At 27.0% G+C, this 244,259-nt stretch overlaps 22 protein-coding genes and 1 long non-coding RNA gene across 65 annotated transcripts in view; 9 read left to right on the top strand and 14 right to left on the bottom strand.

Moving 5' to 3' along the window:
* Positions 1 to 1,634: 1,634 nt before the first annotated feature.
* On the bottom strand, positions 1,635 to 4,509 carry LOC107998195 (dynein axonemal assembly factor 6). Of its 2 annotated transcripts, XM_017057335.3 has the most exons (5): positions 4,368 to 4,509; positions 3,947 to 4,044; positions 3,103 to 3,305; positions 1,995 to 2,122; positions 1,635 to 1,854 (listed from the first exon to the last, which is right to left on the bottom strand). In XM_017057335.3, exons 1-5 carry the CDS (start codon positions 4,385 to 4,387, stop codon positions 1,725 to 1,727), a joined length of 579 nt encoding a protein of 192 aa, XP_016912824.1. In that variant the 5' UTR covers positions 4,388 to 4,509; the 3' UTR covers positions 1,635 to 1,724. The 2 variants fall into 2 exon arrangements, with proteins under 2 accessions (XP_016912824.1, XP_028522744.1); XM_028666943.2 differs by lacking the exon at positions 4,368 to 4,509 and having other exon boundaries at positions 3,947 to 4,328.
* On the top strand, positions 4,360 to 7,285 carry LOC107998192 (lysine--tRNA ligase). Of its 3 annotated transcripts, XM_017057332.2 has the most exons (9): positions 4,405 to 4,452; positions 4,848 to 4,866; positions 4,945 to 5,089; positions 5,235 to 5,684; positions 5,757 to 6,002; positions 6,082 to 6,504; positions 6,580 to 6,773; positions 6,881 to 7,043; positions 7,105 to 7,285. In XM_017057332.2, the coding sequence occupies exons 1-9, from the start codon at positions 4,434 to 4,436 to the stop codon at positions 7,210 to 7,212; spliced, it is 1,767 nt and encodes a 588-aa protein (XP_016912821.1). In that variant the 5' UTR covers positions 4,405 to 4,433; the 3' UTR covers positions 7,213 to 7,285. The 3 variants fall into 3 exon arrangements, with proteins under 3 accessions (XP_016912822.1, XP_016912821.1, XP_016912820.1); XM_017057333.2 differs by lacking the exon at positions 4,848 to 4,866 and having other exon boundaries at positions 4,360 to 4,452; XM_017057331.2 differs by lacking the exon at positions 4,405 to 4,452 and having other exon boundaries at positions 4,616 to 4,866.
* On the bottom strand, positions 7,283 to 9,391 carry LOC107998194 (deubiquitinase OTUD6B). The gene is made up of 4 exons (XM_017057334.3): positions 9,066 to 9,391; positions 8,461 to 8,878; positions 8,169 to 8,388; positions 7,283 to 8,081 (listed from the first exon to the last, which is right to left on the bottom strand). The coding sequence occupies exons 1-4, from the start codon at positions 9,133 to 9,135 to the stop codon at positions 7,896 to 7,898; spliced, it is 894 nt and encodes a 297-aa protein (XP_016912823.1). The 5' UTR covers positions 9,136 to 9,391; the 3' UTR covers positions 7,283 to 7,895.
* Positions 9,392 to 9,592: 201 nt separating this feature from the next.
* Positions 9,593 to 14,653, top strand: LOC107998191 (mediator of RNA polymerase II transcription subunit 15). Of its 2 annotated transcripts, XM_017057330.3 has the most exons (12): positions 9,593 to 9,734; positions 9,928 to 10,015; positions 10,161 to 10,212; positions 10,301 to 10,495; positions 12,523 to 12,782; positions 12,860 to 13,018; positions 13,087 to 13,205; positions 13,278 to 13,360; positions 13,441 to 13,602; positions 13,699 to 13,984; positions 14,087 to 14,189; positions 14,255 to 14,653. In XM_017057330.3, the coding sequence occupies exons 1-12, from the start codon at positions 9,673 to 9,675 to the stop codon at positions 14,582 to 14,584; spliced, it is 1,899 nt and encodes a 632-aa protein (XP_016912819.1). In that variant the 5' UTR covers positions 9,593 to 9,672; the 3' UTR covers positions 14,585 to 14,653. The 2 variants fall into 2 exon arrangements, with proteins under 2 accessions (XP_016912819.1, XP_016912818.1); XM_017057329.3 differs by lacking the exons at positions 9,593 to 9,734; positions 9,928 to 10,015; positions 10,161 to 10,212; positions 10,301 to 10,495 and adding an exon at positions 10,968 to 11,674.
* LOC107998078 (GDP-fucose protein O-fucosyltransferase 1) lies at positions 14,650 to 17,523 on the top strand. The gene is made up of 6 exons (XM_017057100.3): positions 14,650 to 15,956; positions 16,051 to 16,166; positions 16,233 to 16,356; positions 16,413 to 16,777; positions 16,865 to 17,101; positions 17,230 to 17,523. Exons 1-6 carry the CDS (start codon positions 15,851 to 15,853, stop codon positions 17,431 to 17,433), a joined length of 1,152 nt encoding a protein of 383 aa, XP_016912589.1. The 5' UTR covers positions 14,650 to 15,850; the 3' UTR covers positions 17,434 to 17,523.
* A 1,097-nt stretch (positions 17,524 to 18,620) lies between these two features.
* On the top strand, positions 18,621 to 20,983 carry LOC107998251 (dynactin subunit 2). Of its 2 annotated transcripts, XM_017057442.3 has the most exons (9): positions 18,621 to 18,860; positions 19,110 to 19,181; positions 19,278 to 19,411; positions 19,475 to 19,586; positions 19,686 to 19,837; positions 19,915 to 20,167; positions 20,243 to 20,419; positions 20,515 to 20,617; positions 20,703 to 20,983. In XM_017057442.3, exons 1-9 carry the CDS (start codon positions 18,825 to 18,827, stop codon positions 20,879 to 20,881), a joined length of 1,218 nt encoding a protein of 405 aa, XP_016912931.1. In that variant the 5' UTR covers positions 18,621 to 18,824; the 3' UTR covers positions 20,882 to 20,983. The 2 variants fall into 2 exon arrangements, with proteins under 2 accessions (XP_016912931.1, XP_061928807.1); XM_062072823.1 differs by lacking the exon at positions 18,621 to 18,860 and having other exon boundaries at positions 19,462 to 19,586.
* Positions 20,984 to 21,255: 272 nt separating this feature from the next.
* LOC107998252 (large ribosomal subunit protein eL27) lies at positions 21,256 to 22,572 on the bottom strand. 2 transcript variants are annotated; one of them, XM_017057443.3, is made up of 4 exons: positions 22,433 to 22,572; positions 21,733 to 21,964; positions 21,414 to 21,550; positions 21,256 to 21,336 (listed from the first exon to the last, which is right to left on the bottom strand). In XM_017057443.3, the coding sequence occupies exons 2-4, from the start codon at positions 21,949 to 21,951 to the stop codon at positions 21,288 to 21,290; spliced, it is 405 nt and encodes a 134-aa protein (XP_016912932.1). In that variant the 5' UTR covers positions 21,952 to 21,964; positions 22,433 to 22,572; the 3' UTR covers positions 21,256 to 21,287. The 2 variants fall into 2 exon arrangements, with proteins under 2 accessions (XP_016912932.1, XP_016912933.1); XM_017057444.2 differs by having other exon boundaries at positions 22,275 to 22,488.
* Positions 22,573 to 22,796: 224 nt separating this feature from the next.
* Positions 22,797 to 25,731, top strand: LOC107998247 (probable nuclear transport factor 2). Of its 2 annotated transcripts, none has more exons than XM_062072829.1 (4): positions 22,797 to 23,133; positions 23,207 to 23,278; positions 23,526 to 23,624; positions 24,085 to 25,731. In XM_062072829.1, exons 1-4 carry the CDS (start codon positions 23,026 to 23,028, stop codon positions 24,196 to 24,198), a joined length of 393 nt encoding a protein of 130 aa, XP_061928813.1. In that variant the 5' UTR covers positions 22,797 to 23,025; the 3' UTR covers positions 24,199 to 25,731. The 2 variants fall into 2 exon arrangements, with proteins under 2 accessions (XP_061928813.1, XP_016912924.1); XM_017057435.3 differs by having other exon boundaries at positions 22,920 to 23,133; positions 25,396 to 25,731.
* Positions 25,732 to 25,949: 218 nt separating this feature from the next.
* On the bottom strand, positions 25,950 to 28,965 carry LOC107998246 (4-hydroxyphenylpyruvate dioxygenase). 4 transcript variants are annotated; one of them, XM_062072826.1, is made up of 12 exons: positions 28,670 to 28,955; positions 28,500 to 28,526; positions 28,372 to 28,434; positions 27,838 to 27,942; positions 27,440 to 27,565; positions 27,293 to 27,382; positions 27,125 to 27,225; positions 26,929 to 27,006; positions 26,603 to 26,837; positions 26,408 to 26,551; positions 26,208 to 26,324; positions 25,950 to 26,143 (listed from the first exon to the last, which is right to left on the bottom strand). In XM_062072826.1, the coding sequence occupies exons 1-12, from the start codon at positions 28,670 to 28,672 to the stop codon at positions 26,069 to 26,071; spliced, it is 1,164 nt and encodes a 387-aa protein (XP_061928810.1). In that variant the 5' UTR covers positions 28,673 to 28,955; the 3' UTR covers positions 25,950 to 26,068. The 4 variants fall into 4 exon arrangements, with proteins under 4 accessions (XP_061928810.1, XP_061928811.1, XP_061928808.1 ...); XM_062072827.1 differs by having other exon boundaries at positions 26,408 to 26,530; positions 28,670 to 28,943; XM_062072824.1 differs by having other exon boundaries at positions 25,950 to 26,324; positions 28,670 to 28,965.
* A 2,984-nt stretch (positions 28,966 to 31,949) lies between these two features.
* Positions 31,950 to 37,287, bottom strand: LOC107998067 (uncharacterized). Of its 3 annotated transcripts, none has more exons than XM_062072818.1 (9): positions 36,734 to 37,287; positions 35,498 to 35,732; positions 34,961 to 35,191; positions 34,724 to 34,818; positions 34,540 to 34,609; positions 34,280 to 34,447; positions 32,874 to 34,208; positions 32,561 to 32,787; positions 31,950 to 32,276 (listed from the first exon to the last, which is right to left on the bottom strand). In XM_062072818.1, exons 1-9 carry the CDS (start codon positions 36,787 to 36,789, stop codon positions 32,102 to 32,104), a joined length of 2,592 nt encoding a protein of 863 aa, XP_061928802.1. In that variant the 5' UTR covers positions 36,790 to 37,287; the 3' UTR covers positions 31,950 to 32,101. The 3 variants fall into 3 exon arrangements, with proteins under 3 accessions (XP_061928802.1, XP_061928803.1, XP_061928801.1); XM_062072819.1 differs by having other exon boundaries at positions 36,938 to 37,287; XM_062072817.1 differs by lacking the exon at positions 36,734 to 37,287 and adding an exon at positions 35,885 to 36,041.
* Positions 37,288 to 37,427: 140 nt separating this feature from the next.
* Positions 37,428 to 39,829, bottom strand: LOC107998134 (4-aminobutyrate aminotransferase, mitochondrial-like). Of its 2 annotated transcripts, none has more exons than XM_062072820.1 (9): positions 39,689 to 39,829; positions 39,483 to 39,598; positions 39,236 to 39,403; positions 39,069 to 39,155; positions 38,754 to 38,949; positions 38,520 to 38,692; positions 38,063 to 38,220; positions 37,714 to 37,982; positions 37,428 to 37,626 (listed from the first exon to the last, which is right to left on the bottom strand). In XM_062072820.1, exons 1-9 carry the CDS (start codon positions 39,738 to 39,740, stop codon positions 37,499 to 37,501), a joined length of 1,347 nt encoding a protein of 448 aa, XP_061928804.1. In that variant the 5' UTR covers positions 39,741 to 39,829; the 3' UTR covers positions 37,428 to 37,498. The 2 variants fall into 2 exon arrangements, with proteins under 2 accessions (XP_061928804.1, XP_061928806.1); XM_062072822.1 differs by having other exon boundaries at positions 39,678 to 39,816.
* A 429-nt stretch (positions 39,830 to 40,258) lies between these two features.
* On the bottom strand, positions 40,259 to 56,275 carry LOC107998132 (nucleosome-remodeling factor subunit NURF301). Of its 6 annotated transcripts, none has more exons than XR_009829193.1 (28): positions 53,092 to 54,838; positions 52,428 to 52,710; positions 52,123 to 52,331; positions 51,654 to 52,019; positions 50,400 to 51,593; positions 50,144 to 50,334; positions 49,432 to 50,049; positions 49,118 to 49,299; positions 48,718 to 49,036; positions 48,330 to 48,639; positions 48,127 to 48,262; positions 47,545 to 47,822; positions 47,276 to 47,416; positions 47,083 to 47,190; positions 46,838 to 47,013; positions 46,497 to 46,754; positions 46,209 to 46,425; positions 45,777 to 46,115; positions 45,504 to 45,692; positions 45,202 to 45,432; positions 44,781 to 45,090; positions 44,491 to 44,692; positions 44,136 to 44,398; positions 43,893 to 44,060; positions 43,606 to 43,801; positions 43,441 to 43,525; positions 42,965 to 43,300; positions 40,259 to 41,720 (listed from the first exon to the last, which is right to left on the bottom strand). XR_009829193.1 is itself a non-coding variant. In XM_017057194.3 (28 exons), the coding sequence occupies exons 2-28, from the start codon at positions 54,140 to 54,142 to the stop codon at positions 43,098 to 43,100; spliced, it is 8,223 nt and encodes a 2,740-aa protein (XP_016912683.1). In that variant the 5' UTR covers positions 54,143 to 54,155; positions 56,134 to 56,275; the 3' UTR covers positions 40,259 to 43,097. The 6 variants fall into 6 exon arrangements, 5 of the variants coding, with proteins under 5 accessions (XP_016912683.1, XP_016912684.1, XP_016912686.1 ...); XM_017057194.3 differs by adding an exon at positions 56,134 to 56,275 and having other exon boundaries at positions 40,259 to 43,300; positions 53,092 to 54,155; XM_017057195.3 differs by adding an exon at positions 56,134 to 56,275 and having other exon boundaries at positions 40,259 to 43,300; positions 53,104 to 54,155.
* LOC107998135 (aminoacyl tRNA synthase complex-interacting multifunctional protein 2) lies at positions 55,713 to 57,893 on the top strand. Of its 3 annotated transcripts, none has more exons than XM_017057202.3 (4): positions 55,713 to 56,040; positions 56,982 to 57,131; positions 57,224 to 57,434; positions 57,505 to 57,893. In XM_017057202.3, exons 1-4 carry the CDS (start codon positions 55,879 to 55,881, stop codon positions 57,867 to 57,869), a joined length of 888 nt encoding a protein of 295 aa, XP_016912691.2. In that variant the 5' UTR covers positions 55,713 to 55,878; the 3' UTR covers positions 57,870 to 57,893. The 3 variants fall into 3 exon arrangements, with proteins under 3 accessions (XP_016912691.2, XP_016912690.2, XP_016912692.2); XM_017057201.3 differs by having other exon boundaries at positions 55,879 to 56,058; XM_017057203.3 differs by lacking the exon at positions 55,713 to 56,040 and adding an exon at positions 56,166 to 56,307.
* A 1,237-nt stretch (positions 57,894 to 59,130) lies between these two features.
* LOC107998201 (protein sidekick) lies at positions 59,131 to 101,185 on the bottom strand. 5 transcript variants are annotated; one of them, XM_017057347.3, is made up of 23 exons: positions 100,088 to 101,185; positions 71,913 to 72,008; positions 70,963 to 71,142; positions 70,510 to 70,723; positions 70,002 to 70,175; positions 69,173 to 69,381; positions 68,954 to 69,104; positions 68,608 to 68,735; positions 68,370 to 68,480; positions 67,373 to 67,492; positions 67,128 to 67,283; positions 66,845 to 66,971; positions 63,647 to 66,555; positions 63,369 to 63,565; positions 63,061 to 63,300; positions 62,737 to 62,934; positions 62,461 to 62,602; positions 62,093 to 62,371; positions 61,774 to 61,794; positions 61,064 to 61,221; positions 60,823 to 60,985; positions 60,427 to 60,755; positions 59,131 to 60,356 (listed from the first exon to the last, which is right to left on the bottom strand). In XM_017057347.3, the coding sequence occupies exons 1-23, from the start codon at positions 100,203 to 100,205 to the stop codon at positions 60,114 to 60,116; spliced, it is 6,663 nt and encodes a 2,220-aa protein (XP_016912836.1). In that variant the 5' UTR covers positions 100,206 to 101,185; the 3' UTR covers positions 59,131 to 60,113. The 5 variants fall into 5 exon arrangements, with proteins under 5 accessions (XP_016912836.1, XP_016912837.1, XP_016912838.1 ...); XM_017057348.3 differs by having other exon boundaries at positions 60,427 to 60,752; XM_017057349.3 differs by lacking the exon at positions 61,774 to 61,794.
* Positions 101,186 to 101,686: 501 nt separating this feature from the next.
* On the bottom strand, positions 101,687 to 102,860 carry LOC107998081 (small ribosomal subunit protein uS8A). Its single transcript, XM_017057104.3, has 4 exons — positions 102,714 to 102,860; positions 102,208 to 102,342; positions 101,911 to 102,076; positions 101,687 to 101,817 (listed from the first exon to the last, which is right to left on the bottom strand). Exons 2-4 carry the CDS (start codon positions 102,338 to 102,340, stop codon positions 101,724 to 101,726), a joined length of 393 nt encoding a protein of 130 aa, XP_016912593.1. The 5' UTR covers positions 102,341 to 102,342; positions 102,714 to 102,860; the 3' UTR covers positions 101,687 to 101,723.
* A 233-nt stretch (positions 102,861 to 103,093) lies between these two features.
* Positions 103,094 to 123,835, top strand: LOC107998156 (E3 ubiquitin-protein ligase Ubr3). Of its 6 annotated transcripts, none has more exons than XM_028666894.2 (30): positions 103,094 to 103,484; positions 103,828 to 104,182; positions 104,740 to 104,953; positions 105,050 to 105,178; positions 105,297 to 105,562; positions 105,640 to 105,884; positions 105,957 to 106,074; positions 106,230 to 106,409; positions 106,498 to 106,724; positions 106,843 to 106,998; positions 115,010 to 115,191; positions 115,285 to 115,424; positions 115,513 to 115,655; positions 115,741 to 115,910; positions 116,005 to 116,248; positions 116,311 to 116,470; positions 116,549 to 116,731; positions 117,037 to 117,189; positions 117,424 to 117,602; positions 117,811 to 118,234; positions 118,345 to 118,490; positions 118,578 to 118,724; positions 118,793 to 119,107; positions 119,188 to 119,407; positions 119,486 to 119,695; positions 119,769 to 120,043; positions 120,128 to 120,475; positions 120,618 to 120,746; positions 120,835 to 120,974; positions 121,108 to 123,835. In XM_028666894.2, exons 2-30 carry the CDS (start codon positions 103,960 to 103,962, stop codon positions 121,223 to 121,225), a joined length of 5,784 nt encoding a protein of 1,927 aa, XP_028522695.2. In that variant the 5' UTR covers positions 103,094 to 103,484; positions 103,828 to 103,959; the 3' UTR covers positions 121,226 to 123,835. The 6 variants fall into 6 exon arrangements, with proteins under 6 accessions (XP_028522695.2, XP_061928794.1, XP_028522696.2 ...); XM_062072810.1 differs by having other exon boundaries at positions 103,094 to 103,648; XM_062072811.1 differs by lacking the exon at positions 103,094 to 103,484 and adding an exon at positions 103,540 to 103,704.
* On the bottom strand, positions 107,533 to 114,487 carry LOC107998157 (uncharacterized). Of its 4 annotated transcripts, none has more exons than XM_017057254.3 (9): positions 112,135 to 112,722; positions 109,802 to 110,340; positions 109,503 to 109,644; positions 109,172 to 109,312; positions 108,877 to 109,094; positions 108,588 to 108,808; positions 108,267 to 108,505; positions 108,078 to 108,207; positions 107,533 to 108,001 (listed from the first exon to the last, which is right to left on the bottom strand). In XM_017057254.3, exons 2-9 carry the CDS (start codon positions 110,315 to 110,317, stop codon positions 107,665 to 107,667), a joined length of 1,944 nt encoding a protein of 647 aa, XP_016912743.1. In that variant the 5' UTR covers positions 110,318 to 110,340; positions 112,135 to 112,722; the 3' UTR covers positions 107,533 to 107,664. The 4 variants fall into 4 exon arrangements, with proteins under 4 accessions (XP_016912743.1, XP_016912745.1, XP_016912746.1 ...); XM_017057256.3 differs by having other exon boundaries at positions 112,371 to 112,722; XM_017057257.3 differs by lacking the exon at positions 112,135 to 112,722 and adding an exon at positions 111,240 to 111,916.
* Positions 123,836 to 124,298: 463 nt separating the features above from the next.
* On the bottom strand, positions 124,299 to 126,544 carry LOC107998254 (small ubiquitin-related modifier). Its single transcript, XM_017057449.3, has 5 exons — positions 126,306 to 126,544; positions 126,119 to 126,187; positions 125,953 to 126,030; positions 125,478 to 125,549; positions 124,299 to 125,289 (listed from the first exon to the last, which is right to left on the bottom strand). Exons 1-5 carry the CDS (start codon positions 126,318 to 126,320, stop codon positions 125,227 to 125,229), a joined length of 297 nt encoding a protein of 98 aa, XP_016912938.1. The 5' UTR covers positions 126,321 to 126,544; the 3' UTR covers positions 124,299 to 125,226.
* Positions 126,545 to 127,164: 620 nt separating this feature from the next.
* On the top strand, positions 127,165 to 137,568 carry LOC107998174 (protein RER1). Of its 8 annotated transcripts, none has more exons than XM_017057282.3 (7): positions 127,165 to 127,475; positions 128,350 to 128,433; positions 128,598 to 128,702; positions 128,778 to 128,874; positions 129,092 to 129,309; positions 129,494 to 129,567; positions 132,289 to 132,592. In XM_017057282.3, exons 2-7 carry the CDS (start codon positions 128,359 to 128,361, stop codon positions 132,311 to 132,313), a joined length of 594 nt encoding a protein of 197 aa, XP_016912771.1. In that variant the 5' UTR covers positions 127,165 to 127,475; positions 128,350 to 128,358; the 3' UTR covers positions 132,314 to 132,592. The 8 variants fall into 8 exon arrangements, with proteins under 8 accessions (XP_016912771.1, XP_061928790.1, XP_016912777.1 ...); XM_062072806.1 differs by lacking the exon at positions 132,289 to 132,592 and adding an exon at positions 135,996 to 137,568 and having other exon boundaries at positions 127,212 to 127,475; XM_017057288.3 differs by lacking the exon at positions 132,289 to 132,592 and adding an exon at positions 135,996 to 137,568 and having other exon boundaries at positions 127,213 to 127,475; positions 129,494 to 129,590.
* LOC107998066 (diuretic hormone receptor) lies at positions 133,061 to 197,582 on the bottom strand. 3 transcript variants are annotated; one of them, XM_062072802.1, is made up of 12 exons: positions 197,453 to 197,582; positions 196,962 to 197,203; positions 192,067 to 196,142; positions 152,555 to 152,744; positions 145,549 to 145,642; positions 143,130 to 143,223; positions 142,888 to 142,968; positions 141,897 to 141,964; positions 140,141 to 140,260; positions 136,816 to 137,001; positions 134,911 to 135,065; positions 133,061 to 134,363 (listed from the first exon to the last, which is right to left on the bottom strand). In XM_062072802.1, the coding sequence occupies exons 3-12, from the start codon at positions 192,356 to 192,358 to the stop codon at positions 134,219 to 134,221; spliced, it is 1,425 nt and encodes a 474-aa protein (XP_061928786.1). In that variant the 5' UTR covers positions 192,359 to 196,142; positions 196,962 to 197,203; positions 197,453 to 197,582; the 3' UTR covers positions 133,061 to 134,218. The 3 variants fall into 3 exon arrangements, with proteins under 3 accessions (XP_061928786.1, XP_061928788.1, XP_061928787.1); XM_062072804.1 differs by having other exon boundaries at positions 134,956 to 135,065; XM_062072803.1 differs by having other exon boundaries at positions 192,067 to 196,138.
* On the top strand, positions 172,633 to 175,886 carry LOC107998175 (uncharacterized). The gene is made up of 4 exons (XR_001766144.3): positions 172,633 to 172,891; positions 173,406 to 173,826; positions 173,948 to 174,049; positions 175,544 to 175,886. It is a non-coding gene; the product is annotated as an uncharacterized LOC107998175 (long non-coding RNA).
* Positions 197,583 to 212,068: 14,486 nt separating the features above from the next.
* On the bottom strand, positions 212,069 to 218,360 carry LOC107998189 (protein spinster). 2 transcript variants are annotated; one of them, XM_017057324.3, is made up of 10 exons: positions 217,853 to 218,360; positions 217,561 to 217,757; positions 217,331 to 217,482; positions 216,997 to 217,200; positions 216,794 to 216,928; positions 216,432 to 216,693; positions 216,253 to 216,351; positions 215,860 to 216,082; positions 214,407 to 214,501; positions 212,903 to 213,083 (listed from the first exon to the last, which is right to left on the bottom strand). In XM_017057324.3, the coding sequence occupies exons 1-9, from the start codon at positions 218,058 to 218,060 to the stop codon at positions 214,449 to 214,451; spliced, it is 1,533 nt and encodes a 510-aa protein (XP_016912813.1). In that variant the 5' UTR covers positions 218,061 to 218,360; the 3' UTR covers positions 212,903 to 213,083; positions 214,407 to 214,448. The 2 variants fall into 2 exon arrangements, with proteins under 2 accessions (XP_016912811.1, XP_016912813.1); XM_017057322.2 differs by lacking the exon at positions 214,407 to 214,501 and having other exon boundaries at positions 212,069 to 213,083.
* An 11,901-nt stretch (positions 218,361 to 230,261) lies between these two features.
* The window catches only part of LOC107998121 (zinc finger protein 395), an 88,331-nt gene continuing 74,333 nt past the window's right edge, over positions 230,262 to 244,259 (bottom strand). Inside the window, exons 6-8 of the mRNA XM_017057176.3 lie at positions 233,134 to 233,234; positions 232,346 to 232,601; positions 230,262 to 232,171 (exon numbers count right to left, since the gene is read on the bottom strand). Coding sequence (XP_016912665.1) covers positions 231,953 to 232,171; positions 232,346 to 232,601; positions 233,134 to 233,234 — 576 coding nt within the window. The 3' untranslated portion in view covers positions 230,262 to 231,952. The remainder of the gene's footprint in view (positions 232,172 to 232,345; positions 232,602 to 233,133; positions 233,235 to 244,259) is intronic.

The raw sequence follows: 244,259 nt of genomic DNA, 5'->3' as shown, positions 1-244,259 counted from the left end.
TCGGGGATAGATATTTCTATCCTTAGAGTTTTTTAAACTTATTTTTCGATCAAGTTCTATTTTATTATCGAATTTTTGGATTATATTAATTAGCACACGAAGACGTATAATAAATAAAATTGTATACTCGAAAATTCGTTATAACAGTTTGTTGCAATAAATATTAAGTATAATTAATAAGAAAGAAAATTTAAGTTTTACTCAAAGTTTTCGCAAAAGATTTTGTTACTCTTCCCTCGAATTTTTCAATTATAAAATCACGGAATAAAATTTGTACGATAAGATCGAAATCCTTTAATTGTCTGCTTTAATTAATAACGAAAAAAGAGAAGAAAGAAAGAAAGTCTTGATTGTGGAAAGGAATTCTTTCGAAAGTTCAGAGATAGATCTACAATCACAATTAACAGCAGTAAAACTTTTATATTCATCGAAAGTTGGAAATAAATCCACGGATAAATGAACGATGGAAAAATTAACTTCCTTGAAAAAGTTAAAAGCACTTGCATCGTCGAATTTACGGGTAGATTCGTGATTCTTTCAAGATTATCAAGTAACAGGATATATATAAAAACGAGATCAATGTTATGTAAACTAAGAATTTTTTAAAAAATTAATGAAAATAAATTAAAAAGAAGGCAATTTGAAGAATAGATTTCGAAGCAGATGGTCTCTTAATTTTCATAATTTTGTTTCAAATAATTTTAGAAAAACCATTCTGCGTTTGTATACTAATTTCTCGAGGAGCATTCTAAATCTAGAATTTTGGATAAATGTTATATTTTAAAATATCAATACAAATTTTAATAAATATAAATTTAAAAAATTTAATTATTTATTTCAAATTTCAATATTTTCTTTTATTTTTTAATTATAAAATTTAAATAAATTCCTTTTTCTTGCTATAAAAACTCTCTTAAATTTCATGGATAAAATCTGCCCGAACATTCCTTAAAAACCAATCCTGATACATCTTGAGATAAAAACACTATACAGTAAATAATCTCGAAATGTTTGCACATTTATCTTTTTTGCTGATAACATCAAATTACGAACTATAATTTTCTCTCATGCAATCCTTAAACAAATTACTGTAGTTTTTTTTCTTTAACATTGATTTTATCTAAACAATTCTGATCCTTTTGACTAAAAATATTATATAATATATTGTATATAAAAATATATTTTTTAACCGATATAACGATTATCTTCATCAATCAAGACTGAATTTCTTTTTGAATTTTTTAGAAATACGACCAGTTTGTGAGATTGTGGAAATGATCGTTTAAGAATCATCCGAGACGTATGACAAGATAGAAATAGAATTTCGTGAATAAAATAAGCTAAATATTTCTCATCATAGAAATAGAAATGAACGAATAGGGATAATGAACAATGGAATAATCTTTGTTCTACTTATAAGAATTCTCATTATCTCAATAGTATTATTTTACTTTGTCTGAACATTTTAATAATAAAAAATATAATAAAATATTATTTATTTTTGAAAAAAGAATTAATAAAAATAAATAGAAAAATTGAAGAATGAAGAATTTTCAAAAAATCAAATAATTTTTTTTTTATAATTATAGTTTGTTTAAATATATCAAAATATTTTAATAAAATATGAGTATATATTTTATATTTTCATATCTCTTTTATATTATTCTTTATTTATATTATATTGTTTTAAACGTACAATCGTACAAAGCCTACCTAATCGTTGATTAAAAATTCACTTCATCCAGTTCGCGTGAAAGCCTTAGGGTAATCTCCAAAGTAGACGTATCATTGTGCCACTTGGCCGACGAGGCGTTAGGATCAACCGGATGTGGCGTCTCAAGGTGGAGCCGATAACTAGAAAATCGTGACTGACTTTAAGCTCTGACAGATTTACGGAATCGTAAAATTGTCAAAGAAATTCCAGTTTGACTGGAAGTCAGGGCAACGAAAGTTCGTAGAGAATTGCCTGATAAATTGTTGGGATCGTCTCTTACTTTAGGCTACGAACGTCGATCGCCTCGGTTTCCACAGACAGCTCAATTTTCTCGCGCTTTTCATTCGGCATTTTCACAAACACAGACAACCACTCACATGATGCAGTTCCTGGTGTCTTAAAGCCCATCTAATTTAACAAGAAAATATAAATTACTATATAGCTACTGTTTATTTTATTAAAAATTAATTTTGATTTAATTTTGATTATTTTAACTATTCTTAAAATATATATTTTCAATTTTACTTTAAGGATTATTTTTTAATATAATTGAGAAATATGAAAATATATATATCACAAAAATATATTTATATGTTAATTATATTATATGTATTATATATTATATATTAATTATACTCTTAATTATATATTATATTATTACATTATATATTATTATATATATATTATTATATATTATTATATTATATTATTATATTATTACATTAATTTTACCGAAATTACTTTTTAATATTATTTTTAGTAATTTTTTCTATATTACTTACTCTATATACAAATTTTATAAAAATTACTTAATTATAAATAATATAGAATAATGATTGATTCTAGGAAAATCATTGAAAGCAAAATTATATTAGAAATTATTTATGTAATTCGATAAATAAGCAATCATCTTAATGTTGTCGTAAATTACGGATAATATAAAAAATTAAAAAAAAATTATAAATATCTTAATCTAAATAATCTAAATATTTAAAAAAATATATAATAAAAATAAATTATAAAAAAATATATAAAATATGAATTTTATTTTAGATTATAATAAACATAATAAAATAATAAAATAAATAAAAGCTTTCTTATAAAAAAACAACATAAAGCACAAATTAATAAAAATTTCATTATCAAAATTAAGAAAAAATTAACAATTTTAAAATTAATAATTAACAAAAAAGAATTAATTTTAATTAAACTAACTTTAGTTTTTTGCAAATGTAAATATAAGATTTTTGATAGAAATTATTTTTTATAATAAATATATCATAGTAAAAATTAAAATAAGTTACATTTTCCGATTAAAAAATTTATACGATGAACATGAATAAAATTCAAAAATTATTCAATGTCATAAATATCAATGCAATACTAACTCCTAAAAAGACGTCTTCCGCTGTCACTGCTTGTTTAAATTTCATTTCGTATTCCGGTACTTTTCTTGGATCATAAGTCTCAAAATTTTGAGAAGCGATTGCTTCTGATGAATGCCAAATACTATCAGAATCCATTTCCAACGGTGCATGTGGGCCCGAATGATCTTGAGACATTCCATTCTGCACTTTGATGTCGCCAGGCCCTTAAAAACATTCATATACATTATATTATAAAACATACAAGAAAATATATTTTTTCTTCCATTTTTTTTTTTTTTTTAGTAATATACAATATAATATTTTATCAAATCTTTATATATTGAATTTAATATAATAATTTTCTCTAAAAGAATAGAAGAATAGAATAGAAAAATAAAATAGAAAAATATAATAATATGGAAGAATATAATTTTCTCTTATAAATGAATGCAATGAATATCGATTATGTATAATAATATCGATTAGCTTTTTATAAATTTTTTATTTATATCAAATAATTTTATATATTTCACTTTACGAATTTATACGCCATTTTGAATAAATAAAATTAAATTTTCAAAGAAAAAAACATAAATTATTATTTTATTAATGTTATTAACTTTAAATATTTTCGATCTTTGTAACACGATTTTTCTACAATGAAATATAATTATTATATTAATTATTATGAAACTTTTTATCTATATTCAAATCGCATATTATTATCCAATATTATTATTATAAAAATAAAAGCATTATGTCTTTTACAAAATATATATATATATATATATATATATATATATATATATATATATATATATCAAATAAGTAAGAAAAAAACTATCTAATGCTAATTTTAACTTACCAAGTTTTCGAGCACCAGCCTGTGGTAAATCATCTTCAGAATCTGAACTATCTTTTGTAGGATTAATTAATTCTTGCAATGCTTTTAATTCTTGATAACTGAAACAACCATCCATTTTTTAACTTTTATATTGTAAATTATTCTTCACATTAACATTAAACACAAGCAACTGAACATACTAAATGCATGAATCAACAGAAGTGGTTGTCAAAGTAACACATTTCAAATATTGTATCTATAAAAACGATAATATAATAATAATAATACAAAAAATAATTGAATATTTATATATAATAGAATATATATAAGTTCAAATAATAGAATTAAATCTTTAACATGAATAATAAATAAAAAAATGACTTAAAATTAAAATAACGCGCGAAAAAACGAAGAATAAAGCATTCAATTTGCAGATAGATACCTTGCAGGTTTACCAACCATAAGATAAAAATCTTTTCTACGTTTATCAACATGGCTGACACTACGGATGAAAAATTATCAAAAAAGTGAGTAAAATAATAATACAAAAAATTAATAACAGAAAATTAATTTTCCAAAGCTTACATTTATAAGCTTTCTATTTATAAAAAATTTATCTATATTTTATCTATAATTCTAATATAATCAATATAAAACAACAATCAATGCCATATTTTAGCTAACCACGTTGTTATATGAATAATTATATATTGATCCTTTTTTAAGCGTTAACTATTTATAACTATTAATATTTTATATATTTACAAATAAATAGCTTTATTATATATAATATAATATTAAATATTAAAATAGCAACTATAATTTCTTTTAATTATGCTATATAACATAACCAAAACTTTTGTTGACGTGGTATTACCGGTATTTTATAAAACAAAACCAATAAAATTACGTCAAATATCAGTATATCATTTTCACACAAAGTGCGTATATTTTTAAATTTATAATTCCATATATAAAAAATAAAATTTATATTTCAAATGTTTTAAATATGGTTACAGTGAATTAAAAAGACGTTTAAAAGCAGAACAAAAATTGAAGGAAAAAGCAGAAAAAGAAGCAAAAGCATTTGCTGAAAAACCAATAAAAGATAAAACTAAAACTCAAGACAAAAAGGAAATTAAGGAAGAGGAAATTAGTCCAAATGTAAATATATTATAATATATGTATATATTGTACTACATGTAATATATATAATATATATGTTTTTAAAATGTTTTTTGGTTGATTAAATATTTTAATGTATATTTATTATTTATATTTACATTAAATATTATATAACATTTTTTAGGAATATATTAAACTTAGAACACAAGCAATCAATCATCTTAAAAATACAAATGATATTCCATACCCACATAAATTTCATGTATCAATTTCATTGGAAAATTTTATTGAAAAATTTAGTAATAATTTGAAACCTGGAGAAATATTAAACAATGAAGTACATAGTATAGCTGGGCGTGTACATGCAATAAGAGAATCAGGTGCTAAACTTATTTTTTTTGACCTTAGAGGAGAAGGTGTTAAAATTCAAGTAATGGCAAATGCAAGGCACTATAAAAATGAAGAAAAATTTACTCCTGATATTTCTAAAATAAGAAGAGGTGATATTATTGGTGTAGTTGGAAATCCTGGAAAAACTAAGAAGGGTGAATTTTCTATTATGCCACATAGTATTATTCTCTTAAGTCCTTGTTTACATATGTTGCCAAATCTTTATTTTGGATTAAAAGATAAGGTATAAAAAAAATTAAAAAATATTCTGAAATATATATCACTTTAAATTAGATAATAATAATTTATCATTTAGGAAACAAGATTTCGTCAACGTTATTTAGATCTTATATTAAATGATAAAGTAAGAAAAACTTTCCATATACGTGCAAAAATAATCGCATATGTTCGCAAATTTCTTGACGAACTTGGATTTTTAGAAGTTGAAACACCAATGATGAATATAATTCCGGGTGGTGCGACAGCTAAGCCTTTTATTACACATCATAATGAATTAAATATGGACTTATATATGCGCATTGCTCCAGAATTATATCTTAAAGTAAAAAATATTTTTTATATAATCATATTATAATTATATTTATATGCTATTAAATTACTATTTAATTATATGGTTGTAGATGTTGGTAATAGGAGGATTAGATAGAGTATATGAAATTGGCAGACAATTTAGAAATGAAGGTATAGATCTAACACATAATCCAGAATTCACAACTTGTGAATTTTATATGGCTTATGCAGATTATAATGACTTAATGTCTATTACGGAAGATATGGTATCAGGAATGATAAAATCTATTCATGGTAGTTATAAAATAACATATCATCCAGATGGACCGGAAAATGAAGCAGTAGAAATTGATTTTACTCCACCATTTAAACGACTTTCAATGATAAAAACATTAGAAGACGTTTTAAAAATTAAATTACCTTCAGCAGACAAATTAAGTAATCCTGAAACAAATCAAATACTTAGTGATCTTTGTACTAAGTATGAGATTGAATGTCCTCCACCAAGAACAACAGCTAGATTGTTAGATAAAGTAATATTTTAAGTTAGATATTAAAATATTATTAATATAGTTATACATATATATTGTTCAACAAATTGTTAACAGCTTGTTGGAGAATTTATAGAAGAAACTTGTATCAATCCTACATTTATATTGGATCATCCTCAAATTATGTCTCCATTGGCAAAATGGCATCGTTCTGAACAGGGCTTAACGGAACGATTTGAATTATTTATTATGAAGAAAGAAGTTTGTAATGCATATACAGAACTGAATGATCCAATAGTACAAAGAGAAAGGTAATATCATTTGAATAAAAATCTCTTATAAATTATATAATAAATTACATAATTTTTTAAATTTATCTAATAATATTAGTATATATTTATCTGATCAAAATATATAGATTCGAGGATCAAGCAAAAGATAAAGCAGCTGGAGATGAGGAAGCACAAATCGTTGATGAAACTTTCTGTACAGCATTAGAATATGGTTTACCACCAACTGCTGGTTGGGGGATGGGAATTGATCGTATTACTATGTTTCTCACAGATTCAAATAATATTAAGGTAAATTTTCAAATGAATATAAAAAGAATATAAATAGAATATAATAATAATATTCTTTTAGGAAGTATTATTATTCCCACAAATGAAACCAGATGACCCCAATAAAAATCAAGGAATATCTGAAGATGATAAAACATTAAATGATAAAGTAAATCATGTGGAAAAGTGAAGATTTAATACTATGACCTTATATTCTTTTGCAGTGTGCAAAGTAAAAAATAAACAAAGCTTCCAAAAAATAATGATAATATTATTTTTATTCCATATTTTGTATGTATTACTTACTACCAAAATAGTACAAAACTATGAGAACACATTATGAGAAAAGTATTAACATATATTCATATACATACACACAACCTTAATATTTCTATTATAATAATATCGCTTTAATATTTAATTTTAATTATAAATTAAATTTGTAAAAAACATAAATCATATTTATTTAAATATATATTTACATTAAAACTTTGGAGCAAGCAAGCACTGAACAGTAATATGTACTTGCAATTTGCTGGCAGCTTCATTATATTGTCAAATATTTAAGTAATAAATAAATACAATTTTCATAATAGCGCAATAATCATTTACAAAAAAACCAAAAAGGAAGACTTATTAATTCTTATTATCTTAAATCTAACTTACTATTAACAAAAATTATAGATTTTTAAGTGTATATTAGTTAAAGTTGCCAGAGAAACGTTGAATTATTAATTTAAAATTGATATGTTTCCTGGACATTTAAATTGTGGCAGCTTTGAATGGTTCATATTTTATCATAGTAAAAAGTGTTACAAAACATGTTTAACTTCTCTTCTTGTTAACATTAGAGAAATATAAAGTCCATTTTTATCAGCTTTCTTCTTCTTTAACATATTTTGTAACAGAATTATAATGAGCACCTAATTCATACATATGCCGATGATAAGTCAATATCATTTTCTTTTCATTATTATAATTATCACCAATAACATATGGTACACCTGATGCCTGAATAACTTCTATTGGACATTTTAATACATGTGAAAGGACTTGTAACTATTTAAAAAAAAAATAACTTAATATATATTATATATATAATTTATCAAAAAATTATAAATATTTTTTTATTTTATTTTAACTTACTTCAATAGCTCCACCCCATGCACTTGTATCTGCCACATCATCACAATATTTTTCATACTGTTCTGGTGAGAGAAAATCATCAGAATCTGGATTAGAAATAAATGGTAAAAATTCATTCATATTTTCTCTTAAATATATAGCAGTTTTCGATCTGAGTTCATGAAAATTTAATGGTGTCTCTCCTATAATTTTTAATTGATGCGCAACAGCATTATATAAACTGAAAAAATTAATATATTATAGTAATTAAAAATACAATTAACATTGTGTAATTATAAGTTAATAAACTTACCAATGGCCATCACTTGGAATCTCATAAATCATTAGACCACGTTCACAAAGAATTTTTTTAATAGTTTGCAATTCTACATTTCTTTTTCCAAAAACATTTAATGCTTCTTGTTCTATGATTCTCTGATTACGTTCTCTTTCAGCATTTGCTTTCTTATCTCTCCTTTTCTGAGCTTTAGAAACTCTCTGTGTTGGTTGTTCATATTGTTTATTATCTTTTGTGCTTTCATTACTATTACTATTTTCTATATTTTCATTTTCTACATTATTGATATTAAGATGTGTGACTTTCCATATAGTTAATTCTTCTTCTTGTTTTTTATCTAAAGCTTCTTCTAAGCGATTGATTTCCTCAGTTACCTCTTTTTTCTTTTTCTTATCACCCTTACAAATTGACTTTTTTAGTATTTGTATTTGTGCTAAAATTTAAAATATAAAATACAAAAATTATAATTAAAATTGTTATATAGTTAATATGATAAAATACTTTTTACAAAAAAATTTATACACGCAATATTAAAATTGTAACTAATTTTACATTGAAGAACATATCATTAATAATTAATTAAAAATATTTTATAATTCAAAATTATTTAATTTTATTACCTTGTAATTCTTTCCGTTCTTTTTTATGTCTTTGTGTTAATTCTTTTTCCGTTAATTCTAATTCTGCCATTCTTAATTTAGAGGTTATTTAAAAATTATATATTTATTTTAAGGTTAGGATATAAAGTACTGACATGATAAACTGATACCCATACATCATAGCATTTTCATGAATCAATTTCTACTTTTAATATGAAATTAGGTAAGTCTTAAATATCTTATTTTTGTTTTAATTAAATATTTAAAAATTATTGTATGTTGAGTCCATTTATTTTTGAGAAAAAATTCAAAATTTGTTATTAAATAAAAAATTAATTAGCTTAATTTATTTAATATATCTAATTTTTCATTCGTAATTTTGTAATTATTTTAAATATTAATTTAAATATATCGAATAGATCTTAATCTCTCATATAATATCATAAAGTAATCATCGTTTTCATAGAAACATGATTAAGGAAGCTATTTATCTTTATATACTAATACCTTTATGTTTCAAACTATAAAAACAGGCTTTCAGTTAGTGATATGTTAGTCGTACTGTTACCGTGATAAAAGAAGGTTGTGTAATTGCTTCGATTGTTGATTTAATTATTGAACATTAAAAATGGCAACAGATGAAAATTCTTGGAGAACACAAAGTTTTCGACAAAGTGTAATTGCAAAAATGTAAGTTAATTTATGTCAAAAAATTATAAATGGTAAAATATTTCTTTATTTTAACATAATTAAAATAATTTACATTATAAAAAAATTAAAAACTTTATAATATTTTATGTTTTTATAAAAATAGAAGAATAAATTTATATATATAAATAGATAAAAAATAAGTATTTTTATATTTATTAAAAATATTTTATAGAGATGAAGCTGTACAAATGTCTGGGATGCCTACTGCAAAAAATAGTATTGAAATGGAAAATCATGTTTTCCAAAAAGCAAAAACTAAGGTTTGTTTTTTAAAATTATTAATTATAAATTATTATTAAAACTAATAAATAGTATGTATAAGAATTTTGAAGAATAAATATTATTTATTTTTCATATTAAAAATAAAATTATTATTTTTACTAATAAGAATTCATTTATTTGCAGGAAGAATATCTAGGTTTTGTGGCTAGATTAATTCTACATGTCAGAGAATTAAGTAATATAAATATTTTAATTTATATAAAATAGTTTTACCATAAATTTAAATGACTGACTATTTATAATGTAATATATTTTTATGATAGATACTAAAAAAGGTACAGGAGGTACTGCATCAGGTACAGCTTGTTCTGGAAATCAGGGAATGCCTGATCCAATTGGAGCATTACAAACATTAGCACGTCAAGGAACTGGAAATAATCAAATGATGAATATGAGTGGACCAGGATCCAATCCTCAAGGAATAATTCCACAACCACCTACAAATACTGCTACTAATTGTAAGTATATATATTTTTTGTGATGTTATGATAAAACAAAATGTTAAATAATAGCATCTATTATTGAAAAAAAAATTTTTTTTCACCAATAATTAAGAATATATAGTTAATAAAATGCATTTATATCTAAACGATCTTTCAATTATACTACAAGCTAGCTATAATTATTTATTTTCATTGCAATTCTATGCAAGTAATATAACTATGTAATAAAATGTAGATAATAATAAATGTCTAAATTTTTCTGATTGCAAATTGTAATAATTTATTAAATACAATAATCATTTTTTAAAAAAAGAAAAAAATCAAAATATATTATATTGTATTATATAAAATATATTTTATTTTATATTTTCAATTTATTTTTTTATATAAAATAATTTTCATTCTAATTTAACTAAATTATTGAAACACCTTATATATTTCTCAATATATATATATGTGTGTGTGTATAGTATAAAACATATAAGTATGAAATCTTTTAAAAGTGATAAAAACTGTATAAGATATGTATGTCTTTAGAAAGCTTTACTATAGTCAAGAGAATAGTAACTAAAACTTTTACTTCTAACAAAAATTATTCTGATGATTATATAAATATATTAAATAAATATATTATATAAATATTAATTAAAACGAAAAAGAAAAAAAAAGAAAACTTAGATAATATTTTTTTTATTAATAGAAAAAAGTAACTTAACCTAATTATTATTATAAAAATTTGTTAAATTAACTCTTTAAATTATAAAAAAAAAAAAATGTCTAAATTAACTAATATGTATTACTCACAATATGAAAGTTCTATAGAAAGTGAAGCTGCTTATGATTCTGATAATTCAGATACACATGAAATTTTAACAAAGTCACCATCTCATGCTCAATTTTATAAATACATTGAACGTAGAAATGATGAAGAATTATTACATGAATCTTGGAAATTTACAATACGTGAACAAATAAATCTTGCAACAGAAATTAAAGAACAATGTGGTATGGAAGTTAATCTAACAGATAATCAAGTATGTTATATTTATAAACCTGGTATAGATGAAACTCATATACCAGGCATCAAATTTAAAATAACATTTGTTTATATTAAACTATTGCGTAAATGGTACATTAGTTTAGGACATAGTCGCCTCCCAGATGTAATAACACTTGAGAATAAAATAAAAAGAGGTACTTATAATCCTACTACGCCAAATATTCTTAAAATGATACGTAAAATAAAAAATTCATTGGAAATTTTTGTACAAAGATTAGAATATATATGTAAAATGATTGAAAATGTAAAAGAAATTCATAAAGATACAGAATTTGAAGTAAATAAATCTTTGACCAATATCAAAATAATATTAAAAGAAAATGCTTGGCCAAAATTTATAGAAAAAACAAGCCTACAAGATATTATTATTCTAGAAATAGTATTAGATATTGATTTTAAAACTGATAATCTTTCATATGAATATATACATAAAAATAATGTATTAGCACAACAAAAAGAAATATATATAACTAAATTAGAAAAAAAGCTAAAAATATTTTTTGATTTCCCTTTAGTGGAAGCATTTAAATTGTTTATGGATGAAAATTTTTCTCCTGATGAAAAATCATTATCTTAATTATATATTACATTTCATTTGAAATATATCATATTCATATAAATATATTATATTTTTTTATTAAATTTATATTTAAGTTTGCAATTGTTTTATATTTTAATTTAATAAGATTGTTAAATATTTTACTGAATTGTAATCTTTTTATTTTCCTATGTTAAATATATAAACTGTTATAAATGAAAACATTATATATTAAAATAAATATATATATTGAAAAATATATTAAAAAAATTAAGAAGTAATAATTCATTTTATTCATGTAATTATTTTATTATGTCATTATATTTTTATTCAAATGATCTTTTTCATTTATCTCTATTGTAAATCTTATTAAAATATAAAAATATAATAATATAATGAAATAATTATATAAATATGTTTTTTTTTTATTATCAATTGTTTTAGTATTACAAAGTTTAAATCAACGTCCTGGACAACCTATAACCATGCAGAGTATGCAAAATAAAATACCAGGTATGGGTATGATGCCTGCTCAAACTAGTGGTCCAATGAATCACATGGGTCCAATTCAAACTATGCAAACTAATTCAATGTTAACACAATTGAATCCAATGGGTCAAGGAAATATGTCTCAGCAAATAAATCAAATGGTCCCCAATCAAATGACTCAAATCAATTCAGGACAAATGCAGCAAAATATGCAAGTATGTATTTATTAAGAAAAATATAGGTCCTTTTTTTATATGTATATAATAAATATAAATGAAATTATATATTTTAGACTCAAATGCAAAGTCAATTATCTAATCAAATAAATAATCAAATTACTGGATCTATAAGTGGAATCCAAACAAATTTGCCACAACAAATGAATCAGATTGCTCCAGGACAATTAGGTCCTGGTCAAATGCAACAACAATTAAGTCATATGCAAAGAAAGGTATATAAATAATAAGATAATATATAAACTTCATTATAAATATTTTTTATATATTTTTTTATTTTTAGCAAGGTGAAATGATAAATGCTGGTTTTCCTGGGCCTCGAAATGTTACACCAACTCAATTTTTAGGTCAAAGTCCATCACCATCTGCTCCAAGTCCTGCTGGTTTAGGTGCACCATCAAGGTATATTTTTTTAAATGTTTAAATATATTAAATAAACATTCAAATTTGAAAATTATACAATAAATTTTATAGTAATCAAATGGTAGCATCACCAGCATTAGTTCCTTCACCTAGTCCACAACATGCTATGATGGCAGGACCACAACGATCTGTAGGTATGTACATGTTAAATTAATTTTTATAGAAATTATTTATTTTTATCTAAAATAAAAATATAAAATTTATATTAAATTAGGCATGGCACCATCTCCTAGCAGTTCCTTGAATACTCCTGGAGGTGTGGGAGCTACCCCAAGCCCACAACAAGAAGACCAAGCTTATAGAGACAAAGTTAAACAATTAAGTAAATATGTAGAACCTCTACGAAGAATGATTGCTAAAATGGGAAATGAAGGAAGTAAATAATTTTACTAATATTATTAATATTAACTATTAATATTAATCTCAATCATTTCTATATAGATAATCATTATTTGATTTCTTTATTTAACAGATGTTGATAAATTAAGCAAGATGAAGAAACTTTTAGAAATTCTATCGAATCCTAGTAAACGAATGCCTTTAGACACATTATTAAAATGTGAAGTAGTTCTCGAAAAAGTAGATTTTAAAAGAAGTGATGCTAGTGTTGGACCTCCAGTTACAACATTAAAAGAACATCATTTCTTCAGTCCACTTTTAGAAGCAGTAAGCACACATCTTCAGAGTCCAGTGGTAAATCATACATTACAACGTACTTTTGGTCCCTGTTTAGAAGCTTTATTTGGTCCAGAAATAAAGTAAGTAATATTAACATATAGTGATATTAACGAATTTAACATATAATTTATGATTGATTGTATTGTAAGCATAATTTCATAAAACTTTATTTTTATAACTAGAAATTTACCACAACCACTAAAAAAACAAAAAATAGAAGAATCTCCTAGTGAAATACCAGATGTATTACAAGGAGAGATAGCTCGATTAGATCAACGATTTAAGGTACATATAATCAATTTTTCTTTACAATTTAAAATTTTGTAATATATATTTAAACATACATATAGGTCAGTTTAGATCCAGCACAACAAACTGGATCAAAATGTATTCAATTGATATGTTGGTTGGATGATCGTCATCTTCCATGTGTTCCACCTGTCTCAGTGACAGTTCCTGCTGATTATCCATTGACGCCTCCCCGTTGTGTAATGGCACCTCATGAATATGCTACAACATTTCTTTGTGCAGTTCAGAAAGCTTTAAATGCACGTATAACAAAACTTCCTCGACGTTTTTCTGTATCTCAATTATTAGATACTTGGGAAATGAGTGTGAGACAAGCTAGTGCACCTTCACAAATTCCTGTTACTGCTAGTACTGTATTAATGGGTTTATAATATAATTTTGCATATATTAAAGCATTTGAAAAATATTTTATAAATAATTATAAACTAAATAATTATAAACTATGTTTTTATTTAATTTTATCCTACTTATTATTTTTTGAAACTTTGGTTTGAATTAATTTTAATATTATGATTAATTAAATATAATTTTAAATCAATATATAATTTAAATTAATATTAATATATATTTTTTATTAATATATTACATGCATATTTTTAATTTTAATATTATATCCTTTAATCATTATATCCTTAAATTTAATCTTAAAGTATTTAAATAATTAGATTTTATATACAGAGTATTTGAAAAATATTGGAATATTCATAAACTACAGAGATAATTTCAAGCAATATTTTTTTTTTCTTATATGGTTTTGTTAATTATTACAAAAAATTGATCAATCATAGAACACATAGTTTAATTAAGTTGTAATAATAACGCTAACTACATGCTGTTAATATAACAAATATTCTTTTATAAAAAATTATATTGAATTATATCATAAACAATGAATAAATAAATAAATATAATATTTAATATACTTTCAAAATATGTTAGACTCATTCCTATTTATCGATGACACATAACTAATACTACTGTCATTTAAAGAGGCTACATGCTTCGTGATTGGCCAATATTTTTTTGTTAATAATTCATTAATAAAGTCGTAAGAAAAGTTTTTGCAAAGGAAAATGTTGCTTAAAATTACTTCAAGAATCTCCAGTTTATAGATGTTCCAACATTTCTGATGTGTATATAAATTTCTGTATAATTTCTACACATTAAAAATTAAGATATATATAATTTAAAAAAAAATGCTAAAAATGTGTTTGACATTTTATGATTGCGCGCCAAAAGCAAAACAGACAAAAAAAAAACAAATGGTGGAAGAAAAATAGAAATCATTTTATTTAATTCCAATTATAAAAATCTAATAACACAAAAAAGCATATATATGTATATATGCTATATATATATATATATATATATAAAATATCTTATCCATGATTCTATTAAATATTAGGTTTTATGATAAAATTAATATTAAGACACATGTAATGTTTCTATTTTATTATTGTTTCATACATGATTTTGTAAACTCTTCTATGTTTGCAGTAATCAATGCACGTATCCATAGTAATAGTGGATATGTATAAGAACTAAAGTAATTAATTGAATTGTACTTTTAATTTATAACATTTTAATTAACAAATTATTTATAATTAAATAGAATAAATAAAAAAAATTCTATTGAAATGTTCAGTATTATTTTCATTTTACTATTAACCAAATTTTATAGCACATATTGTGAAGATTTTGATATTGATACAAATGGATATATTGTTTATTGTCCTTGTATGGGTAAGATATAGATTTTTTTTAGATTTTAAATAATTACATAAAATGATTAAAAACAAAAATAATTCGTTAAAATAGATTTAATTATAATTTGTAGGACGATTTGGAAATCAAGCAGATCATTTTTTAGGCGCTTTAGGATTTGCAAAAGCGCTAAATCGTACTTTAGTTTTACCACCATGGGTTGAATACAGAACTGGAGAAACTAGATCTGTCTGTAAAAAATAATATTTAATATTTCAAAATATGAATAATTTTATCCATATTTATAATTTACAGATACAAGTCCCATTTGACACATATTTTAATGTTTCACAAGTTCAATACTATCATAAAGCATTATTAATGGAAGATTTTATACAAGATATTGCACCAAGAATATGGCAGCCTAAGGAAAGAGTATGTAAGTTCTAAATGTTAAGTTTAAAAATAAAATAAATTTATCATTGTTTTCCTTAGCTTTCTGTTATTCTGCACGTGGAAAAGGAGATTCATGTAATGCTAAAGATGGAAATCCATTTGGTCCATTTTGGGATACATATAATATAGATTTTGTTAAGTCAGAATTTTATGGTCCTCTTCATTATGATGTTTATCATACAGATATGGCAATACAATGGAAAAAACAATATCCTGCTTTACATTGGCCAGTATTAGCATTTACAGGTGCACCTGCAAGTTTTCCTGTTCAATTAGAAAATAAGAGATTACATAAATATGTGGAATGGAATATAGATATGTTGAATAAAGCAAAAACATTTATAAAACAAAAATTACCAAAAGGAGCATTCATAGGAATTCATTTACGTAATGGAATTGATTGGGTATTTATTTATATTTATTTTATAAATATTCAAAATATATTTTCAATATATTATAAATTTTAAAAAGTAATAATTTATATTCTATAGGTTCGTGCTTGTGAATTTATATCCAGCACACCAAATCTTTTTGCTGCTCCACAATGTCTTGGATATCGAAATGAACGTGGTAAAGCAACTTCTGCTATGTGTTTACCATCATTTGATTTAATAGTGCGTCATCTAAAACGAGTTATTCGGAATGGTAGTAATGTCAAATCAGTATTTGTAGCTTCTGATAATAATTATATGATTGAAGAACTTACTAAAGCCTTAGCACGAATGGAAGTAAGATATTAGTTAATAAAATTAATTAATTTAATAATTAAATTAATTAATAATAATTAAATATAAAAATATTTAAAAGCAGTTGATAAATTTTTATTTTGGATATAAACATTCAACATTTATTATAGGTTCCAGTTTTTAAACAAGATCCACCAGCATCACCTCACTTAGATTTAACTATTCTTGGAAGAGCAAATTATTTTATAGGAAATTGTATATCTTCCTTCTCAGCTTTTGTTGCAAGAGAAAGAGAAATTAAAGGATATCCTACATTTTTTTGGGGTTTCCCCTCAGAAAAATCTTCATCTTATGTTATACATGAAGAATTGTAAAGTAATTTTTAATTACTTTCATTAATTCCTATACACTCCATTTTTATTTATTTATTCAACAATAATAAAATTTTAAATGATTTATTTAAATTATTTGCCATTTTTACATGAATCATTTTTCATATATTATATATAGCAAAAAACTTACTATATAAATTATTTTATATTATATTTTACATTATATATATATATTATATAATATTATATTTTATTAAAGAAATTATATAAAATTACATTTTTTCTAAAATATTTTTATAATAATGAAACAGTAAATAAAAATATACGTATATAAATATTAACAATATCAACATAATGTTAATTAAGTTAAATTAATATTTCTTAGCTTTCTTATGTTAACATGCAACATTTTCAAAAAATTTATAAATTCTTTAAAATTAATGTTTTAAAAATAATGATTTGAAAAACACTAGTAATAAGATATTAATATAAAAATATAAAGTAAATATGAAAGAATTTAAAATTAGTCATAGAAATTAATGTAACATCTATAATTTTTAGAAACAATTAGATGATAACATATAAAAAATGCAATTTCACAAAATAGAATATTCTAAAATATTTAAATTATTACATTTTTAAATGACAATAAATATATATTATTTAGTGAATAAGTTTTAATTGTTTTATTGTAAATTATAAAATAACGATTTGTACTTTTTATATTACAAAATTTGTACTTTTTATATATTTTTGAACATTGAACAAAATTATCATCATATAAGATAGAGAAATTTTAATTAAATCAATTATAAAATATGATCAATTATTTACATTTTTATAATAAATAACTTTAAATACTATTTAAAATTAAACAAAATAAAATATTGTAATCAAATATATAAAATATAATAAATTTATATATGAAATTATATTATTTTAATAACCTTATAAATTTAATTAATATACAATATTAAAAGCAATATATATTATTAAAATAAAATTACAATATACTATATATTTTTATTTTCTTACGATATTTTTATAGTTTAATTTTTAAAATATCATATTATAAATATAATATTATAATAATAGCGATTAAATTTATTAAAAATTTAATATTTATTTTAATTTTATTATTATTATGATATTTATTTATTTTTAGGATAAAAGAAATAGAAAAAATATATATTTCATTATTTAAAATTACCACTTTTTCGTATAGTGCTGATACATGCTAGAAGATATCGTGCAAGTCGTATGAACGTAAAATATATGTAAAGTGTTCAGTGACAATTTACGATATATTCGAACGAAATCTTGGTACTTTATATTAATATTATTTTATTTTAAATTATTATTAAAAGATTAAATTTTTTGGATAAATAAAATAATTTAAACGTTAGTAACTTTTTTTAATTTAATCGCGAAAAATGGCTGATCCTAAATATGCTGATTTACCTGGGATTGTAAGTATTTCATATAATGTCAAAATTATATTGATGTAACTTTATTATATATATTATTATCATTATATTATACATATATATATATAATTTAATACAATAATACAAATATATATAATTTAATACAAAATTTTTTATATCAAATATAAAATTTCAATAAAAACGAAATAAAGACTTGGTATAATTTTATTCAATATTCTAGAATTTGTGTTGAATGTACATAATATTTTGATATTTTTATTGTATGTATAGGCATATGATCAAGTTGATGTTTATGAAACTACTGATTTACCAGAATCAGAACAATTTCAACTTTATCCTGAGGTATAACATTATATGTATTGTGTGTATATGAAAATTATTTATAATATATTTATTATATGTTACATTATTTAATTGTATGAATATTTATATTTTTAGGATGAAACAGATTCTATAGAAAAGTTACATATTAGTGCCACAGAAGCATTTAATAAATTTAAAAATAAACATGTTATTAGCAAAGGAGTTGATTTTTCAGATCGAGTATCACTCAAACCAAGAACTGGCTATAAGTAAATTTTTTTTGATAAATAAATATAAAAAAAATTATATATATTGAAAGATATAAATTTTAGATTTGGAGATTGGGAATTACCTGGAGAAGGAGAAAAAGAAACCCTTATTCAAAAATATCAACGTTTACAATGTGAAATTAAAGAATTATATGAAGAAGTGAATGATTTAAAAGTATTTAATTTATTTGTTTTTATTCATTTATAATTTATTTATTTAATTTATTATTTTATTTAATAAAAAATATGTATATATTTCACTTTTATGAAATAGGAAAAAATGGGAGAAGATGAAGTAAAATCTGTTGCTGGTGTGATTTCTCAAGTACAACTTCTAGAAAAACAATTAGATTCCTTAAAATTAGAAGAATGCCTTGGAGCTGATCTTGTTGCTACTCTGTCTGATCCACAAGGCACAAGAATGAAGTAAGTTTATGTTATAATATAATGGAATATAATGGAATATAGAATGAAAATTTTTTTTTCATTAATGAATGTTTTAGACAATTGATATCACAAATAGAAGCATTCAAGCAAACTAGTATTCTTACTTCTGATACTGATTCAAAAGTGCAAAATATAAAAGATGATAAAACTAATAAAACAGAACCTGGTGTACTCAAATATCAGATGATGTATCTTCCAGAAAAAGCAAGAATGCAAGAAGCAGCAAGAATTGCATTACTTGAACAAAGGCTTTGCAATTTAGAAAGTATCATTGGAACAACTAGTGATAAACTTTCCAAATTTTCACAGGTATATAATGTGATTATTTTTTATATAATTATAATAATTAATTTAATGTTATATAAACAATAAATTTTTTTATAGAATCTCAAAAGTCAAGGAGTAATGGAAGCTCTTCAAGAATTAGGAGCAAAAGCTGCATTACTAGATACTTATCAATTAGATATAATTGAAAGTCGATTAGCTACACTAATTCATAGGATGGATAATATTGCACAGAAAAAAACTGCATTAACATTAGATTCAGAACAAGAACAAAAAGTAAGTTATTTTTTCTTTGAATAATTAAATAATTTATGTAAAATTTTGAAATTAGAAATTTAATAAAATTTATTAAAATCAAATTTTATTTCTAGATTTCAGAAATGTATGATATCATGAAACAGACAGAAACTATGTCACAAATTTTACCACAAACTGTAAATCGAATGTTGGCTTTAAATACCATTCACCAACAAGGTATGTATCTAAATATGAGAAAAACTTTATATTTTTTATTTTAAAATATATATTATTTTTTCATATTGTTTATATTTTTTTTTAGCTGCTACATTCAACAAATCTTTAACACGTTTAGAAGAATTACAATCACAAATAACATCTGATTTGGAGAGTAATAAATCTCTTTTAAAAGGAGTTCAAGAAAGCTTTGCATCAAATTTAGAAATTATAAAAAATAACATAGAATCATTAGATGAACGTATTAAAAAACTTAATAAGTGATAATTTATAAAAATATGAATGAATTTTCGTTATAATGTTTCAATTTTTTTATCATATATTTATTAAATTATGTTATTTACTAATATATATTTTTTAAATGTATTTTTAAATTATTCATTTAATATACACCATCATATGTTATATTCTTAAAATATTTTTATCAGAATTTTTTAAATTATTTTTTAAAAATATTTTAAATAATATAAATTAAGTATCTTTGTATTCTCGTAGTAAGATAGCTAATTCATTAATGTATACATTATAAATTAAAAATAAATTAGAATCATGCTTTTTTCAAGTATATATATAAAAACATAAAAATTTGTTTTTTCATTCTGGAGTAGGAGAATAAATGAGAATTATTACATTTAAAATATTTGTAAATTTTATATTTATTTAAATTTAATTAAAACCGTAATTTTTGGAAGAACCATTTGTTTTTACCAGATTTGTACCTAAAAATAAATAATTATATATATATTGTTTATTTATAAAATATAATATGATAAAAAATTATTATAAATATATATACTTTTCTTCAAATTTAACACGAGTTTGGAATCGTATCTTCTTGCGTTTCATTGGATCTTTAAGATCTTTAGGTGTTACTTTATCCCAATGTAAATCTACAGTATATCTTGTTGGCATCAAATGATTATAATTTAATACCTATAATTGTATATATTTAAATTATATTTACAATAAATATATTAATATATCAAAATATAACTTAACAAAAAACATTTAATATAATCAAAAAAAAAATTACATTAACAATTAATAAGAAAAGTTTAAAGATATTAAATAATTATTAATTTTTTTAATTTTCAATAATAATTTATAAAACTTACTTTCACAAATGGTTTGATTTTAGAACGTTTGTGAATCTTTGCTTTACCCATTCTTTTGTGTACTTTACGTGGATATCGGTCAATACCAGCTACCATTGCATGTCCATATTGTTTTTCTGTAGTTCCATCATCATAGTTACGCATAATGATAGCTTTTCTTCCAGCATATCGGCCACTAAGGACCAATACTACTTTTCCTGTTTTCATAATCTTCACCATCTTGAAAATATGTCTAGATATGACAAGAAAATAAAAAATTAATTTAAAAATTATAATATAAATGTTTTATTATGAAACTTATATATAATAATTTATATTATATTATTAATTTTTTTTTGTTTAACATAGATTAAATCATAATTGTAAACACATCACATAACTTCTTCTTTATCACAAATACTAAAAAATAAAAAAACAAATTTACACAAAATTAATATTCTTAAAATTTTTATTTTTTAATATTCTTAAAATTTAAATAATTATTTTATTTTTAATTTAATATAAACAAAATTTTAAAAGTATATATCAATATATTCTCTTACACGAACTTATTATTAAAATTGTAAAATTGGGAAAATCATTGCTATTCCAAAAATATCGGAATAAACAATATTAAGATCAACATTATATATACAAATAAATTATTTTTCTATTTCCCGATGTTTTTGGATTAGTTTCTGCAATGTCAAACACTACACACCTCACGATTTTTCACACCGAAAAAAAGGAAGTTAACCTAACTTTCAATTGCTTATCCGTTCAATATTCAAAATTCAACCTACAGATGTCGTATTATTACATCCGGTAATATTTAATGATAACCAATCCTAAGTTGCGATTTAAATGACATTCAATAAAATTATTTTTTAATAAAAAATTTTTGTTTAAATCAATTTTGTCTAAAATAATACAAATATCTTTATTTATTTTTTATATGAATTAATTAATTTTTAAAAATCAACGAAGTAGATTTGCATATTTCCAAATCAAAAGCAATCACGAATCAGAAACGGTATTGTTTGTGCGAAAACGAGTATATACAATCGTTGCCAAATATCTAAACTTTTCGAGAGTTCGAGAATAATTCCGATGATTTTCTCGATACATCGAAATGATTGGTGGACATAAGTAGCTTCCTGCTCGCTTGTATCTTGCACGAGGGATGTTAATAGGCATTATTTTACTCTTATCGTAGAACTTTTTTTAAATACAATTTGTCAACGGATTGAATCACTTGGAAAGACTGATATTGTTAGTATCGTGTAGTAATTGTGAACACAATAAGTTAGCGTAATGGCATTAAACCCCCAATATGAAGTTATCGGAAAGGGTTTCGTACAACAGTATTATGCGATGTTTGACGATCCTGCTCAAAGACCAAATTTAATAAATATGTATAATGTAAGTTTTTATTAACGTAAATATTTATAATTATATTTTTTATATTATATTTATTTGATTGTTATATTCATAGACCGAGTCATCTTTCATGACATTTGAGGGTTTGCAAATACAAGGTGCTATTAAAATCATGGAAAAACTAACTGTAAGTATTTTATGGAAGAAATATATATACATATAATTTTATTATATTAATATATTATAAATATTATTTTTTCTAATATATTTTATATAAATAATTGTACTATTAAATATTAAATAAATATAAATGTATTATATTAAATAATTATGTTGTTTATAAAAAGATTATATAAAATACAAGAAAAATAAATATAGTATTTTTAATATTTTTTATTATATTGATTATTTTATTATTAATTTTTAATTTTCAGAGTTTAACATTTCAAAAAATAAATCGGATAATAACTGCTATTGATTCACAACCAATGTTTGATGGTGGCGTACTCATTAATGTTTTAGGAAGGTTGCAGGTAAAGAAAATAACTTTTTTTATAATATAATTATAATATAAATATAAAAATTTTAATATGAGTAGTATAATATTTATATATGTGAATAGTAAATATTATACATAAAAGAATTTTATAATTCAATATGTGCAGATTTTATTCCAATTAGTTCAGTAATTTAATTTTTTTTACTATTCTTATTTAATATATAATATAATACGCTTTCAAAAATAAAAATACATTTGGCCTGATATTTTCTTTTTAAATTCTTTGATTGCATTTGTTTTTATTCGTCCACATATTGTATTTTATTGGCTGGACATGTTACACAAATGTGTACTGTACTGCCTTACATTTTTTGTGCTGCCATATGAAGATAGAGATTGAGCTATGACTAATGTCCAGCAACAATCTCTCTATATACCTCCGCAAAGAAGATGAAATAAGAAAATTCAGTCAGTGATTGTTGATGATTGGGCAGACTGATGAGGATCAGCCCCATGCATACATCCAGACATTTGTCCTGAAGCCAATTGGTACCAGCTTTTACGTGCAGCATGACATCTTCAGACTTGCTCTGCATAACACGGTTTAGGCGTCAGGTATTACTATTCCATTGATCTTCGTATCATGGTACAGGCAAGCTTGATACTAATTCTTAGTGTCTAAAGCTGCTTAATGTTTGTCAATATGCTTTTTTATTATTAATTCTAATTTTATTATATATTATTTGCAATATTGCTTTTATGTTTGCTGTAATTTAAGATTTAAAAAAAATAATTTTTGCACTTACTAATATTATTATATAATAATTTGACAAACATGGAAACTTAAAGTAATTTTGTAATATAATGGAAATATTTACTGCATTTTAAAGTTTATTATTATATTATATTTAAATTTAATAAAATTTCTTAATTTTATTAATTCAATATTTGCATGTACTATTTAATTAATTATATTTTGATAAATTATCTAGTAAAAATGATAATAAAGAGAAAACTTTAAATTGCTGAACTGATAGGAATAAAATTTATTTTTTCTATATTTAAAAAATAAATTATTATTTAAGTAAATTATTATTATTAATATTTAAATAAAAATTTAATGACTTATTATTTAATAATAATTCATATTAAGATTAATCATTATGATTAATTTATTTTATCTATAAAAATAATTTTAAAATTATATAATATTATATAATAGTAAATAATATATGAATATAAAAAAATAAAAATAAATTTAAGTTTATATTTTTATATAATATAATTATTATATATACTTTTTAATGTAATTAGAAATTTTATAATAATTAATAAATTTTATAATAATTAACTAGAAATTTTATAATAATTAATATTTAAAATTATTTATGAAAATATAATAGAATATTTATATTACTGTAAGGAAAAATATAAAATAATTTTTTTATATAAAATTTTATTGTATGGTAAGTTTATCTTTATATTATATATCTTTTTTATTTTTATTATTCTTGAAATATTATGTATTTTTTGCATGATTAATAGTAAAATTATTAATTATTTTAATAATTATGTAATCTAATTAATTATTTTAATAATTATAATATTAATAATACCAATATAATAAGTTTAAATACATAATAAATTTTTATATACAATAAATTTGATTTTATATTAATATTTTATATTAATATTTACTAAAATTTATGCAAAATATATAAATAACAAAAAAAGTATATAATTTTTAAACATATTTATATTATTATAACATATGTTATAAGTAATATATCTCTAATTTATTGTAGGCAGATGAAGATCCACCACATGCCTTCTCACAGATCTTTGTGTTGAAGCCACTGGGGAATTCGTTTTTCTGTCAACATGACATCTTTCGTCTTGGCATTCATGATAGTGTATGAAGAGAAATGTCTGCAAGTTTATCACAGTTAATATAGCAGACAGGTATCTGAGCTATGGACTCCACAGATTAAAATAAGTGAGCTACTTTTTCCTTAATATCCTTTGTCATCACATATTATTCCATTCTTTCTAGATATTGCAATTTTTATATGAAAAACATTTGCTTATATCTTGGCCATGAAACAAAAAGAGAGCATTAAAAATAAATACAGTTTAATAATTTTCTTGCTTTTCTCTTTTTTTAAGACACCTGTTGTTAATTATATGTTTATAATATAATATTACAATTTAATACAGCACGATATAATGTTTGATTTTAATGGTTAATTATTAAGCTTCAAATTGTATTGTTACATATTTTATCTCCTCATACTGTGTGTATTTTTGTAAAACAAATATTGGCCATTAAATACAACACATAAAATTAATACAATGGTAGTTTCTATTTTAAAAACATTTTAATTTAATAAAAATTTAAAATATATTTAAAATTTAAAATTTCTAGAAAGAAATTTATATACATAATTATATTTTATTTCAATTATATAAATTATATTTTTATAAATTGCCACGTTTAGCTTGTTCCATTTCAATAGCTTCAAAGAGTGCTTGGAAATTTCCAGCTCCAAATCCCTGGAACAAAAATAATTATAATTTTTATTGTTATCTGAATTTTAATAATTATATTAATACCTACATTATGATTATGTCTTTGAATAATTTCTATGAAAAGAGTTGGTCGATCTTGCATATTTTTGGTAAATATTTGTAAAAGATAGCCATTTTCATCATAATCAATTAAAATTTTTAATTTCTGAAAATATAATTAAAAATAAATATTAACAAATCTTTACTAAATTTATTTTATGATTTTGTATTTAACATTTAATATTATACCTGAAGTATATTAAGATCTTCTAAAATTTTTATACCATTAGTTTTCAAACGATTTCTTAACATATCATAATAAGTATCTGGAACATCCAAGAATTCCATTCCTCGAGCTCGCAAGTTTTCTATCTGTAGAATAACAAAAGTTTTCTATTTTAAAATAAAATTTTATGCAAATTTATTATTAAGAATATAATTTACAGCTGTAATTATATCGTTTGTATTAAGAGCAATATGTTGCACTCCTGCTCCTCCATAATATTCAACGTATTCTTGAATTTGCGAACGTTTTTTGCCAGGAGCAGGTTCGTTTATAGGCATTTTCACAGTTTCCTCCCAATTCGTCATTACGATAGAACGCAGAGCTGAATATTCTGTATGCAATTGAGTATCATCTACTGACCAAAATCGATGAAATTGCAAACATCGTTCATACCTATAATGGTATAATAAAAATTTTATGTAGTAAATACAATATGTATAGATTATATCGTTTTCTTAAATTTTTAATTTGTTGTTGTTTATACCATTTTGCTACTAGTTCCATTTGTTTATCAGGTTGATTACCAACAACGTGATCCACAAAATTTAATCCTACTTTTGGTCTAAATAATAGAAGAATAGTTATTAAATATTTCATGTTATTAATATATTTTATAATTATTAAATATTATAAAATATTATCAAAGAATAATGTGATTGGATTTAAATTAAATTACATACAAATTTTTTGAAAATATATCTTCTGATAATTTTTGAAATCCTGGCAAAAAAAATCCTTTATATTTCGATCGATCTATTAGTGTATGATATGTGTTTCCGTACTAATAAAAAAATAAATAATTTTATTGAAATATTATTTTTATTTCATGATATTATGTATTTACTTACAGTTTTTATAGTAGCAAATTTTACAGTACCATATTTATCGTTTTCTTCCCATATGTCTTTTACTATTACGGCTCCTCTTTCTTTTGCGATCTAAAAAAAATTGATTTTTCATTTCGTATTCAAAAAAATTTATGATTTTTAACTTACTTTTACAATGATATCTATATTCTCAACATTGAAAGCAATATCACGAACACCATCTCCATGTCGAGAAAGATAACTTCCCATTTCTTCATTATCAGGTTCATAGGCTGATTCAAAAATAAAAATAATCTATAAATGAAAAATATTTATTTTTTTAATAATATAAAATAATTATAAACATTATTTATAATTATATACATTATCTAAAAAATTCATTTTTATTTCAATAAAATAGAAAATTTATATAATTAATATTTCTAAAGACAATAATTCATATCTCATAATAATTTTTTAAATCAAATGAATTTTTCAGAATAAAAAATTATATTATATAATTATTTATATTAATTTATAAAATATTATTTTATGAAAGTTAATAAACATTTGTTTAGCAAGTTTACCTGATTTTGTTTAATGACATGTGATGCCACGCGCCTAGAACCAGTTTCTAAACCACGGTAACCTAACGGTTCAAAACCCAATCTATTGCAATAATAACTAGCTGCCTAAATAACAAATGAATTTAAAAATAAATTTATAATACCATTTTAAATATCATAATTATATTCAATCATTTAATTAAAATAATAAATAAAGTTATTCATAATAAATATGTTCGAAATATATAATATAATTTATCTATGATTTTAGATTAATATCTATATTTTAACAATTAATTGAATAAAGCATTAATTATCTTAACAAATTTTAATTAATGATTTATATTTAAATGTTAATAATTTATTTTTTTTTGTGTAAAAATATATAACAAAATTGAAAATATCTTAATATGAAAGTATTTTATAATATATATATTATAATAAAAAATATTAATCCTGAACAATTATTTATTTTATAAATTCCATGATTTTATTAATTCAATGAATTATTCAATGAAAATATTTTGTTTAATAATATATGGTATTTGCAATTACCTGTTTTGCATTTCCAACCCAAAATTTAAGATGATCGAAAGATATAAATTTCCCACCTAAAGGCTGAAAATGAATTATACATTAATAATACATTATTTTTTCATTTAAAATATTCCTGTTATAATTACCTTCGGTCCTTTATCTGTATATGTAGTCTAAAAAAAAATAATAAAAATTTACATTATCAATTTATTATTATAATACTATTAATAATAATATTGATTAAATGTAATATAACGATTCATTATTTTTATAAAATTTTATTCTTTTATTACAAATTAATAAATAACATTCATACCATTTTTAATACTTCGAAAGAGTTAGAGCGAGGTAGTTACTGATTTTTTTTAATAGTTCTTAATCACAAGTGCGTCTTGCTTAAATATAAGCGCGTCAAAGTCAGCGATCGATATTCTAATCGTTGATTGGTTGATCTCGGAGGCTTATTTGTTTCGCATTCTTTTAGAAATTGTGAAATATAAATCAATCGTATAATATCATCGTTAATGAACAGGTTTTTCAAGATTATTATGATCATTCGATATTTCCATGATGGGCTAGTCCGGAATTTTTAAAATCATTTCTTTCAATAACATTTTTTTAAAAATAAATATATATAATTTATTTTTTAAAAAAATTTTTGTTTGTTTTTAATTTTCATTTACATTATTTAATTTATTATAAAGATAATAAGAAATAAACTAAAGAAATAAATAAATATTATTTAATATTTTATAAAAATTTTTTAAAAAATATAATTCTTAAATTTTTGAAAAAGTATAATTACGAAATATTATATTTCAATATTTTTTATATATTTCACAATTAATAAATTAAATATATTATAATAATCACTATTGTAAATAAATATTATTTTCTTTTTATTGTTTTATATTTCACATATTAAGATTTTATATTTATATAAAATATAAATCATTGTATTTAATAAAAAAATAATATAAATTATTAGTATATTAATTTTTTTGTTTAAAAAATTAAATTCAATTTTTTCTTTTACATATTAAGTATATTAACATATATATTTAATACAGTAAAACCACAATAAAATATTTATTAATAACATTGTAATATTAAATATTCAAGAAATAGTTTTTCAGAAAAAAATTTTTCAATAATAAAGATTTAAAATGTCTCGATCTTTTTTATAAAAATTTTCCACGGAGGCTCGCCATTTTATATGATAATAAAACTTGACTAGTTGTGCGTCAACAATGTAAATTTTAATTTAAAAATTCTGTTTAATATAAATGAGCAGATAGAACGTGTTAAATGCATGATACAGACAAGTTAATAAACCGGCAGAACTAGGAGGCTCGCCTCGATTCATTTTTATTTATTGCCTAGAAAAAAATTAATAGAAAAAAATGATAGAATAATTTCAGGATACATAATCAATATCTATAACAAACTTATATAACTTTAAATTTACTTTCATTTAAAATAATATCATAATTAATAATATTTAATATTTTAATATTTTTTATTATATCTTTCGAAATTGTAAATAAATTTTGTTTTAAAATATTAAAAAATTAAAATATACACATATAATCTAAAAGTACTTAAATATTCCAATTATTTTATTGTATATTATTAATAAAAATTTAAAAATCAATGAAATTCAAATATTACTTATTATAATCATAACTTTTATTTGATTAAGATATATTCTGATGACATTACAATATTTTGTTATTCATGTTTTACTGTATAAATATTTTATGTTATTTGTAAACATTATATATAACTATAATTATGTAGTTAATTATAATTGGATATAATTAGTTTGAATTAGATTTAAATTAAAGAATTTTATATATTAAAATCGTAATAAATTGTATTTAAACTAATATGTATATTATTAAAAATAATTTAAAATATTAATAGCTTTCAAATATATAATAATGACTAGATAAAATTATTGTAATTACATTTAAGAGATATGTATTAAAATTTATGTAATGTATATTATTATAAATAATAATATTATTATAAATAATAAAATATTATAATAAATAATATATAAATAATAAATATGAACTAATAATAATATGTAAATATGTGATTAAAAATTTTATATATACACAAAATTTTCATTCAAAATCATAATTTTTTTAATATAAATTTCTAATTTAATTTATAAATTACAATTATAATTAAAAAATAAATTACATAAATTTATAAATATATTTATAAAGATGTTATTATAATAAAAAGAATTTAATTTTTACATATTTAATAAATATTATTAGATATTGATAAAAAATAATTAGATATTAATAATTAATCATTATTAAGTTTTTATAACTTCTTTTATGATTAAAGAATTACATTCATTATTTATAATATTTTTGTTAACATATTAGTATATTATACATTTTTTAATAATGTTGTTAGTTTAATTTATTTATACTAAATTTAAAAATTATATTATTTATAAATTGTATAAATAAACAAACGCTTTTTATATTTATATACAAAGAACTAATTATATGTTTATAATACATACAATATAAGTTTATACAACACTGAAGCGTTAAAAAGTTAAGAAAAGAACAATTAATTACTTATTCTTAATTGTAATAAAAATCTTTATCTATAATAACATCATTTTAAATAGATGAATAAATTATATTTAATATTAAATATCACTTAATTTGGATATAGTACAATACAATATCAGAATTTTTTATATTCTATCTAAGACATTAAAAGCTTAGACTTGGAAAAGCTATCTAAACATGCTTTTAAAATTGTATTGTATTTCTAAAAAATTTTTATCTAGTTTTGAAACCATACATGATAAAAATTTTTATTTTTTAAAGTATATATTCTAAGTATATATAAGTATATAAAGTGTATATTTCTACTACATTTATATTTATGATATAAAACTTTATATAATTTATATATAATTTTATTGCGTGAATTTACTTACTAATTTAATAATTTTATTTAATAAAATAAAAAAAATTTATTTTTATGATAAAATTAATGATAAATTTATTGAATATGTGAATGAGTGAATTGGACAAATGCTTTTAATGAAATATTTGATATTTCATATTAAAATATATTATTTATAATCATAAAAATAGCAATGTTTTATTATGTATGGTCAGTATATATATATGAATGATATAAAAATCCTTTGATTACAGCCAATTCTTAAATTATTATTAATCAATGTAATATTTATTAGAAAAATATGTGTAGAAAATTTGGTAATATTTTTTTCTATCAATATGTAATACTCTATTTATCATAAAAGTATTTTTCGATTAAATTAATGAAATGTTTAATCATTCTTAATCATCTTGAAAAGAGATATGAAAATTTGAATTAATTAATAAGATTGTGGACGTATTAAATAAATATAATACTAAATATATATACATTAAAATGTATATATAATATTTATATATGATTATTAAAAAATTGTTATAATTAATAAGAATTTAATTATTATTATGTTACTTAAATAAAATATTTCATTCTCATTTGTCTTTGCATTACATGTAACAAGATAAAGAGAATAATATTAATTATCAAAAATATCAGAAAAATGTATCTATTATTATATGCAAATAAAATATGTATGCTATTTTGTACATCATCATTAATTTGGCATGCCATATAATAAAATATTAAATAAAATAATTCAATCTTGAATGAGATTATGATCAAAGTATCTATATGTAATTATGATTTATAGTAATACAATTCCGTGGTCTCTTTCTAGTCTACGTTTTGCTTTAAGAGACACAATACCCATTAAATCTGCAGGAGTTGGAAGTCCACCAGAAGTATTAGGAGCCATTGCTTGTTGATAAAATACTTCTACATTTCCACATTGATTACCATACACAACAGTATCTTCCGTTCTAATTAATTAATAAAATATTTCAAAATATTAATATTTCATAAAAAAATTGTTTAATATATAAATGAAGACTTAAATAAAGTATTATGTAATAATAAAATATTATGATATTTAATATAATATATAAAAATAAAGCATATTTTAAAATTATATTATCATTGTTTTTTAATTTTTGTTAATAATAATATCTTTGAATAAACAAGAAAATAATCTAAAAGCAAACTGACATGTGCAAAATTATATTAAAATGAATGAATTAAATAAACTAAAGTATTTAATAATTACCTGACAGTGATATCTGTAAGATTACTGGCATGTGTAAATCTATCATGAAGACAAGAAACAATGTCTAATTCAGTAACACCCCAAAGTCCAGAACGGTTTACTGTATCCCAATGAGGATCAATACTTAAAATACTATATAATTCCTTATTTTCAGTTGATGGCAAAGGCTCTAAACATTGTTGCAATCTTATTTCAAGTTTCCCTAAAGTATTCACGCAAGTTTGCCACTGTAATATATATTATCAATATGTATTAAAATTAATATATTTAAAAATTAATATATTAAATGTTAAAGAAAATAAAATATATTTACAAGAGAATGTATAAGATCAGGATTATTAGCAGTTCCATTTTCCATTAACAATACCAATACCATATTATGATGTCCACAGAGAAATAATTCTGTTTTTTCAAGACAAACATCATTCTTGGAAGTAGTTATCCAATCTTCTTCCAATTCATCTTCATCATCACTACCAGTTTCTTTATTAACTGCTTCCAATTTTTGTTTGATCATTTGATTTGTTGCTGTTGAAAAGCCAGATAAATCGCGAAATTCGCTAGGAGTTGTTTCTCTACTACAAAAACCACTAGTTCTTTCATCAGCAAGTAAACTAAGTTTAGACATAAGAGGAGTTAATTGTAGACCATCCAATTTTTTTTTTTGAAGAAAATCATATACATTACCACATTCTGATGCTGATTTTCGTCTATCATCATTATCAGTAATATTAAGTGGTTTTAAAGGAAGACTCATCGATCTACGATAAGTTTCTTGTTTTATTTTATTATCTAATTTTATATCGTGGGAATTATTTGATTTTTCTAAATTATCATTGATTATAGTATCACAGTTATTCATTATATTTTTTGCGTTACAATTATTAGTCAAATTTGTTAAAAAATCGTTACGACTAATTGTATTATTTCGATCATCCTTCAGTTCTTCGTAATGCGAAGATATGTATTGTTCGTATAAAGATTGAGATGCTGGTAATCCATCATATCGAAATACAGGATAACAAGGATCAGTAATTGTATGAAATTGTTTTTTATATAACGGTTTTTTTTGAGGAGAAGTTTCAGGAGATATACTTTGTTTTAACTGTGGCAATCCTAATCCATATGTTCTTACTGATATTCGAGTAGAGCACAAATTAGACGATTCTAAATCATGCATACTTAAACTTTTCTTATTAAATTCTCTCCGTTTAAAAATTTTTTCTTTTGGAGTAACGGTTTTTAGTTTATTTAAACGTTTACATCTAAGTGCTTCTTTAACGACATCTGGAATATCATCTACATTTATCTCTATTTCTTTTTTTTCTTCCTCTATTTCATTATTTATATCTTCATTTGTGTTACATATTAATACAGCATTACCATGTAATACTCTATTAATATCTCTTAAGGGCGTAGAGCATACGCTAGGAGTTAAAGGATTTATACACTTAGGACGGTCTGTTTTACTTTCCTGTTTACGTTTCACTGGAGAACTGTAAGCTGTTAATGGAACAGAGGATACATAATGACTATTATCATTGTATTGTGATGAATCTAATTCTCCTTCTTCAGGTACAGTAAAAATACGAGAAGTATCTCGTTTCATTCCAGACAAAGGAAGTTCTTTACTGTTCTTAGACATGTTCTAAAAATATAATCATTATTATTCATTATTAGATAATTAATAAATACTTTATGTTTTTAAATATTACTTACCTTTCTTTGTAATATTTTTTTAGTGACAGAATCTAAATAAGAACTGTAATATCGTTCATTATTTGCTTCTTGTGTAAGTTTTATAAATTGTTTTTGTTCTATATATACTTGCAGTAACTGTACTCCAACAGGTAGATGAAATTCTGTTGATATTCTTTCTGCGGGAGCCTAAAAAAATTTTAAAATAAAAAATAAACAATTGATTTCAAAAATTTTTTTATATATTATATAAAAATTAAATAATATAAGGTCTAATGTACCTTTATTCTATATGGATCAGTTATAACAATTTGTTTGGTCAATTCAGCACTCAATTGAGTCGCAACTACTCTAAAATATTTATATTTTATGTATACAATTATATATAAATTATTAAAGAAATATTTATTCATATATAATTATATTTATTTATTTATATAATTTATTCATTAGTATTCAACTTACTTGTTATTATAAAAGAGTGCACCACCTATAATACCATTAATTTCTTGAAAATATTGTAAAACTTGAATTGCTTCTAAAAATATGTTACTAGCACTCTAAAAAAATATAATACTAATTTATTTATTATATTTATATCAACAATAAATATTTAATATAATAATATTAATATATTAATATAATTTAATATAATAATATAAAATTTTAAAATTAATATTATATATTTTTTATATTAATTACCTTAGGAAGTTTAATAATAGGAATATTGGAAAAAAGATTGGCACTATATTGAAGTATTGGCAAATATGTTTCAAACATTTGATAAAGTTTTTCTGTAAATTTATTCCTATCATTATTAAACGATTCCAATATTTTATTTAAATCATAATGAAAGAATTTTAATAATGATTCTAATGTGTTCGCGCGTCTTTCTAGAATCCAATCATGAATATTTCTATCAGTTCCAACTGCCTGTAAATAATAAATATAAATAATACTAAAGCATAAATAAAATTATATTTCATTCATTAAAAATATATTATAATTATTATAATTATAAGAATTTAGAAATAAAAATAATTATTGTTAAATTATATATATTATATAATAATTTTCACATTATAATAATTATATATTGTAATTAAAATCATGTAATTAAATTCTTCTAAATTTATTTTAAATCATTTTTTATTTTGTAAATTATTTTTATAAATAAGTTTAATTTATTTAGTTTAATTATAATTATTTCAAGAAAAAATGTAATAATAATATACTTACAAGTATATATTGACCAAACTTCTTTAATACAAACTTTCCTCCTTGTAATGTAATTGATTTTGGACTGGAAAACGAAGTTGAAAGAAATTGATTAATAGCCATTAATTGACCTGCTAAAGCTAACCTTTGGGTAAGAGATACCCATGCAGGATGAAAATACATAACTGCTTCTGCAGGATCATCATCTTCTTTACAACATCGTATAGTGTCATAAACAAATACTATCATCATCTCTCTAAAAAAAAAAAAAAGAAATCAAAATCAATTTATTATTATTTATATTATATTAATTTATATAAGTAATAGTATAATTATGTAATATAAGTTGTAAATATAAAATGTTAAGTATAAATAAAATGGTTTTGTTTTATAAATGAAATATCTTACCCTTCTGAAATAATTGATAAAACTGTTCTATATAATTGTTTATCAATTCTATCAATTTTCATTTTTATAAAATCATAGATATAATATTAATGTCTAACTTGTTTTAATTCTATATATGAATAGGTCTATGAAGTAAACAATTATGAACAGAAAATTACTGATTAGCTGCACCAATAACCGATAACAAAATAAAAGAGATAAGATTACAGGTTTAGAATATATCTTTTAAAAGTATTATGTACTACATATAATAAAAGAATATTAATATTTGAAGAAGCAATAAGTTTAATAAAAATTAAATAAAAATTGCTGAGATAATGATTTATTCATATTTATGAGAGTTATATACATTATTTTATTTATTTATAATATACATTGTTAGTATGCAAAATTTTTAAATTTAATCTTCATTAAATAAAAAAATATAATTATAATTTATTAATAATGAAATAATATAAAGAATGTAAATGTAACATGTTTTTTAAAATTAAAAAAACAATATATATTTATATATACATATCTTTTTATATATTATGTGCATTACATTCAACAAGTATAAAAGAAATATTTATATGTTTTATTTACACTATTTTTATACTATAATATGCTAAAAGTAAAACAATAAAATTATAAATAGATAACAATTATTTACAATACACACACACATATATATATATAGTAATAATTTTTCAAAAACTACAAAGTAATCTAAAATAAAAAAAATATTATTTTAAACAAATAATGAAAAATAATAATTATAAATTCATTAATTAAGAAAATAAAACTATTATAAGTGTTATAAAAAAATATAAGTATACAAATTTTTTAATTAATAATTTATAAACTCACACCAACTTAAAATCAGCATTCTCTTTAACAAAAATTAAAGATTTAAAAAGGGACATGCCGCCGAAAGATTAACCAATGAATCAGGTGTAATAGCAGTATAGTTTGCAGCGTGAAATAGTAAACAAAGCATTATCATTGAATTAAAGATGCACTTTCTACGCTGCTATAATTAGATAAGGCTAGTGTTATGCAATATCTTCGTACTTTGCCATGGTGATTGTTTACGCTTCAATGTACCGGGGTTGAGAACTTCAGTTTCAATTGTCAGTTGTAATTTCAACCTTTTTTTTCTAAGTTTTCTTTTCTCACTTGTAAAAACAAACTTAACGTCGTGTTTTTTATTTTATTCTTATACTCGTTCAAGATGCTATTAAGCGACACGAAAAATGCACTTCAATAGAAATGCACTTTCCTGTTATGTAATATAAAATCTGAGCCATAATAATCTTCATTTCCAATCACGCTGAATGGAGCCGCTCCTTTACCGCCATGCTGATATCGATCTTCTTTATACTTATATAGATGATATTCTTAGTCCTTGATCGAACTTAATATAATTGCAACCGCGATATTTGAATTTGAACTTAATGAATTAAAATTTTATTATTATTATTATTATTATTATTATTATTATTATTGTTACTGTGTTATTTATTTAATAGTTAATTGGCATATGTAATAAAATTATGAAATGTATTTTTATATTGAAGTATATATTTAACAAATATATCATACATAGTAAGTAAAATATAAATTACAAATATATCAGCTATCTGTAAGTTCTTGCAAACAATTGCGAAGAATTTCTAAAAAAATATCAGCATGATATTCTCCAAATATTAGGCATGGTCTTAACCGAATTGATTTTATTCCACATTCACCCACTTGAATACCTAATGTGCAAATTTATTTTTGAAGATAGAAAATATAAATTTTGAAATATATATATATATATATATATATTAAAAGTTTCATATTACCTTTACTACGTATCAGATGCAAAAATTTATTTTTCGTATCATTGCATGGCATATCAAATGCAATAATAAAACCTCTACCTCTTACAGAATTCATAAGATGCGGAAATTCGTGTTGTAACGTGTTTAATTCACAAAGCAAATAATTACCGACATGACAAACATGACTTAATAAATCGTCTGTTTCAATAGATTGTAATACTGCCTCTAATATTAGAATTTTACTTGGATCACCCATCCATGAATTAAAAATTCTATATGGAAGTCTAGGCCTAAATAAATAATAAATATATAATAAATTTAATAAGATTTTAATCTATTTAAATGCTATCATTTTTAATAAATATATTACATATATTCATAAGAATGATAAAATCCACTAGCTTGCATTTTGTTACTAAAGGTAACCATATCAGGAGGAATATTTAATTCAAAATATTCATGTGCCCATATTCTTCCTGTTGCACCACCTCCTGTTTGTATTTCATCCAATATTAAAGGAATAGATTTCTGTAAAGTTTATATTTATATTATAATTCTCAATATATTCACAATAATCTTATTTTATAAAAACATAAATAATATATTAAATGTTTTTACTTTTTTACTAATATCTTGTAAACACTGAAAAAAATCTGGAGAAGCATGTCTATCTCCTCCTTCACATTGTATTGCTTCAACTATGATACCAGCAACTGGCATTTTCTTTTCAAATTGTTCTATTAAATTTTCTACCTTTTATATTTTGATGTAAATTTTATCAATTTTTGATAATAAATTAATTTGAACTTTATAACTATTAAATTTACTTGTTCTATGCATCTTGCATCCTCTTCTTTATTTTCTTTTTCATACTGATCCAATGGATACAAATATTGTGGAAAAGGTGCAATTGGCCATGGAAGAGAAGGTATATCAACTTTCATTATGTATTTAAAATGTGTTAATGCCAGTGCACCAAATGTTCTACCATGATATCCTCCTAATTTTATAAATTTCATCAATTTATAGTGTTGATGTATTACAACACTACATTAAGGTACCTTCAAAGGAAAGAATTGACAACTCAGGACAACCAGGTGGTTTATTAAAAGGTGCATTTTCTTTTTCTTTCTTTGTAAACTTATTGCCTTGACGACGCCTTTCTGCATATTTTATAAATGCCATTTGCATAGCATATTCAGTTGAACAATCACCACAATTAGTTGTAAAAACACATTGTAATCCTTTTGGAGCTACCTAATAAATAGTATTATATTTAACAAATTCCTTTTTATTTATTATTTTTAATTATTTTTAATTTTAATTTTATTGACAAAATAAATATTTTTTAAATTTTATAAATAAAAATATCTTACACATGGTTGAAGCAACGTATCTTGTAATTTACATGGCCATTCTAAACCAGGAAATAAACCTAATGCAGGTCTGTTTGCCATTATTCGCTACAAATTTATTATATTGATATTTTTTTAATTAATTTTATGAATATAATAATTCCAATATAATTTGGAATTATATTTACTTGATTTCCTGCACAAGATAATGCACCAAGGATTGATCTATGATTATATCCAAGAGGAAGAGTAGAAAGTTGCATAAACATATCTAAAAAAACATTTCCATCTATATCTGCTAAATAATTTCCAACAGATCTTTGATAATCTGCAAAATATTGAATGGAGCCTATTTGCTGCAATATGTTATAATTATATTATATTAATGTGTGCTATTTTCCAACAAAATTTATATCTTGTCACAATAATATAAACCTGAATTTTAGAAAATTCATTGAGAAGAGCATCTGACCTTGGTCCAGGAATTTCAGTAAGTGTATATGGTTTCATTGGTTCTCCAGGTAATGGTGCTTTTGGCACATGATGACATTCTATGTATATTATTTATTAAATATAATATATTAAAATGATATGATTTTTTTCTGTAATATCAATTTTCAACATAGTTACTTTGTACTTACGACGAGGTTTTGGACTCTTTCGAATAGAATATACAATACTTTTGCACAACATATTATAAGAAATTTTTATGTTTATTAAATATTGTTACTAATTATAGAGAATTTATGAAATTCTACTATACGTATATACATGTATTCTTAACTCATATTAAATAAAAATTTTAGAGAAAGTTTAAAAATAGTAAAAAGTTTGCAATGCATTCATATAAATGACATATTTTTACTTTTGTTTCAAATTATGACAGAAGAATGTAAATAGCTATTAATATAGGTTCTATATAGTATTACTTAAACTTCAAGTACTACTTAAGCTTATATTATACTTTAAATGGTAATAAAATATTAATACTAAAAAAATTCAAAGTTATATTACTCTATATAAAAACCTATTTTTTTAAATAAAATTAAAAATGAATTACTAAACGGTATTAATATACTTTTTTAAAGTTTCATGAAGCCACTGTCATACAGCAGTTTATTATTTTTTAAGCAATTACAAATTAAAAAAGGTAAATTAACATACTATGCTTTCATCTAACTTATATTTATAGTGCAATAAAAACAACAAAGTTTATGATTAAAATTAGTACAAATATATTTATTATAAACTAGTAATATTAGATTTATAGATGAATATAGTTATGTAATCACACTTTGTTGCTTTTTTTAATAGAAATAAACACCTTGTTACATGATTAATAAGCGGGCAAAGTGAAATAGAGCAGCGCAAAATGTACATGGCTGCAATTCTTCACCCAGTTTTTACACTTCAGTAGCATGCCAAAACTTACACGACTAATATCTAATATATACCTTAAAGTATTTCTACACTTTTTTACAGAAAAATTTTTATTTCAGTACATCTTCAAATGTCGCTTCTATGTAAGAAAAGAATACTCGACAGAACGAGTTTAGCTAAATTTGTTTTCTTAACGCATCAAAAATTTTAAGAGTATCAACGACTTTGTAAGTTCACATGCATCTCGTAAAAAATATAAGGATTAACTCTTTGAGAAACAATTTAATTCTCCTATTTGCCTCAAAAAATAAAGCTAATACGTTATTATTTCCAATTAGCGCTCGTATTTATTACTGTAAATACTTATATATTAATACTTGTTATTAATCTTTATTCATAAATTCTTACGAGCCAAATAATGTCCAAAGGCAAAATAGAAGAATTTCAAAAATGTACTAAATCTCAAAGAGTAAATCTATCGAGGCATAATTTTCAAAATAAAATTCTCTTTAAAATGTTCGCTTAACTCTTTGCGATATATAGATCAAACAAACTTAGAGACACACAACTTCGAGGAACGCTATCAGTTTAAACACAGAATACAGCAAAGAATTAAGCGTAAAAAAATAAAAATTTAACATTTTAATAATTATAGATATTATATCGATATATATTGAAGACATTTGTAAAATACATTACAATAGAGATAAAATAAAGCTTCGATAAACGAGACGCATATGACATGACCACTTGAGCTTATGATAAAGCTAATGCGGTGTATAAATCTGGGCAAAGTAATTATATGTATTCTGTAACTATAATCGAAAGTCGAAGGTAAAAAACAGATCAGTGCCAGGTTTTGTGAACTTTGAATTAAAAATACTGTACAAGCATCATCCTGGCAAAAATGTACAACCTGCTTTTTTCACTTAAATAAATGATTGACCATCGTTAAGACGCATCTTGAGTTCGTGAAACACACATGTTAATGTACATACACGAAACAGTTCTTAATATCAGAGAACAGATTTCCTTAAAGAAATATTTCTTAGACCTTTACAGAATAAATCTGTGTGTAGTTTAGATTCCTAGAAATTCTCAGATTCTTCTTTATGAATTAAATATTTACTATGTACTTTCACTCTTGTAATTTATTAGTGAAAATTAGAAGCTAGGCTTTTCTTTGCTTCCTTTCATATGAGTATGTATGTATGTATATACGTATATATATATATGTATATATATTATTTTTGTTCCTTAGATGTCCATGAAATAATATTGCCTTTTCATATCCTGTAAGAATACAGAAACTGAATATACTTGTACATATACAATGTAGTACAGTTTAGTACTTTTCACAAATAGTTGTTTAATAGCTAAAATATAAACAATATTTTCATCAAATTCAGTTTTTGCGTTTAAATGATTTTTTTTATATCTTCGATATATAAGAATCAAGATTCTATATATCTATTTTTATAGATACTTTTACTTGGATATATACAAAGCAGACATATCCGCTTATTTCTTATCATCTAACATTGTATATATTATTTGTAAACAATTTTATAGAAAATTTTGTGATAAAATAATATAATAATTACTTGTGAGTACAATAAACAAATTTGTACAATTTATTATGCATTTACTAAATAAATCTTACGTCTATTGAGAAAAAATTGATTTTTGTTAGATAAAATATAATGACAGTGATTGGACCATTTTTTTTTCTTTATTAAATAATAATGAACTTTTAAATGATTTCCAACTTTTTCTTTATGATTTATGATTTCGCAAAATACATTGCATTAGGTTACTAAAAACTCATCATTCTAAACGCTCAGTGGCACTGATTTGATATATTTATAATTATTCTCATAACATGCATAATTACACATATTTAATAGATGTACATAAATAATAATATTTGTGTAGAACATATGAATTCTGAACCATAACTTATGATTATTCTCTATAAAAATTTTTATTATTTTTTCATATATAAAATATAATAAATAAATTTATTGCACATTATATATGTATGTATATATATATATATATACATATATATATATGTATATATGTATGTATGTATGTATATTATTTTATTACATTTATTAAATTTTATGGTTTCATGCATTTGAATTCATATCATTTTAACATTTTCATATTAAATATTTCCTGTTTATTTTGTTAACAAAAATTTATATAAGCAATATACGTTTAAAAAATTAATATTTTATTATCATATATAAATAGACAATGAAAGTAATTATTATAAATAATATATATAATATTATTTTAAATTTGAACATAATTTATAATCTTATAATAAACTTTTTTGAAAATATAAAATTTCATAATATTTTTTTAATATTTATTAGACTCTGTATGTATTCTAAAGCTAAATTATTATAAGTTTTGGTTCAAAATTCTGTACGCCATTATTCAAATAATATTCGCTTTTACGAAGGCAAATCAATTGTTCACACAATTCTAATAAATAGTGAACTTATATATGTCCTACTCTTACATACTTATGGCTAATTTGAATGTCTCTTTTCTACTGGCACAGATCATTTCTGTTGTTGCACAAATTAACCATTGATGCTTAGCACTTCCACTCGTTTATAGTTACAGTTTTCTTTTTTTTTTTCTTTTTTTGATTGCTTACTTTCCTTCAGAAAACTTTTCTCTTAAACTTTTAATCTTGTGAACAAAATAAGTTTCTAAGGATTCTGCACACTTAAAGAAAGGTGATTCTTTCGGATTATAATAACGACAATTATCAAATATTTTTGTCATGTCGCCAATAAATTCACTTAATTTCTTGTAAGATCTATCATTTATCCTCAATTCTATTGTTTGTAAATCTGTAAACATAATTAGTAAAAATAATATAGAGATATAATATATATCTTTTTTAATATTAAATTTTAAATTCAACAAAAATTAATATTAATTGTTAATTAACTATATAATTAATTATATAATATATATAGTGTTAATTTACCCATCGGTTCCTTTATAACTTTATAGTAGTCTGGTGCTTCATTTGGATCTACTGGTTCCATAAATGGCCAAGCACTTTTGTGCGCCTATTTAAATTTTTAATATTGATAATTTAAAATTGATAATTTAAAAATATCATAATTTTTATTATTTGTAATTTTCTTACCTGTATTTGTTTAATTAATTTCTTAAGAAGATCAAGATCTTTTGCGTTAAGATTTTTCATATTAGCAAAATTAACAGAAGAATTTCGTTGACAATTCGGACAAACATATTCATCAATATTGTCTGCTTCCGACTGTAAAATACCCACGCATCGACCATGGAACCAATCTTGACATTTATCGCAGCAAATATAAAATCTACACAAATAAAAATGTTAATTTTGTTAAAAAAATGTTGTCAAAAAAATAATCAATATAACAATATAAATTAATAATTTTCATTACATACTGAGATTCATCATAAGGCTGTTTACATAGACAATATAGCTCTTGTGTATCTCTTGCATGTCTACATTCTGTACAAACAAACTCTGAAAGAGTTTTACACATTTCTTCTGTGATTCCAACGCAATCTCCATGAAACCAATTGTTACAGAGATCACATCCCACATAAAATCTAATTTGACAAAATATTTGACAATCATTAAATATATAAAATTATTTAAAAAAAGAAATTTTTTTTAATGCTTACTTTGTTTCATCATATGGTGTTCTACATAAACAATATAATTTTTCTTTTTTGATTCTGTTCGTAGTAGGTGCTGTTGAAGCTCCTGGTGGTGTAGTGTTACTTCCTTGAGCCTTGTATTTCTTTGGCCTTCCACCTCTATTAGGTGGACTAACTTGTTGAGCCATTTGAGCATTCGCTTTACGTTTTGCACTTCCTACTTTTACTTCATCCTGTTTGTGTCTTTCTGCTTTTGTTCTTGAAGCTAATTCCGCTGATAAATCTTTCTATAATTTCAATAAAAAAATAATAAAAGTAAATTTAGATGAATATATATTATTATATTGACTTGTTAAAAAACATATTTAATATAGTATACCTGAATATCTATTTGTAATTCTTTTTCAAGTAATGCTCTTTTTTTTAAAATATCTTTTTTAAGTAGTTCTTTATGTCTAAATAATAAGACTTGCATTCGAGAATGAACTTGTTGTTTCCTCCGTTGCTCTTGAGTGTCTTTTGGCTTTGCTGCTCGTTTTTGTGGAGTTGATTCATTTTCTATTGGTTCAATTTTTTGTACTCTATAAAAAATAAATAATATTTTTAAAAAAATATTTTTGTTTTAACTATTTTTATTTTAACACATTAATTTTTAATTATAAAACTTACTTTGGAGTTTCACGACTTTCTTGTTTTAGTGTAGGTTTTTTTCTGGGTGTTTCTGTCCAATCAGTATCTTTATCATTTGTTGCTGATTGTATATTCGTAGATGAGGTTGTTGTTGGAATGTTAGAGGGTGCCGGTCTTTTACGAGATGGCATACGCGGAGTTGTAATTGTAGGTGTAGTATGAGTTTGATTATTAGTTGCTGAATTTTCAACACCACCTTTCATTTGTTTCTCTTGATATCGTTGCAATTGTAATAATTTTTCTTCTATTTCCGGATTAAGATTTTCTTGTTTCAATGCATTCTTAATAGCTAAAAATTTATATAATAATCAGAAAATATATAGAAATATAATATAAAAATATTCAAATATTTCTAATCCTAATTATCAAACAGTAAAGATAATATTGATTAATAACTAACTTTGTTGTATGTAATCAGGTGTTAAAATAAATTTATTAGCCGAGGAATCGTTTCCTTCTTTTAAAGATTGCAAAGGTTGCTGACCATTAGCTACGTTTGTTTTTTGCGATTCCTCTTCTGTAGTCACATTAGGTTGAGCAACTTGTTGAACAACTACTTTCGGTTTTTCAGGAGAACTTGATGTTGCTGTTGATGGAAGTTCTGGAATGCTTTCATTTCCCGTTTGAGGTTCTATTCAAATTAAAATAATATTAATAATATTAAAATAAATATAATGGAAAAAAATATCAAATTGTACAAACCAGTCGCTGCTGGTGGAGAAACAACTGGTTGTTGTGCAATTTGTGGTTTTGTTGCCGGTGTAGCGGGAGTATTTGCTGTTGTAGAACTTTGAGAACTCTGAATTGATTGTTGACTATTAGGTGCAGGTTGAACAGCTAAATAAATTTTAGTAGGTCCTAATACTCCTTGTTTGCCTGTTGTAGCTTGAGCTGCAAAATATAAATATATAAATATATAAATAGATATATATAGTTATAAATATAATAATGTTATGTATATATAAAATTTCTAACCTTTAAGTAATTGTTGTTTTACTTGTTGTTGTACCATTATAAGTTGTTGAGGAGTAAAATCAGCACCTTGTAAACCTTGTAATACTATACGAGGACCTTGAGTAGTTTGTATAACTTGAGCAGTAACACATTTAATAACAGTTCCAGGTGGTTGACCAGCTAATAAAGATGCTTCTACACTTCCAGGTGCTGGAGTATTGGATGTTTGATTTGTCGCAGTTGTGATAGTAGACGATGTCACATTCGTCGATGTATTATTATTAATACTATTATTTGTTGTATCAGTTGATTGTGCTCCTATTGTTGTTGCTGTTGATTGAGCAGATTGCAATACAGGAACTAAGGAATTTAAAAATTCATTTTATTAAACAATTTTATTTATAATTTTTTAATCGAAATATTTATATTTTAAAATATAAAATTCTAACATACCTTGTTTTGTTGGTGTGACAGTATTTTTTACAATAATACCACTATTTGTCGAATTTAAATGAACAATTTGATTGCCTGTTGGAGTACTACGAATAACTACTTGATGACCACCAATTGTTGTTAATTGAGCTTTGCCGCTTGCAAGTTGTTGAGCTAAATTAGCATTAGTAACCACTATTTGATTTCCACTAATGACTTGACCACCAGTTGATATTACCTATATTATTAATTAATATATTATCACATGCGTTTTGATAATATTTTATAAAAATAAGGATTTATACATACTTGTGCACTTTGTACAATTTGTCCAGTATTAGCTACTACAATAGCATTTTTTGTAGGTTGTGCTGGTGTAGTAGCAATAGTTACTGTTCCTGAGGCAGTTCCTGACGAACGTTGAATTGTTTGTTGAGATTGAGTTTGTGATTGCTGAGTTTGTACTTGTTGCGTTATATTTGTTGATGTTTTAGATGGACTAGTTTTAGTAGTACAATTAGCTGTTGTAGTCACTTTAGCTGCAGTTGTTGTTGTAGCTGTTTTTGTCTTAAAAAAAATTTTTAAATTAATTATCAATTCATTTTATATATTTTTAATATTTTGTTACAACATTTAAAAAATAATATTACTTGCGTAGTTGTTCCAGTTTGTGCAAGAGTAGTAATTGCTTGACTATTATTTAACACATGAAGTTTTCCATCAGGCATTTGAACTAATTGCTGACCAGGCATCAAACCTCGAACTTGAAGTTTTCCATCTGGTCCTCTTATAATCTGTACTCTTTGTTGAATTTGTTGTATAGGTCCTATTTTATAAATAAAGATTTATTAAAAATCATTTTTTTTAATTCAAAATATAATTATTATAAATGTACCTGCTTGACCAGAAACTTTAATTAAAGATTGTTGACCTCCAGATTGCAGTTGTGTTTTTGGTAAAATACTTGTAGGTCCAGAAACAACTTTTGTTGTTCCAAGAGATGCTATTTAAAAGAAAATATAATATATATACATATATATATATATATATTTAAATATATTTATTGTATTATTTAATTTTGAATTTACATTTTGCCATATAAATACGTTTTGTACTAATAAAAGGTTTATTTTGCGTAGGTGTCGTCAAAAGAGAAGTTAATTGTGATTTTGTTCCACTATTTGGATTTGCTGGTATCGCAACTTTGGAAACTAATTTAACTGTTCCATCTATAATAAAAAAAAAAATATTTATATGTTATATATTTAATTAAATGTATTGAATATATAATATATAATTAATTATATTTATTAATTATTATTTTGAAATAAATTAGATTAATAAATGTAACTTTTACCATGAGCAGAATTAGCTGTAACTTTTACAACTTGTGTAGGTGAACCAGAACTAGCTGGACTTTTTAAAGTTTCTAATGCTCTTTTTTGTTGATGAGCAGCTCTTTGCATACGTAATTGTTGTTCCATCTTTTCTTTAATTTCTTCAGGTGTTGCTTTACCACTAACGAGTTGATCATTTATACCAGAATTTGATCCTGCATTTCGATTAGAACCAACTGTTGATTGTGGCTGTCCCGATCGACTCCTAGTAATAATCTGGGCATTAGCCTTCTCTAACCTGGATAGGACACACACCAAGTGGAGGGTTAGTATCAAATGGTGTTAAATGAGGATAGGTCAGAACTTGAGTGATGTTAAGGTAAAAGCAGGTATTTAATATAATCAATAATATTCTAATTTCATCATATATAAGATTGCTTAAGATTGCTATTTAAAATGCATTTAAGCAATAAATTGTAAAAAATTAAATTATATAGAATTTTGTTGAAATAAAACATTTAAATAAGAAAGTTAAGAAAAGAGAAAAATTATTTTGAAATTAAATATATGATATGAATTAGATTTTTTTTTACAAAACGTACCTATCACCATATTGTTTAATTTCCCACAGTTCTAATTTATCTTCATCAACCCATTCTTCCGTAACTTGTGGTTCAGTACTTTGTGGTGATTCTGGCCGTTTTCTTTTTCTTAAACCACTTCTTATAGATGTAACTTCTATGAAATATAAATTTATTATAATTATATTTTAATTTTTTTTTGAAATTTGCATATTAATACAAACCTCTGACTTGTTTTGGAAGTTCTAAAGGTATAACAACTTTTCTTCGTAAGTATTGTGTCTTGTCTAAAAATTGACCAACATGACGATGTTTAAGAATTTCCAATGACATAATTTCCGTATCAGTTGTAATTTGATGTTTGCCATCTGTGGATAATGGTTTTGCAGCCATATCATCCCAACGAAGACATGCCCATAATATTCTTAATTGAAGAGCTGCTGCAGCCAATGATTTTATGCCAACTGTTCTGTATAACCAACAAGTCTTAAATAGTGGTCTAGGACAAGGGTATGGCCATACTGACATATTTGCCTATTTAAAAAAATCCAATTAAAATTAATTGGTATTTATTTTATATTTTTTTGTTGTTAATGCAAATTTTAGAAATACCTTAGCCATTTGATGAAAACCTAGAACTTGTATTCGGCCACCAACTCTAGCTAATTTACGCAATTCATGTTGAGGAAGTACCAATATACTACGATGTTTATTTTTAGTACAAAATGTGGAACATAAGGGGTATTTAACTGGAGTACGTTTCTTTTTTCTATCAGCCAAAGAAATTGCAACTTTTTTCAAATAAACTTTTCCTTCAGTTGACGTAGTAGAGTATATTCTTTCTGTGCCATCAGCATTTAATTCTTTAGCCATTGTACTTCTTTGCACTGTTCTTCCTCTTCGATTAACAATCATTGTCTTTTGCCCTACACTATTAACATCATAAAAATAAAATATTGTCTAAATGATATTCACAAAAATTAAATTTTTAAAATATATTATTTTATATTACCTTGTTTTAACTTCAGATGAAAATGTAACTGAATTTTGAGAACTGGTACTTTCCTGCATACTTTGTACAATACCATCAATTGTTTTTATAGTTTGTTGTGTTGTAGTTACAGTTGTTGTAGTAACTATATTATTTGTAGTAGTTACTACATCAATGTATCCTGAACTATCATTAGTAGAAGTCTACAAAATATAAATTTCTTTTTTATATTTTATGTTTTATAAGAATTAAACTTTTTATGAATTAAATTAAATGTGTTTATCAAATACAAAAAATAGTTAAAATATATTAATATTAATAATTTTATAACTTACCGTGTTAGATTCAACTTTTATTTTTTTGATAGGAGGTGAAACATCTTTTACTACATTTGTAGCTGGTGTTTCTTCAGTACAATGAGTTGCGGATGCTACTGCAGATTCTAAATCTTTTCTAATTGCATCTTTAGCATCATTTCCTTCTATTTTTGAATTTGCTTGTGATAATTGCATTGTATTTGCTCCAATTGATAAATTCAATGATTGATTATTATTCAAAGCATTAGCTTTTCTTAACAATGCAATAAGATCAAGTTTTAATCTTGCTTTTTGAAGACATATAGGAGAATAACAAGTAGATGTTAAACTTTGTGTTGTAGTTGTAATCTTTCCCGGAAGTGTTGTCATATTACAATATCGTGAATAACAACTACCATTTTTATTAAGTCTCATTATGCTTGCATATTGAGCTTTAACATGTTGAATTCGCTTTCCTATTACATTTAACATTTCTCTAGCTGATGTAGATATAGTTTTAGGTTGTTTTCCAGTAAGAATATTTTGTAAAGAATTATCACCTCCATCTGTATCACTTTCTTCATTATTTTCTATATCCACTTCAGAATCTCCATCTTTTTGATTTGTTGATTGATTTAATAATTCTTTCGATTTTTCCTAAAATTTATAATGTATATATATTTTATATATTTTAAATATAAAAAATATTTTAATATTATTTATATTCGAGATATTTTTAATGTTTACTTACAGTCTGTAGTAATCTTCTTTCTTCTAACAGTTTTAAATGTGTTCTACGTGCCAGGAAATCATCAATTCTAGTTTTTTTAGCAATTTTTGGATAATGAAGTCTTCCATTAGTTGTTAATGCCTTAGTAATATCAATTTCTTCAAATTCTTTTATAGGTGTATAAACTTTCTTGATTTTCATACCAGCTAAAACTAAAGGAAAAATTAATTAATATAATATATAATTAAAAATAACAATATGCTTTTATTCCACATACATGATAAATTCATTTTTGTTTCTTGTTTAATTGTTTGTGATTCTGTTTTTGTTATTGTTTCTTCCGTTTTCATATCTATTTCTATTTTATTTTGTTTATCTTCTAATTCTTTTTTTATGTCTTCTTCTTTACATTCTTGTTTTATACATGCATCAGTTAATGTATCCTTTGATATTTCTTCTTCTTTAATTTCTTCTTTTATTTTTATGTTCACATTATTTTCTTCTTTTTTAGAAGAACAATATTCCTTTATCAAAAAATCATATGTGGGAGGATCTAAAGCTAAAATTTTTAATCCTTCTTGATCTTTAATTTGTACCATAATTTTCTGTGGGCCTACTCGAAGACCTAATTTTGACATATCAGAATATCTATAGCGGCGACTGGCAGATACCCAAAGCCAACCACCTTGTCCATGTACTCGATATTCTTCTCCCTTTTGTTTCCAAACTTGATGTTTCAACCCTAATGTATATTTAACAAAATTAAATAAACGATTACGTTCTTCCTCATCTTCTCTTTCCTTTTTATCTTTTTTATCTTGACGTTTCTTTTCTTCTCGTTCGAGAGCCGTTACCCTTTGTAATTTTACATGACCAAGTTGATCATGCCATACACTAGCAAATACTACTGATTTAATACATGCTTGTAATACAATAAGTGCACGAGCAAAATCTCTTGGATTAACACAAGCACCTACTGCTGTAGTCCAAGGTTTACGTAAAAGAGGCCAATTAGTATGCATAAATGAAGATTGAATGCTGCTTTCGAGTTGAAGAATTGTCTGACGAAGTGTGCTTACTAAAAGAGCACGAGTTCCTGTCAAACTTCCTACCCATTTAAATTCAGAAGCCTGTGTAAGTGAAAATTTATGTGATAAATGTCTCTTTTTGTCACGTTCTTCGTTTCGTTGGGCCTTATTCAAAGCAATAGGATTAGTACTGTATTGATTCACATATGATTTAAAGTTGTTATCCATTCCCAATTTAAATAAATGCGTACCAGAAGCTATTTGATGAGCTTTTTGTCTTGTTAATCTAGTACTATCTCCTTCTTCTTTTAAACCTTTATCTAATTTTTCTAACTCTTCTTTTGAGAGCTGTCCAGTACTACGTTTTTTTAGATCATCCATATTAAATGTCCTAGGTTGTAATGATCCTGTTTTTGATCTAGTTACAATAGTGTGTTTTTTCCCTAAAATAATAGATTTATTAATTATTGTATTTCTTTAAAATATATAGCTTTATAACTTACCATCTTTACCAATTTTTGAGATACTTTCGTCCCCTTCAAGTATCTCTTCATCAATTTCTTCAGATGATGATGATGATGTACAAGCTTTGACTTCTTTATTTACCCCATCTGTTAAATTAGTATCTACACTATCTATTTCTACATTTTCTGGAATTATTTTTTGAGTATTTTCTTTCGTATTTGAATCTTCAGATGTTTTTATTTCCTGTTGTTCAGTGACTGCTGATAATTGTTCTTCAAGAGAATCTGTACCTTCATGTATTCTGCGTACCATTTCTTCAGCTTCTTGTCTTTGTTTCTCTTTTTTTTCTTCTTCTTCTTTTTCCTGTTTTTCTTGACGTTCTTTTTGTAATTTTTGTATAAGACCTATAAAACGTGAAATATTAAATAAGAATACTAAATATTTAAATTATAAATTTAAACCATAAATAAAAAAATGAAATAAAAAAAGTTATTTAATTAAACTTACTGTTTTCGATTTCTAGATATGACTTTTTATTACCCTTGTATTGATTAGTAATTTGTTCTGTAAGTTCCATTTGTCTTACAATTTCATCTTTATAGTCTGATAATTCTCGATAAAGTGCAACTTCCATTTCATTACGATCTAAACAAAGCATTAACTCTTCTAATTGTAAAGCTGTACTATAATACCAAACTTCACCATCTTCACTTTCACTATAATAAATAATTTTAACAATTAACAATTAATATTCTTTTAATAATTAATGATAAATATTATAAAAAATTTTTATTTTATTATAAGATATTTACACAAAAATTCTTCTTGCAAGAAACCAATATTTTTTGCCATGTCTATCAAATCCTAAATGTTCTTGACGACAAAGAGAACCATTTTTCTCAACATCAGGTATACAATCAGCAACTCCTGTAACTTTGTGAGCTTTGCATGTACTACATTGCCAGTCTTCAGTAGGAACATCAACTAATGGAGGTTCAACACATTCTAAATGAAAAACTGCTGGACATGTTTCACAACATAATAAATCTCCCAATCGATGACATACTCTACAGTGATCATCATAATGCATATTTCCTATAAAATGACAATATTCATGATATATATTATTCTTTGATAATGATTTGATAATTTTTATAAAAGAATATATATTTTACATAATTATATATTTTTTATGATTAATTAAATGAAAAAAATAATAAAAAATAAGAATTTAATAAATTAAAATAAAGTTAGAATTATTTAATATTCATATTAATGATATATAAATAATTTAATACATATCTAATATTATTATATTGAAAAATATTTTAGCATTTACATGTATATATAAAACAATATAACTAAAACTTCAGCATGGACATATAAATTTTTCCTGCTGATTACATGTATATTTATAAATTACATATAAATTATATAAAAAAAAAACTATAAAAAATAAAACATAACATGAAATACCATTTAATATACCTTCATGCAGTAGATCTTCTCTTACTGGATTTGTAATTAAAAATTGATCTGTCAAAAATTGTAGCACCTTGATTCTATCTTCTACAGAAGTAAAAGGATATTCACATGTTGATAAAATATGTAAAATATTTTGATCAAATGACTTGTCACTTTCTACATAAGAACGTAAAGCTTCTGACCAAGTCATAGAATCCACAAAATATAAACTAACATTCACAGAGTCTTTTTGGTCTAAAGGACCAAAATGTGTTTGTTGAGAATCTTCTTCTCTAAGAAGTGCTTTAATAAGCATAATATGTATTTCAGCCAACAAATTGGTTTGATCTTCACACATAAGTGCAGCACAAAAATCTTCAAATCTAAAGGCTGAAAGACGTACTAAAGTACGAAAATGTCTCAATACTTCATAAATGGATAAACATGGCATAACAAGTTCTCTGGGAACTAATAAATCATCAGATGATTTAGGTAGATTTAATGGTGGCAATTCTCTATTTTGAAGCCATAATGGTTCTGGACTTGGTGGTCTTTGTTGACTAAGAAGTGTTTTACGGGGTGTGCCACTAGTAGTGCTATAACTGGAGAGGGAAAAATCACTGTCACTGGAAGGATCAGGTTCTTCTATACTTTCAGATGAATCTACATCGCTTTGCAAGAGATCCTCTTCAACTTCACTTTTTTCACTAGATTCATCTCCAAAGTCCGACCCATAATGATATTCAGAATCATGATAATCAACATTTGGATTGTAACCTCGGCGTTGATATGCACCTGAACTCGAGTGACCACCTTTGCGCGAATGTCTGTCTCTGGGGCCCCGAGATTTTCGAATTCGTGTACTTCGTCTGCTTTCTTCGCTTTCGACCGGCGATGATGGTCTCGAAGGTGTCGGTGTACTTGGTTGTGAATTTGGCGTTTCCGAACCCTTGTTTTGCAAATATTTTGGTTTCTTCATAAGATGATATTGAAACTTTTTTGGTCTTTCCATGACCACCGATTTCGGGGGTCGACCCCGTCTCTTCGATCCTCTCCCCGTCATTGTCCGTCACGCACTGTCAATGAAATGGCACTTACTTAACACGTGGTTTGTGAAAACGCGCGCTTGTAAACAAATACAAATGACACCGTAGCAATGAAATGGAACCCATGTTTGTACTCTGATCTTTGCGCCATTTTTCGGCTATGGTCACGTGACCAAACACAATTCTTTCATGATCAACGTTTCGGTACGATCTTGCGTGGCTTCTATTTTTCTGTCGGCGAACGACAATCACCTTTTCGTAATGATAAGAACTTGTATTACTACCAGTAACGACCAAAATAAGTACAGAATCATTCACTGATGCGAATGTAAGGGGAATTTACAATATCTGATCTTCTAAGAGAGCGCTGCTGCAATTGGTTCATCGAATCGCCGCCATGTCTGGCCTCGAACGCATCTACTCGAAAAGTAGACAAAATCTTTGATGAAATTTTCGTTTTTCCTATTTAGAACAATCTGTAACTCGACACATTCTTCTTGATTGAATTTCAATGGAATTCATGTAATGCAAAAACAAATTGATTGCTTTTTAATTTCTCACGAAACGTACAGAAGATCCAATCGCTTTCACCGTAACTACACAAGAGCCTGTCAGATCAACAATAGGTGGCGACATGCGCGGTTGGAAGAACGCGATTCTAACCGCACTTCCGATAAACATGCTTTCTTTTCTTTATTTACTTCCCTTTTTTTTTACAGTTATTTTTATTTTGTTCAATTATACTTTTTATCTCAAACAAATTATGTAATTAATTCACATGTGTAATCGAATGAGTTTCGCTGTTACCCGCAAGAGATCTATCCTTAGTTATAAAGAAACTGCGACAGAGGACACCACCATAACTCTAATTTATGCGTTTAGTCGGTATATTCTTTTTTTTAGCTTATAATATCACAGTAATTAAAAATTAATGTTATCAATATAAAAGAAAAAAATTTTATCTATGTTTATTATACAATTTAATTAATAATAAATATCAATTAATTTAAAAGAAATTAGCGATGAACGCGACATCTTGTTAATTGAAACTAAGGTTTTGTTAAATTTTAATTTTTAATAGATTTTATACAATTTTTTTTATATATATTTCATTATATATTTCATCAACAGCACTTCTTTCTTATATATTTTATATTTCATTATATCAAAAGTTTTATGTATTAAATTATATTTTCTGTTGCATTCAATAATCAGAAAAAGTTAATGGAAGTTGCTAATCAAACAAACACAACAATATTATGATCAATTATTTGTTTGTTAAACATTTGTTTAAATACTGGAATAATAAATTTAAAAATTTATCAATAATTTATAAATAATAATAAACTATTCAATTATTTTACATATTATACTAATATAACATATTCCAAAATTGTTTTCTAAATGAGAAAATAATTTAATTATAATTAATTATTATAATAATTACTATTAAAATAAATTAATTTTTCAAAGCTTAACACATAAAGAAATATATAAAATATACTAATAACAACAACGTAAAATTCTTGTATGATGTAATTTTACCAAAAATTATGGCGCCATCTTTGAAACGGATGTTAGCAGTTGGAAAACATTAGCGCCAGCATGAAAGTACGATAGAGATAGGGGGGATCAAAGAAAAATGGCCGTCAAGTTAAAATCGAGAAATACGAAAAACGAACGAGAGTGTAACGATCGAATGTGAATATAAGTCGATGGTTTTTTACAAATTAATCACGGAATAACGAACAAAATGCGTAACGAAATGACAATGTATACGTTAAAACCAATTGTTTCCTTGCCACGAATATTGCATCATAGAAAAATGATGTACGAAATGCGAAATATTCATGAAGAATCAACAGACGACCATACGGAAGCCGAGAACAAGATCGTGCCTGATATCACTGAGCAGGTTATCAGCTTTTTAAAGGTTTTCATCATTTCTGTTATCCTGCCGATGTGAAAGAAAACATTGCTAGTTAACTAGAATGAACGGTTTACTCACGCGTTTAGTAAGCATGGTAGCTACGAGTGTTTCTTCTGTCTCGAGCTTGTTGTGCATGACTCCTCCCAAAATTTCCACAAGCACTAATCACGATCGACCGGGAATATGGTTCTACAGGCTTGATCGATGTTTGCCCCTCCAATTTTTCATCTAACAGGACACTACGCGACTACGGTATATGAAAAATTTAGTTCGTTCGAAGGATAAGCGGGAATACGCCGATAATTAGTATAGAAGGGCAAGCTTACTAAATTAGAACTGCACTGAAACTGAAAGCTACAAAGTACAGTTGTATAACCAAATACATGTAAAACCTAACCCAGTAAAAAGATGTATGTATCTTATAGCTGTTCACTAGTATTAATCAACAATGTTACTGGTGAACTATCAAATCTATAATTCATAACCCTGAGTTTTTGGACATTTTCTTCTGACATGAAACTAATAAATATGTCCATTTTATATTGAATTTTATTAACGTTTTTCAACTTGAAATAATGTTCATAATATATTTTATGAAAAAATATGTTTTCATAACTATTGTATTAAATTGCAAAGTTTAGATTGTGATCGAATAGTAATTATAATGTATTTATATAATAATATTTTACATAAAGATATTTATTTCTTTAGTAATATTTTAGAAATAGAAAAATTTCATTTTAATTATAATTAATCATAATATATATGTTTTTAAATTCTAAATTTTATATATTAATGTCAAATAATTCTAATTTTATTCTAAAATTATCTAATTAATTTAATGCTTTTATTAAGATTTATATTTTCATAATTATTAATGTTTTATATAAAATATTATATATACTTAGAGTAACATTTTATTTCAGAGTCCGCTACCAGAATATAATGCATTAGAAGTACGACAAGAAAAAATATTAGCACAACTTGCAGAACTTAAGAAACAAGTTTCAACACTTTCTGGATTTTTAAAACAGACAAATCAAGTTGCAGTAATCAATAAAAGTGTCACAAATCAGGTAATGTGAAATAAATTAATATAAAATAAAAATTTTTATTCTCAAAGTCAAAAGCATAAAAAATAATAATTTGTTAATATTGATTTTTATAGAAGGCAGTTAATGTAAATCTTATCATTAATGTAAATCCTAAAAGGCCACCATACTTTATATCTGCATTACAAAATTTATGGGAAGACATTGATATTAAAGTACAAACTTATGTTCATTCAAATCTTAATAAAGAAGGATCTTTTATTTATCAATCAACTACAAGCTCTTCTAAAAATAATATTATTAATTTATCATTAATTTGGAAAGATGGTAAAATAATTTATATATTTATATTTAATAATTAAAATAAAAATATATTTATATAAGATTTTATTTTCAGTTGAAGATCTGCAACTTGTATCTGGTCTACATAGTTATTGTATAACTGGTGAAACAAATTTTCTAAGATATATAAGTAGATTAATAAATTCACACAATTATGAAAACTCCGATTGTGTAGAGAAATTAAATACTACTGATTTAATATTAGATTTGTGTCATTCTTTATATTTTGAAGAATCATCAAAGAAAAAACAAGAAATATTGTCATTAATAGCAGATAAGTTAAATATAAATTGGTTAAATAAAAAAAAACTTGATATAGCAGATATTGCTGCATGGTCTACAATTAAACAAATTTTTCCAAATAAATATCCACCAAAACTTAATAAATGGTTTGAAGCTTGTGAAAAAATTTTTATATAAATAAAAATCTCTTAATAAAATAAATACTATTTATTTATATGAACACAATATCAATTGTTTTAAAAATATTTTAAAATTTATTAAATAAAATTATGAGGAAATATTATGAATAAAATTATATAAATTTTATTAAAACATTAACATGTACTTAAAATATTTTGTACAAGTAATGTATAATTTCAAACGTGATTTAATATGTATAATAATTTCTTATGAATTTGTTATTAATACATACAAATGTGGATAAAAAAAATTGTATCTTTGAACTAATTATTGGCAGTGTTTTAGAAACAATTGTATTTTTATTTCTGACAAGATACTTATGACAAGATGATAATTGATGATTGATACTAACACATAAAAAATAAAATTAATACTATAATACTATATACAACAAAACTAGAAAGCAAGTTTTTTAAAAAAAGAAAAAATATATAATAAAAATAAAAAGATGATTGCATTTAAGACTAAATATTTACTAAATAACTTGCTATCTATTTTATGACACATTAATTATTTTTAAGTTGCAATTATGACTGTTTAAAATCAAATTAAAAATTCAATAATTAATAATTTAATTAATATAATTTATCAATTTTAATTTATCAATTAATTACAACTAGTAATTTTTCTATTAAATATAATATAATTATAGCTGCCATTACTTAATTGTTCAATAATTTTCATTCATTTCATATCATTTTCTTTTATTTTCAATAAATTCCTAAATTTTTAACACAATAAAATATTTAACATATCAAAGATATTTTTAAAAATTTGTCTATATATTTTTTAACATTTTATATTATTTCTATAATCTTTTTTTTCATTACAAAATAAATAATTAAGAAGAACAAAAAACATTTTATTTAAAAAAAAAATTTATGCATCAATATCAATTTAGAATAATTTTCGTTTTTAAAATAATAATTACATAGAATAATTATAATAAAAAAATTCTGTTCTAAATTGAATAAGTCTGTATGCTATACTAATGTTCACAATACTGTAAATGTAATATTATATACTACAAATGAATTAATGAATTAATGATAAATTAAATAGATTGCATATATTTTTTGTATGCAAATGTAAATGCATTAAAGCTACTTTTATTTCTTTAATTTCTTTTTCTTAATTTTATAATTTAAAAAAAATAAAAATAAATGATAAGTTATCTATTTAAAAAAAAATTCTCAAAAATTATTCAGCATAAAATTTGATCTAATATTACTTAAACTGTGCACTAAATATACAAGAGTTTTTATCAGTATTCTATAATTTATATAAATTTTATATACATTATACATAATGTTATTAAAAAGAGTCTTTTAAACATAGAAATGCACGCAGTTATATTTTACATAAGTAATTATTTGTTTACTATTTAATCAGTACAATAATATTATCAGATTTATTTTTAATCTATGAAGATTATTTCTGATATGATATTTCTGATATATTTATATAAATCGATGATATTGTACAACTTTCATTTGTAGTATAAATGTTAATTAGAAATATTAAAAAAATTTATTCACATGAAAGAAAGTTTAATTGATGTTGTTTTAAATGTTTTAATGTTTAATATAATATTAAAATATTTCGTTTTCTGGATTTATTAAGTAATTGTTTCTGGCAGTTTTTGTTACGATATTGTTTCACAATATTATTCTATTACATTATTAATACGTTATTAATATGTTGACAGATGGTTTTAAACAACTTATCTTTTCTTATAATTAAAAAAATGCATAAGCATTATATTATTCGAGATCCATGCAATAATTTGTTTTAACTTCACTTAATAAAAATAAAAAATATTCATTATACATATATTCTGACTTTATCTAAAATTATAAATAATATGTATTTTAATATATCACAATATGATGGTGCCAGAAGCATATTAAAATTACTATACGTAGCATGTGTGAAACACTCGAGTTTGTGTTTCAACATAAGTCTTTAACTCTGTGTATTTTAATTTCAATGCTGAGCTATTAAAATTTTAACTATTCTATTTTATAAAAATTATCAAAATTTTAACAACCAGTCTCATCTTATATAGTAATTTTTTAATTTTTTTTTTAAATAGTTTTTTATCTAAATGTTTTCAAATTAATTATTGCTCAGCATAAATTTATTTTAATTTTACTGTATAACAATTATAAATATTAGCAATTGATTGTAATTCGGCACCCTATCTATTTAAAAAGACTTCAATTTTTTATTATGTATGAATTATACGAATGATGAGAAACCAGGCAATGGTGCTCTTGACCTTGCCATATTATTCATAATAATTTGTCCTCCATTTAAACTGACAACAGCACTACCTTCTGGTTCAGAATCAGTATATGATGAATAATTTCTAACTGGTTTTTGACGCTTCCAAGACTGTCTTAATGAATCATTAACATTAGCATAATGATTTACGAAAGAATGTGGATCCGATTGTACACTTTCATTTTCACTTTCAGATCCCTATGAAACAAAATTATATTCTATGTATCCTATTATTATTTTTAATATATTTCAGAAAGTAAAAAATTACCTGAGAATCTGTTGAACTAATTTCAGAAGGTTTTTCTGTAACACTACTATCATCAGGATTTTCATCATATCCTTTCAAACTTTCTTCATCACTGTGATAAGCAACTGAAGCTGGTGAAGGTCTAGGAGGTGATTTACCTAACATCGTAGGAGGAGGTGGATGCATAGATTTTCTTGCTAAAGTATTTCTTTTACCTAATGTACCGCAAGCATTTGCTATATTCATAGTACCACCGCCTCCTTGTCTTGATCTATAAAGCTCTAAATCAGATTCTTGTCTATCATCTGTATCCATAGCCATAGATTCTTCAAGTGTCTTTTGTGCTTCTTCTAAGACAATTATTTTATTATCATTAATCTATATGCTTTGCATTAGAATATATTTATTATGACTTACGTTTATATTTATAGCTTTTACTTTTTACACATAGCACTGCTATGACCATTATAATGATTATAATTGATGCAGCAGCTAAAGTAACCATAAACCAAGTTTGTCTATAAAATGGTTTATGTTGTAAATATGCATATTCAAAATATAACTTTGATGGAGTTAAAATCTAAAAAAAAATATATTATAATATTTAATGCATAAAAATATTCATAAAAAACATATATAATGTAGCAATAATATTTACCGTTTCTGTGGAATATGCAGGATAGCTAATTCCATAACGATTATATGATATTATCCTGAATAAATATGATGTGGATGGAAGTAAATTTTGATAAGATACAGAAAATTCTGTCAATGGTCCATTACTGCTACGTACTATTGTCTGCCAACGACTGTCATCTATAATTATAAATACAATAATATTTATTTAGTTTCAATGTAATATTGAAATCATAAATACAATCAAAAACTTCTGCATGTTTTCTTGAAATTAATTGAATAGTATATTGTATATTTTCCTATAATATATTATAAAAAAAAAAATAATATATTTGATCATTTTAACATTTTAAAAATTAATCATAATTGAAAACTTGCGAAGTTATATTTAATCTATATTACATATTTAAAGGGCATTAATGAAATATTAAATATAGGAACTGGAAAATTAAAATTGTATATCATTATCTAACATGTCAAATTTCAACTATTTATTTATTACAATATAATTAGCAGCATTCAAAGTTAAAATGTTTGATGAATTTCTAATTGAATTCATGGAAAATGTCATGCTATGACATCATCATGCAATCAACAGTACAAATGTCACTAAACAAATCACAGATTAATTACAAACAGGATGCTATGTTTTAACACTAATAAAATTATATTTAACTGTTGAGATTATCTAACAATAATCGACGCTCAATATTTACGTGCATTGACACTTACAATGCTGCCACTCTTCCATTGCTATATGATTATAAAAAAGGCAATATTAGTAATTCAAATAATATCATTTAGAATCTTATATTATAAATATACATACAAAATCAAATGTATATAAAAGAATAATAGAATATAAAATAAAATAAAATAAAATGTATATAAAATATCAAAATAATCAAAGAAATTTTATTTTTCATTTTTATCTTTCATATCTTATATAAATATGTATATATTTTTTAATATTTTTTAAATTAATTCTGTAATAATTATTTCAGTTTTTAAAGAATTTTATATATTAAAAGATTTTATGTTATTTATTTACCTTTTCGTCGTGTTTCAACATAATATCCTAATATAGGTCCTTTTCCGGAAGCTCCATTAGTCCATTGTAATTCAACACTAGATACTGTTTTTGTAACAGCAAGATTGCTAGGTGCCATAGGTGAGCCTTCTTGTGGACCTGTTGTGACATTTCCGGATATAGGTGGACCAAAATCAATGGTTTGCGCCCGAACCATAAAAGTATATGTTTCTTCTTCTTCTAAAGGTTGAATTAGTAAACTTGTTTCTGTTACTTTTTGTTTAACTTGCTTACTAAAACCTACAATAATTTAAAACATTACATTCTATATGAACAATTATTTATAATTAAATTTCTCAAATAATTGATATATATATTTAAAAACGTACGATCATTTTGTTCTGCTGTTTCATATGTAACAATATAGCCAACTATTTCACCATTTCGTAGTTTTGGTGCTTCCCAAGAAACACGAAGACTAGTCATTGTAATTTCTGAGAATTGTAAATTATATGGTGGTCCAGGTATATCCTGCAAATAATATTTAATGATATAATAATTAAATATATTTTTATAAGTTAAATTACGAATTTTAATTTAATTATTAGATTATTAGATTATTATTATTTATTATTAATTATTAGATTTCAAATTTAATGATATACCTGCTTAGTTCTCACAGTAATAGATGGAGTTCGAGGACCATCACCAGCAGGATTGAAAGCTAATACTTGAATACGATATTCTGTATATTTATCTAAAAATACTAAGCTATGTGTTAAATATGATGCTGGTACAACTTCTATTTCTTCTTCTTGTTTATTCTCTAAATCTTGTGGAGAATCAGTAACTAAGTAAAAAATCTAAAATAAAAAATATATAATAAATATATAAATATAAAATATAAATATGTAAATATAAATAATAACTTTTAATTAAAAAATTTTGTTAAAATAATAAAGTCTATAGTAAAAAATGATGAATTTTACTTTATATCCTAATAAATCTCCATTTTGCATATTGGCTTGAGGTGGTTTCCAACGTAAATGTACTTCTGTAGAAGAAATTGGTTCTGCTTTTAAATACTGTGGCTCTCCTGTGGGAACTGCTTCTCCTACATATACAGTCACTGGAGGACTTGGTGGACCTTCTCCTTCAGAATTGAATGGTAAAACTATTACTTCATAATATCTATCTTCTGTTAAGTCACTTAGAACAATCTTTGTAGCCTATAGAATTAAAAAAAATTAATACAAGTCATTTAAAATCAATTTCTTTAATTTATATTTTTATATACTTTTATTCCTAAAACTTCTTCTTTAGGTGTATCTTGAAGAGCTGTTGGAAAATCAGAAACTGGTTGGTAAATAACGCGATAACCACCTGTTTGGTGATCTCCACTCCAATATATTTCATCTATCGCATTCCAATGAACTTCTATGCTAGATGTTGTTATTGGAACAACTTTCAATCCAATAACTCCTCGAGAAGGTGCTACAAATTCATGTTATAATATCTTATATTTCAATTAAATAAATTTCATATAAAAAATAAAGAAACGAAGGTTTAATTTACCTGCTGGTAAAGTTTGAACTTGAACAGATTCTGTACTCCAAGTTGAAGGACCTATATCATTAGTTGCTTGTATTCGGAATTGATAAAAAGTGAAGGGTTTCAAATTATTTGCTGTATACGAAGTTAAAGTTGGTTCTACTCTTTCAGGAATAATTTGAAATGGTCCTGAATTTTCTGATTGTTGTACTGTATAATATCTTAATGGAGCAAATCCATCACGACCTGGTGTCCAAGTAAATGTTATCTGTCTACTTTGTATTTGTGATCGACTAATTTGTGGCATTGATGGTGCTTGTGGGCGTTCTCTATTATTTGTAGTGAAAACAAGAGCGTATGCTGTTTTTCCCCAACCTAATCTTGTTTGTGCTGTTACTGAGAACATATAATATTTTTCTGGTTCTAGCCCAGTTGCTCTAAAAGTTCTATCTGATGCAGGAAACTCTTTTGAAAATTGATGATCTTGACTATTATTTAAATGAAACATAACTTTATAGGCAAGAATCTCTCCATTTGGATCTTCTGGAGTATCCCAAATAATACGAGCAGTAGTAAAGCTTACATCAGGAAATGACACATTTGAAGGAGGTCCAGGAGCATCTTCAAATGTTTGTACTCTAACTGGCGGAGTACTTAAAGTACCATCGCCAAGTCTTGTATAAGCTAAAACTTGTATATGATATTGAACAAATTTTCGAAGTTCTGTTAAAGTTGTCGTAAATGTTGTATTACTAGGAATGTTTTTATACTGGAATGCTGATCTAGCATTTGATCCATAATAAACTTTAAATCCTTCTATTTGTCCATTTTGATGTTCTATAGGAACATCGCCCCATTTAACTAATATAGTAGTGGAAGATGTTGAATTAGCTTCCACATTAATAGGTCCCATTGAAGGAACTGATTCACGAGTTCTTTCAATAGCTTTTGGACTTACCATTGATGATCCAACATCATTAAATGCTTGCATTACAACTTCATAAAGAGCATATTCTTCCATATTTTCTAAGATATAGGAATTTGCTGTATGATCTTCTATAGTTATGCTTTTTGATTTTTTTGTCCGAACTTCAGTATAGGTAACATTATATCCCCTTGGATTTCCATACCATTCAATTTGTTGTAATGGAATCCATCTAACACGCAATTCTGTAGCGCTCATTGCACGAACTGTAACATTTCGAGGAGGATGTGATGGTGGTGCTTGAATTGTTTGAAATTCTTTCGTTGGTTCGGAAGGTTGAGAAGCACCGACTACATTGTTAGCAATTAATCGCAGTTTATACTGCATAAATGGAATTAGACTACCTACAGTAATTGTACTAGCATCAGGATCTGAGACTTCGTATATATTATACCATGTCGTATTTCGAGTAGTTTGTGCTTGTACTGTCCATTTTATTATGGACGAATTACCATCGAATCCTGGTGTAAATTGAAGAACGACAGAAAATGCATCAATATTAGACAGTGCCAATTTAGTTGGAGGTTCAGGAAGAACAGGCTCAACACCTGATTGAATGACAGCTACTGCTGGTTTTCCAGGTCCTATTGACGTCCATGCAACAACTTCAAATCTATAATGTGTCATTGCTTGTAAATGTTCAATTTTAGCTGATAGAACATCCGATGTGAAGTTTTCTATTCGTAAAGAATCCGGCATATCTTTGATCATATATTTTAATTGATAGAATATAAGTATTCCATTAATCTCTTGAGGAGGATTCCACTTAACGGTAAGCGAACGATCACTTATATTCTCGAATTGTAAATTTTCTACTTCTTCAGGTACATCTTCGCGTGTACGGATTTGAACGGGAGAACTTTTTTCACCGTCACCTGGATCGGTGAAACATAATACGGTTATATTATATAAAGTATATTTTTTTAAACCAGTCATAATAGCACTTTGTTCGGCAAGAGGATCAAATAAACTGGGTGGTACAGTCATCGATTTATATTCATTCGCTTCGGTAAAATTATTGCCAATCCAAGCTTGTAATTTATAGCCTTGATTTATTCCGTTAATCTTTTGCGGATTCGGAGGCTTCCACCAAACTTTTATTGCTGTTGAATTCATGGCTTTTGCCTTTACATTAGTCGGTGGAGCTTCTGGTATTCCTTCCTTAGTTTTAATCTTTAATCCTTCCGTAAATATTCCAACTCCTTTGTCATTATAAGCTGCTATCTGGACAATATAATCTTTCCATGTAATTAGATCAGTAATAAGATAATTTTTTTGTGCTTCATTAGTAATATTTTGTATAGTCCAAGGATTGTCGTTGTAACCATATAATCTATATCTTAAAACATATCCTAAGATATGGCCATTTCGATATTCCTCTAATGGAAGTTGCCATTGTGTAATTATTTCTGAAGATGATCGAGCAGAACCAACGAATCCTACTGGTGGTCCACTTGGAGGTTCTTGAGGAAGGACTACTACATTACTAGGATCTGATGGAGGTCCTTCACCAACACTATTTTCTGCAGTGACTCGAAACTGATATGCTGCAGCAGCTTTTAAATTATTCAATATTACCCAACGATTTTGGGCTGAAACATTATTACACTCGATAATCCAATTTAATGCAGAATCAGGTATGGGTCCGAGATCAGAAACTTCTCGTCTTTGAACGATAAACTTTTTTGTTGGACTATTTCCGTCAAATCCTGGAACCCAACTAACATTTATAGTGCGAGGAGAAATCCGCTCAACTCGATTGGCCATTACGTTTATTGGTGCAAATGGTAATTCGATTACACTAAGACGAGCCGATCGAGTCTCATTTCCTCCTGGTGAAACTACAGAACACATGTATTCACCCACGTCAGAAGCACGTACAGCTGCTATTTCCAATGTACCATCGTTTCGCATCTTTACTCTTTGACTAGCTTGTGTATTTATTACTCTACAAAAACAACAAAAAAAAATGATTGGCAATAAAATGATTGATAATACATCTAATAGACATAATAGAATTAAAAGAAAAAAGAAATAATTTTATTAATCAAATTAGCAAATTAGATAAAAAAGAAAAACAATAATATTATACATAAAATTCTTATTGTTTTTCTTTTTTTTATTTTTCTTTCTATTATTACAATATCGAAACACAATCTTGATCATACATTTTTAAAAAAATTATATTTATAGTTAAAAAAAAATTAAAAAAATTATATTAATATAATGATACATACTGTGAATTGTGAAACCATGCTATATCGTATAAAACACTTGGATCATTGGAGACTTTACATTGCAATTCTGCAGTATAACCGAGAAGAACGGATGTATCAACAGGTGGTTGAATAATTTGTGTTCGAACTAAAATCGATTAAATTTTTATACCAAAAGGAAAATAATATATATATATTTATAATAATAATATAAATATAAAAATAATATATACATATATAAAATCTTTCTAAGAAAAATATATATATATAAAATATTTTTTTTATTCTAATATTTATACTTTACCTAAAACACTAAGATATGCTGAACCATTTACAGAACCAGCTTCGTTTGCACGAATACAAGTATATTTTCCGGCGTCATTTGGTTTTACAGCAGCAATCAAAAGATCTCCATTATCTAAAACTTGTACTCTTCCAGCGATTTCCACGGACATCGTATCTTATTAATGAATTAATAATTTATCAATTTTCATATAAGATATTTGTATTATAAATTATTATTAATTAATTTAATAATTAATGATTTACCATTATAAATCCATGTAGTGTTAGGTATTGGAGCTGCTACTGCATTACATGTTAAAGTTGCATCTTTTCCATCTAATATAGTTTGATTTTGCGGACCATTTTCCATGACTGGTCCAGATGCTGAAAACAATAATTTAAATATATATTAATATTTTGTTTATAAATATTAAAAATTACATGCACAAAAAAAAAGGCAGAAACAATCGACCATAAAAAATAAATTTTTCCCGTTTCAGTGTTTTTCAATATATCATTCATTGTTAAATACTTTATAAATAATAATAATAATAAATTAAAAAATAGAAAATAATTTAACATGGAATATCATTAATTCATATATGATGGAAAACACTGAATTTACCCATATCTAACTTCAATTAATAATAATATTTTATTACTAAAATATTTATTTTCACTAAAAATTAAATTACTTACATAAAAATTAAAAAATTATATTTTGTAGTACAAATATAACTAATTCTTAAAATTTTTGTCTTAGAAATACTTTCCTAATCTAAGATTTGACATATTTTGATATTTCTTCATTATGGCAGAAATAAGTGCAAAGATTAAAATTAATTAAAATAATTTATCTAAATTATAGATAGCAAAAAAATCATATTGATTTCATTTTAAATAATAAGGAATGTACATCATAATATAATACTTTAGAAATATAACTAGAAATATGACTATTAAAAAAAATGTTTCTTGTTTTTCTAACATTAATTACGATTAAACATATTATACTTGTTGTTCGTTCAATATATTGTATATTTTCTATAATTTTTCAAAAAATAACGCGTTTTACACACAAGAAACTATCGTGCTTTGCAAATTGTATTTGCAAACTATAACTACTAAAAAAAAAAAGAAAACACGGCTAACAGCTGATAAAAGCAAATATTGTGATGTGATATGCATTCTTCAAGCATGTGCCCGGGATAATTTCAAAAGGAGGTGGATATTTCATGGCCACTTGTTATTAGAATCTTACTGTCTGGATATTGAGAGAACTTAAAACGGCGATCAGATTGGCGAACTCTGACTACATTGTAGCCAGCTGCCCAGCGGATAACTCTGTTTTTCAGTCTGCTTTCTAATCCTTCTGCCCCATAAAAAACACGTCATTTATAATAAGTATAAACAAACATCGTTTGACTAACAAAACAGAAAAGAAAAATAATTATAATATATTATATGATTACATGTAATTTCATTATTTATATACTAACTTTTTGCTTTTAACCAAGTGTAACTAGATGCTTCACCAGCTTCATTAGAAGCAAGGCACTGGAACATTCCTGAATCGCTCATAGTTAATTTTTTAATTGTCAAAGACCCATCTTCTTCCATTGCATATCTGTAAATAAATATATTTTTTTATATAACAATAGAAGACAAAAAAATGAGAGATTGAAAGAAGTATTTTTAGAATTTAGTGACTTTAATTAAAATATTTAAAATGATAATGGAGTTTGATTAAAATAATTTATATAGAAAATCTATTAGAATCTATTAGAATTATTGTTGATAATTTACTATCAATATTATCTTATCTAATTAAAAATTCCTAAATACCTTGATCCAAGGAGATGATCTACAGGTTCTGCATTTCTGAACCAAGTGATTTTAGGAGGAGGAACTCCGACAACATCACATGGTAACGTTACAGTTGATCCATAATCGCTAAGAGTCTCTCGTTTCAATTCCGTTATAAACATTGGTTTTTCTGAAAATTTATAATATATATTCAATTAACAATAAATACAAATTTCAGAATTTTTAGAATATAATTACCGTATACGACAACTTTCGCGCTCGCATTCATCGTGGGATATTCGCCACTTCTTAAGTCCACGTGACACGAATACACACCAGTGTAAGTTATGTTTGCTGATATCAACGCCAAAGTTCTATTCCACGAATCGTTAAAACTATATGATATCCTCGAGTTCTCAATGGGGATCCCATCTTTCGTCCACAAAGTTCGTAACTCATGAAGAGATCTAAAATTATCCGAATAATACTTCAAGCACGTTTCTTAGAATAATTTCTACGTATAGAATGATTTTGAGGTAATCTGTTAAACTTTAATAGTGTATTATTTATTTTAGAAAGGAAAAGATGTGAAGATATTTTTTTCAGAATTGATATAAATATTTTTTCTGTTTCTTTTTTTTTATTTCTTAACAAACTTTTTAAAATATGTATGTGTGTGTATGTGTGTGTGTGTGTGTGTGTTTTTAAAATATATTGTTTAGTTAATATATTTGTTTATTTTGTATTTTAATAGAAATTTATTTTTTTCAAAAGTTATTTTATATTTTTTAGATTTTATATATAAAGAAATTCTAAGATTTCTATTGTTTTTTCACTGTTGTTTCATAGTTTACATTTTAAAAGAAAAAAATAATTATGTATAAATTTTAAAAGATTTAAATTAATAAAGACACCAATATACGATTTTTTTTTTCTTAAGTTGAACACAATGTGAATAATATATATATAATTAAAAATATTTAGATGTGAAATAATATGTAATTTTGAAAGTATAGAAAAGTAATATTATATATTTAAAATCAAAATCATTTGCTTCACATATAATCTTTTCGATAAAAAAAATTACCTGGCATTAGCAATACAATGTATGTACGTAACATCTTGGTCCTTAATAATTTGAGTATCCTGCGGTTTCACTATGATAGTTGGCGCTATTTCGGCATTGGAATCTCCCGTGATTTGTAATTTGAAAAACGGACTATTCTCCTCTTTGCCCAATTGCGTGTTAATGGCTCTGGCCCTAATTCAACAAATTAACAAAGTATAAAAAGAACGTTCCCTTAAAATTTTAAATGGATATCGAAAAATCAAAACCAATATTAAAGAAAAAAAAAAAATAAATAAAAAGAAAGAAAAATAATCAAATACATCTTCTCTATAATTATATTATAAAGAAGAATTTATCTAGAAAAGTTTATTTTATATTATGATACGATGAGATATATTTTTAATCATTTTTTTGCCAAATATGTCATGAATCTCAATTTATTTAGTATCTGATTTAAACCAATTAATCGAGATTTTATATCTATCTTTACAACTTCAGTTGACTATCAGTTTACTTTGATACGAACCTGTATAGGCCTTGATCACTTTCGGACGCGTTCAGGATAAGTAACGTGTGATGAACAGACGCATATTTTATGCCATACAACAACGATCCATCGGACGTGAACCATGTAACGTCAGGTGCAGGATGGCTTTCTATCGGTGGCAGTGTTAAAACAGCCGCGCTTCCTGATTTCACGCTCACTATTCTCTCTGTGAGATCCTCGAACAACCCCATATCTGAATAAGATAATATTACGGTATTAATTTCGTTGCACTGTATGCACTGCAATGAAACATAGTAATACGTTGTTCCATAATAATCAGAATTTTTTATTTGAATCTAATCATTCTAACACAGTGTGAGTTAAAATTTGGAAACGATTAAATTAAAATTTAGAATTTTTCATTCATTCATAGAAATATTTTATATTTATTAATTTGTACACGTAATATGATTATATGTAATTTATACGTACAAGCTACTGCAAACGTAATTCTTTCACTAAAAATAGATCCTACATCGTTTGTGGCTACACAATGATACACTCCTGCGTCTTCTCTACGTGTACTTTGTATTCGATAATAAATCTCTGAAGTAAGCTCGTTGCTGAGAGGCACACCATCCTTAAACCATTTGTATTTTGGTTGAGGATTTCCTAAAAACAGGGCAGAAATATAAATTATTAAAATTCTAAATTTGAAATCTCTCTTTTACCGAATTAGAGATAAATCTTATATAAAATTTGTTATACATATATGTTACAATGAGGATTTCAAACTTGTAAATTTTTAACAAATTATCGCAATTCGCACCATTTCTATATTTTTACGACATAAATTACGATTATTCCAAGTTTAAATGTCACAAATGACGACAGTTCAAAGTGTTAATTTTATTCACAGATACTATGGGCATTTCTCTTTTGACCGAGAGAAGTATATGCAATATAACGACCTAATACTATTAGTACAGGGTCATATTATCATGTTACAACACCAGACTGCAACTATAAGACTTCATATGGTCACCGTCCCATCCGGCTGTTATTTGATATTTCATGAAAAAAAAAAAAAAAAAAAAAAACACAGGAAATTTTGGCAACTTATTTTTACAGATATAATAAATCTTTTCGTAGGATTAAATCTATTATTTTTTCATATCAAAGCATACGATGAATTTATTGCAATATATAAATGAAAAATTAATTTTTTGCAATATAAAAATTTTTATATTAATTTAATCTGAAATTTAATGGAGACATTGGAATAAAATTTCAAGGAAAATAAATTTTTTTTTTAATCCATTTATCTTTGAAGGAATATAATATCGCGGTAAAATTATGGTGAAGAGATTCTCCACAAATTTGAAATCATCACTTCCGGGTCGTATCTTTTCAAGTACATCCGTGCTACGTTTCCTACTTACCCCTCGCTTGACACTGCAGAAATTTCGTTCGATTTTCACTAAGAATATTGCCGCTGCTGGAAGGTTGAGTGGTGAATCGTGGTTCCTGAAGAGTCTCTGGAAAAAGATCGAAAAAACGGATTCCAATATGCAATTCAATTATTTCCATTACTTGTGAAAAGTCTGATTTTATATTCTCGTATTGACAATAATCAATATAATTTCAAATAGATATTTTTAAATGGTTTTCATAAACTTAAAACTTATACAAGTCTTATAACTTAAAATATTAATTTAAATTAATTTAAAGATCTTCAAGAAAATTTAATGTTTCAAAAATTGAAAAAAAGAGTTATAAACTGTATGAGAAATGACTTCTAAAGTATTTCACAAATAATCTTTGAATTAATAGAAAAAAGTCTTTAAAGAATCAATTCTGAATATTACATAAAAGCTTTAATTCTCATTTCTCTAACAATTTTGTCGTGGAAGCTTAAATTGATATACGAGTTATAATTTTTTTTTTTTTACGTTATATTATATAAAAAGAATTGTCAAGACGATCATCATTATTATTAAAACATTTTAAAGATATTTCAAATAATGTTCTTTTATCTTAACAAAATTCCGTGAAACGAAACAAACTTTCGGAGACAATTAACAAAAAAGTGTACATGGAAGAACAATTAGCGAAGAAACAAAGAGGAAGATCGAGGGAAACGATGTTGGACGTTGCGGTAGAGTCGTCGGTTAACCGATGAGAAAGTCCACCGCGCCCCCATCTTAAAAATCATCGGACCGTATCAGAAAAGAGGGTGCACGTGTCGGCTTACGACCATGTGACTATGGGTCTACGGCATCCGGCTGTTCGCATTCTTTCCTCTTCTCTTCATCCTTTTGGTACACCGTAAATTACGCACGCCTAAACCTGATGACTCAGTCGTTGTAGCATGGAATTTGAGCATAATGCACGTACGCGCCATAACCTATAACTTTATGAATCGTCCCCAGTTGAAGTATATTGGAATTCGCGCGACTATGAACTTTGAATTAGTTCATGATAGTTTAAGTAACGTAGAAAAATGTAAAATTTTGTAATTAAAATTTAAAAATTGCAATGTGTGATTATATTTTTGAAATATGACAGTCAATCGAGAAATTTAAAAACTTTTTCTTGATTCATAGTTTTCTGCGGAGAAAAATAATCGCGAGATAAATTGCGCAAGTCTCGACGAACGCGAGAAAGAAATTTCTATTTAATATGTTTCGACAACTGTCATTTTATTAACACCTATCTGTTAATTTTTATTCAGCGTCTATAGAAAGATAAATGTACGATATTAATTTTGCAAATTATTAACTATTACCGTGATTAAGATCTATTAAAAACTGATTGAATATTGAGCATACACATTAATGGAGCAAATAATCGAAGCAATGCTCGTGAAGTGATTATTTTTTCAGAAAAGTTGTTTCCTCTTCGGTTGTATAAACGATTACGAATATTTTACGACGATGATGTTACGTTCTCAAATTTCTAGACGTTTAGACAGAAGAGTGGATAACAATTTTTAATCTCGAACGAGCGACGGAAAAAAAACAAACATCTTCACTCGTACAAACGGCTCGTATTTTCTTTTTCTGACAGAATTATTTCGATTCTTGGTATCTTAATTTTCCGAAACTTGAAAAATGACCCGAAACTTTCTACAAGTTTCAGAAATTATAACGCTATCTTTCATTTTAGAGATCCTCAAATTCCTGTCCGTAAGCACTTAAAATATTTGTACTTGAAATTTCTTTATATAAAAGTTAAGATAGAAAAAATTACTTGCGAGAAAATAGAAGTCAATCAGACATCTATCGCCAATCGTTTGAACCATTTATCGTCAAATGTATTAAAACTTAATTACAATTAGAAAGATTTGATAAATATATTTATTCCAGACGACAAATCTTTTTTAGAAGATAAATTCAGCAATTCCATAATTTAAAACTTCATTTCGTGATATATATAATAATAAAAAAGACCATTTTGAGTAAGAACAACAGGAATAATATTCCGACAGGTTGATAAATTATAACGAATAAATAGAAAAAATAAAAAGCGAAAAAATAATCGACCGTCGTTTCGGTAATAATTTTCTTAAACCGAGAAGCAGCAATTTTGTTCCTGTTGAAAGATAAAATGCATAAGGAAGGAAAAAAATGATCGACTATTATTTTTCAAACATCAGGCTAGACGGTCGCGCTTGGTTGACAGTATTTATTTTCACGATCGTATAATCAGTCGCGTTAGGTTGAACGACGACGATGACGAATTATAAGTACGATAAGTATACTTTCATTTTGTAAAATACACAATTTCTCGCGTTTTATTACGCATATGCGATAGCGGTATCTTTATTTTTTTTTTTCTCGCAGACAAAAATCAAATCCTGTTCTTGCATCCAAGAGGATAATTTTTTACAGGAAGACGATAAATTTTGATTTTGGAAAAAAATGTATCATAAACGTAGCCCTACTCGTTCATCGAAAGGATTAAATTTTTTATTTTAATTTAAACAGAGAATGATTGTGATTGTCAAATATTAAAAAATCAAATGAATAAATTTACGAAATTTTGAATTGCACAACAGGTTGTCGTCCAAAAGAAGCTCGACGTACACGAAAACGGAGAGCGATGATAAAATAAGTCTGGAGTCTTTTTTTTTTTTCAGACGAGACATCCGCCATGGAAAAATGAGACGAGCTGATTTTCTTCGACGCGCCGAAATAAGACGGAACTTTAATGCGGTCAGGCTGAAATAAGAAACACCAGCTTCATATGCGCTGCTTATAGCAACTCAAAGAACGATACTCGAAGAGCTTTATTAAGTGGAGCACAACGGGTGTTGCTCTTACATCGCGCTGTTTCTTAAGTCTTGTATACACGACACGAGTAGAATATAATGAATCAGAAATTCTTTTCCACACGCACTGAGATATTTTTTTTATTTCTTTTTTATCTCCCTCGTTTTCCTTTTATCTATAGAAAGTGATCAATCGGTGAAAAGTTTCCATTCCACTATTTATCATATATTATTATAATTTTATCATACACGCATAAACATTCACATTATGTGACTATCTTCTTATCTTTCTGAAATGCTAATTGTTGTACAAGATTGAATATACGAGGTAATTAGGAAGTTTGGAAATTAGAAAGTCTAATTCTATTAGCGAAACCTTTTATATTTATAACAGAAATTTGAATATTATAATATCTCGTATTCATAATTCTATTTTACAATTTCAAATCGAACAAGACGATTACATACATATGTAATTTAAAAATGAATATCGGATATTCGTTCAAGTGTGGTGTGTCTGAGAATTCGCGGTATTCGCGAATTTTATGCAATCTCTTTTGAATTTACAATTTGGAAAGTTCGCGTCACCGCGAACGATATTCAGGATATAAAACAGTGGGAAAAAAAGGAGAAGAAATTTCACAATGACCTGGAAACTGTTTGAATTCCAAGGAATAGTTCGAAACATGGAAAATATTACGTATTTCCGCGTTGAAAACATTTCGCGATGACGGTTTTTGTGTAAGTGTTTTTCGTAACTTTCTTCTTCCATTTCAAAATAATATTTTTTTTTACGTATGATTTAATTTAAAGAAAAAAATAGAATCAAGTCTGCTCGTTATAAGATAAAATTTTATACAACAATAGAACAGAAGGTATTTGAATTAAAAAAAAAAAAAAATTCAAACAGGATTTCCGAGTTTACCCTTTTGTCGGTGAGACGGATGTGCATAGTTAATGATATAGCAACGTGTTTTGTCGACCAACTTGTTTGGTAACCAGCCTGAATTCGATCAATAAGCGAAATACAAATAATTTCTACTTCTTTCAAATGCTACGGGTAATCGATAAAAATCCCTTTTCTATTAAAATTTGGAAAAAAAAGAAATTTAAGTTCCAATATCACGAGCCGTTAATGTATCGATCGTATCAATTATTAACCCGAAAGGGGCGTGCACGACCTTTGGTTCACCAATTTGGCTCAAATTTTGCGTGTAATGAATTTAATATAGCGTACCAATAACTCGTCGAACATATGGTACAGTTCGTTACTTAAAATGGCCTATTTGTCGCGTTGAAAACAATCCTCGTCTACTTTGTCGATTAATAAATTAATGAAATAAATAATTCTTTTAAAATCTATTAAGTTAAAAATTAAAAAATTAAAAATACCACATCATTTTTCTCTTCTTTAAAAAGAAAGAAAGAAAAAAAAAAGAATAAAAATTTACAAGACTCCTCTTTTTTATCACGAACCCCCCTCGATTTTCGTTGCATCGTCTACTATCCACATCATACATTTCGTACCAGACTTGACAACGGAGCAACAACAATCGACGAAGCGCACAGCGAATTAAAACAGATTTCCCGATCGTACTTACAGTTCATCATCATCATCATAGTTCCCAAAGGCTGCTGAACAACGGGCCCTTATGAATGGAAAAATCAGGTTTATTCAGTATGACAATCGTCTGCTTCGATTTATCCTGGCACATGCTCGCGTTATCGTGGCTGTACAAAAGCAACGATGCACGTTGCCGAACCACCGAACCCCTATTTTAAGCACCGCAGCTGTCACACCGAACATAGCGAAAGATAGAAAGAGAGAGGTGATACGCACAAGAACGAGAGAGAAAAAGAGAGAGAGACGCATGGATAATCTGTTTTTACTAACGGTGTAAGTCGAGGATATACCGGATCTGTTCCAGAGAACCTCTCCTTCCTCCCTAGAAACACTTTCCACGAGGGTTGAAGTTTTCACTGAAAGTGAACTCGACCTCGATGGATCGTTTTCCCTTGCGCCTCCCCAATGATTTAAACCCGACAGGACGTGTAAACGTTTTCATTAAGGCCTTTTAAATGAGGGGGTTGCGACTGGAAGTGTACGTTCCAACTTGAGCATTGTAAATGATAGTTATCGTTCGATTTAATGTAAATAGAATAATATATGTATATAGAATAATATTATAATTTAATTAATATATTATATAAAATATTACATAACGTAAATTCAATAAATAATAAATATTCATAAATTTGAATTTTCCTTTCCAATCGATTATTCAAAAGAATATCTATCTATCGTATATTATTCTTTCAATAAGAGTAATTTTTATAGATGCAAACAATAATTCGGAGCTTATAGATTTTCTTTTCTTTCACTGCTATTGTAAATCAAGAGAAAAAAAAAAAAAAGAAAGAAATTTGACGAAGATCGCTTCTGCTACGAGCCTCTCAATCTGTTCGCCATATTTTCCACTATAAACATCTCAAATACATACATCTGTACAAACAGATCTTTCTTTCTCCACGCACCCGCCCTCTATAATCCCTTCTCAAACACAAGAAAAAGGAGGAAGGAGGGCGAAAAAGTAAAAAGGAGAAATCAAGCATCGAGAAATTCCGAGAGCGTGACCTCTGCTTATTGGCTAAGCTTCGATCGAGAAGAAGAAAGCGGATACAAGGAAGGAAAGCACGAGGTTGACCACCTGCAAACTGCATGGAGAGGAAGAGGGACAGGCAGACGGACAGCAGAGAGAGAGAAAGAGAGAGAGAGGGAAAGTGGTATGCACCCTGCTGGGCGAAAGCTACATAGCTGGCACTGCGTGTTGTAAGACGCAATGCGCAACATTTTGCGGAGGGCTCCGCTGCTTATCGGCCAGGATATCTCGCGTGAACCAACTCGAATCCGAGCGAAATTCGCTCTGCCATTCGAATCGGACGAACCGTTGCTTTTTTCGAAACGGAAACTTTCTTTCGTTCGAGAAAAATTTAAATATTCGTTCGTGAGAACGAAGAGGTCTTGGAGTCATTTCAAGATGTTTTTTTTTTTCCTTTTACCCGAAGGATAATAGCGATGTAATACTTTTTAAACAAGTTGAAGAATTTTTAACTTTAAACTTAACCTATATAATGTAAACAACAATTAATCCTAAAAAAGGGTCCACAAGTATTTTTGACGTGACACTTTTATAAATATTAAAGCTCGGACGTTCAAGGAGGTAAAGAAAAATGGTTAGTCTGTTATTTTATTACGAATCTTATTTACTTTACTTTCCTTCAGTTTTTACTTTTATTTCTTATGAACGGGGGCGTGAGTCGATGTTTGCGACGTCTTTACGATCAAACAGACGAGGTTCGAAACGATTCGATAAACTGGATAGGCAGACGTGCGGCAGAATGCGGCACTGGCGAAAAATCGCGACGAAAAATTGGCAAAGCAGACGATTTTTCTGTGCATCCCGAGATCAATCGTCCAACTATCGTACATATGTTTTTTTTCTCCTCCCAGTATTGAATCGATATCGTGGCATACACCGGAAACATTGCTCCATCGCCAAAACGTACGCGATCGTTGATGATCGAAATTCAATCTCGTCTCTATTCAGATGGAGGATCGATAGGATTAGAATAAATAAACGAAAGTGAAAAAGAAAAGGAAGAAATTGGAAAGTTGCGATGTTTCTTCTCAAAATGATAGTTTGATGTATCAATTAACAACTTGTTTCGTTATAAGTAGAATAAACTTTGAAATATCGAAGATGATAAATAAATCGAGACTCTTTCCTGTTTGAGGATATGGAATTATGATAATAAAATACGATGATAAATGAATTAAAGCCTCTTCCTGTGTTTAAAAATAGGAGAAGAATTGAATTTTAATATGCATGATTATAATAATGTATTGCACAATTCACAGCGTACACCGTTGAAGAAGCATGTATGTTCTTTTCATCAGCCTCCACACACAATAATGTCATTCTGCTCCTTATAAGGGTACACAGGTGTGAATACATACGGTAAGCACACTTTTCGTCTCTACGAAAGTAGCCTCCACCCTGTTTGCAATTCATTAGAAGTAAAAAGAGCAAGGCACTTAATGTGGTGCTTTATTCTTTCGAGAAATAATTGAAGCAAAGAATTCGAATCAAAGAATAGACATATTGCTTCACACTTGGAAATAATAATTAAAAATTCCTACTAAAATTTCTACAAATTTTGTACGGTACAATATAAAAAGGTAAACAAATTACCAATAAACATCGAGCAAAAACAAATGGATGGATCAAAGTCGAACGATAAACCTCTACGTTCGATTAAAATAAATTTTTCGCAAAAGATGATTAAAGATTTCGAAACGCGTGTTACAAGAACGATGCACCTTTCGCAATCAATTGTTCCCACCGAAACGCGACGTACGTTCAAGGTTCGTTATGCCAGGGTTATTTAAATCAGATCCACTCTCACCGCATTGTTTACGCTCAATAGAGAGCGGAGGGCGTGCTTAACCTAACCCAATGCTCGGCCGTTTTCCTCGTCTACCACCACGCCGCGTGTGTCGCCTCTCCTCTCCTCCGCGCGAGGAGAGTGGCCCAAAGGGAATCGTGGGGACATCAGAAACAGGAACGAACGAACGAACGGTGCATCGACCCTCGAACACGTGGCACCTCGAATCCGTGCCTGTTCCTCCTCCTGCGACCATATGCGCTTGGCTTCCTGGCTGCACTTCGTTTATAAGTGCACTTCATCGCCGACTAAACCGGCGGCGGGTGGTTATTTCGAGGCGAGGCCCTTTAACGAAAAAACAAAAAGGAAAAAAAACGGGAGAATTCCCACCCCTCTTTCGTCACCCTTTGTCTACCGCCGTTCGAAGCTGAGTCAACCATCCACCATGCCAGACTGCCAATACCGAGAAATCGCTGAATTTATTCTTCCTTCAATGTAAGGGGTAATTCTTATGTAGCGTAATAGGGGTAGATGGTTTGACCGTTTTGAGGAAATATTTCATGGATCGGCGGGTAAATTGTCGGATCTTTGGCTGGAGAGCAGTGAACGTTGGCTTGGTTGCTCTGGTTTCTATGGTAAATGGAACTTGATTCTTGAGCTCGGGTGCTTTGAGGATTGGCAAAAATGTTTGTTCTATTGTCTTGATTAAATGGCAATGTGAATTTTTAGAAGCGATAAAGGATGAAAATATATTAATAAAACTTATAGATCCGAAGTTATCGGAGGATAGATTTTTCCATTAAATCACGTGGTCTAAACAGTTGTTGAAATCGAACTTTCTATTTGAACAAATTCACGTAACGCGTGGACACGAACAGTCGATAGAGAATTACGATGACCGTAAAGGTCGACTCGAGAATACATTCATCTTCACAAATATCATAATAAACCAATATTCCCTCTTCCCTCTATTAAAATATTAAAATACTTTTCGATAGATTCAAAATTCTGCACAATATGACAATTTGAGATTGAAAAATCACCGATCGTAGAGAATCGTAAATGATGAAATAAGCAGAAGGGTCTGACTCGTGCCACTTGCTCTCCCTGCTCGGCCAAGTGAACGGGATCCGCCACAAACGCTCTGCGCACGCAACTGTGCGATCCACCTCCTATTACACGCTCCTATGCATAATGCAGAAACATAAACCTGGCGAATCGTCGAACGTCACCTGCGCGAAGAAAATCGATCGATCGATGAAAATCCATCCAGTCCCCTTGATATCGTCGTCATTTCATGATACACGGCGTCTGTCTGGTCGCCACGAATCACACCATCGCTGGTGAAGTGGGTGGACGCGCGGCCGTTTCCGCGGTCACGATTCCATTCCGACTTCGGAGCACAGGCTTCTGAATTCCGATCCCGACCGTGAACCTCGTTCATTTCGGTCGGCCGTACTGGCGGATGGCCAAATATCTCTCTTTCCGTCCTGTAACGTGTCTAAACGGCCGCCACGAGACAGAACCACGAGAGTTTCCTTCCCCTCTTCTGCCTCCAATGCAATCGCGTTCAAGTGCATTACACCGGAGGTCCAATGCCAATCCGCGTCGTATTCTGAAACCAGTTTCTTCAGCCGATAGACGTGCTGCTCTGACGCGTCTGCGTCAAAGAAAAACCCGGAATTATGTAATTTTTCAATTGGAAACTGGGTTTTCCTTATTCCTCTATTGTTACGTGGATAATTGAATTGATTCGTTGAAATCCGGCTTAAAAAAGGTAAAATGGGCAAATTGATTTGTTTTAATTTACGTAAGTGTTTTACGTAATTAGGATAAAAATTGGAAAACGATGTTTTAAACGTAGAAAAAAAGAAAAGTGCGGCTTCGTTTAAAAAAGACAAGAAGAAAATTACAAATTCGAAAAGAGGTCAAGCTTTATCTTAAATTTCTTTCCGGCATGTTATTTCTCGATACAATAATTACGAGAATCACTTTGAATAACAAAATGCTCACGCGATGCAAAGTGAAAATGATTATCTTATTCCAAGATTGAAACAATGCACGTGCTACGTATTACTTTCATAAAAGTAGAGGAGAAAAAAATGCTGTTTAAAAGCTGTGGCCGCAATTAGAATAGTGCCGATGAACCGAGATATTTTTTTGGAACGTTATCGCGACCGAAAATCGCGAGCCAAGCTTTTAACGTGGTAATTACAATCCATTTGTTCTTGGTCGGACGTCAAAAAATAATTCCTGCAACCCCGTTACGAGTTTGCTCGCGTGCACCTAAAAGATTTCTTCTGACGTAATGAATAATGTTTGTTTCTTAAAATAAATATATTTAATACGAGATAACAGCAACGGTAAAATTATATATCACAAAAATATATCATCTAAAAATGTACATATGTATACATATTATACAAAATTCGTAACGAGTGACGTTTGCTCTTTGAAACGGTAAATTTAATCAATATGAAGTAATTAAAGAGAAAAAATTATAAAAATATAATCTACGAATATTTAAACAGATTTATATTGAAAATTACAATTGAAACTTTAATTAAAAATAATATTAATTCTTTAAGATTGGTTAGGTTAAATTACTAGAAAATCGACAAGACCCTATATTAATTTTCTAGTAACTTTAAGCAGTGTAATTTTCATGTCAACAGTGTATAGTGCGTGACTAGAAATCACATGTTTTCACGTACAATGCGCAATGTGCGTAAAGTACAATATACACACGAGTCAAGAGTCGAAGAGTAACTCGTTCACCGGAGCAAACCTTGAATTAGCACGGAAGAAAATCGCCGACCATTCAGCGAACATTCTCACAAGTTGGTGCATTCCCACGACTGAATCTTCACCCCTTTTATCGCCTATAATTTTATAGAATCTAACTTTCTTTTATACGAGGAAAATTTAAGGAAAAAGTTTTTAAGTATGTAGTTTTTAAGTATTATGTTAATTCGTGTAATAATTTTCTTTGTTTTGCCGCACTTCCAAGTTATGTAATACTATAAAGAGCAGATATTAAGTGAAATAAAAAATACAATGTTTCTCTACACAATGGAATTAGCTTTATAATTTTTTTTTTTACTTCTAATTATATTACACGTATATTTATCTAGAAAGAAAAAAATGAAATGTAATGAAATTATAGATAAGAATATAAATATATTCTAACAGAATGAGGTCAGAAATGAGGATAGGAGAAGAAAGATATGGTAATATTCTCCTTATTGATGCGAGTAATCTATAAAATGGGGTCAGAAACGAAGGTAAATAGAAGAAGAAAAATATGATTGTTACCATTCCATATCAATGAGCATTTTTATGGATTCGAAATTCGATTCCGCTTCCCTTTAGAATTATCTTTTTGTAACTTAGAAATTGAATCGAAAGTTTCAAGATTGAAAATTTTCAAAAATTGGAAAATTAAAACAATTATTTTTTCATATTAATTAAATAAATAATATACCATAAATACGTCTCATCCGAAAAGATCAATAATTATACATTTTCTTGCAAAGAAAAATAAATATCACGTTGTTTTGTCGGTGACAAAAAACAAAGTAACAGTTAAATAAATTATCTTCTGTCCCAGAACAATGTTCAGAACTCAAGAATACGGTTCTAACAGGGTTAATCGTGCGAATTTCATTATGCACGTGCGAACACGTGAGGATGCAGAGTGTTTAAAGTTCATTGAACAATCGGTTGAAATGAGGTTCACAATCGTAGGTTCACGATATACGTATAAATAGGAGGCGAATTCGTAGGCATCGCGTGTCTGGCTCTGGAATAGGAAGCCCTTTGAAGGGAAATCGTACAGGAGAAGGGAGAAAACATCGTACACGCTAATATTTTTACGCCGAGTCACGAGTCACGAGATGTCTTTCTCGTCTCCATCCTTTTTTCTGTCGATCGTTTAATCACGTTTCAACCCTGTTTTTTTTTTCTTCTTCCTTTTAAAGGAGATTCAACGAAGGTTCAGAAAGTTCCTTCGTGTGGTTTGCTTTTTTTTTTAAAACCCATAATTAGATTACTCGATAGCAGATGATAAATGAAATTGAAAATAATTGAGAAATTCTTCGTCAAATGAAATGAATATTAATTGAGTATCCTTTTAGATAAAAAAATATACAGAAGAAATCGAGGAAAATTTAATTAAAAGTAAATTTCATCAAAAAAAAAACTCTAATTTCGAGGAGAGTCGATTAATAAATTTTTCCCCATACAAGATTAACCATTGACCATTGACCACGTTGTCGATAAGAAGAGATAGTCGATAAAAAGATTTGGGCAAGAAAAAGTTGCTCCAAAAATTTAAGTCTCAACAACGGAAGTTGAAAAGAATCGGATTTGTTACATAACTTTGAAATATCTGGGAAAGGAAATTTTGATCACAAAATTGATTTTTTCCATTTTTTTCTCACGATATATTATACACAATGAAGAAAGAGAAATTTCTTTCGATTATTTATGTGAGAATCGAATAATGTTGTAACAAAGATCTTTCACGTTCAACAATGAAATGGAAAACAGCTACTTATAACACAATACTATATAAATTAAAATTCAATAACTCTTTTTTTAAAATTTATAAATTAATAATGAACTTGGAATTAATGTTAGACTCTCTTATATTTAATTTCTTCTTATATTTAATGAATCATTATAAATATGATATAATTTTACGCGATAAATGTCGAAATTCCTATTATACGTAATAATCGATACTTCTATTGAGCAATTAACAAGGTTTGCGCGTCTGATAAAACCGATAACCGATTCCAGATTAGGGCACTGAAATCAAAGTTCCGCGTTGCATAAGGTCGATCGATTAACTGGAATATCTATATAACGGTTACTGCACTTTGTTGAATTGGAATTAGTTCATCGCTCTCGCGTTCTTAACCGGCCGTTTTACCGAGTTGGATACGACGCAGCTTGCACGAGTAAAAATGAAACAAAAACTGGAAAGTATATAAAAACGAATATAAAAACAAAGCGTTTCTACGCGATATCTTATGCAAATCGATTTTGACGAATGAGAAGAATTGTTGTGCAGTTTGGGGAAAAATAAAAAGCAATCGAATATAGAATGTACAATATGAAAAGTTTTTGGTCAATAATAACGTGATTCTATGATAAGATAGTGAAGTGGATTAAATTCTATTTTGTAAAATGATAAAATAGATTATTTCTTTTAAAAAATATTAATATTTTTCTCTGAACGAATAATTAATTATTAAGCTAAATCATTATATATGTACACGATTCTTCTTGGAAAAATAAAAAATAATTCTTTCTGGTCTTAATAAGTTCGTCCCTGAGAGATTGACTCAACTTAACACTTGTTTAAATTGTAAATATTTGTTCAGCCAATAAAGATTTATATTAGTAATGAGATAAAGTCTTTAAAAATAAAACATCTTGTCCATTGCACAAGAATTTCAACTTATATATATATATATATATATATATATATAAAATGTATATGTACATTATTGAATTTCATAAGAATTTAAAAACTATATATTTAAAATTTTTATTATGTGAAATATCTATTTTTTAAAATATTAACGTAAATAAGGAAATTATCTTATCGTTATAGTTCAAATATGTATCAGAAAACTATATGTCTACTTATTTTATGCTACGAATGGCATTTAAGTGCCTCTTACATCTCAGCTCACGACATACCAATTACTACGATCAATTATTTATCCCCCTGTTCGTGCCACGCTACGTGAATTCCAACCGACAATCGAAGGACGCACGAAGAGTTAAGTGACGGAAGATTAAGCTTTGAATCAAACCATCTCATTTCGTGGCCTTGAGCGAATCCTGTCTTACAACGTTATAACGATAAAGATCTGCACGAATACTACAGTTTCAAAGACAAAAATTAACGAAATTGAAAATTTCATGGTTAAAGTTTTTCTATTAAGTAATCGATAGATTTTAAATCATCGAAATGATTTTCAAACATAGATCATTTTCTCAGATACATACGAAAGGAAAGAAAAAAAGTTGCCAATTTCCATTTCGAATAGCGAAAATTGCGTTTCTTTCTCGTTCTTCGATGCCTTCTTTTATGCATGATAAAATGCCATCCAAGACAATTCCCTTATTCATTAAATTAATTTCATTTCGTACGGTTAAGAAAAACGGACAGAGAACGAGTCCAATTTGGCACACAAACTCACTCTATGTTCGGTCCATCTCGAGTGTCCTTAACAAGCAAGAACCAGGATGAATTTTCGTGTAATCGACTCGTTAAATTAAGTTCGGCTAAGCTAGACTATATTTTATACAAAGAAACTTTAAACATTCGAGTTATTTTATGTTCTGATAGCTATCAAATTAAACGAGTAACTATGTTTTAATTCTCCATAATGAATGCATATTCAATATAAATGATTGGTCGATGAATAAACGAAAACAATATAGAATGAAACATACAAAGAATGACTTTTTCTAGAATGTTAAAAATTTTAATAATAAAAAAATATAATATAAAATACACTAGAATCTAAAAAACTTGATAAATGATAGATTATGTATAATGGATTATATAGCATTACATTCGTAAAAAAGATTTATGTTCGTTAAAAAAACATAAACGTTTTGTGGCATCGTTAAAAATATTTCATACATCATTTGAAATGTAATTTAGAAGCGTTCAAATACATTCTTAAAATTATTTCTCCAAAAGGAATTATTTACACATACATACAGAGAAGAAATTCCAGAGCGATAGGTTAAGTTAGGTTATGTCTCTACGTATAGAGTCTACAGACCATCGATGTCGTGATAGCAGTTTCTCTAGCAGTCAGTCCCTTTCCTATCCCTTCTCCACGATCCTTCCACGACCGTCCTGGACGTCTCTCCTTTTATTCTTTTTCTTTTCTGGCTTCTTCGACCTCTCTTTCCACATTTTACCTTCGTGAACTTGGCTCACTGCTTCGTCTCAACCTCCCTACCTTCTCGACCAACAGCTAACCCCCTCCACTACTTTTTCTAGTGTCGTTCGTTTCTCGGACTCACCGATGGGACTACGTTATACACACGAGCGCGTATTCTACAAATTGTTCGGTCAAGAACGCCGAGGCGATCGTACGTAAGTACTACTACGAGAGTTTGTTCGCGAGAACGATTTCATGAGACTGTAATTCCTCTGCTCGACGAGACAGGAAATACTTGTCTGACTTGTGTGCAACTAACAATAAGAAAAGGAAAAGTGATCATTAAGGGTTCCGGGAAGACGCTTCTTAACCTATTAACTATTACTTTACGAAATTTTAGTAAAATTTTAAATGAGATTTTAAATGATAAGGAAGATTCTTCTTTTAATGGTTAAGTTTGAGAAATCGTAATAAAAATGTTTAAAAAATTACATTTTATAAAGAAAAATAATTATTAAATAAAATCTTATTGCAAGTATAACATAAAATATAAAAATTCTCTCTGCTTCAAAATTTCTTAGATAGAAACTGCGTGAATTGTCACAGTTAGAACTTAACTGAATGATTCTATAGATTGTTTGTAAAAAGTATTCACAAAGATTATACCTGGATTTTTTAAAAGAAATTCGAATCTGTGTAATAGAATATTTCATCATTGTTACGGTGTTACTTGGGACTTCAGACAGCTGCAAGATTTGCCGCATTGTCGATCGAAGAAACTTCTTTGGCATCTGTTGGAAATTGTTCCATCAAGAATATAAATGCTTTTTAAAGATGAAGAGAAAATAAAATTCTCGAATCTTTTAAAATAGATGTAATTTCAAGCTATTTGATCCAGAAACATAAAAATCTGGAAATCTTTCAAACGAAAATTCACGAGATTAAAGATTTTTAATTTAAAAAAATCTCTCGTAACTAATTCTTCTTCTTCGTCTTGAATTCTTGTTATAATAAGAAAGGCAAGCAACGAGAGCACGCAATGCTAAAGTTTCTTCCAAAGAAAAGAAAAGAGAAACCACACTTGGTATACACTTCATTGCTCCGTTCACGGCAGGCATATTGCGAAGTCAAAAGCGAGTACCGGAAACACAGTATCACGGTAAAAGTGGTCGTACTGTATGCACTGAACGGTAATAACAGCGCACAAACTGTGGACTAGCGTTACACAATCAATTGTACTCGCGTGGCCAAGTTTACGAAAATAGTTTCAACAATTCGAGTTTCGTTTCGTTCCACATGTTGTTACCGATGTTGTTACGAATCATGAAAGAAAATCCAGTTTCTCGCCTGGAGGATTCCTGTAATCCTTTCTCCCCTTTGCAACCGTCATTTAATGTATTTTATATATAATTTAAAAATGACACGTGTATATTTATATAAATTGAATTTTATTTTAATATCATTGTATTTGAAATTGAGAATTTGTTGAAAAAAAATTTATAATTAATCGAACAATTTTTTGGAATCAAAATTTTGATAAATTAATATTTTTATTAATTTATTATCTTAGTATATTGTTCGCGAATGCAAATAATTCCCATAAAGCAATTCTCATAAATATGTATATTTTTCACGATTTCACGATTTTTTTTATCTTCGTGTTTTGTTCACTATTGTGACTAACAACAGTGTAATGCGTGAAAAGTGAAAATAACCAGTGAATGGAGTAGTAAGTACGTTGGCAATGCGTACGCTCAAGGTCTCTATCAGCAGGAAATTCTCGGTTACATGAACCCGACTACGAAAGGACATTAAAAGTGTAACAGTTTCACCGGTTTATTATACCGTGCCAGATAACGAATCTCATGTCCAAAAAGGTCTATTTAACCTGGTGAGATAACTTCGAGCCTCGTTCCAGTTAAAACTATAAAGTGTATAAACCGTACCGTAAAGTTAATTAAAAAAGTAGATTTTAAACTTGGGGTATTTTTTTGTGACAGAAAAAAAGTATAAAAAGAAGGAATCTGATTTACTTTTAAATTTTCAATTTTTTTTATTTTTTTGTAGAAAAATTATAAGCAAAAAAAGCGGCACTAAAAAAATATATAGAAAAATAAGCAAAAACATTAAATTATAAGAATCGTGTGAAAATTTTAGATATAATTAACCTTCTTACAGTTAATGTAGCGAAGCTACATTAATTCTCATAAATGCACGCATATATGAGCGTAAGTTAAGTGCACTTTCGTCTTCACAATAGACGTGCTCCGTAATTCATTACAAATAAAAAGAGCAAAGTACTTCGCGCGAGTGGCCCTTGAAAAACAGCCAAGGTACAAAATCGCGTTACTTTAGTGTGTTACAGTGACACGTTTGTTCATATACTTCAGGATATTATCTAAAAGTTGTTAGCATCTTATTTCTTTATATTTTCTTTAGGATCTTCAATTTCTCTCTCTTTCTCTCTCTTTCTATCTCTCTCTATATATATACTTTAAGAAATATGCATATTTCTTAATCTTGGATTATTTTTTTTCCATTGAACAGTTAAATTTCATAATAAAATGCTATATATGTGTATTAGTTTTATTAATTTTTTAGCAACAATTCGTGTAGAGTAATATCATAAAATTTTTCCAGTACGGGATAAATAATAAAAACTTAAGGAACGATATCAAAATTTTGCTGACAAATCTATAATTGAATTATCGAAATAAACCATCCTTCTTATATATATACACGCAAAACACGAAAGATTAGCAGTGTTCTCTGTTCAACATTCTCGAGTCATGAATTTCAGAGCTGTTTAAGACCGTCTTGATAGCCTGGGCTTCACTCGGTTCAAAGAAGCTTATAGAGCCAGGCTAGTCTGAAAGAGATCCCCCTCTCTTCTCCACGGTCTCTCCTCTATTCTCCATTGTGCGTCTCTTTTTCGCTCTTTGAACGCTGCAAGAGGGAGGGAGAGTAAGAATCTTTCAATACGGCCTCGCGAATCTTGCGAATAGCGGTCGACAACCCAAGACGAAAGGAAAGAAAAAACGCGAAGGAAACGAAAAAAGGTGGAAAACGAGGCGTGACAGACCTTAAAACAATAAACTTGTTCTCTGACGACTGCACACGATGCGTACGAATATCAGATACGAGGGGAAGACGACAGGTCACGCGTTTCAGCACTTTCGCGCCTCTAAACGTGATTCTGCACTTGTTACAGATCCTCGTGTCATATTGCGGTCGAGTATCGCGCAGTGATGCGATACGGTGCGAAGAATTTATCTTGATAGATGGAATACTCGAAACTTTTCGAAACTCAATCTCGAGTATTCGAAAAAACTTTCTGCTATTGTTGGTTATAATTTGAAAATTTTTCTCATTGTTTTTTTATCTTTCTATTCTTATATAATCATTATTTTGTTTTCTTCGATTTCGTTTAAAAAAAAATCAAACGTTTCAAACTTTGAAATGTTTCAAAGACTTGATGGATTCTATCTCTGGATGAAATTACAAATCATTACACCGTGTTGCATCATGAGAATACGTAACAAGTGTAGACGCACCATAATATACGAGGAATAGAGAGGAATTTCATAACGGAACATCGTCCATAGAGAAGGCGCGTACGGCTTTGAAAGCGTTTACTCTTTTATTGCTCTTTTTTTCTTGCATTCGGTAGGACCGTTTCATAACAAACAACACGTGGACGATAAATTTCTATTGGACAAGAGAGAGGGGTTTTCGATACCATTGCTGCATATCCTTGAATCGGTATGCAGCGAAGAGAGGCGGATGAACGAATACGATTGGCGTGCTACCAAAAGGTAATTTGATGGAAAAGGAAGGAAAACGTTTCCTTGGATTTTTTTTCTATTTCTTTTTTCTTCCTCTTAGATTTTTTCTCGACCAAAAACATCGATATAAATTGATATAATTCTTCAATCCTTGCCAACTTATGAATTTTAATTTTCTTTAACCATTAAGTTATGTAATATACCATTATGTATAATTATTAAATATAATATATCTTAGTGATAGAAAAACACATACAATTTAATTACAAATTAATTCCTAAGTAAAAATGAGATGATTATTTTATAATGAAAAATATCATCAGAGAATTAATTAAATTAAGTTTGGATTTTTCGTGGATCTTTCTAGATCTGATCCATCAAGATGTTCTTTCTCGGTTTAAAAAAATCTGTATCATTAAATTCTTGGTATCGTTTGAAAGTTTGATTTCTTCGTATCGCGAAGGCTCATCGAGCTCCGGCTATCGAGGGGTCTTGAAAGGATTCCTTTGAATCGAGTCACTGTCCGCGCAGCATACTGAGGGAACCGTTCGCGTCTGGTTTAGTCATTGCTTGGAAATCTACCGAAGAAATCTACTTTTAGGATTTATTTCTAAATTCTGAAATGCACCAACAGATGCATTGATTAAATTTTATCTATTAAACGCTTTAAAAAAATTCCTTTTTTCAAAACTCTAAAAGCGAATAAAATTGTGACATTCCAATAATAAATTTAATTCGATTTAATATATTTTTTTTTGATAATTCATTGCTAATTATTCTTAAAGTAAATAATTTCGATGAATAATTTCAAAAAGAACAGAGAGATAAGCACATAACCTCTAATGTTTCACATGTTGCATCATAACCTCTACCATAACTTTCGAAAAATTTCAAAAGCAAATTTCCAAAGAATTTTAATATCGATATTTCTATGGTGTATTAATATCTCTAATCGTTAATTTAATTCTTAAATTTCAATGAAAATGAAGAAAAAAGAAAAAGAAAAAATAGCCGATTGCAACACGACGTCCGTGTTCCTTTCGAAAAATTTCATAAGCGTTCGAAGAAAACTTTCATCGAGGAGGGAAACGAAAGTTTCGAAAAAGTGACTTGGTCACGATCCGCTGATCGATTCGCGCGTACACAACGCGAGAAATTAAACGAATGCGCGCGTAATCCTTGAATTTCTCGTTGGGAACATTTTCATCCTTCGCTTCCTGTTCATTTCCAAGTCAAAGAGATAGAGGGAACCGAGGGAAATGCAAGATCAGCTAAACCTCGGCCGTGTCGTTCTAGCTAGGCCGGCTTTTATGTAAAGTGATTCTTTTTCGCGAAAAAATAGACCTGCCAGCGATGTGGCCTATGCACGAAGTACACGGTTTTATACACCTTCCTCGTTCTTTACCAAATTTATTAAATCTCCATGACTATTCCGAATTTATACATCGATGCAATTGGAAAGGTATTAAACACGAAGAGTAAAATGACGCAATTTGAAAAGGAATAAATCAACAAGTATTCTTCGTGTAATGATTTTTCATAACAAATTCTATTTATTCATTTTGAAAGTATTCTTTTTTTATAATTATGTGAAAGTACCATTAAACGATACTATTAAATAATAATGTATTGTAAAAATACTTTCTCTTTTATTGTGCATAAAAAGATAAATCGAAAACGTATATAGAAATGTATATAGAAATATAAGAAACATTTTAATTATTAAGCATCTGTTAATCGTTAATAATACTAAACAAAAGAAGAATCATTAATCATATTGACTTCTCGCTCATTTCATCCAGCCGTACCACTTAAATTAAACATCTTTAAATAATCAAAAAACAATGGCAGAAATTATTCAAACTAATTCAAAACTCATTTTTCCCAGGTTTACACCTCGTTTTACACTTTAACTTAATCGACAAATAAAGCTCGAACTTTATTACAAGATTGTAAATAAAAAAAAGAAAAAAATGAAAAATTGCAAACTTCAACTATACCAGTCCCCGTAAATAGTCCGTCGTCTATTCCTCCATAAAGAGTGGAGCTGGTCTCAATCGGGTTGCAAACCTGGGTCCACTTACGCGCGTCGATGCGTTCGAAAGCACGCAGGCACACGTGTGCGCCCCTCTCCCCCACCTCTCCAGGTTACCGCGGAGAACAAAACCGAAAAGAAGAAGTGGAAGATGAGAAAGCCTTGCCGGGGGCGGTCAGTGGCCTCTGCACCGGCTACCATGAGACGACAGAACCTCCGGTTGCCTCTCGGTTCTTTACAGGCTTAGACGGCCCCAACGAGAATAATAATGGGAATTATTATGGCAAACGATGACTGGAAACGGCTCGAAAGAAATTGTAGTAAACTTCTTTTGCAACCCCCCTTTTGTCGGAGAGATGGGTCGCGACAAGAGGCGAACGGTAAACAGGAAAACGTATGAATCAGGGTTGCTTGAATCGAAAATTGCTCGGTCGATTTTCTGAACGGTACACTTTTGGGTGATTGAGAACTTTAAGAGCGGATCTATTTGCGAAAAAAAATTGTTTATAAAATTGTCGCTTTGGGAAAAAGAAAGAAAGGATTGTGAATCCGCATACGAAAATTCTAAATCGATTCGTGGAACGAGAACGACCTATCTGATAATCTACCCCTTGCATGCGCGTATCCGTTTATCGTTAATCAAACGAAAATGTGTTACATCTGCTTCAAAATAGCGGTAACGTTTCCCGATATGGGTTTGCAACGAACGCATTATTTGTTCAGATGGTAAAAATCGATCTCGAAGCGAGAGGAAAAATACCATATCACGAACAATCACGAAGTTTAATCAATATAAAAAACTAATTTCTTATCTTTTATCATATTTGTTTAACGTTATTCTGAAGCGAACTTTTTCAGGGTTATAAATAAACTAGATAAAGGTAGTAGAAATGGAAATTGTTTCGATGCTCGAAAATATCGAAATTACGATCCACTTTCGAGATGCAAATGAGCCGAAAACGATTCTGGGACACGCAGAAATTCGCTTCCTTCCTCGAAAGACAAACGTTTGTCATTCCGCTCTGTAACTTTTCTCATATCTTCGTGTTCCTACAGAACATTCCAATGGGAACGAGGTGAGATCTTCCAGCTCGCAACTATCGTTACAAAAGACTTATTATTAGTTCCGCAACTCGCTTCCCTCGATTGCATAGCTATCGTTTTTTACGGCTCGTTTGTAATTCGAATTACGAATTTTAGAGGACGCACAAAATTTGCATTCTTTCTTATCTACATCATCTTAGGTAATGAAATAAAAAATCGAAAACAACCATAATTGTATATCCCTTGGAAATCTGTGAATATAAATCATAACTTCTTTATTTAACCACAAATAATTGGTTCCAAATGTAAACGGCCTCGCATATTCTCAAAATTTAATAATTATACAACTAGTAATAAAAAAATCGAAAATATAAAAAGAAATAGATATTAATATTATTTCTGTAAAAAGGGAAACTTTGTTTAACTCAAGTCTGAAATCTGAATTAAGCCATATTTACTAGATTCAAGATTCCGTAATTATATTCGTGAAGAAAGTTACTAAATTTAGTAGAAATCAAAGGAATTAAAAATAATGAAAGTGGGGAATTGGACGCTAAAACAAGCAAGATCAATAGACTGTAACAACGACCTCTGGAGTGTACAGGGGAGGGCAATCGGAAACGTGAAATTCGGTGGTTTGGCGAAAGAGAGGAGGAAGGTGTAACACGCCTTCGAGGGGCGAATTGGGCCGCTATACGAAGAAAGATGACGATAATGAAGATGATGCGGTGAAGAAATAAAAAGGAAAAGGAGAGGGGGACATCCGGTCGACGAGGCAAAGGCATTCAGACACGTATTCCTCCTCGTCCCCGTGGGGCAACGCTCCTACTACACGTGGAAAAAGAGCTTGGCGATTTATTCTAAAGGTTTGTAAAGAACTATCCATTCCAATCTCTAACAATCGACTATCAATTTCAATTCGCAAATAAATCACAAACGATATGTATTCTTCAAACGAGTAATGGAAAAAAATTTTAGGGATTTATTTCAACGATTGATAAAGTGCTATAAAACGATCCAATCTTTAATAGATCGTGCCTAGCCAATTGTAATTTAATTTGTAAGTAAATTATAAATTTTGTTAATCGTGTTAATTCATTGAGAATTTTTTCTGTACATTCTATTTCATTAGAGCGCAAATTAAAAATATACCGCTTTTCGATCCACCGTTGTTCGATTTCTTAAAATGAAATTTTTAAATTTCGTCCCTTCGATTTTAAATTTCGTCGATGAAATATCTACGAAATGAGTTTTTTGTGAACGAGATAGGCATCCTGTGGTCCTATTTCGTTTACCCGGCATTTTGGAAGTGATATCTCGTTTGGACAGGATATCTCGTCTGCATGCTATATATAAAGCGACTTGAACACGTTTCGTTTAAAATGGAAGAAAAATGAAAATCTTTCGCTGATGAACAAATTGAAACTACTTTCTTTTTACGCGTCAAAGTTATCAAAATTATGATAAAACGGTTCGATACGATTTATAGAGCATGAAATTATTTGACGATGATAGGGAGCAGTTGGCGCAATGAGGAGATACCGAGACTGAAGAGTGCAATTGTCGCGTAACAAACTAAGTAGATAGATAACGGCAATTTATCTATTACAATACGTGACCACTTTCTCCGACTGTCCGTGCTCAATTGGTGAATGAAAATTGATAGATCTTATTCTCAACGATATCTTGAGGATACTTGCATGTTTTTCAAATTATTCCTCTTAACGAAATTTTGTGTTACCCGAGTTGGAACAGGTAAAAGACTATTATACGAGTTTCCAGGTTTATACAGGTGAGTGTCAGTTAAAGAAGATCAGTTTTTCTGAAAATTTCCTGGAACGGGAGCAGCTGTTACAAGAAAGAAAATTCTTCGTTAGATTTATAAAAGAAATATACGGTCATAAGTATTAGAAAAATTGACAAAAATTCCAACGATATTTACGGTTGATCTTTTACTAACATCAAAAAGTGGAATATTCGATAAAATTTCAAGGAAAGCGAATTGAAGAATGGATAATATAATTAAGGCATATAGCTACGGGTGAAATATTAATTCCAGAATTAGTTCGCAGCCATCGCTAACCGATAGCTTGGGCCAGGGGAAAAGGGCAGATACCTGGCGAAGGCGAAGAGTACAGAACGCTATAGAAAATGGTAGAGTGGAACGGAGGCCAATACACGATGGACGGAGCTCGAGGACCAGGTAAAGGCCCTTGTTCTCTATTGTGCCACGGTTTAAGCTGACGCTAGTGATAGATACCTTTCTTGGCATTATGCGCCACCCATACCACCAAGCGGTTACCTTTTACACGATACCGTTCTTGATCTTTTTTATGACTTTTTTCTTCTTCCGATCCTTACATCCGAAAGATTAATAATAGAGAGAATTAATAAAACCTGAATGTCGAGAGACGTTCAAATTTTTAATCTCATTTTTCCCCCGGCCAAAATATCGCTCGACGTCTCAATTTAATTTCTCTAAAGAGATCTGTTATAATAATCGAAAGAGAAATCGAATACAGTTTCGGATAATATATAATGAAAATTGAATCATTTTATTACACCCTATGGCGACCTGGCATCGATCTGGAAACACGAGAAATCCTCTCTTCCCGTCGATCGAACCCGATACCCCGCCATATTCACGAGCAACCACCCCCCTCCTATCACGCTCTTTCTCCGTATCGTAACGATAATAATTTAATCATCGTCATCACCCTTTCCACGGATAAACGGTCGACGCGAGTCTGTAACTTCGCTTTCGTATCGTCGATCGCGGGTGGATCGTTTGCATTGCGAAAGCAGGAAGTCATTACCGGGCAGCGGCTTCGCGAGGCGAGCGTTTTCAGAGCGGAGAATGTAGATCGTTTGATATGCGCGGGGGTCTGTGCGAAAATAGTAATTACTGTCGCAACGTTGATGGCGTTTTTTACCTGACACTCGCCTCATTTTCGAAACGATTGTTCTCCCTTCCGTTAAAATTCTTTTTTCCTTTTTTAAATTACAAAGAAATTATTCTGCGTTTTTAAATATATTTTTTTAAATTAATTCCGCGATAAATGGACGGATAATATCCGTGCTTTGTGATGGAAAAATATTGTTACGACGTGGGTTTGGAATTAGTGAAATTTAATATAATAATGAAATAGATTGATTTCTTTGTTGACAATATTGAAAAAAAAATATATATAAGCGCGGTATTGATATTGACGCTTGCTTCATAGTTTTAATTTCGTGATAAAAATGAGGAGATACTCTCTCGAGAGATGAGAAAATTATTCAGAGGAAGAAACTTTACAATCAGCTATCTAAAAATATATACTCTTTCATTGGAAGAGATAAAAATTAACGGACGTTTTCATTTCTTTAAACTCTTCGTATAAATTTTATAACACTTCTTTCGTGTTTAAAGGATTGTTGAACACGAATAACCGGCTGTGTCTTAAACGAGAGACGTTCTATCTTCTTGCCGCGTATATTCTTTTCCCTCGTAACGTTCGCCATTTACCTTTACACCAGAATGCACCTCATATGCCCTTTACTGCACCACGATGACCGTCGACCTGGAAACTTGAGAAACTCTCGTCTTCCTTGCGATACGAAATGCGAGATGCAATGCCAATTTTGCGTACACCATGTTTCTATAGAGGAAAATCCGGGTTATAACGTGCCCCGTGCTTTTTAATCGCGAGATATCGTCCGTTGTTTCGTCACGTCGAGTCGGTGAAAGGGGTGTACAATGGTTTTGTGATGGCCTTTCATAGAGAATTACTTAGGCATTGATGCAAAAATTTCGCCGGTACTCAGGTGTATTAATATCCCGCGCGCCGGAAAAAGAGAATACGTGAGAAAAATCGTTGGATCTTTTCGCATCCTGTTCGTGTATATTTATATAGAAAATTGAAATAAGAGATAAGAAAGATTATAAAAATTTTAATCGATCTTCAAGCAGAGTGATTAGATGACCTCGATTGATATTACGTGGTAATATTTTTTCTGTGAAATTTTTATTTTTTAAACGTTGGAAAGTGTTTGTTAAAAGTTAACCTGTTAATTTGTAAGAATGATCTAGTCTGTATGATCTATATCGTTGAATAAATATGTATGAAATAAGAGAAGCTACGGTGTAGGAACGAATAAATCGTTATGTGAACGAATAACAAATATTGTTAATATTAATAGCGGTATGTTTTACATCGATGAAAGAATTGGTAAATATTTGAAGGAATACTACGCCATTGTTCTAACTTGCAATTTATTTATACATTTTATTTCTTTTTTTTTTTTGCATACGTATGTAAAAGCATGTATGGAGCATCATTTGTAATATTGTTTCAATGGTCTTGAAGGAAAATTTAATCAATGATCGGTTGTTCCCTTGTTATATGAAATTATGTGTATTACAGAAATGAAAAATTTATAAAATGAAATCTGTATTATAATATTCTATTATTTTATCTTTTTTTTCGATATTCAATTTTCATTTGATCATAATTTCACATACGCTCATATAAGCTCGAATTTTGTATCACATTATATTTAATTCTTCTATTATACGTGATTCAATCCTTATGATCTGATTGTGCGTTTAAATTAATATTAATTTTTTATTTGAAATTTTATGTCAAATTGTACATTTTAAAATTATAAATGAATTTTTTATTATTAAAAAATTTAAACAAATTTCACGTGCACTTGTAACAATGTACACGCAATTAAAATGGTATACGGATACATGCGCTTTAATATTAATTATCGGTGATAGAATGATACACAAGGAACGTATAAACGCGAACCGAATGCATAAGTCACTCAGGTATGCCTCCACGTTACTCACGGTAGATAATAATAGACTTACTTTCTGACTGAATCGAAGAGAATGCAGGAAAAAAAACGTACAAATTTATTTTATCTATATACAATATTTTAACTATATACAATATTGTATATAATTTGAGTACAATAATAAGTTGTACGAATAAAAAATTTTTATATATCTTATAAAATGTTATTTTTTTATTAAAATAAATCATATTAATTTATTAACATATAAATTAATACTAAAACATCCCTTTATCTTTTTAAAATATTGTTTCAAATTTGTAAAATTTAAACAAATTCATCTTTCAATTCAGAAATCATAATTAATTTAATTCAAAAATTTCATTATTTAAAAATTACTTAATAGAATGTATTGACCTAATCTAATATTCATTTCAGACACTTGTCGATTCATGGAAATTTTTGATCTTTGAATCGCTAATATAAGATAATGTAAGAAAGGAGAAAAAAGTAAAAATTTATAAAAATCCGACTCTTTTATGTGTGGAGATGTAGGAATCATCCTAATTGAGATTTATTACGATGTTAATCCGGCCAATTGTGCGAACGAAGTTAAACCGTTGACCTCTTGGTTGACGATCCGAAAGGATACACGAAGCACGTGCCGCTTCATGCATATAAATAAATAATGTCGCCTCCGTATTATAATAGAAAAATCTGTACCAATTTCTCACTCGTTTAAATATTTACTTTGCTGCAAAACGCATTCTTTTTTTTCAAATTTTTTTTTATAAAGTTTATGATCTTCCTAATATTTGGCATATATTCAACAATTTTTTTAAAAATATCCACGAGTTATTTTTTGACAAATATGAAAAATAATTAAAATTAGTAATAGCATAAATATCACATAACTTTCAAATAAAAAATTCGATAATTATAAATAATTGAATAAATTAAAGAATTAAATCATAATTTGTAATTGATAAAAGTTATTAATTCAAAATTTTAAATGTCTGTGAAATAGTCACGCGATTCGCACCAAAAGAAAATGTTCGCGATCATAGCTCATAGCATAAATCTGTGGCGGCATTTGGCGGTTGTTCTACCGCATAAAACAACTTATGGCCCATTAACATGAACCCACTTAGTAACGTTACGCGTACAATCTGTCCTTGATACAATTCGTAATGAAGCGCATTATGCCACCGTTAGAAATGGGTACTCATCGATATCATCGCAATAAATCACATAATCGCGTGATTAACCCCATAATTAAGAGAAACTATACACCATATCGAGTCATTTAAGCGCTTCAAAGTTTCTTTGACAGATCCAAAGACTTAATTTAATCTATAATACGAAAAATAATTTAATATCAGATATCAATATATATTAATATTGTTTTAAAACTTATTCTTTTTATTAAATTATTTGAATTTTTATTATTTAAATTACAATTAATAACAGTTTATGAACTTTTATCATTCAATGTTGAAAATTCGAATAATTCAAAATAATTTATGATATATCGAATAATTAAATTCTTTTCAGGTATTTTTATTTTCTATTTTTGAAAAATATTTGCTCAATTATCACTCTTTCGTATACGTAAAAGTAATTTTCATTGTTTCATTTCTACTCAACAATGTTAAATCGCTACGAATTAGGTTTGACCTGTTTTAGGAAAACTTTTTGTCATCTTGCGCTCACATCGAACGTTCATTGTTGTTACGAATATTGTAACAACAAGCGTATATCCTGTTTTTGTGCCAGTTTCATAACAAAGCGAATATCGTTTGCACGCATAATAACGATAGCAATTACCAATAAGCTCAGAGAGTTTAAAAAATAGTTGTTATAAATTAGTTGTCGTTCAAAAATTCTAAGGCAAATTTCAGTAATTGTCTCTCATATTCATATACGTGCGTTCGATTCAATCCTACATTTAATCCGAAAATTAGAAATTATATATATTAATATATATATGATTATATATAACATTTAGTATATAAAATTAATATCCTATTATAATAATAAAATATTTCTTATTTCCATATATAATTATATATTAATTAATTATATATATTTATAATTATCTATATATAATATATATAAATATATATTTAATTTTATATCTATAAATATTTAAAAATATTTTCGATTTTTATTTAAAAAAAATAAAAAGAAATAAAAATTGTTATATTTAAAAAATTATATAAAATTATATAAAATAAAAACGCGAAAAATATGAAAAAAAAATACGAAAGAAAACATTAACGAAAAAAAATTAAAAAATATAGAAAGCAAAGTGAAAATGGGCGCGAAAACTCACCAGTGGCGCAGGCGCTTCCAGCGATCCAAATGAAATAGACAGCGGCAAACAAAATCCGCGTCCTCGTACTTAGGAAGGTCGACAAGTCCGCCACAACATTTCTCCATAGCATCTCCATGTTACTTGGTAAATTCTTTATCACTCTTACCACTTGCACTTTTTTACACTTCACTCTATATGAGCGTCATACAATTACACGATCAAGTTACGAAAACGAGTACCAATTCCTATATGATCTCCGCATTTTCGAATTCACGTGCAAATTCAGCCTCAATTTTTTTTTAATAGGCGTAGCGAAAGAGCATTACGACGTACACCTGTGAGACAACATTCCTTTTAGTTGCATTCGTAATCCCTCCTTTCGAAAAATCGACGATCTCGAAACATTCGTACCGTTTTCCATTCAATTTTTTGATATAGCAATCAATATTTCTTCTTTTACTTTTAAATTAGAGAGTCAAATATGTAAATTTTCTCGTTAAATATAGCATTAAGTATCATTGAATGCTTTCTTGCGGTTCATTGTCGGATTCCGCATCTTTATTCGAAAATATTCACGTAAAACATATCGAAATTCATAAAATTATAAACAAATTATTATAATTATTGTCGAACAAAGCAAATCGATAAATAAAATCACAATCACGAGAATTATTGCAACAACAAGTACAAAAATTTAAATTTTTCTAAGAATTGAACAATGCATCGATCATCGAACGATAAACATGTGTATATTCTAAATATTGAAATCCAAATGTCAACATATTTAATTTCATATTTCTCATTAACACTTATCTTTTTTGATAATTGCATTCTACAAAAAAACTATAGTTTTAATGCATTCTTTCAGACGGCTGTTTCTTCAGGTAAGTCTCAGGTAACGCGGCACAAAACGGTTACATTCACCTGGTAACACCTGGCAACACCGTTAAATTTATTCGAAATTCTCTTAAATGTTTTTTATATAAATAAAAAGCACTATTAGAAAACTTTTTTTACGAAATTTTAACGAAAAATAAAAACTTGTATGACGCGACGCATGATGCGACCTGTCCGTGAGTTTCGTTCGAATTACAAAGTTTTGTTGACTGACCGTCATCGGCTGCGTTCACAGGAGGTATAAAGTTGAATCGAATCACGCGCATGCTCGAACTGCCTTAGTGGTATTCAACCAGTCAACGAAAAGATGTAACAACCAATCAGAAATCTTCTGTAAGTTAAATATATTGGTGATATTCCCTATAGTTATACAACAATTCATTTTTAAATAAAAAATATTTTGTTTAAAATTTATTGATAAATTATTAATACATATCTATATTTTCGTTAAGATAAATATAAAATTTTTATTTCTATATTATTTTATATTATTATATTTTTATTATATCGTAATACATACAAAATGTAAAACATTTATTATTAATGAAAATTTTTTTATATTTATTTTCAATCAGATAATAAAACGAATAATAAAAAAATTATTATATTAAATTTTATTATATAAATTTTAATATAAAATATATTGAACAAACTATTATTCAAAAACAATCGAAATAAAAATCAGATATATAGGTATTTTTAATAAATACAAAGAAAATATTTGATATTAAGAAGTTTTTATTGAATTAAATAAGCATTAAAAGAAAAATCCAAGTATTTTTCCTCCAAGATGTTTTCTTCTAGCCTCTTCATGATCCATAATTCCTCCACTTGTAGTTAAGACAACATATCTAAAAAATATATATAAATTACATTAGATAAAAACATAATTATTTATTATAATATAATACTTTTTTTTATAAACTATATACTAAATTTTATACCCAAACTGTCGAGATGGCAATAAATTATTAGTCCATTTTTCAATGTCATTAATTGGAACATCAAATCTAGGAGAAATTACACCACATTTATTTAACCTTCCACTAAGATTTACTACAACTTTACCACTGCGATGATCATCAACGATTTCAAATTCTCCAATATATCCTACATATTAAAAATAATATAGTAAAAAGAATTCATATTGTAACAATTATATGAATATATAAAATAAGCACTCATGAGGAAACTATTTTAGTGTTTCATAAATAAAAAAATATTTATATATAATTTCTTACCTTTCCTCATCATTACAGTTAAAAATTTAATGATTACTTTTGAACAAGGCCTCAGTAGTACTTGTCTCTTTCCACGTTTTTCAGCATTGTTAATAGATTTGAGAGCATCACTGAGAACGTTCATACGCACCATAGCTAAAAAGAAATATATCTTAATTAAAAAAATATTTTAAAACTATCTATATTGATTGTGTTCTGAATATCCGAAATGTCATAATACATAACCTATAATATGAATAAAATAAATTTAAACAAGGAACTCTTATTTTTTTATAAATTAATATGCTTGAATAAGATATTAATTAATTTTATAAATACAATTTAAGTATTATAAACAAAACAATAACAATGAAAAATATACTACTATTTCACTATACTATAAGTATTCTATATATTTTTGAATAATATATTCAGAATAAAATATTATTATAAATTACTAAGTTATTAAAATTACAGACTAATTTTTGATTTATTTATATTAGATGAAGTTAAAAAACTAAGATTACCTGCGATTTATAATTTTGTTTATCACAGCAACGTACACGTTTGTTTAACCGACTGAAAAAAGAAATTTCAACGCAGAGTTACCACATTAATCACCTAAATTTACTTGCAACCTATTGGTTGAAATTCTGGGAATAAATAATGGTTCTGTAATTTTTAATAATTGCCATTTATTTTATAAGTAATATTAATAACAATATACAAGATTTAAAATGTTATAAAAATATAAAAAATAAATGATTAAGTAATTAATTCGTAACTTTTTTGAAATATCATAATAAATGCAAAAAGTTTTATATTCCCTAATAGATTAATTTGTCCAAAAAATCATATATGATTGGATTGTAAGTAAAGCAAATAAATTATATGTTCTAAATTATATTTTTACATTATTTAATTTTATTAATTTCAATTAATTTTTTATATATATTATTTATAATTGCTATAATAACAAAAATGAAGTGCGTATACATATATATATTTAAACATAATGAAAACTAATGAAATATGTACATTAAGAAACGAGATCTGGTATTCTGTCATTGTTCTGTCGATAAGATAGACAAATTCTTGATCAGAAAGAAGAAGACGTACCGTAGAAGAATATAAGCTGTGGTCAATTGATCGAACGATTGGTGATCGAGTGCTTTTGCTGTTCGGTAAATGTAAATGTGTGTTGTATCAACGAGGATTATTGTGCAAGTACTGAGTACTTGTCGAAACATGAAATCTGAAAGTCGATAGTAACCTACGGTTCAGGAGAGTAGTATAAGGTAACGGTCCCTTGCTTTCGTCATGTTGTCAAAATTGATGAGGAAGACAAAGTTGACGGGAGATGCTCACTGATATGGAGGTTGTTGAGAATTCTTTAGTCCGCGGATCACCTCTACTTGAAAGGTTTCCCGGAAGTTTTCATACGAGAAACACGCAAAAAGGTGTAAGTCGTCAGGCAACTATCGGCTGTCTTGTCGGCTTCCTGAAATTTTAACATCGGTATCACCTGATTCTCGACTTGACTTGCTCATTTGTTTTTCGTTCTTATATTTGTTATTTTTAGGTTACACTTTTTATAATAGTTTTAAGTTTTATAATGATAATTATTTACATTGTTTACAGATTCTATAAGGTGTTCCCGCGGGATTTGGCGAGCTGGCGAAGCCAGGACGTGAATACTCGTCATCCTCGGAGGATACCGCAACACGTAGCAAAGACAGTGGTATCCTCGCTGTGCGAGGTCAATCTTTCACAATGTCAGGTTTATGCACTGATATATTAAGGAAAAGTTATACAGCTGCTCATATACATGCAGAATGTAGCAATTTGGCTCATGACAGTGGCTGTCCACCATCTCTTACTAAATTATTGGATGAACTGTTAAATCCTAGTAAAGATATTGGTGACAGAGAAACTATAAATTGGTGTAAATGGTTAATAGCTAGTGGTAATACGCCAGAAAAATTTGCTAAAATAGGTATAACATACATTTTATTTTCTTTAACTGAATAAATTAGAAACATGATATGTATAAAAAATTATATTGAATTTAAATGTTTAAATTAAGAAAGATTAAGATATAATATATAAAATCAGTTTTATGATTAAAATACATAGAATATAGAATATTATTTATATTTATGTATTTCTCTAATCATTGTTCGACATTTCTATATAATATATTTTGTTATAAACATTATTTTAAAATCTGTGATATAATTATAATGCAATTTGCGTATTTGGCATCAACAAGATTAACCAATAAATATATGTTTATATATATTACTATAGATATGAAAATGTAAATGTACTAGATATTTTAATACTTAAAAGAATGAAGTTCATAAGATTTTTAATTTTAAAATTAAAATAGATAATTTTTTGAATCAATATAATAGTAATTTGAGAAAAAACATTATTTTAAATATTGAAAATTTAAAAATTTAATTGGAAATTTTTCAATATATATATATATCAATATATTTGATCAAATTTTCATATATTTAAATCAAATATTTTTGAAAAATATTTCAGTGAGAATGTATGATAATGCTACAACTTGTGGATTAGTTTGGACACCTAATTTTGTTGCATATCGTTGTCGTACATGTGGTATTTCACCATGTATGTCTTTATGTACAGAATGTTTTAAAAAAGGCAATCATTATGGCCATGACTTTAATATGTTTTTGAGTCAAGCAGGAGGTGCATGTGATTGTGGTGATGCATCTGTTATGAAAGAATCAGGGTAAATTTTAATAAATAGTCAGAATAAAAGGAAAAGATTAAATTAAAAAGTTAAAATTATTATTAAGAATAATATTTAACATAATTATTTTTTTAGATTTTGTGATAGACATGGACCAAAAGCAGCTGTTGATACATCAGCTGCTCCTTCAAATTTAATGTGTGTAGCAGAAGCAATGATGCCTAGAATAATACTTCGACTTATACAACATTTACGTGAAAATTGGTATACTATATATTTCTTTATTTAATAACTAAAATTATAAAAAATATATATATATTATATTTTTTATTTTTTTAATTATTTTTCAATATATATATTGAAATATTTTATTTCATTACAGTACGGTAGGTCGACGAAATTATGAAGCTGCAATACAAGATGCAGATGAATATTTAACGATGCTCATTGATTTTAATAAAATGGGTGCATTAATGAGACATGTTATGACATCAGCTTTAACTAATCCACAAAAATATAGGAATCTTATGGATCCTACTGTATCAACTGGAGAACCAGAATATGATAGTTATTGTCAAGATAGTAATGAAATATATCAAAATGCAGTAAGATCATTACCAAATCCAGAACCACCTGATGAATATAAAGGCAAATCTTTTTTTTTATTAATGCATATATATAATTATGCAAGAATATTTATATAAATTTTTATTATATTATTTTAGAATGTGCATCATTACAAGAACATTTACAACATACCACTTTTTTAGAAGAATTAATGTTTTGGACAGTGGCTTATCAATTTCCACAGAAATTAGTTTGTTTGCTATTAAATATGTTACCAGATCCAGAATATAAAGAAGCACTTACTCGAGCATTTGTTTTACATTACAGTAGAGTTTCAATGATGCTTGAACGTTCAACAGATCCTGATACTTTGAGCAATAGAGTAGTTCATGTCAGTGTACAGGTAAATATTGTAATAAAAGTATTGTATTTATTATAAAAGAAATATTTTACATGCTTATACTTCATGTTTCAGTTATTCAGTAATGAAAGTTTAGCATTGAAAATGGTAGATCAATTAAAATTGTTGCATGTTATGGTGATAGCTTTAAAGTATATGATGAGCAAAATATTGATTCAAAATACTTTACATGGTAAGTATATAATGTTTATATCATAAATTTTAGAATATGTTTTATGAAATTTTTTATAAAATATAATATTTATTTTAGAAATTATTATTAATAAATATTGTTATTATTAGAATATGTTCGTTGAAATTAAATATTTTAAATCTTTTTCTTTTTAGATCCAGACAAAAATTTTCATTATGTAGTAGATTGTGAACGTCAAGTGATGAAAGAACATTGTTATTGGCCTATTGTATCAGATTTAAACAATGTTCTTTCACATAAACCTATAGCTGTCAGATTTATGAGTGATGATACACTTTTAGAAATGTGGTTTGATTTTCTATCTATGTTTCAAGGTATTATTTTATTTTTATCCAGTATATAACGGAATTTATTATATATCATAAAGTATTTTTAAAATTATTTTTATTATATTTAATTCAGGAATGAATGTAAATCAACGAGAAGTAAATCAACATGTTGAATATGAGTCTAATACATACTATGCAGCATTTAGTGCAGAATTAGAAGCTAGTGCATATCCAATGTGGGCTCTAGTTTCTCATTTACGTGGTCCAGAAAGTGCAGTTCTTACTCGTAGAGTTTTATCATTTTGTCTCACTGCATTGCAAGATTGGCTAGATGCTATAAATTTTACTCATCCAAATGTGGTAATTAAATGATTTAATAAAAAAAATTTTTTTATATATTTTATTTTTTTTATTTAAATTAATTAATTAAAGTATAAATAATAATATTATATTTAAATATTTTTTTATTTAATTACAGAGTGATAGTTTACAAGTGTCTTTTCATCTTCCATTGCATCGATATTTTGCTGTATTTATGTGCCAAGCTGTGCGTCAACAAGGGGCTACACTCAATGATTTGTTACCTCCTACAGACATGTTACATCTTTTAATGATGCATCCTTTACGAGTTCAGGTAAGTACTTTTTTATTTTCCAGTATATTTTTCCATATTTATATCTTTTCAATATAGTTTCGATATATATACAATATTTTAAAACAAATTTGATAAAATTCATATTTGAAGATATTTATACAATTATATTTTCTAATGATATTATTTTATTTATATTATTTTATTTCATTATGGTAATGAAATTTCATTTATGACATGGATTTTTTATTTTATATTTTATTACTAATTATTATAAATATTATAAATTTTTATTAAAATAACAATACTTAATTACATAATTTAAATTAACAAATATTATTGAATTAACAAACATTATTGAAGAATTGTGATGAAAAGGAATTGGAGTTAGGAATATTAGAAGATAAATTTTTATTTTTGTGATATGTTGAGTCAAAACAAATATATATAAATGTCAAATGGCACGAGAAACATTATTTAATAAAAAATTAAACATATTATTATTTAATATAATAATATAAAAAACTAATTTTTTTAAAAAAAAGTCATTATTGATATAGTAAAATCTATGAATAATAATTATTAAAGTAAATATTTATTAAAAGTAAATATTGAAAGACAATATGAAAGTAGAAATAAAACAGAAAAAAATATTGAACTATATGTTGAAAAATATGAACTATATCTTAATAATATATGTAAATATATTCATACTGATCTTATTTCATTTGGAGCATCAACAACTGTTTCTACATTAACAGGTAAATCAACTTGTAAATGTTTACTAAAATCATATGTAATCAATCTTAATGCTACATATCCACCCGATCCTAATCTGCCTTTATGAAAAATACCAGCACCTGCGATTGGAATTGGTGGATTTGATTCTACCGATTGAACATCGAGAAATGGTATTGTATTTTGTGCAGCATCAGTTTTACGATCACTTGGTGCAAAATTCAAATATTGTTCTGTTTTTGAGTCTGGTAATGCGAGAAGAGGTAATCGAGTTGGTATATTAGGATTCTCAAATTTTAATTCAGTTCTGTAAACAAATATGATATTAGATAAAACATTTATAAGTACAAAATATATATGATATATACACAAACAAATATTACCTATCGGTTCGATCATGACTGAACCAAAAACTATTGTTTAATGGTTCTATTAATTTTCCAGTCGTGAAATTAAAAGGCGTCATTCTTACTTCTAAATTCAATCGTGAACCAACCATTCGAAATTTGAAACCTGCAAAATAATTAGTATAAATATGAAGTTACAAGAACAATGTATATATTTAAATGTACCTGTCAAAAGATAATTTTTATCGAGGACTAAATCGTCTAGATCCAAGCCTCGTTTTTCCCATGATAAAGTATGATAATCAATACCGTTTTTGATATTATTATCTAATACATTAAATTCTTCAATTGATTTCCATTGTACACTGGTTTTATCAATATTCCCACGTGGCATTAGTTCACCTTGCTGTATTTGTATATGTATTATTTGATTGACTTTTTTAAATCGAACACCTGTTACTACTCTGTAACAATAGTTATTATTATTCTTCTTTAATCTTGGAAATTTTTTTCTCTAAATAGATAAATTACACATAAATTACTAACTTATTATTCGCTACATCAGATACGACTTTTCTTAAACTGAAGTATCGATCAGAATTCATATTATTGTCATCACAATAGCAAAAACAGTAGCTACAATGCCAAAATAGCCAACGCCACCAGCTATCAACTTTGGTTGTACCTTTATTGCAAGTGCTTTTTTCTCCAAATATCTGACCGTTTTCGTATTCTATGTATTCATATCTTCGATCATTATGTTCAGGCTAAAATAATTTATGAATTTGTTTATTTTTATCACATTGTTATAAAGACAAGAAAATTTTCTATTTACCGAAGGACAAATCCACATATCAGAATCAATATATTCGCATTTCAATATTCTACCATTACATTTACGTTGTTGAGAACAAAACTGATTTTTATAACATCCATAAACTTTTGAATATTCATAGTAAGCACAATTTTCTCTACAAGACGAGTCTTTATTTAAATCCACTTCATTTACAATATATCCTTGGAATAATTGTGTTAATTTGGTATATGTTTCATCTGTAACAATTATTTTAGCATATATATATATATATATGTATATTATATTTTTTATATAACAATACATAAAAATATACCTAATTTATGTATTCTCGCATCACATTTCCAAATTTGTCGTGGAGCAAATGCCATAGCCGTTTTTACAGCCCGCAAAGTTTCTGTCGTTCTTGTCTCATATTGTTCTTTTACTATTTCCATTTCATCAGTGAAATTTGTTCCTGTATCAAATTTATTATGATTAAAAAGTGAATTTTTAAAAAATTTTTTAAAATCTAAGTAATATAAAATAAATTTTTCTTCAATATTAAAAAATATAAATGGAAAAAATTGGATTCATTATTATAATCATGTATTGATGAAAAAATTAATAAGTTATGTAATTTACAAATGACAATTAATGCATTATACCTGGATTGTAAAGTCGTAATATCTTATAAGAGAACTGAATCATACTGTAACCCTTAATTTCTGCCAATGTTATCGTGGTATATAAATTGTACAGCAATTGTTGAAGCGACTGATTTTCATTGCAGATTTGTGAAGATGCTTCCTACAAAACGAAAAAGTAAACGCAAAAAAAGAAAAGATTAAATCTATCAATATCAAAAATAATTAGTTCTTAAATTTCTGTTTGTTAATTATCAAAGAAGAACGTTCGCTACATCGATGATCATCGTATTGGAAACAATTCGTTTATATTATTATACCTGATAAACCGAAACGAATAATTTTTCGTGCACTATCAGGTCACCGATTCGAGAAAGAGCGTTCACGATCGACGCGTTCGGATCATGCAGAATTGTATCCAAGAAATCAGCCAGTTTTGGTATATCAAGGGCAACTTTTCCATTAATGATCTCCTGTTGCATCATCCGAAAAACTCGGTACAAACCGTTAATCCCTTGTAATTCGTTTTCTGTTCTAGCCCATAACCAAATGGAATTCAATGCATTCAAATACTCATAACTATTGCTCGAAATGTTTCGCTCTAATTCATCACCAAATTTCTTGAACTTTTTTATAAGCCATAGATACTTTCCTTCTTTATTATTTTCAAACTGATATAGTCTAGAATGGAATAGATCTTTCTCCACTGTTTTCTCCAATTGTAATAGTTTATTTCGCATTTCGTCGATCATTGTAGTGTCATAATATATACTAATAGTTGTTCCCCACATTATGAAGAGAAACAGAAGACATATAGGAATATTTAATTTCTTCATATTTGTAGCTGTTTTATTTGATCCTTAATAGAAAAATAAGTTCTTATTTTAATCTTTAATTATATATACATAAACAAATAATCCATTTAATATCTATATGGAGATGTGTACAATTGCTAAATGAGATGATTTCAACTTATAGTTGTATGATAAATTTTAATCAGAAATATTTTTGACGTAAATAATTTTGTTTCCATTCTTCTTTTTTACTGATTTAGTCAAATATGTGACGCATTCCTTACCGTGTAGATCATTGACGATCCACGTTAACCGGGCAAACAAAGATATCTTTTGAGTCACTGTTTAAAGAAACTATACATGAAAGAAAATTAAACTGAAGAAAATTAAAAACTATTGTTAAACTGTCTATATGATATAATTATTGATAGATTTATAATTATCTTATTTTTTTTTAATGAAAATGTTTTACTTTTTTTTTTATTAAAAACTCTATTGATAATTCAATATAATGAATCGTTTTTAACAATTAAAATTAAACAGTTTATGAATGAATATTGAATATATATTTATAAAAATAAAATAAAACTTAATAAAATTCATAACTTTTTGTTTTTAGAATTTTTTTCTAAAACTTTTAAAAATTTTCTCATTTTTCAGTTTGAAACAAATCAATTACAAAATTTAAAATGAAAGATTATTATACATTACATATAATATTATTCGAAAAGAATGCCAAAGTTGCATTCATTTGTATAGTACATACTTGGAACCTTGAAGAATAAGAATTATCATATATTTGTAACATTTCATAACTCTCTTATTTGTGCATAATGATCGTTCATTGATATACAGAGCATGTTTGATAGTAAGGGTCGCATATACTGATTACGTTAAAAATTAGATACGTCAGTAGTTGAAGTAAAATGATATCATGTGTTATGTTCGTGAAAAGATTACTAACATGTAATTTTGTGATTGTTACATTCAATATGTATCCCAGAGATTCGTTCTTAATTAATAATACTTTTTTTCTTTCAACAGATTACGTTTAATTCACTTGAATGTGAGTCACATCCGTATGTAATTATTAGCCCTTCCGGTAATTTAAACGATTTCGACAACAATCGATATCCGATAATAATAATTAAATATTTGTTTTTTCCATTTCAAAATAATAAGTTTCTCGCATCGTTGCAATTTTTCATTTTTAAGAAACAATTCTTTTTTATTTTAAACAAAGCAATAAATTTGTTTATTTAAATTTAAAATATAAGTTAATAAGTTATCATATATTATAAATAAAATAAAATTATTATGAGACAAAAAAAGATTAGCTTTACCGTACTACAAACGGATTTTCCTAAGGTTTCGTTGCTATATCTTTTTACATATAGTGTATACATTATAAGTTTATGTTATGTGAAAAGTGACTAGTCTTTAATAATTGCTGATTTAATGTTAAAAAATGATAGTCGAATTAATTTTGTAATATTATTCTTGTTCGAATAAAATTTAACTTTTCCATTTTTGGCCATTCAATAATATTGCATTAGGAACTGTTATGATAAATTATATTTATTATTATTTTAAAACAAACAAATCTATTTAAAACAGAAGTGTAAATTATTTATATAAAAGTTTTATTCATTATTTTACTTAATAATTTTCTATTTAAAAATTTATAAATGTATACATTTTAAATATTAGGATGACAGCTTTGTTTTTGTAAAGTCAATTTATAATACCAATGTTTTTCAAATGAATTATTTACATATTATATTTATAACATAAAATTTTATTTATGTAAGATTTTACGATGATATGAAGGAACGATGTAAGAAACTTTAATAACTTACTGTTATTTGATGACACGATATCTAAGAGCGAAATCTCCGAATGTTTTTTTCATAAGACATGTAATATGTTTCATTAACAAATTATTTATAGATATATCGATATTTCGTAAACAATTTTCAATTCAATTTAATTGTTTTTCAACAGTATCGAATAGAAAGTAATAAAATTATATAGGTCATGAAAGGTTAGTATAATTAATTGAAATGTTTTGATCGTAATAAGCGAAAATTGAAACCTGCTAAACTGTGACTACAAATCTGCTTGCATTGTATTTTAAAATTGTTAAAATATTTTGATTGTTAAGTCTAAACTTTTCAAAGTTCACTATATACACTATTTCATAAACATTTATTCAACAGTCATCTCTCAGATATAGAAAATGATTGAATTGTATTTTTAATGAAAAAAATTAGAAAAATAACATTAGAACAAACACCATTCCTCGTTGCGCACACTCTACTGAGAATTTCGTGTTATTGTTCCGTCATTTGACTCTATGTTTCTCCCCTCTCGGGTTGAGATCGTTTGAGGTTTAATGGTGTTATGTATTTCTGCGCATGCTCCTCTTCATTCTCCGATTCTCTTCGTTGTTAAACCTTTCGCACAAACTGCCATTATTGTCTTAGTTTTCTTATCCAAGAAAAATGTACTAGTTTTTTCTTAAAAATTAATTCATTTATTACGAAAAAAGAAAAGGCATTTTATTTTATTGAATATATTTTGAATAAAATTTATTCACTATTAAAAAAAATTAAATTGAAATATTAAATATTTCATTGTAGCGATCTCGTTATGATTCTTTGATAATTATCTTTTATAAAAATAAAATAGAACTTATATAAGAGATTCAACTATATAATCAGATAATCAAACAAAAATTATTTTTTTCTTAATTATTATCTTTGTTAAAAATATTTCCTAAGCTATTCTTTTGAAAGAAATTCCTTTTAAATAAAAAAATATAAGGTAAATATATGTTAATTTTTTAAATGTTTTTAAATTTGTCAATTAGATTATAATATATTATAATTATAATATAATATTTTCTATTTTTATAATTACAAATAATTAATTTAAATTTAACTATAATGATGTTAAGCATATTTTACATTATCTTAGTAAAATATAAAAAAAATCAATATTTTAATTACATATAGGAAAATAATTGCAAATTTATTATTTCAACGTTGTATCTATATATATTCCTACTGAGTTTGTAACTTGAATAGGTACAGATTGTCGGATGTCACTTGATCACTATGATATATCATGCACCTAATACCTCTTCATACTTAATAGTCATGATTAAACTTCTAACAATACATAATATTTAATTTCGAAAATACTAAATAAATAACAATTTTTTTTAATCTTATATAATTTAAAAAAAACTACGAATATTCAAAGAAAATTTAAGAAAAATCGAATTTAAAATTTTTAATTTTAAAACAAAATATTTTTTATATAATTTTAAAAAATATGTTAAAAATTATAAAATTACTTACTTGCATTTGATTTGTCAATAATATAAGAATGCTTCTGCCGAGAATTTCGTCAGGAGAAGGAACAAGTAACCGATGAATATTTTTTAAAATATCAGGAAGAGCACCTGCTCTTGAGGAAACGCACGTTTTTGCAAAATCTTCTAATGTATATCTCTCATATTTGTGAGATGCTTTAGAATATAAATAAAAATCATAATATAAATCATTAATTCGTCCAACATTTTCATCAAGAATACGCAATTTTTGATTTAATATTTGTTGTAACGGTATTTCACTTAAAACTTTAGCTAAAATTGTGTCCAATCGTATATCTATTTGTTCTTCAAAACTATCAATTTTTTGTGATATCCTTGATATACGATTCATTAATTCTTTTTCCATTTTCTGAATAAATGGTAAAGTGTTATCATATTCAGGACCTTTTGGACGTATTATTTCCCATGATTCAAAAATATCCATTACTATTTCATGACCGAATTTTATCATATCTTTTACACCATTATAATCAAATTCGAAACTATTTTTAATTTGTTGTAAACTAAATATTAAACAAATAAAAATAACTTTTGGTCTAATTAAGATCATTTTTATTTATTTTAACAATTAATTTGAATCAAAAGTAAATGAATAAGATTGCACATATAACACGTTCAATCTTGTTTTCCTTCTTTTATCGTTCGTTTATTGAACCAATTTTAAATACTAAATTTAAAAATAATGATTATAAAAATAAAAAAATCAAAATTTTCAGAAATATTTGAAGAATTAATCACTCAAGAAAGAAACTTAATCAACTTTCCCGAAACTATAAATGCTCTTCTCTTGTTATCGATCGTAGAATACTGAGAACACAGTTTGGATGCTTCCCAGTGACGGGATTGATGGATTAAGTGGGGGAATATCATGAGTTTACAGTAGACTCTATAAATTATTTATTCTATGGGAAATAAATAAAATTAAATTTGTAATGTCTATAATATGTTATATTCTAACATTATTATTTGTAATAAAAATATTTTTTAATGATAAATAAATTGTTGAAATTTTTATAAATTCATTACAAATAATAATAAATAAATAATAATAATTAAAACATTCAAAAATTTATTTTGATTTTTATTATTTGATATATTTATTTTATGTTTATTTTTATGTATAACGTCTAGGAATTATAAAATATTTTGAATTATTACACAAAAACAAAATTGATTCATCTATTATCTATCTTTAAATTTTTCATGTATATATTTTGCATACAAATATTAAGAGATATTTTCAAATATGAAATAAAATGAATTTTAATAAATAATTTTTTTTGATTTCCCTATTTTTTAATATTTTTTTTATAATAAATATAATATATTTTTAGGTTGCCTTTTATGAAATTTTAAATGGATTATGGGTGCGTAATGGTCTTCAAATAAAAGGTCAAATTATGACATACATACAATGCAACTTTTGTAATTCAATGGTAGATGCAGATCTTTATTTACTTCAAGTCTGTGCAACAAAGCTACAACCAGATATTTTTCTAAAAACAATTGTTAAAAAGTAATGATCATTATTATATTATATATCATATGTTATATTTAAATTATATCTTTCAAATTAAAGTCATAATTAATAATGATTTTATTTAATTAGATTCCTTGTGAAACAAGAGTTGAGTCTTTGTTTATACAGAACATCTCAAAATGAATACATGGATGGGAAACATGATATGCCTATGTTAGAAAGTTTTTTAACATTTTTAGCAATATTACTTAATGTTCGAACAAATTTAGGTAAGATTTTTATATTATTCTTTTTTTAAATTTATTTATATTATATAATATTTATTAAATTAATATATATAATAAATTTTAATTTCAGGTTTATCTGATCCTGAAATGTCCCGTTTAGAAATGGTTACTTTATTATCTATGGGAGATAAAACTCATAGTCAATTAATGGAATTAATGCCAGAACGTTCTGGTAGTACTCAAAATAGAGATTTTGAATCTGTATTGGCTGATGTATGTTTTATGTTTTATGTTTTATGTATTATGTTTTAAAAAAAAAGTAAATATGTAATTATGTAATATAAAATATAATATATAGGTTGCAGTGTATAGGGCACCTAATCTTGAAGCTAGTGGAAATATGCAGCAAGGAATGTATGGACCAAAACCTCGTTTAGTCTGGGAAGAGTTATTTGATCCTTTGCATGTTTTGCTAAGAGCAGCTCAAAGAGGAGATTTTCAAATGGCAATGGATCGTTTTACTGAATAGTTAGTAAACTTTATTTAAAATTAAATATTACAAACAAATTATTTTTTATTTTAATTTTTACTTTTTTATTATAATATTTTATAAATATTTTAGTGTGAAGCAATCAGGAAAATTAAAAAATAGTGCAATTCCATGGCCACCATTTAGGCATCCTGCTCCTGTTTCATCTGCATATGATGATCCACGAATTGTACTACGATCTAGAGTTTTTCATTCTATGATTTTAATTATTTTATATAAATCTGTGTATGGACATAACATATCAGAGCATGTAATGGCATTGACTATTTATTTATTAGAAATGGCAGTAATTACTGCAGAAATTCCTGATAAATCTGTAAGTAATTAATTAAAAAAATATTGTAGAATTATAAAATAATTATATTTTTTTCATATTAGATGAATCCTTTGTGTCATTATACTAGTGATGAATCATCTCGTATAATAAAAGACATGGATTTAGATGGTTGGTATAAAACTGATGACTTGTCTGAAAATTTGAGAACAATAATACCTAAAGTAATCTTAGTTCAAGAATCAGAATCAAGTAGTTCAGATAGTGAGTAAAATTATCGTTAAATTTATCATTATTATTTTCTGCTACATTACATGATTATTATTTTAATAAATCTCTTAGGTGATTTTGAATGGGAAATTCAAGGTGAAATGACTGAGGTTGGAACTTCACTCATGATAAATGATGCAACAGATGAAGGTTCTTTAGAAGTTTTAGCTCTTCCATCTTTAGATACTATCAGTAATGAAAGTGGATTACAAGTTGCTATGAATGCTTCTTTACCTGTTTTACCTCAAGTAAATGGTAAGTTTTTATTTATATTTCTTTTTTCATTTATGTTAAATAGCTAAATTATAAAAAATAAATATTTACATTTAATTTATAAGTTTAATTTATGTATGTGTCAAAAACAATCCTTATAGGTCCTTGTATATAAAATTTTTAATATACCTTATTCTAATTAATAGCTGCAATATATATTATATATATGTATGTATTATATATATATAAGCATATATTCATAAATTTTAAGATGGATATTTCGGTGTTGATTAAATGTATTATATAATATTGCAATGATATTTTATTTTTTCTTAATTGTTTTATAGACCAATTTCAAATAACTTTTGTACCTGAAGATGGAATTGTTACAATATCAGAAGCTAATAGTGAAGATGATTTAATAACTCTACCAAGAGCTTTACCATCATCCACCGAAGAATCCATGGCCCTTGCCCTTGAATCACCTCCTCTACCAAACAGTATGTTATTTCTATCATTTCACCTTAATCATAGCAATATCCTTCTTATATTTATATTATATAGTTATGTAAAATATGTATCACATGTTTTTCCATAATTAAGAACTAATATATTAACAGTATTCTAAAATAAGTTATCAATTTTATCAATAAAAAAAAATACTTGGTACTTGAAAATAACATTTTCAAAGGTAAAATAATTTTTTTTTTTTAATCTTTATTCTTTACATATAGATTTTATTAGTCAAGCAGCATTACCACCAGTACCTCAACGGCCTGCTGTTATGGCTGGTAACGAAATAGTTGCTGCAACAACAATGTACTCGAGACTAAGTAATTCTAATGTAACAACGACAGAAATTGTTCCATCTACATCAAGTTCACATAAACATTTTAAAAGAAGAGAAACTCAGGTACTAATTTATATATTGATTTTTATCAATATTATATGTATATATTTTAGTAAATAAATTATACTATAAATTATTATATTATAAATTACTATATTATAAATTATATTATAAATTACTTAAATTATAAATTAAAATATACTTAAATTATAAATTATACTATAAATATTATTATTATTATTATTATTATTCTATATTCTTTTTTGTTTAGGGTGGATCATTACAATCACAAACTATAAAAGTAGATGAGAGTATAATCACGTTATTGTTAAAATTGCACTCACAATTATCAGGTGTTCCAGATAGTTATAATCCTGAACAGAGTGCAATGTCAGATAATGAAGCTAGTAGTAGTTCAACTATAGAACCTATAGAATCGCGAATTGGTGATGGCCCATTCTTTATTGCGAATCTATTGAACAAGATAACAAACTTGGATCCTATGTGTAAAGAAGCTATAAATGAAGCTAGGAACAAATTATGGCCAAGCATGCAGGAAAGTGAAGATAAACAACGAGAGAAAGAAGATCGCGAAAGAGAAGAAAGACGAAGACGAGCAAAAGAAAGACAGCAAAAATTAATGGCTGAATTTGCTAATAAACGAAAGCAATTCATGGAAAAAGCAATGGAAACAGGTAAAATATAAACACATAGAATTTATAAGATTAAAAAAAAAAAGAATATTTAAGGATAAAAAAGTTTAATTTGTACAAAAAAAAAATAAAATTTATAAATCTTTGTTTAGATGGAGCAGGAGTATCTGGTATGGATTGGGATCAAAAAGATAATGCAACAAAATTAACTAGTAAAAAGGAATATGATTGTGTTATTTGCAGTCAAAGTAGTCCTAGTACTGAAGATAATCCTATGGGTCTTGTTGTATTAGTTCAAGTAATTTTCATTTTATGAACATTTATTTATATAAATTATTTTTATTAGAATATTTTTATAATATTTTTATGTAAACTATATATTTAGGGAACAAGTGTCATTGGTCATGAACGTCAACAACCAGATAGACTAGTTTTACCTACATCTGATGAAGATCCGCCTATACCAAAGTGTGATACACGCGGTGCCTATTTTGATCGTAGAATGGATGCAATGGATCGACATTTTGATACTGTAAATATTTGAATTTCAACTTATTCATTGATTGTACTAAAATAATATATATATATTTTTATTTGTAGGTCTCGTTGCTGTTATCCATTAATTTAGGTTGGGAAGGTGGAGTTTATGTTCAAACGTGTGGTCACCATTTACATTTAGATTGTTTGTTGCCATATGTAAAGTCTCTTGGTCATCAACAAAGACAGCTTTCTCTTGCTGTAGATAGTGGCGAATATTTATGTCCACTTTGTCGACAATTAGCTAATTGTTTTCTTCCACTTTCTCCACAATTAGGAAAACGTGGAACAATTGTACGATCTCCTTATGTTCCTTTTCCTACAATACTTCCGGAGATAAATAATCTTTTAAAAGAAGTACAACGAAATTCATCAACGGTAAGTCTCCCAAACTTCATTTAACAATAATATATTCTAAATATTCTTTGCAATTAATATTTTGTAATTTATATTTACAGAAACGAACATTTTTATCTGAAGCAATGCGTAAAGCAGTACAAGATATGACAAGGTGCACAAATTCTAAATGTCAACAACAACATAGTTATAAAAGTTTGTTTGCTTTTATAACTTCTATAGCACGAACTAATTTTGAAATTGAACTCGTTCAACGTGGCGGATCATTGTGTATTCTTCCACCTACTACAATACCTTTAAGACCAAAACGTGATTGTATTGGTAAATTTTTTTTATTTATAATTGGTAATAAATAATAATTAAAATAATAAATTTTGCATTAATAATATTTTTTTTAAGTTGCACTTCTTGATGTACTTGCAAAAAATGCACGTCTATGTATGTTTTGGCCAGTACAACATACATGGCAACAATTATCTGGGTTACCTGCGGAATCAGCAACTCCACTTGCTCTAACACTACATGAAGAAGAAGTTCCTTTACTTCTTAGAGATCCGACTGCTCTTCTTATACAATTTATATTATTACTTCCTTTGCATTTGGATCAAAGTAATTATATAAATTCATTTTCAAATAAATTTTAACAATTTTATAAAACTTAATAAATTTTAATTATTTTCAGCATATTTTTCTAGTGTAGTAAAAGTAATTTATAACTTATTGTACTATCAAGTTATAGTACAAATAAGCGGTGGTCTCACACAAGCAGAAAGAAATACATTTTTAAGGAGAGAATGTAATGATCGCGGTTCTATATCTTCAGAAACAATACTCTGCAAAATCATTGAATATTTCAATAACAGTTCACTCTACCATTCGGATACTGTTTTATATGATCCATCCACTTCGTCGTGTACACCATATGCACGAGATAAAATGCACAGTATCGAACAACAGGTAAGGTTGGATAGATAATTATGTAATTCATAATCTTTATTTTATTTTTAAGATTTTATTGTATATTTAATCATATTATTTCAGATTCAATTTATGTGTTTACCATTTTTACGAATAGCTGCATTGCTTCGTTATCATTTGTACGAGGAACCGTTACCTTTAATTAAAACACCACAAGTCGAATTTGCAAGATTAGTATATTACTTAGAATTAGTTACAGAAAGTATGGATTGGAATATGTTTAATTCTGCTGTAGCTTTGAATTGGCAAGATAATGAGACTAGTGCATCAGTACCTCGTATGTGGTGTGATCAATTTCTTGCATTCTTAAATCGAAGCGATGCAGGCAGGTATTTAATTATGGAGCAGCATATATTATGGCAAGTGCCGAAGTTACTTAGTCTTCCAAGGGAATATGAAAAGATTTTTACGGTATGAATATTTTCATATAGTCAATTAAAAAATATGTTTTATATTTGTATTAATAATTATTATTATAATTAAAATATATATATATAATAATTATAATAATATTAATAAATTTTATAAATTTTAAAAATAAAATATTTTTTAGTATTATCATGGACGACAATGTCGTCAAGGTCATTCAATCCCACAGGAGATTAGTATTTGTCTGTTATGTGGTGCCATTGTTTGTTTAAAACAAAATCGCAAGCAATGGAATGTATGCGAAGTTGTTCAAGTAAATACATATTTATATATATAATTTTCTTTGATAATTAATAATTTAAAATTATATAAATAAAATTATTTTTTTGTATTATATATAGCATTCAATTGATTGTGGAGGTGGAACTGGTATATATCTGGTAGTAACATCAACTTATATTGTTGTAATTCGAGGTCAACGTGTTTGTTTATGGGGATCTTTATATCTCGATGATTTCGAGGAAGAAGATAGAGATTTGAAGTAAATATTTTATTTTCTAATATTATATATATATATATTAAAAATATCCAATTTAGATATATTTCAATTTAAATTTTTATTATTTTATTTATTTATGACTAGAAAGATATTAACATTTATTCATATTTTATAGACGTGGAAAACCTCTTTACCTAAATCAAGATAGGTATCAATTATTAGAACAACAATGGTTAGCACATAGGTTTGATCATACAAAAAAAACATGGGTATGGCATCGTGACATACTGTAACATATTACAGCATTAAAAAGTGATTATGTTGAAACAAGTCGAAGACTTTTAACAGGTTTATTCCCATACAATGCCTCGCCAAGAAATAACATCGCTTTAAGAATTAACAGATTGCTCTAATATTTTATGGATAATTATATTTATTATGATGCAATGAGTAAGTAGACATAATATTGAATGAAAGTATTACAAGAAAAAAATGAGGTGAGAGCTGAATTAATATTGTTTATAGTCATAATACATAAAAGATTATATCCGAAGAAATGTATGTTTTGAATTACACATTGTACATTCTATTTAAGTATATACATATAAATTATGTCCTAATAAAAGAAGTACTTATTTAGTATGTAGCATTTGTACTTAAGAGATGAGAACTATTCAAAATTCTTGAAAATTTTTTAATCGAAATTTTGATTATATTAGAAATCGGATAAATTATATCGTTCAAGATAAATAATATTATAATAATATCATGATTCTTTAGAGATGAATTGAATTTATTATGTGCTTCTTTTTAAAATAGGGAAAAATAGAAAAAAAGTCATTATATTCTAATCATAAATAATCATAAATTTATTATTATAATTAATTTTTTGATTACTAAAAATTTTATTTTAAAACTTCTTTGAAATATTATCTAAATATTCTATTTAAAAATAGAATATTTTATATTCTATTTTATATTATTATAAATTGAAAAATACAGAGGATTATATTAGATCTGTAAACATGACAAAATCAAAGACTGATGTCTTTATAAGAACTCTGTTTCTAAATAAGTTTAACAATGAACTCGATTTTAAATTTGTATAATTTGTTGCAATTCATAATGTTTTACTCTGATTCTGAATTTATATGAGCAAGATAGAAATATCGATCGTGCATAAATTTTTAATTAGAAGGTGAAGGGAAAATTTTCATGTTAAATTGGCAGAAATGTTAAGAGAATAATTTTGTAGAATGATATATTAAATATATCGAAAATGCAAATTATCGGAATATCAAATTAACATATAATCAGTAAAAAAAAGTTTGAATTTATAAGGAAATTTATCTAAACCAAATTTAATTTTAATGAAAGTTTGTATATACATAGAATATAATGGATTGTATATGGAGCAATTTTTTTTATCAACAAAAATTTTTTTAAAAGAATGAAAATAATCTTCAAAGTTTCAACATTTTTACAATTTTTGTATAATTTTATTTGAAAATTTTTTTATAGTATGATACATTAAAAATTAATATTTTTTATTTAAAAAGTTTTATTTTATCTCATATTATTATAAAATTATACATCAAAAATATGAAAAAATTTTGAATGCTGATTTTATTTCCTTTAAATAATATTTTATTAAAAATAAAAAATTTTTTTGAAAAATTAAAAAAATAAAAAGAAAAAAGTAATTTTTTTATTTATAATGAAACATTGTGAATATATAAAGTATAATAGATTATATATAAAGCAATTTTTTTTTTAATAAAATATCATTTGAAGAAATGAAATAAGTTTCAAGTAATTTCTTCATTTTTTAAAATATAACTCTGTAATAATTCAAAATAGAATAAAAGTTTTTAAATAAAAAATATTTAATTTTTAATGTATATTGTTTATACTATTATAAAAAGAATTTCCACGTAAAATTGTATACAAAAATTGAAAGATGTTGAAACTGAATATTATTTTCACTTTCTCAAAAAGATTTCTTATTAAAAATTAAAAAAAATATATAATCCATATATATATATATATATATAAACTTTCAATAAAATCAGAAATTTTGATTTAAATAAATTTCTTTGTAAGATAATTCATGAAGCCTTTTTTTTACTAATTGTATTTTTATTATTAAAAAAAAATAAAAAACAAAAAAAACAAAAAAAACAAAAAAACAGAATCAGCAGTGTAGTAATTAAGTGAGATTGTTATTAATACCATGTGAATGATACTGTAAAATTTTCTCTGTAAAAATAGTTTTTGTTTTTAATTTAATAATATGAATTCTCTTTGCAACAGTTCATGAGAAATTGAAATTATTCATTAATCAATGAACTCGGGATTCAGACAATATTTGATGCATTATATATTTCTGTATGCATATTTATGGGCTGTGTATATGAACCTATAAACTCATTTTATTGAATGAACTATTTATCTACTCGCTGATTTTTTCGCACCGGTGCATAAATGCTAATTGAACTGTGGCAATTAAGTTGTTATTGTTTTTGAAGAAGCAATTTGTATGCAAATGTTCAACTAAAAGATTAAAATTTTTGTTGAACATTTTGATTTTTAACAAAGTATATTTGCAAACAAATTTTTTATTGGACATTTTAATTTTTGTTATGATATGAATATACAGACAAAAAATTGCTTCTTCTAAGTTATAAATCACTGTAAATGTGTAATAATGATAGGATGCCACATATTAGGATTACTAGTTAACTCAAAATGATCTGTATATAGTTAATTATTTTTACGAATGTCTGCTTATAATGTTAAAAATTTGCGAATAATATGTTAAGAAGTGCTAAAAGATAAATAATAATAGCAATTATCAACTTTGTTCAATGTATAAATAAAAGCAATTCTATTAAATGAAAAAATTGTCTATAAATATATTTGTTTAACTACTTTTCAAATGGTGTGTAAAGTAAATAGAGAAAGATGAAGAATCGTTTATTTTTAGATGATTATTACAGGTAATTTATGCCATTGGCAGATGCAAACATGTTTTGTAAAATGGATGAAGCTTGATAAACGTAGATGTAATTTTATCGTAAATCTAATGATTATTACAATATTATTTATATCAAAATCATTTTCTTCTTTTGTTACGAAAATGAGACTTTAGTTTTTATTTTATTTAATTATTTTTCTATTCAACAAGTGCTATTTTTCATAATAGAGATTACTACTAAAAGTAATATAATTATTTTTTACTTATTTGTTCTAATTATATAAAACATCTACTTATAAATTATTTTCATTATCTAAGAAAGTGTTGTTATTTAAAATATGAATTGAAGATATAATAATGAAAGAAAAATATTAATCAATATCTAAAAGTTAGTAATGAAAACAAAAACTATATTACTTATCTGTACAAGAATAAATTTTATTACAATTTATAGAAATTTTGTCCTGTTAAATCAAATGAATTAAGTATTTTGTAATGAGGATGCTTATAATAGATTGATATTCAAATAATATATAAAAGTTATAATTTAATAACTTGTAGATCTTTGACCTAATTTTTATTCTTTACATAACTCAAATAATTTAAAAAAAAATATTATAAAAGTAAATTTGCATAATTATTAGATATAACGATTTAGTATTTTTATTATTTTAATACATAATTTATCTATAATAAAAATCAAAATCTATAAAAATCTTCAGAAGCATCCACATTACTTACATTGATTATTTCATGCTTATCAATACAGAAGAGAAATTTTTTTTTACGTATTAGTGAATGTATACTTTTCAAGTAGAAAATATTTCTATTAATATTAAAATTACATAAAAAGGCAAAGGGAAAATATTACAATTATTTCTTTTATTATAGACGTACCTTAAACGCAACAATTTTGTTTAAATCATATTTATATTATATAATAATTATTGTTTTAATAACAAAACTAAAAATCGCGATCTAAATCTAAGAATTTAGAAATTTAGAATAGGATGCAAATATATTGCCAGATGTTATTAATGGACAAAACTCACAGCATTTAAGGCATGATTCTTTTTTTAGTTCTGTATCTTTTTTTTTTGTTTTGTTTTTGTTGGATAAACATATACATTGTATGAAACTGACTGTTGATGGTCTTTGCCACGTTACAGGAATGTAGAACAGCACATCAAAATGTTACGTAAAAAACCAAATTACATAATGTTTTTTTAACATACATATATATATACTGATAAACTTGTCCATTTCTTTACGATAGTCACTTTCACTTTAAAAGAGATTGAAACTTAATAGATTTCTTCAATAGTGACCACCTGTTTGTTCTTGATATACTTCAATAACATCATCATTTTCCATTTCCAACTGTAAAAATAGTTTTAAAATCATAATATTTCATAAGATTTAATCATATTAATTATAAATAATGTTAAAATCAATCCATAAGAAAAGATACATTATTGATAAAATTTTTTATTTTTAAAAATAATTTTATAAAGTTATAAAAAGAAATTTCATCTTATTTAAAATTTTAAATTTAAATAGAAGTTTACCTGCTTTGGTGTTTCATCATCATTAATTCTTTTACCGTCAAATAGAAACCTGAGTGATGTCATAGGAACACCCTAAATAAAATTTAGATATATAATTAAATATTTTTATCTTTTTTAAAAATATGTATTAAATAATTTTTGATATCAAAATATACAGAAATATTATAATTCAATATGTTTTACAAACAAAAATCAATTTATCATTTCATTTTATTTTTAAAAGCTCAAAAATCTTTTAACTATAAATTACATTAAAAATTCATTTAAAAAGAAAAAATATATTTTCTTTCTAATAAATATATGAAAATTCGTGATTTTTTTAATTTATAGTTTTACTATTCATATAACTTAAATTATATATCACATGTCACATAAAAAAAAAATAAGAAATTATTACAAAAATTTTTTAATAAATTATTCTATATTATCAAAACCTAATAATATCATCCACGTTTATTTTGAAAAGTCAACTAACCACACGATCGCTATACGATTTCTTGAGTTTACCCATTTGAGTGGTCATCTTTACCCTAAAGTGAATTTCATTGCTGTCCTAAAAAAAAAATGAAATGACGAAATCGGTCATTAAGCGCCACCAAAATAAGATGTCAATATAAAAAAATATAACTCTAACTTCTTACATTTCCAACAACTTTAAGCTTGATATATTCAGAATTCGCGTCGCCTGGGCCGGCTTCGGGTTTTTGTTCCTAATACGCAAGGTTAGACTGATTAGATTCAAAATATGATTGAACATTCGAATGTTATATTAAATTTATACTATAAAATGCCCACTAACAAATTGTTGATTAAAATAAGAAAGCCTACCTGATTATCAGACATGGTAATTAATTAAATATAACAATTCTTGACCACGCGCCAGAACAGTAACCAAACACAAGCACGCAATATGGCGCCGCGCTTTTGTCAGTTTCACAGTCTTCTATTCTTAAAATAAAAATTTTAACGTTTAGTAGTTATTTTCGTTCCAAAAGACATCATTTTCTAACAGTTTTTGCTTTAAAATTTAATCGTTCTTTATATATTTACATATATATTTACATATATATGTAATATATATGTAATATGCATGTAATATATATTATATATATTACATATGTACATATGTAATATATATAATATGTATTTATATATGTATATATATATATATATATATATATATATATATATATATATACATATATATGAATATTAGCTAAATAATTACATTATAGAAATAAAATATAAGTCATTAATTAGATAAAATTTTCTTTTTCAATTATCTTTTTATATTGAAGATATTTAATATTATGAATTATTTATTCATTATATTTGTTATTTTTTTATATATATTTTATTATATCTTGTTATTTTTCATAAATATAAATTGATTAATTTTATATGTTTATAAAATAATATTTTCCAAAATAAATTTAAGATATATAAGTATTATATGATTATATAAAATATAAGAATACTAACAGAAATCTTTATATAATTCAATTTTGACTGTTTAAATTTTTTAATAAAAATACGATTTTAAGTTTCTCATTAATAATTAAATTTACATTTTTATATTTATTAAAATTATCATTAACAATATCATTATTTTGTTAAAAAGAAAGAAATAAATATTTAGAAATAATTTTAAATTAATTAATATTTATTCCTATTTATGAGGAAGCCATTTTGTTGTATAAATTATATTTATATATTCGATGTAATTATGTGTTCTAAAAAATTGAATTGGTAACTTTAATTTAAATGTTTTACCAATCATAAATTGATGTAAATTATATCATTCGTTACATAAGAATCAGATTTAATGGTTGTCTAGTTTTATGACACGATATCAGAAAGATAAGTTGAAACACCTTGCAAATTCTATAGTACGTCTAATCATAGCATGCCATTAATGTTGTGACGTGTTATTTTTTTTTAACTAAATAAACAGCGAATTAATCGCGAAAATTGGCTGAAAACGTACAAATACCTTAGGTAAATGTTATTTATTTTGGTTTTATCTGTAATTTACAATTAAATTTCGAATAATTGTAAAATGAGGAGGTTATGTGCACATCGTTCAGTTTATTTCATGCTATTGAGAATTTATATGAAAATACTATTAATATTTTAATTAAATCTTCTTAATTATTTAAAAAAATGTTTTGATAGAATTAATAAATAGAATGAAAATTAATATAAATTTTAAGTTAGTGTTTGATACAAACATTTGATCAAACTATTATTTGGAAAGACTTATATTACAGCAATCTTGTGTTCGGTTTTAATAATTAATTTTAATATTTCGATATATTAATTTCTTTTATTATTAAAAATTGCATTTATAAATAGGAATTTTACATATTCGAATGTTCAACAAGTATTTTTATTATGATTACATTTTTCATATATTTTAGTCTAAAATTTTTTAGAATTCATTATAAAATATATTATACAATTTTATTTCTAATTATCTGAAAATATATTTAATAATATAATAAAAAATATTATATTTGCTGTAATTAAATATCTAATCAAATCTATCAATATAAATAGAAATTTTTAATGTTTTTTTAATAAAGTTAATAAAATAAAATATAATTCTGATTCTGATTCTGATTTCTATTTTATTTTATTTTATAGTTTATAATTTTGAGTACATTATTTAATATCTGATTATTTATAATAAATATTTACTTTTTATTTATTTTTTTAATATTTATTTATTATATATATTTTATTTATCTTTAATATTTAGTTTAATATAATATATAAAGATATTTATTAATATAAGATGATATTTTTATATATTTATAATATTTTTAGATGATATTTAAGATTTATAATTAAAATAAAAATTTTATCGTAGAAAGGTAAAATGATGCAAGATGAGCATCTGGGTGGTCCTGCAAGACGAAATGTTTTCAGTCAAGCAATAGGAAGAATATCACAAGTATGTATTTAAATTTTTTGAAATTTTATTGTTTTAATTTTTTTTTTATTTTGTAAGTTTTAATATAATTTTTATTTTTTATAAGTAATCTTTTAAATATTAATAATATTCAGTATTATTAAAGTCTCCAATTTTATTAATATATAAATATATTTATATTACAGTTATATCAAAGATATTTGGATCTTTGGACACCTCACGTAGTGTCAAGATGGGCAGTTGCTTTTTTTCTCATATTTGTTTTTTTCTTGCGTATATTTTTGTCAGAAGTAAGTTATTATTGTTTTGAAAATTAATAATTAATTTGAAAAGGTTCAGATATATTTTTATGCTTATATTTTTAGGGATGGTACATTGTCACATATGCATTAGCAATTTATCATCTAAATTTATTCATAGCATTCCTTACTCCTAAAATTGATCCTGCAATGGATTTTGATGGTGAGTGTTTATAAATGGTATTTATGGAAATTACTATTTATTAATAATAGTATAAGATTAATAATAGTATAAGATTAAGTTATAATACTTCAAAATTTCATATAGTGATTTAATAATTTTAATATAATAATTTGATTATAATTTTATGTAATTTTAATACTTAAAATAATTTTAATTTTATTTTCACAACAAATTTTTAACAGAAATTTTTTAATAGATGGTGAAGGACCAGAGTTACCTACAAGATCTAATGAAGAATTTAGGCCATTTATTAGAAGGTTACCTGAATTTAAATTCTGGTATTCTGTGATGAAATCTACAGTTATTGCTATGATATGTACTATGTTTGATTGCTTCAATGTACCAGTATTTTGGCCCATACTTGTTATGTACTTCATAACATTATTTTGCATTACTATGAAGCGTCAAATAAAGGTAAAACCGTATATTATTATAATTTGATTTATAATATTTTTCTTGTGTTATTTTAAATTATTCATTTTTTTATATAAATTAATTAAATTTATAATATTATAAAATTGATTATTTATAAATTATTAAGAAAAAATAATTATGTAAAAAAATTTATTAAAATATGTATTTTGAAATTTTTTTACAGCATATGATCAAATACAGATACCTGCCGTTCACTCATGGAAAACCAAAGTACCAGAATCACGAGGATACTTCGAGGTTAATACCTTCAAAGTGAATAGGTGTGAAGTATGCTTGTTGATGGAGGTGCATAAGTGTGTAGATTTCTATTTTCCCAATATCACAATGGAAAAAAAAATTTTTAAATTTAAAAGCAAATAGATTCTTTTATCAATGACATTACATATGAATAAAATCATTGCCTTGTATAAGGAAAGGTTTAATCCATGAAAGATGTAATACTAAAAGTATAATATTATGTGGTATATAAACTGAATTGTCGCGTAATATATTTGTATTATAAAAACTTGTATAAAGTATTGTTAGGTTATATAAAGTGGTCACATAATAATATGAACAATACAGCAATTGTTAATATAATATTAAATTAACATTGAATGTAAAGAAAACAAAAATAATTCATACATGTAAGGTATCTCGTAATCTCAATACTATAATATCGTTTTTTTCTTTTTTAATACAGTTTTCGTTATGAACATTTCATGTAGAAGAATTCTATTGTTTCTTACATCTTTCCTTATATATTTAAATTTTATTTGAAATTTATCCTGTTGATTTTATCATCTAAAAATAATAGTATTTATTAAAAATAGTGAATACAAATTAGTCTTCTTTTAGCTAACAATAAGAATATATTTCAAATTGATTAACTTTACAAATTTTTTCTTTATTAAAAAGAAAATCGAAATCTTTCCAACTACTCATAGTACATATTATAATTCGTGATAGATGGCATTTAATTCTTTCTATCAAACGGATTTATTATTATGAAACAATTTAGTCCAATTTAGTTTAATATAAAACATAAGACATGCTGTCTTAATGAAATTGTGTTCTTACATTGATAGACGTATATTAAATGATAGTTTAAAACAACACATTTAATGGAATAACGCATACCATTTACAATTTTGCTTTAATTTGTTTCTATATAAATTTGTATATACGAAGTTATTTAATAAACATTCACGGATCATCTGATGCATAGTAAATAAATAATAAATAGCGTTATTAAAAGGGATAATTTCTAAAGGTCCAAAGATCATTTTTCACATTATGTTATCACAATGTTTTATATCAATTTCACAAATTAAAAGAAATTATATTATTTTTATTTATTAAAATTTATAAATATATATTGTATTGTATTTAAATATTGCTCAAAAAATTTTCGAATTATTTTATGAATTACTTTTTTAAATGTGTTTGTTATTCATTTTTCTAATATTTTTTAATCATTTTAATATGAATGACTTTGGATTATATCAAACTTTAATATATATAAAGTACAAGTTTGCTCAATTATATTTGAATATCAAAATAAAGTTTTCAGGACATATCAGGTACCATTTCTTCGATTTTTCATCTCATTACTTAATAATAATTATCTTTTTGGATCTTTGGACAAAATTTAAATCCCAAGTAATGTTCTTGTTACCGGGCATAATATTACTTTGTCTTTTATATATATATATATATATACATATATATGTATATATATATATATATGTCATATTTTTCCAAAGATAGTTAAATCATTATTTCATAATATAATATCGATCATAATGTAATGCTCTTAAAATTTTGTATAGCTACATGCACACGCATAAAATTTTGTGTAACACCATTTTATAAATCTTAATAGATATAAAATATGGTAATCGGTCATTTGATATCATTAAATAAGATAAAATGAAAAATTTTGCGATATGTACACGAATTTGGGAATATAATGATGCCCAATGTTTTACGGAAGCGATTGTTAATACGTATTTACAATATATTTTCGATACTCAACAAAGCTTTCTCGCAATGAAGTCAAAATAAATAATGTTTTCATTAACAATTTGTTATAATAATAAATATTTTTTCTCTCTTATTCAATCTTGATACGTGATATTTGTTTTATAAATATTTTATTATTAATTTTATTTATTTTTTTCTTTATTTTATTATATTTCTAAAACGAAAAAAGAAAAAAATATTTAACATAAACGAATTATATATTTTTTATTGTAATATAGTTAAGTTTTAAAAGTTTTTATTTTTTCAAATGTTATTTGTTATTGTAAATTTTTAAATCTTAATTATTAATAGATGTAAATACTTAATAATAGAAAAGGAGAATTCTTGTATTTGTTTTTACGGATATATAAATTATGTTTTAACTTACTTAAAAAATAATTTGACAGAATTTTTAATATTTAAGATTTTTTTTTTTCTATGTAAATTTGCACCAGAGATATCAACACATACTATAGTATGGATGAATATTTTTTCGAAAAAAAATTTTTTATGATTCTTTTATTTATTTACCTTTTTTTCAATTGCAAATAGAAACTGGGTAAAATAATTAGAAATAATTTTAATAATAGTCTAAAACAATTTTTTATATGATCTATTTATCATAATATATTTATAATAAATATAAAAGAATATATATCTATTACATCGAATGGTATTAATAAATTTTAAAACACATAATCTTAGGTACGTTAACATAATTTATTCATACCAATATATATATAAATTTTAGCCAGTTTTATTTGCAAATTTTTCTCAAGAAATTTTTTTTCTTTTTCTTTATTTCATATTTATAATTCATTTTAAATATTATCATTTAATAAATTGTCGACAAAAAGATTGATAAGATAAAGATTGTACCATGTTCTGGATGATGAAGAAACAAAATGGATAAAAAAAAAAAAAAGAATTCTCACAAATTTTTCTTTTTTACAGGAGTCCCCCCGTGGAAATTTGGTGATGGGTGTCGTAGAATTTAAAACAGCGAAATTGATTTTCCTCCGAATACGAACGTGTTCGCGTTTTTCCTGAACATTACGTTAAAATGAAATAAAGAAATTAAAGAAAGGAAAAGAAAAAAAAAAGAAGGAAAGAGGAAAGATATAAAGGGAAGCGAGTATGGAGGGAGGCGAAAGTGAGGCGAGCACGAATGGATGTGTGAATGGGAAAGAATGAGAGGACATCTTTTTCCTAACGCAAATGGTAATTCGAAATAAAAATGTTAACTCATTGCCGCATACCTTAGGATCTTTTTTAATTTCTCCAACCATTCCTTACGAATTGATACATATATATGTCGCAAAACTGGTGGTATAGATCAAGGGGTGAATCCACTACTGATCGGAAATTTAGAATTGTTAATTTGTATACTTAATATATCTGGTAAAATCCAAAAATTTAAATTAACATATTTTCGATACACAAAATTTTTGTTTATATATTATTTAATCTGTTAAATTAATTAAACTTATTATTAATATTTATTCTAATTATAATCGTGATATTTATTTTAAAATAATCCAGATTCAATAAAAATTCAAAAAATTCAATAGCAATTGCATAAGAATTATAAACTATCTTGCAAATTAATTTTTGATTTCTTTTGATTGATATTTACATCGTTATTTTATCGAGAATTATCTATATATAATAGTAATTTATTCAGAATAGACGCTCTACATTTTTGATTCATTTTTTTTTAATACAGATTCACCCCTTGCATCACTAAAAATTCGAAAAATACTTTTATTTTCGTTCGTCTATTTATTTTTCTGTTTTATTTTAATTTTTAATTCAATTTAAAGAATTAGAGATAAATTTAATATTTTTATTTCAAAGATTTATTAAGCATTTTTTTTCATTTGTATTTTAACAGAAATCAAAGGGATTAAACATTTTTTAGATGGTTTGTTATCTCACAAAAAAGAAGCAATTTTATATTTTATATTAAATGTTTTGATACAAGTATTTTTTAGGGAGATACAGATTGTAAAGTTAATTAATTATTGGTAATCCTATAAATATATATGTATATATAAATATATTATGAAAGAAAGGATTGATTGTAAAACTAAAATCAACGAAAAGGTTAAAAGAATTGATCACTTCATTTGAAGTATCGTTTTATTGCATTTGTTTTCGGATATTTTTACATATGAATGAAATTAAATCTATATTGTTTTATTAATTTATTGCGAAAATGAAGAAAACAAATATATATATATATATGTATATATGTATATATATGTATATATATATATATATAATGTACTCATCAATTCACAATCAATTTATATCATAAAATATTTGTAAATTAAATGTGATTGTATGTAAAACAAAAAAAATGATTCAAGAATCTAGTAAAAATTAGTTCTAACTGAAAATGAGAGAAAATGAAAATATCAAAAAGGCACGTACATATAGCATAAGCTATAGTAAATTAATAAATAAATATTTTCACGTTTTTCTTTCGATTCTTTCATAAACAATTCTTTAACAAGATATATACGTTTCAATCTTTTTCTCCTTCAGTTACTATTCCCTCTTGCTTTCATCGCTTATAACATTCACAATAATTAATTCACTTTCTAATCCATATTCCTCCCTATAACTATGAAAAATTCGTAAACATATTTTTTTAAATAATAAACAACTATTTCCCATCTTATCAGATAGGCATTTCACTCTCCAAATATCAGATTAAAAAAAGAGTCAACGGTTTATACGAAATAAAGAAATAAAATAGAGATATTCTTTTAGATGTTGATTTAGTTTTCGAGTATCTCTTTTTCAAGTGCATGCAGCTTGAAATATTTTTCGACGATTAATCGATTCTTCGACGAAATTCCTTTAATCAAAATCATTCCTACTCGTTCATATCCTCCGAGATCGCCTTCTTCGATTTATCTAGAAATGTGGTCGTCGAGTTTAATCCAACAACGGTTGTGGTCGTCGTCTCGCTTACAGACGAGTCCCTTTTTCTGTATGGATTCGATGGCGGACAGTACAATCTGTAAATTAAATCGTTAACGAAATCCAAAAACGTCTAAGTATATTAAATCGTCCCCATTTAAGCGTTTTAACTTTTCATATTATATTCTATCAATTATTCGTCGCGAGTTTTTTTTTTTTTTATTTTCTTCGAGCGAAAGGTGCGAATATATTTGAGAATAAAACTTTGAAGCGTTTCTCTCGAGAGTCCATTTCTTACAAATGGACATTGCATTGTTCAGAAATTAGAAATTTCAACGCGGTAAATTTTCACTAGCGAACGATAATTCTCGAGAATTTTATTCTCGAATATATTATAATTATTAATCCTCCAAAGTTGTTTTTCGCAAGTGGACGATTACGAAATATTATTATATAATTTTTACATTCGATGCAGAGTCCATTAACGAAAAATAAACTCTCGAGAGGAATTCTCGAAAGTTTTACTTTCAAATGTGTTGTTCGTGATCCAATGAAAATATTCCTTTCGAACGAAAATTGAACGACGTCAAACGAGGTTAAATGAGAGTTAAGTGATTTATTAGACGGATTAAGGGAATAGAATACCTTATACTCTCTGTTCTTGAACGGGGAGACCAATTGTTATAATACCTTCTTTCTGTGTCCAGATCGCGGGCTGTGGTCCAACGTTCGATGTGGCTTTTCACCGTGTTTCGTACCTCGGTATTCAGGAAACAGTAAAACAATGCGACGAACAGTCCCTGAAAATGATAAATATTTGTATTTCACCCGTGATATTGGTGATTCTAGCATTTTTATCACTTTTAAAGGAAAATTAATTTTCCTGTCGTGGACTCTGTGTCTTTTTAATCAATTTGTTATCTATTAATATAATATAATAATAGCGTTCTATTACAGATTGAGAATGGTTGAAAAGTTGAAGAGAGAATTTTGGAGTTTAATTTTGAATAATTAAGATTAATTAAAATTTGAAATTAAGTCGAGAATATTAATTGTTAAAAATTTTTTTTCGTAGATTATTATCAGAATATATAAAATATTTTAACTTTTTTACTTAATACTCCAAAGACTCTTTATTCTAAATATATATATTTTTATTTTTTAATTTTAAGAATTTTTTTCTTATTCGTAGAATTATTTTCGAATTGTTATAAATTTTTCTTTTTTTTAATAACGAAATTGATATATATAAAATTTTTCTTTGTTCGCGAAGAACAAGTTTGAATTTTGATACAAAGGAACAGATAATATGAACGAAGAAATTTTATAAAAGAAATATTACGTAATTTGGTGATATAAAATTATAGGTTTGTGAATTTTACATAAAACTTGCCAGATTTTCTTAGAGATAAGTATTAAGATCTATGAGGTTTCAAAATTCGCCATTTTAAGTGAAATATCAAAAGAATTTATGAAAAAATATTTGAAAAGAACTCGTTTTCAATTAAATCATAAAGAGAATAGAAATTCTTTTAAAATAAACATTATTTAAATATTTGAATTGTCGAAAGACCCTCCATCTTAGCAACATTTTTTTGAATCTTTTCTTAAATTTTCTTTCTCTACTTAAGAAATTATTATTAATTTTCCAACTGCTTTGTTTCTTATAAATATTCAATTATTATGTTTCTCTATAAAAATCTCAATTTTATCTTTTTCTATTGTTTCAGAGAAAAATCTTGGCATTAATGAGGAAAAGAAAGATCCCAAAATCAGGAATTAAAATTTCATAAGTTTCAAAATTTAAACAACAACGAATCGACACGAATTAATTTTTTCCCCAAATTGTACGACTTTATTGCAAAAAATAAAAAGAAAATCAATTCTCGATTATATAAGATACATTCGTATAAATTTTTATTGATAGAAAGAAATATGAAGATGAAAAAATAAAAGATTACATTGATTTGATAATGTACAAACATGTTAAATACAAATTGTAAATATCATATATTTATAAATAAGCACAAATAATAAATATACGAAACATTGTATCTGTATTATATAGTAGAAATATATATAGAAGAAAAAAAATATTGCAATTCGAACGAGAAAACAATCTTTGAAAATTAAAATCGACATAACATTTTTAATGTTATCCAAATTTTCAACTTTACTCATTCGCTCTTATTAAAACTCGAAATGGACATCTTATCTGATATATCTAAAATCCTAATTAATCTTACAAAAATCAAAAGCAAAATAAAAAAAATAGAAATCCAATAAAATTGAATTCCTTCAATTTTTAAAATCGAACAAACGTGAACAAAATCTTCTTACGTCTTAAAATCGTCTTGTCGTATTAAACGTTCACGGAACAGAAGATAAAGAGAATTAAACAACGATCAAAGAGAATTCTCAAACAGTATATTCACGTTTGATCAAAGGTGGAAGTAACATCTCGCGATGAACCACTTTCTTTCTGAATTTTTTCCCTCCAAGCGAGGCGAAGTTTTTGTAACGAGATATACTTTTTCCTGGTCGCATTACCTGGGAAGAAAGTAACACGGCTCGAGCGTAGGAGAATGCATTAGCAACCTGACCCTCGGTCGGTCCTGTTAACACCAGGACGTAAGTCACTCCGAGGAGTGGTATCAGAACCAGCAATGCTTTGCTCGCTTTCCTGTATTGCTGAGTTTCCACGTTCGTCGCGGACCAGAGCTTCGTTATCAGCACCTGCAGGAAAGAAAATTTTACAAGGGTACAAGGGAAAAATAAATTCTATGAAATGGGTCGAAATTTGATTTTTGGATATTTTTTAAAAATTTTAAATTTTAAAATACTGGCAATCTAAAAACTAGAAGTAGTTTATTCCTTTATTTTAAGGAAAAATAACAAAGCGTGAGTTCAAATTGATTTTTTACAATCGTGAAATTCGAATTAGAAATTATGGAAATTTGAAACTGTTCTAAAGCTGGAAGTTTATTTTTTTTAAAAAAATGATAAGTAATTAGAAGTAGGATTTTAAAATGATTATTACAAATGAGTGATAAAATGAAAAAATTAAATATATTATCTATGAATAATTATGCTAAAGCATTTAAAAATTATTGAATTAAAGATACCGAATAATTACCTCCGTTTTAATTATTAAAGATAGAAACAAGAAATATTTTTGATTTTTTAAATAAACAATAAAATGTAATTTTCAGATTAATTGATAATAAATGTAATTATATAATATAATTTTAATAAATATAATTTTATAAATGCTTAAAAAAATAAACAAGAAATTTAAAAATGGAAGAGTATGATTTATTTATTTATATATAAAAAATCACAGAAATTTTAATCTAGAAACAAACAAATTAATATATTATAAATTGAAATTTAAAAACTGTATTAATCATTATACTATTTATTTTTTTAAATATGTAATTATGTATTAAATACATAAATATGTATCATTTAAAAAAATATAATGTAAAAAGAAAATAGAACTATTTTTATAATTATTTTATTCAATTTATTATCTAATTAATATGCATTAAATAACAAGTTCTTTTAAATTTTAATAAATTAAATTTAAATAATCTTAGGATTTACAACTTGTAAAACTATTACAATTGATAATCAGTCTTAAAAATGATGTAAAAATATTATAAAAACAATTAAAAAATGCAATAGAAATATAAGTGCAATTTTTCTTATAAAAAAATATGTAAATTGTAACATTAATAATTGTAATCAATTGTTGATGATATATATTAACAATAAAAAATATAAAAATTATTAAATAATTGATAAATTATAATTGAAAAATCATTTATCGATATCGATTTTGTAATATATATTTAAATTTATCTGTCGTGACCTCGCGCGCGGCGTACGCTTAATGCTCGAAGAAAGTATATTATGGTTTAACATTCAGTTTGTCTCGAACTACCGCGAGAGACACATCGATTCCATCGATCCAATCAAATTGAAAATTATCTTTCAATTATAATTTATATATATAATATTAATTATAAATTAATAGAATTATTATATTATTATATCGTTTATTATTTAATTTGTTATTAAATTTTAATTTTTAATTTTTAATGTTTTTTAATTTTTAATATTTTAATTTTTAATTTTTAATTTATACTTTTATTTTTTGAATTTTATTTTAATTTAATTTTTAATTTTTAAATGTTCTTTAAGTTTTAATTTTGTTTAATTTTTAATGTAATTTCAATTTTCAATTTTATTTAACATTACTTTATTATTATTATTCTATTATTATTATAATTTACATTAATTCTTCATTTTTAATTGAATTCAGTTTTTAATTTTTATTTTTATTATATTTTAACTTTTAATTTATTTTCAATTTTTAATTTCAGTTTTATTTAATTTAACTTTTAATATTTTATTTTATCATTAATTTACATTAACTCTTGATTTTTAATTGAATTCCGAATTTCGAATTTTTTTAATTTTTTCGTTATTTTTTTTGGCTTTTTATATTATTTCTTGTTGAACATTCATTTTTTCTCTTGTATTTGTTTTTTCTCTTTTATTTTCTTTTTCTTTTAGTAATGATTGGAATTGCTATTTGTAACATAAATTCAATAATTAATTAAATTTTTCTTATTTCGTTTTAAATAGTGAAATATATTTTTGATACGGATAATATTAATAGATTTAAGATTTAGATTAAGTTAGATTAAGTTTCATCGGACAACGGGATAAATTGCGATCGACAAATGTAACAAACTTTTCTAAAGATCAATGTAAAAATCAAAAATGTTTAGATTTATTTATACATAATATTTATTTCTTATCTTTTTTATATCCCTTTTGTTCATTGTTTTAGTTTATTTTTCACGTTTTATGTTTTTCTAATTCGTTCAAATTTAATCATTAATTTTTAATAATATCTTGTTTTTCTTTACTTCAAATGGATTTCAGATGTAGTCATCTGGTATCGATTTTTCAAAGATTAATTTTTTAGAAATCAAGTTAAGAACTGTGTAATATGTGTAATCTAATTTAAACTTATTCCTTTTGGATATGTTGATTGTTTAAAGTGAACAATAGATATAATTTTATCAATATACTTTATTAATGTTCGTTGTGAAACATCTTGGAAACGTCATATGATGATTATTGCAGTAGAAAAGTATTTTAAAATTTTAAAAAGCGGTGTCAAGCTATTATATTCACTTGCATAGAGATGGCGTTAATAGTTCATTCTATCCTATCTCTATCTTTCTTCCACTATTTTCTATTCTTTTTTTCTGTGTTTCATTTGCGGCATTCTGAAGATGGCGCTGATTTCAATATTTTTAATCTATTTCCATCCTTCTCACTATTTGCTCTCCTTATTTATATTACTTTCATCTGCAACACTTTAGATGGCACTGATTTCAATATTTTTTTTATCAATTTTATTTTATTTGTTTTCCTTATCTATATTTAATCTTCAAATTCATTCAACACTTAAGAGATAATATCAATTTCTGATTGAAAATTCTAACGAAACGTATTCCATTGAATTTATATATCTTATAAATATTTTTGACATTTAAATCAATCGAATGGACAATTTTTATCCTATTCTTTTATTTTAAATTTTCTAATGTTTTATCCAATCTTAACATTAATTTTCTGTTATCTTTAAATCCTATTACGCGACATAAATCCTCTTAGAATAATTTACGATATTATTGTAATGTTATCACGTATATCATTATACGTACACATATTTCTCAAATATTTCAGAATTCGACAAAATATCTTTTCTCGTATCATTATATCATTATTCTTTATCACTCACGTTTGTTTCTCTCATTCAATGAATCGAGATCGAGAATTCACACGTACTCACCCACATTATCATAAAGAGGAACACCACGTTCACGCAAAGAACCAAAATAGCCGGGGCTTGGTAAAACCAGTCATAAGCATGCGATACCATCCAGGGACAATGTTTGCCTAGCGCAACATCCTGTGAACATCGTAAGTTACATTTATTAGTTGAAACTGGGCCAATTCTCGAGTTTAATTTTACGGGGTAAACACGTTCTTTTCCTCGGTGGTAACATCTCGTTTCTCGATGATGTTTCACCTCGTTAACTTCAATTATTTGCCATGAATGTTGGAAAAGTCACGTTGCACGACGAGAAAGAGAAACACAATTAACGTATCGAGTTTTCTTTGAGAAAATTAAAGGTATTAATAAGAGAGGTTGTTGCACGATGAGCTCGTGCAAATTCGTGGAAATTGTCTGATACAAGTTATTCAATTATTGAGACGTCAGATTGTTAGGAAAATTTTGGACAACGTGAGATGAGTTGAGAAACGGTTGTAGAAGTTATGGAAGTTTGGAAATCGAGCAATATAAATAACATTGAATTGGATTAATAGATTTATAGAAATGGATTTTTAGTTTTATTTAGAATCGAGATGAGAGAAGTTCAATCGGTTTGAAATAATTTTTCAGAAATGAAAAACGAAACTTTTATCCCTGCGGTATTACTTACAGAGATATAGCAGTGATGCATCAACACTGCACCTTCTTCCAACTCTATAAAACTTAAAGTTGTGAGAATTCAAAGAAATTTGATATTGAACTTCGAAACTAGAGACGTCCCTTCGTCCCTGGAGTCACTCATGTAACATCCTTATTCAACTTTATTTTTTATTAATAATTTCATCGATATTTCTTCACTTTTTATTCGTATAAAAATGTAAGAAAAGTAATATTAAGAGATCAACGCTGAAACTTTTTTTTATTATTATTAATTATTAATCGAACAAGAAAGTAAAAGAAAATCAACAAGATGATCATAATCAAATTCCACCTCCACGATAAAAATGATCACGTGTATAAGTATCAACTTATCACAATTTCCACGTATTAAATATATTTGTGATACGTGTATATTAACTAGGAGGAATTATCTCTTTCTCTTCCTATTTTTTATCGATTTCTTTATTCCTATTTTCTCTTTACGTCACGTTGTCATCATTGTGGATCGTGTCTCGAAACTTTTATCCAATATTTCCCGATACTAGCACCGGAAATTGATACGTCGACAGAATCCCTTGGATTTTTGATCTCGGGCATTCTTTTTGATACCATACATAGGATAAGACGTAAAACGTGTTATTTTTCTTATATAAATTTACGATATTGAAAGATCCCATTTTCTTAAAATTTCTACATACATAAGCTTCTTTTAAAACGTGTGGAAACTATGTTTCTTTTTTTTTTTTTTTTGATTCAAGATTTTGATTTAGAGATTCTATGTGGAAAAAGAAGGAAGATGAAGGTATTAAAAAAAGTTTTTCAAAAACTATTATATAGTTTTCCAATATTCTTACACTTCTCTTATCTTTCAATATTATCTTTCAATATCCTGATTCAAGAAGAGAATTATTAGAAAATTAATCGTTCAAAGAATCTCTCTTGGAGAATTTACGTGGCTTGATTTTATCAGTTTGAAATAAAAATTATTAAGACTATTTAACTGTAAAAGTTCTGCGATTTTAATTAAATTTACGCGATATCTCGAAATTTTGGCAAAGTTTGTGCGATAATAATGATTCATCATCAATGGTTATGAGTTATTTTCTCGTACCTGACTCGTTGCGCTCTGGTCCAGTGATTTGGCGATGCACCACATGGTGATAAACAGAATCGGTATACCTGAAATCATATCGATCTTGTTTATGCAAAATATGCTCGAGTAATATATTACCAACCAAAGTCATCAGAACAGAATTAGAATAACTTACTTATTCAAAAGTTACAAGAAATGAGACTAATTTTTATTATTTTTCTTACGTTAAAAAGAAAATTGAATAATTGAATATTTTATCAAGAAGATTTTTAATAATCAACGCGAATATTAATTAAAATTAAAATATTTGTTACGAAGCGCAGTATATTCTCAGTAAAATAGTTCAACAAATAGGGGAGGAAATTAAAGGAAATCACTTTGACATAACATACTATGAGGGATCATAGGAATGACGAGCGAATTCATCTTCTTCCCTTCCAAACTTCATTATTTTATTCATCGAATCTCGTTTCTTCTTCGTTAACTTTTATTATCTCTCGTACTTTTTTTTTTATTTTTTTATTCCAATTTTTTTTTTTTTGCACCAGTGTGCAGTATGTAGCTCAATAACGGTCGATATTGATTTCGGAGTGCTTTCAATGGAAGCAGGATTTTCTCGATTATTAGAATAAGCTTCGCACCTTCTGTGCGAAATATGAATTTTGCAAAAAAAAAAATATAGTCAAAAAAAAAATTGCTCCCCGTGCAACTTCCCCTTCCTCTTCCCTGCCGCACGAAATGTATAAAGCGTCACGTTGATGGTACTCTCGTTTCCTCGAGTTTAGGTTCTTCGTTATTCCAGATCCAGTGAAAAATCGTCAATTCCGGATATTCGATAATCGATCTCTCAGAAATTTTTATTTCTACATTCTCATCGTCATTTCGAAACGATCTATATATTAGTTGAAAAAAAATTAAACGTGCGATATTTTTGTTGTTCGTGACATTTCATTATGATCTATCTTTTTTTTTTTTGAAAAGAAAAGATATGAGAAACGTGAAACTTTACCCCAGCCTATAATAAGACACAGCCTCAACTTGATATTGTCGCCCGTGAAAGTCTTTACGACCAACAGATATAGATAGAGACCTGGAAGAATAAGCGTGCGATTAACGTTGAATGGATACTAAAAATGAATAAACGAACGAATGAAATTTGTAATAGATATTGTTCGGAAAAGAAAAATGTGAAATCGATTCGAGTGACGTACTTGGATACTCGTGAATTATACTCGAGAAAAGTGTGATTACCTTCGACGAACATCCAGAAGTAATTGGTCAGTTGGAAATAATGAAACAGTGACAGGAAAGCGACGCAAGTCGGTACGTCGGGTTGCATCGAGACCTGGAAAAAGCGATGGTTTGATTCAAAATTCGCGCCAGAATTATATCGTAAATCCGATTGGATGTTTATGTGAAAGAAAAAAAATGGAAGACATTGTTAAATATATTTCATATCTCTATTTTAGGGAAAATAATTTAGCGTTTTAATTCACTAAATGAAAATATGTTGGGTAAAAAAATGTATCTTTTTTAGAAAAACATGGAGTCGAGTTTTTATTTTTTTTAATTTATACTATTTGAACGAAGTTGTTACTTTTTTTTTTTTTTTTTTTTAATAAAAAGACGATAAATTTAATCAATACACTGCATATGTGAAATTATATTTACTTTGTCTTATTTCATTTGTTTTATCCGCTTCAATAATTGATCTAAAATTTCTAATTGATCTATATTTTATTACGATCATGACTTTCTTTTATTTGACCGACCGCAATTATCTTATTCTACTAATATTCTTACTCAATTTCTCTGACTATTATTAACTGATCTTTATTACTTGCCCGATTCAAATTTACACTTTTATAAAGTAGAAACGGATATAAAAACATTCCTCATTATTCAATAAGAAGTTGTTTCATTACTTCTTTAATATCGTTAAAATTCTTGTTAAATTATAAAATCTTTAACACGGGGAATAATTTTTTTTTTTTTTTCCTTCACACAACCATTCCGTCTGTTAAATTCACGTCACCGAAAGCATAAAAATGGCGGATGGATTGGTAATTAAAAGTGGCCGGTGAATTGAATTTTACACGGAGGCCAATTTTATCGTTCGTATCGGCCTTTTAATTATCGAAAAACCAAAGGCGCATCGGCCATTTCGCCGTAATTAATTTTCCTTTCCACTGGGGCTCGTTACCGCGACTACCAGATGTTTCACCATCGACGAACAAACATGTTTCCGGTCACATTGGCAACTAGCTTTCATCGGCCAAGAAAGGAAATCGCTTTTCATGTAATTCACCGATAAAATGTAAACCCTGAAAATATCCGCTGAAAATATCCGGCCTAAACTTCATTTTAAAATTTGGAATTTGGAATTTCGAGACTTCGCGATCGAGATCTTTCGTTTTTGATTTTTGAAAGTAAGAATTTTGAAAGTAAAGTTACTTTTCGTTTTAAATTATAAAACAATTATTTTCACGAGCTTTTGCGTAAAATTTCTTCTCCGGTGAATTTATCTTTTTTTAATGAGAAATCAATTTTGAAACGCTGTTATGAAATTTTGTTGATGACAATACACAGAAATATCGAAAAAAAATGTGATGATAAAATTTCATGTTTTTTAAAATATCAAATTGAAAAGAAATCAGAGAGTGAAATAACAAAATGATAAATGGCGCAGAAAATATTTGTCGATATGACAAGAAATTAAATGTAACAATATGAAAAAAAAAAAAAAAATACATACGCGAAAATTTTTTTTATTTAATGTATCTGATATAACGTATTATTTTAAATCGTGAATGTTATTATTGTGTAATTCTCGTTGATAAATCGAATTAGCATAATTAACTCGATGGAGATGTTTCATAACTCATGCATATTTGCTGTTATAATATTTCATGGGTTATTTCAACTTGTTTAATAAAGGAGAATTATATTTTCAAAGAAAGTTTCGCGAATATTATAAAAAATTATAAATAAATGAATATAAATAAAGAAGAAAAATATAAATAAATCGTGAACAAGATATTTTACTTTTTGCTTCAAATTATTCATTATAATTTTCAAAGCGATCAATTTATCATTTATTTGAATTTCACGAAAAATTTAAATCATCTGTCAATTTTTTTTTTCAAGAGAACATTCTAGTTTTACGTTTCAGCAACAAGTGGTAGCATTTTAGTTCTCTTTGTACTACATCAAATAAATATCTTGCATATTTTCATTTTCTTTAATTCCTTTTCACAAACATCGATGCATATATTTTTCAGCGAATAATTGTATTTTATCGTATAAGAGAGAATTTTAATTCTAAAATTTCAAACGAAGAGAGAGAGAGAGAGAAGTTTTATAAGATTTCAAAATTAAATTCTTTCATGAAAAAATCTTCTAACAGAATTAACCTAATTTTTATGTCACAACGTAATTTTCGGTGAATTTATCTCTTTTTAATTTTAACACATTTACGTTTTACATTATCATTTCGTCACTAAAATGAAGCAAGAAAAAAAGTAAAATTCCTTATTTTATTTATTTATTTCGACTTCTTGAAAATTTTAACATCGAGTGATAAATTGCTTATTTTTTTTTTTTCGAAAGAAATTAGAAATGCATTAAGGAATTACTCGTTAAAAAAATATAGCATCTTCTATGAAAGTACCTGCATCACGTTGTTTAGAATCCACATAAAGTCTGCGAGGATGTAGGTGAACATCAAGTTAGTGTGTATATTGTTCCTAATGCACCTGAGTTCCCTGGAAAAGAATTAAGGTGATTGTTAATTAATTTGAAAATGGGAGAACAAAATTAAACGAGACAAATAGTACAGACAGTCATTAGTCAATAAATTAAATAAATCATTTTAGAATTTAATAAATCATTACACCAGTAGAAGAGATCAATATACTTTAGTAATCTCACTTATGATTGATCGATACTACCTTTTCGACTGCCTACTCGTTGGCTATAACGTGTCTGTTCTACTTGCTCGATCGATAATTAATCTATACTACTCGATTCATGAGAGATCTTTTCGAGATCTTCTATCTAGATTTTTTTTTTCAAAGAAATAATTTAACTAGATAGAAATGTTTCTTTATATCCAATTGATCACTGATTAATATTTTATATTGAAATAATAAAACAATTTTTTAAAAAAAATAGTGATAACAACTTCATACGGATTATAACGAAAAAATTCGTTATAACGAAAGAGAATTGGTTACAGAGTAGAAACAGGCATTGTATATTCAGAAATCCTTTGTAATCAGTGCTCTCAGTGGAAACTAACAAACATAAATCAACCATAACAATCCTTCACAAGTAGAACAATTTTAAGCAAATCTGTGATTCTGCATGTTGTGGTAAACTCAATTAGAACTAGTTCCATGGGAACAAAATAATTGTCTGAATAATAATAAAATATATTTTTTTTAAAACGCTCTTTTTTTTATGAATAATTTTCGTATGTTATGCCAAATATTATTTCATGCAGAATAAAGACTTAAAAAAAAAAATACAACGTTCATTTTTTTTAAATAATTCAATCTTACAAATCCTAATAATAATAAGATTTTTCCAATTCCAAACAAATAATAGAATTTTTATTTTCGAAACTTGATAAAAAAAAAATTCTCTGTTATAAATTATTCAATTGAAATTCTTCTCCCATTCTCTCATCAAATCACGTCTTTTCTTTTTTTTATAAAAAAAAAACCAGTATTAATTTTTGTAAGAAATTCAATTTAATAGCAAAGTTAGTCTTGTAACACAATATTTCATTATAGTTTTCTAAACTACAATTTTATTATTACAATACAGAGTAGGAAAATTATTTTTCGTTGCATGATATTAAAGCGAAAGTTTGCATTACGTTTATGACTTTCGTGAACGAGAAAACTTTGAGAATAGCTGCGCAACGTTTTTTTAACAACGAAACGTTTTTTCACGTATAAAAATATAAAATATAAAAATATTCACGTATAATTTATACGTACAATTCGATTCAAGGAACACCGTGAAAAGATACTCGAACGAATAGCATTCACGATTTTCTACTTTCGTTTCATTTAACTGGATCGTTTTCAACACAGAGTTGATACAAAGGATGGAAGGCACGCAATTTACTGTTTAAAGGGACGGTTGTTATGTTTATTCCAGCCAAAGGAGAAACGAGAGAAAACAGAGAGAAACATTATTCCATGCGTAAAAATATATCGAAGAGGAAGAAATTGGCTTTTATATACCTTTGGATTTCTTAACATTCGAGATGTTTCCTACCATTGTTGTCCTTACTCGTAATTTTCGATTTTAATTGATAAGATTTTTCATTATTCAAATTTTAATTAAAATTCCTCACTTTGTTGTTTTTGATTTTTCTTTCCAATAATAATAATTATTTCTCGCGCTATTGCCTGATAATGTAATTGAATACTTTGGTTAACCGAAATCCTACTACTCAAAGCTTTAATATGTCATGTACACAGCGGGATACGCATGCAATACGATATGATACATATTGGATCGATAAACAGAATTATATGAAACATGTGATGTAAAACATGTAACAGTACAGGATATTTTAAAATAAGTAAATAAGCAAAAGATTGTTATATACGCAGAAAAATAAAATAAGCAAGAGGAAAAAAAGCCTTTTTTTTTTAAGGTGATTTTGGTTTTAATGCAAACTATTTACAACAATTTTTAATTTTTAATTTCTTTTTTCTTTTTATTTTTCTTTTATTCTTTATTACTTATATTCTTACATGATGATTTCTTACAGATCATGTTCTGTTTCGTAGAGTTTTGAAATGTTGAATGTTGAAAAAAAATTGTTCTTCTCAACTATACTCAGTAACGACCAGAGGGAATTAATAAAAGTAACGACATTTCCTATAATACGCAAATAAGCAGAAGATTATTATATATGTAGAAAAATGAATCAAGCAAAAGGAAAATATTTCTTTTTTAATTGATTTTGATTTTAATGCACATTATTCATCAATTTTTAATTTTTAATTTCTCTTTTTTCTTCTTCTTTTAATTACTTAAATCTTTACATTTTGAAATTTTTTTTCAAGATATTCAAGATACGCAACAGGAGAGAATTAACAAAGGTAACGACATTTTCATTCCAGTAATAAGCGCGACTACCAAATTAACCAATAAATCAACAATTCCTCTTTCTTTTGTAAATTTAAATCCCATACGGGAGAATTGTACAACGTTTCACGAGGAACGAACCATTTGCCAGATCCATGATTTACGTCCATGAATGTCAGCCAACGATGTAATTCCTGAATCAGATATGGCGTAACGCTCGTGTATTGCGTTGTGTTTCGCGGGCATCGTTTCAACTGCACGATATTACGGAGACAAAGGAGGAGACGATAATTTCTCGTTAAATTCCTCTCGGTTTTATCTTCCCGTTATCAGGACGTTTAGAGCATGAATATATTTGGAATTATGAAGTAGAAGCATTAATTTCGTTATTAATGGCGGAATTGCAAATGGTGGACGAGAAACGAAAAAAGAGCTGTTTATCCTTTCCTCAAAATTCCTTTTTTCTTTGGCATATATAATAAACAAACACAGTAATACACTCCTTTCGTATTTTAACATAAAATTAATTCTAACAAGGTTCGTATCGTTCGAAGTAAAATTCAAAATATTTCGTCTTCCCGCCAAAAATTTTTTACTCGAAATTTTATCACCATATCTTCTTAACCCCTATAATATAAATTATTTTAGGAAAATTATTCGAGAATATCCATGATTAAAAAAAAAAAAGGAAAAAGAAGATTCGAAAGACATTGATGGATACAACGGAATTCATAAAATTCCTCGTTCGAGATTACTTTTCGCAAGATTTCGCGCTTAAATTCGAACGAGTCGTGTTTTCATCGAATGTAAAACCGTTCTTTTCATACAAAAGTTTCTTCTTCTCCGTTATATAACGTTATCGGGAATCGGTGGCACGAATTTAAAGCAAATTATCTCGAGGTGCACCTTTGCACATCCATTGCTTTTCAACAGTCGCGAGAGTGGCTTGCCTTGCAAAAGGCCGATTAATTGTTAAGCGTATATACGGCGCATAGGACGCAATGAAGAACAAAGGAAGAGCGTATCAAATAAAATGGAGGAGAGGGGGTTCCTGTGGTAACGATGTGAAAAAAAAATCTCTTGATGATATAACGTTTCCTCTGTTTTCTTTATATCGTGGATCAACCTACGATTCTATCATTCCTTATATTATTTGCAATTTTTATTAATTTATGTTTTTTAATAATTTTTATTATCGTTATTCTTTTAATTAGAATTTTCATTCCATTATTAACAATTGTAGTATAATAGAAGAATAATGTTTTTTAATAATTTGGTGTATTTGTTTTCTTATGGAATTATTCGATTAATATTATTGTATTTATTTATCATTATATTATATTACATTAATGATATTTTATAAATAATTTTTTTTTTTTAATTTTAATTTCAAAAATAAAGGATAAGGCATATTTATATTTAAGCTCCATTTCATTAATCCATTTTATTGTAGAAATTTTATCTTATATATCCGTAATGTGTTCATAAGTCTCGAGACTGACAAATTTAAGAAATTTATCAATGATCAAGAAAAACATATAAAATTATGTGATTTTTATTTCGATTAAGTATTACGAATTTATATAACAGATAAAAATTGAATTAAAATTTTATTATAATATAATAATAAATTTTATATAATGTCATTGTATACAAGTACACAATTTTAGTATACAAAAGTCTAACAATACGTCCACTGGAAATTATGAATTTTTCACATGGAAATGCGTTTCAAATTGCAAAACGCTCTTAATAAAATATCAGTATTTTCGAGCACCATACATATTCCCCGAATATCCCGAAATTTCTCTTTGCATAGCGGATTTTGATTTCAAAGCTTAGGAAGAGATAATTACACTCGGCCGATTACATATATAATGCCGATTAATTATCTCCATATTGGAGAATTCTGATATCCGATGAATTATTATCTTTTACGTGTTTGGATATTACGATGTAATATCCTTTCCACGTTTTCTTATGGAACGATTGAACACGATCTCGAATCTTTTCGTGAAAATATCGCTTTCGAATTATCTTGAAACTTTTTCACGAAAAAAAAAATCGTTATATCATACGCGAGTTCGAAACTTCATCACTTACTTATTTTCTTTATTAATTTAACATCAGATTTCTCTGTTATGAACTATTCACGTAAATTACTATCCATCTTGCATTAATCTACGACTGGGATAATAGTCATCCGTTAGACTGTCAAGCTTACATTAATTTACAACCTCAAGTAACTAAAATCATTCGTGTAAACCGATGCGAATTTAAAGGAGATGATATCAAAATAAATAAATTATACGAAAGGAAACCTCGTTTCGATAAAAATAAAGATTGACGCTGAAAGTTCAATCATTTTTCACGTATCAAAATTATTGAGAAAAAAATAACAAGTATCACAATTCATCGCATCGATAAGAATAAAGAAATATAAAGAAATTTTCATTAAATCTCCAACGAAATTTTCAATCAATTTTATTTTGTTTGACTACGCTGTTGACTCGTGTCATATAAAATTCGAGTGCAAGACAATCTGAAAGAGCGGAGATTCTTCTATGATGTATAAAGGAATTGGAATTTTTGCAATCGGTCCATGGATCGACCATCGCATTAGCCTAAAGTGTTCCTCGGTTAAAAAGCTTTTCAAAGAAACCATTTTCCACCTCGTAGAAGCGTGCGCCTCACGGATAAAATTGAGAGTAGGTATTCTAGAGTGGAGGAAAAAAAGAAAAGAAAAAAGAGAGAGACTCAGTGGAGGGTGATTCATGGCGATAGGAAGCCATGAAAAAAACTGACCCAACACTATATGGAAAGCGAAACTGAAGGATTACGCGCGATATACATATACATAATATATCGTAGGTGCATTTTTTCTTATTTTTTCCCCTCCATTTTTTTTTCTTTAATTTCGTATGTGAATATATATTTCCTTTATTTGAATATCTAGATACCGTATCTCGAGCGTTTTTCTTTTACGAAGATATTCGAGAAAAATGGTTTGTTAAAAGGAAAAAATAAATAAGCGTTTTTTACTTTTCATTTCGAATTTAAATTTCATGAATTTGTTTTTTTCCCTCCTTTATAAAATTGGTTGTGATTAAATTTACTTTTTCAGAATTCCATTTTTACTAATTTTTAAACTTCGTTTCTTTAGGTTTCGTTTCGGAGAAGAAATAACAAATATATTAAAACACCGAAATATACAAAAGAATTTTAAACGATTAAAACAAAAGATTTATCTCTGATTTATCTCTGCTCCAACTAAATTTCTATCTCGCTCAGTTATAAATTTCACATTTCCACAAGCTTCAAATTTTTCATTTTTGATTTTCCATCTCGTATTCCCATAAAAAATAGTAAAAAACTTTTCACTGTCCACGTATCAAAAAAAAAAAAAAAAGGAAAAGAAAGGTATAACGATCAAAACGAATTATTTCAGTTTAATCTATCCCAATCGAATTTCCATGGCACAATCTTTCATTTTGTGAACCCAGTTATTTCGCAGTTCCGCTCATCCCTTAAAGCTAGTTTCCGTGCAAAGCTAAATAATAACGTTTTCAAAGCTTATATCTCAGTTTTCATTCCTTTTAAATATATATATATATATATAGTTTTCATCTTTGCAACGATCGTTTCTCTCGTTCGACGCATTAGGAAGAATTTATTACATTATTTTGAATCCCTTCGTTCGGCGATGGTTCAATTTCCGACTGCGGTGGAAACTCGATACAGCGTGGTTAACAAACAATGCGTTTCTGCCTTCTCGTTCGTTACTGCGCAAGCGTGAAAGATTTAATCGCGTTTTCCCTTTGTCAAGATGCAGATCGAACCGCGCGCGGAATATTCGTGAGGGAATATTATTTATCGATTTCGCGATGCATCCGCGTCGCGCTACATTTTGGATTCCGTTTACGAATTGATATGGAAATGAGAGGAATGGAATATCGTCTTTCTTCGTCGTCGAGCACGGATATTTTTAGACAGAAATTAAATTTTGAGCGCGATGCTGATTGAATTTGTGCGATGGAGGAATTGAATAAATGTAGATACTTTTGCGAGTTGGTTTTTTTTTGAGATTTTTTTAAATAAGAGGTTAAAGCATTATGTTAAATGGTAAAATATTTTGATTTTCGTGTAAATTTGATATCATAAGTTAGAAAACTTTAAGAGTGGAAAAAAAAAATGTTTCGATATTTGTATAAAAATGTTATAAATTATGGTTCACTTTACGTGATCATAAAGTGAAAGCTTTTCGATAAACTTTAAATTTCTATCTTGAAATTTTATTTATTTGAACATTGATTCGAGCTCGAGAATTAATTATTTCATTTTTGCTAAAAGAAAAAGATTAATTAATTCTACATTCATCCAATTAGAATTAAAATTAACGAGAAATATAAATGTTTCAAAATTTCGTAAAAATAAATTAAAAATTGGAACGTGAAAAAATGTATTTTTCCAATCAAAAATCCATCTTTCTCTCGTCAATTTTTGCTTTTCATATGGAATCAACAAGTGTTTTAATGGAGGAATAATACTATATCCATATCACTTACTTGCAATAGAGAAAAATGGAGACAGCGATGATCAGGGTGATCAACGAAATGCTATAACCGACGAAATATATAGTCGTCGAGATAACCTCTGCACCACCCTCGATCGCTGGCTCGCGAAGATTTCGACAGAGGCTATAGTTGCTATAATTGCTCCAGATACCGTCTATCCTGCACCAACGACTCGCGTTCTCTGAAAACAAATCGAGATCGATTTCTATTAGTTTAGCATTCGCGATTTAACGCTTTATTTTTCTTTCTGAGATTACGTTATCGACGCTCGGTAAAAAGATTCGTCGGAAAACATTACAGAGCATAAAAATTGAAGCAATATTTCGCGAGGAAAGTTCGAAGGATTAAAATTCGCTGATGGAATGGTCATCTTTGATCTTTTATAATATAAATGTTTTCGCGTTATTTGAATCGATTTATATTAATAAATATAATACAAACGAATAAAATTTGATAAAATTGTTGAATTCGTTTTGTTTTTAATTTGGGATTTATCATGATTTATTTTTTCTTTTTTATTATTTTTTGATCGTAGATTGTATAAATAATTTATGAAAAGTTACTGTAGATAAAAAAGTGTAATATAAATATTAAATTAATTATATCAATTCTTCTTTTATTATGATTTTGAATATAGATAAATGTATTTTAATTAAAAAAAATTTCTTTCTCTTATATTACAAATATTACTATCTTTAAAAAGCAAATATTGTATTATTATTTGATGTTTTTCCATTTTTTACATGTTATTTAATATTCTTCACGCGTTAATTAATGTAAATACATGATAATATTTTTTTCCCCCTTGGATTTTTTTTTATCTATAAATACAATATAATTCTTTAAAGAGTGAATTTTTTAATGAATAAGTTTTAAACAAGAATGCAGTAGAATGTCTAAATGGAATATCGGAATATTTGCGGAATCACAGTTACCTGATATAATTCACGACCATTAAAAGAATGTTAATCGATAAGACTATGGTAAAAAGGTCATTCGTAAAACGAGTTTCTTAATTTATACGAGATACCGATCTTTACCACTTTTCTACTCAATAATTAAAACCGATTTCGTCATTCTACGACCAATTTAACTGTTGTTTTATTCCATTATTTATTCATATTCGATATTCGAGTTTCTATTTACGTCGTAAATAAATTTTTAAGATCTTCTTTTAATTAACCCATCACTGTCGAGTAAAATTTTTATTATAGATTTACAAGCTATAAGTTTTATTAACAATTAATAAAATTATTAGTTTAAAATTAGATTTCAAATTGAAAAAGATTAATTAATCAATCTAATAATTGGAAGAGAAATTACAATTGATCACAGTTTTTCATTTTGACGAAAGGAGAATATTTTTAATATATACATATAAAAATACATTTTTGAAAAATAAATAACCAATTTAAATATTCTTCGTTCACATTTATGAACTGATAAATCATAAATTATATCACGTGTCCTTGTTTTCCCAACAAATGAATAACAAGAAATTTGTAAAATCCTGAAAAGTAATTTTCTCAAAAGTCTACAATGAGAAAATCTGTGATCAATAAAGGGGGAATGAGTTTAACACGTTTAAACAATTAAAACAAGAGCGATCCTTAATTATCCACGGATAATAGTCTTGTGATTAACGAAGGAAGAAAAGTTTGAAAGTGAGAAGACTTATCGGTTTCGTTTCTATCTTTTAAGAGATCGAACGAGAGAACTTGCAATTATTCCCATTTTTATTAAAACGTTAAATCGAGAATACGAGAACAGATTTAAAACTCTCTCTTCTCATTATCGATTCATCGAGATATTCCTCCAATCCGAAGAATTAATTCCAAATTAATTATCGATATATACGATGGGGACTAAATCGAATTGTCTTGTTTTTAGAAACATACAACAATTTCGAGATTTCCACGCGAGAAAACTTTATCTCGTTCGTTGTTTCCTTTGTTCCGAGTTGGATATAACGTTTCTTTGGAAATAAGCAGAGGCAAGTTGGTTGGAAAAAGTTTCCAGGCCGGATATAATATTCTATTATTTTGCTTTATATTACAAGAGTTATATAATTTTTTTAAAAATCTCATAACATCGTGTCGCCTGTAAACCGTATATTACGTGTGGTTTTACGACACGCTTTTACTTTCAAAAAATTCAACAAAGAATATCTTTGAGATGTGTCTGTACAATGTTACGATCGATCGTAATGATTATGCGGTGATCTTTTGAATATTTTTAATAATCCGATGAGAAAATTTTAATCCAAAATTGGTAAAAAATTTCTTTTTTCCGCGAAGAATCAGAGTCATCTTTGATCTTTTTAATTATATTTCAGAAATAATGACGAATGATTTCGAATTGTAACGACTTTCGTGCGAAATATCTCTTTTTGATCGATATGGTTGACCTATACTACTAACCAATGACTATCTTATTCTACTCGTTTAATCACGGCTATCTCGTTCCCATCGAGAACTGGATCCATTGAAAGAATAATCATATAAAATAACTAAAAAAAAATTAAAAATTCCGGATAAAGTTATTTTAAATAAATTATTAAAATGCTTGAATAACATTTATTCGTTGAGTTATTATAGTTGACCTTTTCATGTAATCTCATTCAGAGTTATTTCCAATTATTATTATTATTTTGAACAATAAATTATCTGAGTAACTTATGAAAATTAAATTTAATTCGTAATTTGAATTATTAAATTTTCACTGTTCTCGTTTGCCTGACAAATGACCGATCCACGTTACTCGTCTCACAAACGACCGACTTATATCCAACTTCTAAAACTCTTTCTCCTTCTCGTTTTCTCTGTCTCTCAACTAACAATCCAATACTGTGCACGACATCGAATCCCGACGTTGAATCCATTCGAAATAAAATGGAGGAACGAACGTTGAAAAATTTCAAATTTTTCGCTCACGAAAAGTTGTTGGAACAAGTTGTTGGATCAAATTTCGTCCCAGAGGCGCATCGTCGTTTACCTCTTGTCACTTTACTTTGTTTTTTCGTTATTATGCGACAGACAAACGCGAAAAACATCTTTCCTTTTCTCGAATGGCCAGACTCAGCTCACTAAGAACGAGGGAGGGAGAAGAGTGAGAGAATATACACCTGAAAAACATCTATCTAATCGTAACTAATTCGTCGCGATGCGACTATCGATTATTCGGACACGATCAATCTTGTAAACGATTTTCATCTCGGTTTGCGTGGAAATGGAAAGCCTTTTCCTCGTTCTTTTTTTTTTTTTTAAATCCCTTGTCGTCGAACAAAGCAACGAATCGAATAACAAAGTTTAACAAAGAAAGTCTGTTCGAAACGTCAACTTTGTTTCTTTTTATATGTCGGATTTAATTTTAATAACGTTGACATTCTTCCTCGTTGCGAAAACGAATAAATCGTTCGTGCTAATTTCCATTTAAATTATCGATCGCTTCGTGTGTGTTTTCAAAAAATTGATATATAAAAAAAAAAAAAAAAAGAAAGAACGGGCCAGGTGTAAAAATTTATGCGAAATTTTCAATTTATAAAATAGAAAAAAAAAGGAAGAATATGCAGCGAGAATTTTAACCGGACGACAAATTTATAAATAATACTAGACGCGTTATTGGGAAATAATTTCGTTGTTGTGCAAGTTCAATTGCCGTCACTTTTGACATTTATGCCATCAACCGCTGCTCGTCGATAATTTGCTTATTCGACGAAGTTTCGAAATTCAATTATTTAGAATCTATAAATAAATAGGAAAATTTGTATAGAATTAATAATCGCGATGCATTTGTTTTTTCTTTTCTTTTTTTGGATCACGAATCAATTCCAACAGTTATTCTTCTTGAAGAAAAATTTATAATCGAAAGAAATACAGAAGTTCTTTTAATTTTTCAAATAAATGAGAATTCCAACATTGGTCAATTTCAGACAATATCTACATTTTTCGAATTCTTTCTACTAGAATATTTGAATATCAAATATAATATTTTTCTTCAAAAGCTTGAGTCTGAGAAATCCTTTTTTCTAGATTCATTTATTAATAAAATTTAAACAAGTTGACAACGAAAACTCTTCGCTTCGATTATTTCATTCTACTCAAAACGGCCCCCTTCTTTTCTTCCTTTTCTTCGTCCGATAAATTACTGATCCACACTACTTATCTCATCTCGAGACAAGAACAGAGATCAAAATGATAAAAATCGTAGATATTAATTAAAACCCAATTAAAACTCAACTCAAGGACAATATCACGCGCATTATACTTGATATTCTTGATGATAAAATGATTATATACATCCTGTATTTTGTATCTCCGCTAACGAGATACGAACTTATTCTTCCTTTTCAAATTTTCCCTCCGATGCTTATCGTTATTCTCCTCCTTCGAGTTCTCATCCTTCAGCCAGCTTGTCGTCCATAATTGAAATATCCCGTTTTACGGGGAACGAATGCATTTGCTTCCGTTGCCAGGGGCTCGATGATTATTTGCCCATAAAATGGAAAAGTTGGTTTTAGTTTGAAAAGAGGCGGAAGGAAGGGTAAACCAACCGTTTCCTATTGTGACGAGATTAACCGCGTGGAAATTGTAGTCCCTCTTCTATCTTTACGAGAGCCACGAGAGCTTGATCGTGAAAGTTTCGAGATAGTTTTACTCGAGATCTTTGCTTAAACTACTCGAGACATTTATCAGATTTTCGAAGAAATTCGAAATATTCTTTTGAAATGGAAAATTGAAAATTTGGATGAACAATTCGACTTTGGAATATCTCTCGTATTTATCTTTCGTTCGCTCATTCTCCTCATACAAAATTGAGATTTCGATAAAAATTGTTGGAAAAAATTCTGAGAAAAGATGAAAAGATATACATATATACATATTGGAGAAATTAATTTATGATGTATGAAAATACATGGAAGTGATTTAGAGAGAAAGAAAAGAAAAAATTACTTTTCCAAATTAATTATTTGCTTGTTAAATAACAAATCTCAAATTGTTAACCCTCGATCTCTCAATCTTCGTGATTCCCTATTACCTCGAGAAATAGAATAAAGAAGCTAATTCAATGGAGCTAATGATCTTGTTTTCTTAACCATTATCTTTAAAAACTTGATCCTCTTTAAAAGAATATATCATTTTCCATTGTGCGTAGTATCGGAAATTTTTCTTTTTTCCACCATACAATATTTTGCTCTTCACAAAGGGCAAGAAAACAAATTAGACATTAAAATCAAAACGAGTATGACAAATAGTTAATTTGCGATTTAAATTACTATAAATTAAAACTTGGCGTGTGAACAAGTTTTAAATTAACTTACGACAATCAGACGTACTCGATTCAGATAGTTGTCATTAAAGTTACTCGAGTTATAATTATACAACGTGTATCCTCACCGCATAAGGGATTGCTCGGCAAAACAACTCCACCGTTAATAACGTTGAAAGTATAGCCGGTACGAAAATTTAATTAAAACAGAAATTGATTTCATTCCGGATGAATCGCTTAATCTCTTTGAAAAGGAATTATTCAGAGGAATATAAGTCTAGAGAAAAATTTGTTCCAAGATTGTTTCTTTTGAAAAATTTCTCTATCATTTTTCTAATATAATTTACAGATTGATAAATTTTTGTTTGCTCATTACTTCGATAACGTTGAGAGTATAGATAGCACGAAAGTTTAATTATTTAAAACAGAAATTGATTTCGTTCCGGATGAATCATTTAATTTGCATAATCTCTTCGAAAAGGAATTATTCAGAGGAATATAAGTCTAGAGGAAAATTTCCAAGATTATTTCTCTTAAAAAATTTCTCTATGAATCATTTTCTGATATAATTTACAAGTTGGTAAATTTTTGTTAAATTCGGTAAAACAACTCCATCCATTAATAACGTAATATTGAAAGTATAGCCAGAATTTTAATTTAATTAAAGAAATTTAATTTAATTTTATTACTTAAAACAGAAATTGATTTCATTTAATCTGTTTGAAAAGGAATTATTCAGAGGAATTGTAGAGAAATATTTGTTTCAAGTTTGATTATTTCCTCTATCATTTTTCTAATATAATTTACAGATTGATAAATTTTACTCTAGTTCAAGTGTTAAATCAATCATACGTTAAATCTCTCGGTGTATACACGGCAATGAATAATCTCAATGTACCAAGTTACCAAGATAATCTCAATTTCAAAATGATGAATTAGTTGGCTCAATGAAACGAGTGCATATACAGGATATTCCAAAAAAGAGGGAACATCCTTTAAGTGCAGATTTCTGAGATAATTTCGAGCAACATTTTCTTTTTGCAGAAACTTTTGTTGCTAACTTTGTTAACGACTTATTAAAAAAAAAAAACAAAAAAAGTATGTTGAACGAAACAAATATTTTTTTGTCGATAAAAATTTATTATATGAAATAAATAAACTGTAGCATTCGATGTAACAAATATTTTTTTATCGATACAAATTTATCATGTCACGAACGAAATAAATAAACTATAGCATTCGATGTAACAAATATTTTTTTTATCAATACAAATTTATCATATATCACCAACAAAAACAAATAAATATAATATTCGATGCACTTTGTTCGACATACGTTGCACGAATTTGTTTATGCTCGTTACGTTTTAATGAACGTCTCGTTGGAAAAATGTAAAAACGAAAATTTTTTTGCAAAGGAAAAATTGTTGCTTGAAATTACCCGAGGAATCAGAACGGACACCCTGTATATTTATCACAATTTTTCCGAATTAAACTTTGGAACGAAGATAGCGAGATTTGAATAATTGTGAAAACTGTTTCCATTTTTCACGGATGCAAGCATTTTCTCCAAGCATTTTCATTATGCATTATTCGTTCGTTTTACCTTTTAACGTCGACAGAAGTATAAAAATCGAACAACAGCTCGACTCGACTCGACTATTTACTTTTAAGTCGTCTCTTACACGGTAGAAAAATATTAAAACCAAGCTTTCCAATATCGATCGTTGGTCTTTTTAAATCGAAGCGACAGCATCGAACACGTTTCGAGTTTTACAGAACTTTTAAGTTTTATTTAAAAAAAAAAGCGACAAGTTAAAATATTAAAAATTAATTTTATATGCATCTCCTTGCTGCAATTTCTCTGAAGCGTAAGTCATAGCTATAGTGGAAACAAGACGTTAACACTCGTAACGTATTCCAGTTTCAAAGCAATCCACCATTTATAATCCATAATTCTACCTGATCCGGAATAATTCTCGGATCTAAACCCTCTACCTAGTGCACCTGATCGATATTCATTTTGCGTTGCACGCTTATGCTTCGAAATACGCGCGCACACACACGAATATAACGCCATGTCAACCCGTAGAGATTCGTCTCTCCGTGTATCGTTTGATCACGGAACATACGCGGGAATATGAAGGAAAGAGACGAAAGAGGAATCGAATCTCTTTTCAAGTTTGAGAAGTGAATGAAAAAGTTTTTGGAACGGAAGAAACTTCCTTCGATCTTTCTCGATCCGCTCCAATCCTTGGGGATTTCTCCACGTAATATTAATAGTTTTCGCTCGTGCTCTCTCCTCGAACGCGTCAATTTGATTTGATACGAGGGCGAAAAGGATGTTGTTTGAGATTTATCTTTTTTTCTTGGATGATTATTATTTTAATGATTTGCTTCGTGCATTAATTTCATTCAATTCGTTCGATCTCTTATTCTACTGAATTCATCAATGATTTATCTATATTACTTAGACTCCTGTCTTACGTTACTTGCCTGATCAACAACTGTCACATTCCACTATTTTGATTCACTTACTCAAAGTTGAAAAAGTAAGTAGTTAAATATTTCGAAAAGTTATTTTAAATGGTTATTAAAATGATTGAATAATATTTATTCGTAATTGTTATAGTTGATCTTTTCATGTAAACTCGATCATTTAAAATTATAGTTATTTGCAATTATTATTATTATATTTTGAACAATAAATTATCGAAGTAACTTATTATGGAAGTAATTTTACTCGTAACTTCAATTGTGTTAAATATATTTCTTTCTTGTTTGAATATATTATTCCATTTAGTTTAATAACAATTGTTTTTTTTCTTTTAAAGTATCTTGCAAATGATCGAGTTACATTAATTAGTCATTTCACTTGGACAGAAATGATAATAATTTAATCCTTCTTAATCCATGATATCACCAAATAATTTACAAGTAATTTGCAACGATAGAATTTATCGTGTTGACGATTCATATGTTGCATTATGTTAATAATAATTGATATACATTGTCCTTCATTCGACGAAGATCAAATTAGTCATCATTTCATGGAAACGGTGGATATTTAAACATTTTCCATCTCTTTCTCTCGTAATCGTTTTCCATTTTTGTCCCTTTCTCAGTCGCAAATCAAATATTTATCGCCGTGCTCGATGTGTCTCAATCGAAACATACGCTTTTTATAAATATTTCCAGCTTATACACCGGAAAAGCTAGTGAGTGACATGGCACGATTAATATTCTTGAAATTTGAGATCTGCGTTACATAATATATATATATATAAAATCTAAGAATATTTCAAAAGAAATATTAAGCGATAAATAATACAAAAGTTACGTAGACTCTTTTCCAGAAAGAAATCTAAATCTAAATCTTCTTCTAGCTTTATTACATTATGTTACCTAGCTTTTGTATCTAACCTAGTTACGTAATTCTTTCCCAAAAAGATAAATCTTTTAGCTTTATCATATTATATTACTTACCTTTTATACTTAACTTAATCTAACTTAACCTTAATAAAAGTTATTCTCGTAGTAAATTAAAGTAATAGTTATTCTTGTTTGAAGAGATAAATCTTCTTCTAGCTTTATCACATTACGTTACCTAATTTTTTATTTTACTTAACCTAACCTAGTAGTTACATTACTTTTTTTCAAAAAGATAAATCTTCTTCTAGCTTTATCACATTATGTTATCTAACCTTACTTTTTTTCCAAAAAGATAAATCTTCTTCTAGTTTTATCATAATTTTTAATTTTTATACTTAACCTAACCTATTATTAGGTTAGATCAAGTTAGTCTTTTCCAAAAAGTTATATATACTTTTTTTAAAAAGATAAATTTTCTTTTAGCCTCATCATATTATATTACCTAATTTTGTAGTTAATTTAACCTAACCTAACTAATACTCTTTACAAGAGAGATAGATTCATCGATTTCACCGATAGAACACGAATTTGGTATTAATATTTCATGGAAGTTAAACCACGTTCGTAGCTGCGATTGTAATGGCATGTACTTCAGAGAGGAATGATGGAATGGACGAACTTCCTGTACATTAAGCAGAAATGACAGAAGTGCTTAGATACGAAGCGGAAAGCATCAAATACGTCTGTTTAAGATGTAACGTTCATTGATTCGTGATAAAGCAGATTTTAGGAATACGCATGAAAGGTTAAAGGTTAAAGGAGATTCAACATGGCGGGCTATATTTTATGAGATTACGAAATCGAAAAACTCAATTTTTTTTTTTTTTCAAAGCAAACGAAGTTAAAATTGTGAATATTCATGAAAGACATAACGAAGATTTGTTTCCAAGAAAATTTTTTTGAAAATTATACCACACCAAAGTTAAATATAAATTTAAATTTAAAATCGAGCAGTTTAGTTGGTTTTATTTTTTGAAAAATTCTCTCAAATTTGCCAAGGAAGTGCAAATATCTATCATAAAAAGGAATCAAAAAGCGGATTTCCCTCGAAAATTCTCTCGACTTTTGTTGACTAATCCCAAAAAGAAAAATCTACGTTTTAATTAAAACACGCAACTAAAACTAGAACTATGAGTTGACGTATGTTGTTATCCAATTAACGTTCGAAGATTCTAATTGCTAGATGACAATACATACATCTGTCTATGCTTCGAGACACGTAGCTACGAAATATCGATCAGTCATGTCCAATCTCGTTAATCTCTTGTGTTCGTCTCTGTTTCGAGTTGAACAATTTTTAAATATTCAATATTTTAAGCCTATTATATATACGAATTAAGGGAGACAATAATCGAATCAAAGTCGATTAAAAAATCGAACGCCATCTCTCGAAAATTCGAATATAATCGCCGCTGTACGTAATCCAAATTTGTTTGTATTTTATCCAAATCATTGGATAAATGTTTTCGTTGAAAAAGAGGATTTTATGGAGAAACAAAAATGATTAACGAGGATAAACAAAACTCGTTATATCTCACTTTAATTACACTGTTTCGAGTTAAATAATTTCGAAATATTCACTATTTTAAACCTGTTGTGTATACGAATTAAACGACGAGACAATAATCGAATCAATCGTTTGGAACTCGATTAAAATCGACACGCCATCTCTCGAAAATTCGAATATACAATCGCTGTTGTGATGATCGATTTGGGTTTTATTCGAGTCATTGGATAATGATTATGTGATTTTTTTGTTGAAAAAGAGAATTTTATGGAGAGACAGAAATGATTAGCAAGGGTAAACAAAACTCGTTATACTCCACTTTAATTACGCCGAGAAGGCTTGGTCGGATAATTAACGCACGATCTTGTAACATGGCTGACTTCATTCGCTTCTGGGAACAAATCTTTACTTTTCATCTGCTAAATCTTGGAAATAATTTCCTTTGGAAACGATGAATTTATCATGGAATTATATAATTGCAATTACTTCGATAAATCCATAAATAATATAATGAAATGTGGATTATTCGAAATGGCCAAATACAAAATTCTTCTTACGTGAATTACTGATTTATTCAATTACTTATTCAATCTTGATTCATTTCTTTTAAATTGTCAGATACAAAAAGAAAACATATCCTGACTTTAAGGAAAAGATTGGATAATTATTAATAATATGTTAAATTATTAATGATATTTCTCATGTTCAAAAAATTGAATATCTCTGTTAATAATTCTGTTAATAGTTCCCAGTTCAGTTCAATTCAGTTTTCTCTGAGGATATTTACAATTCCTATAACCAATAGTTATCGCTTAATCAGAGTTGGTTATTAATTCAAAGTTGAAACTAGTTAAAACAAGTTAAAAATTTCGAATAAACTTACTTATTAAAATATTGGAATAACATTTATTCGTAGCAATTATAGTTAATCCACTTTTCACCTTTATGGCATTATAATTATTCGCGATTATTACTATATTTTGAACAATAAATTATTAAAGTAACTTTATTCGTAACTTCAACAATTAAATTTTCCCCATCGCTGCGTCTAACTATATATTAATAACAATTTGCCGATAAAAAAAGTTGTATTAAATATTGAATACGAGATCGAAAGAATGAAACAAATTTAAAGTATCCCGAATATTAAACGAACGATTAAAGAAAAATAACGAAACCGCGATATATAAAAAAAAAAAGAAAGAAAAATTCTCTCGTCAATTTTTTTCGAAACATGTTATCATGAACATATAAAATTAATTATTGATAATTAAAAAAAAAAATCACTGAATTCCTGAACGATCTCGAACGAGGATTTTTTCCATCGATGAAGAACCGTTTCCGTTTCTCGAGTTCAGAGACAATTTCCCGAACTCGTTTAATTTCGAAGCGACGGGAGAATGGCACAGTCTAACGCCAGTTTTATCGTTCCATCTCAAACATTCCGAGCCCGTCAAAATGAAGTTACACCGCTCGAGATTGCTCACTCGTCCGCGTCCATGCACCGTGCCCTATCGCCGCGCGTTTGTCAACGTGTACATTGCAAGGTTGTGCAAGATACGTTGTAATTAAATGGAATTTCTTTTCGCTACCTTCGTAATTGAAGCAAATGCTTTTGTCGGGTGGAGAATTTATATAGAGTTTTTTCTTTTTTTTTCTTTTTTTTTTTTTTTTTTAACTGAATGTTGCACGATTATTGAAAAATCGTGAAAGAATGAGGGGAATTTTTTTTTTCTAAATATGACGCGACTTTAATGAATATATGATATATATTAATTTGATATATATTAAGTGATATTGTGCAAATTTTTTTTACAAGTAAATTGAGTACATGGTTGTTAAATTATTAATTTTTAAAGTATCATTATTTTTTCCTCGTCTCGCAATTATTCTATTCTCAGATTATTATTGTCGAATAAGTGTATTTTAAAAAAATGAATCATTCTCATTGTGTTTACATTCTATATCTATGGTTTTTTTTTGATATGTTTTTTAAGAAAAAAAACATTTCCATTACCAAAGATTCGTTCTATCTCGAAAAAAGAAATGGAGAATAAAAAAAGAAAATTATTTATCTGACACGTAAAATCTATTAATCTGATCATTAAATTTAAAAAAATGAATTTTATTTATATTTATACACTCTAACGTAAACGTCTAATGATTTTCATTCTATTTTCTTAAACTTTTGATAAAAAGTTTCCGTCATTAGTTCAAAATTTTTTCCACCATTCTTAGAAAAGAAGTGAGAATAATAAAAGGAAATAGAATGGGGAAAGGTAACGACTGGAAATGTAGTTTCGGTATGCGTATCGTGTAGTCGTTTTATTTTTGCCTGCCTAGAAGTGAACCTATACCACTTCCCCAGGGACTGACCAAAACACTGGCCTATCTACTCGAACGACCGAGTCAGTTTGTTGTATTTATACTGTTACGTACGCTTGAACGTTAACCGCAACATTTGGTTTATATTTCGTGAATGCAACTAATTCCATTTTGCAATACGAAATTCTCAAACTTTGATATTATCGATGTACTTTTGCCCCTTCGATTTCTATTCAGAAATATCTTTTGCGTTATCTTTCAAAACGTTTTTCTTAGAAATTTTTGTTTACGACCAAACTATTTGAACGAAATAGGATGTTAATGAAATAGTTAAATTTATCCGTTTTTATCAATCTATTTTTCTTATCCTTACTGTAACGTACGTAAAAAATTGTGCTTTTATCGTAAATCTTATGATCTTTTCTACTATACAATTTTTCGTTCCGCTACGTTTAACGAATGAAAAATTGAGAGAGAAAGAGAAAAAAAACGCATAAAGTCAACAACAAACGTGTCTAGACGATTTTGTTCGCGGTAAGAATATAAAGCGGAGTAATAGTCTTTTTATGTACCATTAGGTATATGACAGATTCTTCATCGGAATAATGGATCGCGCACGAAACGAAATTCGCGAAAACAACCGAGTTTTACGATAAAAATCTCACTTTCCTTCTTTTTAAGATTTAAGACAAATTCTTTTCATTCGTCGTTTGTTCGATCAAAATTATTATCTTATAAGTTCTTTACCTTAATTAGCAGAATAAAAAAGTGTACATAATTATCACTAGATCTTTAAATATAAATACAAGTAGAAAAAATATAAAGTATAAATAATATAAGTTTAATTTTAATACTAATATTTCAATATTTCTTGTTATAACAAGAGATGAAAAATGCATTAATCGTTTCATCCCGGACACGTGATATTTCGTGGAAATTCTATTATCTCTTTAAATTGTTTCAATATGTTAATGAAATAAGTGACAAGCGATTCATTTTGCTTTTTTCTCTCGACGTTGTGATTAACTTGTAATAAAAATTCAATTTGATCGTCTTAAAAAAAAGGACTGTAAATGATAAATTGAATTATTCATTCGCTTCACGACTTAAATTCTCCCATACTTCTTCCCATACTTCTTGTTATGCATTCATAAGTTAATGACGATTCTTTGTCCCGATTCTTCGAAAAAATTTCGCAAAAGCTAATTAAGGAATAATCCAGTTACCGAGCTTCCAAGAATTTAATTATTTTTGAGCGCAATTAAAAATTTTTTTAGTTTTAAACGAGAAATGTCGAATATTAAAATTTCTAAATTTTCGAATCGACGATTATCTTTCAATTTCTCGAATTTTTAATATTAAATTTATACAATCGTTAAATTTTTCGAATTTTCGATCTTTCGAATTCGATTAAAAAATTTTCCAACTTATCCAAATTTTTCAAAATCGAATATTCGTATCTCAAAATTTTTTATTCTTAATAATACAACAATTAATACAAAACATTTTTAATCTTCTTCATTCGTTCCGCTAATTGCAATAAAATTTTTTTGTTGCAATCTTTAAAACAGATAACGATCATGGTTGTTAATTTTGCTGAAAATTTAAATAAAGAGAGACACCGTTAGAGCTTTAATAGCTTGATTGATTTAAAGATAATTAGGACATTTATACGTACACTGTGACGAATAATAATCCAGCTTACGTAACAAACGCTCTTAAGCCATTCGATAGTTTGCCTCCATTCGAACAATGACCTCTGTTCGGGACACGGATCGCTTAGACCTCGTTGAAAGGAGGATTGTTCATCGGTTTAATTACATTCCTCGTGCTGTTGCAGCTCACGAGATAATTGCTCGAAATTGTAGCATAATTATGGCCGAGTACGATGATTTATAAACTCGAGTAATTGCAACGATATTTCGAATATTTCATCGAGTAATAATAATCGATTTGTGTTACTTATTTATGCCTGTTATTCAAAAATTAGAATCGAATAAAGTAAATAAAAAATGAAATTATTTTAAATTATTTATGACAATTTGTACGACGAACGAACGAATGATATTTTCATATCACGAATTAATGAAATTTTTCTTTTAAATTAATTTTATTGGTAACTAAAATCAATCATCACGATAAATTATGTAATTGAATTATAAATGAATTTGCATCGATCAATTATCGAATGATTTATATTATAAATCAGGGATGTAAAAATATTCTTACTATTCATACAGAATTCATTTTTTTTTCTTTTTTATTAAGAAGTTATATTCAACATTGAATATATTATACATTTATTATACATACATGATGCTCGAAATCGATCGAGGATACATTTCCACGAAATGATGAGATCTCTGAATATAGGAATAATGAATTTTATTCGGAATAAAAATTCACGGGGGAAACTCATCGTTTGATTAAATTACAGGATATCATATTAATCCTGTCATTGAAATTGGCCCCGAATTTATTATTAAATATCGATTTCGCCACTGACACATATCAAATTTTAGATTTTAAATGAATTTCGACCTCTCCTCGTTTCATTTCACTTTTTCACGATTTCAATCGTAATACTTTTAACCGATCAAAATAAAAAAAATTATGGCAACGATTTGAATTTTTTTTTTTAATTATAAATATCATATATTTCGATTATAATTTTTTTCACTGCCATTCTATCATTCGATTTATGAATTGAAATTTTTTTAAAGTATATTAAAATTAATTTCAATCACTAGTGTCCACGTGATGATAATCCAATGCAATAACATTTTTTCACGACTTTGATTAGAATTTTTCTTCTTAAACGTTTTCACAAAATAAAATTTCGTTCGTATATCTCACGAGAGAAAAATGAATTGAAGACGATGCTTCTTCTATAAAGTATTACCACCTTTATAGTGGATTAACGTCGTAAAAGGCGAAGATGAGATCGAGCGATTAGTTTGAGCGACATGAAAATCACATTAAATGGCGATTAATTAAAATGCGAATTTCTTTGTTGTATATTATTGGAAATTAACATTGAATTGTCAATTGGGTTCATAATTGGGTTTAAAAAAATTGGAACAATCTCTATTTCTTCATTATTTCACTTTCTTTTATACGTTAAATTTTGAGGTTATATAAATTGTTCGTATTAAAATCGTATATCGATAAATCTGAACGCAAATAACTGAACGTTTATCTTTCTTAAAAATATCAACTTTCTTAAGCAATAAACCCAATATTCCTTCTTTCACTCTCGCAAAATTAACTTTTAATTTCCGTCTATGCTCATTTCCTGGCTGGAATTAACACTACTTTGAAGTCGAATCGTCGATTCAAAGTTCCTTCCTTGAGTCGAATAAGGAACGATTGAAAGATGTAGAGAAATTCATCGAGAGTAAAGTTTCCTTCGACAGTGCAACTTTTCAACTCTAAAATTTTTACGCGATTTATGTCATTTTATTATGGTTATTTTTTTTTAGTAATTTTCTAGGGAATAGATTATAGATTAACAAACATTAAAGGTTAACATAGAGATACAACAAAATGTGGCTAAAGGCTAATTTTTAAGACACGATCTTTTTTCGTAATAATTGTTTTCTTAAAAAAAGGGAAAACAAAGCTTGAACAAGTTTGGTATTTATGAGACAAATTCGATCGGTTTTGTATTACGTTCTCGCTAATTCTGATCGTAAAATTTTTATCGTAAAATTTTGATCGTAAAACGATCAACGATACATGACGTTTCTATGCTTTCTCTGCGATAAAGTATCGTGTGAATCTGCTTTAACAAAAGTTAAATATTTCACGATCTTATTAAGAAATATTGATATAAAGTCAGCGAATGAATTTATATACTATTAGTACAAACATTTTCAAAGGAATGAAACAATTTACTTCTCGTTCGATAAAATCGAATAAATAAGGGAAGAAGAATACGCAACCTTTTTGTTTCAATAACGAATTCAACAATTTCAATAGCGGATCGTTTTATTGTAAAAAAAAAGTAAGGTTAAAAACGAGTTATTACATGAAATCATGATTTCTTCTTGTTCATAATGATTATTATTCGAATAAGTCTTTGTTTAGATTTAACGAAGAAAATCAAATAAGATTGAAAACGTTGATATAATATAAATATTTCTTTTAAAATATTTTCTTTTAAATTATTATAATTTTATTAAGAAAAATACAATAAGATTTTTAATTTATTTTATAATTCGATCAAGAGATATTGAATTATTATTTCATTCATTTAAATGAAACAACAAAAAATAAAATTTTAAAAAGGAAAAATATTCATAATTGTCGATACTTTCGTAGAAAGAAATTGCAATAAAATTTGCTATAAGTAGCTTTTAAAATTTTATGATACAAATTTTATTCTCAATTTTTTATTAAAAATCTATTTCGAGATATGGTAAATCAAGGGATTAATCATATATTCTGCCAAATACAAATAAAGTTTCGTTAAAATTCATTATTGATATTTGAAGAATTTATTTTGTTTCAATATAAAAAATTTTTATAAATTTATTAATATAAATTTCATGATCTAAGAATTTTTTTTTTTAAATATAAATTTTCTTTTTCGTCATCTCATCCTTTACGATGAAATTATTCAAAATGAGATATCGAAAATTACACAGAGAGAAATTTTATCGAAATTCTAAGAAATTCTCTTATCAAAATCTTCACGAATGGACTTTTGACAATGTTTGCTCTATTGATAATAAATTGTGTTTATATCCTCCTGTTAATTATCGCACCCTACTGTTGTACGATATCACAGACCCATATTTGAGTTTGTCTAACCAAACTGTCGCTAATTTTGTCGCTGATGGTGAAGTTAACTTCTCGTGGCTCGTCCTCCTGTTAATAGACCGAGTTTGATGACCATATTGTTTCCTATTTCAGAGAGTTAGTGCCAAGGATGATAATTAATGGGAGCTATTACACCATTTATCATTTTGATACTATGGTACAGCACCTTTAAAACATGGTGTTTACGATAAATTTTATAAAATCTTGGATAAATCTTGGATGAAAAATTATTATAAAATATCAATACGATTAAAAAATATATAAAATGTTTTAATAGAGAAAATAAGAGTAATCTTTAGATTTTTATTCGAAATTTTGAAAATCATATAAAAATCGTTTCCTGAATACCGATAAGATAAAAATATAATATAATAAAATACAAAAAATTTATATTCTTTAACATGTTTACTGCATGGATGTTTTTAAATTTTTGCTTAATATTTCCTATTGATATTTTCAATGCAATATAAATGATAGGTGGCTTAAATTGAAAATTACACAAAATCCTATTAACTGGCAGTTCAATAATTGTAAAAATTCAAAACATGGTATTATTCGCATAACAATATCAATCGACGATGTAGAAATTATTTTAGTTTGTAATAAATTTTTTGACATAAAGCTCAAAATTTACTTTTTGAAGTATTATTTTAAAATAATAATGTAATTAAAAACAAAATACTTTCAAAAATATGATAAATGTAATTTTCAATCATTTTTCGTATTGTACGACAATTTTAATTACACTTTTAAAAAATTTTCAAGAAAAAAAATTAATTTTAATTTTGATAAAAATTAAAACAAAACATAAAACTATATCTGAAATAGAAAAATATCTCAATCACGTTTTTTCCACATATCAAATATTAATATTACACTATCTGATTCCACGATATCAACCACAATCATAAATTTTCACAAACCACGAGTATACGTTAATTATCTTCTTCTGCGCATTGGTCGTGTATCATCATCAAAAATACACAAATACAAAGGTGTATATGGGTTGCAGATTCTGTTTTTACATGACACATGAAATTTTGTTTATGACAGTACGATACTATATGATGCTGTAATTATATGATGCTGTAAGTATAGATGATAAATAAAACAGAATGTTTGGTATTTGAGTTTTCTTTATATCATTTTGCAATTTTTCTAGCGATGAATTTATTAAAGATTAGGAAAAGATAATTATTAAAAATTTCTTGAAAAAATAAAATAATGTAATTTAAATCTAACCTAATTATTAAATATCGTATACGATACAATGATATTAATTGAAAGTTAAAATTACGTAGGATATAATAAACAATAATAAGAAATAATTTCATTATTAAAATTCAGATAATATAATATATAAAAAAAATTATAAAAAAAAACTCATCAAAATGAAATTAAAATATTTAAATTTAAAACTCTATTGATTATATTGTTATATTATCTAATTCTTCAATATATCAATTTACACGTTGATTTAATTATGTTAATCGATTAAAAAATTTAATTTTGCAATGAAGATTAATAAAAATTTTCTTAAAAATCGCATTATAGAAATAATTAATTCAAAATATATGAAATTGCAAACATAATATTGCATATCTCACTTTATAATTTTTCCCACTTTCTAAATTACTTACTTTTTATGTACTTTTCTATGTAATGAAGACAACAATTCCTTAGTTATCCATTAAAATAGACAATTTGCGAAAATTAAATGATAATATATTCGGAAGCATGCATTCCCTATGATTTTGATTCAAATCGAAAAGAAAAAAGATAAAGAGCTAAGGTTAGAAATTACGCAGAATGAGATCGATTGTTTTCGATACATAATAAATCGATTCTGAATGGACATGTAATCGATTGTTCTTATAATAAATTTTTTTTTTAATCTTTTTTTTTATATTTCTTAAGATATAATATGTTTTTGAGATATAATATGTTAATGAGATGAAAATTTTGTTGGTAGTAATCTGCAAAAGATTAAAAAATAATTTTAAAATTTTAAAATTTATGATGAAAAATGTAAAATCAAATATAAATTTGATAATAACAATTCTATGGTTTTTAATATTATGGTTTTTGTAGTCAAATGAAATATAATATGAAAATGAAATACAATAGATTATGAAAATAAAAATGTATGAAAAATTTCTATTATATATGAAAAATTAAACGGAATATTCTTATTATTAAATTAATTTATGATAAATTTTTTAATAAAATTAATTTATAAAGAATAATTTATTATGTATAAAATAAAATAAAATAAAAAAATCAATCAAAATATAAAAAATAAATATTAATATTACATCATATAATTAATAAAATATATATTATAATTATAAAATTTTATTTTAATTTATAATTATATACAAAACTAAGAATTTTCAAATGAATTAAAAAATTTTGAATATAAATGAAAAACTTTAATTTTCTACATAAATCTGTCGTTTTCAAAATAGTTAACGAATTATTCTTGAATCAAGTATTACTTACTCAAAATAAGTTTTTTTCATTCAAGACAAGATATTTTCTATAGAATGATATACTCAGTATCGACCCGATTTGTTCAAAAGCAATTGCGAACCCCGTATTGGAAATGAATTCCCAATGGTATCCTATTCATGGCCGACCATTTTCGAGTCTTACACCGTTTCATCGACAAGTAGAACGACAAGTGGCATGGATTCAGAATAATCGTGGCGCTTTCGTGGCTTATACGTGAACTAAATATATTAGAATGCATTCTTGTCGTTCCGTTTGTAAAATACCATTCGTAAAATACTATCTAAATTAATTGAAATTGACATTCATTATAATTGGATTCACAATCAGTATAATAATTGTTAACAAGAGTCAATAATACAATATAGGATTGATATTCGAAAAATGTTGGCATAAAATTTCAAGAAGTTTCAAGTTTTCAGGAAAAAGTAAAATGTGAGAATAAAATATAATAAGGACAGGTTGGTTGAGATAGATATGGCATAAATTGTTTTGAGGTTATATTGTTTGAGTGATAGAGTATCTATGATAGAAAATATTTATGGTATGGTAAAAAATATTAAAAAAAAAAACATGTTATAAAAAATATATATTAATATAAATAGTAAATAAATATGTGTGTTACTTTTATTATAATTTTAATTTATTTATTAATTATTATTTATTAAAATTTATAATCTACACATTCAATTGAAATATTTGAACATTTGCATGTTTCGATCGGAAATTTATCTATTATTTTCGAAAAAAAATAAATGTTTTCATTCATACATCATATTGAAAAAAAAAAATCTTTTTTTTGACAGAAAAATATTAATATGATGATGAATTGAAATTAATGTATTAAATTTTATCATTAAATGTATCTAACTTTTCTAACCTAATTCTTTATGTTTTTGTAATTATCATATATTTTTTTGCTTTCACCAAGCATCAATTCAATAAAAGATCAATAAATTACTTTCTACTTTTCAGAATTCAGTTAGCAAACTTTACATTCAATTCTTCATAAATATAAAATTCGCCAATCATGATTTTGTTCCTTTTTCTCGGCGAAAAGAAAGAAAAAGAGCGAAAACGAAAAAATGAAAAATATTCTTGTCAATGCGAAAAAAAGACTGGTTATAAATTACATAAAACAAGGTCGACATCCTAGTGAATGGAATACATTTTTCTTTTGACAGTAATACAGCTTGGCTGATTGCATTGCCAAATAATGATATACTTTGTTTCAATGTGTTAACAGGAAATTCACACCTATCATTTCAATTATTCTATCTTATTTTTTTCGATTATTTAAAAAATTTTTGCCAAATTAAAGTAATATTTTTCGAATGAAAAAAAAAAAAGAAACAAAAAGAAGATATTTCAATGATCTAATTAGTTAAATTAAAAGGTTCGTTTTGTTAAATAAAATAAAAGTACATTAAACGCGTTCTGCGCTACAAAAGCTAATGACAGACGATATAGTGGGGCTCATTATCCAGAAAATTCATATCAAATTTTCATAATTCCAGGATGGGACGAGTTTTCATTAAAATGCGTCAAAGCAACGCACTTTATTGTTCATAATATTTAAACGTGGAAATTGTTAGAGAGTAAAGTTAAATGAATCGAAGGTAAATGCACACGTTCTACATAAATCAATTTACTTGTTGCTTCATAATGCATAATAATTTTCTGTATCTAATATATATATATAAAATCGAAAATGGATTTATATCAAAAAGATAAGATACTGTAAAAGGAAGAGTCCAATACAAAAAATTATAAAGAATGATTTGATTCTTTATATCGCACTTATTAATGGTTTTTTTTATATTTTCTATCTTATCTTTTATTAATATTGTATTATATTATGTTATAATAGATAATTATTATATAATTTTTTTATACAATTATATAATTGTTTACATTTTAAAAAATAATTTTTCTTGTGATTTTATTTTTTTATTTTTCTTATATTTTAAAATAATTTTTCATGTTTGAAATATGAAATTTTTATTTCATATTTCAACATTATTGATATTTATAATATTAAGATATAACATCTCTTTTCCATTCTTACATTGTTTTATCATTTTATTTGTATTATTTTCAAAACAAATATTCCATATTTTTTAGTACTTTTCTATTTTTCATTTTTATCTACTACTTTATTTGCAATCAAATATTCATCCATTCTATTATTATTTTGAACACTATTTCGCCATGAATCCCATGAAAATTAAAATTTCACTGTTAGAAATGAAAATTCGAGCCATCTTATCTCCTCTGTGGAAATTGTTAATCTTGTTTGTTATTCTGACTTTTTCATTTCTCCTTCTTCGAATCTATTTCTAATTTTATTTTTCTAACCTTTCTATTTTTGATTTTTCTCAAATGCCTTTCCATACTCTTTTACAATCTCTCAAGAATTCTATTTCTCCTGTTTTCTTTGAACCACGATAAAAAATCTCGTTCTCCTTTTTACGATTATATTATACCGCAAAGATGAAAATAAGACAAAGAGAGGAAATAACATTTATTAACAATACGTAGACTACTATTCAAAAATTAAAAATATCTCGAAGCAGAGAGAAAAAAATTGGAAAAAAGAATATCATAAATGAATCGTAATGAATTTAATGTAAATTTTTCAAATCAATTTTATTTTCTTTATAGAGTAACCGGAAAGGAATAAGTTTCTTGTCTCTTTATACGTTTCCGTAAATTCGCGTTAAAATATCTATGAAAAGAATTTGGAATGAAAAGAAATTGGAAATTAAAAAATCATTGCAGATAAAATTCGATTTAAATTAGGATATAAAGATGGAAATATTTTTTTATATTTCTTAGACGTATAAAATAGAATTGCAGAATAATTTTTCAGAATTCGTAAGATTAAATAAAATTTTATATTAAAAATTTAAAATTATATAAAAAATTTAAAAATCTAATAACATAACTATAGAAAAAGAAAATTATTATTATCATATGAACGATATTAATTATTATTAAAAATAAAATAATTATTATTTTTTTATGGAATGAGAAAAAGAAATTAATAATTTTTCTATTTGATAAAGCATTAAACAAATATTATTATTATTAATAAAATCTTTCTTTAATAGGGAATAATTCTCACGACTCAAATTCGATAAAGAGGATGAAATCTTTTTCCCCATGAATATGAGCGATTGGATAAAAACGGCGAAGTCAACAATCATAATGACAGATATGATAACAGTGACGAATGAATCGAAAATTGATCAATTTTTTCAATTTTCATTAATTACTTTAAATGATCCAGAATTATTTTTAGAATTTTTGAAAGATTAAAATATTAAAAAAAATTGAGATTAATGAAATAAAATAGAAATTTTTATAAATAATAATTTTTTTATCTAAATTTTTTTTAAATTTTTAAAAGCCTGAAATATTAAAAAAAAAAAGATCCTAATAAATGATCTAGGATTTTTTTTAGAATTTTTGAAAGCTTAAAATATTAAAAGAAATTGAGATTGTCAAAATGAAATAAAAATTTTAATAAAAGATTCTTTTTTCAAAAGTTTTGAAAACTTATTACATATTTATTATTATTATTATTATTATTATTACAATATTTAAATTGTGCTTTAAAAGATTTAAATAGATTGGAATTCGGAATGAATGATTAAATGCCTAATCTTCTATTTTTTTTCTTTATTTCCATACTTCTTGACCCAAAATTTTTTTTTTCTCTTCTTAATTCAAAGCGTATTTCCCTCGTGTAATTTTGACTTAATTTACAGGGAAGTTCCATACAAAGATACTAATTAAGCTCACGCATCGAGCTTAATTAAATTGATTCAAATCATTATGAATATGCTCTTGTGGAATATTTAAATGTGAAAACAAAGTGGAAAAAATTATTTAAATTAATAGTGGAATTGAAATTTCCAAAAAAATTTATCCAATTTTCTAATTTTACTTATAACAATAGTATTTTTTATCTTTTACATTATGTATTCTCTTAACAAACATTATATTTGCATCCTTATTAAATCATAAAAATCTTTTTAAATTTAATCACAAACACAATCACATATGGATTACGATAATTGATTAATATCAATTATATTGATAATAATTCGATTATCAATTCGACTTTCAAAACATGAATCATTTCTGATTGGATATAAATAATATTTTCTTATACGTGGATAAATGCGTAAACAGTGTGTTACTTAAATGGCCGCATAATTAAAGACTAACAGAATAATTATTGTCACATCGAAACAGTGGTTAGTAGTAGACCGTCATTAATTTGCTACGATACAGAGGTGAACCGCAAATGGCAAACACGGTTAATTTCCTCAAAGTGAAGTTCCTCATAGGTTTCCTTTATAAATTTCAATTTTACATTAATTTTACATTTCATCCATGTGTCATGAATATTAGTGATAATTATTTGTTGCATTTACAGGACTTGATGGAACGATAGTAAATGAAGATATTTGTTGGAATTTGTAATATTTATTGTATTTGAATGAATATAATTAGAACTGTGTTCAATTTTATAATTAAAAAGTTCTATTTAAACAATTCAATCAATAATAATTTTTATTATATATTTTTATTCAATTCTAAAATATTCTTTAATCAAATTTTAAAGACTATTATTTACACAACTAATAATAAATTTAACAATAATGAGTATTAAATTGATTGATTGATTGATGGTGATTATCGAATAATATATTTATAGAAATTATATTTTCATTAAATTATATTTCGAGAGAAAATATTTATCTAATTAAAAATTTACAACAATACTTGAAAAATAAATAAAAAACGAATTTAAGTTTTAAATTAAATCAGGAAATAGATAATAATTAGAATAATTAAGATTATTAGTAGAGTAGAACTTTACTCTTTATATTCCTACAGATACGCCATGTGTTTCTCTAAGTAGTGCTCAGGGAATTAAGAGAAACGTGGCTTGGTTAGTGATGAAATACGTGATCACATATAAAATAGGTCTCGTGAGTAGATATTTAGATTCAGTCAGCGGAAAACATTTCTCGGATTCTATAAAGCGACTGATACAAAATACAATAAACAGTATAGCTGAACGAAACCTCAACTGATATTGGATACGTACACCTTTGAATTTTTTATTTCTGTGAAAAATGAAGAAGAATATTAATTGAAAAAACTTGAACATTCCATTTAAAATTCTTTTAACAGTATTTTTCATATGAAATGAATGAAATACTTCGAATGAAATACTTAAAGGTTAGAAAAATTTCCATTTCACGGAAGTTATTTCCATTTCATTTTCTACACCTTTGATCAAATATTTAAAAAAATTGAAGAAAAAATATAAAGATACAAAATAATTTTTAAAATAAAATAAAATAAATTTCAGTACTTTTTAAAAATTCGGTACCAAAAATTCGAAAGGAATCTCCAATACTGGTTTTTGATAAGTACACAAAACAATTATAAAACAATGAGAAATACAACGAAATCTAAAATTATATATATTAATAACAATATTTGCACAAAAAGCATAAAAGAAAAATTAGATATGTGGAAAACTATTTTCATATTTTTTTCACAATATTTGTTAAAAAAATTTGACATACGCGTCAGCCACCATAGAATAGAAGATCTTCAAGACGCATATGTTATGAAATTTGTATTGAAACTTAAAATTCAATTTGAAAAATTTAAATTCACTTTACCACACGTGAGTCAACAAAAGATAAATATTATAGTCTTGTCTCTGATTACTTGAAGTTAAGTTTATTTTCAACATAATAATTATTCAAGCTTGAAATTAGTTGAACTTGAATTCACTGACTTGCAACTCAAATTCCCTAGAACTTTAAATATATCCAATAACAAAATTACAGAGTCTGTAATTTATTACTAAGTGTTCTATCTATAAAAGTTCTAATTAAAGATTCTTTCAAAGAATATAATTTATACTTATAATTATATAGAAAGCAAAAAAAAAGTGAAAGAAAATATAAACATCTCGAAATGAAATGTTCAATTTCGATTTTCCAGCATGTAAACTAATTTTCGTGTGGTTCCAAGCTGATCGTTAAATCAACTCGGTCGTTAGAAGCTCGATAATTTCGTCTGAAAACATCGGGATGCGGAAATGTCGCTATGACCTAATTTTCGAACCGATTTAACGCGGTCTTCGTTTACGTTCATCGTTGTCGTCTACAGAATATTCGATATCCATGTGGATACGCGAATGAAATGAAACTGGAAACAATCCTGTAATTTACCATACATCACGTGTGTATCACTCTATGAAATTGATTTAATGATATTGATCGTAAAGAGAAATTATCAATGATTACATCATCCACGTGAAAAATATTTGAATTGGGTCAACGAAAAAATTATTATTGAATTATATTAAATTATATTGAATTATATTATATCTTTGATCATGATTGAGATTAGTTATGAGTATATTATTCAAGCCATAATTACATATTCTGGTAACGTATCAAAATATTTTTGAAAATATTTTCAATATCATATTTAATTTGGATATAATTTTAATTGAAGAATGGTGTTTTTTAATTTAATTAATTTATTTCAGTGGCTTTTTTTTTTTAAATGGAAGTGCTTCTAAAATGGCCTTTACTGATTCTCAAGAATTTTTCTCAAACCCAAGTTCTTTGTTAATATCGTTAGTATATCAATCTGTATATAAATTTATCATCCTACCATAATGTACATCATATACATTGAAATATTTTAGTTTATAACATTCTAGGATATTTTTAGATTTTTTCATTTTGTAAAAAATTCTGCTTTAAAAAATATACTTTTTAATATATGATATAAAATTATCTTGTATCCTTCTTTTATTAAACAATAAATTATTAATATCATTTTTCAGTAAAAATTTAGAAAGAAGATTAAATCAATTTCATTTCCCTAATTTTATTTACATGATTGATCATCGTAAATATTTAAAAGAAATAATAAATGCCACTTTGAAATGAAAAACAAATGATCTGAAAGTAGCCTTGGCATCCGCGTCGCTCGTCAATCTCTTTGCCTTCGTATTTCTACGCATTATTTATAAGTTAAAATGGGTCAGCCTGTATTTTACAACACAAATACAATAATTCAACAGTGATTTAACCTGATTATAACAAATGAAACGAAAAGAGAGAATTATTTTTTGAGAGTAAGAGGTGAATGTGGAGGATTTCAATCTCTCTCGGTACTTTTTAATAAACTTTAATTCCCATGTGTTTTAATAAATAAGTTATAAAAAAGACCACATTGATGTCATTTTATGATGTCTATCTACGAACGTTCAATTTCGTCTTTATCACAGCTAAGGCTGTTAACCTGAGTTAAACTTTTTCATTTTTTTTCATATTCGAATGAATTTTTTCTTCCAGTATAAAAACCTGCTCTATCAAAAAATTAAAATGAACAAGATATTTCATGAAGAGGAAAAATATTATTATTCAAAAATTTTTACATAAAATCCTAAATCGAATATCAAAGCTAATGGTAAAAAATCAATTTTTTTTTATTTTTATTACAGTTAGATAGCTATTCTTTTTATTTTTAGACAATTTTATTATGAAACTACGAATGACAAAATGTATTTGCCTATGTAGAGACAATTTTATAAAAACTGAAAACAATTTGTTTTTTTCAATTTATATTTATATTTATTCATCGTTCAAAATATCAAAAAATATTTCAATCGTTTTGTTATTTGATTTGTTCGACCATCATCATTTTAATCTACTCGGCCAATCGTTCTTTTCCCTTTGTCTGCTCACGAGTGCCCTTATTCTGCTTTTCTGACCCCCTTACTCTTTTACTAATGGCCGATCTACATTACTTGTTTAATCACAGTTGTTTTGCCGTGATTCTATTTACCTGGCTCTCTTATTCTTTTTTCATCAATAATTGTCTATTGTATTATGAGTAATCATTGTTTTATGTCACTTGTAATACAATCTATTATTTATTTTATTTGATCATGTCTATTTTAATCTTTTTGTTTGATTTGACACTCTTATCTATCAGATATAAACTAAGAGTATTATGCATTGAAATGAAATTATTTCACAAATAATTATTTCACAAATCCTCAGTAATTTTTTTATGAAAGAAAAAAAGAAATTTTCATGGCTTATTTGAAATTCCAAATTCTTCAAAAATTCCGTACGTATCGATATTTCACGAGTTCTCTGGTGCAAATTTTCCACGCCATGAGAATTTGAATAACAAATTCGAGAAAGAGAGAGCACTGATTCTTTTTTACCTTTTCAAAAAAGATCCAAGAATAATTGTAATTCATTCCTCGTTGTAATTTAAGGTCAGGTCTATCTCTCCCAAATGACTCTGGCATATTTCTAAAAATGGTCCTCGAAGATGGTTCGTAAAAAATCTTTTCACGTATTCTGTGAATTCGTGTCTTATTGTTGGAAATATCTGGTCGACAATTTGTTTAACTCTGAAAAACCTTTATTGGATCAAGTCGTTTGTACTATCCTTGAAAATTTCATCAACTATTGGTGAAACTATTTCTCACCTCATGAAAAATGAGAAAAATAGTCGCTGAGCATAATGTGTGATCGAAGCACGATATTTTATTGAATTCCATTCGATGCTTCTTCGACCAAGACCAAGATAATTCCGCGATTAGATTATTTGGAAAATAAAAATCTGGTTTTATTTGGTGATGAATCATTAAAATAAGAGAAATTTTTTTTTATATTTTTTAATTTATTACGAAATATTTATTGTAATAAAAATTTTATTCGAATGAAAATGATACCAAACACAGTCATATTTGCAATAAATATTTCTTCTAGTTGCTACATTTGTGAATTCCTATTTGTATTTACCGAAAGAAAAATCCTGTTTCTGAATTTTCAACTGTTTTATCTGAATAATGGAACACATGGAATTTGATTCTCTTTATTTCCGTCATACAATAGTTTGTATTTTAGTAAAAATGAAACTTTTACGAGTATCTTGTATTTTTTTTTATTTTTTTTTTATTTCGTTTTATTTCTCATTCAGTTTTTTTTATACTATTTCTATTTTTATATATGTATATTTTTTTTTATTTTACGTTCACGAGGCCAAAAGTATGAAAAACAGATTCTAAAATTAATCAAATAATAATTTTCTAACTACTATATAATTTATTATTTTTATCATATCACGAAAATGATAGTGAAATTATTTGCATGGAATGATAAATAGTACAAAGTTGCGTCCAGTTATGTGCAACCATTTTAAACTTTAAACTGAATTAACTTCGTCATCTCAAACTTTGTAGGTTACCATAAAACTTTCTTTTTGAAAATTACTTTTACTAGCGAGACACGTTTCGAATAATTTGTCGCTTCGCGAAATGTAACTGTGCATATCGTAAAATATCAAGAGAGTGTTTAATACTTACCGTAAAAGTAAATTGACAATGTGGAATGAAATATTCATATTAAGTTCTTTTGTATTACGGGATATTTTTTATTTCGATTTGATTAAAACTTAGCTCTACGGAACTTGTTAGCAAGTTTGTAAATATTGTAGATATTGTAAAAAATACACTTTTTAATCATCGAATTAGGATCGATAAAAATTGTAGCTTGAAAACTTTCCAAGATTTTCTATATTTTTTTAATAAAATTGACGGATTTGAATGTTTTTTTGATGGAAAAATTTATAAAATAATTATTCTTTTTTAGCTAAAAAAAAATTTGTAAAGTCAAGAGATTAAATCTTTTAAATAATACTACTTATAATAACTTTTTTAAAGATTAGCGTTTGAACAGTGGATTAAACAATATTTTCTTGAGCAACACTAACCTAACTTGGTATAACACTATGTATACTAAGTATACTAGGTATAAGCTTGAATAGAAATCTATAAATTCACGTCTTTGTTTATTTTATGTGAAAATCAATTTTCTTGAAAATATAGATTTTGTCGCTTCTTATATCAAACGATATTATTTTTTAAAGAAAAAATTGAAATCTGTCATTTTAATAGATTGACAAATTATTTTTTTTGTTATATCAACTCTTATAATTATCTTTTAGAAAAATACAAAAATCCATCATTTTAATAATTATATAATTCTGACAATGTTATTAATTCCTATCGTATACTTTTTAAAATCATATACTTTGCATGAAATTGTATTTAAAATTTTTGAACGAAGATTTTATTAATAAAAATTATGATAAATTCGATGGAAATTGTGTGATGTCAAGTAATAATCCTGTATATATGTTTTCAAGTATTTATTATGCATGAATATTTATTATGAATATATTATAAATGAAAAATATTAATTATGTTAACGATATAGGTCGATAGTAAGAAAAAATGAAGTTGCAACGTGTTCTTGAATACGTTAGATAAAAGCCTTGACAGATGATCGTAATTGGATTTGTCTGGTTGCGAGCATTAAATTGAAAATCGATTCGACAGGATACCGTGAAGAATACAAGGAAAACTGTCAAGAACTTTCACATGGAAAGAATTTAAAATTCCTGATATAATTTTTGTATGGTGCTGCCATCTTTTAGTTATTATAATCTAATGTAATTCTGAATTGTTTTATGAAGACTTTAATGAAATTTTTGATTAAAAGTAAAGAAAATTATATAAATTGTATAAATAATAATTTTACAATATTTCTATTTTGAAAAAAATAATGAAAAAGTACTCAATGGAAGATATTTAAAGAAATATTGAAGAAATATTGGAAGAAATCGTGAGTTCAAATAAATTTTTCAACAAAAATCACGTATTAAATAAAAATTAAATTAATAAAAATTATATATATAATCTTTAAATAAAAAGATTTTAAAGATTTTAAAAAGAGAAATTAATTCTTATAGCTATTTTTATGAGAGATATTTCTATTTCAACTGTTTTCGAAACTTGATCACGTTGAAGAAAGCTTTCATCTATATTCATTCATGTTTACATAATATCTGAATGCAATGTTAATTCTAATATTTATTAATTCTATATTCACTGCACGAATTGTATAGAATTTATTATTTAATATTTCCAAATAATTGTAATTCGATAAATCGAAATTTTTAACCTCTCTTTTGTCTCCTTATAATTTTTTCACGATACGGGTGTACAATAAAATTCTGGTCAATTTATACGACAGGTAGCAACGTGGAAAATGAAAAGCTATTCAGTTTCGAGAACTCAGAACATTTTGATCACGTTAAAGTTAATAACTTCACGCATCGGTGGGACCAATTAGATTCACAGGTTATCATGAATAGCTTTCGAAAAGTTTAAACCAGATGTAATCATATATTATTTATGGCGTACGAATGTGCCAACTTTTTAATTTACGATAAGAGAAAATATTATTTTATTTTTACGAAAATTAAAAATTTTCTTCAAAACATTTGTCGATTATGTTTTTTTGATTTTGTGATTTTAAAATCATAATTAATAAAAAAAATCAATTACATTTATTATTTTATTATATGTTCTTTTTAATTTTAAAATAAAGTTGAGGGCAAAATTATATTTCAAAATTTAATATAAAATGTTACAAAATCATAATTAATTTAAATAAACCACAAACTATCTTCTGTACACAATCATGTATAAAAAAAGTCGCCTAAATTCAAATGTATATAGGTTATGACATTTTTAAAACAACGATTAATGCAACGAGAATAATCATTCCATTGTAGAATCTATCCTGTGAATTCACCAATGGTGTTCGATATTCACGCGGTATATTCGAAACGGATCGTACGTATAAGAAAGGCGATCAAAAGCACCCTCTCCATTTCAATCCATTGGAATCGTTCGATAAAATTCCTTTATTTATTTTTTTTTTTGTTGAATCGTGGTGAATGAATCGAACATTCATAGGCAAGCAAAAGGAATTTTAGACGCGACACGTTTCGTAACCAAGATTTGCTTTTACCGTTTCGCCATCGAATGTATAATGGCGCCGTAAAGCTCGACCAATTTGCCCACCATTATATTATTCCTCTCATGAGCATATATGCAAGTAATATATACTCTACTATATGAGCGTGCATATAGGGCGTTTCAGAATTAAAAATCAAACAAAATATATCAAAAATAAAAGATCAATTTTTTGATTATCAAAGATTATCGAAGAGGTTAAAAAGTTTTTGATTAATTTCAAATTTTTTCATCATTGTATAATAATAATTTTTATTTTATGTAGTTCCTGGATACTGGATTATCGGAATATATATCAAATAGGAGAGAAAGAACAAAGAAAAAAAAAAGAAAAAAAAGAAGCATAAATTCATCGATAATGCTATCTAGAAACTTCGTGTTTTGAATGTCATGATATTGAAGGTTAGGAAGAAAAGAAAGAGTGTGATATTTTTCTCATGGGAATGTATTCAGTGTAAATCTTCCTAGTGGTGAATGTAAAAAGAATGATACGATACAATAGTATTATTATCATAAATTATAGTTCTTATTTTTACAAATAAAAATTCAAAAGAATTAAATTACAAATATATAGATTAACTTAAATTGAAATATATCATGATAAGAAACTTATACTTTAGCAAGGATGAATTTTCAGATTGTGTTTATCGAACTTTTTTTTTTAGTTATCTATTTTTGAAAATAGTTCGATATAACTGTGAAATAACAACGTGTATACAGGATCTATTACGTTTATGAATATCGTGTGCAGGCGTTATAAATCAGGGGAAATAACCAGCGATATCACGAAACTCCCTCGTTGCGATTCCAGAGAATTACATGGAGTGTTTGATAATGATTGAAATGTTCGTTGATTTCCTGTCGTATCCGACTGGTCTTTCGAAAGGTGTGCTCATGGCTGAGATATTGATCATGCAGAATTAGATTTTTTAGACAATGTGTACTTAGTTTGAATAAAGTTGTACTTATTGAGATATTTAAATGAAAAAGATGAAGAAATATTATAAAGTATGGATAAAATTTGTATTATGAGAGAAAAGGAGATTTTGTAGAGAAATGGAACATAATCATTAAAAGTAATAAAATTTTTATATCAAATAGGTAAAATTTTATATTTATATAAAATTAGTTTATATATATTATAATTTATATATTATTATATAATATTATATATATTTCATATAATTGAATCAATTAATAAAATTGTAAAAAAATTAAAATTTAGAATTATCTGATTTAATTTGTTTCAGCATACAAAAGTTAATGTAAAATTTCTTTCCAATTTGGTATTACGATTCATAAGACTATTACTAGAATCCAATCAAGAAATGATTGGAAAATTTAAATAATTCGACAATTCGTAATCATAAAATCTGTATTTAAATGTAATTGCAACTATTTTTTGCAAGTTTTTTATAATAAGAATACATACATAATATAATTAGTTTTTATAGTGTAACATATAATAGATATAAATTTAAAATATTGCAAATTTTCGATCTCTAATTCATTTAGATTTTATCTCTTTTTTATCAATGATTCCTTATCTAATTAAAGAAACGAAAAAAAAAAACAAATTCGAATCAAAATCTTTGAACAATAAAAAACAATATATAACAATGAAAATCGATTATTTAAACTGATGTATATAATTATTCACAATATGACAAAATTGATCACTTAAGACGGAAATATTAAATTAATTCATGAAGAGAGTGTCAATAGCGTTAATGGTTTACAAATTCTTATCATGAATATTCATTGAAAGATAGTAACCACGAATTTGCGAAAGTCTGTAGTGCTAACAGAATGAGGAATACACATTGGCCACAATTTATTTTCCACTGACATTACACGATGCTAATGTAATTTGATCTTAAATGGCGCGACCAGGCTGCACGACCGGTTACTTTCATAATTAACCTCGTGTCGTATACGATCACGCTTCTGTTTCTAATTAAAAACGAAATCTAATCATTTAGTAAGTTATTGGAATAATAGAAAACACGAAAATATTTTTCTAATTTGCATTATTCAACAAAACGTTCTTTAATTGTTCAATATCACTAATTTATTTAACTTATTTTTCCAAATTTTTGTACAATTTAATAAATTTTTATTAGAATTAGATTTCAAATTTTTTTATAATTTTTTTGTATAAAATTCTTAGCTTCAATTTTCAATAGAATATTTGATTAAGTATTTAAAAATTATAGGTTATATTTCTAAGGGAAAAAATGCAAATGAATTATGAAACATTCTTTCTTGTAACAATTTCCTTCTATGAAATTTTAATGAATTTTGTTTTAATTTATTTCTATTCTAATTTTTATTTGGCATATCTCAGGAATATATACATTATGTATCAGGAATATACATTAAATATATATGTATATTAAAATATGCTTATATGCCATATATAAAATTCATATATTTTTTAATTACTTTTGAAAACAAAATTTATAATTTCTTAATTTGTATTATCTTTTAATAATATTTGTTTTGAAACGAATAAAATAATAAGAATAAAAAATATTTTTACATGTCAAAATTTTCTTAGCAAATAGAATCATATTTCTCCGTCGATTCAAATATTGAAAATTCTATTACATTATAAAAAAATCTACATCGTCTGTTCAATTCAATATATTATATTACACTTTGATATGTAACTATGTCTGAAAATTCTGATAATGTAATAACGATGCCTAAAGGCATATGATAATGGCGACCTTTCATTACTGATTGATCAATCGCTGCTATAGTGGTAGGTGGTTGACTTTTTTATAAAAAATAATGCAAAGGTCATCAATGTTGAATATTTGTTTTTATCGCTAATATATAATTATATTAAACTCTTACTCCAAAAATATTATAATATTTTCCTTAAAAGAATATTAAAATATTGAATTATTTTAAATTCTATTTCCAATGACAAATAAGTACAATAGAGGAAAAACCAAGATTAAAAAAAAAAAATTTTTTTATTTCAATTATCGTTTGTCAATAATGGATGACATCGAACGTTGAAAATCCACCCAATCATAGGTTCTGGATCGAACATGGATTAGATATAACTCGGGTTTCGCGAGATGAATACGTACATATATGTATATATATATATGTACCAAACTTGATGCATTTGTATATAAATCAAGATTTGATATTCCTGTGAAGACTCGTGCATAAGATTGTTTTACGAATTGTGCGTTGCAAAAAATAAGTGTACCATTAAAACGAAAGCTACATGTCAAAAACGTGACGATATTTACGAGCCTTGGGATATATCGATTGTAATCGATTGTAGTAAAAAAAAAAAAAGAAGAAGCAATTTTTAAAGCGATCTTTATTACCGTTTTCTACGCTGCTTAGTTCCTTTATGAGGTTGCCTTCGAGCGGTACTCGTACGCAAAAGGATTTCTTTTGAACTGGAGAATTCAAATTATGTCGACCTAAATGCGTAAGACATTTAGGAAAACGCTTTTCCATGGCTTTCGTTTAGTCGTTCGATCAAGGTGGATATTGGATACGAGGTTGGATGATAATGGAACAAAAAGTTTTGAGGTTAGATTGCATGGATTTGAATAATCTAGGATATTCTAGGACAATGTTTTCTCTTTTATTTAATTGCAATTTTTTAATTTTTTTTTTAATTGCAAATTTTTATTATAATATTCAGATAACAAGGAACTATTTTTTCTATATATATATAAGATTATTTGAAAAAATTTAATTGTTTTATTTACCAAAATATCTATAATTAATATTATGAAAAATTACTAATGCAATAACAATTTCTTTTAATATTTTTTTTTTAAATGTAATGATGAAAACATAAAAAAGATATGATTCTATTATTTTTTCAAGTTCTTACATTAAAAACTTTTCTTATACGTACAATATTTCTTGAATATCCATTCGTCCAAAAGATTTTATAGAAATAAAAGACGGATAGATATACTTTATGTAATAAATTAATTTACGATTCAAAATCAAAAACTGTAAAGTTTGATATTTATGAAACGTTTTTAAATTTGAGATCATCAAATGAACATCGTATAAATTGATAAAATGAAGATTAATGACGGAAAGTTATATTGACCATAGTGAAAAATTAAACAAAATTGGCGATAAAAGTTGTAAAATAAAAACATGTTAATTGACCATATGAATTAACGAATAATTGAAAATCCAAAATGAAATTCGATAAATAAAAAAGGAATTGAGTTTCGAAAATATTGAAAGTCAAAATGATAAATGAAAAATCCATATATCATGAAACATGATTGACACACAGTTTTAGAAATTCGAAACTATTGGAACAAACTTTGGAACAAATTTTGAAAAAATTTATAAAGGGAAGATATTTCTATTTTTACAGAATCCATGATAGTTTTTATATAGATTTAAGTATGTGCATACGTTTTTTTAGATAAAAGGAGAGAAAGATAACATAACCTAAAATATTCACTGACAAATAAAGATACAAAAAGAAATAGAATATAAATGCAATTATCGTATAATGCTAATTTCGAATTGTTAAAGAAGAAAGAAAAAAAAATATATTTCCTCTATACATATATTTCTTTTTTACCGTGACAAAATAATTAGTATTTTTAAATTCTTTGAATGCTTTACAAATAAATGTTTTTCAATACTTGATTTATTTTTCAACGAACAATGTAATTATAATTTGTGCGCTCATTTCATATACGAACGATGGTAAAGAAGATGAATCTATTTTTTTTTTTTCAATTTTTCGCTGAATTATGTGATATTTGTATTATTACGTATACAGAGAACGAGTTTTGTTGAGTTGCAGTTTTTTTCGATAGATCGATCAAATACAACAATTCCATACTTTTTCCCGCATTCTGTCGATAATTTTCTTTCACGTCAAACAGAAAAGTCTGAATCGTTCGATCAATGAAATTATACAATACCAGTAACATATAATTAACATGTTTTTCTATCATTCATTTTCTATATTTTAATATGTAACATTTAATTGCAAATTCTTTTTAATTATTTAAAAATAATAAAATCGTTTTTATTTTTAAATGAAAATTTTAAATTGAGATTTTTTTAATCTGTTTTATAAACCATACAATATAATCATTCCCTTCAACAAAATTTATCAGTCATTTTTGAAATTTCAATTTTACATCTCAATTCAATAGAGATACATGTTCTTTTATATTGTATTCTATTAAAGTTATGCATTTCAATCTCTATTGATAATTTTTTTTTCTTCATATTAAACATGAAATTTCAAACTGTTCATTCAATAGAATTATATTTTCTTTATTCATTTTAATATCCAATATATGTCATTTATCTAAAAATAGTTTCATTATTAATAATATTAATAGTTTCAAAATTTGTTTATCCTTAAAAAATTATCCTTATTATTTATTATCGTTTGAAAAAATTAATTTCATAAAATAATTTCACAAAATACTTAAAAAAAAAAACTGGCTTTTTATTCCCAAAATTTCAACGTCAAATCCCAATCCTGTTAAAAAAAATCTTTTTGTGTATTTTTCCAATTGATTTCATTTATTTACAAACGATATATTTATTTACCAAGTATCTACATTCATCAAAAGAGTTCACGAACTCCGTTGTTTTTTCATTTCACGTTACGATGGATGGATGAAATTGCATGCGATTTCGAATAAAGCATACTGCTACGAACAGATAACACGTCCTATTATACTTTTTATTTCTCGGGATAAAGAAAAAATGGATAAAGAAAAAATGGAAGCGAAGGAAGATCGCGGTTGCTAAACGATTTAATTAAATCCGATATAATGGGTGTTTCACGTTACGACATTAAAGTGATGATCACTTTAAAATCCTCGAGTTTTTGTCAAGGATAAGGTCTATTATGTTTCCTCACGCTAACAGCAATTTCAACGGTGCAATTGTAAAGATTCATGGAAATGGCGAATGTATTTTATATTCAGCCAACAATCCCTATAAGAATTTAGATGGGATTGTTCATTTGTGATTGATTTTAAATTTATTATAGAGGAGATGAATAAGGAAATAAATAAATTTGATATTACAAACTAAAAGTTACGATTTTTTTTTTCGTTTTGTTTTTTTAAATCTATTGAAATATTGACAAGATTATTTTTAATTGAACGATTTCTTGGAAATCAATTGTTTAGAGTTAAAATATTGAGAAAAAATAGTTATCACGAATAAAATAATTTTCTTCGAATCTATTATATTAATGTAAATAATTAAGATTCTTTTTAATTAAATGATATGAATTATAATTAGCCAATTATGAAAAAATTTTGAAGGATAGAAAGTGTATCGTTTATTTATTTTTTTTTAAATGAAATACTAATTTTTTCGTTATTTAAATAGTTGATACTGAACGTCTGTATTAACGAACGAAGCATTTTTTTTTATTCTGAGTAATTCTATTTGAAAAGTTTTATTAAAAAAGAAAAAAAAGAGGAAGATATAAGAGGATATTATATAAATATTTAAAAAAGAATTTGAAAAGAATCATGCGATATATTCTGATACTAAAAATCGTCAGAGAATTCAAGAATCGATATGAATACGTTTAGAAGAGAAGACTCGGTAACAACGAGTCTCAAATCTTTCCCCTTTAATCCGATGATCCAAATCCTTATCAATCTTTCCTTAATCTTTTGAGCTTGAAAGAGCTGGAATAAAAACAGATTGAATCTTAATTCTAGTTAATCAACGAATTTCGTCAATATCAAAGAAATTTGATATTGAATCGATTAAAAAAAAAAAAAAATTAAAAAAGAAATAATAAGAAAACTGGAAAAAATTTGATTATCGAAAGGATCAATTCGAAAAATTTCTTTTTCCAAAATTCGATCATTAATTTTCGATTAAAGGAACATTTGCTTTCTTAAGGATAAACGGAAGAGATGAAACGGAAATTCAATTTCTGAAGGATAATATTTTCTGTCGGATTATCAATTTCTATCCAGAGTGAAATGAATCGTGTAACTTTCACTAAACGCGGTTATTAATTATGCGAGTTACTTGATAAAATAGAATAAAATAGAAATTAATTAATTTTACTTGAAATTTAATTTTACTTGAAATTTTTCCTTTCTCTGTTACAGTGTTACAATATTATCGTATATACATTTTTAATTCCCTACGTATCCTCGTGCAACTATTAAACTAATGAAAACACCTTCTCCAATATTAATATGGTCTTGTTATAAGGGGACGTTATTATAATTAGAAATTGCAGATCGAAATGAGTTTTTTAAAAGTCGAATTTTTATAGGAAAATTAGTTATGCGAGACAAAGATAGGAATGAAATTCGAATCTAAAAAAAATTCATTGTTATATCGTATAAACAATGAATATTACATAAAAGTTGAATTATATAATTCAATTATTAACATCATTAAAATCCTAATCATCTGAACATTCAAATCATCTAAACATCAAATCAGCTTATGTATATAACGAAATCGATAATTATTCAATGCATATCCGAATAAATTTCACGATATTAACATTCAAATATTTTTATAAATCTCGTGCCCTTGTTCAGAAAAGAGGAATCACCAACTATCTCTAAAAAATAACCCCTCGTCAAAATCGTCGAATTGATAATTTTAAAGTGATATCGATAGAGATATGAAATAAAATTTGTTACTCACGGGTGCTGTCGTAGCGGATTCCATTCAATTCATCGAAACAGGGTAGCGTGACCAATGTTCCAGGAGGTGTCCTAGGCCAGCACAATAAAGAGTCCCAACTGATCTCACACCCCTGTTGATCCTCCTTCAGTATCCCCAATGACAACTTTTGCAACTCCTCCTGATGCTTACGTTCCAGACACTCGATCGCCTCTGGGTTCACAGACTCGTTCAATTTGTTGATATAATGCAACGTGTTCAGCACGTAATTACCGTTGTCGAGAACAGTCTCATTGCTCGGTTCCCAGCTCATGCTTCCTTCCTAATCGCGAACTGAAACGTTTCGCTTCTCCGTTCTCGTTCGTTCGTTTTTTCGAAAGATAAGAAGAAGGAAGAAATCGAAGAAGAATTTATGTTTATCGCCTGACACGGCTCCTTATTGACTTACGTTTTTCGAATTTTTCTCCACGAAATGTTCTAATATTTCCAATATTATTCGAGGAAAATTTTCAAGTATACCATTCGTTTACATTTTCTTTCCAATCTTAATATATTCCTCGTATCGTTGTCACGATCATGAATGCGTCAAAAGAAAGATCGGACTCACGATTTCGCGTTTCCAATTGCGAAATGTAATCTCGCGTGCCGGATGTCGATCTCGTGGATATCTCTGATCGATTAAGAGAAAACTTAATTCCTTGGAGGAAGACGCGCTCTCCTCGATAGAGGCACTCTATTTTTTTCCACTGATCGACGCTCAATCGTTTCGCTCGTTGCTCTCCTCGGGAAAGATATTTTCGTCGATCGACCGCTGGTCGATTCCACGACTAATGCCTCGTTGATCCTCCAAGATCCTTGGGCCATTAAAGGAGGGTTAATCCTCGAGGATTCCTTTCCGGAGCGCTCGGTTGCCGCAAACCAGGCAAATATAGGGACAAGAGGGGAGGAGAAATGTTTAATCCTTGAACAACAACGTTTAATCTTTACACGCGCGATTCGTATCGAAACGTGACAATAACGGCTTATCGAATTTTACATTATTATACATTATTACTATATATATACACGTCTCTTCTACTTCGATTTACGTCACCGAATGGAGCAAAGTTTTCGCGGGATTATTTTACAAATAGTTGGAAATCGGGGATCGATTTCATCGGATTCGGAGTTCATTGAATTCCTTCGTCAAAGCAGGAGAGGAGATATCCCGTGTACAGGATATCCCTTCGAAATATATCCTTACGCCACAGAGAGAAAGTTTACAGAGAGACTCAACAATTTCCTCTGCGCGTTTTCTAAGCGTTCATCTGGTTGCCCCACTGAATCACAGTTTTTTTAGTCACTCGATGATTACATTGGTAAGAAAATAATCCTCTCCCTTTTTCTAGAAATAGAATTGTCCTTCGTTAACGCCCTTCCAGAGGTTTCTTCGATATGCATGTACCGTCTTTTCATTCCAGATCGAAAGATGAATCGAATTGGAGAAACGGTCGGATCCGATCCGTTGGAAAGTGGCACTCGACAGCTATTAGACAAACCGCTCGAGATCGAATTACCGACGCCTGTCATCGGTGGATCGAGCGTTGAACGTGATCTTCATCCCTCTATTGTTCTTGCGTCGGCATAACGCGGCAAGGATCGCGTGGGAAGCCACGAACAAAAGGGCGTACGTCGAGTTCGGTATGGAGAACCGATACTGGCGTTTCGATCGAGAGGCCGTGTAATGGAGAAAAAAGAGGAGGGCTCGAGAGCTTGGTTGCAACGCTTGCACCGCCGCCCGCCCCCTGATTTCGACTCGACGTAAGGAGGAACGACCCCTCGAGCCGAACGAGAAGTTCAGAGTCCCTTGTAATCAATAGTCGATAGAGCTTCGCAAACGAGTTCCGAAACTTCGTCCATTTTGCCCTGTCGATCGTGTCTTTCGAATATTTTTACGATGAACGGTCGATGAAAATCACTTAGAAATTTGTATAAATTTACATCTTGTGTAGTTTCTTCCGTTTGTTTTTCTACCGTTAGAAAACTTCCGAGGAACTTTGCTCTTTTGAAATTCTCCAAGGATCTCTCTCGAATCTTTGGCTTTTCTTCTTTCTTAAGACGGCCCTTAAACTTTCTACGTTTATCGGCCCCGATGGAACAAGTCGATGCACGTCTTCTTTAAAATGCTATTCCTCCATCACGGTGAACTTTCAATGGATGACGTTTAGAACCGATCTTTCAAAACTCTGTTACTTATTTATGTTTCTATCTAAGTAAGTGTTCGAGTCGTGTTTGTTTCCAATTTTTTAATGTAACGTCCTTTGAAATTTTATTTTTCACAGGGGTTTCATATCGATAATGTTGCAGTTCGAACTTCTTTAGAAATGAAAGGATCCTCCTTCGAATCCTTTATGAAAAATTTATCTAATTATCTCTTGTCATCGAGAATAATTATACATAATATTAATAAATAATATTCTCGTAATTAAAACTCGTATTTATCGATACATCTGTCACGAACTTATATACTCGTCGATAACTTTCTTCGATTATTCTTCTTTAATAATATCCTTTTTTCTTCCCTTCAAAACCAAGTAACTCGATACATATACTATTTATATATTATAATAGAACATAACAGATGAACGTACAAAACGTGTCCATTCACTTCTTCCGAATTGTTCCTAAACATCTCTTCCTTGGATACATGTGCGCGAGGTTGAAAACACGTGTCCCTTTTTCAACTGCATCCAAATCCCTCTTCATAATGCTCGGTAATAAACTTTTGATAAAATTCTCGAGCACACCCACGAAACGTTGCTCCCTTTCAAAAACAACTTGCCTTAAATAATCTTCGTCAAAGAACGAAAGAAGAAATGATTACATTCGCAAAAGTCACATCGTCTCGTTTGAAGAGATGAAACCCTTTCCCTTTCTGACGGAGAGATCCGCCCCGCGTTGGTCCGCCTGCGAGCAGTGACACGCGACTGGCAGTGGCACGTGCTCGAAGCGGTGTAAGAGCCTACAACACCTCCGGGTGTAGGATCGGCGCGTAAGTCTCGAGGAAGCTGCGTCGCGACGGTGAACCGCGCGGCGACCGTGCTTCTGTCCGTGGCCTCTATCAACGGCCGTAGGAGACGGTACACGGCGTCGATATGGATTTTCGCGTGTACCTGGAGCCGACGAGGGCAACTGCCTGCTCTACAATACGTGCACAACTAGGGGGAGCATGCGCCACCATTATATCCTCTCTCTTCTCCTCTTGTCTCTGTTTTATCTCCGATTCGACTCACTCTCTACCGCTGCTCCATAAGGGTTGCTTCGCACTCTTCCACCTGCCTCGAGTTTGATCCTTTCTTTTTCTTTTTTTTTTTTGCAAGAGGAGGGAGGGGAATTTTCGGGGGGTACACTTTTATCTGTTTGTTCTGTGTATCAATCAGTTCAGTTTTCTTCTCTTTTTCTCTGTCTCTGTAAGTTTGTTCGCTTTCTTTTTTTTTTTTTTTTACTTGATTTTTTTGCTTTTCGTTCAGTTTTAATGAATTCGACCTTGGTTTAGGATGAGCGAGCGAGCTATTGGAGTCACATCACATGTTTCTTTTGTCTTTGTCTATTCAATTCACTTTTTGTCCTCGCAAGTTTGGTATGTACTACGTTTTGTTTCACCTGTCTTTTTTTTGTGATTTTTTTTTTTTTAGGGAGAATCGTGTATTTGTTGATTGGTTGTCCTCCGGTATAGATGGCCAGTGTTTCGTTGATTTTCTAGTTTTTTCTCCTTCTATAAATTCGTTTACATCATTTTTTGTTTTTTTTTCGTTTTTGTTTTTGTTTTTTTTTTTTTGTTAGTTTGGTGTTAATGAAGTTGAGCTTGGTTCGAATTGAATGATCGAGGTATCACGTTCCACTTGTATATCTATGCATCGTTCAACTCATTCTTCATTCTCATAAGATTGGTATGTAAATATTACGCTTTGTTTCACTTGTCTCGTCACGCTTGCACCATTTCAATTTTCTTCTTCTTTTCCTTCTTTTTTGGGGAATCGTTTTTATTCCTCTTTAATTGTATTTTCCTTTGTTTTTCTGGTATAGTATTCTTTCAGGTTCCTGTTATTTCTCTCTCTCTGTAAAATCGTTTACATTACTTTCACTTTTTATTCGGTTGGTTTTATTTTTATGATTTTAAATACTTATGATAGTTTAGTTCTGAAGTTTGAATGCAAAAAATTATTAACAAAATTGAAAAATTTTAATCTTTTACAAAAGAGAAATATTATCATTAATAATATATTTAAATTTTCTTTAAGAATAAGGAGTATAATTATACTGCAAATATACTGCAAGAACAATATTTAATTAAGACAGGCAATAATGAATCACGATGAAAATTGCGAAAATTATAGAAAATATTTTTGTTATGTTATTGATGTTATTTAATTGTAAATATTGTAAATATTATGATCAAATAATTAAATGTTGACAACAAAATTTGATTATTTTATCGAGCTAATATTGATATAATTTATCGAATTACTGTTATAAAAACTTGAGAATTTCATTTGGCACTTTATACCTCGTTTAACATACTTTAATATCACTCTAATTAATGACCACATCTTTAACAAAAGCATTCTTTATCAAGATTTAAAGGATTTAAAGGCATGATAAATCATCTTAAAACAAATATCAAATTAATATTTTATACAAAAAAAAAACCTAAGTCTTTTCTTATTAAAGGTACGATTAAAAATGCTTTCTTTCCACGTTTTCAATTTTGATACAATTTTCCACACATCTCTCTCTCTTTCTCTCTCTCTTACACATTTCCTTTGTATCATTTTTATGTTTTTTTATTATACATAATAACCTTCATTTATATTCTACCTTTACATTCTCTTTATTTCTTATTCCTTTCCCAATTCTATTTCATATTTTTTACCCACCTGTGTGTGTGTTCTTAATTTTCCTCTTTTCTTTTCAGCACGTTAACATTCCACGTTAAAAAAATATTGAAAGGGGTCTCGTCTGTAGAGATCAATACTCTTCTGATCGCAATATTTTTCGAATTAATATTAGGAAAAAGGAGTAAACGTGGTTCGTGATGCAGGTTATAGTCGATTTTTCTTTTGGCAAACAATGTCCATCGTTGGGGATGGTTAATCAATTTATAATTTTTGATTGTTTGCTGAAAGTATAATCATAATAACGATCAATTATTATTAACGATTGGATCAGCTCCGATTTTTTCCATTATTAATATTAATCGCCAACTATTGATTACCAACGAATAATTAATCATTATCTTGTTGTATCAAGGTTAATCGTTATCTTTAATTATTAATTAAACCGGCTTAAATTCGAGGGGGATCAAGATTGAATATTGATAAATGAATATTTGAAATTGTTGTATTTCAATTAAAATGTTCAAACTTACTTAAAGACTCCGGCCAATTAAAGATTATTATTCTTTTCATCAAAGATCGTTTCTTCTTCGCACACTTACGTTTTTTTTTTTTCTTTTTCTTTTTCCACGAGTTGATTGTTCACCTCGATTTCTTTAATATCTGGAAACAAAATGATCGGCCAGGATCAGTTAGAGATCAATAATATTATTAAATATCGGGCACGCGGATCAACGTGGATCAACATCTGTCTTTCAACGTTGAGAATTTTTTCGATGAAAAAAGTTTCATAATACCCGTTTCTATATACGTGACTTGTTTAATCCAGAATGACGCCTCGAATCTTTTTTAATTTCATAGGATTTATACAATTCTTACAACTTGAGATTTAAGATCGTGATGTGGTTTGTTCATTAATAGATCGTTGGATTGAAAGTAGTATAGAATAATGAGAAAATTTATAAAGATATTCAGAAAAAGATCGTATTAACATCGTACTTTGTACGTACTTTGAAATTTTAAATTAATTTTTCAAAAAAAAAAAACTAATAAAATCATGAACAATTCACGGTTAAAAAAGTAAATTTTAAACGAAAAATCAAACCAGGCGGTCGGTGAAACAATTTTTCAAACGACAATATTTCCAGCTACTATTTTCGCATCCGTATTCGAAATGAATTCTCATTTCGAGACCAGCTCGTCCTTGGACTTTTGCTACGAATAGCAAATGCAGCGTTCAGAGCGACTGAAAAATTTATATAGAACAATCCCTCCATAAATTTTTTTCTTTCTTCTTTCTTTTTTCTTTTTTTTTTTTTTTTTCATAGGAGGTAAAAATCACAAGTGCTTTTTCTCTTCTTCCATTTCGATCTATCCTGACACGGTAATGTATCGCTATCGGCTAGCAAAAAAATCGGTCGGTAAATATCTTTAAAGTACGTCGAGAGAGAGCGATAAAAGACGCGATAAATGCACGGTATCTTTATTTAAGAAGAAAGGGAGAATATTTTTTTTAATTGAATTTTGTTTATTGTCGTGCACAAGATGAAGAGAAAAATTGCAATGTTACGTCTTCTTCTCGATTCTTCTATTAAATCGTTTCCATAATGTATTTGTTCGAATCGTTTTAATCTGTTAAATGGGCCATTTCTTGATTGGAAATTTCTTTAGAGAGAGGAGGCAAGGAATTGAAGCGATGTTAAGAATTAAAATTACTACGTTAAAAGTAATTTCTAAGTAAATAATTATTTTCGATGATATAATCGAATTACTGTTTATTTATTTATTTTTAATAAGAAAAAAGTAGTTAATGTTTGGTAAGAAAAGTTTAATTTAGTTACATCTAGTTACTTTCTTTGCCTGAAGTTAGTTGCACACGTATGAAGTTGTCTATTTATTTATGTGTTGAAATTTTGTTACGAAGAGATTTGTTATTGCGACAAATTGATCGAAATTATTGCAATTCGGATTAAATATGAAGAAAATTTAGCTGGAAACCTTGTATTTTCACAATCAACGGACATCGATAATATTAAATTTCAACGAAACGAAAATCGTATTATGAGTTGGAATGGGATAAATTGGAAACCGATATATTCAAAATTAGAAACTGCTCTGATTACGTATTGATATCAATAACATCAAATATGTTTAACAGATCAAAAGATCGTATATATGTATAAGCATTATTTTAATTTTAAATCAAATTATATTCTTGTAACAATGTACTTTTAATATGACAGTTCTTCTTAACCTATATTTTATTATTTAAGAAAAAATATTGTTTGTGAAATTCTTCTAAATCCTTATACCTAAAAAGAAACGCGTCTTTAGTCATAATAATTTTCAAAAAGATCATGATGTATTATGCAAACTACTTATACGATATCATGTTATGCATTCAATTCGTTCCTTAATGCGATGTCATGGAATATGGAAAACAAGACAGACTATGTTAATGTTATATTTTTAACATGCTCAACAGTAAAAGTTCTGGTTGATGTAGACGAAGATAACTCGAAATATGTAATGTCTTTGCTTATTGAAAAGCTTTATATATCATCAAGGGTCGAAGAGTTCATAAAGGTCTTAAGAAAATTCTATTTAAAAACTTGTATGGTAAATATGATTAGAGACGTTTACCTCATAATTTCATGAAAAAAATTGTCAAGACAATCTTTTTCGAGACTTTTTGACACTTTTCAAATCACATTCACGTATTTTTTCTTTTTTTTTTTTTTAGAAATTAGGAAATATGTTTATTATACGAAGCATAAAAAGACAAATTTTTTTGCACACTTTCCGAATAAAAGAGTTTTCTAAGAATTTTCCGAGTTTTACTTTGAAATTTTTAATTTCCAAAGGACATGTCGTTCAAAACTTTCAACTTTCGTGTATAAAATGGATATTCGCACCTTTCTAAAGAATTAAAATAAAATTGATTTTCCAAGTGCTCTGTTTAACTCGTTTCCTTCCTTTGACTTTATTCCCTCGACCAATACAAAAGAAAAATCGATAAATGCGCGCTACGTCCCTCGTAAGGAATCGATAACGTTAAAATTAGAAAAAAAATATTTACTTTCATTTTTCTTTCGATTTATCAAAAAAAAATATACTTAAAAATTATTATTACGAAACGACTTCGAATATCTCGTGATTAAAATCCTCTTTGTCAAATTTTCGAAATAATGTGAATGCTTATATCAGTATATACTAATTGACAAAAAAAAAAATTTGCAAATATTTCACACACACACACTTACATATATATATATATATATAAATCGTAAAGATCCTTTCGATGCTCATTTCTCTTTGTCAATTTAATGCTATTATCCTTTCAAAATTGAAATGAATTCTCCTCGAGCATCTCTTGTCTCCTATTTTCCTATCAATCTTTCAGTATTTGCATCGCGCAATGAATATTGCACGAGAGACAAATTAATCTCGAAATCTATTAAATTCCAAGCATGATCGTATTTATTCACAGCGTAATAATTAACGCGACAAGGGAGAAAAAAGTTGAGATATAAAGATAAAAATAAGAATTCTGCGATTTTCTCTTCGAAAGGAGTAAAATTTATCTCGTTATCATCGAAATTGGGCGGCAAAAATATCGATAAACACAATTCTTCTAACCGGTGAGAGAAAATTTCTCGTACGATACGTGATATCGAAACGTTCGTTCATTGTTGCCAATTCGCAATAATGTAGAATGAGAGAGAAATGAATTAATAAAGATTTATAATACGGAAAAATTCAATTCGTCGTTTCTTGTATCGCTCGTGTCGATGCAAATTGAAACGAATTGTGAATTTTACACAATTAACTCTTACGTCCAAATTCCGTTTATTTGCATAAATTTACATTTTAAACTTAGAATTTCATTAATATATTAAGGTTAGAAATTTTGATATCGTCGAAAATTTTAAATATTGACGTGATATTATATAACGCAAACGTATATTTCTAATGTTGCGATAAAAGTTAACGAGATGATTTAAAAAGACAAGAATAAAACGCGTCAGAATGACAAATATCCTCCGATTAAATAATTTCTGGTTTCGTATTAACGCAGATATAATATTTAACCGTAATTCAGCTTTCCAATGGACGTTAATCTGATTAAAATGGTAATTCGTGGCTTATGTGTTAAATAGTTGATTACACGATTAAATAATTTTCAAAACGTATATAAATTTAATAAATAACTAAAATTTGTTGGAGTTGGATTATTTTTAATGTCTTTGAAAATTAATTTAGCATAATTAATTCGGTTCCAAATTTTCAGTTGACCAACGATTTACTCGTTTCAATTTTTAAGCAAATTAAAAAAAAAGAAAACGAATTTGAAATTGTGCACTTCAAATTTTAACGATATCTCAAAAAATTCTGTTGCAAAATTATAGACGCGTCGTCATCAAAAATGTAAAATTCACAGAAATTCTTCAATCGTTCCTCCGCTTTAAATCTCGTTACCCAAATTCCATATTTCAAAGAAAAGAAATATATATATATTTTTCATATTCTAAAAAGAAGAAACAGTATCCGAATCATAGAATCTCTTTCCCTCTTATCTTTCTTTTTCACGTATCTTTAAACGCAAAAATTGACATATTTTGAACATCACAAATTCAGACATTGCGTATTCGTTTCGAATAAAATAACTGTTTTCTTAATATCTTAAAAAAAAAAAAAAGAAAGATAAAGAAAAAGTGTCGCTTAAGTTAAAAATTATCAAAAGAAATCTTCTTTTTTCTTATTCTCCCTTCCTCTTTCGATAAGATACTTAAATTTGACGCAACAGCCCGGATTGATCGTGTTTCCAAGAGGACGAAGAGAAGAGGAGAGACATCTTGTTTACCATTTCTCTCTTCCGGAGAAAATCGCAGAAATCATAAAAAGCTCTCCACTATTCCTTCCAATAAATTTTAATCGCGGTCAAACGGAAATAATTGATGAAATAAAAGGGGGAAAAATGCGTAAGAGGAGTATATAAACGCAAAGGAAGTAGTTTTCCTTCGATCGTAAGTTAAACGATTTCCTCCAAAGAGAGAGAGAGAGAGAGAGAGAGAGAGAATTGAAGGAACAAACGAAGAAACAGAAACTTTGTTTGTTAAATATATAATTTCGTCCTAATTTCTTATCGGGGAGAAAACTTCCATCCTTTCTCTTCCATCCCCTGTTTACACACTGGCTAATTAATTCCTGGTCGAATACTATTAAAACGAACACGCCTACTTCCGAGGATGAACATGCCCGCCCCAAACTTTAATTGAATTCATCAATTCTCCTCTCTGCTTTCTGTCCCCCGCCTCGTATATATTTTTATTAAAGCAAGTTCCAATTCTTAATCCCTCTAAATCCCCTCCAAACTAGTTTAACTTTGGCCTTCTCGAGAAATTCGAAAAATAAACTTGCTTTATCGTGAATTCTTTTTTTCAATACGATCGATCTTAAGCAGTTTTAAATGCTTAAATTTTAGAAGAGTTCGAATGAATTCGTTGACGAATTTTCATCATACTTTGTTGCATGAATTTTTGTGACGAATCGGTATTCTTATTTTTTGAAACTTTGAGGGACACATCTTTGAAATTTGAGTCCCCAATTGGGAACGGAATTCTTCGAATTTTCATCGTACTTCGCATAATCTGTTGCATGAATTTTTATGAGCTGTTGGTGTCTATTTAAAAATGAGCGTGGAATAAATAATAATTCTAACAACGACATTCTTATTTTTTGAAACATTGACGGATCCATCAATTTCGCATTTCCATTTGCGGGGACACATCTTTGAAATTTAAGTCCCCATTTGGGAACAGAATGCAATAGAGGATCGATATGTACGTTCATGACGATCACGTAGCAAGTATATCTCTTGTTTTCGAGAAAATCGACGAGAAATATTCGTAGAAATATCTATAAAAAAAAAAAAATAAGGTGAAATTTTCACGATTTTTATCTGGATGGGAAGGGACATTCGCGTTCATACGTTTCGTTTGTTTGTAAAAGCGGCGTAAAAGTAACGGTATAGCCGATAGCCTGTATACACCTGACGTTAACAGATAGCCTCTGACGGGATGAAAATATTTCAAGGAAAAGCGATATCTAATACATTAATATCGCGGGAATAAAAGTTTCTGCGCGTAAATTATCGATTATTTATTCGAATATTTCCACTTTTCTAAGTGACGAAATAAATTTAAAGGGAAGAAGAAGGAATTGTTCTTAGGGGAAAGAAGAATCTCTTGAAGAAACTGTTCAACTAATAAGTTTGTAATATTTTGTGAAGTATATAATTATTATTTCCCCCTCCCCCCTTAAAGAATAAATTAATACTGATGAAAAATTATTTCGATATTAATTAATATTTATCGAGGAAGATTAATATTCGTAAATGATGTACTATCCACTCGTATGAATATTTAAATTTAATTATTAGCATGTGGGGAATTTTGCAAACGTGTAAAATAATGCAAATCACGGTGAACGAACAACAAAATATTATGGAAGAATATTAATATATGGATAACTCGTGCAACGTCGGAGGAAGGCCAATATGTGATATTGACCCCATCGAACATGATTAATGAGATCGTTTGCAATCATAAATGGACATAATTTCGATTTAATTTTCTCTTCCTCTCTTTCTTTCTCTTTTTTTTTCTTCTTTTTTTTGCTCTCGAAACACAGAAACTCTCATTTGAATGCAAACTATTTCGATACCTCGATTTATCTCGCAATAAATATTCGGGTCCAAGGTTCGGTATCTCGACCAGACTTTCGATCGTTATTTTGAACATCTTATCACGTCTGAGTATCTACCCAACGGTATTTCATCTTACCTGTGCGAATCGTGTTTCATCGTGTCCAATCTTTAATATCGTGGTTGGAATAAATTTGAAAAGGTGGAAAATAACTTTTTCCTAATTTCTTTTTGATATTTTTTTTTCTCTCTTTTTTGGAAAATTTTATTCTTATCGTACCTCTATTTTCTTCGTATTTCTACGAACGAAATATACGAATTTGAATGAAATTTTTTTAATCGAAATTTTTATCAGATTTTAATTCCTTTTTACGTTTCATAAACGTATGCAAATGTTACTCATATATGTATCAGTCGTAGTATATAATAATAAAATATATTTATTCAAATAATATTCTAAGAGTAAAAAGAAAAAGATTTTAATTACGTAATTTTTCGCGATTTTTAAATTGAAAAATTTATCGAAAAATTTCTCAAGTTGGAGGAAAATACAATTAAATCTATCTATCAATAAATTATTTCTTAAAGCTCAAAGTTTTAAATAGAAAGAAAAACGAGAATATAGAAGTAGAAATTCGCATAGATATAGAAAATGGATAGCGGTAGCACGAAATGATAGTCTAACATAAATAAACGCCTTGCTGTGCACTGATGAATAAACCACGGATGTTGGCACATTTTATAAGAAATATAAATCCGCAAAACGCAAATAGGAAATAATATGAAGGAAGAATAAAGCTAAAAATATCGATTGCACGAACGAATCTTAAATGAAAAATTGTTTACGTTTTGCACAAATATTCCTTAATTGTATTACTAATTATAACAAAATATAAAGTTTTTCCAATACAGGAATAAAAATGTGACGTAACAAACAATACGATTTAATAAAAATATATATATATATACACTTTAAATTTTACATTTTATTATCATCAAACTTATCACTTCGTTAATAGCAGCAACGTTGTAAATATTAATATGAAAGTTATGAGGTCGATGGAATTCACTTTATTGCTGTTGATATATTATGCGAATTTATCGTTGCATACCTTAACACACGATGTTAATATCGTGGTTGGATAATATCGATTTGAATATATTTGATATTATTATTATTCGCGTATTAGCCGAAATTACGCATTTTTATCGAATTTATTAAAATTTTATACGTTATTTAAAATCGTCGGATAAAATCGAATAGTATTATAAATATAATTTATATTATACTTATGTATTATATATATAGTATAAATAGAATTTGCAACAACAACCGATTTAAAATACATTGATAACAAATGATTTTTTCGTCCCTTTTTCTCGTTCTTAAACGAGAAACTTTAGAGTGGAAAATATATAATGGCATTTCCCTCGTGTATCTCAAGAAAAAGAAAAGAAAGAGGGGAAAAGGAAAGAACGAAAAAAGAGAAAAAAATGATGATGAAGAGGAACAAGAGTTGAAAATTCTTGAAAGAATAATAAGACGAAGTGAAAAAGATGCTACGTTGAACGTTCTTTATCATTTTTATTCTTTAATTTCATTCTTAATTTCACTCTTAAATTTATATTATAATATAATTTCACTCTTAAATTTTATATCACACTGTTTGCAAATCGTATTTCAACGAGCTATAACCAACGAGCGCCATTGTCAAAGTTTATAAATTCGACTCGTCAACATCGGTCCATTGGGGCAAATAATTTATCTTTGCTTTAGCCAAGTGTGTGTAGGATCACCGTAATTTGGAAATTGCTAAATTACATCGATTAGTTTGATTATTTGCGATTCGTTTCGAGGTCTCCTCGAGGGATCGGAGGGGAATATCAGATTATATAATTGCATTAGTATTGAAGTTGATCTAAAATGGATCCATCCATGATATCCATCAAATGTCAAATGTACTACTTGTTTCGATTGTTATATTTTGTTTTATTTTAAAACACATTATTATATTTTATAATTTTAGAATTCCAATTTTTATATCAATTTTATGAAGAAAAAGAAATTAATGGAGTAAAAAATATTAAGAGGAAATATGAGTAAATAAAATTTGATCGTGCTTGCGTTAAACTTTTCATCATTGCGAATAATTTTTCCAATTTTTCCCACGTTATCGATATATTTCTGTAACGATTTGATCATCCACTCGACGCAACCGGTAAATATCATATCGAGTATCAAACGAATCGACTTTGATTCTTATGAAACGATAAATTTCACTATGAAGCTGGAAAAAGGAATCTTTTCGAGATTGTCTGGACAACTCGAAATTCCTCCACGATCTAGCTTTACTTCGTTTTACTCTGTTTTTCTTCGACGCGAGGCGACCAACAGAAAATCATAAATCGTACGATCAATTTAAAATTTACGAGCGAGCATGGGTCCACTTTTGTTATAAGCTGATACAGGATAAGAAGCATCGAGCGGAATGGCACAATGAACTGTAACGTGACAAAACTGCCTTTTTCTTCGCTCGAGAAAGAATGTGTAATATTCAGTAAGAGGAATACCTATCCTTTCCATGGTCATGGAAATTAAAAATTAATCTCGAAATTTCGACCGATCGATCTTAATGTAATGCTGAAAATTTTCATTAAAATTTCCTATTATTGCCAATAAGAAGATATTAGTGATAAAAGGTAAATTTCATGATCATTGAATTAAAAATTAATCGAAATGATTAATTTTTAGATCTGTGAAATTTTGTAAGATTTTTAAACTCTCGAAATTAAAATACTTATTTTTTCCTTCTTTTTTTTTCTAAATTTTTTAAAATAATATTCATTGTTAATAACAGTTGTTCTTAATTTTTTAGAATTTCGAATCACGAAATTAGAGAACTTTCGATCGATCTTAATGCAATGCTGAAAATTTTCATTAAAGAATCTTCTATTATTGCCAATAAGAAAGCACAGTGTTAAAAGGTGGAAAGTTCCTTCGAGTTTTTTTCGTTTGCAGAAAAGGAGGAGGAATTGCACGTTCGATCGAGGAGATCTTGTGCGAGAAAAAAAGTTTGTAACTTCATCATTGGTGTAAACCGTTTAAAACCAAGCAACATGAAGGAAGGAGGATGAAATTTCGCAGCAGAAACTTTCAGGGAGATTGGAATCAAGAGTGTAATTGAGTTCATACGCTTGAATTATTATTGATATTGCGAAAATTAGAGGTAATGAAGTATTAAATCGAGGGAAATTGGAATTTTATAAAATGGTTAAATCGTGTTAAGTCGAATGAAATTGCGTTAAAGGATTTTCTTTTATCTTCGGAGAGACGAAACCAACTCCGTATTCCTTCGCATCTTAGCTATATTATTATACTCGCCATTCTCTCGAGTGGAAAATATCATCACCTCTCCTTTGAGAAACTTTCAAATATTCCATTCGAGAACGCGACAACACTCTTTGCTTCGACTTGCTACAACACCTCAATTTTGAATTGCACCAACATTTGAAAACACATTTCTTGTCCATTTCCATTTCCATTGTAAAAAAAAATTACTAATAAAAAAATACCTTGACCTAGACAAGTCAGATTTATGGCTCCATTTACCAACTGTGTATATCCTCTGACGCTACAGTAAAAAAAAAAAGCCACCTCTTTAAATGAACATTTTATAGCACGTGTAAGTTGAAAATATTACTTTCAACGATTTACAATTTCGAATGTATCTCAATATACTGATCTTAAAAACGTTATACTTCCTCATTTATGATAATCACACGTAATAATCCAACTTCCCTAAATCATTTTTGAGTAAAAAGAAATCTTGACTCATGATTCTATCAAATATTCATCCTAAATGAACAAAGAAAAAATATTCTTTTTAACATTATACATTTTTAACATTTTACATTACATCCAAATTAAAAATACTATTTCCAACGATTTACAATTTGCAAAATTTCAATTGCACAAAAATCCTAAAAACACTATACTTTTTCCTCTACAATCTCAACAGCATAAAGAAAGCTTACAATTCAGATAACCCCACCAAATGTGTATTTAGCACAATAAAAACACTATACTTTACTGCTCTACTCATGACAACCATACAATCTCGACCACCTTAAAGCATTATAGTGGAAATCTCGGAGCTCATTGTCAGATCCACACTCCTCCCCTTAAACGTGCATCCACCCTTGAAACGACCAGACCCTCTCATCCTCTCACTCGTTGAACAGGCATTCTGCCACGGACGTATATACTCGAAATTACTACTTTCAGTAGTATAAACAACGTTGCGGCGCGTCACGTTGCAGCGTTGTGTTGCTGCGCCGTGGAGAGGAGAAGTGCGAGGAGAAGAAGAACAGGGAGAGGGGGGAGGAGAAAAAAGTAGCCGGTTAAAGTTTCTCGAGATAAACGATGGCCGTAAGCGAGGAGGATATTACGCGCGAAAAGACAGTCGGGTGTTGAACGACCTAGAAATGGTTCACCATCTGCGTCAACGCGGAGAATAACCGTTTAAACGAGATAGTAGGCGGCCACTTTAAGGCTGGCGGTAAAAAAACAGATCGACCAACGCGTCTTCCAACACGGGTCACGGAGTGGTGGCCGAGCGTTATTTTAGAATTAAGGGCAACTGTCGATGCGGGCAATCGTATATACGCAAGGCTGGGTGCACAGCCGGAAAAATAAAATTTTTCGGTCGGTAAGAGTGTTTTTCGAGAGTGTTTTCGTTAGCGTGAGTGTAACGTAACAGGAAATGGTTTAATGGGATTTCTTGGTGTGGATGATTCGTTGATCGTTTTCGGAGAAGAGCGCGAAGAAACTTGAATATTCTTAAGAGATGAATAATACAGATTCGATTTGCAGTTTGATTAAATATCGAAGTTTCTTCGGTAACGGATGAATGAATTTTTTATTTAAATACAATAATGAAATAGGAAATTATTACTGTGTCCATCGCAATACTTGTATTGAAAAAAAAAAAAATAAAATAAAAGTGAAAAATAATTTTTTATACGAATTCTTGAGGAGTCTGATTTGAATAATTCAATACGGCAAGATATGAATCGATTTTCGATAAGGTATATGGATTTTTGATTGTGCACAAGAAACAATGGTAAGATGGTGAAAAATGTAATGAATATGTATAGCAATGATTGAATATTATTATTGAATGCAAATGCGAAAGGAAATTGGATATTTAGAAAATATTTTATCTTTATATTTCCTGCATTGAATATAAAATTTCTTGGTGTATACGTGGATGACTATGATTCGATTATTAGTTTTTCAGTATATATAGAAATGGAAGAAACAGAAAGAGAAGTTTCTGAGGGATATGATTAAGCATTTATCTCTGGCAATTATTTTAATCAACGATTTGAAAAAAAGATTTTTTAAATATTTTTTTGCGATATTGATAATATAACGTTAAATATTCTTTTATCGATTCAATAATATTGTTATAAATATAATAAAGTAACGGAATAACGAAGAGTAAGATTTATTATTGTATAAAGATAATTTATTGGAAATAAAATGTTGATTAAATTGATATTGAAGGATAGCGTGGTAATGTGGAGAAAGATAACTTGAATTATCTGGGATTGGATACGATTAGTTATTTTCTGTGATTGCCAATCATTGGTTGAAAATTGGAAGAGACTTTTTCGTGTTATCTGTACCATCGATGGCCTACGATAGATATTGCTTCAAATCCCTTGCGACAAATAACGTTTCTGACATATCATGCGATTCCTATGCTAACATTTCGCCTGGTTTTTTGAAATTTTATCAAAGTTCTTGATATTTCTACCGAATATGCAAATTGTTTCGATATAAATTTAGTTATGAAATTTGTAAATTTCACGCTACTTCGAAAATCTGTATTAATTTAATATTTTAGTTGCGATATTTCAGAGTAGTATTATATCGTAGAAGTGGATAAAACCAACTTGTATACGATGCTCTTACAATGACGCACACTATGTCAACGATATCTTGTAGAGTGAAGATTTTAATAAAGTTTCAAGACTAAATCCTTTTTAACAAATTTCTGAAGTACGTTGTATGTATGATGATGCACATTTTGAAAATGTTAGATACTATCTTTATTACTTTCACGAGATTACTGAAATTATTTTTAGTATGAGTTTGAATTTTGAAGTAGAATATTTATATTTAAATATTGCAAAATTATATTTAATAAAATAAAACTGAATAATTGTAACAAAATAATATTTATAGAATAAAATATTATTTAAATGACAATATTATCTTTCTTGCAAACAAATTGTGATACACGATGGAAATGCAAGCGAACTATTTTCCGCGTGAATTCATTGCTACTGAACAAGGCAGTCAGCAAAATTAAATTAACAATTGTCCGCAATACGGGCAAAAAACAATTTCGCAAGGTTTTTGTTCGAGGATTTTCTTTATGGTACGAGCTCCATCTCGTTATCAGAGGTTAACGAGTCGGAATCTTAAAGACATCACGATAAAATGTTGAAACGAATGCAAAAAATGCTTTGATCTATTTTTTACATCTTTTATATTGTAATTTGAATACCAATCAGATTTTACATTTAAATTTGAAATCATTTGTGATTGAAATATGGTTAATATGAAATACAGTGAAATATGAAATTATGTGAAAGATTAGATTTCACAATCACAAATATTGATAAAGTAACCTCAAATGCATAGAAATGTATGAATGTATATATTATATGTCATCATACTTCACAGTAAATACACAAAGTTTCAACCTTCAACTTATTGACATTATTCTCAAGGTCATTTTTGATATACAAAAAAAACTGAAGACTTGATTTTATAAAATACAAAATAATCATGCTAGAATCGCGTTTTTCCCCTTGAATTTGTGTATTTTTTACATGAACATTTTTTTTAATCAAATTAAAAAGTTGATCCCTTTTTTTATATCCTATAAATAATATATCTAAAATTCCAAGCTATGTATGTATATATATATATGTATACAAATATTATGTATATCTATACAACACGTCATGATTTCTCAAATATTTCTTAATTAAAAAAAAATTTTTAAAAGATATCAAAATGTTCAAAAGTATTCATTCAATCGATTATTGTTATCAACAAATACTAATATAATAATATATAATCGCCATTATATTGGCCGCCATTAATTTTTATATACGCAATTTAATTTCGCTACGTATAAAATAAATGTGAGGAATTTTTTTTCAATTACTAAAAAAAAAAGTAATAAAATAAAATTAATATCATACCTTCGAAACGAAGTATACGCAGAACTTGTTGATTCTTTTTTAGAAGCAAGCAAATTTCAATGATTCTTTTTCGACAGTATTCTTCGAAAGATTTATCACCACTACATTTAATATGAATATCGAACAATTTTAAGATACATTTTGCAAAATCGATGAAACGATAAAATCGTCTTTGAACCTTTCAGCGTTGGCAAGCAATTTCCACTGAAACTATCAGTCGCCGGCAAAATTTGAAAATTGCCGATCTTGATTGACCAACTATTCCCGTCAATTATGAAACGCAATCTGCCAATCAGTTTCTCCCGCGTCCCTCCTTGTACACTAATACGAGTTATCCACAAGTAATACCGGGTTACGTTACATTTCCAGGAACTTCTACGACCTTTAAGCTTTATTTAGAACTTTTAGTGTCTGGAGAATTCATTGCACAAATCTCTACACACGTTTCGATCATGAAATCGTTCAAAAAACCAAATATTCAAACACGACACGCATACCGCGTAGATAATTGTATTTTGACTGGTATACTTTCAAATTTTCTGATGTATCGTCGATAGTGGCGCCCTTCGATACGATAACGATCTTCGGTATCGTATTATTCTCGATTGTCGAACTATTCAATTATGCAACAGATTTTAAAATGTCGTGTTCTGCGCTATCATGCTGTCTTCCTCTTCAATTTAAAATTATTTTAGTTCTTTCTTGAAAATTGTTCACAAATTTGAAAAAAAAAATATATTTTTCCTTTTTCTAAAAACTTTAAAATATTAAGATATTACGATAGCAATGGTGTTTCATATACTATTTACGTATAATCTGCATTGTCTGGAATAGCTTCCAACGAAAGACTTTATCTTTGCCAAATATTAACACTGTCAACAATCTTTGCTTTATTTTTGAGATAGGATCGATTCAAAAAGACAATGTTTTTTAGATAACCTTAATTATATTGCAATATTAAAACTGTAATTAACAGAAAATTATTTAAGATTATTAATTTGATAATTAAAATATTGTTGTTAAAATCAAAATGTTTGCAAATATTATTGTAATATTTAAAACACAATTTGGCATTATAAAATAACTTATTTTAATAAATCCTTTTTAAATAATTATTTGTAAATAAATGAAATTTATAAATAAAATTTACACAAAAAGGTTTGAAAAATGAATAATTTGTTATATTTTTAAAATTATTATACAAAAACAGAAATTGGAGTATTACATTCAATATGCTTAAAAATACATAATTAAGCAGAAAAAAAATTATAAATATGTTATTTAAGATCTTATATACGCATTATCTACAAAGATAATAACTTTTTATCTAACAAAAAAACAATAACACTTTTTTTTTCTTATTATTACAGAATTATGATGATATTTTATTTTATAAAATATATTTATAAATAAAAAATTAATTTCATTGGTATTTCTTCGATTTAATTTTATGCATTCTTTGTTTTTTAAACTAAGTAAATTATGTTAACTGAATATTTTCGGCATTTTTTTTTTATAATAACTATTAAACTTATCTATATGCACATAAGGCACACAAATTGTTATATTATTAATGTTATATTATATTTAGTGAGAATAGACATATTAATTTTTCTAAGTATGAAAATGTTTAATAACAAAATTTTAATTTTATTACACATATCTGATAAATATTTACTTTACATACCAGATAAGAATAACGTATTTTCTATCAGAAGAAACTTACTATAAAAATATAAGATGCAAAATTACTATAATACATATAATATACTCTAATGTGTTAAATAATTTTTAATCTATTTAAATATCCTCTAGTCCTCTTCAAGTTCAATACTTCTGTACATTATTAACAGAATTACCTCTCTGAGGATAAGTACAAACTAACAAAATTTTTTTAATATATACGTTCTGTACTCAGAACACGTTATCATTGTGTCAATCAAATTATAACACAATAATTGCTCATTCTGAATCAAACAAATATTTCTTCCTATTTAATAAATATTCGTTGCTGAAACATGTTGCATTCCAATATTTTTTTTCAAAATTTGTTTATAAATTTTTGCAATAAACAAAAAATTAAAATATCCATTATCATGGTTTGTGCACATCATCTTGTATTTCATTTTCAACTTCGTCGTTACATATGTACATTGAATCCGAAGTATTTGTACCTAAAACAAAATATATTTATAAATATGTGTCAATAATATGTAATTCTTTTCTCCTTTAAGATTGACATATTTTTAACATCATCTAAATTTATCTGAAAATATATTTTTTCTTTTAAAATTTATTTATAATAAGTTTGACATAAACACATATTGTGAAGCAAATACAATCAATAATTTTAGTAAAAAATTTATTTATTAATTAATATATTGTTATGTTATACAAAATATAAAGCAAAAAGTAAATTTGATGAAATATGTAATGCCAGAAAATTTTAAATATTGATATATGATTGAGAATTAAAATTAATGTATGAAATTGACATATGTCTCAATTTTTTTTATATTTATTATGATACTTTTATATTTATTTCAAATTCTTTTCTTTAGAATCTGAAACATTTGATATAATTATTAACATATTCATTTAATTAACATTTGTCTTATTTTTCTTCTAACAGATAAATATATAAATTGTTACAAAATTTATTGTAAAATTTATATTGAAATGTAAATAACAAATGATATTATGATCTAACAACAACAAAATACTACTACATGTTAGTGTTCTTTGTTACATATTCTAAACAGATACTATTGTCAATAGCACCTTACATGCAATTATTTATCATGCAAAAGAAACAAGACATATTTATTGTATTTGTGCAATATATTGTGTAAAAAATTTTTTCTTAGTAGGCAAGCTTCATCAGTTTTTAATATATAAATATATAAATTATAATGTTAAATTTCAAATATTGCAATAATTAATAAAATACAAGTTACCATTGAAATTCCTAAGTAGCATTGAAATTGAATTAAAAAATGAATAATACTTAAGATAAAAATGAATAATCACATATGGAATCCTTATCAAAATAAGACTGAATAAAATAATTGAGGAATATAAGAATATTATGGCAAAAGTCAAGAAGAAACAAAAAAAAATATATATTCGATAATCAATTTAAATTATTAATTGTAATTTATAACATTTATTAAATTTATTTATTTTATTAAATATCTAAATTAAGATAAAATTAAATTCAAAGTGATTAATTTTGAAATAAAATTCAATTAAAATATCCAAAAAAATAATTATTTTTAATTTTACTAATTAATAAAAAAAGTTCAACAATTCATTTTATATTTATATAAAACTATTCTTTTATTAAAATGAAGAAAATTTGTATATATTAAATATAATAAATAAAAATTGTTACAATTTCTATTTTTTATTTTAAATATTGTAATAATTTTCAAATATAAACTGATTATCGTATGAAATAAAAAAAAGATTTGAAATCATTAAAATAAATTATGTACCAGATTTACAGCACACTATCAGGAAAGGCCCAGTGATATGATTTATAAACACGTTGATTCAGCTTGCCCATTATTCTTAGAATCTAGATACTTCTCTGCAAGAAAGATGTATGCATATTACATAAAATTAACTTCATATTGATTTCATATTAAACCATGTGGAATACTGTAAGTTGAATATATATATACATATACATATATATGTATATATATATATATATATATATATATATATATATATATATATATATATATAATAAATTAAATGCATAGGAAATGTCAAACAATTAAAAAGATAAAATACATACAAGAACAAAATATTATAAAGTATGAAAAATTTACAACTAAAATATAAAGTATTAAACCAAAAATTATTTTAAAATGTTTTTATAAATAATTTTTCTATGTTTAATTGTTTGCCTATACTACATTAACAATATTTTTTAACACATTAAGTCCCGTAATATTAATTATTAAATGGAAAAATAAACTAAAGAGGAAAATGTGCTTTTTATTAGTAATTTAACAAAGCTGTCACCTTTCAAAAAATTATATTAGATAAATAATATTTTATAAAAATATAAATTGAACTGTAATGATATAAATAAATTATTTAAATTTAAAAATTTGCATGCTTTCAAAGAAATTATTTTTAAAAAACTGTCAACTTTAACAAGTTAAGCGCCTTTAATTTCCAAAAAAATAATTGTTTTAGAACAAAGGGACAACTTTGTATCATAAAATATTCTCCTTCATATTTTATAAATCACATATTTTATTTTTGGAAATATTAAATGAATAAAATTTTTCTACACATTTTTAATTTCAAACATATAACAAGTTTTATAATTATATTTATTAAACAATTTCGAGCGCTTAACGTGTTAAAAAAAATTAAATTGTAACATTTCCTTACTTTTCGCCTCTGTCCATTTAACGCCAAACTTGCAAATAATTCATGCACTGTGCAAAAATAATTATATTATAATCATATATAAATTATTATTTTATTTGTATATTTATTTGAAATTAATACAACTTTATTAGTGACAGCTCTTAATAGAGACAAATTTAAATGCAACGTTTTCCTCTGTAGAATATAAATAATAAATGATTAAATAATAAAAAATATGTCTTTAATCTTATGATTTAGTAATAAAAAATTACTAACGTGATTCATCAATAATACGTACATCTTGCAGCTAATATATTATAAGCAATAATACGTTATTTTTTAGTTAAAATCTCCGCATTATTCTTGCGAAAAGTATTTCCAATAATAACAAAGCAATGAAAAACTTTAAAAGAATTATAAAACTTGTACTAACTTGTGTGTGTACATACATATACATCAAACATTAAGCTGATTAGTAAGTTTTCATACAAACATGCAAATAAGATGCTAAGACAAAGTTTCTTTTCTTTTTACGTACTTGAATCCTACTTCACTTACCTGCAATTACGAGATCAACTAATGCTTTATCCTTTTGTATATACAAAGCTGTAATGAAGAAAAATAAACTGCCAAACACTGCTACGAACATTGTAAGAAACAATGCATATTGTAAGCTACGAAATTCGAGAAATATATCGTTCTGATTTCTATTCATCATTCCAGGATCAATATATTTTGTATATAGTTCTGAAAGGAGAACTGTTTTCAATCCTTCTGATAACTGCAAACAATCAATAAAAATATGAAATTTATTAATAATAATAAAGAAAATATATAAAATAGAACAAAATGTGAAAATATATTACATTATTTATAAAATTATTGAACGATATAAAAAAAATTTAAAATATATAATTTAAAAAAAATTTAATATATATTTTAGATATTTACCAAACCAATAAGATATGGACTTCCTGCATCTCCAAAGGCATGTGCAATGAGTATTTGAAATGCTTCAGCTGTAGATCTTCTTGTAGGTATCACTACATACTATATTAAAAAAATATAATTAAAAATATTAAAAATTAATTTAATATAAAAACATATAAAATTGAAAATAAATATCATACCAATAATATATCTGCTACAATAGACCAATTTAAGTTTAATGATAATTGTCCAAAGAATATTAATATATAACATAATATAGAATTTGTATTGGCAGTTAAAGATGCAAAAAACAATAGTGGAACACTAATTAGAAGTCCCATAGCACATATTAGAGGATCAGCTTGCTGCCAGTGTACTCTTAATTTTTGAGCTAAAAATGAACCGAGTGGAACTCCTATTAAACCAGCTACCATTCCTATTAATCCAAATTTATATGCTACACTGAAATAATTAGAAATAGAAGTTATAATTATAGTTTGAAATTATTTCTGAAAATATAATCACTTATCTTAAATATATAAAAAATAAAATAAAAACGTACTCATCTGGATCAACATTGTGTCCATTAGGATGTAATGTAAATCCCAATTGTAAAAATGTTGGTGCCCACCAAGCTAATGCTCCCGCAACAAAAGCCACACATGTGAAACCAGCAGAAGAAAGCATAAAACTTCGACTAAAAAATATATAAATAATAGCAATGTAAACAATTATAAATATATAAATAGTTATTTTAATATTTACTTTTTTAATAATGCCTTGATATCATTTGACCATGCAGTATTTGATAAGTGAACTCCACCTTCTCTTTCTCCTCTAATAGGATCTCTTACTATTGCAAGCAATAAAATAATTGCTAATAAACCAAATATAGGGGTAATACGTAAACCCCATTGCCATGCACCAGTAGTTCTTGCTGCTTCACCACCTATTATATATCCTAAGCCACTAAAAGATAAATTATATGTAAATTTATATATTAAATTTAAAATTATATTTCTTTTCCTTTTTATTTTTGTTTATTATTTGACAACTAAAACATATTATAATATTAATATGAATAAGAATTTAAATTTACCTTCCAACAGGTATTGCAAAGTAAAATAATGCAAGCATTTTAGAACGCACATCTTTTACAAATAAATCACTAATTATTGTTGGTGCAATTGTGGAATAACTAGCCTCTCCTATACCAACAAGAGCTCTGAACAAGAGAAACCATCCAAATGACTGAAAAAAAATTTTATTTTATATATTAAAAAATTATTTTATTAATTCTTTAATTTTTATTTATGAACTTTTATCTACTTTCATGTATGAGCCAACAAATGTTGTCAAACACCATAAAAACACACCACTACTCATTATAACTTTTCTATTATAACGATCTCCCAAATATCCAAATAATGGTGCAAACACCATATAACTTAAAATAAATGCAGTTTGAAGTAAGCCAGATTTATCATTAGTGATTTTAAAATCATTTTTTATTTCTGTCAGTACCCCTATAACATTATACATAAACTTTTATTAATTTTATTCAATATATAATTTTACTCTATAAGCTAATTTTATTACGCTGAAATAAAATAATACACACCAGCGACTGTAAAACGATCCATATAGTTTAATAAATTAACGAAACACAATACTCCGACTGTAAACCAATCGGTTCTGTTAATCATTCTCATTTCCGAAAACATTACGTTTTTTATTCGTCTCTCTCTAGATGTATTTTGAGCATTTTCAGCATTTACCATATGATATTCATACGTCGATACATTTGGAATTGATCCTTCATCGACCATGACTTAACAAATTTGTATTCGTGCCAATTATTATTTACATTGACACGAATATGTTCTTTTTATAAAAATATTTTAACCTTCTTGTATCGTGGCATGACCTTAAGCAGATTCCAATTTACGATATAAGAAATTTTCTCATATTGAAATAACATTATTCACATAACGATACATTTTCACGATTTACTTATAAAACTGGCTACACAATTTACAAAGTATATGTTTAAATTATATTCTACATCTATTTAAGTTATATGACAACGTCACATCGGAAGATTCATGCTTGCGTCACATACAATGTCGACAACTACGAAAATTCAATATTTTAATATTTATTATTATTTTACGATATTATATATGCTTGAAATCTTATTGAATATATTGTAAAAGATATTGTTTTAGTATTAATATTCTTATTTGATAATATAATGTTATTTCAAAAACAGTTTACATTTTTGTCCAAAAACATATAGGAATTTTATTTTTTAAACTAGACAAAAAAAATTATTTTTATAAATATTGAATAATTAAATTGGTCTTATTTTATGATTTTATGTGTGTTATTTAATATATCTTTTATATATTAAAAAAATTAGTATGTGAAATGTATTCAATGTATTTATTAATCTATAACTTTTCTTATGCAGTGATATATGTATATACATTTATGTCACTGCATATCTATATAATATATATACAATTATTTTGTATGAAGTGTCATTATAATTTCAATAAAAAAAATATAATATGTATAAAAAAAAATATATATAATTAAATATATAAATGTAATTGTAAAATAAACTATTATTAATCAAGATATTTTTAATAATTTGTAGGTAGCATACTAAAATATAAAAATAAAATATAAATTCTATTATAAATAGAATATAATTACATAAATGAATAATAAAAGCAACAATAACAAATATTTTTCTTCAAATCAAGAACGTAGCCTTTATTTTAAAAGATACTTTTCTAACTCTTTTTTTGCTTTTAAAATACAATTATCATATACAAGTATACAATGCTATAATTATCATGAAACACATTTATTAATTATCCACTTCTTACGAGTATATTTATTATGAAGGAACATATTTTTTTTAAATGTGATTCATTGATTGCAGTTGTTTAATTGTTTACGTAAAACAAGCCATTTCAATCGCATATCTTATTAAATAATATCATTTGTCCATGTTACAAGTGATTACTATTCTCAATTATATTGAGATAACTTAATAATCACGAATACCTTAAAAATTATTTAAGTAATATTATGTAACAATGTAAAAGGTGTAAATGGTGAAAAACAATAATGCAGAAGAATTCATAATAACATATATTCTATATAACACAATACTTACATAAGTATATCTATGTATATATTTTTGAATTGGTATATATGTAAACATATATATATATATATGTATAATAATGATATATTATTACATATATAATATATATGTAATAATTAATAAAATATAATGTTTAATAATGTTAATCGTATATGACTATAATATATTATTATCTCGCTCCTCATCATCGTCATCGTCGTCGTTGCCGATTAATCAGCTACTTTCTACCGTTTATATTGATTTTTATATATAATAACAATGATCTCAAAAGGCTTATACAATATTCGGCTAGCATATGGATAGCTTGAGATTTTTATTTGTCATTAAATATTTTTATTTTTGTTATAGCACATGATAAATTTATTTTTTAAAACTTATAATTTCTTTTTTTTTTTTTTTTTTTATTTATCTGTGCTTATTCCTATATTGCAAATATATTTTCATTCTTATCACTGCATTATGTTTGATACAATATAAATACAGGTTTAAATACAGCTTTCTCTTTTATATTGAAGCGCACTTTTAACGCATTATATATATAAATATATATATATATATATTGATTTTTATGATCATTTCATTTTGTGAAATATCTTTGTCCATATTTTTGAAAATTAATTACTTCACTGTATTAGTATTATAGTACAGTTCTCGCAACAAATTAATTATTTAATGTTTAACAACTAAAATTTTTTTTTAATATTTGCATAATTGTATCCAAATAATTTTTTCCTTATATATCATAAATTTAAATAATATGAGATACGCAATCAGTGCGATCAATTATTGAGAATTTATTTTATTAATTTAATCAAAGTATCAAACACGACATTATAAAATTGATTAAATATACATATTTTTAATACTTTAGGAATGATTGAAAAAATTGAACTTTATGATACTATTTCAACATGTTTCGTGATATACCCTGTTACAAAATTACAAGTTCGAATCAATATCAATGAAAACAAAGATAACAAGTAGAAACAAATGAGCGAATGAATAAAAGACAAAACAATAATAATTAAAAGGTTTAATTAAATTCGAAATAGTAAAATATTAGATTAATATACGATATAATAAATCGAAATAAATTACGATTATTGTTTAAATGTTTAATTATTTTTTCTTATCTATCTCTACATTATGTCATTATTACTTAAAGCATATCTTTAATAAATATATGCTTAAATCTGTAAAACAACCATCATTATACATAAGTCCCCGAATGAATCATTGTTGAATTACCAGACGTAATGACGACGTTAACGATGAAGTCACTATGTGAATTCACTTTCTATGCTTGTGATTGCCTCGACAACCACACAATTCTCGATAGTTGTGAAAATAACAAAAAAATGTCTTTCGTTTAGCATTTTTCAGCACGCAGAATTGTTCCATAATTTAGGGTTAGGCCCGTTACTGCAAAAAGAAATTGCATTATCGAAACGGACGCGTTCATGTTTCAATATGTCTAATTTGTCGAAACAGCATATTATCGACATAGACACATGGTACAATTTGTAATTTAGCCCGGATAACAAAAATTCGTCGAATAATGAATACCGTGGGTGTTCCAGCAGCACGAAAGGCCATATCGCATGATGCGACGCCAATGCTTCTACTATTTTTCCCTTCTTCTTTGTGCTGGATTTCGTTGACACGCATCGAAAAGAGGGCGCGTATAAAAACACAGGAAATCTATTGCTATATATGTATTGCGAATATAGATTTCGACTCTTGAGTTTTTCGATTGGTCGACTTATAGTGTTGATAATTCATTATCATCGTGAATATCTATATCGATATTTCGTCGTTCGAATCATTTACGAATTATCTTTGTTTCTTTTTTCCTCAAATTGGACGATTATATATTGAGAAAATTTCTTAAAAATGGTTTCACATTAAATATTTGTACAATAGTATTGGTAGCGGTATTCAAAAAACATCGTATGATGAACATGTATGTATGTATGTATGTATGTATGTATGTATGTATATGTGTATATGTGTGTATATGTATATCTTTATATGTATTTATGTAGAAGTACATAAGCATAGAAATCATTTTGACAATGTACTTTTTACATCTACGATCCGCTCAGCTTGATCACATCGAGTATGTCGAATCAAATCGAGTTATGAGCATTCAGTATCGGATCGATGTTTTTTTTTTTTTTTTTTTTTGGTAATATTTACCATAGAAATGCATCTCGATTATATTTAACGAACAAAAATTCGTTTCGAGTGTAATATATTTGTCTGTATACATCCGATTTTGGATACCCGATAATCCGATCCTGATATGCTTTATTATCTAAACTTGCGTGTGCAACATTAGGACCAAAAAAAAGTCCCGTGGGCATACGCGAAGATAAAACAGTCTTTATGTAAAAAGAGTCTTCGTATATGCGTGGCGCGCGTCGATGTTACATATCTTAATATTTATTATCTAATAAAACAAACGAAACTCGCCGCCGTCTATTATGTAATTAGTAATGCATCGGCAACGTTTGAATATTTTCCTTGGAATGAACCAAGTTTTTTTGGTCTTCAACGCGCGAAGAATGTGGACAAAAGATTCTCAAATAAAACTTTTTAAAATACATACATATATTCTGAAATGGTATATACATAAGATAGTACATCAGAAATAACATTTTCTTTATTATTAAAAATACGAAAAAAATAAAAAAAAGTTATTTATGAATAAAAATGATAATTTAAATAATAATATAGTATTTTTTGAAAAAATTTTTTTGAATTTTTATTTTTATATTTTTTCGTATCTGTTTATCGATGAAAAAGCAAATAATTAAAATTTATATAATAATTACGTCATTTCTGACAAATTATCTTATATACATTACTAGTGCTACCAGCGACAGCATCATATTCTCGTATTATATCATTGATTATGTGATACATACCGAGAAAAAGATTTAACCTATACCAATGATTATATATTTTTTTCTGTAGTAATCCATATTACACTGCAGATTCTTACTTTATAATACATCTAATAATATCCGAAATTTCGTTGCATTTTCTATATTTTTTTTCTTCAAATAGAACGATATTGCTAATGATTATAATGATTGCAACTACTTTATCGATATTATACTACGAATCTATAAAATTGTTTACAGTTAATAGGAAGATGGTGTTCAAAATTTATAATATACTAACACATTTCTATATTTGTATGTGTGTTCACGTAAATATGTGATATTATGAGGCATTCGACGGAATATTAAATACAGTCGTAGCGAGTAATTAAGAGCACAAACCGCCATTTTCAGCAAGCACAAATCAATGAAACTTCAATGGACTGTCATTGATTGATTAGGGGCACTGTACTCTTTGATATTGACCTGTTTAAATCCGTTAATATAGTTTGTGCTCGTAGAAAATTCATCGAAGCTTCTTTTATATCCAAACGCTTTTCAAACTTCATTTTTTCTTTTTCTTTTATTATTTTTTATATATATGTAGTACTTAATGTACAATAAAATGATATTAAATGAATCTAATAATAGCAATAATATTAATATTAAAAAAAGAAACATTAAAAACAATTCGATAAATTTAATTGAAAAAATGAAAAGTTTATGAAATTTAAAAAAATTTTTGAAAAGGATATTATAAGATATAATATTTTTTTTCATTTTAATATACTTTTTAATAATATATTTTAACATCGCAGATATCATTCATACTTAGAATATAAAATGATTGCCGAACAGATTTGTTTAAAAATTCCATGGATTTTTAAATTTCGAAAAGTGTTTACACAATGGCTTAAAAATTTTTTTTTGAGTGGGATACGAAGCTGCGATTATGTCTCATTATGGCACGAGTATTAAATTATACAATGAAAAAATTCTTCTTATATTATAAATTTTTTCTTTTTTTATAATTCTGATAAATTAGATATAAATATATATATTATATTTTTTGAGCAAGGAAATAAATATTATGCAGTATACAAATGAAAGACCTTAATCAGTCGAAATAAAAATTGGCGATAAACTCTAATTGTTAAATTATCTACATTACTATCACAATGAAATATTAAATGTAATAATACAAGGCTAAAGATTTAAATATATCTCTTTTATCTCTTTTATTATTCATAAAAAAAGCAAGTCTACTTAATAAATAAAATAATCTAAAAAATAAAATTTATCAATATCCTATGTATTGAAAAATACATATATCAATTATTAAATTCTAATAGCACAGTTAATTATTTAATACAATTACATATTATTTTCTTTTCTTAATTTAATACTAAAATTATTATTTTATAATATTTAATTATATTAAATACAAAATAGTTAAAAAAAATGAATTAAAAGTTTTGAACGATAAACAAACAATCTAATTAATTTAATCTTATATATATATATATATTTTATAATATTTCTATTCATATATTCAATATATAAATTTATATATATATATATGCATTCTGATATATTTTAATAACACAATAACTTTATTTTTACATCGATCAACGAACGAAGAAAGAAAAAAGTTAAGACGTGCGGACAAAATGAATTAATAAATTCAATATTTTTATTAGATAGATTTATTAGTATAAAAAGTCTGATGATAAAATTATCATTTCAATATTTATTAATTAAGATATTCTAATATTCTTGTTCCATAATGATGCGTTTTCTTATCGTTCGAATTGTTTAGGTGTCGTATAATGTGACATAATCACAGCAATATTTATGGTATTTTCATCTATGATACTTCTTTTTAAATTCTCAATAAATAGTAGCTTCTGCAGCGATATACGGATGTAGATTTTAGAAGAGTCGCTGGTTGCACGCCGTGCCAGCCCTCTTCCGAATATGTTTTCAGTAGTTCGATAATGTAATCCATCACACATATTGATGCACGGAGTATTGCATAAATACTAACGAGTTCCTTATAACGCATTGATAAGGATCTCACATATCTTTTCTTATTTCAATTTCATTTTTTTATTTTATCATTTTTACTATTATTGTTAGTGATGCTACTTAATAGCTTTTTTTTTCTTTTTTAGAAATGATGATAATGACGATGACGATGGTAATAATAATAATCAATAAAAATTAATAATTAATAATGGTAATAATATAATTATAATATAATCATAATATAATATAATAATATATAATAATATAATAATATAATATAATATACTATTAATAATATGTCTTTGCTTTGTGCGATCGACCAAGTGCAACGTGGCCTAAAAGGCGATCAACGGCAAAAGGATTCCGCTTTAATTGATTCGACATCAATTTATAAATATACGCTTCGCCTTCTATCCGCATCGCTCGCATCGGCCGGCGACGATTTTATAAACAGGTACATGCAATGAATTTCGTCGCTTTTACGAAGATGTCGCCGCTTGACCCGATGTGCGTGAATGTATTTATGTATACCTTGTGGCATGTATGCATGTACGGTGTGTGTGTATGTGTGTGTGTGTAACGGCGCCCCGGTCGACCGCACGATCAAAAATTGCATTTCATTAAATCGATATGAGATCGTTTTGGTATGATAATCCCGGCCATTTATCCGCGACATTATTTTTCCCTTCCGAATCTCGGCGATCATGCTGGGACAGAGGCCCATGGATTGATTATCCGGGGCGATCGTTGTCTCTGTCATTCAATATAGGATTTTGATCGCCCCTAATTGGCTCGCTTGTCGAATCGATCGAATGTTCGGTTAATACGCGCGCGGACTATGCTCAGCTATCGCGGCCAACAGTGTTGCCAACTTCGGATTCTTTCTACGCGCTCATCTCAGCTGTCGTTGCGCGAGATTCAATGATATATCGATTCATGGAACAAATTACGAATGTAATTTGTACGCAGGAAGAAAATTCAACGTTATGATTCGATCACAATTGATCAACGACCAATCGAATGATAACGTGTGTACATCCATACTGGCAACACTGTGAACGCGAAAACGACTTTTTTTTTTTTTAAATTATTCATATTGTCGTTGGAGGGTAGTCGGCAGAAAATTATCGGGTCCAGGTTCGTTCCCTGGCGTTTGAACGTTGTCAGGCGATCTATTAAATGCGATTATATATAGTATTTTACAGTAATAACGAACGAGTCCTCGACTCGATGCAACGAATTCGACTAAGTAATATTGACGTTTACTTCACAAGAAGATACGTATGTATATATAGTTTCAGTGCCTATCGGTTGGCCATTTTGATCGAAGCGAAAAGGACAACCACCGCGAATGACGATGACGAAGATACGTATCTGTGATATAGATGAAATTATCCAGTATTTTGATCAGGAATACTATTTACTTCAATCAAAATGGCCCACCATATCGTTTCCGTATGAAATAAACCTGAGGTATCTTTAAGTCTGTAAAGCTTCCGTTACGAATCTTTTAAGTTCTCGATCTCTTTCCATTCTCATCGCGTTTCTTTCGCATTAAATGTCCATCTTTTTTCTTTTTTAAAAACTTCTCTTTGTTTACTCTTTGTTATTTTTTCTTTTGTTTTTTTTTTTGTTTTTTTTTTTTGTTATTTTTCGTTTTTTTTGTTCAAATTTTTAATTTTAAAATAAAGTACCAGAGAATATTTGGCATTTCAAATGGCACAATCGTTAATCTTGTACTGATTTTCCATATAGTGCCTGTATTTAATACCCGCCAAAATTCTCTTTTGATTTCTACATTCTTCGCAAGAAAGGATTCAGAGTCGGTTTATTCGAACTCGTTCCCTGTTGAAAGGCATAACGGTAAAATCAAGTTTTTCTTTCTGATGCAGTTCATCGTTTCGAACAATATTTCTTTCATCTTTCTATAGATAAGAGAAAAATTAAAAATTTTATCTGACACATGCCGAATAATACTACTCGGTTATATTAAAATCAATTTATCAAAATTTCTAAAAATTTTAAAAGATTCTTCGTTATACATAATTATACATATATTGAATAATATAAATAAAATGGAAGTAATCCTATAAGAATACAAACTATTCTCATTTCATTGTAAAAAAGTCGTTATCGTTAAATTCGAATAAGAATTTAAATATTAACAAGACGTTAATATAATATATAGGGTGGATATAAAAAAGGAATACTTAATCGTTTCTTTTGCTTAATGTGTATAAAAAAATAAATACTAAATACTATAATTTTATATATAAAATAAATCACAAATATTAATTACAAAATTATTATTATTATTATTATTACTATTAATCAATAATATTTAAAAATATTACTAAATGAAATAAAAAAACTTTCGACTTTTAACTTCTCCTTATTAAATAAATATTTAATTTCATTGATTTCGAAATATCTTCAAATATTTTCAAACATTTTCGACGATCAAAACTTTTTAACGCTCAAGCGTTCCATTTTTCTAAACCACCCCTTATACAAACATGAGGCATCCATCAATCCGTCATATTCCTTTCACACGTAGCATTATTCGGCGTTCTACTGTGATTTTTCCGGAAAAGTTTGCGATTATAGCCGTGAATAACATTTTCCTTTGACAAATTTTGATTTAAAAGAAGGAACCTATTTGGACGGCAATTACTTTCTATCCTATGCAATTCTCGCTCTCATATAGCGACCTTCATTTTCCTATTTCTCCTTCACTTTTTTAAAATCTCTTCTCTCTTCTACGAATCATTTTCCATACAATTTTCTTACAAAATTTCCTGACCATTCAAAATCGTAACGATTCATTTCTTTTCTTTCTTTTTTTTTTTTTTTTTTTTCCTCTCTCCTTAGGATTAGCAGGCTTTATATCGTGTTCTTACGTTCGATCGAGCACAGTGACATCGGATAATACTTGCATTTTTTTGATGCGTCCACGAAACTCTATTCTCTGAATATTCGCTGGGATTTGTAGTATACTATTCTACTGTTTTCCGTTGTCAGCTAAACCGATCGAAGAGACAAAAGGAAATACAAATTACTTTCTAAGTACATAGAAAACATATTATTAAAAAGAAAGAAAAAAAAATAAAAAGAAATAAAAATATTTCCGTAAATTCTATGTAATCTTCGTGATGTAATAATTATGAATTTATTAAGCGATTTGTTTTCCGGGAAGGGAATCTTTGCGTTTCACAGATCGATTGAAATTCAATAAACATGATTGGAGATACGACGGCGTCTTTGGTTCGGAAATACCTATTTATTATATGATTATATATATATATATATATTATATATATATATATATGCGCGTGTCGTGAAAAACGTAATACCACCATGGTAATGATACATATATTCATATTGGTCTTTTTTTTTTTTTTTCTCCGCTCGTTCTTTCACGCGGTTCTGAGCACAAAAAAAAAGAACTCCGACTCCTCCTCTTCTTTTTTTTTTTTTTTTTTTTTTTTTTTTTTTTTTTTTTTTTTTTTTTTTTTTTTTTTTTTTTTTTCTCTTAATTAATCTCATATATCTCTTAAATTATATATATATTATATATATATATATATATGATATATATATATATATTATTTAATTATTATATATTTATTAAAATTTATTGAAAAAACGAAAAAAAAAAAAAAAAAAAAAAAAAAATTGTAATAGAAAAACTAAAAAAAAAATCTGAGCATCGATCAATATTGAATGTCTCCTCTCTGATAACAAAAGAGAGAGAAAGAGAGAAAGAGAGAAAAAAACGAAATATTCTTATAAATGAATATTGATATTTTGAATTTTTTTTTTCGAGTTTTTTCGTTTTTATTCTTTATTTTTAAAATAAAAATATATATATATATGCGCGTGTCGTGAAAAACGTAATACCACCATGGTAATGATACATATATTCATATTGGTCTGATTCTTTTTTTTTTCTCCCGCTCGAATTTCACGCGGTTCTGAAAAAAAAAAAAAAACTAAACTCCTCCTCTCTTTCTCTTTCTTCTTTCTCTTTTTTCTTTCTTTTCTTTTTTTTTTTTTTTTTTATTTTATCAGCCAGATTCTCTCAATATTAAATTAGTATATACTATAAGCATATATATATATATATATGTATATATATATATAATATTAATATGTTACGATTTATATAAAATTTAATATGAAAATTAAGCAAACGAAAAATAAAAAAAAAATTAATGCCAAAAGATTACTAATTGTACTGAAAACTAAAAAATATTGAATGGAAATAGTCTCCTCTCATAGATATGAAACAAAAGAGAGAGGGAGAAGAGAAATGGAAAAAACGAATGCTATATATCTTTAGTCTATACTTTGAAATTTCTCGTTCGTTTTTTCGCGCTGGAGATATGCATAATGCTTGTCTCATTAACAAAAAAAAAATGAATGTAATCATAATAATAATATCAATAATTACGAATAATTATCGATAAAGTAATAGTTTATATTTGCTGCGATAGCAGCGAAATCTATGGTCATGTTTCGAAGCGATCCTTTGTAAAGTGAAATTTTTTTCCTTCTTCTCTATACATATTTTCCTTTTCTATCTTCTTATTTTGCTATCGTTTTTTCGACTATACGAAAAAAAAAAAAATTGGTGTTTAACTTACGTGAATTGTGCGGACGATCGAAAGCGTCGATGGAGCACGTTTGACGATATCAGTTTAACCTCTAAAGTGCAAAATTCTAATATCGTTCAATACGGATTTTGACTTCATGTTAAAATTTATTTCTCCGTCTTATAAGACTCGACAATGTTATTTCAAAAAATTGTAAATTGATAAATTTCATTTTAATCTAAAATTAACACTTCTTGAGAATGATCGATAAAGTGTAATCCGACACCGTAAAGGTTAAGCTAGAAACATCTCGTACGAACGAATACAGAAGTTGCTCCACGTTAGAATTTCTGCCCTATGAAATTTTATGCTTTTTCTTTTTTTTTATTTTTTCTATACACACGTATATTATACATGCATTTATATGTAGTATAACCAGAATAAGCAAGATCTTGGAAAGAGAATCTTGTCTAGAGTACAATCGGTCGATCGATTCAACTGCGAAGCCTATCTCTGACGAAATTTCGTGCACGCAGCATTATTTTGTCTCTTATTTTTTCCCTTCAGTCGGCGAACGCGGTCTTAGGTCGTCGAGAGGAGGCTAGCAAGCAGCCTGAGCTCGACACACACGAAGATAGCTTTATGATGTGTGTATGTGTGTGTATTTCTTCGTACACGAAGCTCGAAACGATATTAATCGCTTATCTTCGCTTTTATATTTTTTTTTGTCTTTTTTTTATCATATAATTTTTTATTCGTTTCATTGAATTATTTTTTAATCTGGCAGTATAATAATTGGTGTATAAAATTTTGTTTTCAACACGTTTCTTTTTCTTTTTTTTTTCTTTTTTTTTTTTTATAATTCTTTATTTTTTATCCCCTTAAATCTTTATCTTTATCGACACATCGTTTTATTTTTCGACGGTTTTCATCGGTCCATCGTCATCCCCATAAAATTCCTGCCTAATTATAATGTAGACTCACGGCGAATTCGTCTAATTAATTCGATAAAATTTTGAAAAAAAATATCACAATTGTCTTTAAATTTATAGCGAATTTTCGTTTTAGACTTGCCTGCGTCCTTCCAGGAAGAACAATCGGCCAAACCGAATATTCGATTCGTCTTCTCGGTCTTCCGTTCGTCCATAATCATACGGATCATGCGCGTATCCCACGCTAAATTATGTATGAAGAATCATGATCCCGTATATTCGTAATTGTTATTCGTAAACCAATATTTAATCTTTTCAACTAAAATCCAGAAATATGGGTGTTCCAAATCATAATAACGAATTGATACGCAACGATCAACTTTTTCATTCTCAAACAAAAATCAAATTTTATTTAAAAAAAAATCTTTATTCAAATCTTAATTTTTTTTTAACAAAGTACATATCGATTTCATTCATTTGATATTAAATTAAAATTCTAAAAAGTATACAAAAATATACAATGAACAATATTTGTATAATTAATATCCGTAAAATTAAAAATGTTGAAGTATTATTTTTACGATATTTCTGGAAATCAGCGAGCACATTCGTCCACGAATGCAGGTATGAATTGCCCATTATGAGGCAGACGCACGAATAATTGGTCGGACAATCGACCGGCCATGATGTGGGACACGCACACGTGATACACGGATCCACTGGTCTTTTTTCTGCGGGGATCGCGTGACGACCATCGACATCCCTCGAGAAGGAAAGGCAAGAGAGCCAGGCGAGGAAATCGAGTCAAAGTGCTCTCATCGGATGAAGGAAGACCTATTGCAATGACCTAAGAGTCGGTTCGGGAACCAGCACAAGTTGCCAGAAATGCGCGTACTTCTATTCGTAATTTTTTTGAAGTCGCGTGCCTCTTTTTTTATCTATCTAGCGAGCCAGGAAAAAAATTCCTTTTTTTTTCTTTTTTTAAATTTTTTATTTAAAATTCTTCTTGTTACTGGCGAACCAGAAGCAAGGCTGTGTTCCGCGCCCTCTTGCGTTTGATTAGAGAATGGGAGTGAGAGAAAAGATAGATAGAGAGATTACATAGAGAAAAAGTCGAAAAAGAGAGTCGGAGAGGGCGCGACAGTCTAAGGACGCCTCGTTCCATACCGCCAATTATTCGCTATCTACTAGTCAAAACCCCTTATTACGGCTAAAAAGACCCTGACGGAGTTTGCCAAGTGCCAGACGAGAGCGATAAGAAATCGTTCGACGATCGGTCAACGATCTTCTGTTTTTTTCTTTTTTTTTTTATTTTTTTATTTTTATTTTTTTATTTTTTTTTTTTTTTGCTTAGAACGTATATTCTCTTGATTCTCATCTTACACGCTTCTACCATCGCTCGACAACGCAAGACCGTTTGTATTTGAACGAAGTCAAACACAATCTATATATATTCTTTTCTTGCCACGTACGAAACATGTGCCCTTCTAACCGTCCGCCATCCGTCATGGGATTGACGTATCTCTCTAGGTTCATGTTTCTCTCATCGTCAACCTCGTTTTCCACGAGAAAGAAAATCGAGGGGAACACCGAGTAAAACACGACTATTACAAGAAGAATTAGAGACGAAGAGTTTCGGTGATATGACACACCTCGCTGAACTCCTCACACCACAGAGATCGTTTATATCGATCCTCGATACTTTTCGTGATGCTTCTTTATGGAGATCTGTTTATGGATCAGGTCGAACGGTTTCGCAAAATGGTGGACGATATCATAAATTATATTTTCGCTAATCCGTGACCATGGTACAACGCGAATCATACGTGTATTTCGCGCGTGTATCGTGCGAGTATTGTCGCCATCGCCGCGGCAACAACAACGCCACGATTGTTGATGATAATGACGATGACGACGACGACTGTAACTTTGACTGTTACGACTGAACTGACTGAACTGTATGTGTTTGACTGTGTGTGGAAATTGGCAATTGTTTGCTGGCAGTTGGCGAGAAGTTTAATGTAGCATTGGCAAACTCTGGGGTCGGCTCGGCGACGGTCTCCGCCCGCGGACGTACGAACGGAGCGGCCGCTTGGCCTAGTCGCCGAAACGACTGCAGGCCTTCTTCCATTTGCACTGTGTGCACCATAAGTCGCGATGCTCCATACCGTAGACTTTGCGGCATTTTTTCGTCTCGCCCCGAATTCGTCGGGGTGATGATGGCATCTTTCCTGTCGACACCGTCAGGAGGCCCATATTCTGTTGATACGCCTGGAATGGCCTGGGTGACAACTTTATATGCTTGATCGGTGTACCCTGTTTACGAAAACGGAGGTTATGTAGAGTTATTGTATTTTGAGGTTATGAGATTATTATTATTTTTTTTTTTTAATTCAATCAAGAATATATAAATGAATTTTAGCTTCTTCTAAAGTTATACAAAAATTAAAACATATACGATATGTAATGTATGCGTATCAATCAACGTACCGGTGATTGCGAAGCGGCGAATGTGGTTCGTTCTCTGATGCTCACCATCATGTTTTCGGCATTATTGGAAGAGGTTTCCAAACGAAGTTGTTTTTGATATTCTGGATCCTCGTGCGGAGGTCTGGCCATGTCCCTATGTGACATGGTTGGTGGGGAACTCATATGATCCACCGCTACTTCCTGATAATAAAATTCTTCCTCGTGATCGGAAATGTCTTCATTTTCCTCGTTATCGTAATTGTTCGTCTTTTTAGGTCTGAAAAATATGTGTGATCCTTGTTAAACGTGTCTATTTGAATGCATGTAAAATATGTGGGCGATCTATTCGACCGTGAACGAACTCTATTCTATGTACACGATGTCCGGCATAGTTAGTGGAATTTATCTTATCGCATGGTTCAAGGTTAACGCTTGAACGTCAAAGAATTTGATGAATATTGCGACATTTCAAGAAATGATTTACAAGAAAATTCGTATATAAACGCGAATATGAAAGATCAAATTTGGAATGGATTGATGTATTTTTCAATTAATTTATTGAATTCGTTATTTTTCATAAAAAAAAGTATTATATTATTTATGTAAAAGAATCTAATTAATTAGTTATAATAATAATATTAATATCAAAACTATACTCTAATATTATATGCGTTATAATATTAAGTACTCAAATTAAATTGATACTGAAATTGAGAATTAATCCCCGTGGACGAGTTTGTGCAACAGATGCGATAAAATATCGGATTTTCATGAGACTTGTTGCGTCTTACTATATATTTAAGACTTACCCCAAGTGCGATTGGCGCACGTGCTCCTCGATAAGCGGCACGGTCGCTTTGATTTCTAAGCAACCTGGCCAAGTACATTTAAATACTACTGCTGCGTTAGCCTAAAATCAGAATAAATCTTATGTTAATGATTGAATATATAATATATTATATAATTTGAATTTAAGAGAATTTTACATTACATATATACCAATGGATAATATTTATACAAAATTTTATATTGTGTAACTTTATATATTATATGAATTAATTAATAATTTGCAGAAAAATTATATTTTTCAAATGTCATTTTCACCTAATCGTTATTTTTATATCTTTAATCACGATTATAGATTCCCACTTTATATAATCTACAAGTCTATAAATATAATATAAATATAAAAGTCTATAAATATATATAAATATATATTTGTATATATTTATTGCACTAATGTTAACCTATAAATCGTAGATTTTCTTGGTATCGTAATTTATTTTTCATAATGTATCCCGATTGTTTTCAAGACATGGCGACTGTATTTTCAAACAAAATTATCAGAGTACCGAAAATATCTCATGAAGGATTTTAGACGTCCTTTAACGATATCTCACGGTCCGTCGACAAGCATTGTAGCGTGAATCGTACGTAACTATATCGCGGAAAGCTCCATGGTACAAGGGAAAATCGATGCGCAGCAGCCGCCGCGTACGTTGTGCGCAGCCACGTTTCTTTGTTTATATCGGCCGGCACAGTGGTGCCGGCACGATCACGTGCTATTGATCCGAGAACGATACTTCTCTGTCGGGCCACGCGGTCGTGCTACGATCGTGCTTTTAATCGTTTCAATACGGTCTGTCCTTCAAATATGAAACACTTATTATTACGCTTTTAGAAAGAATCGAACTATAAAATTAATAATGAAAGAATGATGAAGAATTATGAAGAATTACATATGCGGTGAAAAAAGGATTTTGGATTAAGTTAAAAAGAAATTGAAGATAGAGAAATTTAGAGCTATTCTGCAACTTGTTGAATTTGATATTTATATTTGGTGAACAAAATTTAGGATTTTTTGATAACTCGTTAAAAAAAATTGACAAGAATATTGTTGTTCAATGAAAATTGCATATTTAATAACTGTGATAAGTTGTTACCGATTGTTATCAAATGAAACGTAGAAAAAAAAGTTAAGAATTTATAAATTTCTAATATGAAAGATATATCGTATATTTAAGATGAGAAATTGATCTGAATTTTATATTTGAAAATACAAGTGCTTTGAAAATATTCTATAAATATAATAATTAAATGATCTATAGGTACTATAAACAACTAATTTTAAAAAAAATGTTTGACAAATATAAAACTTCAAATCATTTCCTTTTTTGATTTAAAATTTTATAACAATTGTTCCGTATATAACGTATATATAACGTATTCTATATAATACACTCGTTATCTTCATATTTCATACACACGTATCTTTTTATTTAAACTTAATACTCTATTTCTAACTTATTTTATACAGAAATAACAGGAATTCTAACTTGTTTAATAAATAATAAAGAAGATAATGATAGAAGATAGTCTAAAGCTACATTTTGCTGAATCTATCGATTCCTATACCATTTGATAAAGTATACGTTAGAAATACCAGATTGAAACAATTCAAAAGATAAATTATTCAACTATGAAACTTATTAAAAATTTATTAAAATTTCATTGATAAATTTTTTAAACTTTCTAATTTAAGAATGAAACAAAACAAATAAATAACATCTTGAAACTACGATCAAAATTTATTGTTCGTAGATAAAATTATATCCTAATTAATAAAAAGTAACAAATATATAAAATTTGATCTTACATAATTGCAGCTTCAAAAGTTAAAAAAGTACTTGACTTTTACAATAACTGCTTTAAAGGGAAAGAGTTTGATGGTTAAAAATTTCGACGCAATTCGTATCTGACAATATACTTCTGTCGAAAGAACATTCGAATCACGAAAGGTTAAAAGCGAAGGACACCGTAAGAGGCGACACTTTTGAAGAACATGGTGGTCAAAACGAGTTTTTCGCTGTCAGGTCACTGCTGTTGATCCATAAATTTCAAATCTAAATTGTAAAATAGGAAGAAAAATTCTAGAAAGTAGTATTTTTCTTTCTACAAGAATTTAAAAGTTAATATTATTTAAAAATTTTAAAATGATAAATTTTCTAAGTTCAGATATTTCAGAATTAATAAATTATTATCTCATAATTTTATTTTTATAATTATTTGTTTCTAAGATTTAAGAGTTTTAATGTTCTTGAGAAAAACAAAGTTTTTATAATTGTAAAGTTTCAAAGTCAGAAAAATTGTTTAAAAATTCTAAAATTATAATGTTAGAGAATTTTTTTTAGAATTCTGAAAAATTTTGTAGAAATTGATATCATTACAAATATTTATACTCAGACTCGATGACGTGAATCTTTCCTATCCATCAAATGAGTCAGATAGAAAACATTGTACAGATATCTCTTGGATTTTTAAACTTCCGCAAAACAGGAAAAGAATCGGTCAGAAAGCTGTTCTCGCTACTTCAAGGATCTTTCTGATCGTGACATCACCTCTGAAACGGTACACGCGGCCAGGCGCATATACAGGCGTACATTGCCGAGGTCACAGACCTTCTATGCCGGTTGGCAAGCAATGCTCTCCCTTTGCTTTGCTTTGCTTTGCTTTGCTTTGCTTTGCTTTGCTTTGCTTTGCCTTGCTTTGCCTTGCCTTGCTTCGTATCGAAAAAGTCAGAGCCGATCCTTTCCCCTCTCCGCGTTGACTTTCGTTCGTTCGTTAATAATTGTGGATAGAGATTGTTTATGTTGGTATACATGTATCATCACAAATATAAATCAATGAATAGGATGGAAACAGACTTTCTAAAATATTCTTTAATCGCATAATCATAGTTTCATTTCTATAAAAAAAAAATATTCGAATGTGAAGTATACGGTAGTACATATGCGCTAGTAATATATGTTTTATACACATATATATACGAAGCTCTATTAACAGGTTGTATGCGACGCGATGCACAATACGAGCAATGTAATTGGTCACAGTCCGTCCCATTGGCGAGATCTTCTAAAAGGAGCAATGAGAATGGAAGAAAGAGAGATGTAAATCTTCACAGACGGAGAGAGGATGATTTTCTTCAGTGCAGTTGTATCGTTGCGCAGTCTTCAGTTGGCAGGGATGAGTAAGCGAGTCGACAGGGTTGCCGAGTGCGCTAGAGTCGTCCGTGGGTGCATCGCGCGCGTGATACGATGTTGCCGGTAGTATAGATAGGCAAGATGGGGATGCATGCGGCTGGTCTGATGGGACCATGCCGGGCCGGGGCCATCTACCCTAGGCTGTAGACTCGTTTACGCGACGATCTTCTCTCCTTCCCTTCGTTCCCTTCATTCCCTTTATCATGCACATACACACGCACACGCACGAGCGTGCACGCCCTCTGGAATCTATCTAGTAATGTCACGCGTGCATGCTGGCGTTGATATCATGGCGCACTGTGCCTCAAATTGCTTATAATTAGACCGTATATGCGTTCATATATATAGCACGAACGTACTTTGCGAATGAAAATTCCAAGCAAGGTCTCTTCTCGCGGTGTAACCGTGTTTGTTTCACTTCCATCATGAGAATATTTGATGTGTATATTATAGAATGGCATATATGTAGAACATCGTGGCAGCGAATCGACATTCTCTACGTTCGAAGTGAACGTAACAAGCGAGACATGGGATACGAAAATCGATTCCAAACTACTTGCAACTTGCTTTCTACGTAGCTCTCGCTTTCTCGTCACACTCTCCATGTTGCTGCCTTGAAAACAATACATTTTCTTTCAATTCTTTCAATCTTCGATCTTTAATATTGTATCTTATTTTTGGTATTGCCCCTTTCTCATTTTTTTTATTAAAACATATATATTTAGAATTTGTATTTTCCATTGAGATAATATTTCATTCATCTTTTAATGTCAAATTTATATAAAATACATCGTATTATAATTTCTCTTTTTTCATTTTTTTTCATTTTATATTATTTAACATTATGTACTTCCATTGACATCAAGCTAATTCGATGTCAATTCCCATTTTCGGATCGCGTCGTCACTGTGCACGCCAATACTTTCCACGAGCATCGGACGTATCGCGCGCGCGAGAAAAGAAAGAAAGAGATGATTATATATGGTCGAAGTAAGAAAGACAGAAAGAAAGAGAGTGGAGTCAGTGTGTGAAGAAGTGGGGAGGCAAGGGTAATGCCCGGGAAACCAAAACAAACCAGGCTTCTGTGTGTTAGCGCGTCGATCCGTGGCGTGTGGTGAGGGTCGGACGTTGACCCTTCTTAACACACGAATGCTTTACGCACGAACATAGAATATACAGGGTGACGAGAGAAAAATCTATGGGTTTGTTATGGGGTATCTCGTGGTTGAAGGTAAATTCCGCTAGTCCGAATGCATTAAGATTAATAAGTTTTAGATTAAATGCAACAGAACTATGATAAAGCTCACTATCGTTTGAAAATTCTGAAAACAATGAAATGATGCATCAAAGAAGTTATAATGCCTCAATAATTTGTTTTACATTTGTATTTTTTCATTTTTTAAAGTGATAAAAATAAATTATTGAAAAAACTTGTACTTTCTATATTCGATTTTGTATGTTTGAATATTGTTGTATTGAACGGCATGTATACGCACGTGTCAAAGCATACTATTGTTTACTTTAAAGCATGTCAGAAGCAATACTGAAGATAATAGATGCATACAAAGAGCAAGAAGTTAGTCTGAAGTGTCATTGTTCAGCGTCGGCAATGCGTAGAAATTCGAGCGGTAAAAAATGTATGGGGCATAGAAACGCGCTGGAACAGCAGATTCGGCGCAATTTCCAAGCAAGAACTGAGGTCGACGACACAGAAAACAGAGAAAGAAAATCGTTTCGAGCACGCGAGAGGCAGGGAGGGTGGAGAGCATTGAACATCCGTGAGTCATGATGCATCAGGATATTCAACTGTTTACAATTTATAATTGGTCATTAGAAACATTATATATAAATATTGATTCAAAAATGAAACAAATTTTTCAGAATATATTTTTCTTTTACTAAATTTTTGTATTCGTTAATGACAAAATTTATTCGAAAAATATACGTGCGATTAGTCTCGATTCACCGGTGTGATCGTCGCCATTATGAAGGTCAGCGCCACCATCGAGAACATTGTGAAACGGCAGTTGCTTGGCTGTAAGAGCAAAGGAGAACAATATACAGAAGAAGTAGGATTAAAAGAGTGAAAGATTCAAGAGCAAGAGTGAAGGAGGGAAGAGTAGCGCATGCGCAATCGCGTTGTTTATGTCTCCGAGTGGCGTGCATCTTTGCCAGCGTCTACATGAAACGATAGAGGACGCTAGTACACCAAACTAGCAACAAATCAGTCATAATATATGCGTTGTCTTTCAATCGAATGTATCACTTTGTCATTTGGATAGATGAACGCGAGCCAACAGCAGCAATCAAGATAACGAGTGAACAAAAATACGATAACGAGATAGGATAAAAGGCAAGCGACATGACGCGCGAATTGTCGGTCATTTCCCTCCATGCTTATCGTCTTATCGTTGACTTTGACTTTGACACGAAGTACATTCCATTTATATTGTAAAATCTGGTCGGTTACCTTCTTTGTGCCATTGCAATAAAAATATACGCATATTGTTCTTCACGGGTAAAACCGTTAAATTCGAGACGAAAACAAGGCGAGGCTGATTAATCATGGCCGACGCTACTTCATATTATCGATATATCGGTCATAGCATTTGTTTTTTTTGGTATATTTGAGAATACTAAAAATTAACGTAACAACTCAAGATTTTATTTTCTAATGGAGATTAATTAACACAATAATTATCCTAATTAGCTTGGCTCAATATTTTTATATTATTCTAATTATTCATTTTCAATCGAAAGAAAACGAATATATTTTTATCAATAGTACAATTAAAATAATTGTAATTATTTATATGATAAAATACTTAATACTTAAAATTGTATATTATATATTAAATACATTTTTATATCTATAATATCTACATGTTTTATGATGCATAGATTACTAATAAATAAAAATATTCTTTTACTTTCTGTGCATATAAATATTATAGAAAGTGATGGTATATTTATATTTTATTATGGCTAATTCTTTTATTATAGCATTCAATAAAATTTTATAATAGAAAAGTTTTAAGAAATTTGCAATATTTTAATCTATTCTATTCTAATTCTATTTTAGATATTTTCCAGTTTTTTTACGAAACGAACATCATTTCGTTTAAATGTTCAAGAATTCCCAATAGCGATTGGTAAACTCACTGAAATCTCGATTAGTTGCTTGCTTGATTGTTCCTTTCTATCTTGTTTTTCGTGACCACATTCCAGACAATTATACGTTTCGTTAAAGAACACGATCATAGTAGAACTGCCGAAACTGGTAGATACCGTTATTAGTAGAAAACAGTTTTCGTCGACAAATCTTATCGTAACTTATTCTTAATTGCTGTACGCGAAGCAACGTTAACGATAGTGATACTCGTGAACTCGTGAATCGTGCACAAACGTGTATAAGTGTATATAAGCGTTGAAACGCATCTACTTGGTCACGTATGAGAATTTTTCTGACCGGTCAACATACGGATTGAATCGCAGTGTGCAAACGGGCACACGTTACGCTTTTAAGGCGGCTGTCAGGCCTGACAACTGACGAGTTGTTACCGTTCACTGCTTCTCGAACTCGCGCCGGCGATTGTTCATATAGGAACGTTTTTTTCAAGGCCAGAAAGGCTTACCGCAACGAGAGAAATATTTATTCGTGCTCTTATCGCGAGAGGCTCACTTGTTATTGCCAAACTGGACATAATACGTGACTGTTTAGTCGTTATCGGTCGAGGAAGGTTCAACATCCAATCTGAAGTCGCGAAAAATATACATAGTACGTTCGATTCGATAAAAAAGCATCAGGAAATTCGATCGATGGTACGGCTGGCCTCTTTCGATGCAACGAGGCTAGCGTCCTTGAGTTGGTTTCTAACTTCATCGCTTGCTACATCGTTTACTACATATTTTCTACTCTTTCTATTTTTGATTCAAGGCAATTTTAATACTTTTTAATACTACGAATGTTATTTTGAAGCTTAAGCATTATTTTTCGCTTTTATAAAATTGATTACGATCGTTTAAATTTACTACATCTGATGATTCACACGTCTGTACCCATATGCCTAATTTCAAACGAGACGGAGTCTGTGGATATTTGTACAATTTATTTACAAGTTTTCGTCTGGTTCCTTGATCCTCGTTCAAGGACCCACTTTCATCGATGTTTTTTAAATGTTATCATCGCGTATGCTAATCTCGCAGTTATAAAATTTTGTAAATCAGTATTAATACTTTTAAATTTTAAAGCAAAAATACCTTTAAATACAACGATATTTAAATTTAAATTATTACGAAATTATATAAATATTTTTCAGCCATTTTTAATCTAACCTCTACTCGTGATTCACTATATAGATATGTGTCACTTTTCTCATTTTTAGTACACAATTTTTTGTGAATCTATTATTCACATAACCGTTTCTATAATTGCAAAAGACCTGCGCATGATTCTCAGAATTCGCGGGAAAAACAAGTCCGATTATTTTGCACGAGATAAATTGTGCGTAGTTGTATTTGAAAAATAAAATTCGGTTAAACGACTGTCTGTTGAATGGTATTTGTTCAATGTGAAGTTATCTCTATATTTTTGAATAAATGTTCAGTGCTTTAATTAAATGTGTTCATACTCAGTTGCAAATCAGTTGCAAACAAAACAAAATCAAGAAATGATTTCTATATTCTTGACTCGTGGATAAAAGATCATTATTTGGCAATAATTTAAATAAATTTAATTTATTATTTTTGAAATATCGTTTATAAAATATAGATTAGATAATATAACAAACAAAAATAAAATCTCTTACATGTACTCTTTTATTTTTTATTATACTTGAATATGAAAACAAATATTTTTCTCAATTCATTTTGAGGACAGCGATATTTACACGTTTAAGAATGCGTATCAAAATGATAAGATTGTTATGAATTTCTATTTAGATAAATGTATTTGAGAATATTTTGTGAAAAAAATTAAATTAAAAAAAAACAAAATTTTATATAGAATTATTAAAATGATGCAAAGAATTAAATGAATGATTTATCAATAGAAATATATATACACTGTTGTCTTATAGTGAAAGAATTGAGCGAAGAACCAAGGTCGTGATCGCAAATGTTAGAACAGGTGGCACAATTTAAGTGCCAGCTGATTAATGGCTCGCATAGAATGCTTAAACAAAACGGAGAGAAAGGATACAGTTCGAGGATAATATTACCCTAGGGCAGGGTTACTTTCTAATTCTATCAATAAGAAGTGTTCTTTTAAAAATATAATACTGAAATCGATAATTCTTTTTAACTTGATCACGAATTCTATTATCCGACATTATCGAATCTTCCATTCATCTCATTCAACTTTAACATTCGTTGTTATTCCTAAAATACAATTCTTTATTCTCGCTGATGCTATATTTATCTTGAATCTTTTCTTCGTTTCTTAGTTCTCTAAAAATATCCGTACCAATGATAAAATGATCAGATTGAAAATAAAAATAAGGTATATAACAGAATACGTAAATATTTAGATGTCTTATATAAAATCCTTCTGTCCTAACCTCAAAAACCATTTCAAATAGAAGCCTTTAATACTATCTAACCTATAATACAACCTAACCTCCACAATTGCCAATCGTTACCAAGTTCTTCCAAGTAAACTCTCTTTCTATACTCACACCCAAGTAAAAGTGCATTACCATCACCAATTCTGCTTTCGATTTCTGCATGCTTCGACGACACAGAAACGTTTCACAATCCGACTGTTGGTAATCCTCTCTACGTTTCGTTCGAAGTTAAAACACAAGTGAGCTAGACCGAGTAAAAAACGATATATAAAATATGGAAGATCCAGTATATATAATAAACAAATGTAGCGATCAGTTCGCGCAATTCTAGTCCTTTCTCGACGAATCAGCTAGCTAATAAACGGCGCTGTGGATTTTGCTTGCCAAGCGTGACAATGATTGATTCCCCGCCGCTGTCAACGGCCTTGCCATGCCGTTGAGACACCGGTTCTCCTCGGTTTACCGAAGTTGAGCAACACGATGGGCGCGGCCTGTCTTAGGACCAGTTTACAGTTACTCAGGCTCAGGGGAAACCGCCTTTCTGACTGGATGAAAATCACTATGCTTGGGAACTTCTGAAGTTAACTCGACGAAGTTAATTCTTTCTACAAATTTCAAGCGTAAATTCACAATAATTTTTCGTTCGTACATCTCATTTATCCACTTGATTTATGTGCAACCTTTCTATGAAATTTTACTGATTTTAAGAGCATAATTTTTTTTTTTTAAATAGAATTATGATTATTACGAAATTTACGATAAAATAATAACTAAAGCAGTTTTGACCTCCTAGAATTATTCGCTTATGTAAATAATAGTCAGTTAACAAATTGCAATTTGTTTCTTATTATTCGATTCTAATAATTCATGAAAATTATGAATAAACAGAAATATCCATTATATCTGTTTGTTATATTATTATTTTTTTTTTTTCATTTAATAGAAATTATGTTTTTTATCAAATAACGAAGAAAGACGTATTTTTATATTACTCAACATAAAATATGTTAATAATCTTTTGTAAAAAGAAATGAGTTTATTCAATTGAGTGGCGAATAATTTAACGAGCCGTTACGCGCAAGTTTAAACGTCACGCGTTAACGCACGTGCCAAGCAGGAAATGCAAAACGATCGAAAGTCCGTGGATAAATTTCACGCAGGTTAACTGATGATGGTAACGAGTAAAAGCGAAAACGCATTTCTGCCCGCGCCACGAACCAACGTCGTCGTACTTTCCCCTTTCGCGCGAGCATTCCTCTTTCATAAGCTAGTTTTATGGACGAACAAGTCCCTAATAGATATGTGACTTTCCGACTCGAGATCGATACCGGAGAAAGTTGCACGAATGCGATTCGATCGATGTCGAAACTACGCTTATGTAAAATATACTGATGATCGGGTATCATGCGAGATTGCGTTCAACGCACAATAACAATTTCGTATAGAGACTTTTTTTTTTCCTTGTTCAGGAAGTTTTTAGCGGATCGTTAACCTCCAATCGATTTCTTTTTAATGGTTGACAGTTTATCATAAAAGGGATATAATGAAATGTTTCGTGAAATTTGATACGATGACTTTTAATTTCGTTAAAAGCGTAATTTAATTAAGAATAAAGTTGAGATTGAAATTTACTTTATAATTTGACATTTAAATTTCGAAACTGATAATTTGATAATTTAAATGTAAATATGAAAGTTCGAAATTTTTAATATTTTTACAAGTTTGAATTTTAATATAAATTAACAACTTCGCGCGAATGTACGATTCCACAAAATATTCCAAATATAAATTAATATAGCATGCCATATATTATTCATACAAACGTTATCGCATTTTGTGCATGTGGTCGAAATCTCACGGAAATGTCTCGCCACATATACTAAAACTCTTAAACGCATCGCTGCTCGATTATCAACATCCATTCTCACGGACTATATCATATTTTATACGATTCTATAAATTTTTCTAAAAACTTTATACGCTTTCTTTCAATAGAAAATTTACGACACATAACATTCAAAGAATAAACTCAAGCGCCGAACTTGCTTTCAAATCTTCAATATAATGAAAAACTTCACTCGTAAAACAAGATCTTCCCCAAAACTTTAGCAATTCAAACGACGAGTTTTTTTAATACATTCTACCAGCAAACTTTCAGTTTTTTATTTAATATCGTTGCCTCATAGATAACCATGATAGTTTAGATTAGAAACTATTCGATTAAACTTTTTAATTTTGAAGTATACTTTAAGTTTTAAAAATCTGATACAAACTGATTGAACGATAAAAAAATAAGTTCCTTTAATAAACTTCAATCAAAAAAATAGTTAA

The sequence above is a fragment of the Apis cerana genome, linkage group LG3, assembly GCF_029169275.1.
Source record: "Apis cerana isolate GH-2021 linkage group LG3, AcerK_1.0, whole genome shotgun sequence".
Taxonomy (NCBI): domain Eukaryota; kingdom Metazoa; phylum Arthropoda; class Insecta; order Hymenoptera; family Apidae; genus Apis; species Apis cerana.
This window is presented reverse-complemented; position numbering and strand designations above follow the sequence as displayed.

What these genes read in the sequence shown, in the direction of transcription:
- LOC107998195 (XM_017057335.3), bottom strand. Translation starts at nt 4,387, where the DNA reads ATGGTTGGTAAACCTGCAAG. An exon ending in GGCTGGTGCTCGAAAACTTG is followed by an intron (nt 3,306 to 3,946) that starts GTAAGTTAAAAT and finishes AATGTTTTTAAG; the next exon opens with GGCCTGGCGACATCAAAGTG. An exon ending in CGGAAGACGTCTTTTTAGGA is followed by an intron (nt 2,123 to 3,102) that starts GTTAGTATTGCA and finishes TTGTTAAATTAG; the next exon opens with ATGGGCTTTAAGACACCAGG.
- LOC107998192 (XM_017057331.2), top strand. Translation starts at nt 4,760, where the DNA reads ATGCTATATAACATAACCAAAACTTTTGTTGACGTGGTATTACCGGTA. An exon ending in GTATATCATTTTCACACAAA is followed by an intron (nt 4,867 to 4,944) that starts GTGCGTATATTT and finishes ATATGGTTACAG; the next exon opens with TGAATTAAAAAGACGTTTAA. An exon ending in ATTTTGGATTAAAAGATAAG is followed by an intron (nt 5,685 to 5,756) that starts GTATAAAAAAAA and finishes TTTATCATTTAG; the next exon opens with GAAACAAGATTTCGTCAACG.
- LOC107998194 (XM_017057334.3), bottom strand. Translation starts at nt 9,135, where the DNA reads ATGGCAGAATTAGAATTAACGGAAAAAGAATTAACACAAAGACATAAA. An exon ending in AGAACGGAAAGAATTACAAG is followed by an intron (nt 8,879 to 9,065) that starts GTAATAAAATTA and finishes TTTAAATTTTAG; the next exon opens with CACAAATACAAATACTAAAA. An exon ending in CATGGGGTGGAGCTATTGAA is followed by an intron (nt 8,082 to 8,168) that starts GTAAGTTAAAAT and finishes TTTTTTAAATAG; the next exon opens with TTACAAGTCCTTTCACATGT.
- LOC107998191 (XM_017057329.3), top strand. Translation starts at nt 11,254, where the DNA reads ATGTCTAAATTAACTAATATGTATTACTCACAATATGAAAGTTCTATA. An exon ending in GGTTTAGGTGCACCATCAAG is followed by an intron (nt 13,206 to 13,277) that starts GTATATTTTTTT and finishes TAAATTTTATAG; the next exon opens with TAATCAAATGGTAGCATCAC. An exon ending in TTATTTGGTCCAGAAATAAA is followed by an intron (nt 13,985 to 14,086) that starts GTAAGTAATATT and finishes TTTTATAACTAG; the next exon opens with AAATTTACCACAACCACTAA.
- LOC107998078 (XM_017057100.3), top strand. Translation starts at nt 15,851, where the DNA reads ATGTTCAGTATTATTTTCATTTTACTATTAACCAAATTTTATAGCACA. An exon ending in GCAGCCTAAGGAAAGAGTAT is followed by an intron (nt 16,357 to 16,412) that starts GTAAGTTCTAAA and finishes TGTTTTCCTTAG; the next exon opens with CTTTCTGTTATTCTGCACGT. An exon ending in TACGTAATGGAATTGATTGG is followed by an intron (nt 16,778 to 16,864) that starts GTATTTATTTAT and finishes TATATTCTATAG; the next exon opens with GTTCGTGCTTGTGAATTTAT.
- LOC107998251 (XM_017057442.3), top strand. Translation starts at nt 18,825, where the DNA reads ATGGCTGATCCTAAATATGCTGATTTACCTGGGATT. An exon ending in ATGCTGATTTACCTGGGATT is followed by an intron (nt 18,861 to 19,109) that starts GTAAGTATTTCA and finishes TTGTATGTATAG; the next exon opens with GCATATGATCAAGTTGATGT. An exon ending in AAACCAAGAACTGGCTATAA is followed by an intron (nt 19,412 to 19,474) that starts GTAAATTTTTTT and finishes TATAAATTTTAG; the next exon opens with ATTTGGAGATTGGGAATTAC.
- LOC107998252 (XM_017057443.3), bottom strand. Translation starts at nt 21,951, where the DNA reads ATGGTGAAGATTATGAAAACAGGAAAAGTAGTATTGGTCCTTAGTGGC. An exon ending in AAATCAAACCATTTGTGAAA is followed by an intron (nt 21,551 to 21,732) that starts GTAAGTTTTATA and finishes ATACAATTATAG; the next exon opens with GTATTAAATTATAATCATTT. An exon ending in CGTGTTAAATTTGAAGAAAA is followed by an intron (nt 21,337 to 21,413) that starts GTATATATATTT and finishes ATTTATTTTTAG; the next exon opens with GTACAAATCTGGTAAAAACA.
- LOC107998247 (XM_062072829.1), top strand. Translation starts at nt 23,026, where the DNA reads ATGGCATTAAACCCCCAATATGAAGTTATCGGAAAGGGTTTCGTACAA. An exon ending in ATTTAATAAATATGTATAAT is followed by an intron (nt 23,134 to 23,206) that starts GTAAGTTTTTAT and finishes TTATATTCATAG; the next exon opens with ACCGAGTCATCTTTCATGAC. An exon ending in AAATCATGGAAAAACTAACT is followed by an intron (nt 23,279 to 23,525) that starts GTAAGTATTTTA and finishes TTTAATTTTCAG; the next exon opens with AGTTTAACATTTCAAAAAAT.
- LOC107998246 (XM_062072824.1), bottom strand. An exon ending in GGGTTGGAAATGCAAAACAG is followed by an intron (nt 27,943 to 28,371) that starts GTAATTGCAAAT and finishes TTTGTTATTTAG; the next exon opens with GCAGCTAGTTATTATTGCAA. An exon ending in ATATAGATATCATTGTAAAA is followed by an intron (nt 27,383 to 27,439) that starts GTAAGTTAAAAA and finishes AATTTTTTTTAG; the next exon opens with ATCGCAAAAGAAAGAGGAGC.
- LOC107998067 (XM_062072817.1), bottom strand. Translation starts at nt 35,946, where the DNA reads ATGAAAATTGATAGAATTGATAAACAATTATATAGAACAGTTTTATCA. An exon ending in AGTTTGGTCAATATATACTT is followed by an intron (nt 35,192 to 35,497) that starts GTAAGTATATTA and finishes TATTATTTACAG; the next exon opens with GCAGTTGGAACTGATAGAAA. An exon ending in GCACTCTTTTATAATAACAA is followed by an intron (nt 34,610 to 34,723) that starts GTAAGTTGAATA and finishes TAAATATTTTAG; the next exon opens with AGTAGTTGCGACTCAATTGA.
- LOC107998134 (XM_062072820.1), bottom strand. Translation starts at nt 39,740, where the DNA reads ATGTTGTGCAAAAGTATTGTATATTCTATTCGAAAGAGTCCAAAACCT. An exon ending in TATCTTGTGCAGGAAATCAA is followed by an intron (nt 39,156 to 39,235) that starts GTAAATATAATT and finishes ATAAATTTGTAG; the next exon opens with CGAATAATGGCAAACAGACC. An exon ending in ATGCAAGATGCATAGAACAA is followed by an intron (nt 38,221 to 38,519) that starts GTAAATTTAATA and finishes TAAACTTTACAG; the next exon opens with AAATCTATTCCTTTAATATT.
- LOC107998132 (XM_017057194.3), bottom strand. Translation starts at nt 54,142, where the DNA reads ATGACGGGGAGAGGATCGAAGAGACGGGGTCGACCCCCGAAATCGGTG. An exon ending in AAATTGTACAAAGTGCACAA is followed by an intron (nt 46,426 to 46,496) that starts GTATGTATAAAT and finishes TTAATAATATAG; the next exon opens with GTAATATCAACTGGTGGTCA. An exon ending in AATTAATTAAACAAATACAG is followed by an intron (nt 43,526 to 43,605) that starts GTAAGAAAATTA and finishes AAATTTAAATAG; the next exon opens with GCGCACAAAAGTGCTTGGCC.
- LOC107998135 (XM_017057201.3), top strand. Translation starts at nt 55,879, where the DNA reads ATGCGTAACGAAATGACAATGTATACGTTAAAACCAATTGTTTCCTTG. An exon ending in ATAAAAGTGTCACAAATCAG is followed by an intron (nt 57,132 to 57,223) that starts GTAATGTGAAAT and finishes TGATTTTTATAG; the next exon opens with AAGGCAGTTAATGTAAATCT. An exon ending in ATCATTAATTTGGAAAGATG is followed by an intron (nt 57,435 to 57,504) that starts GTAAAATAATTT and finishes TTTTATTTTCAG; the next exon opens with TTGAAGATCTGCAACTTGTA.
- LOC107998201 (XM_017057347.3), bottom strand. Translation starts at nt 100,205, where the DNA reads ATGGAGATGCTATGGAGAAATGTTGTGGCGGACTTGTCGACCTTCCTA. An exon ending in GCATGGTTTCACAATTCACA is followed by an intron (nt 66,556 to 66,844) that starts GTATGTATCATT and finishes TTGTTTTTGTAG; the next exon opens with AGTAATAAATACACAAGCTA. An exon ending in TAAAAGCTATAAATATAAAC is followed by an intron (nt 60,756 to 60,822) that starts GTAAGTCATAAT and finishes TAATTGTCTTAG; the next exon opens with AAGAAGCACAAAAGACACTT.
- LOC107998081 (XM_017057104.3), bottom strand. Translation starts at nt 102,340, where the DNA reads ATGGTGCGTATGAACGTTCTCAGTGATGCTCTCAAATCTATTAACAAT. An exon ending in AACTGTAATGATGAGGAAAG is followed by an intron (nt 102,077 to 102,207) that starts GTAAGAAATTAT and finishes TTTAATATGTAG; the next exon opens with GATATATTGGAGAATTTGAA. An exon ending in TTGCCATCTCGACAGTTTGG is followed by an intron (nt 101,818 to 101,910) that starts GTATAAAATTTA and finishes TATATTTTTTAG; the next exon opens with ATATGTTGTCTTAACTACAA.
- LOC107998156 (XM_028666894.2), top strand. Translation starts at nt 103,960, where the DNA reads ATGTCAGGTTTATGCACTGATATATTAAGGAAAAGTTATACAGCTGCT. An exon ending in TTTTCTATCTATGTTTCAAG is followed by an intron (nt 106,410 to 106,497) that starts GTATTATTTTAT and finishes TATTTAATTCAG; the next exon opens with GAATGAATGTAAATCAACGA. An exon ending in ATGTATGCGAAGTTGTTCAA is followed by an intron (nt 120,747 to 120,834) that starts GTAAATACATAT and finishes TATTATATATAG; the next exon opens with CATTCAATTGATTGTGGAGG.
- LOC107998157 (XM_017057253.3), bottom strand. Translation starts at nt 114,225, where the DNA reads ATGATCTTAATTAGACCAAAAGTTATTTTTATTTGTTTAATATTTAGT. An exon ending in TAAAAATTATCTTTTGACAG is followed by an intron (nt 108,208 to 108,266) that starts GTACATTTAAAT and finishes ATTATTTTGCAG; the next exon opens with GTTTCAAATTTCGAATGGTT. An exon ending in AGTCATGATCGAACCGATAG is followed by an intron (nt 108,002 to 108,077) that starts GTAATATTTGTT and finishes ATTTGTTTACAG; the next exon opens with AACTGAATTAAAATTTGAGA.
- LOC107998254 (XM_017057449.3), bottom strand. An exon ending in AATCGTATAGCGATCGTGTG is followed by an intron (nt 125,550 to 125,952) that starts GTTAGTTGACTT and finishes AATTTTATTTAG; the next exon opens with GGTGTTCCTATGACATCACT. An exon ending in ATGATGAAACACCAAAGCAG is followed by an intron (nt 125,290 to 125,477) that starts GTAAACTTCTAT and finishes CTATTTTTACAG; the next exon opens with TTGGAAATGGAAAATGATGA.
- LOC107998174 (XM_017057282.3), top strand. Translation starts at nt 128,359, where the DNA reads ATGATGCAAGATGAGCATCTGGGTGGTCCTGCAAGACGAAATGTTTTC. An exon ending in TGCGTATATTTTTGTCAGAA is followed by an intron (nt 128,703 to 128,777) that starts GTAAGTTATTAT and finishes TTATATTTTTAG; the next exon opens with GGATGGTACATTGTCACATA. An exon ending in AATCACGAGGATACTTCGAG is followed by an intron (nt 129,568 to 132,288) that starts GTTAATACCTTC and finishes TCTTTTTTACAG; the next exon opens with GAGTCCCCCCGTGGAAATTT.
- LOC107998066 (XM_062072802.1), bottom strand. Translation starts at nt 192,358, where the DNA reads ATGAGCTGGGAACCGAGCAATGAGACTGTTCTCGACAACGGTAATTAC. An exon ending in GTGTCTTATTATAGGCTGGG is followed by an intron (nt 141,965 to 142,887) that starts GTAAAGTTTCAC and finishes ATATGATTTCAG; the next exon opens with GTATACCGATTCTGTTTATC. An exon ending in TCAAGAACAGAGAGTATAAG is followed by an intron (nt 134,364 to 134,910) that starts GTATTCTATTCC and finishes TTTAATTTACAG; the next exon opens with ATTGTACTGTCCGCCATCGA.
- LOC107998189 (XM_017057322.2), bottom strand. Translation starts at nt 218,060, where the DNA reads ATGGTCGATGAAGGATCAATTCCAAATGTATCGACGTATGAATATCAT. An exon ending in ATCAAGGCATTATTAAAAAA is followed by an intron (nt 216,929 to 216,996) that starts GTAAATATTAAA and finishes TATATTTTTTAG; the next exon opens with TCGAAGTTTTATGCTTTCTT. An exon ending in GTCCATATCTTATTGGTTTG is followed by an intron (nt 216,083 to 216,252) that starts GTAAATATCTAA and finishes GATTGTTTGCAG; the next exon opens with TTATCAGAAGGATTGAAAAC.